The sequence below is a fragment of the Mustela nivalis genome (assembly GCF_964662115.1).
Source record: "Mustela nivalis genome assembly, chromosome: 14".
NCBI lineage: Eukaryota > Metazoa > Chordata > Mammalia > Carnivora > Mustelidae > Mustela > Mustela nivalis.
In genome coordinates, this window is record NC_139033.1 from 21,868,600 (window position 1) to 22,152,584 (window position 283,985).

General features: G+C 54.9%; 2 protein-coding genes and 4 long non-coding RNA genes across 17 annotated transcripts; 4 read left to right on the top strand and 2 right to left on the bottom strand.

Moving 5' to 3' along the window:
* Positions 1 to 14,565: 14,565 nt before the first annotated feature.
* On the top strand, positions 14,566 to 115,367 carry MBP (myelin basic protein). Of its 9 annotated transcripts, none has more exons than XM_082699348.1 (10): positions 14,566 to 14,801; positions 33,220 to 33,295; positions 50,150 to 50,237; positions 82,698 to 83,134; positions 89,464 to 89,541; positions 104,030 to 104,137; positions 106,080 to 106,115; positions 106,434 to 106,466; positions 109,533 to 109,643; positions 113,807 to 115,367. In XM_082699348.1, exons 2-10 carry the CDS (start codon positions 33,245 to 33,247, stop codon positions 113,849 to 113,851), a joined length of 987 nt encoding a protein of 328 aa, XP_082555474.1. In that variant the 5' UTR covers positions 14,566 to 14,801; positions 33,220 to 33,244; the 3' UTR covers positions 113,852 to 115,367. The 9 variants fall into 9 exon arrangements, with proteins under 9 accessions (XP_082555474.1, XP_082555479.1, XP_082555480.1 ...); XM_082699352.1 differs by lacking the exon at positions 14,566 to 14,801 and adding an exon at positions 15,109 to 15,251; XM_082699350.1 differs by lacking the exon at positions 14,566 to 14,801 and adding an exon at positions 16,569 to 16,763.
* LOC309848159 lies at positions 40,345 to 42,352 on the top strand. The gene is made up of 2 exons (XR_014302863.1): positions 40,345 to 41,402; positions 41,532 to 42,352. It is a non-coding gene; the product is annotated as an uncharacterized lncRNA (long non-coding RNA).
* On the bottom strand, positions 46,567 to 49,556 carry LOC309848160. The gene is made up of 2 exons (XR_014302864.1): positions 47,406 to 49,556; positions 46,567 to 47,099 (listed from the first exon to the last, which is right to left on the bottom strand). It is a non-coding gene; the product is annotated as an uncharacterized lncRNA (long non-coding RNA).
* On the top strand, positions 72,283 to 78,353 carry LOC309848161. The gene is made up of 2 exons (XR_014302865.1): positions 72,283 to 72,857; positions 72,928 to 78,353. It is a non-coding gene; the product is annotated as an uncharacterized lncRNA (long non-coding RNA).
* A 6,828-nt stretch (positions 115,368 to 122,195) lies between the features above and the next one.
* Positions 122,196 to 222,786, bottom strand: ZNF236 (zinc finger protein 236). 4 transcript variants are annotated; one of them, XM_082699358.1, is made up of 31 exons: positions 222,278 to 222,432; positions 209,108 to 209,250; positions 207,723 to 207,887; positions 198,878 to 199,056; positions 196,193 to 196,317; positions 195,742 to 195,914; positions 193,747 to 193,890; positions 191,967 to 192,170; positions 190,849 to 191,077; positions 178,527 to 178,799; positions 177,131 to 177,334; positions 165,684 to 165,825; positions 164,848 to 165,108; positions 161,951 to 162,198; positions 160,861 to 160,962; positions 160,275 to 160,426; positions 158,889 to 158,992; positions 155,359 to 155,510; positions 153,605 to 153,817; positions 151,042 to 151,324; positions 147,707 to 147,810; positions 145,659 to 146,024; positions 144,777 to 144,922; positions 144,443 to 144,683; positions 143,915 to 144,094; positions 136,721 to 136,908; positions 131,123 to 131,254; positions 128,986 to 129,183; positions 127,824 to 127,953; positions 125,477 to 125,653; positions 122,196 to 124,676 (listed from the first exon to the last, which is right to left on the bottom strand). In XM_082699358.1, the coding sequence occupies exons 1-31, from the start codon at positions 222,330 to 222,332 to the stop codon at positions 124,552 to 124,554; spliced, it is 5,538 nt and encodes a 1,845-aa protein (XP_082555484.1). In that variant the 5' UTR covers positions 222,333 to 222,432; the 3' UTR covers positions 122,196 to 124,551. The 4 variants fall into 4 exon arrangements, 3 of the variants coding, with proteins under 3 accessions (XP_082555484.1, XP_082555485.1, XP_082555483.1); XM_082699359.1 differs by lacking the exon at positions 222,278 to 222,432 and adding an exon at positions 220,731 to 220,861; XR_014302866.1 differs by lacking the exons at positions 207,723 to 207,887; positions 209,108 to 209,250 and having other exon boundaries at positions 122,196 to 123,863; positions 123,952 to 124,676; positions 222,278 to 222,786.
* On the top strand, positions 222,783 to 236,801 carry LOC309848163. The gene is made up of 3 exons (XR_014302867.1): positions 222,783 to 223,037; positions 231,446 to 231,846; positions 232,856 to 236,801. It is a non-coding gene; the product is annotated as an uncharacterized lncRNA (long non-coding RNA).
* The last annotated feature ends 47,184 nt before the right edge of the window (positions 236,802 to 283,985 follow it).

Below are 283,985 nucleotides of genomic sequence, written 5' to 3' on the forward strand. Positions count from 1 at the left end.
GTCGTGGAAACGGGGAGAGAATGTACAGGCACCGCACGCACACAGAAGCAACCGCCTAGCCTGCACAGCCCGGGCTTCCGGAAGGGCTGACGGGCGATGCACACAGAGAGCGGGTGCCTCTGCACCCGGGAGCCGGTGGGCTCGGAGCCGGCCCCCTGCAGGCACGCTCTGCCCCTGCTGCCCTCCGGGACTTGCGTTTTATGATGCAGGATTTCCATGGGATGGGTTCCAAAAGTGTTCCCAAGAACTTCACAGCTTACTGATCATTTAAATAATCTCCCTCAGCTACATACAGGTGACATTTACAATTTTTCTATTAATTCTTTGATGACAGGCGTTGCTCAAATGTCCCCCTGTCTAGATGTAGACTTCAATGACGAGGAGAAAGTCTTACTTCTCCTGTTGCTTATTTGGCTTCCAAGCATCAGTAAAACAAATGGCAGCGGTAATATCTTTTCATCTATTTCTCATAATGATGGCACTAAACTCAACAAGATTAAAAAATATATCCGCAAAAAAAAAAAATATATATATATATCCGCAGAACAGGACCTTAAGGTTTTTAAATTATACCCAAGGATTCAGCAGTATTTTATGACATGTTACTTCTCTGTGTGATTCCAGCTTTTCATGATTTTCTGTGTGTATTCCTAAGTCAGTACTGTCCAGCCACACATTCATATAAATCATTTTCCAAACATGAAATTACCAAGATTTGACTCAAATATCGTGTATTGCTGCATTTACAAGTATTATGAACTGTTTACAACATGCCACAAAAAACACAGACTCTTTTAGACGTACTCTTTTTTTTTAATATTTTATTTATTCGAGAGAGAGTGAGAAAGAGCCATGAGAAGGAGAAGGTCAGAGGGAGAAGCAGACTCCCCGTGGAGCAGGGAGCCCAAAGCCGGGCTCGACCCCAGGACTCTGGGATCATGACAAGAGCTGAGGGCAGTGGCTCAACCAACTGAGCCCCCAGGTGCCCTCTTAGACCTATTCTTAAAAAGACAGAGAAGAGAGAGAAATAAAAATAAGACTAACCAAAAAAAAAAAAAAAAAATCTCAAGAACGAACCTTCTAGTGGTCTGGTTATAGAAAACACTTACTCAGGGTTCCATTTTTTTTTTCAATTGCCCCACTTCATGGGTCTCCAGTTTTCCAGCTAATTAGTGGTGGCCAGGATGTAAGAATCAGACAGCTGTTCCTCAAAGGAGCTCAAGTAAACCTGGGCTTTCCGAGCAGATGCAGAGCAACCAAATCTGGGCTGCTGTTGGAGCCCAGGGCAAGTGGACTCCGGCTGAATGGTCTCTTCTTGCCCTTGGCCAGACACAGCCATGTCCACCCATTCTAAGACCTCTGGGTCTGCTGTCTCTTCTCCTCCCCATTCTGCAGAACAGCTGTCCCTACCAGTTCCCAGTCTCAAGGCCAAGTCTTCAAGGCCAGAGCCCCACTGCGGTGCTGTCCCTGCCAGTCAGAGCCCTTCCTCTATGCCCACAGTCCCCTGAGTGAGACCCAGAGGGAGCCACGCTCTGCCCAGACCAGGATACAGAGGGCCCCTCCTAGCCCAGGCTCTGGGCAGGGTCAGCAAGCTCATCCAGAACCCAGTGGAACGTCTGGGTGACTTACAGGAGCCATGGGGAGGCTCTCCAGAGCTCTTCCGCCCGGGGGGACATCCTTGGGCCATCTGGGTTGGCATCCAACCCAACATCACCGCCCACTGAACCCTCCCCTAAACGTAGCCGTGAAGTGTGGGCACCGCTGTTGTCTCCAGGTGCCCCTCCCCCACGCCCGCCAACGCCCCCGAAGACGTTGGTGCCAGGTGAGGCAGATGAGAAGGGAAATGGGGTTCAGCCTACAAATGCGTCGATGTATCTTGTACAAAACCCAAGGTACCCAGAAGGGTCATTCCAGAAATCAATGTTTGCTTCAAGAGTGTGTGGAAATGTTAAGAGGTATTACACGTTTCCCTGCAAATATGATCTTATATTGCCCGCTTAGGAATTTTTCATGTTTAGCAGTTATCGTCCGTGTGAATCTCAGTTCTCGACTTCGGCGACCTGCCCTCTCTTGTCTGTCCGGCCTTGCTTCTGAGACAGTTGTTCCCTCCACACTCTCCGTCACTTGCAGAACTTTCCGCATCCTGTGGGGTTGTTGTTTTTTCTCCATCATGAGCACTTACTGTTGTAAAAATTATGCGGAAGCACTTTTGTTTCTAGGTTTGCAGAAGCACTAACGGTCGGTTTATTCTGGGTGAAACGGGAGGTGGGGAAGCAGGGGGCGCTCACCGCGAGCCCCCCCCCCCCGGAGTGTGGCCCACCCGTGCCCTTTCCTCCGCTCTCGAGGAATCCGATCAGGAAAGGTCTGAAACCGGGTCCTGGGAAATGAAAGTAGTGAAGAGCCTGCATTTCATGGGCCTCTCCGGTGGCGTTTGCACGGTGTCATGAATCAAGCCTCAAAATCAGGTTACAGTGTTACAAAGTCAGACTTCCCATCATCAGCCCACAGAAAATTGTGTTTTGAAGGAAGGCAGGAGACCTTTTAAATGCTCCCGACTCCAGCTGGATTCTGCATTTGTGTGAGGCTGCCCTTGACTGCCCCCGTGCTTCCGCGAGAGTGTCTATTGCACAGACGAATACATGGCGTTTTCCATAAAATTGGCGATGACTGCATCTGCCGAGCCCGGACGGCACAGCTACCCATCAACACACACCTCGTATAAATTTCCACAATGAGCCAGACATGATTAAATAATTTTTGTAGAACAGCCTTTGAAATTTTGCTTTTATCTACATTTTTTATAATAGTCAGCAGAGAACTGATTGCATCCCTCCCAGAAGAGAATAATTTGGCATTTTAAAGAAGTTCGGAGGCACACATTAGCACAAAAAACACATCACGCTCCCGCGCATCGGGCGCGCACGTCTCAGAGGCCGAGTCCCGGCACTTTGTCTCAGCTCTTCCAAACGCTATTTTTTAAAAGCATCCAGATGTCTATCCTGAAGGCAATTATTTCCTTGAAGCTCATAAAGAGTTGGAGACAAACAAAAAAATACAATTTAACATTTGGATGTTTACCCCCCAGCCGTAGCAGTTGAACACTGAATTCACCACGACCCTAGAAGTTGTGGGGGAAAGAGCCTTTGTATAAACTGAGCCACTGACAGTCTGCATAGACCCTGCGGTCCCTTGGGAAGCCGGTCAGCGCCTCCATGGGGGGTAGAGTAAATGCCCACTTGACTAGTCTCCATCGCTCAGTCAAACCCGAATCTAGCTATATCTGGGCAGGTATCTTGGCAGACACGATTAATGTCTACAAGCTGTCGCCACTAAGAAGATGAGTTTGAGGATGTGGGGGGAGCTTAGCCTACCAGCTGGAGGCCTTCCGCGCAAACACGAAGGCTTCCGGGAGAAGAAGGCATTCCATCCAGCCCAGCCGGCGTCAGCTTCTGCCGGGGCCCCAGCCTGCCCTCCGGCCTGCAGACTCTGGTCTCCACTGTTTGTGATCGACACCCTTGGAATGACCTTCGCGGGAGATGGCCCACGGACAGACCCCTGTGTAGACCTCTCTGCCTCCTATTGGTTCTATTTATCTGGAGAACCCTGACTGACCCCTTCTCCCACTGGAATAATAATCAATTTATAATCCACCTCTGAGGGGTTTTGCAAGGATAAGAGCCCTGTGAATGTCCTGAGATACATTGTCTTCATAAATAAATTCTTTATGGCATTGGGTCCATTTTTTTCAAGCCATGATCCTAGTGTCCTGAACAAATTGCCTGTGTGGCTAACGTGGCCAGAAGCAGCAGGACAGCTCCCAACCAGCTTTTGTTATGTCCAGGATTAACCTAGAGGATCTGACTCTTTGTGACGGGGGCCGTGTGCACTCCAGGGAGCGGGCAGAACTTCCAGCTCCAGGCGGATCTGCAGAGGCCGCCCCACACCCTGCTGGGGCGTAAGGAGAGTCTGCACCGAACACTTAATCAGCGTTACCCGCACGTCTCTGTCGACTTGCTATACATTTGTCTCATCTCCCAATTTAGATCATCGTAGCTACCGTCAGACGCACGCAGGAAGAACATCATTAACTCTTCAGAAGAGATCTGCGGGATGGCCTCTCTCTAGAAAACACCTACGAACCCTCTAAATGCCAAGTAGAAACTGCAGATCAAGCTGCCATTTCCTAGAAGATATGGTCACAGGAAGAGAAACGGACGGGGGTGACAGGTGGCTTCTCCACCAGCCCTGACTCCTCATGGATCCCACCTCTGCAGCATGGCGTTGTTAACAAGACGCTGTCAGTTCTGGGTCTCAACCCACGGCGTCCGTGATTTTGTAAAAGTGGGTTCAAATTAAAAATGGAATTACAAATAATTCACTTAAAGTGAATGAAGGGAACTTTCTTTCCAAAGAATCTTATGTTTTTTTATTTTACCTTTTTAAAGATTTTATTTATTTTAGAGAGAGTGTGAAAGCACAAGCATGAGAGGGCGAGCGGCAGAGGAGGAAGCAGGCTCCCCACTGAGCAGAGAGCCCGACACGGGGCTCCATCCCAGGACCCTGAGACCGTGACCTGAGCCAAAGGCAGAGGCTTCACCAACTGAGCCACAGAGGAATCCCTAAAAGAATCCTGTGGCTTTTAAATTTTTCTTGGTAAATCTGGACTTTTTTTTTTTTTCCTTTTCTCAAGCAGGGGTCAGGCAGGTCCGTAGTGAGAGAGAGAACACACGCGTGCTCCGTGAGGCCATGGCATCTAATTCAGGTTGACTGGTCCTTCCGGCCATGTCTGTCCCGTAACTATCACCGGGATGGTCAAGTGTGTATTTGCCCATTTGGGAGTGTGATTCTTCTGGGGCTCTTGAGTAGATTAAATACCTCACAAAGCAGAGACTTTTTACTCTTACGTTACAACAAAAACTAGTAGTTGTACTAGTCCTTCAAAGTTTCCTTGTGTTTCCCACGCATTCTCTTCCTTCCTCTCACGACCTCCTGCGATTTTCCCTGCAGATGAGAAGTCGTGCCTTGAAGAGAGCCCGTGGCCCAGGTGACAGGGTGCGACGGATTCGAGGCGCTGCGGTGAAGCAGGACGTCCGCCCCAGGCCGGGGTCCGTCACCGTCAGCACGTGTCCTGCTCTGCCATCTCCCGCCCTGGCGTCTTTCCGAGCTCCGCCCCGGACACGGAGCGGACTCACATCGCGCCTGCAGAGTTCAGAGTCAGGACGCCTTCCTGCGAGAGCTCCTCCTTCGCCGTGGACCGCAGAGCACAGGTCCGCACACACACGTCTTCGCTCTGTTCGGTTTCGGGGTGTTACTCCAGCAGCCGGCTCGACTCTCGTATCCTCGGGGAACACGCAGGACTGAGGATGGATGTGACACGCAGGACACCCTGCATCGGACTCACGTAGAAGACACTGACTCCCAGCAAGGCCATCAGCCCGTCGCCAAGGGCCACTCTGAGCAGTGAGGACGCTGGCATCTCTCTCTGGGTGGAAATGGGGAAAAACCAGCTGACGATATTCCGCTAAGTAGGAAAAGCAGAGAACAAAATAATCCAGCACGATGACAGTTTTCTTCGTACAGAGGGAAGGACAACATTTGAAGGAGAAAACGCACACTACGCCTGAGTCACTACATCTCAGGAGAACAGTGATCTGGAGCTGTTTATTCTTTAAAAATGTGTCTCTGCGTTTTCTTTTAACATTTTATTTATTCATTTGACCCAGAGAGAGACGGAGAGCACACCAGCAGGGGCCGTGGCTGGCAGAGGGAGAAGGAGAAGCAGGCTTTCCCAGCTGGGGATCAACCCCAGGACCCTGCGACCGGGAACTGAGCTGAAGGCAGATGCTTCGCCGACTGAGCCATGGAGGCGCCCCAAGTCTCTGCATTTTCCAACTTTCAACCATACGCAGGTAGTGCTTGGTACCACCATGTGTAATAGGCGGTCAAAGTCTATTCCAATCCTCCTTTATTGGCGGTCACTTGGTCACCATTATCCCACTGTCCATCCCTCCGGGCCCCCGAGGGTCAGGGCAGGGACCAGCAGGGACGTGCAGGGAGGGCTCTGGACCCCCACCTAAGCACCACCGGGACATGAGCCCTGGTCCTGGTTTGCAAGAGAAGCATCTTGGAACACCTCAGCACCTGGAGTGCACTTTCCATTTAGCAGAGAGACCACACGTCACCGGTGCTCAGCGGCCCACAGTGGCACGGCCGCCATCCAAGGGCCGGCCACTGACGCCCGTCCCGTGGCAGGAGCACTCAGACCCACTGGCAAGGTGCGACTGCGGACATGTACATATGTGCAGACATATGGAGAGAAGGGGCTGGAGAGGAGAGAGAAAACAGGACCAGAAAACACTTGGAAAGGCCGGTTGAGCCCCCTAAGATCCCTGAATGTTAACTGAATGTTAACAATGGAATGTTGTTTAGCCAGTGAGCAACCTCACCCTGCGGGAGTTCGATGCTCTACAGCCTTGGGGCGTGTGTGTGCAGGCGAAGCCACAAGTGCCAGGAGGGCTTGGTCCTTTTCCTCAGGCGTTAGGAGGGACCCACCTGCCCTGACGCGGCTCGGGTGCACAGGGACCTCAGGGAGGAAGGAGTTTGTGCCCGGGCTGTCCCCAGCACTCTTGAGGCGGCGACGCATCTCTCTCTCGCTTCCCGCTGTGATTTCAAGTCACCAGCCCTGAGTTCCTGTGCAGGCGGCAGGCGGCGTTTCGAAGAGAAGGTCCACGCTGCCTCCACGCTGCCTAAGAGAAAGAGCATCCTGAACCCCTCCGGCGCTCCGTCTCCCCGGAAACAGGAGGTCGTCTTCATTACTCCTGCCTGACCTTATCAATCTCTTGTTTTCTGGCCTCCGTCCAATCTGCTGACCTGGTTGTGAACATCCCGCATGATTATTTCACTGACAGTTTTATTTCTGGTGTGTATTAAAATGCACGGGTGCACCGCAGACAGCCAGCCCTTACAGGGTGCCCGGCCCTGCCTGGGCACCCCACACCCACCATCTCACATGACCCTCACGGCAATCAGAGGGATAAGGGCAGAACTACTGCCGCCATTCACAGTGCAGGGCGGAGTCGTGCCCAGGCTGAGCTGCTCACCCCAGGTTACACGTTGGAGAACAGAGGCTGGCCCCGGACGGTCTGTCTCCTGTGTCCATGCTTTTACTACGACACACTCAGTGTGTCACCATGACAAAAATCTCCTTTACCTGCAAGTCACATGTAAGTGGGAGCTGTTGCTGCTTCTGGTGGGGCTGATAACATCTTCCTGAGCCAGCCGGAGTGATGCCGTCCCTGTGGGTCCTCACGGCTCAAACAAGCTCAGCCGGCCCCACCAGAAGCTCCAGGGTCTCATCTGAAGATTGAATCCAAATGAGGCACCTGAGCTTCCAGAAGCATGGAGGAAAAGAATGACATTCTGGTGTGAAGCCCAGAGAGCAAAGGGGACCCTCGTCACGGCGCCCGCGCTGCCACGTCAAGCTGTACCTGAAGGCAGCTTTCTTCCTGAACGTTCTGGGGCAACATGCAGCAGAGTCCTTTTGTTACGCAAGTTGCCGCTCATGTTGGTTTTCTCCTACTTGCGCCCAATACATGCTTTGCCCCAGCAGTGTCGTTACGAGCAGCTTGGTACCGAATGAATCTGGAATGGGCTGCACAGGAGGTGGGCAGCGATTGGCCACCCCTGACCTTTTAAAGCAAGCATATGGCTAAACGACCTCGGCTGGCCATTGGCACTCGAGGGACAGACAGCCACAGGATTTGGGAATGGTAGGACGGTTCCAAATTTGGGAGATCGCTAAGCCCTCAGGAAATAGATCCTCGATGCTGACCCCCTGCTGCGGACAGAGGAGCCGCAGACGAAGGCGTGCTGTCCTGAAGACCTGTCTCCCCCCAGCACGCAGTCCACAGTAGGGGCCGTCCGGGGACCAAGAGCTTTGCAGGCGTCTCTCCCACCAGGGCTGACCAGTGTCAGCAGGGAAGCAGGAACTTCGTAGAAAGGAAGGTGGAGGCAGAGAGGAAAAATGATCTTCAGGCTGTTCCCAGGCAACTGGCTGTCCTTGGTCTCTGGTGCTGTTGGTGGAGGTTCAGCCGCCGGCAGGGCCACACCACTGGGCAGGGAGGACGTGCCTTGCACCTTCTACTTAATGGCCCTGAGGCAAAGCACTTAAATGCTAAGTGGGGCAGAGGAAGGACTTATTCTAGGAGCTGAGTCCCTGCCCCAGTGAACTACTCACACGCAGGGCCTGAGAAACGGGCCTGGCGTTATCAAGCAACCGACAGGAAACAAAAAGGGCAGAAGCCCAACTTGTTAGAAAAGACTGTACTGCCAGCAAGACTGGAAGCCACAGCCGGTCTCCTGCCCCCCAGGCAAACGCCCGGGCCCTCCGTCTCTCCAGCCAGAAGGCGGCTTCACCGGGTGATGATGGAAGGGGCACCCCCAGGGCCAGTCCCTGAGGGACTGATGGGCCCAGGCCTATGGGATTCTCACCCGGACACAGGCCACATGGGGACCCGGGCTGCTCGGTCCATCCCCAGACGGTCCGTGCCGTGGGTTTGCCGTTCTCCCTTCCACGGGAGCTTCCGTCACCTTCGTCCTTGCTTCCCTCTCCAGGGGACGGGGCAGCCACAGCGCGCAGACCCCCGGGAGCTTCCCCCAATGGGGTGAGAGGGCTTGGTCTCCCCTGGAGTCCTGCGCTAAGAGCTGGTGTGAGCCTGGGTGAGGTCTGGCTTCACTGCAGGGAAGGCGAGGTGAGGGCACGTGCGGAAGCCCGGGGGGAGCCCTGCCGTCTCCTTGCTGCAGACCTCACTGCTCAGAGCCCAAAGTCCCCACCTTCAGCCCCAGATGCCGTCTCCAGAAGCACGTGCACGCCCCGCAGCTGCCCCCATGCCTTGGCTCAAGGAATCCCACTCCCCTGGTTCAGGCCAAGGACCGTCCCAAGACTTAAAACGGTCCCAGCCCATGGGCCCCCTGGACTCATAGGGCAAAGCCTGGAGCCCCAGGGCCTGCAGCCCCCCTGAGGGATAACTTGGGGAGATGCTCCCCAGGCATGGAGGTGACCCTGAGGAATTCAGAGACCGGGGAGAGAAACCGGGTCCTGGTCATGACATTGGATCTGCCGGGGCACCCCCACACCCCCACACCCCAGCCACAAGGGAAAATACATTTTCCTTCTCCGTGAAGCACGCGCCGCACGGCACTGGCCGGCCAAGCCACCGGGAAGGCTGCTGCAGGAGAGAGGGAGATGCTTCCCAGGCCTGTGCGGGCCCTGGGTGGTCAGTGAGAGCCCGCTGGGGCGGACGGGACTCCGGAGTGCGGAGTGCGCAGGCGAGGGGCAGGGCACGGGGGATGGGGCAGCAGCAGGAGGCGTGGATTTCTGTAATTACAAAGGTCAGCTCTGAGGGCCCAGGGTCTTCGGGAAGTGAAACATTTCTTCAACTCTGGCACAGAAGAGACTGCTTTTCTTTGGGTAGACCTGATTGTATCTTAGGCTACCACAGAGAGATCGCCGATGATCCCACACAGTCCATGCTCATTGACATTCTTTCAATAGCCTGTGGTTCGTATCCTGCCAAACAGAAGCAGATTCTATTTTCCTGACCCAAACCGACCTCCGAAGTTGTTGCTTTTGGTTGTGATGAGAACAGTTATGTATGAATGTTTGATCCCAGAAACAGGAACGCAGATACGCAGACTGATGAAGTAATGGTGGGGTTTCTTTCGTATCGCGATTAGTATCAAATGTTTTAGGGTGTAATGTAAGTAAAAGGCACAAAGAACACGCACTCATTTCCGTGAGAACTCCTGGGTGTCGCTTACCTGAAGGACACCTGTTGTTAGCCAGGGGCGTCACCTACAAAATCAGATCCTCATAACGGTAGGGAAGAGCGTGGTACAGGACAGACTTGCCAGGGGCAAGGTTTGCTGGAGGCCGGGGGATTCATAAAGTATGAAACAACCCCAGTCCCATCTCACTAGGACTGGGAGCAAAGTCACAGGAACGCGGGGTCTGCAGGCCTGGAAGAGATGCACCCGGTGCTGGGCTCCCCCTGTTTAATGAGGGCGTCCGCCTGCCGGACCACAGACCACAGAGGGGCTTTTGGGTGCTCGTGCAGCCGAAACAGCCGAAACAACCCCGTACCTCGCTGCATTCCTAGTCTTTTGTTTCTTAAAAAGGGCTTCCAGATTTTATGAGCTTTGGGCCCCGCAAAACATGCACTGAAGCGTGTAAGGAAAGGCTAAAGGAGAGACATTTACAGTCCTTGAGAAGCACTTTCAAACAGGATCGTGGGCAGTTAAGGGCCCTTCTCTCCGGAAGGGTCCATCTGCGTCCAGACAGGCTGTCCTGTCTCACGTCCTGAAGAGCAGCTGTTACCCCCCCACCCCGCCCCCCTTCGAGAACTCCCGGAAAGGAGGGTGTGCAGGCACTGTCTCAGACTGCCCCCAACTCCCGCCGGGCTGTCACCCCGGTCCTGGTGAAGGTGACCCAAGGCCTGCCCAGGGTCCCGGGAGCCCCCACCGCAGGAGCGCCTCCTCCCAAGAGTCCTGGGCTGGCTCCTCCTCCCACCTGCCCCACCTAGGATACCAGGGGCAGCTTCTGCAAAGGACTCCTCCAAGCTCCCACTCAGGCCCCTCCATTAAACACACCCACTCAGTGTCCGCTCAGACTCAGACAGGCGCATCTGGGCGGGCTCCGGACCCCTCCCTCGTTGGTGGCCAAGTCACTCCTCCCGCGGCTCAGGCCCTCCGCGGAGTGTCCGCAGGCTCCACGGACTCTCCCCGCTGCTCTCTCCCCGGCCGCACTGGGCTCCTGGGATTCCAAACGCGCTCCTCCACCTTGCGCTGTGGAGGCTGTCCTTGAACCTGTCCTTGAGCGGGGCCCACGGGGGAGGGCTGTGCAGGGAGGAGTCCGGCCGCTGAGGGAAACACCCTCCCCGGCGCCGGCTGCTAATGGAGTGTTATCTGGGCACCCCACCTGCCCTTACAGACCCTTATCTCTCCCTCGCTCCTCAGACCACCCGGCAGAAGCCTGCCTACCAGTGAGACCCCCCCCTCTCCCTCAGCGTCTGCCCCTGCCCTGCTTGTCCCAAAGGCTCTGCCTCCTGACTGTCCTCTGCAGAGGGACGGGTGTGGCCCCGCCCCCAAATTCTGACTCTGGCCCTTTCCATAAACAGGGCGAGTATCTCTCTCGGGCCTACGGTGCCAGGTGCCGTCCACATGCTTGCAGTGCAGTCGTGACCGAGATGCGGCCGGAGATGTCTGCCCCGCTGTGCCCTCCTGCGGCCCCAGACCCTGTCGGGCACAGGAAGCAGATCTCACCCCACAGCCGTCTCGAGGACTCGGGGATGCAAAGCCCTTACTGCTGGAATCCGCAAAGGCCCAAGCAGGATCGGCGAAGTATCACTGCCATGGTCTACGGAGGGCTCTCTCCACGCTAGTCTCGGCCACTGACCCAAGCTCCCCTGAGTGCTGGAGACCACCGTCCTGAAGCCGGGCCACCAGCCCTCTGCTGGCTCGGGAAACCCCGCATCTCTGGGGTGGGACGGGGGTGTTCACCCCACTGCTTCTGCCTTGCTGCTGGCTCTGTCTCTCTTCTGCACCAGCCGGTTCCCCAAACCCTGTTGTCCCTCAGCCCTTCATGCCTCCGCGCTTGCTGGGGGGGAGTGGCCTGCCTGACCCCTTCCCCATCTGGCCGCACACGCTGGGGAGCGCGCAGAGAGACCCCGGGTCTTCTCTGGCCAGTGCAGGTGCCCCTGCGGCCGTGACCCTGCACACGGGCTGTGTGGGCTAGGGGTGGGGGTGTTGCGGGGACAGCCACCGTTGGGGAAGGAGTCTAGGGGTGCCGTGTTGGGGCTGTTGCGTGTGTGGCTACGGTCTAGAGCTCTCAAGTGTTTCCTTGTCCACATGAGTTATTTTAATTGCCCTTTTGGAGTTCACGCCCCTTGTCTACTGGTACTTGTGACCTGAGCAGAGTCTATTCACGTACCAACGGAAATTTATGGTGAAACAGTCAACCTTCAACCCTATTCTGGTAAATTATCAGCTTTGCGAATATCACCGGCAAATTGTTCATTACAGACCAGGATGAAATGAAGTTCAGTCCTTGTCCAGCCAAAATATAATTACAAAGTTAAGTCTATTGATGAGGAAAACAAAGCAAACTCAAAAAGGCATGCAGTCCCGTCTCCCGACAATTATTAAGATTAATGTGTTTACTTCCTTTTGCTTGGGTCAGTTGTAGTTATCTCCACAGAACAAAAGTCACTCGAATGGATAAGGAAGATGTGGTCCATATACACTATGGAGTATGATCCCTCCATCAGAAAGGACGGATACCCGACCTTTGTAGCAACATGGACAGGACTGGAAGAGATGATGCTGAGTGAAATAAGTCAAGCAGAGAGAGTCAGTTATCATATGGTTTCACTTATTTGTGGAGCCTAACACATAGCATGGAGGATACTGGGAGATGGAGAGGAGAAGGGAGTTGGGGGAATTGGAAGGGGAGGTGAACCATGAGAGACTGTGGACTCTGAAAAACAACCTGAGGGGTTTGAAGGGGTGGGGGGTGGGAGGTTGGGGTACCAGGTGGTGGGTATTGGGGAGGGCACGGATTGCATGGAGCACTGGGTGTGGTGCATAAACAATGAATTCTGTTACACTGCAATAAAAAAAGGGTCACTGAGTGTGTCCTACACTCAGCCTCTTGCGCAGCCTGCCGCCTGCAGAGCGGCGTGGCTCATTTCCCCTCTCTTGTCCAAAGACCCCTTTCAAGTGTGTTCAGCAAAATGAACCTCTCTTTTGTTAAGGTGTGTGGCCGTCTCCAGGTAAAGCACGAAATACCGGCCCCCGCTTCCGCCTCCAGAGGGAGGGGGACGACCGCAGGGCTGGGTCTTCCAAACACCAATCCGTCGTTCTACTGAACAGTCTTCCTGGCTGTTTGACGGATCCCCGAACGTGAGTCTGGGGACACTGTGTCCCCACACAACAGGCACAGCGGGATTTTATAAATACTTTACAAAGAGTTATAACTGGCAAACCTGACATTTGCAGGGACGACAGTTGGCGTATGTGCATTTTCTATAAAGCACTGGAAATCAGCAGTGATTCCGTGTGACCTTGGGGCTCTCCACCGCCCAGCCTTCACTCAAGTCTTCAGTCAAGGGACCCCAGGCCCTCCGCGGCCCACTCACCCCAGGAAGAAGCAAAGAGACATCTGTGCGGGGCGGGGGGAGCTCTTTGTGTCGCCGAAACAGGCCCCCAGAAGAAGTCCAGTTTCTGGATGGCCCTGGCCTGACCTTTAAGAAGTCGGGGGCAGGGGGTGGGCACTGAGAGCTGTGATGAGTGATCTGAGTCAGGAGCAGGAGCCGGGTTTGAGTCACTGCCGTGGGCGCCCATACTGTGCGTCTGACTCCCTTATACCGCCCTGTTCGTCCATTTCTGAAACAGAGGCAGAAAAAGTAGCAAGTTTGGCACAACCAGCATCCTCCTTCCACGACCCCTGACGACCCCCGTGCAAGGTCGGGAACATCATGTTCTCTCCTCTCAACCTGTCTCTCCTGAGGAAGGCATCAGGTTCAACACTTGTCGCCGGAGACATATGTCTCGTAGAATCATCCGCATCTGAGTGTGGCTGCTAGATCCCTGGGGAACATGAGGACAGCTGGTTGGGGCGGGCAGCCCCGAAGCCGCAGACAGCTGGCCCAGGGGACAAGGGCTCCCTGCCTCTTGCCAAGCACCAGACTTCCCCCGTCTCCTAACATAAACGATCGAGTCCCCGCGGGCTCCGGGGAGTCACATTCGGTCCGCTGACCGGGAATCTGAATCAGGGCGGACGCCAGGGTCTCGGCTCTCCCTCCTCCCTTCTACTTTTGCAAGGCCAGGAGGGGCCAAGAATGCAGGGAAAAGTCCATCCCACCACCAGATCCGTGTGTCCAGGTGGCTAATGTCCAGACCGCAGGCTTCCTCTGCATGGAGAGCATGACCCCGGCCACCAGCCGACAGATGCTTGAGTAGGGCAGGACCCAGGGCTCGCCCTCCTCCCTGAGCATTTTCTGGTCTGTTTTGTGTGTGCCCTTTGCCTGCCTCCTCCGCGAAAACCTGCGTTTTCCAGCCGAGAACCTGTTCGGGTGCCAGGATCCACGCAAAGTTCTTCACCTGGGGTTGCCAAAGGCCGGGCTTGGCGGTGTCGGGAGCGCTAACCCGGGCACTGCAGCGGGGATGGGGTGGATTCAGGCCAGCAGCCCAGCTCCGGACCCGAGTCCCCATGCTGTGAAAAGGGACTCGGGTGCGGAGAAGAGACGTTCTCTCGGGTCCCTCCCGGCGATGGCGGGTGGGGGTAGTTTCAGAGGTTAAGGCCCAGGAAAGGTTCGGAGAGCAGGGGTTCTGGGCAGCCAAATGCGACCTCGCCCCGCTGGCGCCGACTCTGCGCCCGGGGCCCCACGCGACCGCGGCCCTCCGCGTCGCCAGGCGGTCCCCGAGGTGGTCCGCGCGGCCGGCGGCGCGGGGCGGGGCGGCAGGTGGGCGGGCTCCGCTCGGCAGCCGTGTTTACCTGGCTCGCAGGAAGCCCGGGCGGCGGGGGCGGGAGGCGGGGTGCGCGCCGGGCCCTGGAGCAGCCGCCCTCAGTCACCGCCGCGCGCCGGCGAGGACGAGCCTGCGGCCCCGGCGGCCCGCGTCTCCCTCCCCGGAAGGCAGCGCCGGCAGCGAGCTCCGGGAACCGGCTCCCCACGAGCGGGGCCCGGGCTGCGGAGAGGCGGCCTGGGACCCCGCGGCGCCCTCGGCCTCGGAGCGGCGGACTCGAGGTGGGTGATCGCGGCGGGGGCGGGCGGGGCGGCCCCGGACTTGCTGTGCGCGCCCCGGAGCGGGGCCCCCGGCGCTCTGGGCGGGACCCGGGGCGCGGGGCTGTCCTGGGCAGCGGCGCAGGTGGCAGCCCGAGGCCTCGCTGCGAGGGGGTGGGCGCGGGTGTGGGCGCCGGTCTAGGGCGGCGGGCGCTGGAACCCGACGGGTTTCCAGGTGTGGCCTCCGGCCAGGCCCTGAGGCCAGGTCGCGGGAAGGGCGCGCGGCCTAGAGGTGGCGGTGGGGGTGGGGTTTAGGGGTGACAGGTGTGGAAGGTCAAAAGAGGCCGCTCCTGGCGACATGGAGACGGGTGCTGGTGGCGAGCCGAAGGGCAGGCTGGGGGTCCCTGCCAGTTCTGAGTGCTAGTTCCACGCGCGGAGCCCCGCGGACGTCCCCGCACCCCACCCCGGAACGAAGCAAGTTTCTCTCTGATCACGGAGTGGGGGGGGCACTGGAGACTCGCCTGGCTTCCGCCTTCGCCGGGCCTGTCCCAGCTCCAGTGCGCGCTGCCTGCAGCCGCTTGCAGAGGCCACCTGCGGCCACCTGCACCCACCTGCAGCCCCCGGGGCCCACCTGCGGCCACCTGCGCGCCTGGCGCCTGTGACTGGGGGCGCGCGCTCCGCCTTGGCCCGGCTTGGTGGGTGGTGGCCCCCACGACGTGTTCTGCCCTCACTGCTCTGACGCCCCTTGGCTCTGGGTCTCCTGGGATGCTTGGTGGCAGCTCCTGGTTTCTTTCAAGGCCCCCTTTCGCCCTCAGTTAGGGAAGGCAGAGTGGGGGTTACAAAACAGTTAAGTTTCTTCGGGGTCTCAGTAAGTCTCTGGCAGGAAACAGGCGCATTCTGGTTCCTGTTCTGTGTTTTCCAATTGCGACAACGTGAGAATCAACAACGAGTGTGCGTTCAGCTCCACAGCCGTGGCAGGCGCGGGAGGGGGCTAGGGTGTGCGCTGAGGGGTGTAAACATGGTTGGGGGGGCCCTGGCTGACTAGGGAGGGACACCCACACTCGGCTGGAAGGAGTTTTTCAGAGGAAGCAAGGTGTTGGAGCACCCTAATAGCGCTGGTTATTGGAGACTGTCACTCACCAGGGACCAGACATTTTACAGCCCACGGCCCACAGGTCAGGGGCCAGCGGGCACCAAGGCTCCCTGGGAGGCCACCCGTGGGCGGCAGTGGGGCCCGCTGGGACATCACGGCCTGTGCGTGGAGCTGGGGAGCCCAGACCAGAGCGGCCCTTCTTGAAGGGTGGCCCAGGGGACCTGCTGGAGGCCGTCGGCCTAATAACGTGTTTCTACCAGACAAGGAGAAGGGCCCAGTAGCAGTTTTATGTTTTTAAGTGGAACAAACAAAAACCTGAAGGGAAGGAATCCAGTTGGAAGTGACCGTATAGTGCTGGTTAGCAAGATCTCTCAAGGGTTTAACTATTCTGAAATGACTGCTTTTATGAACTCGGGGGGGACCGAAGCTCTCTGGTTCAAATCCACTTTGGAAGTCTTTCTGACGGATCGCGATTCTGCTCAACGGTGAGACAGTGTAGGACAAGGTGCTTTCTCTGGGACTTGGCTTGACTTGCCCCGCGGGGGGTTGGGAAGGTCGGGTCTTGCTGCCAGGGTCCCCGGTGGCAGTGAGTGCTGGTGGCGGAGGATGTCGGCAGTTTTCTTGCCACCTGAACTGACAAACGTTAGTTGGATCACGTGGTCACCAAGAGTCTGGTGGGATCACCCCACCTGTGGGCTGTGCCCGCTTCCTTTCAGCCGCGGCCCACACTGTCCCCTCCCCCTCCCCGAGCCCCTGGCACCACTCATCTTGTTCCCCAATTTCTGTAACTTTGTCATTTCGAGAATGCTGGATGAACGAGTCACACAATACGTAGGCTTTCTCAATCGGCTTTTTTCACCAAGCGCCATTCTCCTGAGGTCTGTTCGGGGGGAGTCTATGTTCTTTTTCATTCCTGAGCCGTGTTTCGTGGCGTGCATGCATCACCGTTCTGGGCGGTTTGTTTTAGCCATTCCCTCTTGGAAGGGCACTTGGATCGTTGACAGTTTGGGGTTATTATGAACACAGTTGTGTTGAACGTCCTCGTACAGGTTTTTGTGTGAGCACAGCGTTCATTTCTTTGGGAATGAGTGCCCAGGAGTACAGTGGCTAAGTCATAGGGCAAGCACATGCTTCGTTTTGTGAAAAACTGACATCCTCTCTTCTAGAATGGCTGCGCTGTTCTGCAAGGTGAGAGGGGCCCAGGATGTGCACAGCATCGACAGCGGGTGGCACCGTGGCTACTTTTTATTTCAGCTGTTCTGTCAGGAGATGTGAGGTGACATCGTGATTTTGATTTGCATCTGCCTCAGGGATAATGACGTGGAAGATTTCCTGCGTGTATCTGTGCATCCTACAGTGAACAGCCTGCTCGTGTTTGCCCGTGTTCTAATTGGGCGTTTGGTCTCGATGGTTCTTCCTATGTTCTAGACAGTGGTCCGGTGGTTGGCAGTTATATTCTGGTAGTGGCCTTTTGTCTTCTTTTCACAAGGTTGTTGGTAGAGAGAAAGTTTTTCAACGTGACGGGATCTGTTATTAATTTTTCCTTTCATGGGTTGAAATGGTGGGGGAGGGTGAGAACGCTCTGCCTAACCTGAGGTCCTGGAGATTTTTCTCCCGTTTTTGTTTTTTTGTTTTGTTTTGCTTTTCCTACCTAGTGTAGTTTCGCATCTTACACCTAAGTCTGTTGTGCATTTTTGAGTTCATCTGTGTATAAAGTGTGAGGTGTAGGTTGAGGGCTTTTTGTTTTGCTTTGATTTACTGTTGCCTATGAGTGGCCTGTCGCTCCAGGGCTGTTGTCCAACAGAAGGTCACTTCTCAGTCAAGCTGCCCTGCTCCTCTGTCAGAAGTCACTTCCGCATACTTGTGTGGGTCCGGTTCTGGGTTCTGGGTTCTGTTCCACCCACCCGGGTGTCTGTCCCGCCACTGGCACCACACCGGCTTGATATCCATAGCGGCACAGTAAACCTTCACAATGGGTAGAGCGAGTCCCCTTACTGTCCGTCGTACTGGGATCAGGGCGACTCCTCCACGGCCTGTGTCTTTCCGCTCACAAGGGTTAGAATAGGCTCCTTTAGGTCTGCACCTCTCAAGGGGATGTTGATTTCTTTTAAAATTAATTCACTTTCCTGAAGAGTGAAGGGGTTAACGTTTTCCAAAAAAAAAAGAAGAAAATAAGGTTTTATTCGTAAGTGGTTAAACAAATTTCATGTTTAGTTTTATAGTAGAGACGAATGTGAAAAATATGCCAACAGGCACGTAAAGAGGAGAAAGAACATGGACAGATGGGCTCCCAGCGCAGAGCAGCACAGAGGCAGAAGGGAGGCTTTCTCAGTGTCTGACGGCCTAGTTCATGGCCAGCTTGGACACACACATACGCTCTGATGCACACCCCCCCACAGTTCTGCACACACGCACGCACACCTCACAACTGCACACACCTGGAGTCCATGTGCGTGGTCTTGGGGACATTGCTCCTTGACACCCTCGTCCTCAGGAGGTAAAAGCAGCACTTTGCACAAAAAGGGCGACCACCCTGCTCCCCAAATGTTGTTCTATTTGTTTTATTTTTAATTTCTTTATGAAGCAGTCCCCACACCCAGCATGGAGCCCACAACCCTGAGATCAAGACCTGAGCCGAGGTCAAGAGTCAGACACCACTGGGCCACCCAGGTGCCCCCCGAACGTTATTTTAAACAAGGTTTAATCTTCTGAATTTCTCAACCCAGGAGCTGACTTTTATGAGACACTGTTCTTCATAATACGTGTGTTTTCAGGACGTACATGAAATCCATTAAAGGTCTAGCTAATCTGCCCCTCTCCCGAGACAGATTTGTTTTCTAAAAGGACACAGACCGGCTGACTAATGGTGCCCGCAGGGCCCCGGAGGAAGGCTGTGCATCCCGATGGGGAAGCCCGGCCTTGGGCCTTCTCCGCAGTCCCTCTGCCCCCATCGAATCCAGCAGGGTCTGTCCCCAGAGAAGCCCGAGTTCTCTGCGGGGAGCAGGCCTTTCGAGGGGCACGTCTGAGGTCTCAGACACATGTCCCAAACCTCTGGTCCCAAGCCCCCAGAACTTGCCTTCACAAGTCAGAGGCCCGGGTCAGGACGGGGCTACCCTCACCCTCCCCAGCCACCCTCGGGTGGTGCCCCCAGGCCCAGGCCTGTGATCTCGCCTTGTCCCCGGCAGGCCACACGAGCACCTGGCGAGGGCCCAGAAACCAGCCTTCGCAAAACAGCTCCTCTTGGAAAGAATTAGATAGGAAAACAGTCCGACTTTTCACCTGCAGGAGGTCGAGCACATCTCTCTTGATGGCGCTAGGACACCCCGCCTCAGAACTCACACTGGCTTTGAAAAGGGGTCAGTGGCTCATAGTGGTGACAAGGAGGGTGTGGGAAGGGGTGTCTCTGAGGCGAAGCCACAGCCTGCCTACAGGAAGTGAGTTTCTGCTCTGAGCCCTTTGGCTGTTTTTCTTCAGGGCGAGATGCTTTTCCTTCATATGTATTGCAAAATCAAAAACACAAAAATAGTTTAGGACATTTTATAAAATGCAGTGGTTTTTAACAGCATGTGGATTTTGATTATGCAGAAATGAAGGCTTGGGTTTGGTGTCTGTCTCTCAGTTTTAAAACCATGTAGCAGACAGGAGTGTCAACGCTTGTTTTGTGAACAGACGTGACTTGGCTGTGCTTGTACGCCGGGTTTGGTTTGATCTGTGGTCAGCATTCAGTGCTGACCATCTTGACATTCGGGGACTGCGTGCCCTCTGAGCGCCCTGATGCTGGGGGCCCACGCCCGCTCATGGAGCCGTGTCGTGCCCTGCAGCCCGCGGGGGACAGAACCGTGGCCCACTGTGCTGCCCTTCGGGACCTGGCTCCCCGTCCCCAGCACCCCGCGGCTCCCCGACCGCTCCATCCCTTAGCTCCTGGCTGGAAGCCAGCAGGACAGTGACTTCCTGTGAGTAGGGCTCGCAGAGACGTGGGCCCTACGGGTGTGACGTGTCTTCCTGCAGTGATATTTTCTGAAATTCACGTTTCAGAGAATGACTCCTCTATACTGTAGTTAAATAGAGTGAGAGTTTGATTTTTGTCAGAGGGTCCGTGAGCATGGTTGCCCTGGGCTTTTAAGTAAGGGCCAGACCCCTGACAGCCGTGTCCACCTTGCACGTGTGGTGTCCTTGCCTCATGGGGTCAGGCGACACGGGACCACCCTGCACCCCGCCACATGCTGCCCTCCCCTCCCATTAGGAATGTCTGTCAGTGCCGCCCCACCAGCGGGAGGGAGCAGCCAGGTACGAGCACAGCTCCCGCAGCACAGGTGAGGCCTCGGCCCGACAACCACCGGCCTAGACAGACAGAAGACTCCGTCCCCTGTCGCTCTTCCGCCAGAGTCTGGTGGGAAACCTGGAGACAGAGCACACAGAACCATCTCCCTGGGTCTGTTCTGATGGCTAGCAGGGGGCACAGGGGCCGTGGGGGCACGAGGGGCGTGGTGGCGGGCGACCAGAGCGTCGGCCAGCCCGGCTGTGTGTCTTCTCGTGCGGCTGCGGGGCCGGGCCGACGCTTGTTTGCCCTTGGGTCGTCTGCCCACTGCCTGCCTCACTGCGTCCGGAATTCTTAGTCAATGCAGAGTCCCAGGCCCCGTTTCCGGCACACCAGCCACAGTCTTGGGGACCGGGTACAGGAGGACGTATTTTAATGAGCTCCCGAGTAAACTCCGAGCACCCCCACTCCTAGCGGGGGAGGGGCGGGTGACTCGCTCGTCTCCACGAGGTTATCCAGATGTGCACACGGGCTCACAGACGTGCGTTTGAATAAGGTCGACCAGACCTGGCGTTTCACTGATAACATGACCTCGTGGTGGAAGGAGGCTCTCTGGGACGACGACATTGTATCCGGTGACACTCCCGTGGGTATCGGAGAACAGCGTTGTCGTTCCGTCGGGTAGGCGTGAGCGTCTCTGAGGACGGTGCTCGGATTCTCCGTCCGTGTTCTCCTGCGTCGTGGGAACCTCACGTTCCTGCCAACCTTGCTGTGGTAGCAGAAGGCACAGAGCTGCACCGCGGCCTTCCCAAGCGCGGCCCGTGCGTGAGGAGTTTTGAAATCCACGGACTGGGGTGCGCGGAACACCCCGCTCCAGGTTCACAGGCCCACGGCGGGACAGCAGGTGTAGCTCTTGCCCCGAGGGTTCCTCTGTGTGAGGAGGGGCCTTGGAAGCACACACACGGTTTCTCACCGCAAGGCCCCTGCCCTGCACACAGACGGTGCACCACGGGGCTCCTGGAGAGCGGGACCGCTCCGCGGAGGGAGGAGGCGAGGTCGTGCTGTGCAGAGGCGTCCTGGTCCCAGGGCACTCCCCGGGCCTCAAACCTCCCCCAGCAGCCCCACGCCCCTCCCCGTGGCCCCGTGGCCCCGTGGCCTGCTCCATTATACATCTGCTGATCCCGGCTGTCTGTCTCAGGACGCACGCCTTCCCCGCTCAGCTTTTAGCGGCCTCTGATCCCTGGCTCGGGAGCATCTTGCTGACGCGGAGCTGAAATGTTCCATCACGTGTGTGCATCCTGGACACTGAAGTGTGGCTTACGTGCCTTGGTGTCACTGGCATAGCGTGTGGGTTTCCTGTCTGTAGCATCCGCGGCTGGCGGAGCTCTGCTGGGCCTGTTGTCATCGTGCGACTGGTGCGCAGCAGGGGCTGGAGTTCGGGGAGGAAGACGCCGCGTCTGTGCCTCCCCCGTCAGAAGAACGTCATATGTGATTCGTTCAGCTTACCATGTTGCCTTGGAAGACCGGGTAAATTAAAGCAGCAATTTAATAAAATAAATGTGATACTTATATTTTACAAACTAGGTTTCTGTGTGTGTGCATGTGTGTCTGCACATGTGTGTGTCTGTGCATGCGTGTTGGGGGGGGTGCAGTGGGGGTGCCCTGGTTGTTTTTATTCTGGTTCCTTTGGTGTCTGAAGATGCAGTGACCTTGGAAGGGCTGAGACGGAGCATTCTGAAGTGTGGGCACCGCCGCACTTGTCTTCCCAGGAATCGAGAGAGGAGATGTCAGATGTCGGCACAGGCGGAACACGTCTGCAGCCTCTGGATGGTGTGTCACACTGCTCCTGGAAGGGGGCACCATCCCAGGAGAGAGATGGTGATTCTTTTATCTGTCCTGATTCCCATATGTCAGGACTTATTTTGGAGGAGAGAGGGCTTCAGACCAATACAGAAAGCCGACCTCATCCACTCCAGACTGGTGGTGGGGACTGTGGGGGGGAGGGGGCGGTGCTCAGACCTGGAGGAAGACTTCCTGAAAATGCTGCGAAATGTCACAAGTAAAGCCGCATTAGGTAACTGTCCTGACACTAAGTGTAAATAGAAGTGCACATGTCCGGAGGGTTGGCAACACCAAAGTAAGTGAGCTGTAGGAAAAGTACATGTTACTGTGAAGCTAGGTTAAAACCTGGACGAGATTTCAAACCAACTGAAGAAGCAGCAACAACGGAAGCCAGGGCCGGCCCGAGGCGGCGGTCTCGTCGGAGCCGCTGTGGTAGAGTCGTCGCAGAGCCTGTGCCTCTGGGACGGATTTCTCTTCTCTCAAGACTTGGGCTCAGACAGGAGTTTGGAAAATGTACCCTGCACTCAACCCACAGGGCTCGCCCCGACCTCCTCCCGCGAGCGACACCCCATGACCGTGACCCCCGTCATCAGGAGGGAGCCCAGAAGGAGGCTGCTCTGGGATCCAGACCCCAGGGTCTCCCCATCGTCGTCTTACCGTCGTCTCGCTGGGCACGCTCCGGCGGTCTCTGCACAGACCCGGCCCAGCCCTTGGGTGGTGTGTGCCGGAGGCAGGCGGCGGGACAGCGTGCGGAGGGAAGCAGCAGGTGTCCACTCGGTCCTCCAAGCAGGCGATGCCCGGGCCCCGGGCGGTGCCCGTGGGCTTCAGGCAGGAAGGAGAAGCAGCCGGCGGAGGGCTCAGTGCAGTGTCAGCCGTGGGCCTGACTCATGCACAGAGGGTCCCTACTGAGCTCCCTGCCCAGGGAGCTGGGCTGCGCCCCCTCCCCCCCACCGGAGGCCAGTCCGCTGTGCCGGGGCCGGGTTGGATCGGCCTGGCTTCAGGTGTTTCTATTTAGCCACATTTGGAGGAAGGTTTACTAGAGCGTAATCTCTAAATTAGCACCTTGAAGAGATAATTAATTCAGGCACAAACCCCCAGCCCCTGAGTCCACCGGTGCATTGTTTCTACGTGTTGCTGTGACGGGTGATGCGGGAGCTGAGCACAGGGGCGCGCTTCCTTGACGCCGGGCCCCCCTCGCCTCCCGAAGGGCAGCGTCCCCGACTCCGCGCCACACCCCTTCCCAGGCTCAGAGGAGTCGCTTGGCCCTTGGCCTTGGCCTCTTTGCACAGCACGTGTGGGCCAGGCGGCCGCTCCCGGGGATCTGGCTGCGGGCTCTGCGTCCAGGACCTGGGCACCCAGACCCTCCGCCCCCCGTGCCTCCTGGTCCCCATGCCAGCAGGCGTGGCAGGTTTCCGTCTGGAGCTGAGGGCAGGGGCTGGCAGTCTGGCTGCTGCGTCTGAGCTTGGCGCCCAGCCATCTACCCACACTTCCTGTCTGCAGGGTCCTGGGTTCCTTCTGAGCCAGGGCTTCCGTGTTTGCCGGACTCCGCCCCAGATGGGCCTTCAGGGCCCTGGCTCCTTGGCTCTCCTCTTGGTGCCCCAGGCTGGGTGGACCTTGGCGGCTCTTCCGGCTCAGCCGGTCCTCCCCCCACGCCCACCCCTTGGGCTTCCCCGCGGACCACGTGCTGGTCTGGTTGGGTGTTTGGCCACAAACCAAGGACAGGTCTCCGAGCACAGACTGCCGCTCGAGAGAGTGTGTGTGTGGGCAGGTGAGCACATGTGATTGGTTGGGGTCGAGGGGCGGCTTCCTGGTTTCATTCCGTTTTCTCCTAGTCACTTCATGGGTATTTCCTGAGCACCTACGACATACCAGTCGCTGTCACGGTGCTGGGGATGGAGCAGTGTGCAAACCAAAAGCCCCACTTTCGTTGTAGGGTCGTTACAGCAGCTCCAACTGACAGAGCTCTGGCCTGGGCCTCCGACCGCGTGTGGGCTTCTCTCCTGGGCACACCCTGCCGCATTCTATAAAGGGTTTGAGGCAGAAGTAGGTCAGAGTAAGTCTGAGGACTCCCGGCAGAAGGGACGGGCTGGAGAACATGTGTGGGTGCCTTCCTAGCATCCTGGAACTCGGAAGAGGGAGAGAGTGAGCGCGCACGTGTGCACGGCATGCGGGAGTGTGCACACACTCGTGTGGGTGTGTTTGTGCGCTGCGGGCCTGACAGGGTCCAGCTCTCTTCGCCTGCTCTCCTGCTGCTCCTGGCGCCGAGCACAAGCAGACACTCTAGGAGTGAGTTTTCATCGCATCTTGTCTGGGGCGTGGCCTCTGACTTCGGAAACCAGCTGTCACAGTCTGACACAATGTGGGTGGCGTTGCTTAGTCCTTGTGGGGGAGCGCTCGAGGCGTAAAGATGCTGGGTTTGCGGAGCCGACGCTGGCAGAAGCGGAACGCTGTCCCTGGCTGTTGTTGGGCCCCAAGCCGCCCCCGCCCGGCCTCTCGCTTCCCCAGAAGGACAGCAGGTGAGGCCCCCCGAAGCCAGCTGAGGCGTCCACGGCTGCCTTGCTGCTGAGGGCAGATGCGGCTAGAATCCAGGTTTGCCGCCACATGCTGTTTTCTCCCACGCCCGCATGCCCTTTTGCTTCTTTAGATCAGTTCTGCCCTGTCTTTCGATGTCACCACGCCTCGTGTAAATTCTGCCAGGGGGTCAAATAGGAAATGCTGTGATTTGTAAGGAGTAGAAAGGGCTAAGATGCGTTATAATATATAATATATAATACGTAATACATCATATATAGTGACGCACGGGGTGGGCACTGGTGTCCTGTAAAAGGGCCGTCCTGAACAGTCTTGGTTTTGATGCAGCAAGAAAATCCCAAGGCCTCAGCCTTGTGGTGCTAAACCACTGCCTTCCGAAAGGAAGTCGGTCTTTTTCAGTTTTTCAGCCCTAAAGATGCCACTTAGGAACCCAGTGCCGTGCAGAGCCAGCTAGAAAGCGCGCGTTGAAGACAGAAGCTCTCGGCGGTCTCGTGTAGACAGCACACTCGGCACACTCTCGGCCTTTGTTACGTACTTACTTAAATGCCGCTTCTCAGTAACAGATTCAAAAGGGGCTGCATTGCAGGAGGTGCTCCTGGGAGCCCTCACTATTCACCGAGGCTCTGCGGTGGTTTTCACGCAGAAGATGTGAGGAGCAAAGGCTTTGTGAAGTCCTGGTCGATGTCTTTGGACCCAGGAGAGCCGGGCTGTGTGGCACGAGGGCGGGACGAGGGCCCCCTGCTGACCTTCGGGGGGAGCTCTTTGCCTTAACAAACGGAAGACTCAGGCTTCAAGAAATCCTTTGAAATCCTAGAAATGAGATGCTTTGTCTGGGGCCCTGTTCGTTCACGGCTGAGCCGGAGCTGGAGCTCTGGAGACGGCCTTCCAGTGGTGGCCGTGCGCGACCTAGGGTCCCCTGACCTTCCCGACCTCCGAGCTTCCCCATTTGTAAGACGAGCACAGCCAGGGCCGTGTCTCAGCGGAGCAGGGAGAAGACGAAGAAGCAATCCTCTGAAATGTGGAGAGAGCGCCCAGCCCATGGTAGCCCCGGCCTGTGGGCTGCTGTCAGCTTCCTGAGCCCAGACCTTCGGCCCCGGCCACACACCCTGTCTCCCGACACCATCTCCAGCCCCATCCTGTCTCCCGACACCATCTCCAGCCCCATCCTGTCTCCCGACACCATCTCCAGCCCCATCCTGTCTCCCGACACCATCTCCAGCCCCATCCTGTCTCCCGGGACCGTCTCCCACCCCTTCCTGTGAATATCACGGCCACTCACCACCTACTTTATCTTTCCCTTGGCTCTCCAGAAGTGCAGGCTCACCCTGCGGCAGCGGCAGGGCCCACCGGAAGCCTCTGACCATGTCTCTGGTGGGACTGTGATGCACTGACGACCACGCAGGGCACCATGCTTTTCCCTGATTGGAATCTGGAAGGTTCTGGAAAGAAGTCGCCCAGTACCATGATGCAGTGAGATCTGCTGTCTCCCGTGGGGCCCCATAGGGGTTGGTGATTTGAATCTGAACATTTTAGACCAATAGTTCAAGCTTCAGATGTTTTCTGTGTTTTCGGAAAGAAATACAGGTTTAGTTCAGTTAAGACTCAGAGGGGACTCGGCCCCATGGCACCTAGAAACCTGCAGCCTGAGCCAACGCCTGAGCCGACGCCTCCTCCCTGCGCGTGACCATCAGGAGCCACCACGCCCCGTGTCAGGGATGCATGAGTCGTTCCGGAGGTGGATGGAAAGACGCACGGAGTCGAAGGCACATTGTTCTGTCCTGTGGTCACCAGCTCTGGCCCCGAGTGATGCCCAGAGTGTGTGTTTCTTCTCACAGCCCTGGACTGTGTGCTGAGTCATGGGGCGCTCGTGGATCTGTGGTCATGCTGCAGGCACGGCTGATTACCAGAGCGGGTTCTGGGCTGAGCGGCGAGCACACACCTACCTGGATAACGCCATCCGCCTGCGTCCGTGCCTGGCTCGGCGGGGCATGTGGTGGAAGACGGCCCGTGGCTGGTCCCAGGAGGCCCCAGCTGGGGTTTGTTAGCCTCTGGCCACGGTTCCTGGCCTCAGGTGCTGGTCAGATACTAACCGGCCCTTCCCCCAACAGTCCAGAAAGTCCTGCTTCCCTCTCAGGTTTGCAGGGGGGTCGGGGGGACCAGGGCGGGAGAGCGTGTTACGTGCTCCCCCCGTGTCACTCGGGCTGCAGGTACTTCCGGTCTGTAGCCGCCCGCCCCCCTCTCCGATCCAGCTGCCGGCGCTCTGGGTGGGGCTCTGGTGCCCGGCCGACGCGCTGGAGCCCCCCAGGAGCGCGCGGGATGCAGCAGTCACCCGAGGGGATGGAGCCAGCCACCAGCACCGCCAGGTCCCAGACCCTCTCTGGGGAGTTCCTTCTGTCCGAGGTTAGCGTTCCCAAAAAGGAGAGGAGGCTGCCCCGTCGGAAGTGTCACGCCTCCTGCTTCAGGACCTTCAAGCTGGTGACGCCCTTCGTGAGGCACGACTACCTCCATCCATCTGAATTCCGCACTTTTTCCTCTTCGTACCCGACCCACAGTTCAGAGGTCAGACAAGCCTCTGCCACGCACATGCCCGGAGCCCACGAAGCCTGCCTCGCGCCCTGTCCTCTGGAACGCGCAGGTGGACCACCCCGGACCACCCCCGAAACACGACGACACGCTCCTGCACGCCCGGTGGTTCCTCCGTCAGTGCGAGCGACGGCTCCGCTCCGTCCCCAGGGGCTGCTGCCGGGCCCAGCGACCAGGCGTTGGGGCCCTTCGGACCCCAGTGACGTGGGAGCAGCGGTGGCCAGAACAGTCAGGTCTGGTGACCTTCAGAGTCCAGTGAAAAGCAAAAATTCTATGAATGGTTAATGCCAAAGTCCGTTTCATGGATTTAAAAGATCAGGAAAGCAAAAGTTACTACCCTGGTGGGGTGTTTCAATCCTGCCGTCATAAATGCACGTTAACACTCCTGTCTGCTGGGAAGTACCCGCGGCTGCGGGGGGTAGGCTTTACCAGGTTCCCCGCGGGGTCAGTGGTCCACCAGCCTCTGCGGCCCGCGCAGACCCCAGCCCGTCCTTCCAGTGCTGTCCCCCTGGGGTGCTTCCTGGCCACGCCCACACGTTGGCAGGTGCACGCAGAACGGGAAAAATGGCTTTGAAATAGCACCAGAGACCCAGGACAGAGTCAGCCCTCTGGCTCCCTACTGAGTGTGAAGCGCAATTATTTATTTTAAAAAATGTTATTGGAAGAAATGTGAATGTTTCCCGTTGAGACATGTGGAAGATTAGCTCTTCGGGGTTGTAATTAATGCCCTGTTGGTCTCATTCTGCGTCCGGCACCTTACGGAACTACAAGCCTTTGTCTAGGGACGGGAGGAGAGGGCGGGCGTGTTGGTCGTGTGGTCGGGCTCTGCGCCGTCGGTGCGGGCTTTCTGGCCTCGGCTGAGGAGTGTCCCTGTTCTCGTTAGTCAGCGCGTGTCCCCAGGTAAGTGTTCTCGGGCGTACATCCTCGCCGTCCCTGTTCTCAAGGCTCCTTGCCACAGGTCTGTCTTTGTATTGTGCTCATTAGTAATAGAAATGTATATCTTAGACCTATAGTGATTTTGTCCATGTAAGACGTATTTATAATACATTAAAAATCCCAATTTCTAAGTAAAATATTTTCCTAAAGTCATGAACCACTCGAAGCGAGATTCAGTCTTCTAAACGTTATTTTCTCAGCTGTGAAGTGGGAACAAAGCCACAGGGCTGTTCCTCTAATTACATGACTTAGAAGGTAGATGCTCTGAGCCCCGAGGCAGTGAGGAGGGAGAGTGGCTCCCGCATGGCCTCTGACCAGGCACTGTGGCCCCCGGGCTCCCTGGCCTCTCTGCGCCCCCAGGAACCCTGCGTTCCAGAAGGCTTGGGTCTGGGCGATGTCTAGGACCTTCTCTGTCTCACAGTCAGGTCCCCGCCACCCTCCCGCCTGTGAACATACACTGGGCAAGGATCTGAAGGCTCCTCTGAAGCCGGGGACGGCTGTCGCTTGCGGCTGCAGCTGGCAGACTCCTCGCCGTCCCACTCAGCACCGTCTTGAACCAGCAGCACTTGCCCAACTTCCTGGGTCAGGCTGGTCCCCCAGGGGGCCTGAGCTCTCATTTCAGGCTCCTTGTGAGGCACCACTCCTGGGCTCCTCAGGGGCTGCCAGTGTCCTTACCCCTTCTCTTCCCTCGACCTGGACAGTTTGAGCGGATGCCCACGGCTGGGTCCGTGCATTCCTGCAGCTGCTCGACCCGCCACGGTCATGTGCACCTGCTGGGAGGGACCCGAGGACAGAAACCAGGGGTGACTAGACGGACCCTCGCTCTAACCAGCCCACAGCTGCTGTGTCTCACCGCCGGAAGGGAATGGGAGGCTCAGAGAGGTGGGGCTGATTGCACGGAGTCGCACAGCACCGGCCTGGACGGCACCCCACTCAGACGTGCCCGAGCCCAGCCGGACGTGGCCGGACGCAGCCAACCCTATCCTCGGCGGCGCCCTGTGTTCACACGTGTCCTCCCGCCCGGCAGCCCTGCCGCGCACCTCCACTCCCGGCCGCCCGCGGCGGGGCTCGTCTGTGGGTCCTTCAGGATCTCCACCACGGGGCCCGCGGGGAGCGTCGGCTGCAGGGGGGTGAAGTCTGAACTGTGAAGGCCGCACAGTCAGCCTTGTGACCTTGAACGGCTTGTGACCTTGAACGGCTCACGCGGGGTGTCAGCCGCGGAGCTGCTGCCGCGTCGGTGCCCACGGACGCGTTATGGAGATTTCCCGCAGCCTCGGGGGACCGTGCAGGCCTCCCCTCTGGGACGGGACGTCACCCTAAGCAGCGTGAGGCAGCCCCCAGCCCCGTGCACACCGAGGTCTTCTGCTTCCAGTTCTACTCTCCCCGCCCGCCACCCCCACTTCCTTTTTTTATTATTTCACAAGAAGCTTCTCGCGTTACTCAAGACTCCTCAGAGCGCGCTGGCCTCCGAGCAGCATCCCACACGTTCAGAATTCCGCTCTCCCTGTTCGCTTAGTTGCAGAAGTGAAAGGGAACAGGGACGCTGGCTGGCCGGGTCGGGAGAGCGGGCGGCTCTCGATGTCCGGCCCATGGAGTGCCAGCCCCACGCTGGGTGCAGAGAGGACTTAAAAAATAAATAAGTGAACTTAAAAAAAAATGCAGTGGACTAAAGATGACCGGCCGGTGTCCCACTGGTTGGTCTGCGGCTGGTTCTTCGCAGCGTGTTCGGGAGGCTGGCGGGCAGTAGTGAGCTCCCCGTCCCCGTGCCTCGCCCTTGCCCGTCCCGCTCTGCTAGCTCACGAGGGTGCAGTGAGACCCAGCAAAGCCACCGCCCGAACTCGTGTGCATGCCGTGGCTTTGCCCGCCGTTCTACAAGAACCCCTTCACCTCGGGTGCCTTGGAAGGCCCAGTCCGTGACGAAGGCTCTAATCACCGTTCCCATGTCACTTCTCCCCTTGCATGCCCTGTCATTCTCTTTGGGCCAGAGTGCACCTTGTGATTTAATGCGAGAAGCTGCCTACAGAAAGTGGTTCGTGTAAAATAAATTCTCCTGCTATTAATCTGAGAGGCGGTCCACTCCAACTGCTTCTGCATGCATTCAGAAGTCTGACCTGGACTTTTGTGACGTCCATCTACCCTAGGTCCGGTAGTCTTGAGTTTTCTGAATATGGATTAAATCTTTCAGGAACAACGCTCCCAAGGGCAGCCTCAAGTTTTGCTTTGGAGTTTGAGGAAGTTTGGATCAGGACAGACCAGCTTGGAAGAAGCATTACCTTTCTCCCAGAGGGTCAGGGTGGGGCGCACGTCTGTCATTGGATTTCAGCCTCAAACGCCCTTTGTCCAAAAATAGCTCCACTTTTGTCCACAAGCCCCCAAATATTTACACACCCCACAGGATTCTGATTTAGGTTAGAGTCTTCGAGATTTATTTTCTGGAAGGAGGGAACATCACTCTGGGGAGAGGGGGAGGAGACACCGGCTGGAGGAAGTAGGGGTAGGGGGCAGGAGATGCGCTGCCCAGGGGAGAACACGGTTGGTGACGTGAGGTTCTTTACGCTCAGATAGAAGGAAACCCTGAAAGTCCAAGTCGTTGGCTTTAAAAGAAATGAAGTCTTCTTGCCAATGTTTCATTTTTCTCCCCTTCCCCTGTTTAGCCCCTCCCCAGCCCCTCCGCTCGGGGACCGTCCGTGTGTCCTCTGGAGTTCAGTGTTTCTTCGTTTGTTCTCTTGTTTCCCTTTGTTCGCCGGCTCTGTTTCTACAGTTTCCCGAGTGACTGAAACCAGAAGGCATTCGTCTTTCTCTGAGTTACGCCACTTACCATCTCATCCTCCAGACCATCCGTGTTGTTGCAGATGGCAAGATTCCGCTCTTCTTGGTGGCCGTGTAATGCGGCATTGCATGTAGACCACATCTTCTTCATCCATTCTGCAGAACATGGGCAAAACCAGTTAATTTCTTGTAAAGCCAACAACTTGGACTTTCGGGGTGAGATAGTGGTGTGAGAAAGTCGTCCGTCCGTTCTTCCGCACGGAGCTGTCCAGCATTCCCAACACCGTTTACTGAAGAGGCTTTTTCCCACTACATATTCTTGCTTCCGTTGTCGGAATGAATTGATCGTGTAATCATGGTTTTATTTCTGGGCTTTTTCTATTCCATTCCATTGACCCGTGTGTCTGTTTTTGTGCTAGTAACATACTAGTTTGATTACTGCTGTACTGTACAGTGATACGTCTCAAAATCTGGGATTGTGATGTGTCCAGTTTTGTTTTCTAAGATCACTCTGGCTATTCTGAGTCTTCTGTGGTTCCGTACAGATTTCGGGATTGCTTGTTCTAGTTTTGTGTAAAGGCAATTGGTATTTTGGTAGGGATCGCACTAAATCTGTAGATTGCTCTGGGCGGTATAGATATTTAACCATCTCTGTTATTGTCTGTGTTTAGTTTTGTATAACCCATTCTTATTTCTAAAACGGGAGGGAGATCCACAGAGATCGAGTGTTTTATTAGTGTGTGTATTCTACACATCTTGCAAGTTCTCAATATCTAGTTAAAACCCTACGAGGAATCGAAAAGTAGCCAAACTTCAGAGGGATGGCTGCTCCCTACTTCCAGACCCGCGTCTCCTGGGACAACACACCCACTCATACTCCCTGACTACTTTGTAGACCCCAAGAGGACAAAAGCAAGTTCTCTTTCCCTCTCTGTGCCTGTCACGTGGAGTACTGTGTGCCTCACCTCCATCTCGCCCGTGAGGGTCTTGAGATGGTCGGTTTAAATGGTTCAGTAGACAGACGGTGGAACCACCTTGGAGGCTGGAGTGACCTGCGGAGGTAGACTCACATCCTTAAAATCGTACATTCTTAAACACGAGGGGTTTCTTCACTCTCATGCGGGAACCGTGCGGAATTTACCGGTTCTCCTCAGCGGGTGACGTCTCACTGCCACCACAGCTGCCGTTGATTAACCGGAATTCGTCATCTCTGTTTCACCGAATCCTTCGCTTCCCCGGGCTCACGGGATGTGCCATCGCCTGGCCTGGTTTCCGTGTACAGGGTGAGGCGGGAAGGCTGTTCTCTCCACGGGTGTTGGCTGTTGAGGGTCTCGACCCGTAGCTGCTCAGGGACTCACACAGCCTGGGAGGGGCACTCGAGAATGTCATCGCTTCCTTTCTCGCCCATCCCGCCGTCCGTTGGGGTCCTCGTGGAGAAGGGCCAAGGCATCCTTCGTGGTCACTCAGAGGCACCCAGGACTGTGGGAGACTTTGGAAAACTTCAGATCTTAAGCAAGTTCCCTGTCCCCTCTTGGGGAGTGCGACTTTCCTTTTATCCGGGCATATGTACCATCGAGAAATCCTTCCCACCTCTACCCTTCAAGGACAGCTGCTTCGCGTTCAGCAGGGCATGGTTGTCACATGTTGAAAACAAAGAGTTCCTCATGAACAATGACACTTATACCTGTCCTTAAACACCAGCATCTGAGCCCAGGGGATGGTCAACGGTGATGGGGCACATAGTCCTGGTGGTCATCGCAGGGCCAAGGATGAGCGTGGGTGAGCAATTGGTATACAATGAGTGTGGGTAAATCCTCCACTTTTGTGCCTTGTGGGGGTGAAAAAACCATGAATATGCTGCTAAAGTTTATGTTAGAAAAAACAGATGAAGAACAGATTTTTTTTTTTTAAGCTGACTTCATCTTCTTCGCCGATGGTGTGCATTGTTGGGATGCTCACTTGTCTGATGAGCCGTCCTCAGTGTGACCCTGCAGTGTCTGTGCCCCCATGATTCCCATAACAGCGGGCCCAGGCGGGCCGTTCGTTTTCAGGAGTGTCGCCCTGTCTGCTCTCAGCGCGGCTCAGCGCACCCGGGGAGGAGATGGGACCCGCCCTGGCGCTACGCCGGGGGCGGACGCTGCCCACGAGAGGTCTGGACTCGGGTTCCTTGTCCAGGATGAGGAAACACACGGAGGAGTCTTTGTTACTGAGCAGGGCGTGGCGATTGGCCGGGGTCCCACGTCCTTGCAGTGTGGTCGGCATCAGAAGCCGAGGTGTAACGTGCTCATGCGGCTTCCGGTGTCTCACGTCCGGGGGTTTTCATTTTCTCGTCTCAGATGGGCAAGGTGTATCTCCCAGGACTGTTGCTCTGACTGAAACTGCAGGAACTCCGAGGGTATTGAAGCCAACGCCTTGTGTTTTTCTCGTAGCTTCTGACGAGCTCATCGACGCAGGATGGGAAACCACGCGGGAAAGCGGGAGTTGAGCGCGGAGAAGGGCGACAAGGTAAGACGTGGGCCGGTTAGTCACTGAGCACGACCCCTCAATACCGACTTTGGCTGCAGGGCTCCCTTGGAAACTGGGGGGGATTACCCCTGCCTCAGAAACGTCTAGAGTGGCCCTGAGCACAGAGACCAAGACCCGCACGTCTCGGCCCAGACCCCAGCCCATGACAGTCTTACTGGGCTGGCCCTCACGGGGCCCGCTGTCCGCCGTCCCTGCGCACTCGGTCACCGTACACGCTTAGAAGGTACCGATAAGCAAAAGGGAAGAATGCACATAAAAACGGTCCGAATCCAAGGTCTTCAGCAGTTACCCTGTTTCCCGCACGGCGTCCACTCATTGTATCGGCCTCGGCTCCCCTTGCTGAGGGCGGTGCTCTGCGCTGCCCTACACCCCTGGCATGTGTCCGAACTGAGGCTCAGCCTCTGGCTCCTGACCTCCCCGGGGCCGCCGGTCGCCAGGCTCCTGGTGGCTTCATGCTCCGTCTGGGACCTTCTCTACCATCAAGGGTCATTTTAGGTGATGACGGGGCTGACCCTGTGTGTGGAACGTTGAACCCTCCTGTTGTGGGGGCAGGGATGGGAAATCTCATCCCGGCTTCGGTACTTCATGTTGACGGAGCCTTATGTGTGTGACAGTCAGGACGCGTCGGGGCTCACGACCGTCCTGGAGCTGAGGGCCAGCCACCCCCTCTGCCACTCGCACACGAAAGTGCTTCCAGAAGCCCTGGGATGGGGTTGGGCAACAGCCCCTCCAGCCCCTCCGCCACGCTTGCTTGCAATAGGGTTTGCAGTGCATGACCGTGACCCGAGCGGCAGGGGGTCCTTCTCTGCTCCTGCTTGGACTCCTTTCCTGCATCAGCCGGGGGTCCTTCTCCAGACTTGTTTCAAGTTCCCCCCGTTCTCGCTTCTGTGCTGCCTTCATGAGCTACAGCATTAGCGAGTGTCTTCACAGATGATTTCCGGCCTAAGAGGAACTAAAGGGACTTCGCTGTCTGTAATGTCCTTACTGGTTTGGATCCTCCCTTCACTGCTGACGGGGGGACTGACTTTATCAACACATTAATGATCTTAGTTCATACTGAATGGGGGGGTGACTTTTGGATTCTTAAACCTCAAACTGGACGACTGATCGCCTCGTTCTAACGGCAGTGGCGTTGAGCTGCGAGTCGGGTCGGGCAGGGTCCACACCCGGAGCCGCGTCTCCGCCCACCGCAGGTGAGGGTGGACAGCAGCCACCCGTGCAGACCGGCCACCTCTGACCCTGGGGGACCGCAGTCTCCTGACGATGGATTCGTGGCCCCAGTTCTAAAAACCACTCTGTGACTCGCGGTTCTCTCCTTGTTTGACGTTGTGAGTCACTGAAACACGCTCTTAATTTGTTAGTTCTCCCAAAATAAGATGGTGGAGCTGTGGGGAGGTCCATACTTGCACTCTTGCTTCTGAAAGCTGATGTTTAACATTTGGACGGTTAAGATATTGGGGATTTAAGAACACTGGTGTCTGCCGGTGATCGTTACATGGTAAAGCTCTGCAGGGTTTTTTTGTTTTTTGTTTTTTGTTCTTGTCACCGGAGAGAAGGGTTTCACAGCTTTCCGAGTGAGCGTCTGAGATGATCCGTGGCATTTAGACGGGCACCAGAATAGAAGGAGACGCCGTGGGCCGCTGCGCTGCTGTGGACTCCTGTGTGCTCCCGCAGGGGTTCTGTGCGGCCCACTTGGACGTGGGGGACGGTCGGAGCAGTGTCTGTGTCAGGGTGCTGGGCTGACCTGTGATCAGAGGGTCTCTGCGGGGCTGTCTCTCTCCCCTCCCACACCCTTGCCGAGGACCCGTCCCGTGTCGGGGTGGGTGTGACTCCCTGCTCCGGCCGGGGCCTCTGTCCAGCGCCAGGAAGGAGTCCCCTCCCAGCAGGACCTTCGGCGACGGGTTTCCCCCGTGACTCAGCACCCCGCGGTCTTCCCACCGCACTCTCTGTCCCCCTGAAGAGCACAGGACGGGATGCCGGAGGGAGGAGTGTGTTCCAGAAGGCAAAGAGAGAGACGGCCGCCTTCCCAGCCTTGCACGTTAGTGGCTGGTGGAGCAGGACGCAGGGCAGGGCGGCCTGAGAGCCCCGTTTCCGTGGCCCCGGCACGGAGCAGAGCATCTGGGGGTGAGCGTGAGGGAGAAAGACCGCAGCCACGGGAGGGGCCACGGGACTGTTTCCGTGAGTCATTCCCAGCCTTCGGAAACGAAGAAAGCCCTATTTTGCCTTTGGTTCCCTGGGGTTTTAAGAAGGCTCACTAATTTATCAGCACGTTGTCACTCGGTCTGTGTCCATGCTGGGGATCGGGCAGACCCAGGAAGGACGCGCCCCCGTGGCCCTGGAGGCCCCAGAGGGCACCCGTGCTCGCTGCCTCAGCCCCGGGTCTGGCTGAGACTCGCCACATGCTCTGGCCTCCCCCGTGGAGGCTCCTGGAAGAAAACTGGGTCCACGGGCTAAAAATAGCCCCCTTGCCTTTGGGGAGGCCCTACCTGGCAGATGGCCCTGGGGAGCCCAGTAGGGAACCTGGCCAAGGGACAGAAGACATTTGTGTCACCTGGCTACGGCGGGGATTCAGGACCTTTTGTCGGCTTGAATGAAAGGTGTTGGACCAACTGCCCCTCGCGAGAGACTGTCCATTTGCAGCAGGCCCTCAGCGTGGGGTCTGCATGTGACCGGCTGTGACCAGTCCTCAGTGTCGGGTCCGTGTACGACAGGGACGCAGGAGAGAGACCATGTTACTTGGGCTCCTGGGTTTGGGGTTCACTCAGCGTGGGACTGCATTTCCCTGCCACCATACCTGGCTCACAAGTTCCCCATGTTTCTGGATGTTTCTATCTCATTGGTTTAAGGACAAATATACCACACTGAAAACCAAAATCTGAGCACCTGCAAAGTGTAGGTTCATGCCTGAACCTTGCAGTGGGGAGTGACTTCTCCGTCTGGTTTCCAGTCAGACCGATCAGTTCGCCCCGCCGTTTTTCGGAGCCGAGCGCGCCCCGACGCGGGCAGTACGCAGCGGCACGTTGCCTCTCCAGGGATAACCACGTCCCCCAGAAAGGCGTCCGTGTCTTCAATCATCATTAAAACGCACTCGCTTGACGAGACCCTCCAGACGTACACGAACGACACCGAGAAACGAGACGCTGGTTTGCGGATACACGGCACTTCCCGTCCCGTGTGGACCGTCTTCGCTTTGGTGGGAGAATCCGTCTCTTCTGAAAGGACTGACAGCCCAGCTGTGCGGGGGCCGCCCTTGTCCGTCCACGGGGTGATTCCTTAAGGCCTTTCCTTGACGGAGTCCTACATCCTGCAACTCATCCCAGCTGTGGGACGCCGCCGGGTCTTTTCCCTGATTTAGAAGCCGCTCTTCTGGCCGCGCCGGCCTGGGCGTGGGAAGTCGTCCTGTTTGAAGCCATCATTAGGGGGAGAGGCCGTCTGCCGTCATCTCTCCTCCCCACACAGAAATTCGGTTCACTGAAGGCCCAGCTCATGCGAGCTCTGCTGGCAGCCGTGCCCTCAGCGTCCCCTCCCCGCACAGCCCATGGGGGAGTGTGCCCAGGGGACCCCGCCCTCTGCCAGCCCCGGGCCGGGTGACGGCCTGCAAACCCCGGCAGGGTGCTGTCCGTGCCATGGGGAGAAGGGCATGGTGGGACCGAGCCCAAGCCTTTCAGTCTTCCAGACGCCGTGGCGCTGTTTCCTCCCGATGCCACACGTCCTCCTACACTTCTGATGCAAAGTGACGCTGTCACCACAGCTGTTTCGCAGAATGGGAAATGGACTTACGGAGAAAGCCACTTCCTGCAGTCACCCCGACCCCAGCCTGCAGCATCGTGTGGCGGGGCTGCGGGGCTGCTGGGTGCCGAATTCACCCGGAAATACTTACCTTTCTGATGGGCTTGTGGCACCTGGGCCGCCGTTAGACCCATATGTGTGTAATTTCTGTTTTCTTGGGCAAGTCGCATAAAGAAAGCTTTTTGAGAACTCAGGTCGTTCTTAAGTGAATCATATCTGTTTAGAAGCTTAGGGATCTGGAAAGTGGAAGGTACATCCTCACAGGCCTGTATCAGATTGAGAAACACCTCAGCCACGTGGAGTTAATCCTTAGTGGGGTTCCGGCGGGCGTCCATGGTAGCGTGTCTTCCGCAGAGTTCCAGAATTCACTCCGTATCCCTTGGCCTGTCCCGGTCTCTCTAGCTCACACTCGTGCGCACGCGCACACACACACACCGTAAAGCAGTCCTCTCCACCCCCATTGTGGACCATCGGATGACCTTCCCGACACAGGTGGCCAAGAAGCAGGTGATCTGTGGCTAGAGTCCCTGAAGAACCAAATTTTAAATTTTATTGAATTTTAAATACTTTAGACGTCAATAGCCATGCGTATGGAGGGGCAGCGCGGCCTCCTGGGCCCTCCGTCCAGGTCACCTTGGTTCTCAGACCTCCTGAAATCCTACCAAGCATCGATCCATTTTGTCTATGAAAAGAACTCTGGTCTCTCTCAGAGTCATTGAGTTTCATGCAGAAGCTCCAACTGGATGCAGAGAGTGAAATCCTTGAAGTCGGGGGACACACACACACACACACACACACACACACAAATACCAGAAGCTGCCCAGGAGGGCGCCAGGGCGCTCTCCGCTTCCGCCACCAGTGCGCCTGCTCCCACACGCCCCTCCCCGCTCAGCACGAGGCTCTGTGTCCCCCGTGCTCCACCCGGGACAGAGCTCAGCCCCGCGCACGTACAACAGCACACGTGTGGACGGATGGCTTCGGGCTTTAATGCACGCTGCGGTTGGCTCTCCCGACTTATCCCAAAAGAACTGCAGCGAGCGCCTGAAAAAGAGAAAATAATGTGGAAAACACGCCCTCGGAAAGAAACATTCTGAAACCTGTCATAGTCAATAACCTTCTTATTTTACTTCCGGAAAACTCTTGAGTGGGCCTGTGAGTGACTTGAGAACAGATCGCAGCAGGTAACGTGAAACACCTTTTCACAGTTGGGTTTTGTCCAGTCGTGCTTGATGAGAACCAGGGCCGCCTCTGAAGGCGGAATACATGGAACCCACCAGCCGGGGTTTGTCCCCAGGGGGTACGGGCACAGCGCCCGCCGCTGGGGATGCTGGTGACATTTCTGTTCGAGATGTGGGATTTTTTTTTTTTTTTAAGATTTTATTTATTTGTCAGAGAGAGAAAGAGAAAAACAGAGCGAGCACAAGCAGGGTGAGGGGCAGAGGGAGAAACAGGCTCCCCGCTGAGCAGAGAGCCCAATGTGGGACTCGATCCCAGGACTCTGGGATCATGACCTGAGCCAAAGGCAGAGGCTTCACTGACGGAGCCCCTCAAGGCGTCCCGAGATGCAGAATTTGTTACTGACATTAGAAAACCGTCCGACTAAGCTTTACGTTCCAGCAGAGCCTAGAACGTGCTGAGTCAGCAGTGCTCCTGCCCTTAGGACCAACCGAGAGACAGGACCCTAAGCTGGATTCTGATGCTTAAGGAATAGAAGTGGGTAGTTTGTTTCATCTGATACAGGAGAATGCTCGCACCTTTGTCAGTTGGGGTGGCAACAAGTCTACAAACACACGTGATTACTAAAGACATAAATAAGGTGTAATTAGTAACAAGGAACAAAGCCACCCGTCAACACCCCATCATAAAACACTGGGCTGGTTATGAAGCAGTGCCCCAGGCAGCATAAACCTGCGTGGGGTCCGCAGGCCGGGCCGGGAGTGTGTGTGTGTGTGTGTGTGTGTGCGCGCACGCGCGCAATCACGTGTGCTCAGCCCCCGCCTGGCCCCCCTTACCTCGGACGTGGCCATGCACCGCACTGTGCAGGACCCGTTCCCTCAGCCACACTGGGGCCTCGGGCTCAGGCTCAGGCTCAGGACCCCCATGGCTCCCGCTTTGCTTTCTGGGCTTGACCCCGAGAGATGCTCATGTTCTGGCTCTTGAGGCTCCCAAAGGCTTGTTTGCAAAGTTAGTCTCCATCAGAAACTGTGGCCACAGTTTGCCGCTGCTATCTTTGGGCCACAGCAGCTGTTAGGTGTAAGAGATAATTTTAACACAAGTTATTGAGTAGAAACAATGTAGCAGTAAAATGATTCTTTGTGTAAAACTAAGGGCAGACTGTGCACCAGAGGCCACCGGGCCCACAGCCCTGCCTTCTCTCTGTCGTCACGGGTTACCTCCCTGGGCTTCGGGCCGGCCCATGGCCTGAGACAGGAGCCCGGGGCTCCCATGAGACAGACTGTGTCTCGTCTTGTTCTTAGCTGGACGCACAGGGCTTTCTCTCCTCGTTTCTGACTTCTTTCTGTGTTGTTCCCTATTTCCTCCGCCCCCAGGTGCGTGAGGCTCAGCTCTGGTGAGAGAGCCGGGGCCGGGGGCCGGGGGCGGGGGTCCGGCGGGCGGGGGAGTCCGAGATCTGGCCCTCGGCGGGTGCGTAAGGAGGAAGCAGCACGCTCCTCACGGCGCGCGGTGCAGGAACCAGCGTTCAAGCTCCGTGTTGGATTTACACCGGCTGAGAACGTGATCTCGGGGATGGCTGGGCCGAGAGTCCCGCACGGGCCGTTGGTGATGTCGGCGGCTCTCGGACGGGGCGGCCGCTGGGAGGCGTGAGAGGTCCTGTGGTCACCACCCCCAGCTGGCCCTGCCGTCGTCACGGGCGCTCAGTCAGCTGCTGGCCGAGTGCTGCTGGTCAGCCGCGCCGGGGCTCCGGAGCACCACTGCGTCCCTCCGTCTCCAGAGGGCTTCGGTTTGGTCGCTAACAGGGAAGACCTGTCCTTTCACAGGAAGACTCCCAGCTTCTTAAGGAGGAAGGAGAAGGACTTATTGATACTCAGTACAAGCGTCTTACAGTCCTTTTAACGACATGAAACCGAACAGTCTGACTTTCAGAATGTTGTCTCCTGTCTTTTCTCACTTGCGACTTTAGCGGTGTGGTTTTTGAAGTTTAAATTTGGAAGCCAGAGATTTTCTGTGCTGGACTGTGTTTGTGTAAAATTATCTTTCTGAGGGTGCTGGTGCGATGTTCCGAGCCCGCCAGCCCCAGACTCCGGGGGACGCGCTGGGCGGCTGCGCGCAGGCCCGCTCCTGCTCTGCTCTGCACTTGGGGGATTGTAACGTGTCGTTCTCCTAATTGGTAACTTGGTGCCTTCATTAATTTAATTATCATATCGTTAAAGAAAAGCCTAGTTAAAATTCATTTTTATGTTTCTGCGGCTTTTAATGCCTACAAAACAGACTCTCATTTAATGCGTTCTTAATCACACTTCAGCACAAGGTGTTTGTAAACAAGCTCAAGTCGTAAGGAAGGAAGTGAGGCGAGTCGGTAATGACATTAACCACACGTGGCACCGTAGGATTACAACAACGCGGTTATTCATAGAGGTGTGTGCTGCCTCATAATTGCAGTAAGACACTTAAAATACCAGCGTCTCCAAGTTCAGAGCAAAGGCGAGCTCCAGTGTTGTTTTCGGATGTGTTGGAGCAGAGGCCCTGCCAGCACAGCTTGCACGTTCTCTCCCTCCAGCCAGGCTGTCCTCTCCTGCCCCCTGCGTGGGCCACCTTGCACCTGCTGCCCTCGTCTGGACAGGCAGCACCTCCCCTCCCCCACTCTCGCTGGCCCTGGCCTCAGCCCGGACCCCCACTCGCAGCTGCCATCACACTGTCCTTGTGCAGCTCCCCAACCCCAAGCCTGGGTTCCTTTTGTGTCTCCCAGGGGCTTTGCCTGAGACTCTAGCATCCACTCTGAGCTGGTTTCCTCACCCAAGAGAGGGGCTGGGGCGTCCAGCCAGCCCTGACCGCGGAGCAACCGCGCCAGTTTGGGCCTCTCCTTTGTCTGCTTGTTGGGCCCTGCTGTCCCCCGGGTTCTGTGCTCCGAGGTAGGGATGCCGTTCTGCACTCAAAGTCAAATATTTATTTATTTATTTTTATTTGGTGTTTTTTTGTGTGGGGTTTTTTTTTTTTTTTAGACGCTTTTTTAAATTTTTTTTTTTGAAGATTTTATTTACTTGACGGAGAGAAATAGCAAGAGAGGGCAGCAAGCACAGGGAGTTGGAAAGGGGGAAGCAGGCTCCCTGCCGAGCAGGGAGCCCGATTCGGAGCTCGATCCTAAGACCCTGAGATCATGACCTGAGCTGAAGGCAGATGCTTCGTTTAAAGATGACAGTTTCGGGGCACCTGGGTGGCTCAGTGGGTTGAGCCTCTGCTTTCGGCTCAGGTCATGATCTCAGGGTCCTGGGATCGAGCCCCGCATCGGGCTCTCTGTTCAGCAGGGAGCCTGCTTCCTCCTCTCTCTCTCTGCCTACCTGAGATTTCTGTCAAATAAATAAATAAAATCTTAAAAAATAAATAAATAAAGATGACAGTTTCGACTCCCGAACTCTGTCTGCCTGCAGCCCCCGGCAGCCACCCCTCTGGGGACCCCAGCACCGAGGGCAGGAGGGACCCCCTCCCCTGCCCCCGCCCCTGCACACCCTGTTCCTGTTCCCCTGCAGGGGTGCTGTCAGACACTGCCAGCACTCGGGAGCCCTTGGCCTGACCGGGTACAGTCGCCTGGCCTAGGCTCATCTCAGGGAGTTAGAAATGGACGCCTCCTTGTCGGTATGAAGCAAGGCCACCAGGAACGGGCGTCTGAGGCGCGTCTGCTGAACGCTGGGCTCCTGCCTTCGCTGCCCTGCCGCTCCGTCCCCCGACACCGAGGGTGCTGGGCTGGCGGTGCCCCTCTCGCCTCCAGATCGTGCGCGAGACACTCCTGGTTCTCACTGGCAACGGCTGTGGAACTGAGTGTGGTTTGCATCCAGAATCACCGATCTTGGGGTTTTTTTCTTTTTGTATCAAATTAATAAAAGAGCTATAGGAACCACCCCTCACACACCAGATTAAATAAATTGAATGCAAAATCTTTTTTTGCCCTGCTGTTCTACGTCAGGACCATTTTAGTTCTTTTAAAAAGTGGTTTAGTGCAGTGCATTTCAAAGTGAGGTATAACGAGATTTGTACGCTATTCCAAGAGCATTAATAAACACTTCCTTCTGATGAGCCATTTCTAACACGAAGTCTCTTCACTTCATTGCTGGAATGCAGAATATTTAGTTACTCTGGTTAGGAATGTTGTATTTCATGCTTTTCTTGTCAAGTCTTCAGAGTTTAAAAGAAAACCGAACTTGGTTTTTATGTTTTTGTTCCTGAGCCTATAACTGTGGTCTGGATGCAAAGAGACAGAGGGTGCTCTTTTTTAAGTCCCAGTTTCTGCAGTGCCCGGGGCTCCGCCGCCACGTGACCTGGTAGGGTGAGTTACATGCTCCATAAAGAGGTTTTTCAAAATATTTTTGTAACTCTTATCTTCATCTGACTACACTCTGACTTAATTTTATCCTGAATTATGAAACCAGAGAAGGTCTGTGTCTTGAAAAACAAAATTTCTCCTGCACGTGCCTTTTCCGAATGAGGGATCCGTTGTACTGCTCCTGGTGATTGGACCTCTCAGCCCCTGTGCATGTAAATTCTCGAAGAGGACTTGATCTTATCATGGAGTGCGTGACTCATCTTGGTGGTGGATGAGGAGAGACAGGAGGCAGCCGGCTTCGTTCCTGCGGCCCTGAGAGCACGCTGGGGCAGGTCTGCGCCCGGGTCCGGGCACAGCGGCGTCCGGCTTTGAACAGAGCATCTGCAGAGACAAGCAGTGATTCCGTGGGCAGTGCCGGCTTGTTCCCTTAGAGCAAAGGCGCCAAAATGCAGGTTCTTGGGTGGGTGGGGGGGAATCTGTCTCTTTTTTCTTATTGCATTAATATGCTCATTAAAACCTGCTTTTTACTTAGAATGATTTTACTTCCACCTTTCCTAAGGTATGGAAAACAGGAGATAAAGGTTTGTAAAATAAATGATGGTGGCTGATGGTGTGGACTCTGCCAGCCGAGGGCCGGACCGTGGAGCAGGTTTCCCAGGGGCCGTGGATGCCCACAGAAGTCCCGTGAGGCCGACCATTCCCACACGACCGCTGGTCAGCAGGGGGGCTGCGGGGCACAGTCAGGAAAACAGGACCGTCAGCCCTCGCTGCTCTCCACCACATCCGCCTCCCAGCAGGCCGATCCAGGAGCGCGTGCGGGCCCCGGGAGGGTCCCATGTTCAGGGGAGTTAACGAGGACCCTGAGGTTTTTATGACATAAAACTAAAGGAAGCGGTTTCAGCTTCAAACTAAGAGGGTCTGAGTTTTCCACCCCCTTCTTCTGCTCTCAGGAATGTAACTGACCCTTTTGAGCTGAATGAATGTCTTAATTACCTGAATTACCTTTAGTGCGTTTTAACTGAATGCGCAGTTCACTACGGCTAACTCTGGGAGCTGCCCCGAACGGCCAGCCTCTCTCTCCCTGTCCCTGTCTGCCCCTCCCCCTCACACCCTTCCTTATGTGACTCTCCTTATTTAAGACTGGACCAGCGGATCGAGCAGTAGCTTCCAGGAAAAAAATGCCAAGATATTTGTGTTCCTAAAATAGAAGCCAGTATGTCCGGTTACGCAACGGGCCTCGATAAACAGTTTTACCATGACGCAAGTTAATGCTTGTTTTGCTGCGACTTCTCAAAGTCAACCCTTAAATCGAGCTCTGAGCTCATGTCTTTGCCGTCATTATTTGAAAAGCACCGCCGTCCTAATTACACTACAAAGCGGTCTTGGCAGAGACGGTGGTGTGAACACTGAGTCGTTACACGAGCCGCTCTGGAAGCGGATGGCTCCGTAAACTACCTTGAATTCGGAGCTGTAGGTCTCTTGCTGTGACGTTGGGACCTTCCCCTGGGAGCTGCCTGCGCGCTGACCTCTGAAGGCTTCTCAGACGCGCTTTCTGGAGCTGTGAGTCCCAGGCCGGACGGCTCACTCACTGAGAGCCCACGGGCCGGTGGTTTTCAGTAGGTTTGCAGACCCACGGGACAGTCTCAACAATTTTAGATATCGACGTCACCCCAGAAAGCGCGTGTGCTGTTTTCCCCTCAGCCTCTGCCCCGGCCCTCGGCCACCAGGAGTCTCTTCCTGTCCCTGGGTCTCCCTGATCTGGACATTTCACGTGAATAGAATCATGTGGCGTGTGGTCTTTCTCTCGGGCTGCCTTCACGGCGTGGACGGCGTCCTGAGTCCGTCCGAGCTTCCTGCTGTCTTACGGCTGAATGACCCCTGCTGGGGGCAAGAGCTCACGTACGAGTTTCTGTGTGGACACGCGTTTCGTTTCTCCTGATACACTCTCTTGATTTAAAAAGCAAAACCTGGATTTTCACGTACTCATGTCATCAGAAAGGCTCGCTGTGTTTTCTGGATGCCATTCCGACGGACGGGTCCGGGAGAGGAGCCCTGGCCTTGACCTCACACCTCACGGAGAGGTCACATCATTGTTCTGTCCTTCTGCGCTCCGCAGGACAAAAGCCTTTCGGTGTTTGTGTCCATAAATTCATTCAGGTTAGTCACTGCCACCCGATGGAGAACTAACCAGCCGAGGAACTAGAATAAATTCTTCCAAAATTGTCATTCCTCACATTTCAAAAACCGATCTGGGATCTTGGTGCTGAGTCCCATGGGGTCCCCACACCGGACGAGCCAGCTACTGCGAGGAAGGGCTCCTTGCCCGGGCTTCACCGGGTCCTGGCTACCTGGGCCATGTTGTTGTTCTTTAACAAACAGCTCTGTTGAGGCGAAATCACGCACCATAACGTTCACTCGTCTCAGGTGCACGGCTTGGGACGTTCTAGCATATTCACAGGATCGTGCAGCCGGCACCACGGCCTGATCCTATAACCCATTCGTCCGTCACCTCCAAAGAGACCCGGCACCCGCTTGCACTCCCTGCCCGTCCCCCTCCCCCGACCCCCGGGCCCCAGGACCAGCATCTTCCAGTCCGTCTAGTGTTGGCCGCTCCGGACATTTCACGGACGTGTCTGTGTCACTGTGCCGCGGCGTTTGGCCACCAGCTGCTTTCATAGGACAGCGTTTCCCAGGCTCGTCCACAGGGAGGTGCCCGTTGTTAACGAATATGTTCCGCTGCCAAAAGACGCTGCACTCTCTTGCCCGCTCTCTCACCAGGGAGCGTTGGGGTTGCTTCCCCATGTGCTGTTAGGAATGTGCTGCCATGAACACCCCCAGGCAAGTTTTGTGTGGACGTGCGTGTCCGTTTCCCACGGACACACACTGCTAGTGGATTGGATGAGTCACACGGTAACTCTACAGTCAACTGTCTTGCTCGGTGGCTGCACCACTTAGAGCTGTGGTGGGGCTTCAACTTCTGCATTCTCTGATCAGCAGTGGCTGTTGTCCGTCTTTTTGCTTGCATCCATCCTAGTGGATAATGTGGGGGCACCTTTTCTTGTGCTTATTGACCGTTTGCACGTCTTCTGTAGAGAAATTATTCAAAATCTCGCCCATTTTTTAAAAATTGGGTGTTTTGTCCTTTTGTTGTTGAATTGTAGGTGCTCTTTACATATTCTGGACACTGGTTCCTCATCAGACAGATGATTTGAAAGTATTTTCTCCCTCTAGGTTGTTGTTTTACTTTCTTGATGGCATCAGTTTCAGCCCAGTTTTAAATTCTGATGAAGTCTAGTTTGTTATATCTTTGTGGCTGTGTTCTGGTCTCCTATCTAAGAGCCACTGACACTGGGGCACTTGATCTAAATTAAATCTGATTCTCACCTTCAGGTCTCTATTCTGGTCATGTTGTCCCTCCTCTCAAATTAAACTCAAAAGAGTTTTGGTGACTTAAAAAGTATTTTTATAAAGAATTCATTGGTAGCAAACACACTCGTGAATGGATTTGTCATTATTGCTCCCTCGCAAATACTTCCCTTTGTCTAGAACAGTGGCTTTCAACTAGGAGTGACTCCTTTCTCCCAACAGGGACATTTTTTCAGTGTCTGGGGACATTCCTGGTTGTCAGCAGAAGGGTACCATGAGCTTCTTGTGGGTAGAGGCAGGAGATGCTGCGAAACGTCCCACGACGCACAGTAAAGCTGCGCCCCACACGAGCACTGACCCAGCCCACAGTGTCAAGGAAGTCACATGGAGAGACCCTGGTCTTGACTCAGACCTGCCCTTCTGCTTTGATATCCCCATTCTGCTCTGATTCCGCATAAGAAGGGACATGCCTTTGAGACGGGTCATGACTCGAGTTTTCATCTTTCTTCATGGTCTTTACTTTGACCCTGAAAGCTCACCGTGTTTTGCTAGTATCTGTTATTTATCCAAACCCAGCCTAGAGCAAGAGTAAGGACGATCCTTTTATTTTTTTTAAAACTATTTTATTTATTTATTTGACAGACAGAGATCACAAGTAGGCAGAGAGGCAGGTAGAGAGAGAGGGGGAAGCAGGCTTCCTGCTGAGCAGAGAGCCCGATGCGGGACTCGATCCCCGGATACTGAGATCATGACCTGAGCCGAAGGCAGAGGCTTTAACCCACTGATCAGGTGCCCCTGATCCTTTTATTTTTAAGAAACAAACCAAAAATGCTGAGTAATCACTGCACAGTTTATAAGGTGTCACCGTTTCTTACTGGAAGACACCACGGACCGTGGGGGGACCTGATTTTAGATGTTGATGCTTGACAGAATGCACCTGCAGTGAATAAAAATGGCAGCTAAAATGTATGGCGTTGCTTCTCCAGTCATCCTTGTTTTGTACTAAGTGAAGAATAGGACATTGAGGTCAGCCTCAAAGTGGGCCGTGACACCAGGACGCGGGACATGAACCTCCAGCTGCTGGGACAGTCGGTCCAGAAGTGTTCTCTGTTCAAGTTTTGTTCTCCGACAGAACTAAATAGGGAGATACGAAAAAAGACATGGTCAGCCACGTTTGGCTTCCCCTGCTGAAGCAGAAGTTGCCCATTTTAAACACAACAGTTGAACGGTTTTCTCTCCGGCACCTGCTGGGTGTCAGGCGTGGCGAGGTCTGGGGACAGAGGGCTTTAAGGCAAGGTCCCTGTTCTCGGACACTTTGCAGTGTGACGGGGAGAGCGGAGTGAGTCCGTGGGGGTCTGCGGTGGGGAGGGGCTCCGACCCCCCCGGGGAGGAGGGGGGAGCTGAGGGGCCGGGCAGGGCGCGGTCCTCGCCCCCACATACCTTCCCCCGCCCTCTGCCCCGCCTGGCCCCCGAGGGCAGGAGGCTGGGAGGGCTGTTCCAGGCAGAGGGTCAGCTTGGCTCTGTTGTCCTCTGTCCCACAGAAGAGGCCGTGAACGTTTATTCCGGTTCCTGGAGACTTCCTGTTTCCCTGAACCCCCGACGCTGCAAGTTGCTTTTTCCTGAGTATTGTCAATACGCTAGAAAATGCCGTCTCATTCCTGTCCCGCTGTTACCTCTTCAGTCGCTGTGACCCGGAGCGCGCTGGTCTCCGTTAGTAGTTACTGGTGAGACCGTTGGAGCTCAGCTCGGGAACCACCAAGCTGGTTTACTGGCCAGCCGGTGACAGCAGACCCCCACCATGTTCCGGCATCAGTTATCGACACGCCTCATGACGCTGGCTCGAATTTACTTGTGGGAACAAGATTACAAATGCTGGCTGGGGGGATGTTCCCCGTTCAGGCTTCCAGAGGGACCTGGGGGTTGGGGAGCAGAGGCTGCTGCTGTGCATCCGGAGGGCCGGCCTCTGCCTCCCCAGGGCCACCGAGGTCCCCTGCCGCCCGGGCCTCGCCTTCTCTCCCACCTGCTGGCTGCCTGCGTGTGCTTGTCCCGACCTGGGCATCTGTCTTGGTCTGAATCAGGCTTTCTGCTGACGGAGTAAGAATTGATGGCTTCCTCACGAGACGACTCCTGTTCGTCAAGACGGCTTCTGTTGCAAGCAGCAAAGCCCCCTCAAAGCCCCGGGACCGGGGAGGGAGGGGCGAGTCCAGAGACGGGCAGTCCTGGCTCAGGGGACCGCCCGCTGGTTTCACGAGGAGCATCTCTCTCCCTGCACGCACCCCACCCCTCAGCAGGCGTCTGGTCCCCCTGCGCAGGGGAGGCCCGGGGCGGGTAGTGTCCCCAAGATGGCGCCAGGCCAGCTCAGCCCCAAGAGCCCCCCTGCAGCTGGCATCGGCCCTTGGCGCCACGTGCCCCCCCCCCCAGCATCCCAGAGATCTGACAGCGAAGGACGGGAGTCCCTCAAGGAGGGCCGCGGGGAAGCCGAGCAGGCCAAAGCCAGGGGAGCAGGCAGCTAGGTGCTAGAGCCAAGGCAGAAGGGAGGATTGTCACCTTTTCCCCCAGAGTTTCCATTTTTACTTAACAAAGAGCCATAGAGCAGTTCCTGTGTGCCTAGTGTGTCTAGAGTGCTCGCAAATACTAACTTTCCTAACCCCATTACCACCACAGCACACAACCATACAATGTCACTTTTTCCTCTCCTTTGTAGGAAAGGGAACCCAAGCACACAGAGAGGTTAAGTGACTTGTCCAACGTCACACAGCTAATAAACAAAAGCCAAGCCTGAGTTTACTCCCAAGCAGTCTGGCTCCCCAACTTACCGCCCTGGTGGCGGTGCCTGTCCCGCTCTTCAGAAGGAGAGTGTACGGCAGGAGGGACACCTGTCTCTCGGTCCTAGCTGGAGACTCAGGGAACGAGAGACACTTGGGAAAAGTGACTCAGAGAAGGGTGGAGGCCCGAGAGAGGCCAAGGGGCGCCGGAGCCTGGGCATGTCGCCCTGTGCCTGTGGCCCGTGAGTCCCGCGGTGCTGGTCCTGACTGAGAGACTTGCAGACCAGGTCAGCGGTCACGGGCAAGAGCGTGGTGGCAGTGCTCGTGGGAGTAACCCAAGTGCAGGGCGCGCTGTGGCCATGAGGGCAGGTCAGATGGTGCCGTGTGGGCTGCGTGAAGCCACCGCAAGCGTTCCCTGTTACCGACCAAAGCACGACTCAGAGCAGTGTGCGCAGGAGGCCCGATGGGGGTGCTGGGTGGCGGAGATGCGGACCTGCCGGGGGGGGCGTGGAGATGCGGGGGGGGGGGCACGGGGATGCAGGGGGCACAGAGATGCCGGGGGGCACGGGGATGCAGGGCGGCGCAGAGACACAGAGGGGTGCACACATGCGGCGGTCGGCAGGGACATGCGGAGGAAAGGGGCGGTCCTTTCTGCTGTGCCCTGGGCAGGGCCTTTTGCCATTGCGTTCCGTGTCACACTAATGAGATACAATTGAGTAAACAAGAAGAAACTAAAATCTCATCTACCCTATAACCTTAAAATATAAACTTAAAACGAACGTGCGCCTGGTGCGGCCGGTAGGGCTCCATGACAGAGGAGAAGGGAGGCCAGAGGACAGCCCAGCCCCATGGTGGCACCTGACCCCTCCTCTGTGTCCTCGGGTGCTGTGGGACATCAGCATGGACTTCTGCCCCCATGGTGGCACCTGACCCTCCTCTGTGTCCTCCGGGTGCTGTGGGACATCAGCATGGACTTCTGCCCCCGAAAGGGCCCCTTCTGGCACCAGGGCTGCCCTGCCTGGCTTCCAGGCAGCCGAGAGTGGAATTGAAGGAAGGCCGGTTCAGAGTCCGCGCCTTCCCACGCGTCCACCCGCCGCACCGCAAACAGGGACCAGGCGGTTCGGCTCCCAGAGCACAGGCATGATGACCGGCCAGTGCGCTTCATCCCAGGTGCTACTCCGTTTCTTTTGTACGAAAATAACCCACGGCCCAGGGAGTGCTTGCAGCCCAGGCAGAGAAAGGAGGCGGGAGCTCAAGCCTCTGCAGAAAGCCCACCCGCACCCGGAGACCCTCACAGCCGGGCGTTGAGCAGGGGACCGTGATTAACTGTGGATTTTCTAAGAAGAAAAGGGTATCACAACCATCTCGTTGACAAAGGTCCGGATCTCAAGAGAGGGTCTTGTTCTGTTTTGTTTCCAGGACGGAGAGAGCAGCACAGGAGAGTCTGACAAGAAGAAGGACATGCGCCAGCTCTCCCGGGAGGCCTCGGAAGACAACGAGGTGTTCGGTATGTGACCGGGAAACCGGAGGCCGGGGCTTCTTGTGCACAGATGTATGCATTTGGGGAAAGTTTTAAGTTTTTAGTCACTTGAGTAATTATTGTGAGTCTGTTCTCAGTATTGAAAAAGCAGAGGCCGTAGGAATATGGGTAAGACCCCTTGGTCAGCCTCCCGCATCTGTCCTCTCCGACGTGACCAAGCAGGTGGCCAGTGACAGCTGTCGCCGTCTAGTTCCTGTTCCTGTGCCTTGTGCTGTCTTGTACGTAGCCTCCAGAGACTTTCCAGGTGTAGCCGAGCTGTACACTATTTCTCTACTTATTTGACCACTGTGGGTGGAAAACCTAACGGGGCCTATAAAACAGAATTAGAGGAAGTGAGACTGTCCCAGAGCCTAGATATTTCAACCACAAAGAATGACTCAGGAGGTGTTGAAAATAACCGTTTTCTGTAAAAGTTTACTTTTCTGTGGAGCCCGCTGGCAGCACGACTCAGCCGCATTTCTGCTCCCTCCCCTCCGAGAAAGAACCAGTGCCTTCTCGTTTGATTTTAACGTTAAGAAAATTACCTTTCCTGGGCACCTGGGTGACTCAGTGGGTTAAAGCCTCTGCCTTTGGTTCAGGTCATGATCCCAGGGATCCTGGGACCCAGCCCCGCATCAGGCTCTCTGCTCTGCAGGGAGCCTGCTTCCTCCTCTCTCTCTGCCTGCCTCTCCACCTGCTTGTGATCTCTGTCTGTCAAAGAGAAAAAGAAAGAAAGAAAAAAAGAAAGAAAGAAAGAAAACAAAATCACCTTTCCCATGGGACTGTGGTACGCCATGACTTGCCACCATCACGTGGCTGAGCGAGACGCAATGCAGATCTGTCGCGTGCCTTGCTCTGTTCTCCTCCAAGAACCCCCACAGCTGTAGGAACAAAGGGGCAGCTTGGAGCGTGCCCAGAGCAAGGGGGCTCGCTGGCCTATCAGAGGGAAAGGGAGCCGTTTCCTGGCTACCAAAGGGAATGTCCCTTGCGGAGTGTCTTGTGCCTGCAGATTGCGACGCCCACGGCCGACAGGCCTCCTCGCCATGCTCCCTAGCCTGGTCGCTGCTTACTCGAGTAAGGGGTTTCTCGGTCCTTTCAGTTCCCTGGCAGGAAAGGCCGTCTCACTTTCCTATCTCCGATTCGTTTGCGGCCTTTCGAAAATCCCTTCCCTTCGGTGCTTCCGCCCTGAGCAAGCGGCGGGAAGGACAGGAGTGCCGCTGCCCGCTCCCTCGACATCTTAGACTGTCACGAAACTCCGCATAACCCAGAGGCGCAGAGGCTGAAAACAATGCAGACCAGTTTATGGCCGCCAGTGGGGTCCGTGCGAGAGGAATCGGCGTTCCACTGGTCACACCAGCTGCACGTTGGTTTTCCTGAGAACTTGGTGAGCAGTGGGGGGGGCAGAGGGAGGTGATGCCCGAGTGTTGTCCGCTGCCTTCCCGTAGCGGGGCCCCCATCCCTCAAGGCCAGGGGACCAGAGGGGAGGAGCGGCCAGTACATGAGGCCAGAGGCCACCGCAGGAGCTCTGAATGCAGAGGGAAGGCGGTCTGCAGCACTGAATGGAGCATCTGAGTGTCGATGATTTCCATCAAGTCCATCTGCAGAGCTCTTTCCCTCGATGACCTCTCCGCTCCCATATTCCAACTCCATATGTATATTAAACACATAAAAGCAAACGACAGAATAAAAATGTCCAATTCTAGGTTTCCTGTATGACAAGGGTACCTTCTAGAAGGATGCTGGCTAAGCTTACTTACTTTAAAGCAAACATCATCTTCCTCATTATTCCCCTGGCTATGTGCGTTCAGGCCCGTTCACAACAGTGTCTGTTCCCCTGTTCCTTTTAGACACACTCTGCACACGTGTGCATATGCACTTGTGACATAGTGTCTGTCCCCCTGTTCCTTTTAGACACACTCTGCACACGTGTGCATATGCACTTGTGACACAGTGTCTGTCCCCCTGTTCCTTTTAGACACACTCTGCACACGTGTGCATATGCACTTGTGACATAGTGTCTGTCCCCCTGTTCCTTTTAGACACACTCTGCACACGTGTGCATATGCACTTGTGACATAGTGCCAGGCAAGAAGGGTCTTCTGTGATACGTGTTTCCCTAAGTCGGCACAAGCACGGTTTGATTTTCCGAAGGCGGCCCCCTGCGGCCCTCTCCGTGGATACTCAGGCTGGGGACGGAGCCGTGCGTACGGGTGACTGTGCTCCCGTTTCCATCTTGGCACGAACCTGTGTCTGACACATGAGTAATCTGTGAATCTTCTCAGTATTGGAAATGCGGAGGCCATACGACTAGGGGTAGAGCGGCACAAGCAGACGCCGCCTGGGTAGTTTCCTGTGACTTCCCCGGTGAGAGCACTGGGCACACTTACGTGGGGGTCATGGTGCGCAGCCCTCACGCAGTCAGGAAACAATCCCTGATGGTCACCTTCACGACACGGGCAGCTCTCCCTGAATCCAGGCTGAGTCACAGAAGCGGGAGGTGTGAGGTGTGAGGTGAGGTCACGTGTGACAGCATGTGACCCTGAGCGAGGGTGGCTGGCTCCCATGGGGGCCTGACTAATACAGACCAGGAGTTCCTGCGGGACTGTGGGCATCTGTTCTTGAACTTGGGAGAATCCCCCATTCCTGATGCTGTCCTAGAATCCGGAGAAACCCCGGTCCAAAGGGGCAGAGTGATGAGGGAAAAAGAATCTCAGTGGATCTTGGCTGTCAATCGTGGCCGCCTAATCTTGGAAGATGTATCTGAGCTTTTTTTTAAATTATGAAGCGTTGTGCGAATGTCAGTCCAGATGAAGTCAGCAGCCGCCTCCCATTTCCCTGACTAGACAAAACTTCCCCAAGTACCATAAAAAACCCCCATGCCTCGCGATGTTCTATGAACCCTGAGTCATTAGCAACCAGGTGGCAATAATCTTGAAGCTCCTGGCAATCACGTTGTCCGCGTGTCAGACGCATGGACCTTATCCTTTACCTGACAGATCTCTACAGGATCCAGGTCCTCAAGGTCTCTGCGAATGTCAGGAAAGACTGTTGTCCCACAGGTGGTCAGAGTCCTGGCTTAGGGACGGAATCAGAGGGCTGGGAGGTCACGGCCAGGGGCAGACTCCTGGCAGGTACCTGGAGCTGCCGGCGGACAGTCACAGAGCGCATGACTAAAACCAGCCACGCTTCCCCAGCCTCCGTGAAGGCCAGAGCCAGCCATGTACTTGGCAATGCCCTGAAGACTTTTACCTTTTCATTTCATGGGAAAATCCCAATGAAGGATTGTCCTTCATCTAAATGACTCACTCATTCGAGCACACTTCTGTGTCTCCTCCTGTAATGTTTTTTTCCTGACAGTGTGTGGTTATACTTAGGACTGTTTGCCTGGTTACCCAAAGAGGAAGAAAACATGGTAGCTTAGAGAGCTGTGTCTTGTCTGAGCTTTGGGGAACCAGGTCATTTTGTGGTTGGCCAGTTACTGAGCTTTTTTGTTTGTTTTCCACCATGCACTCACACGTGTGTCGTACACGATCCTCACCATTTGTAAAGCCTTCAGCAAGGAAGGCAGAACGGTCACCATGCCTCCGTCCAGAGTCCGCTAGCCACAAAACAAGGGCAGGTAAGGCAGTTGAGGTCAGCAGAAGCCTGTCCCTAAATTATAGTGACAAAGGAGCAAAATCCCCAAAAGAGGGCACCCCTGCTCTTTCCAGATGAGTATGGCTCCTTGTAGACACGACCCACATCTCCAGAGTCAGAGCAGAAGGGATGAGTACCCAGCACATCTGGTGAGCTTGATCCCAGCTGCAGGACCCCAGGGTCATGGGAACATCGCCTCCCTGCCCCGGTGCGTAACGGCGTCCATGGCTAAGTGAGGCGCCCACGGCCTGTAGGGACAGACTCCTGTGGAGCTTCCCAGGAAACACCTTCACCAGCTCAGCGCTCAAATACCGGAGATGGAATTATCTATGTCTAGTGTTCAGCAAGAAAGGATTGATCCTGGCAACACTGACGCTTATACAAATACAATCTCTTAAGTATAAACGTGTGTATATGCGTGCCTTCATCTCACAAAGCTTCAGTTAGCTCACACGGACACACAGACGGTAAAACATGGAAAGCATACAGTCGAGGTCGAGTCAGGAACGACCACACACGTGAACCATACGGTGGTTGCTAATAGTTTGAGCTGGAGAGTCGCAGAGGCGCCGGCGGAGAGTGAGACCCCGTCCGTGTGTTCAGTGTCTCCATGTCTCCTTGTACGTGGGCGGCGGTGCAGCTGCGCGTTAGCTGTGGTGCGTCTGTCCGTGCCCTCATCTCTCGTGTCTTGGTCTCCTCCCAGGTAAGCAGGGGAGATAAGAGAACCTCCCAGAGCGAACGAGCAGGTTTGCAAATGTGCACCTGTACGGCACCCCGTCCCTGTCCCCCACAGGGACCGGCAGAGAGGGTCTGCATGCCGTCGTCCGAGGATGCCCAGCTGCGTTCAGCCAGTTGTAAGATCTTCTCTCGTTTCAGGTTTTATCACAGACGACCATGTGGTGTCCGCACCGCAGGGCACTTTCCTGGCAGCTGTGTTGACTAGTTTCCTAGGAAAATTACAATAAACTGGGCAATGGGCTTCATCCCACCTTGGCGCTGGGTGAGGCACATGTCCCACTTGTGGCCTCACCTCGTCGCTGTCCTGCGTGGCCCGTGCACACCCCTCGAACCCTGCCAGTGACCGGGGTGTGGACGCCCCTCTGGATGGGGAGGGGCGGGAGGAACTGCGCTGCCACGTCTGGAAAGTACTCTCTGCCACCGACAGACCCCCTGGGAATTTTCGTACAGCATTGAGAAAAAAAACTTTGCTTTTTTTTGTTTCCAGGACCTTTCCATGAGGAGATCTTTTTGAGATGCTATTTCCGATATTATTTCTATTTGATCAATCCTGATTACTAGACTAAGCTACAAAATTATTAAGAAACAGTCATGATGATACAAGATTCTGTCTCCCCTCAGTAATAATTGAAGGCCAGCGACCCACCCTGTGCTTTCCTGTGGACCTCTCGCAGCCTGCTCTTGCGACTCGTGGATGCTGACTTTAATTTATTGCTAATGATGGCTTGATTGCTGCCCGAGCGGTCACTCACATCTAGGCCAGCGACAGAATCAATATGGAGTGTGTCTTTGGGGCAGATAGAAATCGCAGAGTCACAGCCTCTGGTCTGACCCCTCCCCACCATGTAGAGATGAGCGTCTGCTGGCCAGGACAGAGGCCAGAAGGCCACAGAGACCAGACTGTAGCTCCTGCTCCGGGCCCTACCCTGAGCGCCCCCCAGGACACAACCGTGGGGGGCCCTTGGAGGACAGAAGCAGCTTTCATGTCTCTGACAGATACATTAAAACGGGGGCACGCCCCGAGACATAATATTCTGTGCTTCGCCTGCCTGTGAATTGCTACTTTGTATCTTTGAAACCCACACGCACCGGCCAGGATTTGCACTGCCTCCTTGTAGTTCCCAGGCAGCCCCTGGGGGGTGCCCCTCTTTGCTTTCTGGTGGCGGACTCCTTTCTGGCCAATAGCTGCTACCCAGCAGGTGGCCCCGGGGGGGGCAGTGCCTGAGGGCCCCTGTAGTGAGTGTGGGTGCTCAGGGCCGTGGGAGGTCTGGTTCTATGGGGCAGCAGCCCCCCCACCCGCACCCGCCCATGAGCTGTTGGACAAACATCCCGGCCCTCGGTTACTTTGGTGAGGCCGTATCCCCGAGTAACTCGGCGTGTGGACTCCAGACCTCTGGGATGACGTCCAGCCTCAGGTGTCCCGTGCAAGTGGGGTTGCTAACAACCGACCTCCGGGTCGTTGTGAGGAGTACACGCCATCAAGAAAAGTGAGCCCGGGTGGAGCTTATTGGGAAGGAGGCAGGGGCCGTGTGCGCGTCCACCGCTGTCTCCACCCAGGCAGGCCTGTCCCGGAAAGTCTGGCCTCTCCAGGGAAACCCATCCCGCCTCGAATAGTCTGCGGAGAAACATGATATTTAATAGTATGTGGGGGTGCTGGGAGAGATGAAAAAGGCCAGTGTCCGGAGATGGCTGACCTGTTCGGCAGTCGGGAGCCTCTCTGTCCTCCGCCACGTGGGCCACAGGGAGGGGTGTTGCCCGGGTTCTTCCAGAGGCAGTGATCATCGCTAATGCTCCGGGGACCCTAGCAGGCTTGTGTGGCTCATGGAATAGGCACTCACCCACTGACCCACACACCACCGTGGTCCACGTACCCACAGGCACTCACCTGGATGATTCCAGGAGCCCCTCTGGCTCCTGCTTCTATCCAGACCTCCGCCCTTGCATCCAGGCTCGTCTCAAGACCATCACAGAGCACACAGCCCAGTGCACACCCCTCCCTGCCCAGAGCCCCGCCACCCTTGCCACAGTCTGTGGGTCCCCGAGGGCCCAGGCACCTCTGGTGGCACCTCCTACACTCCCCTGTCTCCCTCGCCCCCCCCCCCGTTCTCTCTTCCTGGAGCACCAGGCTTATCTCAGAGGGTGAGACACCCTGAAGGAAGGCGGTGTCCGTCACTTCCACTGAGGCTCGATGGGCCAGAAACGGTCCCGTGACCTCAGCCCACAGGCCCGGCACGCGGCCATCACTGGCCAAGAGGACGGCAGCAGGATGGGGAGACGCTGCCTCCTGCTGCCGGGAGCTTGGCTCCCACCGTGCGCCCGCTCTGCCACGGTGTGTTGTCTGCACCCCCGGCACCAGTGGAAGGGGAGCCCCACGTGGCTGCTGTCTCCTTGCCGAGCATTTGGTGACCAGACCGTGATCCGAGGGCCCCCACCCGCCCTGCTGTTCTCTCTTCTCCTCTGAGGCAGACTTGCAGACTGTCGTGTTCAGGGAGCTGTGCCACCCAGACAATGTGTCCTCAGCCTGAGCCGTTTCCTCGTGAGAAGCTCTGCTCGGGGCCGCTGATGAGCGAGTGATGGCGTGGAAGTGATGTGCATCAGAACGTGGGCGCACGTGCTCCCGGGGCCTGTGAGTGTGCGTGGGCTTGCACGGGTGCGTCGGCGCAGGCTGGTGTGGGTAAGCATTCTTCCCACTGACAAAATATCTCCGAAAGTCTGTGCGTCTCTTTTCTCCTTTGACATTAGGAATTGCTAAGACTGCCTTCACTCCAGCGTTTTTGTAAAAATGGTTGTCCTTGGTTACGGTCTGTGGTTTTCCCATGTAAGTTCCTTGTAACGGTGAACCCTGGGCCACACAGCCCCTATGGGCAGTGGCTGCCCCCACCTTCCAGAACCCCCCCATAGGACACCCGCCTCCCCGACCGCGAGGAGGGGTGGAAGGCCCCGCAGACACAGGTGCCTGCGCCGGGAGGGGCTCACCCTCCGAGGCCACCCCAGCCGTCCTGGCAGGCTCCCGCCAGCGGCTTCTTTCCCCCCCAGTTCAGGCAGTGGAGAGTCACCGCGCTCAGGGTCCACGGCGGGCTGAGGGAGGTTTCTCCAAGGCGGGCGTGGGCGCGCGTTCCCAGCACCTCCCGGCGCCGTGCACAGGGGAGGTCAGTGAGGAGCTGGCGGCTGCACCAGAGCGAGGCCAGGGGGCGCCTGCGGGAACCCCCGTTGGCAGAGCCCGTCCCATGAGGGGACTCTGGTCCCAAGGAGGCTCGCTCCAGGGGGAGCGACGAGCTTGCCGGGTGTCCGGAGTCACAGAGGCCTGACAGTGCTGCCCGCACTGAGCCCTCTGGGCCTGGTCTTCACCCTGAAACGGTGGCTCCAAGTCACTTGAGGCCATCCGGGCCACAATAGGACACTGAAAGACTTCCAGAACAAAGAGGGAACACAGACCTTACAAACGCACAAGTGGCGACTGTGATGGGCTTCGGCCAGTGGCCAGCAACGGCCCCAGCTTGAGGTCCCCTTCATGGGACCCGCTGCTCTGCGGAGCTGGCCAGCCCTGGGCTCCCGTTCGACAGCACCACGTTGCTCCCGAGTCAAGCTGCCTTTGCCCACTCCGCCTCACGCGCCGCCGGAACTCGCAGAGGGAACTCAGGGGCCGCAGGGCGGTGGTGGACCGTCCCCTCCTGAAGCCTCCGCCCCCGGGACCAGACGCCTGGGGCCTGCGCACGGGACCCGCCGGCAGGCAGAGCGGCGCTCACGCACACCTGTCCCGGCTGCTGTGGCTCGGGGGTGGCCCTCATCTTCCCTCCGCCTCTTCCGCTGAGGGAAGGGCTGCGTGTCTCCTCCATGAATCCATTCAGGGCAGGCCTAACCGCTTCCTCGCCTCTGCCAAGGGCGATACTGTTGGTATTTTTTAAACTGAAGAAATGATGTGTTTAGGAAGGAAAATAAAACAGCACGGTACGCTCTGGGTCTAGCAGCGCCGCGGGCCAAATGCAGCCAGACTTCCAGCTGTCCCTCCCGATCACGCAGCCTGACCCCGCTCCCGGGCACACCGCGGCCGTGACTGAACTCCACTTTGCAGTTGCGTTCCGCCCGGTTTTCTCCTTGGAACTGCGACGTGTCATGTGTCAGGAGGGCTGTTCATGGTCCTGTCCTCACGGTCTGCCCTGCAGCTCTGTGGCTCGCAGACACGAGAGGGTCGAATGAAAGGCAGGCCCTTGCTTCAGGCCAGGCTTCTTGCTCTGAGTGGCATGTCCCTGCTGGGCCTCCCAAACCTCCCCATCCGTGCCTGGATCCAGAGAAGCGGTCCTCCGGCTGTCTGGCAGGTGACTTCCTATACCAGTGATGGTGGTGGCAGGTGGGCTGCTAATTGAGGTGATGAATGTGGCACGGTCCCAGGGGTGTGAGGTTGTTGCTCTGGAGGTCGGAGGCCGTGAGAGACTCGAGCATTCTGGAGGGCAGAGGCAGTTAGAGACGCGTGCTCCTGGGAGATTGGAGGCAGTTAGAGACGTGGGCTCCCGGGAGGTCGGGGGGCTACAGACTCGGGCATGTTCTTCAGCAGCTAGTGAAGTCGAGGTCATTCAGGCATGTCCTAACTGGATTGTTTCATTAGGTGGACTCAGTGCATTTGAGCCATTTTTATCTCAAGACTTTCCAAATTATATGAAGTGTACGTAAAGGCACTCCTACCTTTCTCCCTATCTAACACCAAGGGGGGGATCTTAACTCTGCCTCTAGCTGAAACATTTCTAAAGTTACTTCAAAAACTCATGTCTCGATGTTCAGTTTCTTTTTCCTGGGAGCTTTGTTAGGAGCCAAACCCATCAGCAGGTGTCACATCTCGCGGTCCCGTATCTGGAACGTGACAACTGTGTCAGAGCGTGGCCTACCACAGGTGGAGAGACAGGGTGACGGGCAGCTCTGTGAAGTGAACACAGCAGGGACCCCGAGAAGGCTGTGTGATCTTGGGGGGAATCTTAGGACAAGATTTGTCCGTCCTTCTAGAATGACGGTGGAACCTGATGCACTCTGCATGTCACCCATGCGCGCACACACTCAACGGGCGCACGCGCACACATGGGGCTGCGGGCAGGTGTCTCCCGCGTCACCCCGAGCTGGTTCAGAGGCCGAGGGTGGAGGTCTGTCTGCGTGTGTGCGGGCACGGCGGGCAGGCCGTGTGGGCCTCGAAGCTCTGACCTGCGAGCTCTGCTGCAGGCGTGCGGGCGTGCAGCTGGAGGGCTTCCTGGCAGCTTTGCCGCAGCAGCTGGTGCCCGGACGGAAGACTGAAGCGCTTTCGTATTTCGGTGCGGTGAGGATGGCAGCGCCCGGAGGTCCCCGGAGTGTGGTGGCGTTGTCCTGGCTGCTTCTGCTGGGAGAGAACAGGACATTGATCCTGCAGGACTGGGGCTTTTCCCCCCACCACGGCATTTCCCACTGCACAGCAGTTTCTGGTCCCGGCTTCTGCCCTACATAGGAATCCGTCTCCTCGTGCAGGGGTGCTGTAGTCCCCCGAGTCATTCCTCCTCATTTTCATCAAAACTGAATGAGAGAAAGGAGTATCTGTGATTGCGAAGGGGTAAGGATGGGAAGCACAAGAACAAAGAGAAAATTGGGGAACCCTAGACTGCCCTGCAGATTAGGACGGCAGAGGCCAAGGGGCTTGGATGCTAGGAACACAGTCACATCTTACGTGCGCGCTCCCTGGCTTCCGGGAGATGGTCCTTAAGGTTTCAGGGCCTGGGACAATCGGCAGCCCTTTGACTCAGTCAAGGAGCTCTCCCTGGGATGCGCTGCACACACCGGCATAGGCTCTTCAAACAGGGCTGTTTCTAAGCCATTGACACAGAACCTTCCCCTGGGCAGCCCGTGCAGCTGGGATCCAGTCACGGAGTGTGCAGAGCAGGACCTGGTAGCTGGCTGTCGGCTCTGGCGAAGCTTATAAAGGGGGGGAAGTATGTAATTTGACATTTAAAATATAAGTAGAATGCTATTTTTGTGTTTCAGAACCCCAGTTTATTTTCAAAAATTATGTGAGTTTTCGAGTCTTTATTTTTGTAACTGCTTCTCTCCTCAGCAAGATCCCCGAGCCAGGAGAGAAGGGTTCTTGCCAGCTACGGCCCGATGAATCAGCAGTTGGCAAGTTTGGAAATCTTGCTTCCGTGGAGCCGTAGTGCTCTGGGGACTTGTTGCTTCTCTGAGTCAAGAGAGGACAAGAGTGGGGGACAGAATCGCTCGATGAACACCTGTCCGTTCTGTGTTGCTGCTGTCCCCCTGTTTGGGCGTCAGCAGTGACAGTGTCCACACTCAGGAAAACCCGAAATGATCCTTGCCTCCCTGGCTGTAGGAAGGACATCCCCCGGGGAGTCAAAGGTGGTCCGGAGGTGGTGGTGACATCTGACCAGAAATAATGGGGTGCAGAACCAGGAGGACAGCAGAAGTGACCCTTTCCTGAAGGTGCACAAATCTGAGCTCCAACACCCTCGAATGGGCAAAATACTCCTGTCAGACCCTCTGGCATAACTTCCGGGCCACCCTGGCCTCCTTCCCATACTCGGACCCCGCCCTTGCAAGAACCTCAAAGACAAAAAACAGACCAGTGTTTCTTTCCTTTGGGTGTGACAGGGAGACAGACTGGGACGTTCTCCATTCTGTATCTCGTGGGAGTGCAGGGGGGCAGCAGGGGACCAAACAGTGGACACCCTGCCTCCTGGACATCGCTTCTCAACTGGCTTTGGATCCTCTGGCTTAGTAGATGGGTATCTTCTGCTCTGACCTCCTTGGGCCTCACTGCGGACATCTGTCATCTGCAGACTGTCATGCCTGTGGGACAGCGACCCGGGGGGGATGGAGTCATTGACACAGTATTCTCGTCATGATGACACTGGCTTCTCCCTCCTCCTACCTCCTGAGGTCACCAGGCCCCGTCTGTTCCCCCCACCCCCCTTCACCAGCGGTCCTAAACACCGTCGCTGTGATACGCCCCTGCCTTGCCCCCACCACCCACCGTGTCATCCCCGGAACACCCCGGAGGCAGGTCACACAGCACTTCCAGGTGGAGGACCCCCCAGTGGGGAGACTCGAGAGCCCCTTCTCACCAGTGTGGGGCCCTGCCAGGGGATTTTGGGTGCAAGGAGTGTGTTTCCAAAGAGAGACAAAGGAGTCAAATCAGAGAAGCCAGATCTCTAATCTCAAACCGACAGCGTCCTTCTCAGCAGCTGTTTGGTGCTCACATTTTAGAAAATTATTAGAATTCTAGCTTTTTAGTTGTTTTCAGTAGTCCTGTGAGTATAATTTTTGCTCAGAATCATCTTCTGACAAGTAATAGATGTAATTATTTCATTGCATGGCACGGAGGTACTCTGGTAGATACGGAATCCTGAGCTAATTTGCTGGCATTCAGAATTAAACACTCAGCAAGTTTTAATTTCTTTCAGTTGCCTTAAAAACCTGAGCCTAGCCCTTTCATTGTCTGACTTCTCTTCTGTCTTGTTGAAAAGTACATTGAGGCAACACCACAGTAAAATGGAGACTTCCCTAATTGCATTCGTTTTCAACAGAGTGATGGAGATTCATTTATATAACATAAAGGGCACCTGTTTTAATTAGGCAAATTAATGGTTTTAGTCTGTTCACAGAGTTGGCCATGCCCACTCTAACCTCACTGAGAGCGCTGCTGTCACCCCAGAGAAAATGTCTGCCATTGGCAGCTCCCCTCGGCCCCCCCCACATCCAGCCCCTGGAACCACTAATCCGCTCTCTGCGGCTTTGCTGACGTGACACTTGTGGTCTTTGTCACTAGCTCCTCTCACTTTACACAGTGCTTTTAAGGTCTGTCCAAGTGGGGGCGAGTGTTGGCGCTGCACCCCGTCTTTCGGACAGTCCCTGGTTTGTTGGCCCCTCACGGGCCGGTAGGGGGTGGGCGGCTCGCGCGCCCGGCTGCCGTGCGTCCTACTGCCGGCCGCTGAGCTGTCTCGGCAGAAGCAGGTGCCCTGTTCTCCGAGCGGACACCCCCTAGCAGCGGCTTTATTTGGTCTGTACGCTGAGCTCCAGAGGGCAGGGCTGTCTGTGTACACATTCATTTTTATTCTGCCGTTTGTTCGTCAAACCCCATTCCACCACCCCGGGGAAACGTGCGTTTTAGTGTCCGATTCCCTTAATCCCCAAAGATGTCCAATTTGCAGGCAGCTGAGGAACGGAAGGACCCTGGATATTTGGTGGCGTCGGAGATTTCTTCTCCCGCCTTCAGGAACTGTGGCCACCACCGGGCTACACCCTTCAAGCTCAGCTTCTCTGAGCCGATGCCTCCAACACTGAAAACCGTTCCCCACATCTGCCAGAGCCCGCCTCCCTGCCCTCAAGGAACAAGATGGTCATTCAGAGTCTCTGGGGACCGTGACCTGCCCCATGCCCCCAGGTGCCCTCCAGGCAAGTTGAGAGGGGCTGCTCACCCCCGAGGTGCGGTTCGGCGAGGAGGGCTGGTGTTGGGAGAGCCCCGACGTGCGGTTTGCCCTCACCTCGAGAGACTGTCCTGCTCTGTCCCCGGGGGGCAGCGAGCCAGTCCTTTGCGGCCCTCCAGCGAGACTGGTGTTCTGCTCCTACGGCAGTAAGCCCCCGTGTCTGTGAAAGTGCCAGAATCCGACGACAGCCTCAGCAGCAACAGCTGGGGCGCTCCTGGGACGGAGAGCGGCTGCGGGTCTTCACGTCACCACTAGGCACACAGTGGAACACTCCACAGCTCGACACGGACAGAAGCAAACACCCGTAGTCCGCTCGCTGTTCGGCCCCGCCGTGTGGACGCGTGGGTTATTAGCATCTCGCACACGCAGCTGATAGTTCGCGCTGATGAACTCTCCCCTCCGGTGTCTTCACGACACGCACGTCAAGTCCACTCTCAGGGTTGCCACTGAGCTGTGCCTCCCCCAACCGCTGAATTTTCAAGCAGCCATGTAACCCGACGTGCCGTTAGCACCGTGTCCTGGAGACGGGCCTGTGTCTCAGCCGTTAGGGCTCGGGGCCCCCTCCCTGCTCCTTCATTCTGCGGGTGGCCGGCTCGCGGAGCAGTGACGCAATCTCACCATCAATTGGCACTTTTTCCAATAGAAAAAAAGAGTGAGATAAATTGATGGTAGTGATTTTTTTTTTAAGATTTTATTTATTTATTTGACAAGCAGGCGGAGAGGCAGGCACAGAGAGAGGTGGAGGCAGACTCCCCGCTGAGCAGAGAGCCCGATGTGGGGCTCAATCCCAGGACCCCAGGATCATGACCTGAGCTGAAGGTAGAGGCTTTAACCCACTGAGCCACCCAGGTGCCCCGATGGTAGTGATTTTGTCTGAAAATGCCTCGGCTACAGAAGGCAGAAATCCCGAGTGCTGCAGGAGTCTGTCCTTATTCACGGACATTGTGACCCTGGCCCTCCTGACCCCCCATGCAAATCCGAGTGGTTTTCAGAACGTGTGTCCCAGGCTGGTGGGGCTGTGGGTGTTCCCGTGAGGGTGTCAGTCACGCACACTTCCCCACGGGTGGCTGCCTCGCACACCGCTGACCCGCTGAGTCCGGCACTGAGCAGGTCAGCCGTTGGTGGTCTCCCCGGCGGGCTGTCGCATTTTCATGGAGATTATAGAGCCTGGGCTGTGGCTTGTTCATTCGCTGTTCTGAGACTGCTTTGGGTCCCTTGTCATCAGCATTCTCAGAGGCTGTAATGTTTCTTTCCCAATGGGAAAAAAGATGTGGACTGACTCCCGGCATTGGAGCTCAGTCCGCAAAGGAACAAGTTTGGCCGGGATATGTATGAAGACCAGAGACAGCCATTTTTCCATGTATCTGGACGTATCTCATATAAAGGACAGTCTTCGTCATGCACATGCCAGTCAGTACACATGCCCGAGCAGACAGTACAACACAGAAACATGCCCCATCCTGCGATTGTCTTTAGAGAGACATGTCCATTTCCTAGAAGTAAATTTACTTGAACAGAAAATAGTGTGCCACTACTGTTTAACAAATGCTTTCTCCCCATTACAAGTTGAGCTTAATTTGATTTCCAACATTTCAGATGCAATTTTGTGTGTTCCCAGAGCAGATAATGTCTAGGTGCCTTCGAGGTAAGCATGGAGCTCCTGCACCAGCAGGGCAAGGTGCTCTCTGGGACGGTTCAAGCCCTGGGGCCAGAGGATCCGCAAGCCCAGGGCCAGGGGTGGCCTCTGAACTGAGCTCTGGGGCTTCCAGCAGGGAGCCGGGAGACAAGGGCAGAGCTAGACAGGACAGGGTCGCTCTACCGCTTGCTGTAGCAAGAGGATTCTGCGGGTGGTGCTAGGACTGTGGTCGTGGTCTGTCGGCGGGCAAGTACGCACGTGCCAAGGGTCCTGAGCATGGCGGGGTCTGAGAGACTGGGCCATGGGGGAACCAGTGTGGTGGTGACACATCCCGGCTGAGCTGCAGGGGTGCTGCCGAACGGGGACTGCAGACCTGCAGAGGGGAGGCTAGAGAGCTGTGATGGCAGGAGTGGTCCTCAGCTCTGCAACTTTGCCTTTCTAGACATTTCCCTGCGTTGTCCTCGGGCCACACAGTGCCACCCTGGAGGCCTTCCCTGCCCTCTGTGCTGCAATTACCAGCCACCCTGGTCGGCTGGGTGGCCCCGGCTCCTGCCGCTGATCAGGCTTCTTGCCCCGAGGCATCGTGAGCAGGTGCTCAAGGTTAGCGCACAGAACCCCGGTGGGCACACTGAGCCCAGCCGTTGCAGGCACATCAGGCCAGGCCACCAGCATCCAGAGTGGGGATCCACGTCCTGCTGGGGCTGGTCTGCCCAGGCAGGAGGGCAAGGGCGGAGGTGAACAGAGACAGAGGCTCAGGCCAGGGCCGTGTGTGACACAGTGGGGGGGTGGGCAGAGCCCCAGACGAAGTGCAGGTCAGTAAAAGTCAAGCAGAGAGACTGGGGAGGGTTGAGGTCACCGTTGTGTGAACGCTCGGCATGTGGCTGGCATCCGTTAAGACGGTGTTTGAGGCAGGTGTGAGTCGATCGGCTTCGGTGCGTTTGAGCACCGTCCTCCCTCAGCGCTGGGCCCACGTGGAGCAGGGGGAGAAGGGAGCTCGCTCCCCTGGGATTGCTCGGTCCGCTACAAGGCAGAGAGCATTCAGGGAGGTGAAAAGCTTTGTCTCGATAAACAACTTTCGAAGGACGACAGTGAGCTGGCTGCATTCGGACTCGTGTGGACGCACAGACTGAGGGGACTTGGCAGCCCGCCCCAGCCCCCCTGGGAGTGACACTGGCCTTGGGTGATCAGAGTGAGCAGTGACAGCCGCCTCCTGAGTCACGTCACACACTGTGTCTTAGGTGCTCAGGGACCAGTAACCGGGTTAACCTCTGAGATTACCCAAGACTGGTGGCAAACGTCACCACATTGTCTCTCTGAGGAAGATTTTACACATTTCTGTTAGATTCAAGGGAACTGATTTCTGTTGGAGAACTTCGTAACGCATGCCCACGTGTGAATATAGACACGAGCTTATTTTCATGGTGTGGAAATGCTGACTTTCTACTCACGATAATTCCCTTATGAAAGTATCAGTTTGTTCAAGGTTCATGCAACAAAACATAAAATAGGTTATCATAAGTACCCACTGTGTTTTCATAAATAAATCTTTAAATGTATCTACTTCGACTGGATGAGTAGATAGGGGATATTTTTGGTTTCTTCTGTTACATACCCTATGAAATTAAATGGTCATCTGACCATAGGATCGTGATGAATGGTCTTGAAGTGATTTCCAAAAAAGAAAATAAACCCCCCTAAAAGTATATCAGTATGCACTTTACTCAAACAGCACATGTCTAAGAATAGTTGAAGCAGCAGGTGAGTTGACGAGAGTTCACCAAAGGCTGTTTTCATAAATCTCTTAGAAGGTCTTTTTTTCTCCCCCTTTATCTAGCATCACATCACCTTTCCTTGCTCTGAATAATCATGTTTTATTGCCTGAGTTTTTTAAAGCATTTCACTGACTATTTCTTAACCTGAAGCATTTTCAAGTTATTTTTATCCTTAAAAACTAGCAGTCGCTGTCACGCGCTGGTACGAGGCTGGCACGGCGGAGACACTCTCTGGGTGCCGGATGGCCGGCCGTGAAAAGCAGACATTGTGCAAAGAGCCTGGTCTCTGCTGCGCCAGACATTTGACACCATTGTTCCTTGGCTTCCAGGGACAGAAAGTGCTGCAGTACAGATCTGCAACTGTCCCCAAGAAAAGACCTAAAAATAACTCTCTCATTCACCAAACTGTAAATGTATCAATTATTTGTTACACTGTAAGCCAGGGATTATGCCTGTCCTGCAAAACAGAGTACACAGCAACAGGTAAGGAAGGAGACAAGTATCATCCTGATTAGTCTGAATTCTAACCTGAGTAGTTACAAAGTAACATGACTGTTTCTTGGGGGTCGGGTGGTCAGACTGGAAATAGAGTTTTGGTTGAAAGAAGGGATGCCAGTCAAAACAGTTAAATCCTGGACTTCTGCTTCGTCTTCATTGGACCACAGCAAATGCCCCAGCAAGGCGGTCCGATGCCAAGTGTCTGATCTTTTCAGAAGACCAAAGACAGAGTTTCTGCAACATGTGCCTTTGGCTGAAAGGACAAGAAAGCAGGCTGAGTTCTGTGCATCTACTTCCTCCTTCCTTTAATTTGGAACAGCTTCGGGTAAAATGTTGGATATTTATGCATTTAACAAGCAAAAATTCCAAAAAGTTCATGTAAAGTGATAGGTCTTTCCATTTTATTGTGAATGGGTGTTTCTTCATATCAGGTAGCTCCAGGTTTGACCATTTTTTTAATAGTGCTGTGATTAGTAGGAACTCCACACCTTCCCACTGGTTTCGGACGACGCAAGGTCCGCTGCTCGCTCTCTGGCAATCTGCCAGTGATTCTTGCAAAGAAAGCCGCCAGCTTCCCTCAGCTGACAGCAAACGACTTTCAGAATTGAGAGGGAGAAAAAAGAAGGATAAGAAAATTATAACATTAAGTTCTTTAAAAAAAAAAAAGATTTTCTTTCTTTCTTTAGAGAGAGCATAAGCAGGAGGAGGGTCAGAGGGACAGAGAGAGAGAGAATCGCAAGCAGACTCCGCACTGAGCACAGAGCCCAAGGTGGGGCTCAATCTCAGGACCCTGGGATCAGGACTTGAGCTGAAATTACCGGTCAGAGGTGACTTCAGTCACTCCTGACATTCGATTCTTAAAGATGAACAGCACGGAGGCTAGATGCCAACTCACGCGTCACTAGAATTGGATTGCTTATACGTGATGCTGTGCAGAAAGTTCCTCAATGACCAGACATTCGCCGTGCTGAGGACAGAGCCAGTGATGGGCAGGAGCCAATAGGGAGGCCCCGGGCACCTTCCTAACTCAGAAGTTCTTCTTGCGAATGTGTCCCACGTGAGACGTGGGTTCCGTAGCCGCAGACGGACTCAGACCCAGCGCGTGCCCCTGGCCTGTCCTCCGCTGCTCTGCCCTCGGGTGCTCCACGATCACCACCGTTTCCTCCTGCCCGTGGCTGGCGCACAGCTCCTACGTGACGGGTGGGTCTAAGAATCAGCTTCGTCCGACCCCCGGGCTGGGCAGATCAGGCCCTGCTTCCTGTACCTTCTGCTTCTGAGTTTGGCTTATTGCTCTGTCCCTGCGTCCCCGCGGACGTTCCTGAGTGGCGCAGGGGTATGAATGAAAAACGGATGATCCCAGAGAGGTGACTTCCTTGCGGCAAGCACGCCCATTCATCTTGTTTTAAAATAATTGTGATTAATTTCATTCATTAAGAACAACTACATTTTTAAAACTTCTTTATGTGTCAAGCCACAAAAGCCTCAAGCCCAGAGCAAGTAGAGTCATATGCCCTTGTCTCTGGGGGCAGAGAAGGGCTTAAGTAAATGCTGGTGCTCTGGACTCACAGCACGCTGACTTCTCCAGAGGTCGTGACGTTCAGCTCCGGTGCTGTATCTGCTGCCTAATACCTCCTGTTCTTAGAGCTGAAAATCAGCTGATTGCAGAGGTCAGCAAACTCTCTGTAAAGGGGACCGGGAGCCAATATTTCAGGCTCTGCAGGACATATGGTCTCTTCGGTGCTTACTCAACTCTGTCTTTGGAGCCTGGAAGCAGCTACAGATGGTTTCATCAGTAAACGAGCATTGGCTGTGTTCCTATGAAGCTTTATTTCTGGACACCAAAATTTGAATTTTATATCCTTTCCATGTGTCATGAAATACTATTTTTTTTTCTTCTCAAACTATTTAAGAAGGTTTAAAAAAAAAATTCTTAGCCTGCAGGCTATCCAGAAACAGGAGATGGGCCAGATCTGGTCATGGGCAGTTTGCCAACACCTACATTCCTGAAGAGGAGAATGCTTTGCTAACTCAGGGAAACTGTGTTGATTTGTGCTCAGAATAGAACAGAAATGAAGAACTCTGCCTGTGAAATAGCCATAAAACTTCTTGTACCTTAAATCTGTTCCATGAGAAGCTAACAGCAGCACCCACCGTATGAACTCACTGGTGAATGATTCCTCTGGTCAGCGAGTAGTGCACGGACACTTGCTTGTGTGCGTGTGTGTGTGCGTGAGCACAGATGCCCACACACGTGCACTCATACATCGCAGCTGCTCCCTTCCAAGCCCTGGGAGGTGGGAATATAAGGCAGAGCGAAACAGCCACAGATCTGGGGCCTTCCGTTTGTCTAATTCCCAGGACTAGTCATGAAGTGTTAGGGGAAAGTACGCAATAGGGTATCCAGAAACTTGGGTTGGCGTCTCCACTCGCTGCGTGCTGTGGGGTCAGACTGTCTGGGCCAGACTGCATGGCCAGTCGGGACAGAGCTGTGTGCTCCCTGTGGTCCCGGCGTGGCAACGAGGGGGTGTGGCAGAACCCGTTGTCCCATCAGTTCTTGGAGAGGCTGCCTCTCTCGTGCTTCTGAGCTGGTGTTTTGGAGTTCGCCCACCTCTGTTACTTGCCGCCGTGCTACTTTCCTTTAAACTGAGCTGATGCTTCTGTGTCCTTTAACCTAAGAGTTCTGACACAGACTCTTAGTTTCTGTGCAGGTAATAATGCAGATCCATGAACCCTTCGATGCATTGATCTGTTGGGAGCTGCGCCGAATGGTCTTGCAATAGTAGTGACTGGGTTCGATTATGGACCCTGGCGCCAACCCAGGCATCATTTGCACGATGGTTTGAACACTTAATTTGCATGTAATCTTGGTGGGGGGGACTGTGGATGACTTTATGACTCGCCGCCGTGACTTTGACTTTGTCTGGAAATAACCGCCAATGCAACAAGTGTTTCGATCCGAACTAGTGGCATTCTGTGGAGCTGGTTAGCATGCCCTGACTCAGGAGGCCCGGTTGGTGGCCCGCTCTCCCTGCGCCTCCCGTGGGGCCACGTCCCATCTGTCACCAGTGCCTGGCCTGTGCCCACTCTTGTCGGGTGTCAGTGTGACCCCAGACACCTCAGGTGTACGAACAGCCTCCCTAAACAGTACCGGCACTCTGTCGGGAAAGGTGAGGTTTTTCCCCCACCACGGTCACAGAGCCGGTCAGCATAGCCGTGCTGGAGCCGTGCTGGAGAGTTTTATAAAAACAGGCCCTCCGGCAGTCTCTGCGCCACTGGCCAGTCTCTCCACACCCTGGACACACTCCTGAATACCGGGCATCACCGGAGAAGGGTGTCTGTGTGCTTGGTCAGACAGTCCTCGGAAGTCGGGGGCCCGCTGTGGCACAAGCCCACTCTGCCTTGCCCTCAGCCTCCAGTCTGTCCCTAGATGTGACGTCCCTGTTGACTCCTCCGGATCAGGAGTGTGTGGTGCTCAGAGGCCAAGGGCAGGTGCTGTGGAGGATCAGCTGCTGGCCCGGTGGGGGCCAACGCTGGATGGCACGGGACCCAGGGGAGAGCATCTGGAAGTAGGGGAAGACCTGGGAAGGGGCGGTCACACTAGCCCAAGGTCAGCGCGGCCTGGAGGACAGAGCGTCGCCCTGGGAAGGTGGCACCTTCGACCGGAGATGGGCCCCCAGGGGCTCCTGAGGCACCGAGAATGCACATGCAGGGGCCTGAGCGTTGTTGGGGGGGTGCCTGGAGAGCATGGGAGACAGAAGTGGTCCCGTAGAGCTGCTGTTTGCCTCCGCCTTCCGTCCAACATCCCCAGACTAATAAAAGGAAACAAACCTGGGCTCAAGGAACAGCAGAACTTTCTAACGGGGCGGAAGTCCTGCAGGAGCGTGGAAGCACAAACAGGACCTGGCACACCAGCCTCCCCTCCTGCCCCGTCCCCCAGCACCCGTGTGCCCGCCGCACACGCATGTGCACACACACACAGGAGGACGAGACGGAGTCCGGGGGTCACGGGCAGCAGGGTGACGCTATCCGCAAACGGCACACAGTGCCCACGTGGTCCCAGGAGGCCCTGTCCCTCCTTCTGCCGGCAGGTGACCATCTGTCCTGCAGCCCCACAGCGAGGGAGTCGAAGCAGCACCCAGATGCCCTCTTGCTGCAAAGGCTGCTTCCAGTAGGATGCCACCTCCCTCCCACCTTCCTGGGCCGCTGCACTGGGCACTAGGGTCCCTGCCACAGTCCGGGCCCCTCTCAACTCCAGCTTTGGTGCCCACTGTCTTCTCTGCTGAAGCCCCAGCGCCCTGGTGTCTGGAGAATCTTCGCTCACCCACGGTCACAGGGAAGCTTCTCTGACCCCGAGGCCCTCCCCTGGGGAAATTCCCTCCTTCGTGTAAAGCTGCGTGTGGTTATCCACGAGATTGTGGGGTTAATTCCTGTCTCCTAACCTGAGAGTTTGTACAAGGGGCCGGACTCTTCGGCTCACTTCCAGCCGCTCCACGCCCCCGACACACAGTAGCCGTGTGTTGTTTTCTGTCGCGGTGTCTCCAGGCCGCACACACTTCATGGCTGAAAACAATCCTTCTGGGGCTCCTGGCTCCGTGGCGAGCAGTCCCGGCTGGCTGGCACGTGTCCCCTGCCCAGTGGCACGCAAGGCCAGCGTCAAGGTGCCGTCTGGGCCCGGCGCTTCTCTGGAGGCTCGGGCAGATGTACTTCCTGGCTCACGAGGGTTGTTGGCAGAGTTCAGTTCCACGTAGTTACTGGGATCGGGTCCCCGTGTGCTTGCTGGCTGCCTTCCGGGTCACCCTCAGCCACTGGAGCCCCATCTCTGCCCTTAGACCATCCGCCTCTGAAGCCTGAGATGCTGCTGCCCGTCTCTTACGGCTTGCCTGGGAGTCCCTCTAACCTCCGCGTCGGCGGCCCACTGGAGAAACGCGGCCTCCAAAAGGCTCCTGTGGTTGGACTAAACAGTCTCAGATAATCTTCTGTTTTCAGTGTGATATAACATAATCACAAGGGGTACCTCATCGCTGTTACAGGTTGTTAAGGATTACCCAAGAGAATTTGGTAATTATGAGAATTATTGGGGGCCATTCTTAGACTTCTGCCTAACATAGGAATGGAGCGTGTATTGGGTGGGTAGATGCATGGAAGGGTGGACGGACGGATGGCTGGATGGGAGAGTGGGTAGATGAGTGGTGGGTACACGGATGAGAGAGTGTGTGGGCGGACAGAGGATGCCCGAGCGGACGGCTGGGCAGGTGTGTGGCCGGGTGAAAGCTGTATAGGCTCTTACTGTTGTGCACAGGTATTGCCAGAGTCTTTTTTTTTTTTTTTTAAATACTGTGGCAGCCACAGTAACAGAAGCCCTGACAGATGGCCAGTCACCGTGCACCAGTGCTAAGACACTTGATCATGGGCCCCTCAAGGACTTGTCAGAGCAGTGTGGTGAGGGAGCGCCAACAGTTCGCCCTGCTCTGCAGCGGAGGCCCTCGGGACTTGAAGAGATGAGCTCATGTGCTCAAGGCCACAGAGTAGGTGATGGGACCAAGAGCCAAAGTCAGCTGGATTAGACGGAAGCCAGCCTGTGGTCTCATAGTGCAGATCCAGTTTAATTCCCTGGGGGCTTACTGAGCTCTGCCTCCCCCCACCACACCCCCCGGGTAAAACAGACGTAGAGGCAGGAATACTATCATTTCAGCGATCGCACGCCCCCCTGAAAAGCAGCTCAGAGTTCTCGTGATGCCGCTTCCGTGGGAGAAACCTTGCAGCCTCTCCGGGCCCGTTGGTGGCAGGCACGGAGCTGCGGCGGGGACCGACAGAGGCTGCTCGTGGCCCAGAACCGGTGTGCATACCGGGCTGTTGCCCGAGTCGCATGTGGACGCCAGCTGTGTGCTGTTGCCCGAGTCGCATGTGGACGCCAGCTGTGTGCTGTTGCCCGAGTCGCATGTGGACGCCAGCTGTGTGCTGTTGCCCGAGATGCTTGTGCCCACCTTATCAGATGAAGAAGCTCGGGCCCTGCGAGGTCCGGACTCACGGTGGAGCCCAGCCCGACCCTCCAGCCTGCGTCTCCCGTGACCCCATTCCTGCTGTGGGAGGAATTTAGAGCGATTTAGAGCAAATAAACACTATATGTTCTGGGTACACAAAGGAGGCTTTCGTGCTGAGATGGGTGGGTTGATAAGATTCGTTTGTGGAAAAATTTTCAAGAAATCCCAGCGTGGCCGGGAGGGCGGCCGCGCGCCTCTCATAGATGCAGAACTTCTGCCACAGCAAACCCACAGGCCACAACCATAGGCTCCTTTGTTTCCGTCCCTCCCTGGTGACCCCGAGCACAGCGGGCCAGGGACAGAAGTATTCCACACACAAGGAGGGTCCTCTTCAGCGCGGCCTACGCGCGCAAATTCCAGGGCTCTGCCCGCCCAACCCCCACCATCCCCCGCGCCTCTCCCCCGCCCCGCCAGCTCCTCTGCAGAGAGGGGCCGACCCGGCCAGGTCAGAGGCACACAGGCACCCCCGGTGCCCCTTCTCCTTAAACCGACAGCCCAACCAGGGTCATGTGCACTTAGCATGGCTCTCACCTCACCCCCTACTCCACTGGACAGCACGCTTGTCACCGTCTTTTTGTTTATTTATTTATTTATTTAGATTTTATGTATTTATTCAAGAAAGAGAGAGTGTGTGCCAGAGAGAGAGCATGAGCAGGGGGGAGAGGCAGAGGGAGAAGCAGCCCCCCCAACCCCCAACCCCGAGCAGGGAGCCCAGCACCTCTGGAGCTTGATCCCAAGACCCTGGGATCCTGACCGGAGCCAAAGGCAGACGCCTCACCGATGGAACGCCCCAGGCACCACCTGTCGCCGTGTTTTTAGAGTGAGGTTCCGTCCAAGCCTGGCCCGTGGCCATCGATGGAGGGCAGCCCCTTACTGGAAAGGGGGCCTCACCTGCCTCCGTCTCCAGGGTGGGAGCTGGGGGCTCGGGGCTCGGGCAGAGGCGTGGTTCCCAGATCCCTGCTGCAGAGCCTGCGGGCTGCCCCCTGCTGCTGGCCCCGGGCTTTTCCCCCAGGGGCGCCGGCCTCAGGGTTTATCGGAGCCCCGCAGGGCCACAGGCTTGGTGCCTAGCCTGGCGCCTCCGGCCCCCTCCGTGGCAAGCAGTGGCTGAAAGTCCACACAGAGGCCTGGCAAGATGCTCCTTCGGGGCCCATCATGCCCGTGGGATGAAATTTTCTATCCCTTAACACTCCTGCGTGCCCGGTGTGAAGAACCTTGCTTAGCAACGGGGTATTTCTGGCCGTAGATGGGGGAGGGGTCTTGGCCTCCACCTCCAAAGCCCCCTCCCATCCCCCTGTCTCCTGGTCTCAGGCCTCAGGGGAGGGAAAAGGGGTTCCCCAGTGACAGGGTCCCAGGAAGGCTGCCTGGTCCTGCTTGGAGGCGGTTCCGGGTGAGGTGGGGCGGGCTGAGCCCGCAGCGGCGGCTCCCGGCGTCGGCCGTGAAGCGCGCCCACCGATGAGAACCGCACGCCGGCTGGTGTTCAGTTTCGCGCTTGGTTGTGGCAAGTTCAGAGAACTAAACTACGCTTCTCTGCTGTCCGAGCGCGGTTGTCTCAGTCAGTCCCCACCAAGACTCCAAGGACAGTCTGTCACCTCGACTCTGGTGGTGGGACCCTCCCCCACTGCGGAGAGCTCGCACCTCCAGGCCCAGAGTGTCCAGACAAAAACCCCAGAGAACAGGCGGGAACAGAACAGAAAATGCCTCCTTCAGGGAAGAGCAGCCTGGAAACTTCGTTCCGCTGTAACGGATGACGAATCTCATACCTTCAGTGAAGATGGTACTTTGGCCCAGCCTCGGGTCTAAACGGGGGTCACAGCGTCTGAGTCGCATTTCTCCAGCTCTCCTGCAGTCTCTGCTTGGGGGAACAGAGCAGGTTCTCGCTGAAGGAGCTGGTGTTCGGAGCGGTGAGCGACGGGCCGGCTTGAGGAGGGGGGGCCCGCTGCTGGACGCCCCGGAAGGCGGGCAGACGTCCTCCGGAGGGTGATGTGCTCATCCACAAAAGTGCCTTCCATAAAAATTCTGGAACAGGAGCGCCGCGCCGCCTGCCCGCTGACATTAGCGGTCAGGATTTAAAAAGAGCTCTGGAGGAGAGTCAGTGTTGTCCTGTTCCCACCTAGAGTCCTGGGCTTCTGGATGGTTCTCCCTGGGCTGCAGGAGGCGATGCCCCCTCTGTCGGTTATTTTGGAAGTCGGAGATCTTCTGCGAGGGTCTGAGGTTTCGGTAACGTCTCTTGAGCTCTTTGCAGCCGCCTCGGTATCTGAAGCTCTTCCTGACCGTAAGGGACCGTGCGTGACGATGGCGCGTGACTTCAGTCGCCCGCTCTGAAGGACGTGAACTTGGGCCTGTCAACTTGTCCCCGTCACAGAGGACCTGAATTCAGGTCAGCTGCGGTGTTCCTGACTCCACGATGGCTTCAGCCATCTTGGGGATCCTTAAGATATCACCAGGTGAAAACATATGAGGGAAAAAGTTAAAGCATGAGTTTAAAAACAACCAATTGGAGACGAGATCACTGAAGATTTCCTCCGTTTTGTAGCTTCATTCCATAGTGATGGCCCCTTTAATCTAGGCCACGCTGTCACTTCGAGCTAGAAACGAAGGATTCATCTGAATGGTTATGACAAAGAGGACACGCGGGTGCATTTCGATGTATGGACTTCGTTTTGGGTAGTACTTCCTGAAGGGACCGGCAGCTAGGAAAGCGGATTGTGGATCACTCAGGAGAAAACTGCTGTTGCGTGTAGCTGGAAAACAGAGCATGCAGCTTGTCTGAATTCTGCCATTGTGCATTTAGATAAAGTCACCGAGTGTCCCGGCGCCAGCGTCCCCGTCACTGTGTGGATGTCCTCTCTGGCCCAGGAAGGGGCCTGGCTGCCCCATTTAGAACTTTTTCCTGGCATGGTCCCTGCGATCTCGGGGTCCCTTCTCCATGGGTACGACACAATATCGAAAGCAGGGCTGCTCGAGGTGCGTGATCCAGGGGAGACAAGAAAGTGGTGCGGGCTGGTCGGGAGCCTTCTGTCCAGCTGCTGCCTGCATGTCTGAGAATGCTTGTTCCTAGCTTGTTGTACAAGGGTTAGGCTTAGGAGTCCCACTGACCCTTAGCAGCCATCGGTCCTCTGGGCCTGAGACAAGATACGGAAGCAGCCACTCTGGGCTGGCTCCTCTGGGGCCACGGAGACCATGGCCCACGGTGTATGAGCCCACCACAGGGAGGCGGTTCTGACTGCAGGCTGGGGACCCGCTTTATGGAACCCGAAAGTCCTAGCTCCTTGGATGAGAACTCCCAGTGACGGAGGACAGACTCATTAAATCAGTTCAGTTGGGGCTCTGTGGGTTTGGGGCCATATATGGGATCTTAACGCAACTCCAACAAACTAGACTTGTACTCTGGGTTTGGGACCTAACCAGATACGCCCTGAGAATAGATGCTTCTAGAAGCCAAAGTAAAAAGATGGATGAAACCAATCTGATCCCTCAAAATGAAAATCACATTTTATTTTCTGTCCAAATATTTGAAGGATGTCATGTAGAAAAAACACATATGGAGAACTGCTCACAAGAGCTGCTCCGTGCGGAGAGGTCCTGGTGGGGGGCAGAGTGAGAGCCGTGGGTCCGAAGTCGAAGCAGCTGTGTCTGGGGGTTTGGGGTGTTTGCAGGGGAACTGGATCTGGATCTCAGGTGTCCCGGAGACCCGGGGTTTCCTCATGCTTTCCCAGCTTGACCTCGCCGGAGCTCACTTACAGGGCCGGAGACGGGGGCAGATGGAGTAGTCTCTTGGCAAGAGGGTCCAAAAGTGACCCAGATTCATTCTATAGCTTTATTCAGAGATGATTTTCCTGGTCCTTCAGGACGAGATCTCCTTCCTGTAGTGAAACTGAGCGAGGCTGTGGCAGTTACGTGTTTTCTCTTGATGCTCTAGCGGGCATTGTAATAACTTGCCCACGTCCCGAACGGAGGGATGGAGAGCGTCTGCCGCCCCAAGGGTTCAGCACGTCCCCGGCCCAGGAAGTCCGCCCCGCCGTCCGGAGGGAACGGTGCACAGAAGCAAAATAAAGCAACAGCGACGCCCTGGGTGGGCAGGTCTCTACTGCACACTTTACAGGGTCATATTGGCAAAACCGCTTATCAGCTGAGTGATGATGGCTTTTCCTTGTTTCTGCCTCATTGAAGACCTGATCAGCCTTGAATATGAAATGTTATTCAACAACCCAAGTGAAGTCCTTGTTGGACAAACCCCTTGGTGTAGTATTTCGGGATTTCTGCTCAGAGGAGAGAATGTGATTGGCATGGTCATGTCTTCCCAGTAGATGTTTCTCATTTGAGTTCAATTTAACAGAGGGACTTGCGTTCACAGAGATGATTCCTGGTGGTTTATTCCGGTTCCATGAGCGGTTGAGTCATGCTCCAAGTAAGTGGATAAATGCCACTGTTGGCATTGGCCTGGCATTTAGAGAGAGGCGCAGACCCAGGAGGTCAGCCGGGGTCGTGCCCACAGCGGCCGCACCCCACAGGCTCAGCATGACATGGGTGCAGCTTCCCAAGTCCATGCAAAGGGGCGAAAAGTGCTGGGTCCCCACCCAGCGACAGCATCTGCCGCGGGCAGGAAGCAGCCCTTACCCACTGTAGCGGGTCCGTGATGCTCGGCAGGTCCGAGGCTAAGCTCTCCTCCCCAGTGACCGCACCCAGCAGTGGGGGTGAGGGGGTAGGGCCCCCCAGTGCACTCTGTGCTGTCATTAAAATGCAAACCTGGGTATCTGGACAGTGACTAACTCGCCCCTCCACCAACCTGGTGAGGAAAGCAGAATTGGCAGCCATCCTCTGCTTTCGATTTCTCCGGTCGGGCCGTGGCTTGACATCTGTACTTTATCTCCTATGCACACATGCATGCGTGCGCGCGTGCACACACACACACACACACACACGGGCGTGCACATGTGCATACATGCACGCACACGTGTACACACTCACACGTGTGCACACACACACACACACACACACCCATGCATGGTTTTGATGGAAGTTATTCATGAAATTTGATTTCCAGGGGTGCAGTTAGGAGAGCGTGAGATACAGACTCTGCAAAGTGGGAATATTGGGCCCCTGGACGGAGCAGTCGGTTAAGCACCTGCCTTTGGCTCGGGTCATGATCCCAGCAGGGGACCCCCGGGATGCGATCCCAACATTGGGCTCCCTGGTCAGCAGGGCGTCTGCTTCTGCCTCTTCCTGGGCCCTCCGCCTCCCCCACTCCGTGCTCTCTCTCCCTCTCTCTCGCTCGCTTGCTCTCTCTCAAATAAATAAGTAAAATCTCTAAGAAAGTAAGTAAACAAAAATAAAAAGTCATGGTATTTAACTATAGGACAATCATCCCTTTGCCATCCCATTGTTTGAGACAGTCTCAGGGCTACTGGGTGCGTGTCCTGCTCTGGTTACTGAGGGCGAGTTTTCCAAACAAGCGAGGAGAAGGCTGTACCCCGAGCTCCTGTGTGCTCAGGGGTGGCCCGTCTGGCCGGAGTGGTGAGACAGGATTCCCGAAGTCAGCTTGTTTTGGGGTTTAGCCCTCCCGAACGTGTTCGGCCAGCGCATACCCCTGTTGTGAGTCGGGAGTGGCTGACGTGGCTGAGCAGGGCCTGCAGGGAGACACCCCCTCCTGCACCTGCAGAGCCCACAGGTGGTGCAGCCGGGTCTCCTGCTGGAGGGGGTCATTGGCCGAGCTCTGCACTCGGTGGGTGGCTCTCTGCTAAGGCCATCTCTGTCCCTGCAGCCCCGCTCTGTGAAGCAGCTGTGACCCACGTGTGGTGTAGCTGCCACTTACCCGCAGTGAAGTCTTCCTCTTAGAGGCAAACACCTCATTGCAGGTAAAGCCCGTCGGGGCAGGAAGAGCCGATGTGAGGCCCCCAGAGCCGCGGTGTCTCATCGCAGACCTGGGCCAACATCAACTTCCCCACCAGTTCCCGTGTAACCCTCCTGTGTCGGTTTCCTCATATGAACAGAGGGGTTCCTAAAACCCCCTGCTTCTGGGACTGTCCCTACTGAATCTGGAACACCCAGGCCAGGCGGCAAAGGCCTCCCTTCCCGGGGCTCTGGGTGGCCTCTCTCCCAAATAAATCCCCGCGTGCGGGCATCTGTTGGAGCGAGAACGGAAGAACAGCCGAACCTCTGCCAGGGGCACGTGGCCGTGGGAGCCACTTGGGGCCTGCACGCGGGGCGTGGACCGGGAGGCCTCGTGCAGGGGCTTCCAGCAGCTGTGGGTAGAGGGAACCCCGCAAGAGAGGCTGGAGTCTACGGACCAGCAATGATGGTGGAGTGAAACCCCAGCAAACCGTGGCAAAGAAAGAGCAACAGAGAGAAAGAAAGAAAAGAAAAGGGGGAAAAAAGGGAAGAAGGCAGTCAGTCGGGTAAGATGTAATCCAGGTGGAGAGGCCTCAGGGTGTAGGACACGGGCCTGCCGGGGCTCCACGGGTGGGAGACAGCGGACCCAGAGGTGGAAATGGGGCCACCGTGACCTCCGGCTGGAGCCTTGCTGGGGTTCTGACCTGGGTGAGCCTTACTAACCGCATGCACCGCTGCCCCAGTGTCCCCATCCGGCTTGGGGGGCGTCTCTGCTCCAGAAGCCACTCTGGTGGGAGTGACATCTCTGTTCCTTAGAGATGCCCGGGAAAGCCATTCTGGGATTTTAACAGCCTTTGCTTTGGGAAGTCCTGGACATTCCCACCAAAGTTTTCTGGAGGTCATTCTAGCAATTGGATTGCGGGGGGCTTTTTTTTTTTTTTTTTTTTTTTTTTTTGGTAAAGAAGTTTTATTGCAAATCCTGTAGAATTTGAGCAACGCTAGAGCATGCTAACCACGTGTCCCGGCAGAATCCAGCCTATGCCTCCCTAATCGTGCACTAAGCGCTTCGCTTCGTAGTTAGAGTCGAAATAAAAACTCGGCATCGGGCTTTAACTTGATGAAAGCTGATATTAATTGACAAATTAAAACTGCTCTCATCCCAACCCGAAATGCCGTACATCCACAGATCTCCACCGCTCCCCGCGCCCCTGTGCTCAGAGAAGCTCCTTTTAGGACATGAACGCCCTTCTCTGCGCCTCACAAACAGCCCTATTCAGGGACACAAAGCCCAACTGTTGTACATATATTAGTATTCAGATGCGCTTGTGTTTTGTTAATGCGTTTAATTATGTACAATGCAGCTTCTGTTTCTCTAGCACATTTGCATTAATTCATATTAGCCACGGAGTATAAAGCAGAGTTAGAGGTTCAGACCCTATTTCTGGAGCAACGTATACATTAGCCACACGTCCCTGCAAAGACCTAGAGCTTGACCCCGGCCGAGGTCTTGGCCTGTGGCTACGAGGCAGGGAGGCCTTTAGTAGACACATTAGAAATAATTGTGCTCTTACGGGGTTCAGGTTCATCCGTGGTTGGAGACGACGGGCCGTGCTCTAAGTGACGTGTCCCTAAGGCCTGGGTGCACCTCCCAGCCGCGTGCTGTCCACAGGGGCCTGAGTGAGGTCACGGTGGTCCCCGTGCCAGGTGTCTGCCTTGCACTCCGTCCCTGGCAAACAGTGAGGACACACGTTGGGAGTGACACCCTCATCCTTGGAGACGTGGGTGATGATCGCGTCTGCCTGATGGTGTCCTCCGTGGGGCGTCTCCTGACCAGTGTGGTTTTGGTGAAAGAGCGAGAAACCATCTGCCTTTTGTGACCGATGAGTTCACAACCGATGTGTCCGCGACCGGTGTGTCCGCGACCGGTGTGCTAGTGGAAGTGCGTGTTGTCGACGCACACGCTTCCGAGATGATGAGTGACGCAACGAAGAGGCCGCTGCCTCTGCCGGGCTCCTCTCGGCCCCCGTGGCCTCGCCCACGGCTGTCGGTCCCCTGCCTGGGCCCACCTGCAGGCCCGGCCAATTCTACCCGGAAGCCTGGTCCCGCCCACTTCCCACAGGGGTCTCTGGTCCCTCTCGGAGCCTGTCTGGGCCCTGAGGCCTGTGCAGTCGTGACCAGGCGCCTGGGCCTCCCACTCACCTGCTGCTCTCACCAGCCCTCCGGCTCCAGACCTTTCTGTGGGCGTCCAGCCCCTATAGAGGCGCCACACTCCACCCCCGTGTGCCCTCAGCCCACCCATTCCATCCCTCACGGGGCCTCCCTGAAGCCCCTTACCCTGCTCTTTTGGCTTCGCGATCCCAGGTTGGTTGTGAAGGTCCACACTGTATTTGTGTCCTGTGGCCACAGCCACACGAGCGCAGACTGGGTGATTGATAACGACTGGAAATTCCTCTCTCACCCTCTGGAGGCCGCGACGCTGGGACCCGGGATCCGCAAGGCTGTGCTCCTGCTGCCGGCCCTCGGGGAGGCCCCCTGCCTCTTGCCTTCTGGCGTCCCTGTGTCCCTGCGTCCCCATGTCCCCGCCACCATCACACGGCCTCTGCCCTGTGCGTCTGTGTCTCCGTCCGAAGTCCCTCTTTTCATACGGACACCAGCCGTGTGGTGAGGCCCGCCTCCTCCCGTACAGCCTCCTCTGACCATGCTTATATTTACAAAAAACCCTATTTCCAAACACGTTCACATGCACAGGGACAGGGTTTTAGGATGGGGACCTGCCATTTTGGGAGCACTTCATTTCATAACGCTCGTTTCCATGTGTTCCCGAGACAAGGACCACACCTTGTTCGGTACTGAAGCCCAAACACCTCGCTCGGTACATCACACTTGCTAATGGTGGCATGGCCGGGGGGTAGGGGGATGGTGGCTGGGTGGCTGGGTGGCTGGGTGGCTGGGTGGCTGGGTGGCTGGGTCTGTAGATGGAGCCGTGGGTGGTTAGGGAGGCAGGTGACTCAGCAGGTGGCTGAGCAGAGAAAGGGTTAGGTGCGCGCTGCTGTTGGGGAAGTGTCAGTGAGCAGATGGTGGTATTTGGGTGGATGGATGGATGATATTTAGGAAGGGGTGAGGGAACCCACATTTTCGCTAGGTAAGTCACTAGGGATGCTGCGGAAAGGACGTGCGCTTACACCTGACTCGCACCTCGAGGGCAGAATGGGGGTACGGCCGTTCTGGAAGGAAAGGCTCTGTCTGTGTCTGTGTGTAAGAGCTGAGGGACCGTGAAGCCCATGGAACAGGCGGTTCCCACTTCAGACTTGACCACTGTGTCTGCTCGCAGAAAAGCCACATGGGAATGTCCTGAATAAGCAGTTCTCTGGAGCAAGAGGCCTCCTGTGGGATCTGGAAACGAAAGAATTCTAAATGCCCGTTTCTTCAGGGCATGCATTGCAGAAAGACGTGGGAAGTTCCATTTTCATCAAGTATGCTAAAAATACCTCGTTGCGTTGGCCTTGGGCACCGGTGGAGCGCCCCGCAGTCCTGGCCTGTCCCCATGCGGCCATGGGAGAACCCAGGGGTGACGGCCTTGTCCACGCCGGCCGCTTCCGTGGAAGCAGGGTGTGCTTGGCCTGGAGAGCCAGATGTTGAGTAAGGGGCGCTGAGAGGAGACCCACAGGTAGGACGCTTGGTGCAGGTCGGGCCCTGCCAGAAGCCATCAGGGCTGCCGCCTAGCCTGCCGGCCCTGCTCACACTCTGTGGCTTTGGTAGGAGACAGGCAGGTCCCTCCCCCTGGAAGAAAGCGGCTTTGTCCCTCGCTCTGCTTTGCACGGCCCGTGTTCATGTCTCACTGTTGTTTGCAGGGGAGGCAGATGTGGAGCAGAACAATGGGACCCCCTCTCAGGACACAGCGGTGACAGACTCCAAGCGCACAGCGGACCCAAAGAATGCCTGGCAGGACGCCAACCCAGCTGACCCCGGGGGCCGCCCCCACTTGATCCGCCTCTTTTCCCGAGATGCTCCGGGCCGAGAGGACAACACCTTCAAAGACAGGCCCTCGGAGTCAGACGAGCTCCAGACCATCCAAGAGGACAGTGCAGCCACTCCCGAGGGCCTGGATGTGATGGCGTCACAGAAAAGACCCTCCCAGAGGCACGGATCCAAGTACCTGGCGTCAGCGAGTGCCATGGACCACGCCAGGCACGCCTTCCTCCCGAGGCACAGGGACACGGGCATCCTCGACTCCCTCGGGCGCTTCTTTGGCGGTGACAGGGGTGTGCCCAAGCGGGGCTCAGGCAAGGTGAGCTCTGAGGAGTAACTGGGGGCACAGGGGACGTGTGTCCACGTTAGTTGACGAGGAAAAGGAAGGAGAGTCAGCAGGTGAGCCAAGCCACGGCAGAGATGCTGGCGGAGCCCTCGGCCGTCCAGCTGCTGGCCGTGCTGGCCGTGCTCGCGGCCGCGGGCGGGGGCGGGAGGGGGGCTGCGTCTCTGCTTTCGCTGCATTCCCGCACAGCTCGGCCTCTGTCCCTTCCCCGTGGGGGACGCTTTCAGGATGTGGCCCAGGAGGGCGAGAACATTCTGAATTCTGCCTCTCGAGGGGGGTGTGCTGTGCGCATCGCGGACGTTCTCCGTCCTCCGGTGTCTCGCGCTCAGGGGCTCTGTGGCTGATTCTGCTTCACGCTTTGGGGTCAACATGGGGTTGTGCTCATTTTCCTCAGGGTCCGTGCTGCCAGCTTTGCGTTGTCTTGCAACAATCGTGCGATTGAGGACTTCTGAACAAACTCAAAATTTAAATTCGCCTTGAGCAAATTTTGTCTTTTATCCCAGTTATTCAGGAGAAAGGGCTGGAGGGATCTTGCGAGTGCTTATGAATCAAAACCGTATTACTTTGTTACTGCATTAATTTGAAGAGAACGTCTGTGAAGTTTCACTTTGTAAATGTTCTGTAGCTACAAATCGTATCAGGAGGGAAAGGCTCCCACCGTAGCCCAGTTCCCAGCCGCGGCCCCGCGGGGTGGCGAATGAGGCATCCGCGGCGACGGTCCGCCAGAGGCTGTCCCGGGCGGCTTTGCTGCAGCAAACGCACAGCGTGTCCTGCACCTTCTTCGGGTCGTGTCTTCGCTGGTCCTTCAGGCAAGAGAGGGTTTTTTTCAAGACAGCGGGCTCGTTGGCTGTGCTCCCAAAACACAGACGATGCCGCTTTCCCTCTGGCCGCGTACGCGCTGGCCCTGAAAGTCTTGGGAATGTAGATTCTTCTGGGTGAAGTAGGGAGCAGGGGCCTGACTTGCAATTTTAAAGGCGTTTCTAAAATTTGCTTTAGTCTCTGCCCACAGTTTTTTTTAAATTCCTGATGATGGAGAAATTGCACATAAACGGGAGGGCGGTTTGGCGGCGCCAGAATTAGGGCTCCTGGAAGCTCAGGTGTGGCTCGAGGGTCCCTGGCATCTGCCTCCAGGTCTCTCACGGGACACCTGTCATGACTTCTGGCCACTAACAGTTGCTGTGTCTTCAGTCCGCTTTCTGCTTGGTTCTCTCGGGGTCTGTGTTTGTAGGCAGTTGCTTGGACGTTGGGTCTGTCCTCACTCTGACATGGTGGTCACCTGACCTGTTTCTGACGCTGCTGCTGCGCACAGTAATCAAACCGCACCCGACTCTGGCTGCCGGGCTGCCCCTCCAAGGCCTCCTGTGCATGTGGCTTTGCCGGTTTGGGAAGTTTAAGCTCTTCTGCTTCACTCAAGGAACAGGCGAACATTTACACTGTGCAGAAAAGATTAAACCGCTGTGTAGCACATATTATAAAACAAGCTTTGTTTCGGTGGTTATGGTCTCAATTAAAATGGTGAATGCACTGGTATCAATCTTTGTGACTTTACTTCAGAACGGACACATACACCTGCGTGCACGTGGATACAGGTTTTTCCTCCTTTATGTAGAGTTACAGCCGCGGTTGCTTTAAGGCTCTTATCCCTTCTCATATTTTCAGAGAAAAGATTCATCTCAAAAGTAGGCATCAACTTTGCAAAATAGCATTGTCCGATGATCAGGGAGCCAGAGGAATCAGAATATTTTGCCAGGATTTTTAAAAAATGAAAACCATGTTTAAACAATTGTTTGAGGATTTCTGAAGTATCAGTTCTGTTCAATACTGCATGTTGAATAAAGCAGATTTGAAAATGAACAGCCTTGCCTTTTGATGCCAGAGAAACCCGTTAGGTTTGCACGCGTTGTCACATAGTGGCTTCCTGGAAACACAGGCCCGCCATGCCTTCCCGTGTGGGGAACTGGAAACTGGTGTCTGTTCAGAGCCTTTATTCTGCTGTGGACTCTGTTTGCTCGGAAACACAGGAGACGTGAGCGTCAAGCCCTGTCCGTCCAGGCACACGCCCACGGGGGCCCTAGGATTCTGGGGTCTTTCCGGGAAGCTGCGGGTGATTTTGTGGGTTTATTTCTCTTCCTGCTTTGCTCTGTGTGCATAGAAAGATCTTTGGATCGAAGCTGGAGAAAAGAGAAGCTAAGGGCATGATTATCATCCCTAAAAGCCCATTTCATGCTTCCACGGTTGTCGCTCCTAGACGGTCGTCTCAGGTGCACAGACCCGAACGGGCCCTCCCCAGGCCCGAGCGTCAGCGGCCCCACCTGGGGTGTAAAGTAGTCAGGGGCCGGGGGGGAGCAATTATTCTGCTTGTCCGTCTGCAGTAGGTTTTTCCTGGTGGAATCTTGCAAGGCTGAAGGCCGGGCCCCTGGGAAGGGGGCTGTCGGTCCCGCGCCCCTCTGCTGCCCCCCTCCCCCGGGGCCGTGCGCGGCTCCTCCCCTGCCCCATCCTCGGGAGGCATGGCCACGCCCACCGTCCTTCTCACCCCCCGCGGCCGGGAGCTGCCTTCACGCAAAGAGCATCATGAAGTCCTGGAGCGCATGTTCTTTGGGGAGCCGTGGACGGAGAACGCGCTCCCGGAGAACGCGCTCCCGGTGGGAGGAAACAGCTGTGCTGTCGTTTTCCAGAGAACGGGTTTCCGGCTCCGGGCTGTGGGGCTCAGGGGCGGGTGCAGGCCTTTAGGATGAAGGAGAAAGTGCGTGCGGTCTTTGTGGACACAGCCCGCCCGCCGCCCCCTTGTCAGACCCCACCCCCCACCTTCCACCTTCCGTGGCCCCCGCGGGTGCGGCGGCCAAAGCCTAGACCAGTCGTCTGCTTTGGAAACTGCCCTGTTCCTTCCTATCTGGAAGGGCTGAGGTTTTATGAAATAACTAAGCTGCACACACTGATGTGCCCTCGGGCTGTCCCCAAGTAGGAAGGTTGGGGGACAGGCCACTCCCTCATTTCTCCAGACGAAAGCGGGTCCCCACGCATGGCTGTGTCTGTCTGTCCTGACTTCACAGCGGAGCCCCCGGGGACCCTGCTCCCAGCATCCCGCCCTGCGGCCCTCAGGCTTGTTTCTGTGCCTCTGACGTTGACCACACAGGACGGAAGCCGTTTGTCGTCTGCGCTCCGCAGCATAATCGATCTCATCAATTAATCCCCACGTTATGTTTCCCGGTTTTCTCCGCTGCATCTTCATTCAACACATTTTAATTCTACCATCACTTAATTCTTCGTTGTTGGCATAGCATCCCGACTTTGTAGCTATGTTCCGCAATCCTGTGGGGACTGCAGCGTTTGGAGGCGGCAGGAGGGATGGGGCATGGGGCAGGAAGCTGGGGAGCCCCCCGGCCGTGCGGCGCCTGACCCCCGAGTCCGGGGCCTGGGGATGCGTACACACCCTTTCAGCGGAGAACTCCTGCCCGCAGGAGCACGGCCACGCACACGGAAGCAGGTTGACTCCCCGTGCGAGGCTGTGTGTCCGTGATCTGGCTGTCCGTCCGTCTGGTGCATCACTTTGCCAGGAGGTGCGTCCCGGCTCTCTCTAGAGAACTTGCGATGTGGCAGGTGTATTTCCGGCATGGCTTTCTGAGACTCCCCCCAGGCACGTCTCTGTGAAGTGTCGGCGCTCTGGTCGGTTCTGGGTCGGCGGCTTTGTGGCTGCAGGCAGCTAACACCTGTCGTCCCCAGACCCTCCAAGTCCAGGGTCCCGTGGCTTCGGTGGGTGAGACCCACGTTCGGGTGAGTGGCCCTGCTCCGGGCAGTCCTGCACACCCCTGTGTGAGTGACACCGTGGCATCAGGTCCTGTGTCTGATGGCGAGAGCCTCCTGCCGGGTGTCTGTGCGCCTGCTGGATTTTGTGATCACCTTCTGCTCCGAGTGTGCTTCCTCCTCCCCGCACTCAGTAAACCTTGGAACAGAACCAACGGTGGTGAACGGACCACACGCGAGTCTTTCAAGTTGTCCTCTTTGGGGTCCCCCTGCCATGCCCATGAAGTGCATTTGTTACGGGTGATCTCGGGGGCTCCTGACGGGACACCCCACAGGTGAGTGTAGGGCTGAGCACTGCCCCCTCGGCACGCGGAGGGCAGCATCTCACTCGTGCGCTTTTGCACAGAGATGTTCTGTTCTGTTCTGTTCTCTCGAGGACAGCTCGGCGTTCTGGTCCATCCTGGCTGTGCTTATGCCGCTGGCTGGGTTCGGTTGCGTCGGAGCGCGCCGTGCCGCCCCGGGGTAGTGTGGGTGCGGAGTAGACTCTGTTCTCCCTCGGTGGGGGATGGGGGACACAGCCCACTCAGCGGCGTTTCCCAGGCGACGGGGCACATGAGCGACCTGCCCGCCCGTGCACCTGTTGAGGCTGTGTCCCGGCACCCTAGGAACCTGGGGAATCCGGATACGGCAGGGTACGGGATCTCCCCAGGGATGCCGGTGAGCATGAAGGTCATGGATAAGGTTGGGTCTAGGATGAACTAGAAGTAAAAGCAAATACACAGTTAATTTGGACGGGTTCCCCTGCCCTTGTCCTCGCCCACTGCCCACTGCGTCCGTTCGCAGCATGTGCAGTAACAAACGCCACTGGTCTTCCTTGTGGTCGAAGGAGGAGATGTTGGGTGAGAGGTGAGGCTGATGGCTGATGGCTGCTGGCGAGCTGGGGCTGACCTCGGAGGGACTGTGTCCCAGGAGGGAAGGAACGTATCCCAGGCAGGAGGAGTCCCCACCCAGAGCTCCTGTGAGCCCTTGGGAATCGCAGAACCCGCAGAAAGGGTAAGAGCGTCTAGGTAGGTCTCCCCGCCCCACTTTGAACTGCCCGAGGACGGGGTGTAACGGTAGGAAGACTTCCAGCACCTGGACCTCCTCTGAGGGAGCCCCACCACGAGGGCTGCTCTGAGAAGCACGTCTCACCCCCGTCCCCGCCAGCCCCGTGGGGCGCGCTCAGTGCCCGAGCCCCCTTCCTGCGCCTGTATGGGAGGTCAGGCGAGCACGGCCACTGGAGTGCCTCGTCCCTCGGCCATCACCTGAGGAGAGGTCGCCCATCCTCCCGCACCTCGCCGTGCTGGGGTGGGCAGCTGGCATGGCCAGCGGCTCTCGTGGCCCCGAGGGCCGGGATGGGGGGAGGGCGGGTAGCTTGATACCATCCCCAGAGCAAGCTGGGAGCAGCCCAAGGAGCTGGTCCCCTCATGAAGAAGGGGCATTGTTTTCAATGGGGGGGGCATGAATTAGAAAATTCTTCTTGGCCTTTTGGGCAAGAGTATAACGTGGACCTGCCCATCTGCCGCCAGGGGAGGCGGGGCGCTCCCAGCCTCTGGGGACGACCAGGCCTCATCAAGGCAGAAGCCACCGCAGCCTCGTCCCCTGAGATGTTGACATAAACAGTTGTCTCCTCTGGCAGAACTCCGTGCCTGGGATTGAAGTCACCAGTCCGTCCTGCTGGGACAGAAATCACGGCTCCCGCGTGGGGAGGAGCAGGGGTGGGGTGTAGGCGCGCTCGCCCCAGATCCGCCTCGGGAAGCCCCGTGTGCAGTTCACAGTAACGCTTCTAGACACGCTGACATGCTCCTGTGCGTAACCACCGCTCGCTGCACACATAACCCACCAGTGGCCTGTTTTATAAAATCCGCGTAATCTGCAGAAGCTCACGACATCTCCTAAAATCCCTTGTGTCCATCTCCCGACCCCCGTAGGCACCTTCTCTGTCTTTCCTCGCCCTCTCTCCCTCTCCCTCTCTCCTCCACGTAACTGAAAGCTGGGAGGGCCGACAGAGAGAGCACAGTGACCCTGGCAGGACAGCGGCGCTTTCTCCCGTAAATCCCACACAGAAGCCCCCACCTGCTGCAGGAGAGCTGGGAACCTTCTCTACTCCAATGTCGACGTGACAAGCCCTGTAGCATGTCGCTTAGGGCTGGAAGGTGCTTCCTCCACGTGTCTGTCCAAAATCTTACAGGTCTGGTGCCTGCTCCAGTGTTGAGAAAATCTGGTCACGTAGTTGGGCTCAGGGCTCCAGAACTTCCCCCTAAACCTTTCTTCTTCTTCCTTTTCTCTGACGTTCCTCTCCCCGGAGCGCCAGGGGCTCCTGCTGTCCCCTCCTTCCGCTGTCCCCTCGGTGGTCACCGTCCATCACCAGCACGCCCTCACCTCTGACCTCCATCCCCCACTTACCCTCCTCACCGCGCAGGGACTTGCCACGCCCGGTCAGGAGGGGATGTTTGCCGGAGGACTTGGGGGCTCTGCCAGCGGCACGGCATGGACTCAACGGCCACTCTGTGTCCCCCTGGCAGGTGCCCTGGTTCAAGCAGAGACGGAGCCCTGTGCCCTCTCATGCCCGCAGCCAGCCTGGGCTGTGCACCATGTACCAGGTAAGACGCGTGTTGGCCCCGCCAGGCCCCTCCCGTCCCCCTGGTCGTGAGGGCTGCATCTGGGCACACGCCCGCCCACGGGCTACAGCAGGGCTGACGCGCGTGGGGGAGTCACCTTTGCGAAGCGAGGGGCCAGCTCCTCAAGGGAAGCTAGCGAGGGTCCAGGTGAGAAGACTGAAAACTCTCGTTCAGGAGGCCTTTGAGTTCTCAGGCAGGGGACTGTGCAGGTGACGACTGCCAAGGGCCAGGTCTGGGGCAGGGGCAGGAGAAGAGCCCCCGGGCCCAGCCAGGCCTCGGCGGCTCTACGGCACCAGGACACAGAGAGTCGGTCACCACCGTGACATTGAGTTGACCTTGAAAACCAGCGTCTGACATACACTGAGCGATCGCTAGTTAAATTACTTTGTCACATGATGTGTGTCCTTGGTGGTTTGCCCCCACCTGGGCTCGGCTGGGCCGCGCTGGAACGGAGGGCCAGCCATCAGCGGTCCTGGTCTCCTGCTCCGGGCACGGATGGCAAGGGCAGTGGGGAGAGGCGCCATCACCGCGGCGGAATCCCAAGTCAACCAGGAGTCCCAGCGCCACTTATGCACGGTGGCAGCCACCCCACGAGCTGGCGGCCACAGAACGACGCTTTCAGGTGACAGGGGGCCCCCGAGCCTGGCCCCCGAGTGTGCCACCTGGGAAAGCACGAAGTCTGTGAACCCGTGCCTGGAGACGACAGACAGCACTGCAAGCGCACCGTCCGACACGCCTGTGGACCGTCCCCCCCAAGAGCGTCAGCGGGACAGACTGTGGTCCCGCTCCTGTGGCCACACACTCTGTAGACGCCTCTCTCCGCGGCTCGTTGGTCAAAGCAAACGCCCTGCCCGGGGGGCCGGTGCTCCCGGACGCTCAGTGAGGCCACCCAAGCGCCTGGTATGTGTGACCGGACGACAGTGGGCCCCGCCGGCCACCCCGAGACCACTGCGCCTCCATACCCTGTGCTCCCCGCCACAGACTGAGACGGCTGCTGGCAGAAGCAGAGGCCTCTGCTGGGAGGAGGACAGGGCTGTGCTCCTCGGGTCACGCCAGAAAGCTTAGACTGTGCATCACTCTCTTTGAAAAACCGACTTGGCAGAGGAAAGGCCACACTCCGTCCTCCGCTCTTCACCCCAGACTGACCTCTGGGCGTGCGTTAGAGTAACCTCGCGTACAAGAAACATTCTGCGGGACCCCATATCCGTGGCCACCGGTGGGCGCTCTGTGAGGGACAAAGGACACCCTGGGGGCTCTGGTTCTTGCATCTGTCTTTTGTTCATTTGCGGACAGCCCGCAGCCAGTGGGAACCCCAAATGGGACTTGGGCCGGCTTACAGGAGCGTCCACGAGAACGTGGAAACACGCCCGGTGCCGGGCAGCGGTGTGGGTGTGGGTGTGGTGCACGCGTGTCCGCGGAGCGACAGGACGTCGAACACAGAGCCTGGGTTGAAACCAGGGGCAAAGCTAGCACACAGCCAAGCCAGTGGGCTCCCCAACTCCTCACCGTGCAGACCCTCCGAGGGCCTCGGTGGTCCATGAGACCCGTCCCCACCGTGCACAGCTCCTTCCAGGAGGCGCCCTGTGTCAGGGGTGCCCGGAGGGCAGGCAGGTCGGGTCTGGGAACCCCAGAACCTCCCTCCTGCAGGGAGTGGCACTTCTACGCTGTTCTTGACCGGAGAGAATCAATAAATCAGGGTCTTCTGTCCTCTCTGAGCAAGAGCTTCTGATTATTTGGAACGTCTTCCTCCAGCAACTTGGGAACCCCAAGAACTTGGGGAACAGTCAAGAGGCTGGTCACATGGACCAGAGAGTAGACCTCATGGCACCTGCCGTGGGCAAGACCGCGGGGACTTGCTGCACTAAATGGCTTCAGAGTGCACCTGTCTGAGAGTCTGGGGCAAAGGGCTCTTGAAACAGGCTTGCGGGGGAGATAACATCCGCTGACTCCAGCCCTCAGCCCAAACCGCTGCCCCTCCCCTGGATTCAGGGACTCCAGGCCGTGAGTAATGCCGAGCAGACACTCCGTGCCCTGACCTTCCAGAACACTCCTCCTCCTCCCTGTATCCCCTGGGTCTCTCTGCCTCTCTCTGCAAATCCACCAGGAAAGCTAGGAAAGCGCCAGCCAGCATGACATCAGAGTAACCATCAAAGGACACATGGGTTCCACCGTTGTCGGTGGCTTCCACGAGCCAACTCCGCACCAGGAACTCTCTGATGCCAGGGGACCCAACAGTGTCCTGGAACTCCCGGAGCTCAGCTTTTCTAAGGGTGGAAGGTGACGCTGCAGGTGGGAGAGGGAGCCCATGCAGGCAGGTGGCATCATCTTCGGGAACCCAAAGGCCAGCTGGAGAGGTGAGAATTCCAGGGGAGAGATGGACGGAGAGCAGAGTGCTGCAGGGCAGGCCCCGAGGAAAATACCCAATTCTCTCATCTTGTGTGTCCTGCTCTGCGCCCCCGGCCCCATCTCCCTGCATGGGGTCCCCATCTCGGGATGGGGGTGGGGGTATGCCGAGCCTCGCGCAGGACACTCGGCCCCGTGGCTGACCCTCCCTGCGTGGCCTCCTCCTGAGTCCTGGGAGCCAGTGAGGAGCAGCAGGAGGACAGCGTCCACCCCAACGGCCCCTGGCTCCTAGTCTCTTGGAGGCTGAAGGACACTTCATCCAGGCCTCCCTGGCTGGAGAGACCCAGGCAGCCCCCACGCCCTCACTCCAGAGTGCCAAGGAGCCAAGACACCTCGCGCCACGGACCAGAGCCGAGTTAGAATCAGAGACACGGGCTGCGGCTTGGCTTGGACCGCGGGGCTCCCTTTCCTCACCGGAAGAGCACCATCAGCAGTGAGAGTGGCCTTCTGTGCTGCCCACACCGTGGGGAACCGTGACCCCCTGCAACCCTGGGCACCTCTAGGTCTGGTGTGCCCTGCCTTTCAGCCATGCGACACCTGAGAGCCTCCGGACAGACGCCCAGGGCCCCGGGCGCCTTCGGCTCCCCGTCAGCCAGCCTGTCACTGCCTCTGGCCGTGGGGTGGAGGTGGGGGGCGGCTGCGTTCCTGCTTCCAGGCCTCAGCTTCTCGACCACACAGGAAGTGACAGATGAAGGCCTGTTCTCTGAAGACCGGGTGCAGCGAGTCTGGGGACATCTGCAGGTGCTGCCCGGGACTCAGGTCTCACCAGCAGCAATCGGGTTGCCTTCGGGTGTGCTGGGCCTGCGAGAACTCGGTCTGTGTGCAGGGGAGACAGAAATGCCATCTCCCGGCCTCCGAAGACGCCCTTCCCAGCCCCCTTGTCTCCCGAATCAGATCCTCCCGTTTGCCGAACTCTGGCCCTGGCCGGAAGTGCATGAGCCCCGCGCCCGCACCTCTGGTGGACGCCGTGGGTCTGGCCGTGGGCCCCCAGAGAGACCAGGCTCCTCGGGGAGCGTGCCGCCAGAGACGGGTGGCCCGGCCTCTCCCCGGGGGCCCAGCGCTCCGCTCTGCCCCTGAGGGCTCCCTCCCACCGCCGCTGAGCTGGGGACCAAGGCCCTCACCTACTGCACAACCCACGGCAACTTGTCTTGTCCTTCTGAAGAGAACGCTCCCGACCCCACAGCCCTGACCTGCTCACCCGCCTTCTGTGCAGAGACGACTGGATTCCAAGACAAGACACTAGGGCCGTCGTTTTGGTGTCTAGGCCCGTTGTGACATTCGCTTGACATTTACGCTCAAAGAGCCTCCTGTGCCCGTCAGACTCACTGAGGTCTTTGCACACCAGGTGCCTGGAAGCAGCGGACACAGACCAGCGCAGGGTGCGCCGACATCCGGTTCTGCTCCCGCCTCCCTGGAGACAGCGAGGAAGCATCAGGAAGGCCACATTCCAGAAGGGCTGTGGACCCTGCGCCAGCCACCCTGACTCTGGGGGAGCAGAGCTTCCCCGCAGGGAAGACGCCTCTTTCCTTTCAGGGAGCGCTGCCGGTTTCCCCAGGCGAGGGGCGGGGACGCTGCTGCGTCTCTGGAGCCCCGGGTCAGCAGTCGCTGGCCACCAGAGCCATTTGTGGCTTTGGGAGCCTCTCAGGGCCACTTCCAGGCCGACAGGCACCCCGTCCCCCTCCGTGGCCTTCCTCTCTGCCGCGCCCACCTCCCAGGATGACGGAGTTGGACCCCGGGCCTCAGGCTGTGACATGGGGCTTGCTGTCTCTTTCTGTGCCCAGGGGGACAGCCTCTTGTCATTCCGACCCCTGCATGGCCCCCGAGGCGGGCAGAGCCATCCCTGCGGGGCAGGGCTGCGTCTCCCGATCCGCCGGAGGGAGTCAGAGCCCGCGCTCCCCTGCGGCCCCGCAGACGGCAGCCTTCGCCGTCACCGGCGTTTTCACCGTCTGCTCGTGGCAAAGCCCTGGACCTCGGCGCCGGCCCCGCCGCGCTGACCGCCGGGGACAGCCGCACGCCCACCAGCCGCCGTGCCCGCAGACTGCACAGCCTGCCCGCGGCTTCATTTTCCGGGATCAGAGAAGAGACTGACCGTAGGGCCAGGCGCCAGGTAACCTAAAATTTCCCTCTAAATCAACGGTCTGCCTGAAATTCCTCCAGAAATAGAGAAATGACTGCCGTTGGCCCCGCACAGCTCTCTCTGAAGAAAGAAACTCGGGCTCTAATTAACCTCACTCGAGTCAACAATTCAGAAATGAACACATCCTCCCGCTTGCAGGGAACAAAAGCACAGGACACACTGCATGTGCCCTTCAGACGGAGAAGAATGTCCCCCATTTGTGACATCTGGGACGTCTTGACTTTGCCCAAAATAGCCCCGACGCTGTCTCCTGAGGCACATTGAAGTCTGAGCAAAACCGGCGTCACGGCTTCGTCTGAGAAACAGACATGAGCAAAAGTAGGAGCGTGGCCAAGGCCACGGGAGAGCCTCGTCTGGCCACCCGTGGTGTCTGCGGACACCGGGGAGTCACGGGGTTTGTGGGGCACCGATGGGGGCGCCCCTGCCCCGGCCCCCTCCCCGGCACACCCGACCGGAAAGGGCGCGAGGTCCCAGCTCAGACGCCTCACAGTCAGACCCGTCTCTTCTCCCCAAACTTGTAACCCTCGGCGCACTTGCTGGTTCGGAAGTACTTCCCCGGGGGCTCAGCAGCGGGGGCAGGCCGGGCGGTTCTGCGGCGGAGACGGGCCCGGCCGGCAGGGACGAGGACCGCTCTGGATGGAGAGAAGCTGCTCCCGCCGCGGCCTCTTCAGGCAGTCCTTGAGGAGGATAAGGCACCGGAGCCAGATTGCCCGTGGCCCCGGAGGGTCTCTACCCGCCATGGGAGGAGCGCGAAGCGGGGAGGGGGCGGGAAGGGCATGCGGGTTCCTTCGTGTGCGGTTCGTGGTCAGGAAACCTGTGGAGGTCACCCGCGAGCGCGCTGGGGCTGGGCTCCAGGAGAAAGACGTTCCAGCGATCCTGTCCTGCTCGCCGCGCCGTGTGGTCCGTGGCCCCAAACAGGTCACGCAGATTCACCACGTGGCTCCCTGGAAAGGAATCTCCCAGGATTGGCCCCAATCAAAGACTTCTCTGGCACAAAAAAGCAAAATGCACCTTCCTTTACTCGGTCCCTCTCAGGAGCCCTGGTGAAACCCTCTGCATGGACGGCGGGGCAGGACACAGGGCTGTCCTGTGCGTTCAGCCCTTCGGTTACTGGCAGAAGCTCTGACACGTGTCCGTCTCCCTCCTGGCTGGCGGGGGCTGCTTTCAGTCCCACGAACAGAGCGGGACGGCACAGCCCTTACGGGCAGCTCGTGGGGAGCTGCGGCATCTCCCCGCTCAGTGGGAGCTGACTGGCCCCTAGCTTTAATGACGCGGAAATGCATCTTTCAAAACGATCACCAAACTGGAAAATCTCGCCTCATCCACCGCTGTTTTGCATTCACTGGCCCCAGCTGTCCGTGTTTACCAAAAATGAGTCGGAACTAATCTTTCCGGGAAGAGTGGTAGCCGCCGTGTCGCCAGCTCTCCGGGCTCTAACGGGCCCCTCTGACACCGTCAACAGATACTACTTTTGCTTATGTACAGGAGCATCTGTAGTTCTAGCCTGTCACACCTTCACAAGGTAACGTACGGTAAGTCTACACATTTTTAAAGAATAAAATAATCCTACACTTTAAAAAAACTCCATTCTCCCTTCCAATGTTTTCCTTCTGTCATATGGCTAGCCTGCGATTTCTTCATCTGCTTCCAAGTGTTGGGTCTGGAACATCAGCCTCTGCCCCATGTGGAACCACAGGAATCTGCCTCGGGGTGGCGGCTGCTGCCCCGGTCCTGGACCAAAAGTCAGGAGAGCCAGCGCCCCCCCCCCATGCTGCCGCACCTGTTAAATGGAGCGGCGTTTCCTGCCCCAGCAGCGCTGCGGGAGAGCGTGAGAATCACACACCCTCTACTGTCAAAGCCCGTGGAATCGCTTGCCTTACTCCCTGTTTGAATGGAATCCTTTGGGGACACAGAGAGAAATTCCTAGAACTCGGGTGGTTTAGCTACGTAGGACGGCGCCGGGAGGAAACCGTCCCTGGGGTCAGCCCCGGGCACCCCATATCTGGACCCTCCAAGACAGGGTGACAGACGAGTCCTGGGGGCGTCGGGGCCGTGGCACAGAGTGAGGCGGCTGCGTAGCGCCTCCAGCAGCCAGAGTTCCGTGCCGGGACCAGATCCTTGCTGAGGACCCGCGCTCGGGCTGAGCGGCCGGAGCGGGGCACGGGCTGGTGTGACGAGTGCCGTCCGCGCTGAGCCTCGGCTGCCGGCTCCAGAACGGGCGGGGCCCACGCAGGATCGGCTCCCGGAGCGCCTTTCCTTCCAGGTCCCGTAGGAAGGACGGAGCAGAGACCAGCACGCACTCAGGTTGGAAGGAGCAGTGTCCCCCAGATGAGTGCACCGTAGAGGGGCGGAACGTACATGCTGCTCCTGTGCGTTGTCGGAAGCGAGCGGGAGCTGCCTCCGGGATGTTTGAGAGAGATTCTAAGATTATGACGTAGCCGAGGTCATCGCCCCACTAGGACGACCTTAACCATGAGGGACAAAGGGCTAGATGCGCGCGATCCTGAAGTTTGGGTTTAAACCCCCGCAGAGGACTGGTGCTAACCCGGCCGCCGTCTGCCGTGTGGGCGCTGTCCGCTAGTGGCCTGCGCCGGCCGGTCGTCCAGCCCCTGCCTTCGAGCTGCGTGTGCAGGGACGCGCGGCCACTCTCCCGCTCCTCCCCTGCACTCGGGCGAGGGCGTTCATCCAGAAGAGAAAAGTGAGCACGGCGAGGCCTGGGCCGTGGGAGGGCAGGGACCCCGAGGCTCACTGGGCTGTGCTCGGGCAACGGCGAGCGCCCCGGTGTGTCTCGGAGCCCCGCGCCCGTGGGCCGCGCACAGAGGTGGGGACGCAGCCGAGGGCCGGGAAATCCCTGTGGTTTCGTTCGCGGACGTTCCGCCGGCTCCGGAGAGGTAAGTGGGAGCCACGGCCGTTCCGCTCACCGCCAACCCGGCACGGCGCATAGTCGCTGTTCGCACGGGAGCAGCGTCTTCCTCGGCGAGGGAAGGAGCCGGTCGGTCGGTGTCTGGTCAGCTCCGAGTGCGAGCGCTGGGGAGGGCTCCTGTGTTCACGCAGCAGCCGCGGCGTTCGGAGGCGCGAGTCCTTCCCCGGTGGGTGGCCGGGGGTCTGCAGGTGCGTCCCGGGAAAACGAACCTCCTGTTAGGACACCGGGCTCTGGCTCTCGGGCAAACCGGGAGCAGGTGAAAATCCTTCCTGAGGTCTGATGCGGCGCGGCCGTGGCCTGGAAGCCGGTGCACGCGCTCCCCCTGCTGGCCACGGGCATTATCTCAAGCGGAGGGAAATGGCACGAAAAGCCATACAAGGACTCGGGTTCAAGGAACGACTTTACCCTAAAAATTAATGAAACGGCTGCCCTTTGTGCCTTGGCTTCCCTCACACGGCGTGTGACTTGATTTGCCATCAAGGAGTTGTCATTTTATTGGTCTTGATGCCAAAAGAAAGAGTAACCAGTCGTGCCATAAATACTGTGCCGACTGAGAGCCCGTCCGAAGGCACCTGCCCACTTGTCTGTTTGTGCGCGCAGAGCTGGGTCCGGACACTGTTTCACCAAACCGAGAAGCCAGGGCCATCCCTAAGTGGTAGAATTTCTTCTACAACCTTTCAGATTTTGACTTTTCTATATAACAAGCTTGTGTTTTCTCATTGGCGCAAAAGCTTTCATGAAGAAATAAGCAGATTAATTTTTTCAAATCTCGCTCGTGCAGAAATGGTCAGCTGTACGTGTGGACACGGCCCGCCGCGGGGTGTGCGACAGCCCTCAGCCCCGCAGGGAGCTGCTGCCCCTCGTCCCGGCTCATCCTGCTGACCTGGGGACGCCCCCTCTGCCTCCTAACCTCCGCAGGAAACGAGCCACCAGGAGTGGGACCGACGTGGGCGAGACACACCCGTCCGGACAGATGAGGGTGAACTGTTAACCTTGGCCTCCTTCTTCAACCTTAGTGGACACAAAAGTGCTTCATCGGAGAATCACTAACTCTGCGTCCTGAAAACTCACTAAGCGTTTGAGCGCCTGCGTGGCTCCGTCAAGGAAGCATCTGACTCTTGGTCTCGGCTCACGTCTTGATTTCAGGGTCGTGGGATTGCGCCCGTGTTGAGAGCTAAAAAAAAAAAAAAAGAAAAGAAAAGAAAAAGAAGAAAAACAACAACAAACCAAGGAAGAAGACCCCTTCTGTCGGGGGCCCCGTCCAGCGGGCCTCTGGCAGAGGACTCCATCCGCCACCAGTATGTGTGGGGCAGAGGCTGAAGACCGAGGAGGGATGGAGGGGAACCCCACAAGTGACCAGGCCACAGCCTCGCGCCCGTCCGCCTGGCCTGGCCGCAGCTGGTCTGCGGGGCTGACAGGTCACCTCGTGCCCCGGGACCTGCCCCTCTTCCCTCCTGCCAGTGCTTCCTCCGGACACAGCGTCCTCCCCGTGTCTCCCGCCCAGCACATGAGCCCCTTCCTTCCCGTGCTGTATGAGAGAAGTCTAAGTACCCACGTCCCATGAACTGTAAAATTTAACCAATAACCACAACCCCAGTGTTTTGGAAATGCCTCCCCAGGCCTGCCAGGGGCTCCTGCTGCTGCACGGGCAGACGCCGGCCCTGCTCTGACCTGACCCGACCGTCAGCCCCAGACACTTCCCTAGGGGAGGGCCCTGTGGCCCCTCCAGCCGTGGGTGGGCCGCTCCTTTCAGCAGGGCAGACCGGCCTGCGCATGGCGCTAGCCTCGTACTTGGCCACGCTACGCGTTCTCCCTGCCCGACAGCTTCCCTCCGAGCCGCTGGGGGTCCGAGCACCCCTTCTGCCGGTTGTCGGAAGCATTGCCAGATGTGGGCAAGCTGGGGGCTCAGCACAGAAGCCAGAAGGGGGCAGCCCCCCAGGTGCCCTCGATGGAGGAACGGACCAACCAAAGGGATGTGTCCATGCGACAGAACGTCATCCAGCCCGAGTGATCTAGGAAGGGGATCGTGGTGGCTACTCCACACGGTGAGCCTCAGAGGGCAGGGCTGCCGGCAGCCAGACACGGCAGGACCCACCAGCCCACCCCTGCGAGGTGCCTGGGACAGTTACATCCATGGAGACACAACGAAGGTGGTGGGCACCAGGGGCCAGGGGCAGGGAAACGGGGGCCTGGTACATCTGGAGGGACGGCCAGACTCACGGACACAGGCCTCCGGCCGGACAGTCCTGCTGATGACACAGGGTCGTCTTCGACCCTCGGCTTCATAAAGACAGACCCTGCTAATGGCCGTGGTCCAGTTTAGGTCCTAATCTACAGAGACACAGATGCGCTTTCTCTGTGCAGTTCTGTGAATTTTAACGCCTGTGGCCTTCTGTGGCCTTCTGTGGCCTTCTGTGTGGCTGCCAGCACAGTGAGGACCCTTCAGCCCAGAGCCGCCCCCCGCGTTCCCGTCGGACCCACACCACAGGCTCCCCTCACCCATCCCTGCGCCCTGGCGACTGCCGCTCCGCTCCCCGCCGTGGCTGAATCGTGAGAAGAACGTCCCGGAAGTCTCGGCGTGGCTTCTTCCACTCGGCGTGACACCATGGAGAGGCCTCTGAGTCCCCCCAGGTATCACGCTTGTCGGGTCTTCCTGCTGCCGTTCCGTCCGCCTTTCCTCTCACTGAGGAACGTTTGGGCTGTTTGGGCCGATGACTGATCTTCAGGAATTGAGCTGCTAATAAACACTCGTGGACAGGTTTGGTTTTTTTTTTTTTTTTAATGAACATGAGTTTTCATTTAAGATTGAAATTACTATTTCTCTCAAATTCTTGGCCAATATATACATTACCAAAAAAAAATAATAATAATAAGTTCGAGAAATACTGTTTGCCTTCTACCCTTCAAAGCAGGGAGCAGGGCTGCTGGGTCCTACGGGAAGTAAATGGTTAACTTTAGAAGAAGCTGCCAGCGTGCTTGACAGAGGCCTGTTCCATTTTGCATTCTTACCAGCGGTGCAAGAGCGCTCCCGGTGCCCCCCACCCTTGTCAACACTTAGTATTGTCAGTATTTTAAATTTCGCCCACTGTGCTATCTTCTTGTGGCTTTGGGCTGCATTTTCCTAGTGGCTGACGATGTCAAGCAGCCTTTCACGCCCCTGCTGCATCCCACGCCGCATCGACTCCGTGTCTGGGCCGTCATTTTGAACGGGTTGTTTTTTAACTGTTGAGTTTTGAGAGCTCCTTCCATATCCTGGTTTCAGGGGCTTTGTCAGATGCGTGTTTTGCACATATTTTCTTTAGGCTGTTGCCTGACTTTTCATTCTCTTAACAGTATCTTTTGCAAAACCAAAGTTTTTAAATTTTATGGGCCATTCCTTGGATGTCGTGTCTAAGAACTATGCTTTCTTCTAAATCTGTGCAGTTTTACATTGTTGATAAAAACCTATAGTCCATTCTGAGTTCCTTTTTGGATAAGGTGCGTCATTGGGTTGAGGTTCTTTTTTTTTTTTTTAAATATGGAGACATGGCTGTCCGAAAACCATTTTTTGAAAAGACTCCTGAACAGTCTTTGCGTCTTCACCTTCCTCAGAAACCAGCGGGTCCCATTGCTGAGCCGGTTTCTGGACACAGGGCTCGCCGATCCGTGTCTGTCCCCGTCCATCACCACACTCCCTTCGTCACATGCACCGTACAGAAACCTGGAAATCAAGGCATGTCCTCGAGCTTTATTCTTCTTTCCCACAATCGCTGGGCCATTTTGGTCCCTTGGCATTTCTGTTGCAGTCTCAGAAACAGCTTGTCTGTAGCTCAACAAAACCCCGCTGGGGCTTTGAAGGGGCTTCAGGACGCCGGCTGTCTGGGGAGAGCGGACACTTTTGCGGCGCCGAGCCTTGCCGTCCGCGGGCGGCACGGACGTCTGCCTGCTGGCTCGGGTCTCTGCTCCCGTCCCAGCCCCTCACGGTGTTTAGCATAGAGACCCCGTCTGTGTTTCCCACATTTATACTAACGGTTTCTTTCTCTGATGCTGTTGTGCGCGGTAGTGTTTTCAGATTTTGCTGTTTTTGCTGACTCTTCATTGCGCAGCGTGTAGAAGCGTGGTTGGTTACTCGTCACTTTACTGCCGGGGGCGCGACAGGTAGAATGATGCTGTTGGAATCAGGGGACGACCCCGGATTCCCCACGCGGCCATCAGTTCGCAGCCAGGCGTCCAGGTCAAGTCCGTGCTCGGGGGGCGGGGCTTCGCCGTGCGTGCGACGGAGGAAGCGTGGTTCCAGCCCGACGCCGTGTGTGAGCTCTGTATTAGAGGGTCTCTGCGCCTCCGCACGTCAGTCCAACACACAGTTCACCCGTGCCGTGTGCTCAGTTCCGTGCCGCGGGTTCTGACTAAACACACCCACCAGCCTTTCCATGAGCGGTGCTGACCCCCGATGCTGTGCTCCCAGAGCCCAAATGCGATTGACTAGCTTCACGCCTCCTTTAAATGATGCTTCCCTCAGAACATTGGCGACCAATGTCTTCATCGCAAAAATCACAAAATACATCATTTGTCTTGCAGCGTTCAGAACAGGCGTGCTAACGACGCCTGTGTAACACCTCCGTGTCTCGCTCACAACCTGAGCACGTCTGAGTCGTCCGAGAGCCGCGTCCCAGGACTTACCAGTCACGTCTGTGAAAACCTCTGTGTAAAGTGTGAGGCATTTCTCTAACCACAGGCGTGTCCGTTACAGGTGTGAGGCGCATCCGTGACCCAGAACCCGGTCCTGGGCGCGCAGGGGGACAGTGCGTGAACACAGGAGAAGAGCGGGGTGCGCGGGGCTAAGCCGACCACCTTCATCCAGGCCGATAGGACGGTATCTTGAGAATGACCACCTGCAGGACGTGTGAGACACTGAAAAGATGTTTGTCTTAAAGTAACTAATTTAAATCATTTCCTGGCTCATCTGTTCTGCTTTTTAATTCTTGATTTCATGCCCGCTCGTGCTGGCAGGGGAGCACACGAGGTGGGCGCACGCGTCGAGTGTGGCCGGCCGGTGAGGCCAGATGCTGGAGACGGGCTGCAGGACGCGGGTCGGCGGGGGACTGGGTCACTGGGGTCGCTGTGGCGTCAGTGGAGAGCGGGTACCACGCGAAGGCTCAGGGGTTTCAGCAGTAACAGAACCCCTGGGCTCGCTCCCTGCTGTGCCCACACCTCCAGGCTCAGGGCCCCTGGGCTCCCTGGACCTCCCCAGCAGTGCTGGGGCAGACCTGAGCGGCCGGGCTCCTGGCCGGCCGCTGGCACTGCACACTCAGGGTGCTCATGGGCGAGCAGTGTGGGAGGCGAACGACCCCCCAGGTCTGCAGGGTGAGCTGGAGCCGGCTCTTCACGGGACACCCCTGCCAAGTGACCGGAGCAGAGGGCGGAGGAAGGAGCGCCGGCGCGGGGGCCGGGCCGAGAGCGCGCACGGCCCTCCCCAGAGGCAGGGAGCAGGATCCCCGTGGCGCAGAGGCCGGCCACGCGTGGGGAACGTGTCCACAGCACAGCGAGGCGGCCGCGCTGTCGGAACAAAGACCTGCACTCAGGAAGCAGCACACACACTGCGTTGCTGGGAGTCGGGTGGGTTCACAGCGGTCCTTCGGCCAGAGAAAACGTGCTCTGTTTAGTAAAGCCAAAGTGGGGCTGGTCGGAGGTGCAGCGGGAGAGGACCACCGGGTGTGCAGGTGCGTCCTGGCTGGAAAGGGGACAAGCAGAGGAAGTGCTCAGCCAGCTTCTGTTTTAGCGTCAGTCCTGGGAGGGGCCGGTGCCGGCGAGCCACTGGCGAGAGACAAGACGCATTCCTGGAGGCAAGGGGGACCACGGAGCTGCAGACCTGGGGGTCCGCGGCAAGAGAACAGACATCTGGGGTCAGCCGGCAGGTCCCCAACCGTGGGTGCTGGGCGCGTGCACCCGTGCCTCCAACCAGAGCCCAGCCAGGGTACGACAGTCACTGGTTAGGTGAGGCCCACCGAAGGCCTAAAATTCTGGAGGCGGTAGACTCCTTAGAGGCGAAGTGTCTCTTGAAGAAGGGCTCGGCCTCACGCAGGCTGCACAGAGCTGAGGAGGGACGGGAGACGCTGCAGGGCCCCAGCCGGTGTAACGGAAGTGCCCAGGGCCCCAGCCGGTGTAAGGGAAGTGCCCAGAGACCCAGCCGGTGTAACGGAAGTGCCCAGGGACCCAGCCGGTGTAAGGGAAGTGCCCCGGTCGTCAGATGCCCGACCAGCCCCAGAGAGGCTCTCCTGGCTCTCATCTCCCTCATCTCTCATCTCCCTCATGTTCCTCCCCGTGCATGTCGCCGGGCCAGCGGGAGGGACGCCCCGGGGTCGGTTCCACAAGCTTGCCTCCCTGAGCGCTCCGTGTGCGGGCCACGCTCAGCCCACAGTGCAGGGGCGCGTGGGGGCTGGTGGGCCTCGCTCCCTCCGCCACGTTCCACGCCACCTCTGCAGCACTTCCGGAGCTGGGAAGGGCTGGGCGCTGCTGCCCACAGCCTTCCGTCGGCTCCAGACGAGGAAGCGGTCGTCCCAACCCGGGCGGGTGCCAGGGCTGGGACCTGGGGCACTGGTTTTGAGAAACGGAGGCCAGTCCGCGTGAGGCACCCCCGTCAGAGCTCATGCTGGGGGTTTTGCCACGAGGCCCTGTGTGTTCTCCTTTATCCGCGGCAGAAGCTCAGGGAAGTGGCAGCTTTCTCGTAGCACTCAGCTCACCCCGCGCCCGTCTGCAGTGGACCCACGGCCACATCTCCTTCCCTTTCCTGTGCCGCGACTCTGGGGGCCCCAGGGCCGGGTCTGTGATGGAGATACCCCTGGTAAAGGCAGAGAGGCTGCTGTTCCCCTGTGGGCCCCAGGAGCATCCTGAGTCACGGCAGCCACATCCCAGCACAACGTCCCGACCCTAAAGAAACCAGGTGCATTTCCAGGAGAGGAGAGAGGCCTCCCAGGGAGGCCCGCGCAGAGGGTGGGACCTGACCCAGCTCCCCACGCCCTCTCTTTCAGGATGGACATCACTCAGCGAGAACTGCCCACTACGGCTCCCTGCCTCAGAAGCCGCAGCACGGCCGGCCCCAAGATGAGAACCCCGTAGTGCACTTCTTCAAGAACATTGTAAGTGCTCCCATACCACTGTGAGCGGCAGGCGGCGGGAGAATCAAGCCTGGGGGGCAGCAGGTGCCCGCTCACGGCCTCATCCATGGACTGGATGACCCTGAATTCAATCCACAGGGGACCAGAGTCTAACCCCACATGACCCTGACTCTAACCATGAAGGGACCTGAGTATATCCGAGATGATCCTGAGCTGTAATCGTAAAGGGACCTGAGTATATCCCAAATGACCCTGGGCTCTAATCTATGGGCACCTAAGTATATCCCCAGATGATGCTAAGCTCTAATACATGGGATGCCTAAGTATATCCCAGATGACCTTGAGCTCTAAGCATGCAGGGACCTGAGTATGTCCCCAGATGACCCTGACTCTAATCCACAGGGTACCTGAGTCTATCCCCACATGACCCTGACTCTAATCATGAAGGGACCTGAGTATATCCCAGATGATCCTGAGCTCTAATCATAAAGGGACCTGAGTATATCCCAAATGACCCTGGGCTCTAATCCATGGGCACCTAAGTATATCCCCAGATGATGCTGAGCTCTAAGACATGGGATGCCTAAGTATATCCCAGATGACCTTGAGCTCCAAGCATGCAAGGATCTGAGTATGTCCCCAGATGACCCTGAGCTCTAATCCATGGAATTAGAGTATATCCCCAAATGACTCTGAACTGTAATCTATGAGGGGCCCAAGTATATCCCCAGATTACCCTAAACTCTAATCCACAATAGACCTGAGTATATCCCAAATGACCCTGAGCTCTAATCCATGGGGGACTGAGTCTATCCCCAGATGACCCTGCTTCTAATATGAGAGGACCAGAGTCTATCCCCAGATGTCCCCGAGCTCTAATCCATGGGGGCCCGAGTCTCTTCCCACAAGGAACGTGAGTATATCCCCCATGATGCCTCCCTCCTCCTCAGGGTGAGGTTGGCCATGGGAGCTCAACCCTAGAAGCTGGTCACAAGGTCCGGACTTTACCTACCACTTACTGAATTCTGTGTTCTAGGGAAGAACTCACTCCTTTTGAGACTAAAGTACTATGAGACACGCACTTGAAAAACGCAGGCTTGGGAAAACTCTGGAGGGAAAAAGATTAGCAAGATGCAGAGGAGCGGTTGTCAGGGTTTGTGGACAGGGAGGGGACGGGGACAGATGGGGCAGAGGACCTACCGTGTGTGATACGGCGGTGGCAGACCCCTGACCTGACGCACGGGAGCAAACCCACCGAACGAACACCCTCACTGTGAGCTCTGACTCGCTTCATGGAAGTGCATCCGCCTCGGTTCCTGCTTGTAATGCACAAACCACACGCGTGCAAGGTGGTAACAGACAGGAGGACGGTGTGCAGGACAAGAGGGCAGCCGTGGCAATGCTCTAATTTCTGTGCATTCTTTCTAGAAACCTAAGAGTGCTCTCAAAAATAAAGACTGAAAAACAAAAACAAAACCACAAGCTTCCAATCCTAAATGTTTTGTGCCACAGACATTTTAAAAGGGTGTTTTGCATGTTGACAAGTGAGTGTTTGCCGAGTGAGCCCCAGGCCCAAGAACACTCCTGAGTATCGGCCACGCTCTTCCTCCAACCCCGAGAAAGGACCTTAGCAAAGGGAGGGTCACCGTGACCCCCCGGGGGCAGCAGGCGCGTGCAGGGACCTCGGTGGGATGGACTGGTGCTGCTCACGGAGCCTCCTGGCCTCCTCTGAACGCTTTCTGAGTGTTCTGCAAACGGCCTGGCCTTGGTGTCCCAGGCCCTACGGTCTCCGTGAAGGAGGAAAGCAGGGAGGCGGGCCGGGAGCGACTACTGCTCAGGCCCCAGGGCTCCGGGCCACCCCCACTGCCCCGGGGCTGGTTGAGAGCTGGCAGGTGAGGGCAGGAGGCTCCGTGCGGGAGGGAAGCGCCCGCCCCCGCTCACTGGCCTCTGTGTATCTTTGTAGGTGACACCACGCACACCTCCTCCGTCGCAAGGAAAGGTAAGACCTTGGAACATGGTTCTTATTTGTCACTCCGCCTGGAGACCTTCCCTGAAATCCCTAAATGTACCCCAAAGAGGGTGGGCCTCACGGCTGCCTGACCCGCCCGAGTAGCACAGGCAGCGGAAAACCGAGCGGAGAGCGGGGCCGGCTCCCAGTTCGCTGTGCCCTCCCCGCCCTGGCCTTGAATCCGCCCTGAGCCGCCCCCGCCCCGGGACCGGCGGGTGTCAGCACCATCCCGACCTGTGCTGCTTGTTTCTTAAAAGATTTTCTTTCTTCCTGCCTCAATGACAATATCACTGTCTCTCTCTCCCACAGGGGCGAGGACTGTCTCTCAGCAGATTTAGCTGGGTAGGTGACACGGCGTGTCCGCGCGGCTCCCTCTCCCTTCTGCTCCTCACAGCTGCCCGGCGTCTGCGTCCCGCCCCACGAGGCTCCCCTTCTTCCTCACCAGGCCCAGGGCCCATGCCATCGAGGGCCACCTTCTCCTCCCGAGGGGAACCCAGGGCCCCCGCCGCCGACCGTGCGGCAGGGCACAGGTCTCTGCTTCCGCGCCGGACCAGGCGGCTCCGTGCCTGAGAAAGTTCTCGACCTCCTTCCAGCACAGGCGGGGGGTACCGGTCCCCACGGGGCCGGCCAGGGAGGCCTGTGCCCGGCGGGCTCTCCAGACCCCCAGCCCGGCCCCCAGGCTGACCCTTGGCCTGTCACACGGTCTAATGAAGCCCCGAGACCAGGAGTAGCGATAACCACAGCCTACCTAGCTCTCAGCATCCAGGAATGTCGTCTGAGGAGCACCGGGAACCAAGTGCCCTCCACGATTTTAAAGGCCAGCCGGCTTACTTTCTAGACACCAGAGACACGTGGTGGTGTCTGAGCCAGCTGAAAACGCCTGTGGGCGTGTGCTGACCAGACCTATAGACGCTGGTTAGGAGTAAACGCTCTTCCTTGGCCCCGGCTGCCGTCTGCGGGGTAAAATGGGAGAATGACCATGACCTATAGGCCAGGACCTCATGCACGCTGGACGCCCAGCCCGAGTCCCGAGTGCAGGGCGGGCACATCCGTGGCTCGGTTCATGGGCATCACGCACGGATGAACGACGTTGGGAAGAGAGAGCAGGGAGGCGAGACCCGGGAGGGGGGAGGGGCGCAGGACCGGGAGGCCCGCCGGGCAGGGTGGGGGGTTCCGTAAGGCTCGTGCGTGGCCCCAGCGCGTTCTTACGTGGACTTTGCTGGAACGCTTTATGCACATGTATTTGGGCCTTTTCTGAATGATGTGAAAGACTCTGCCAAAAGCGGCGGAGCGTGTAGGCAGCAGGTGGGCTGGGCCTCGCCGTGATTGACGTCGGACTCTCTGTGCCCGCAGGAGACCGAGAGGAACTGGGGAAGGAGCTCTTGTTTTGGTGACCCCTTGGTCTGCCTCCTGACTTTCTAGGCCTGGACGCGTGGGCAGGATGTGGAGTCAGCCGTCCTGGAGAAAGCGCGGGGCAGGGAGGAAGCCCTTCCCCCACAGGGCGCGGAGCCCGCCTCACCCGGCAGCTCACCGGACAGACCTTTGCTCCCTCTGTGTCTCTGTGCGGGGCCTACTAATCTTCACTCCGTTTCTCTTTTTCCAAAGCAAATCCGGCTCATTCATTTGCTCGTGGGTCCGTTCTCTCGAGCTACAGGACGGCCTTCCTGCTTGGAGGGTGCGGAAGTCGCCCGTGCTTCTTCTAAACTGTCCAACATTTCTTGGTAAATTCCAGGTTCTCCAAGGATAGAAGCAACCAAGAAGTGGAAAGGACAAAAAGTCAAGCAGGTCATTTAATCTGGAAACCCACCCTTGAGTTTTGTTCTCTGAAGTTCCTAGTTGGAGAAAAGCAAGCGAGACAGGAGAATGTGACACCGGCGTGCGAGGCGTGGTGTCCTGCCGCGTCGTGTGTCTGCACGTGGCCCCTGCATGCTTGGCCGTGGCCTGTCCTTCTGTGGGACATCCCAGAGCGAGCGCGTCCACAGGAACCTCTGGACCCCAGGGCAGCCCGCCCTCCACCGGCCTCCACCACCTTTAGGATACGGGGGACCCGCACGGATCCCTGTTCCCTCCGGGCCGGACGCACCTGCGTGCGGCAGGGACCCTCGGCGAGGCAGAGGGGTCCGGGGCTCCGCCAAGTTTTATTCATTGACTAGATTGTCAGGCGCAGACCCGAGCGATCCCCCGTGTCCTGCCGGAGAACCTGAACTCCCAGAGCCTGTCTGTGAAGACAGCCACGGGGCAGGCAGCAGCCTCATCCGAAAGCCCCAGCCTGCTTGGCTCCCGCGTGACACGGCGCACGAGCCTGGGGATCCTCATTCTGCCCACACTGGCCTCCCTGTGTCAGCACTGCCCGAACCCCCCAACTCCTTCCTTGTGTCCGTGGGGGAGCGTCCCATTTGAAAGTAAAATAGCTCTGAAAGTAGACGAGTCTGGGATGCGGGTGTCCCGACACGTCAGCAATCACCGGCCCTGCTCTGTGCCACGCGGGGAATTTCTTCCTTCCCTGAGTGCGGGGGGGCTGCTGGCCCCGGTAGGCCGGGCGCGGCCTCTCCCGAAACAGCGGCGAGCGCGTGCCCGAGCTTACGGGCTCTGTCGGCAGGACGGCGCGTCCGTGACCTTGCGGGACCGGCCCAGTCACCCCAACCCCGTTTTATAAATGAGGAAACTGAGGCTCAGGGTGGCTTTGACAGTTGCCCGAGGTCGCATGGCGAGGGAGCGGAGAGCCAGGGCTCCGTCCAGGCTGCGGGGTGCCGGCGGCTGTGCCCTGGTGTACGGTGGCAGGGACACGGCTTGCTGGCCGGACCTGCCCCCTTCCCTCCTTCCCGACCAGCCCAGATCCCGGGCCCCCAGTGGGGCGCACACACCCGCTCTCAGGGCACCAAAGCCATGGCCGGGGGAGCGGGTGCCGGGTCATCGAGTCCAGACAATCCGAAGCTTCTCCTTCCGCTATAGAAAACTAAGGCCTCAAATTGTGCTAAGGCCAAGGCTCCAGACCCTGCAGGCCGCCGCGGGAGGGGCCCGACGTGAGGAGTCTACCTGGAGAAGCAGGCAGGGTCTCCCACAGCCCTGGCGCCTGGCCTCCCACAGCTTCAGTCCCAGGAAAGTGGCCCCTGGGGCCTAGGGCTGGCCGGGTGCGCCCTTCCTGCAAGCAGGGAGCAAAGTCTGTTCACCGGGGTTAGCTCAACCTTGCTGCTCTTGTCTTGAGAGCCACACGGTGGAGCGGGCCCCGGCTCCGATCTTTCTCTGAGAGAGTTTGGGCGCCCATCTCCCAACGCACAGCAGCCTGGGCTGGGCCAACACAGCAGCGCGGAGCTCGGCCCTGGGCCTCGGCTGAGCGGCGGCCATCCCCGCCCCGCAGCCCATCCCTGCCCCGCAAGGCCGCCCTGAGTGCTGTCTGGTCTCTTGCAGGGAGGTGAGGGGCAGAAGCCAGGATTTGGCTACGGACGCCGAGCCCCAGCTCACAAGGGGCTCAAGGGGGCCCATGACGCCCAGGGCACGCTCTCCAAAATCTTCAAGCTGGTAATGTAACCCTTCTGACTTCAGGGATGCTCTGTGGGTGGACAGGGGCGGGACCAGGGACGGGGCGGCGTAGTGGGGCAGGGGCGTGGTGGGGGCAGGGGCAGGGCCGGGGTGGGGGGCAGACTTCACACACTGTTCCTGTGCAGTTCACCTGCCAGGCTGGCCCAGGGAACCAGACATGTCTGCAGGGGTGGCCCAGGCTCCCTTGGGGACTTCGAGGATACGTGAGGGGTCCCAATCGAGGCTCTGCCGCGCCCTGCGGAAGCAGGGGTGGCTGTGGGCACTGACCGTGTCTGGAAGCCCTTGGTGCCGAGGCCTCAGATCTTGGACCCCCAAGAAAGGGAGCAGGAGCCAAGGGGCCGGGGGAGGTCAGTGATCAGGTGGCCAGAGGTCCCGGGAACCCATGGGGGCTGCCTGATATGGACACTGTGGTCGCCGGCCCCACGGCCGTGGTCAGGTGTGAGCTTGGTAGGCCCGGGCCCCTGAACGGGGCGTGAGAAGGCGCGTGCGGACAGCAGGTGGGGCGGGCCCTCTGGCTTCCGGCTGGCCGCCCGTCTCGGCGCTGGTCGAGCCCGAGGTTGGCTTCGCGGTGTGCGGAGGGGCCGCTGGCCTCCACTCATTCCCGGACACTCGCGGGCCAGGGAACCTCCAGAGACCCCAGGCTCCCCCCGAGCTCCGCATAGGGCCTGCAGGACGCCGTCCTCAGGGGCTGGAACTTCCTGGACCCTGGACGCCCGGCAGCCTCGGGCACGGGGCCGCCCACAAGCAGCCGCCGTCCCCGGGGGCAGAGGCCTCAGGTGGACATAGGCTGAGAGCCCAGGCTGGCGGTGCTCACGGTCGGGGGCCCGTGGCTGCCCCCGCGCCCTGTCCGTCTGAGGTCAGGCTCATTCCACGGAGGGGTGCTGGCCGTGCATCACCGCGTGCTCTTTGCGGGCGGTGTGTAGAGAGCATGTTCTCATGGTGGGGGACAGAACGCGGTTGGAATGAGTGCCCCTGGGGCAAGGCCGGTCCCCTGGATGGCTGCCCATGGCTCCAGGAGGGGCCAGATAAGGCCTTATGGGCCAGGGTCGAGGAGCCGGTCACACAGCTGGGGACAAGCCCACACTGGAGGAAGCAGAGGCCCCGGAGGAGACAGGTCAGACAGGGAAGGGGTCCCCCACACAGAAGGCCCTGGGACCCCCAGAAGGCTGCATCACTTGGGTCCCCTGACACCTGATGACACGGGTGTTCACGCTGAAAGGCCAGCTGTGAGCCGCTGGCAGAGACCAGCCTAGACGGGGCTGGGGTTTCTGAAGCCCCCATCTGGGGTCTTGGCAGTGGACCTGAGGTCCCTGCAAGAGCCCACACCTCGGGGCTCACAGCTGGAAGGGGACAGGGATGCCCCATGCCCCATGGGGACACATCGCACCTTCCGCGCAGTCCAGGACAGTCCCCAGGCTGACTTGAGGCTCGAGGGAGTGCTGTGCATCAGTGGACAGGGCGCCCACAGGCGGACGGCCACGGGCACCGCTGTCTGAGTCCACATTCCCACGTACTTCCTCGTTAGAGTAACAACCGAGCTGCTGTTTCCCCTTGCCGTGAATCCACACGAGGCTACAGGCTTCCGTGCCTCGTGGCCAGAGAGCCGGTTCCAAACAACAGCCACGGTTCCTTGCAAGGAACCTTCCTTCCTTCCTCCGACTTCAAGAAGCGTCACGGGGAAGGCAGACGCCAGCACATGCAGGGCGGGGTTCCTGTGTTAGGGCAGGAAAGACGTCCGTGAAGGCGTGAGGCCCAGGGAGCCCGCAGCCCCGTCAGGAGAAAGTGACTCGGGAGAGATTGCCTGTTTGTCCTTCCTGGGGGAGGGTTTGACACCGCCGCAGGCGGGGAAAGACGAGACACCCCAGTCGGAGGGGACGTTAGGCTGGGCACTGCCGCACACCCTGTCCGCCGGCTGTGTCCCCGCCCCGCAGACAGACACATCGTGGATTCGTACCGCCCCGTGAAAGCTTCGTCACCACTTGTGTTCAGGCCGGCGAGCACATCCTGGGGGAGCTGTGCGTTTCCATGGAAATTGCACGTCTGGGGGTTCTGGGTCACAGATGAGAACAGGAGCGTCTCCTCGGCTCCCCTGTCCTCAGACCACCCGCTGGGGTCACAGTAGACAACTTGATTTAACGCTAACAGGCTCTGCTGTGCGCAGCTTGGCGGTTTCGTGCTGGCGATCCGGCCGCCGGAAGGCGGGACCTGTGCCTCCCGCAGGCCCCCGGGCTCCCCCAGTTCAGGCTCAGCCTCAGGCAGCTACGCACGAGGTCCCTCAGCCCCGGTCACCCTTGACAGGAGGTCTCTAATCTGCACGAGGGCTCTTTCTAATCAGCCCCCTAACACATCACGGTCTTACCATTTACGGTGGAATAGTTGGGTCTGTGACCCCAGTGATCATGTGGTCATGTGGGCGGACCTCACCCGCCTGGGCAAGAAGCTTGCGGGTCGAGCGGACCAGCGTGTCCCTGTCCAGCACGTGCATCGTGGGTGACAGACACAAGCCTGCGAGGCCCATTCGTTTTCACTCGGTTCTGTGTTTTCCTACATGTCTGTCTGTACAAAGTAGTTTAGAAATTGTAAAGCTTCCGTGGGGTTCAAGGGAAGCTTCAGTTTATCAAATTCAGTGACTGTGGCTTTCATGAGAGTTTACTATACGAAATGTCCACGAACTGGCCAGCCGCGGTCGCAGGGCTGACTGAGCCCACGCACGTGGTACCGTCGATTGAAAACTCCCTCCAGAGGCGAGAAGGGCTCCAAGGCAGTGAGTGTGGACGGAGGTTCCCCAGTACAGATGGGGGTGCCGTTGCTGCGGATGGTCCGCCCCGTGGGCTGGGAACTGCTTGGGAACCTGCCTTTCTCTGAATCATTAGGGAACTGCATTGAAATATTACCAGTTTCTTCTTTACAAATGCACAGCTTTGAGTTTCCCACACGGGGCTGGGGAAGGCAGGGCCGGAACGCACGGCCTTCCCGCAGGTCCCCTTCCTTCCTGCCCCAGACACGGCCTCAGGCCGACCTCCTGCTCATGGTCCAGCCCGTCCACTCGGCTGAGCCCAGGGCCAACCCGCTGCTGGCATCGACCTGCTCGAATGTGCAGAGAACCCGGCAGGGAGGAGCGTGTGCGACCCGCCCGGCAGGGCTGCTGGGTGGGACCCTGACTCCGCCGCTGGCTGCGTGGCCCTGGGGGGTCATTCAACGGGGCTGTGCTCTGGCTCCTCGGGAGACTCCGCCTCCCGGGCTGGTGTCTTCTTCCACCACAGTGGGGACTGGCTAGGAGCAGGCACAGTCATAGAAATAACACTGGATGCCCACCGTTGTCCTGCGCTCAGACGGAGCCCCGGGGCGGTGAAATGCTGTCTCACGGGACAGTAGTGCACAGGCCGGCGGGTAACGGCCTCTGTTCTAGGAAGCAGGTCCGACCCTTTCAGAATGAGACTGCACTTGCCGGGGAGCCGCGCAGGTGAATTTTGGGGCTCAGAAAGCGGGGAGGCTCGTGCGGATGTGCACTGGGTTCCCCCGGAGGGCAGCACTGAGGGCCGGGTTGTGGAAGGCCAGCCAGGCCGACGGCCCTGCCGCTCCCGGGGGCTCGCCAGGTACTCCAGGGGCTGGAGTCCCGTAAATGTTCTCACCGAGGAAACTAAAACCCCACAAAGCAGCTGTTTAACAATGTAGAGGGCCTTTTGGAAACAGCCCTAGCCCAACAGATCCGAGCTGTGGTCTCCTCTGTGCACAGGGCACAGGAGGGGGCGTCACCGGCGCTAGGCTTCCGTCGCCGAGCTCGCTGCCCAGGGTGGCGGCCGTGCTGCGCCCCGGGTGGTGTCCGGGGCGCAGGCGGCATCTGGTGATGTGTGCTTTCACAGGCACCTTGCTCCGGGGGCCTCTCGGTCGGGGCCCCCCATACATGACGTGGGTGCCGGCTTTCTGGGTCCTGGGCAGGTGGCCCAGGAGCTTCTCGGAGGATCCCGGCATACCGGGCGAGCTCGCGCGAGCTCAGGGTGCTGGGACACGGGCAACCAGAGCCCCAGCCTCAGAGCCAGGCGAGATGGTCCTTAAGCGGGGGTCCCACTGCGGGATCCCACAGTGGGAGCGGAGGCCCTGGCTCCACACATGTTGTCTAATTGTGTGTTTCCTCTTCTCAGGGAGGAAGAGACAGTCGTTCCGGATCCCCCATGGCGAGACGCTGAAGCCCTCCCCTGGGGTCCCCGAATCCTGTCCTCAGCTTCTTAATACAACTGCCTTACGAATTTAATACCGTCCACATCCGTTCCCCACGTGTAGCCGACACCCCCTGCCTAACGCCCGTTGAGCTGCGCACACGGTGGGCCAGGCGCGCCGCGCCCTGCGGTTCTGGCCATCGGCCGAGCAGAGAGGAGACAGACAGACGGTCAGCGGTGACTTTGTGTCCGAAGAGAGTGCGTGCCCGGAGCCCCCTCCGCCGGGCGTGGCCCAGACGCTGGCGGCCCAGGGGCAGGGACACACCTCCGAGCTCACCCTCCTCCCTCGGACTGGCTTTGCTGATTCTGCTTCCCCAGGCTTCGCAGGTGCTGCCGTGCGACACCGCTGTGGACACAGGGACGCGTGCGGGGCGGTGAGGACTGCTGATCCGAGCTTCCTTTGTTTCCTTTGGTTTCTCTCCCCGACCCCGGCTCACCTCCTAACACACACTCACTCTCCCTCCAGGATGAGCAGTCGGACGGCACAGGGGGCTTTCAGTACGTGCAGCGTGGGCGGGCAGCTGGGAGAGTCCCATGGGGTGGGCGCGGAGGGCGCCTGCAGGCGGCGGCTGCCCACCACCCCCGGTTGGCGGGTCTCAGGCGCGGTTGCGAGGGGACAAGGAGGCGGAGCTGGGCTGGGCCTCGGCCCCAGCGGGAAACAGGATCTTCTTGGAAATTAGGTGATGGCACGGCAGGAGCCAGAGCGGCTTCTACGAACAGCCTGTTTCCCCCCCAGAGCCCAGCAGGAGGGTCCAGGGAGACGCCCGTCTCAGAGTGGGACTGGAGAAGTTTTCTGGTGGCCTGGCGGCGTCACCCTGGTCACGTGGGAGGTGACCGGCGGTGCTCCTCACGGCAGTGTGCATGGCAGATACTAACCTCGTGGACAGATGACCTCCGTCAGCCGGCATCCCGACTCGGACGCGCGTGGCCACGGGCTTCGGAGGGCCCGCGTCCCGAGTGGCGGGGCCGGACGTCGTGGGGGCCGGGCCTGGCTGGCCCTGCGAGCGGAGACGGGGCTCCTCTAAATCGTGTCTTTTCTAACTCGAGCTCACCTTTCCTGTGCCCCCTCGTAACACACTGACCCACCGTTTGATTTTAGCTGCGTCTTAGAGGCCTTCCAAGGAGCCACACCGGCGTCATCCGCCCTTAGAACGAAGATGAGGAGTAGTCAACGCACCAACGTAACCCTGTCCTAATTCCGATGCCCGGTGTGGGCGTAATGTAATGTCTATTAACCCATAGCCTCCATGATGAGAGGGTTACGGGGGAACAAGGAACAAAGTTTCAGAAACGAAACCTCCACACTTCCTGACACACACACACACACACGCACACACACACACGCTCTACGTCTTCGAGCCGGCAGTCGGCCGAGGGATCTTTGTGCGCGGCCGCCCCAGACAGCAAGCACGGGGATGGTGAGGGCCTCGTGGAGACGACACGCCGTCGGTCGATATCGAAATAAAATAATAAACTTTTAATGATACTTGTGTGGTGTCTTCTTTTATCTTTGTTCTGGTCTGCAGAATGCGGGCCCCAGCGACGCAAAGATGAGTGGTCGCATCTCAGGGGTGACCCGGGTGTGGGCTGTGCCGTCGGGGCGCGGGGCACGGGCTGGTGCCCGTGGCTTTCACATCAATAAGGGAGAGTGGACTAGAGGCCACAGTTAGGGCACGGATGCGCTATGTCACCAGGAAAAGAATTTTCATTTTGTTTTTACACGATTTTTTAAAATATATTTACACTTGATTGTCTTCACGAGAGGAAACACCTGTTCACATGCGCTAAAGAAACTCGGGGAAACTACTCTTTGCCACATAAAGCCATGGACAGCCATGAAGGATTTGGGAAAATTTTTTTTTTAAATTTCTTTTCAGCGTAACAGTATTCATTGTTTATGCACCACACCCAGTGCTCCATGCAATCCGTGACCTCTGTAATACCCACCACCTGGTTCCCCAACCTCCCACCCCCCGCCCCTTCAAACCCCTCAGGTTGTTTTTCAGAGTCCACAGTCTCTCATGGTTCACCTCCCCCATGTGTCATTGTTTTGGGTGACAACAATTTTGTTTCAAAAAAGATAAGCCAAAATCTTTGTTTGTCTTGCTTTTAACTCAAGTCCTGGTTCCCTTCTGTCTCGGCAGCAGCCGGGAGGGAACTTCTGGGCCCCCATGCTGGGACGGTGGCAGGAGGACCCGAGCCCACCCTCTGGAGCCCCCAGCCTGGGAAGCTGCCCTGCTCGCCAGCGCCAGCTCTTACCTCCTCTTTGCCCCCACGTTCCTGATCAAGGAATCAGGAAAATCATGCAGAGAGAGTCATCTTTGTAAAAGATTTTATTTATTTATCTACTTATCCGAGAGAGAGGGAGAGCACACGCAGGGGGAGCAGCAGACTCCCCACCAAGCAGGGAGCCCGACACGGGGCTCGGTCCCAGGACCCTCGGATCACAACCTGCGCTGGAGGCAGACGCTTCACCGTTGCAGCCACCCACGTGCCCCAAGAGTCACATTCGACCATAGTGTTTTTGGAGTTGGCCGGTCTCTTCTGATGGTGCATATACAGGACGCACGCTCAATGGTCAGTCAAGGGTCAGTCCTGCAGGGACACAGCAACTACCACAACGACACTCGGGGACAATATTTCAAAATAAAACAAGGCAGAACTGGAGCTGATCGGGACGTGCGCTCTCCCCGAGCGCTTTCCCACGAGGTGGGCACCAGGCTGAGCCCCACGAGGAGGGGCTTTGGGAGCCCCCGACACAAGCTGAGCCCAGAGGTGTCCTGGGGGCAGGGGAGCCACAGGAGGGACTCCCACGAGAACGGAGAGCTCCGCCACTCGGTGTAGATCGGGACCGGGGGTCGCCGCCATTGTCAGGCCGCCAGGCAGAAGGACCCTGCAGCTGGCGGTGTGGTGGGAGCCCCACCAACGCGGGGGGTACGCCACGGGCAGAGCAGGCAGCTCAGGGGACAGAACGTCTGCGGGGGCACGGACCCGGGCTGGATTAGTGGGACATGGCGGGGATGCCGCATGGGTCTTCGCTTCCAGATGCTGCTGTCCACAGAAGGGAACCGGGCTCCTTGGGAAAAGAGCTGGCCCGGGCGAAGAGGCAGGAAGAGTGCAGTCCACTGCACCAGCATGGGAACGCGCTCCAGAAGCCACAGGGCCATGGCCAAAGGGCTCAGGCCCTGACTCAGGGGCCTCTCCTGGTCAGATCTGGGGATACTGGGGCAGCAAGTGCGATCCTAACAGACGGCAGCCTGGGGAAGCCAGCAGGAATCCACGGGTCCGCACGACAGGAACACAGCGCAAGTGAAGCAGGGCGAGCGGGAAGCCCTTCCTCACCCGGACCACGGCGGGTGCGCCCCGAAGCCCTTCCTCACCCCGGAACCACGGCAGGTGCGCCCCGAAGCCCTTCCTCACCCGGACCACGGCGGGTGCGCCCCGAAGCCCTTCCTCACCCGGAACCACGGCGGGTGCGCCCCGAAGCCCTTCCTCACCCGGACCACGGCGGGTGCGCCCCGAAGCCCTTCCTCACCCCGGAACCACGGCGGGTGCGCCCCGAAGCCCTTCCTCACCCCGGAACCACGGCAGGTGCGCCCCGAAGCCCTTCCTCACCCGGACCACGGCGGGTGCGCCCCGAAGCCCTTCCTCACCCGGAACCACGGCGGGTGCGCCCCGAAGCCCTTCCTCACCCCGGAACCACGGCGGGTGCGCCCCGAAGCCCTTCCTCACCCCGGAACCACGGCAGGTGCGCCCCGCAGGGGCAAGCGGCCGGACAAGTGGCCACAGGCTTCCCAGCCTCCCACAAACGCCTACTGCCTCAAGGGGAAATGCCTGCACGGGGGAAGGCTGACATCTGCGCACCCACAAACCCTGGCGGGAGAACTGGGGATGGCCCGCTGGAGGACTGGCGGGTGGCTTTCAGGAGCGTCCCAGAACGGGTGCCACCGGCCTGAGAGCCAGTGCCGCCCCCACCCAGGACAGAGTCCGCCTGAACAAAGACATTACTGTCCACACTAGGGGCCACGCCTGAACGGGGTCTCTGGTGCAGAGTACAAAAGGTCTCTTGCGTACTCTTCCTGCGACCTTACGTACACTCACAGCTCCTTCAGGAATCAGGGTTACACGGAAAGGATGAGGGCTTGGGATTATCCAACGTGAGGAAGATAATTCGGGAAAGTGCGGAGTCGAGCGTCTTGGCGCCGATGGCCAGCTGCCGTCCCCCTCACCCAGAACGAGGACGGAACTGGCGGGCATCGGAGCCAGATGAGCTGCTTTGTGCTAATTATAGGGATTTCCTCCCACATAGCTCGGTTACCAGGGCTACCGACATGCCTGCACTGACGCCGAAGTCGTGCGGGAGGACCAGAGCCACAGCATCGTGGAGACAGCCACTTACCCGGGGAGAGCGCGAGGCGTGTGTGCGTGTGCATGTGTGTGCGTGTGCGTATGTGCATGAGCCTGTGTGTGTGTGTATGCATGTGCGCGCATGTGTGCGTGTCTGCGTGAGCGTGTGTGTGTGCGCGCAAGTAAGTGTGCATGTGTCTGCAGCGCGTGAGTGTGTACACGCATGCATGTGTGCGCACCTGTGTACATACGTGCATGTGTGTGCAGGAGCCCGTGTGCGTGTGTGCGTGCACGTGTGCGTGTCCGCAAGCACATGTGCACATGTGTGTATGTGTGTGCGTGTGTGCGTGCGAGTGCGTGGCTGCACACATTTCTCATTTCTCCCTTTTTCCTCAGGGACTAAACAGCGTTGAGTCCTTCAAGGTCTGCGCGACCGTCGAAGCTCGTCTGCGTGGGGACAGCACTATGGCCGTGTGCGGTCCGTTCGCCGCCGGCACCTGCCACGACAGTCCCCACCGGCACAGCAAGCCGAGCAACGGCAAGGCCTCCAGAGGGCACGGACGCCGTGTCGCCAGCAGCCGCGGAGCTCGAGCTTCACCCCGACCTGAGACCCTGGGAAGTCCAGATCCGGGGTGCTGGCATGGGGTCCTGGGTCAGAGACAACAGGGACGGGCAGTCCCGTGTGGGGATATTCCCACGCCCGAGTCCCACGGGCCACCCCGGGAGACCGATGCCCAAGGCCCGGGGCTGAGCGCAGGACAGGAGCTGGAGCACAGGGACCTGGAGGCTTTTACAAAAGGCCGTGAGCTGACCTTGCCCCAGAGGGAGATGCGTCGTGATTACACTGGCCCGGGGGACAGGCATCGCTCTGCTCCAGAGGGCGGAGCTCCGTCTCCCGAGGGCCCGTCCTGGTCTCCCGAGGGCCTGCCCTGGACGACGGCCTCTAGGAGATCCGGGATCGGAGGCAGACGGCGCTCCGCTCTAAGCCCTGCCGACCCGAGGCACACGGAGGGGCGCCTCCCAACCTCTCTGACGTTCCCGCGCGTGACTGAGATGACGAGTGTTAGGACGGGAATTAGTCGACTCACTTTACAGACAAGGGGACAGGCCCCGAGAAGTTAACTGAGTGGCCCCCGACAGCCAGCCATCAGCGCCAGCGCAGTTCTGAGCCGAGGCCCCGAGTCAGCCTATCCCCCGTGCTTCGCAAACTCACGCCTTCACGCTTATTTGCAAACGCGCTCACATCACCAGAGTCAGGCATGCCGGAAGGTCTCATCTGGAGAAGCTCTGTAAAGGGTCGCGGCAATCTGCTTTAAGGAAAAAATGTTTTCGTAAACTGATCATTCTGTCTGAAAAACCCACCCATCCACCAATTTTAAAACTTTCTTAGAGCAATATTCCTCCTACAAACAAGCAACAGACACAGCGAACAATTTCTCACCATTCCCTCTGAGCAAAGTGCAAGGGAAAGAAAAAAAAAAAACAAATCATTTTAGGTAGTTCAATCCAAAAATGTATGCAGTCCCTGCTTTTGTGCTAGGAATAAAGTAGACAAAGGACAAGATACCCTCCATGTGTTAATTCAACAGGACGCGGCTCCATAAATTTCAAACTTCTAAAATTTCGGAAATACGTCTGTAAGGAGGATTAGATGCTATAATGTGACCCAACTCCACTGGCATTTCTGGGGAAGTCCAAGATCCCACATCCCATGAGCGGACACACTGACACTGGGATCGACTTTCACAGCAAGTCACTCTCAAATACCTTGTAGGTGACAGAATGGACCATTGTCCCCACGTACAGAAAATAAGACACGTGCTCTCCAAACCCGATGGACCCCAATTTATTGCGAATTCAGCATCATTGTGTTGGGTTAACCCTTGCTGAAAATGTTACCTACAGAAAACAGTTCTAACTCACCCCAAACCCAAGGAAGTAAACATATAGGAGTTTTAAAATAATACAAAAACTATTTTTATTATTCTTAAAGCCAGCACACGGGCTTTGGGCATAACTATCCATTTCTAACCCAAAATTGGATTAAAGAAAGAGAATCCAATGTATAAGTAGACCATGAAACAATTTCAAGGATAAAAAAGCAATTCTTTTAAATAGAATAAAAAGCTGATTTTCAAAGTTCTCTTTCGTGGTGAATCAGAAGGAATCAGTACATCACCGTAGAACCTGTGAGATTACAAACCCGGATTTAATACCGAAGTGTTCACTCTGAAAAGATTAAATAGCAAAATCTTTCATGGTTACGGCTTACTGCTCCCGCCACGTCTTGACCTTTAATGCTTTAAACACTTTCCTCGTTATCTGTATGAGGAACCACTGAGCGCCTGTCCGTGCAGGGCAGACGGCCAAGGCGGGCAACACGTGCTCCTCTGTGCGTGCGTGTGCCCGAGGGAGGGCCTGCTCACACCGGGTCCACGGTGACAGCGCAGGACGCTAGGCTTACGAACCTTCCCGACGCAAAGAAGACAGACATGGGACTTCGAATCTCAACAAAAATCCTTCCTGCCCCCACCTTTTAATCAGTAAAGATGCAACTAGGTTTTTAAATGCTGATTTCCTTAGAATAAGGTAAAGAGGTCCAGTCCCCAAATGCAAATGTAGCACTTCTGAAATTCTAGTCTAAAAAACCAAAGCACTGACTAAGAATAGAGACGAAGTGGCAAAAAGAGAATGAGTCCAGAGGAGTGCACGGTGCCACTTCCGCACTGGCATCTCCGCCTCACGTCACACGGCAGACCGGAGAAAAAGAACAGATTAGCAATGATTGACCCTTGGGTTCATTTTTTTGGTGGGGGGGGGCACAACATTGACTCTGAAATAAACTTCTGGGGAAAAAAACGGGCAGAATGCAAGCAGATGAGGTCTCTAAAAATAATACCCAGAAAGCGGTCCTATATGTTTTACATATTTTCTTAAAAAGTTGTTCCTGACATAAATCTGCGTGATCACTTGTTAAAAACGTGAATCTTGGTGAGTTACACGTATTTCTCGGCAGAGAGGAAAGCCCGTGGGAAGAACTTGTAAAACCTCTCGCACCTGTACCGGCGCGTGCGGCTCCAGCACGCAGATGTTCCACGAGCCCTTCCAAGAGGCCAGAGAACAGAGGCCTGTCCGCGAGGCCCGGACTCACGTTTGTTTACGAGCGACAGCGGGCGGGGGAGTGCGGAGTGGGGGTCGGGATGCCCAGGGCAGTGCTGCGCTCGGACGAAAGATGAACCCGATGGGACGGAGGGAATTGCTCACGGGGACAGAGGCTCACGGCCCATAGGCTCTACCTCGTCAGAGGGTAACGAGCGGCCTGATGGGCCCACGCAGCTCGGCCCGGCGGGCAGGTGCCTCCGCTCCTCGAGTGGTCTGCCCTTTCAGCCCCGGCCACGCACCGAAGGGTCAGCGGAGCCACGGGAGAGCTCAGGGTTGGGGCATCTCACGCTACACGGTTGAAGAGGCTGCTTGTGTGCAGCGACCGCCGCTGCGGGAAAACAGGACCACTTCTGTGTCCTCCAGTGGACTGGACCCGCACGTCCCAGTCACCCCCCACCGCTACGTCCCGAGAACTCTACCCGGGTTTTAAGCTGAGCGTGTGGGCAAAGCCAACTCTCCCCCTGCGCCCCCGGGAATGCTTCACGGGCAGCTGACCACAAGCTTGAAGACAGTCGTGAACCTGGGAGAGGCCTCGCTCGCCAGGGCCAGTCGCGCAGGTGACCGAGAAAAGGAAGGACGCTGGCAGCCCCCAAGGACGGCCTGCCTGCCGCTGACCCGTATCCTGACTTTGTAACTCTGAAGCTCTTCAGGTAGACCTTGCAAGTTTTCATTGTCTAGACTTCACGGAGGCAAGGGAAATACCACTGAAATTCTGCTCTGTTAAAACATTATCTGAACTTGAAATTAATCCATGTGCCAAGCTATTATATAGTAAATATTTTAAAAGAAAAATAATTAATCACACTTCCTAACTTCATTTTTTATTTATTGTTATTCCAAAGCAGATATGCTATGATGAGATATTTCTAAAAATACAGTTATCTATTCTCAAAACCCTGGTTATGCAGGAGGCTAGAAATCTCGTCAGAAGACATTTATCAACCAGTAAAATACAAAGATCAACCTGTACTCCACCAAAGGTTCAAGTGAAATTATGTCTTTACAAAACCTTGTATTTCAAGGAATGTTTTGCAAAGAAGCAGCTTTTTTAATTAGGAAGTAAATAAAAATAATATATTAATGTCTTGTGTTTGCCTGCTAATAGTTAATAATTGAGAAAACTCACAGAATGATATCATTGATAGATCTTTTTTTTTCTTTGACGAAAATAAAAGTAGGTTTAGATTCACCTGGTAAGGCCTTACTTAAACAGGCAGCTGGCCAGTACAGTTCGCTGAACTATGCTTTCTGTACAATTAGGAATTAAATAAACCCCTTTTAGAGACTTGTCCTGAGAGATGACATTTAATGCTACAACCAAAATAAATAACCTAGCAAGAACAAAATTTTTTAAATTGCAATAATTTCAACTTTGGAGATATCTGTTCACCAAAATTAATCAACATTTCTAAAATATTTTAATACAAAATTATAAAAGAAAAGTGCATTAAAAGCAGAATCTTTAAAACTCTGGCACAATTACAATTATTCAGAATATACGGACTACAGCCAGCTACACACTGACATTCAAGGAAAACCTCAGGATATATAGTAAGTCCAGTATCACAAGAATAAGTCAAATAAGGCTTTTTTTTTCCTTAAAAAAATATACAATACACAAAGCAGTTTGAAAAAAAAAAGTAATATTATTTAACAGTTTTCTGACTTAAATATTTTCACATAACAAAAGTTTTTATATCATCATCAATATGACTTATGTACATATGCCAAAAAGTGAACAACAACAAAAAAAATCAAAAGATGCCCTTTGAAAAATAACAGTGAAAATGTCTCTTTCTTCAGGAATCTGAAATGAGCTCCTCTCTTAATATACAGAGTCCATACAATATTTATAATAAAACTGCTCTCTTCTGAAACCAGGGAGGCCGTGACACAAAATAAAGGCAATTATTTTTCAAGAGAAAAACAAAAGCAAAACAAGCCCACCTTCATGTTACCGTGAACAAGGTACCATTTATGACTTGAGGAGCACGGCCCTGGCCTGACGTGCCCGCGGAGTCGGAACTCTGATGCGCGCTCTCTGCCGCCGGGACGAGCGCCGCTATTTACAAAATATACTGTTCAGCCACACAGAGGCCCATATATCTGTCTATGTACATGTGTATTTATATATAGAACATATAAATAATGCTGAAGGAGAAACTCACGTGAAGTAAAGAACCTTCCGTCTTTGGAATGCTGGAGGAGCAACGCACACTCTGCCCCGGCTCGGGCCGGGACTTGGTCTGGGGCGTGTTCGATGTGGCACCATTGATGACAGTGAGAGTTCCCTGAATTAGACGACACACCTGCCCCCGCGTGAGGAGGGGGGCACGGCGGCTCGGACCCACCGACACGCCGCTCCGCGCCGCGGGGCACGGGACCACGCTCCCTCCACTCCGAGGACACGGGTCTGCCCTCGCCTGCGTGCGACCTATGGCTTGTGCTTTCTGCAGTCACCGAACCCGCGGCCCTGACGGTGGACTCGGCAGCACGTGCGGCCCCGCCCCATCCCGCGAGGACACGTTCATCTCCGTTCGTGCCCCCTCCACCGTCTGGGCCCCGACGCTGCATCCTTGTAGCTGATAGTCCGAGAATCGTAACGCGGAGAGAATGGGCCAGCCACCTCTCCGTATTCTAGAAACTCACGGTAGACTAAAAAGAGTCCATTTCTACTTTCAAAATACACAGAGAAAGAAAATGGAAAACACTTCCCTGCGTGTTCTAACATTTCTCTGAACCTCATGCCCCGATTTTACGTTTGTTTTATAAGCTACGCTTCTTACAACAGAAAGCACGAAGGAAAATCGACCTTACGTGCTCCATGTTAACGTTTGTCTTCGCTAACACAAAGAGGCCACGGCACGGGACAGCGAGACCCAGTTCGCTCTTTGTAACTGGAGGCACTGGCCGCGGCGCGAAGGTAGAACTGCCTAGGGTCGTACCTGAGTTCAGTGATTTGGACACAAACTACAACAACGTGCTGACACTGCTCTCAGTTGTTCCTATCAGTCTCTGAAGACAATGATTCTTGAGATAATTTTATAGCTAAAAAACTAGCATGGCAACATTTCTTAACACCCGAAGCTTCCAAGAAGAAATTCCAAGTGCTTCGCAACATTCGACTTCAGAAACGACCGTGGCGGCAGGGGCGGGCCGGGTCAGAACACGTTGGCCAGGGCCTGCCACTCGCTCGCGGACTCCTGGACCACCTCCTCCAGGTGGAGGGTCCGGCCCAGCTCCTCGGCACCGTGCTCCTGCTGGATGGCGGGCTCCTGCAGGTTTCCTGCGGACAGACGGACAGACGGTAGGCAGAGTGTCAGACGCACAGCAGCGCAAGGGGACTCACGACAGAATAAAGACAACTTAGACCGAGACGAGATTTCTAAACTGATTTGCGATCCACCCCACAGGAGGACGAACCCGAGCTGCAGGGGCAACTCGCGTTCCTGACGTGCAGAAACAGCCCTTGCTGGGCAGCTCACGCAGTCACGGCTACGTCACCACGCGGCCAGTGCTGAGTGGTCCGTGCCAAGCGGTGAGTCATGAATGGCAGCGGCACAACAGGCACAAGCTCCAAACAGGAAGAAAAGCAAGATGTGCTGGGAGGCAGACGTGAGAGCAGAGTCCGCGGGGCACACAGCGTCCGAGCCCTCCCCCGCCGCCCCGTCTCACTCACGGATCCCACTGTCCTGAACACCGTGCCAACTCCCGACAGAGAACCAGCCCGGGCCCACCACGCCGCAGCCCGCACACCCCAGCCCTGCACCGCAGCCCATCCATGCGGGACCCAGAGGAATGGCAACCTGATGCACCCCCTCGGGTGACACCGGCATTTGACTGGGCGCCCAGTGGACACACTTGCCCCGCACACCCGCTCCAAGGGTCTGCGTGCACCCGGACCCCCACCGTCTGCACCCAGAACCTCTACTAACTGCACCCGGACCCCACCCCCGCCAAGCGTGCCCAGACCCCCCGCCGCGTGCACCCTGACCCCCTTCCCCCGCACTGTGTGCACCCTGACCGCCGCCCACCCTGCAGGCTCAGAGCCCCAGGGGGCACCCGGGGGCCCGGCCGCCGCCTCACCCGCATAGCCGTGCGCCCGCTTCATGTGCAGCTTCATGTTGCTCTTCTGCGTGAAGCCCATGGCGCAGTAGTGGCACCGGTAGGGCCTCTCGCCCGTGTGCTTCTTCATGTGCACCTGCAGCGCGCTCTTCTGGTTGAAGGCCTTCTCGCACAGGCTGCAGCGGAACGGCCGCTCTCCTGGGGAAACACGGGCCGTCGGCGTCTCCCGCGGGCACGGCACGCGGCGGGACGCTCTGAGAGGGACGCGGGTCCCCAGCCCTCCCTCCCTCGGACAAGCGCACGGCTTCCAGCAACTCTGCCCCCCGGCGAGGCGCGGGACGAAACGTCGTCAGAAGCTCCCCGACTCCAGGGCATCCGGACATAGAGCAGAGCACAAACGGTTTAAACAAAGTGTTCCGAACAGCGGGGGCGGCGAGCAGCAGCACAGGACCTACAGGACACTGCCACGTCCACGTCCCGTGACGTGTGACTGATCCAGCGTTCCTTGAACGTCACTCTAAGTGCTGCGACGTTAATACAGAAACAGAAGGTGGAAGAGACACCGGCACCGCGACTCCGGGAAAAAGCCCGGCCCCCGTGCCGCACTGCTCCACACGCTGCCGCCCACTCCAGGGCCCCAGTCCCACCCTCGCGGTCCCTGCCTCCGCCCACACACTCATCGGATGCCAGCCCCCAGGGCCACAAGCCCTTCCCCTAGGCCTAGAAGGCTCTATCCCATCGGCACGGCTACCTTGCGGCCAGGTGTCTGTCCCCTTTCCCTGCATGGCCTCCCTGGACCCCGTGTTGGCATGAAGGCCCATGTGGTTGCTCCAGTCCCCGGGTGTCACCTTCTGTTACTCCAAGCCTGTCCCTCTCCCCCAGTGGCCAAGACACAGGAGGGCTTTCCACCCCGCTCCCCCTGCCAGCCAGAGACCTAAAGTGGCTCGAAGCCTTCTGGCCCTACTCCCCAGGACTGGGCATGGGAGGGGTCACATGCCCAAAGGATGAGGAGGTCACGGAGGTGGCTATGCCTCGAGTCAGGTGACCTGGGCTGAGTCACAGGGAGAGTGCCGTGGTGGGGGCCAGGCCCGCGCCCTCAAAGCAGAGGGTTCTGCAGCCAGAGGCAGAAGGCAGCTGCAGGGACCCGAGGCCGCCCAGGGCTGTGGCTGGCGTGAAGGTGGCAGGCATACTGGGGGGTATGGGAGCACCCGGCCCCAGAAGCAGGCCCCACAGCAACACAGCATCAGCAGGTTTCTCCAAACCTTTGGAAGTACCTAGCTCGTGCTAGCAGGCCAACGGCGGTCCCTATCCCCTAAGACCGTCCTTTGGAGTAGACACATGAGAAGAGCAGCGGCGTCGTCTTTCACTCAATATTGGTTTTGCTGAACACCTGGTCGGTGCCGGTCTGTGCGGACCAGCAGGGTCACTGGGAACACCGGGGAAGGACGCTGATGAGAGCACCTGCCGGATATCCAAGGAGGCGTGGGGGCCAGACAGGGACAGGAAGGGGCCCAGAGGCCTCCTGGGGAGGGGCGTCCAAGCTGACACCTGCAGGCCGATCAGAGATGACCCAGCCAAGGGAGTCAGGGGCTGGGCAGAGGGACAGCAGAGAGGACACTCAGGGAGCAGAGTCGGGACTCCAGACGGCAAGGTGACTGTGGGACCCCGAGGCTTCCCGCAGCCGGGTGCCGCAGTCAGGGGTGCAGCAGCCGGCGGGACGGCTCCAGGACACCGGGATCCCACCTGCGGGAGCTCAGAGCGGGGCGAGAGGCGTCTGTCTGCCAGACACCCAAGGTTTCTGCCTGGCTCTGTGCAAACACAGGGCTGCCCACCAGAGCAGGACGCAGGTCCTGCCGTCAGTCCCGAGAGGACAGGCCGCAGCAGACAGGGCCCTGGGACGGTGGTGTTTCCACGTGGGCCACGGGCCACAGGCGCCTCGTGGGCTGGCAGAGGTGGAGGACGCAAGTGAGCTGTCAGGGCAACGGGCCAAGAGGCCAGGAGCCGGGAACCCGCGTCTCCACGCTGGTCTGCCCTCGGGGACAGACCTGGGCAGGTGTAGGCGGTGACAGGAAGTCAGCAAAGAGCGACTCTAGAGGAGTGACAATGGCGTCCCCTGCAGCAGCAGGAGCGGGAGCCCGGGGTGGGGGAGTCCCTCACACGGGCAGGTCCCCAGAGGCCACGGCAGCCCTAGGGGGCTCTCTTTCCCATGGTCACCAGGGAAACCACAGGGTTTTTACTGAGAAGTTAGCAAGAAGAACGGACCACAAACGAGGGCAACAGACGCGGACCCGGCTTCACCAATCACGCGTTCGCCAAGCCCCGTTTTCTCGCCGGCCTCCCGAACCCCGACCTGGAAGCCGGCGGTTACCTGTGTGGATGCGGCTGTGCCGCTCCAGCTGGCTTGGCTTGGCGAACGCCTTCTCACAGGTGTCACACTTGAACACTCGCGGCTTCTGGGAGCTCAGCGAAGGGCCGGCCTGATGCGTCTGCGTGTGCTCCTGCCACAGACCACACACGGAGAGGAAACCTGAGGCCACGGCGGCTCTCGACGGACCTGCGACACGGCCGCGGGGACCCGTCGGAGCAGCAAGGACAACCTGAGGCCCGTCTGGGATGAGTGCCCTCGGGGATGCAGTGGGGGTCGGGGGTGGCCCCCTGGAAGGCCCAGGGTACAGGCTGTGCGGCTCCACATGGCCTGTGCCCTTCCTTGTTGCCAATGACCGTGGTGGTGAGTGGGACATGGTCCGCTATTTGGTAAGACGTTCCTCGCCTGAGAACGACGTGCAGCGCTTCTCATGGCCAGGCGGGGGCTACGGGCCGGGTGAGGGAGGTCGAGGGCAGTTGCCAGAAAACACGGCAGAGGAAGAGACGAGGCACACGGACGCGCTGAGGGTCTGGAGAGCAGACGTCCGGGGTCACTGTGCAGCAGAAGGCGGGGATCCCTGGTGGGCTAGCCAGTGGTCAGATGTGGCCACTTCTGGTAACAAGGAGTGCTGGCCGCAGTCGCCGGACGGGGTCCGCGGCCCACACCACAGCAGGCCACCTGAGTGCAGCCCTGGACATCAGGTCCCAGAGCCCTTCCTCCTCCTCTCCCCGACCGTGCACACGTCCCAGAGTTCACCCAGCCCTTCTCCCGGCACGCGGACCCCATTCTCAAGGTGGACGCAGAGCCAGCTGCTGAGGGGTTCCCCGTTCCCCTGCCGAATGACGTGTCAAGTGTGGGTCCCCCGCGAAGAGGGCAGTTCCTGCTTCCCCACGGCCCGGCCAGTAGGTGCTGGCGGACTCCGACTATCTCCCGCTCTCCTCGGTGAGACACGGCGTCTCAGTGCCAGCCTAAGGCCTATCAGTCCCGGACTGGGAACTGCGCACGAACACGTAACCAGCAGATCTGCTAACACTAAACTCCCACTGATCTTTTCCTCCCAAAGGGGGATACCTGTTAACTCTTTCCTTGCTGCAAACAAGACTCATGACACCCACCGACCCGAACCAACCGAGAGTCTCTAAACCGTGGGGACGGTGGCACATACCTTGAGGTGTGTGGCACGCTTGAAGGCCTTCCTGCACACGGGACACACGTGGATGCGCTCCCGGCCGTGCGTCTCCCGGCTGTGGTGCAGCAGTGCGGCGGCCGAGGTGAAGCTGCGTCCACACTCCAGGCACGGGTGCGCCCGGCCCTCCTTCTCCGGCTGCCCGCCCTGCGCCAGGCCGGCCGACACGTCAGCTACCTGCAGTGGGTCAGAAACCCCGGAACTCACTCGGTGGCCAGAGTGAGCAAACACACGGACGACAGGACGATGGACACACACCGATGGCAGACGCCCGGCCTTCAGCACACCATCATGGGTGGCCAACGGATCAGACCAGCCACTCTGGCCCTCCGAGCAGCACGGAGTGAACAGAACGGCTCTCCATGTGTGTCACCTTCCAGGGCCGGCCGTGCCGGTGGCTGCCCCGTGCCGTGTCCTCACGGATACCCACACTGGGGACCGCATGCGGCGCTCAGAGCAGTGCCAGCATGTGGCGTGCACTCCATCGCGCTCTCGGGGACAGCAGGGACAGCTGACCCAGGTACAAAGGACACAGCCCCCAAATGCTCCTGCTAGGGCGAGAGCTCTCAGCAGCCTGCAGCGCGAGGAGCGCTTAGTGGGAGGTGAGTCCTCTCTCGCTCGTGTAGGGTGCCGCCCGAGACGGGCTCAGAACCAGCCGGGTTCCCAAGTCACTTCAATGGGGCGCCACTAACACCCTGAAACCAAAAGGAGCAGGCGAGTGTCGCTCAGCTTTTATAAATAAGAGTTCAGGTTTGTAGATAAACACTTGTCCGTGACAATTTAGTGAAATAAAATCGTAAGTAATTATAAAAAAAATTGATGGGATTTGTCAACATTTTTATCTAGTTTATCAAGTACTTTTTCATAAAATCTAATACATAGAAATGGATAAAATTTAAAGATGACGACTTAACGACAAAAGATGTCTTCAAGGTGCGCTAAGGTCACTCTGTAAGGTCTACGCTAGGATAAGACAAACAACGGGAGGAAAACAGGAGTGAAACAAGAGACAAGAAGCGCGCGAACGTGGTCTCCTCACGCCGCGAAGGAGGCACTGTCCCGTGTGCCTCTCAGGTGTGCGTCTGTGTGTGTGAAGCGAAAAAACGCTGGAAACAGACTGCGTGTTCAGGTCAGTGCGAAAAGCCCATTTCTTATGAGTCAGAGAACATCTGAACGGCCCCAGAGCAGAGGAGACGCGAGGGCTGCAAGCCGCACGCCACCGCGCGTGCTGACCCAGCGGCAGCCAAGAGCCAGTGGTGCCCCGAGGACCCCCATGCGCCCGCGGGCTTCCCCCAGGGCTGCGCTAGTGGACACGCGCCCAGCAGCGCGCCCCAAGGCTGGTGGACCCTCTCAGTGTCACTGAGCCGCCGCGGGGTGCCGGGCCCCCAGGCACACACTCACCTTCTGCCGGATGAGCCCCGGTTGGGGAAGCGCCCAGGCTGCCCGGCTCTACAGCCTTTACACAAAAGGGGGTCCCTGTGCACTGACGACCATGACTGTCCTGAAACGCGTCTGCTCAAGCTGCACGGGACGGGACGCTGCCCAGACCCCGTGGCTACTCACTTCCTGCGCTTTCCCTCCCCTCGGAGGAGCAGTGAGGAGACAGTGGTCGTGGGACTCACCTGTATTCAGAACTGTCATCTCCCAAATGTCATAGACCCTCAGAAGACACATTTTAAGGAAAAACTACTCAAATGACAAAGGGGCCACGTGCACACACGCGTGTAGAGGGGAAAAACGCAACCAGACCCGAAGAGTCAGCAGAGGTTTTACCAGAAAACCCCTGGAAGGAACGGAGTGACCGCTGTGGTCCGCTGCCCAGGAGAGTTCACGCACGTAAAACCAGCCTCACGCACGGCTGTTTCTGCACCTTCTTCTGCAGCACAAAACCCCGGCTCCGGCCAACCGCACACGGAGGAATGAAGGAGTCGGCCCCCACCATTCAACACAGGCTGTCCCCAGGCCCTGTGCGGTGCGGCCCCTGCTCGTCACCCCCGTTCGGCCTGAGAAGGCCCCCCAGGAGCGGCCCCCTGCCCTGAGCCCTCTGGGACCAGCCCCTCCCAATCCGTGTCCCTGACAACCCTCGACCGCGTGTGCACGCAGGTGTGTGACGTACCTGGTAGGCGATCTCCTCACACGCAGCGGCGGAGGGCTGTGGGGTGTGGCTCACGAGGATGACCTGCGGCGACCCTGCTCCCCCTTGGCCCGACAGCGAGGAGTCCGTGAGTAAGGCTGGGAACTGCTGGCCCTGGCAAGGACAGACTAGTTCAGAAGTCGTGACGTTATCAAACCCCGGGGTAACATGCACGATGCCTTGTGGTGTGGCTCCTGGGGCCACACGGGGACACGTCCCCAGAAAAGCGCACCACGGCACCGGCACGGGACGCAGCACCCCACGCCCACGCGCATGCACCAGAGAAATGAAACCTGCGCGGCCTGGAGAGCTCGCGCACAAATGCCCACAGCGGCCGCAGAAGGGAACCCGGCCCAACAGCCAGCAGCTGGGGAGCAGATGACCCAAACGAGGCACACTGTACAGTGAAAACCGAGGCAGCCCGAAGAAGGAGCGGCCCTGGCAGGCCCCTCCGCGCTGGGCTTCCACGAGGTGAGGCGCTCAGAGCAGGTGCGTCTACAGACACAGCGGTGACTGCCGGTTGTCGGGGGCACAGGGCATGGCTGCTAGCCGCTAATGGTGCCACGTTTCTTTTTGGGGTGATAAGATGTTCCAAAACTAGATGTGGTCGGGGTGCTCAACTCTGCAAGTACGCTGAAGACCATTACATTCCACACTTTAAATGCACGGGCGAGCGCTACGGTACATGCGGCGTGTCTCCACAAAGCTGCCAGGCGGAGAACGCTTACTTGTTTACAAAGGGACAACTTTGCCTTTAGTCCTAGTCCCACTCCAGTCTGACTGTGGCTCTGGGACAGAAGGAATGCAGGGAGGGGTGGCACGGGGCACACACAGAGGGGCATCTGGCCCGACCCTGGGCCCCAAACGGGAAGCCACACAAATCCGTTCACCTGCCAAATCAGCAGCGACTCTCGGACACGCACGTGGAACACCAGGGTCCGAGGGCCAGCGTGAACGTGCAGACGGAGGGGCACGGAGTCAGGAAGGGCACTCGGCCACAGGGGAGGGGCGTCCTCACATCTCGGGGGCAAGCCCGGCTCCCGCAGGACAGAAAAGGCTGGCGCAGGCGCGGACAGTCAGAAACGGACAAGAAGGCATTGAAGGGTGGTCAGGGCCACTTCTCCTGGGAAAGACCCTTCCCCCGGCGTACGGGGACACAGAGCCAAGGGTAGAGCATTGAGCAGAGGGTAGATTTACAGGGAGAGCCTCGTGGATTCTAGAGGAAAAGAGCTTCTTAAATTGATTTGGATTCTCTGGTTTCCACATGCACCTTTAGGAAAAGTGAAATGACAGTTTGGCTATCTCCCTTTATCTAAGTGTTTTACACGAACGTGGCATATTTCGGCAAGTACCACTAAAGGCCCCTGACGTGGGAGGTCGGCCGAGCTCTGCTGCGTTCCAGCACCTGTCCCTTCGGACTGCGGTCCTCGCCGGCCGCCCGCTCTGCCAACTCTTACCAGAACACCCAACTTTGGAGAATGGCGTCAGTCAAAATTAATAAATTCACATTTCCTAATTCTGCAATTCAAGACAAATACTCCTGCTAGCCAGAAACTCCGATACACATAAGAACCACTGTTGGCTCAATAAAGTCCTCTCGTCTCAGAAGGAGCGCCAAGGCCTGTGAGGCGCTGCACTTCCACAGACCTGTCGAGGGGAAACGAGTGAGAACTAGACAAGCCACGCCGGAGAAGGGGCAGCGCGTGGGACGGAAGGTTCTGGGTCCTGACTGTGGCGACGACCACCCCTGGCCGTGACATCCTACCGACAGTTCTGCACGACGCCACAACCTGGGGAAGCCGGGTAAAGGTACATGAGATCTGTCCGTATCGTTTCTGAAAACGGACTATGAAGGAACAAGTAACTGAAAATAAAAAGTTTAATTTAAAAACTCCTAATACGAAGTAACTTACTAGTTTATCACTGGTGTTTCAATTGCTAATAGTAAGTACTCTGGACGCAAACGCCTGACTTAAAATTTGGGTGTCGAGTAAAATACATCCTCGACCATCAGCCGCACCCAAGGAAACGGCGACTGAGTGTGCTGAAATGACGCCGTCCCCAGGCCTCCTTCTCCGGCTTGTGGGCTCCCTGGCCGTGGATCGGTGTCTCGGCTGTATTTGGGTTTACACGGAGGTGGAAGTTACAGGACTTCTGGCGGAGGGGGTCAGGACCCGGGGCGGCACGAGCAGACCGCGGCGCACCCACCGCTGCTGACTCAGCCTCGCAGCGCGAACCTTGAGATCCTGATGCGCAACCATGTTGGGAAAAGCTGCTCGAACCGCACCCAGGCTTGCCGCCCTGACAGGCGAGAGTCGGCGTGACAGCCGACCTGCCTCCCTGCCCCGTCCCTGGAAGGCAGCCTCATTCCGCGTCTCCCTGTCCTGTCGTCTGTCCAGGAACGTGCTCTCGGCAGCCCATCACCCCCGGCACAGCCGCGCAGAACTCCAGCGACACGGCGCTCGGCGAGAGGGTCCACTCCTCATGGAGTGCAGGGGGCACATGTTGTGAACCGCGTGAAGGGATTAATTATTAAACCCTTCCGTATTTGGGCCTCTTGGTGACTGACTCTCGCCTGTACTGAATAATTACTTATAGAATGGTTAATTTCTCAGAAGCACCTTTGATTCGAGCTCAAATTTTCATGGTCATAAACAATTCTTATAATTTACATATATATAAGCATTTCCATATATGTTGATTAACCTTCCGACAATAAGATGATGGGTTTTATTTGTGTAATAGTTCACTGTATTTAGGAAAATTGCACTCATAGGTTTGACCTGGCTTTTTCAAATTTTTAGAGTATTAGATCATTGTGAGCCCCATTAAAGTCTGGCAGCTAACAGAAAAGATTCCAATGAAACTACAGGATTCCTAGTGGTGATTTTAATACTATTGTTATACCAAGTATGGTAATGAATCAATTTGGGTTTAAATTTTTGACTTGGTAATTTTGGGAGAGTAAGGCGGAGACTACAGGTAAGGGAGGTGAGCCACAGGCACACAGGAGGGAACTGCCGTCTGACCCGGCCGCGCTCAGTGCCGCCCCTCCCGCGGCTCTCGAGCCCGGCCAGCCTGGACATCTGCACTGGGGCCGAAGACAGAGAGGACCACAGACGCAGAAGACTCCCTGCCGTGGCGTGGCGTGGTCTGCCATGGCCTGCCACGGCCCTGGCCCCACAGATCGGGGGAAGGGGTCTGCTATCTGTGCTGGGTGAGACCCTGGAGGCAGGAAGGGGGCGGTGAGCAGACAGCAGAGACTCTTTCTGGCCACGTGAAGAAACGTGGACTTGGTGCTGAAGGCAGCAGGGACCACAGAAGGATTTTCACCACAAGAGCAGCACATGCACACATCCCTTTTGGAAACCTGCAAGCAGAATCACCAGGGGGCTGGCTGATGGGGTCACGGTGGGACCAGGAGCCGCGCCTGCCACTGCATTCACCCTGCACACGGGTCTTCCTCACTGCGCTGACCCTGTCACGGCGACACTTGGTTCCAACACCCTCCGAGAACCCCTCAGGGCAGCAGCGTTCTCCTCGGCCCCAATCCCTGCACCTGCTTGGGGGGCGTCCATGAGCCAGCGCGGGGCAGGACCGGGGGCCCAGCAGCTGCCCTGTGCTGAGGACAGACACCCCCAGCCAATATCTACTGACTTTAAAAATGGAACCTGGCAAATACGGAGAACTCCGGCTTGAGCCTGCACTGCTGCTGCAACGATCATTAATTCTCAAAGTGATATGATTTAGCAAACAGAAAACAAACCCATAATCATAGAAATAAATGCCTCTCTGGCTTTTTCTGATCAAACCTTAAACCCCCCCGCACCTCTGCAAAAGTTATTCAAAGGCTTTAAATTTCACTAAAATTTGTATCATAAAGAATTTTTACATTATGACTACTTCTTACTAAGTTACAAATGTCCAGTGAGAAGCCATCGGAGCCTGAAAGCGGACGGACACGGGCCACAGGACAGCTACCCCCCCGCACAGATGCCTGCACCCTGCCCGTGCCGGTCAGCGGTGAGGTGGGCTGGGCTGGGCTACAAGCTTCTGTCTACAGTCGCACCACGAGAGTCCCAGGTGGTTCGTAAGGACACAGCACCCACCACACCCCGATCAGGCTCCCTGCCTCCTCCGTCCAGAAGGAAAACACACCACTGACATCAGGGTGGCTTCTCCGGTTCCACCTGCCACTGGAGAAGGTGGCACTAATTTTCATAACCCAGCAGGGTGAGGACGACCCAACAAACGGGTGTTAGTAATGCAGGACGGAAAGCAGACGGGAAACCGTGTGAAGGACTCCGGGAGATCCTTCCTTCAGCGGCAGAAGAGACGCAGGGAGGACACCGCAGCAGGCCCCGGCCTCCGGCACCCCTGCAGCCCAGCTCGTGCTCCCACAGGATCTGACTCCCGCCAGGGGCCCTGGGGGGCTTCCACCAACGGCACCGGACAGCTGAGCAGTGGTACAAACCGCCGAGGACTGGCTCCGCATGGACTGTGCGGGCAAACGTGCCTCTCACAAGCGGCAGAACCAAACCCAGAGTCCGAACAGTCCCATGCGGCTGGGTGTGACGGGCCGAGGTCTCCCACCCAGGACCGCACAGTCTTCAGTCCTCATCGGGGGCGGCAAGCCCAAGTGCACACAAGCAAACCCCGCCCCGACCCCGGCACACCCCGCCGGGCTTGCAGAGGGACAGGTGTGTAAAACGGGGGCGAGCGGCAGGGCCTGTATCCGTCTTCATTATAATCTATCCCGGTTCTTCAAGCAGACTCTGGAAGGCGTCTGGTGTCTCAGCTCACCAGCTCACCAGCTCAGTGCAGTATCTACCACACGCAGCCTTCGACCCTGCACGTCGCAGGCAGTGGCCTGAGACCGTAAGTCACCGTGAGTGTGGGAATTCCGACGCTACTTAGCCAAACCCCGAGCTCTCAAAACAGCCCTCAACAAACTCATGAAACTCAATGCGGCGCCACCACTAGAAAACACGGCCACTGCTGGCCACGGAGGTGGGGGCCCCGGGGTCGGGCGGTGACCACGGAGGTGGGGGCCCCAAGGGGCTCGGGCAGTGATGCATCCGGCTCTTGACTTCGGTTCAGGTCAGGGTTGTAGGGTCACCGCTAGGGCCCCACATGCCCCCTCCTGCTTCTCCCTGAACTACCCCGTTCGTGTGCTGGCCGTGTCTCTCTAAAAAAATTAATACAAATCTTAAAAAGTAAGAAGAATTAAAATATCACTGATGGGGAAGACACAGTGTAAGAGGGAAGTTCCCGGCACCTGACACGCACGAGCTCACTCCCAGAGAAACGTTCCCACGCGTGTCACGTGTCTGCATGTAAAGGTTCGCAAGGACAGAGAGACACTAAAAGGTCCGTCGTGGGTCCGTCTGGGAAGGGAATTTTAAAGACAGTCTCTCCTGTTTTCTCTTCCTGTTCTCTCGTCTCTGCATCTAACACAGTCATTGTATTTTAGTCAGAAGAAAAACCACTTCAATTCGGGAAACAATGTTCAGCATGTCCAGTTGGGAAAGAAGAAACTAAGATGCCACGGCCCCCCACAAAGGGCAGGGCAGCCCCTACCTGAGATGCGATGTTGAGCGTGACCGTGTCCAGCCCTCCGGAGAGCAGGCCCTGCGTGTCGGCCAGGGTCAGCGTGACGCTGGCGTCTCCTCCCACTCCTGACGACGCCATGACCAGGTTCTGAGCAGACATGGCCGATGGAGACATGGGTGTCGTCGAAGGCAGGCTCCCAGGGGTGGTGTTCAGCTCTACAAAAGAGGAGCGAGCACGTCAGTGGCGCCGCTGGCCAGTCCGACTGCCGCGGGAGGGAGGACTCCTCTGTCAGAAGCCGCGTCACATGACCTGAGCTTCTGAAGCGACACCGAGGCAGTCCGAGAATCTCTCACTGCAATTTTATGGCCAGACGTCTCCAGTTTCTAAGTATCTTTATGCGTAGATACACTCTGCTTAAGTAGAACATCAAGGACACAGAAAAGAGCAAAAATACGACCCTCCAGTCCGAGTCCCTGCTGCTAAGGCAGAAGGAAACGGCCAAGGACTCCCGGGACAGCGTCCCCGCCTCGGCCCGGGGAGGAACGCGGAGAGAGGAGCACCTGGGACCCACCAAGCATCGATCGGCCGCGCGGAGCCCCCTTCACCCTCCTGTGCGTGGGCTTGGGCTGAGACACGCCGCGTGTACCCCTTTAAATGACAGCTCGCCCCGCACGACGTCTTACTTTCCGTTGAGAAGACAAGATTGTTTAATTTCCCCTCGTGGCCAGTGATGAGAGAAAGGACGACATCCGGGACAGACTCAGGCAAAGGAAGGCCTTTTGTACAGAACAGAAACTCACGCACGCGGCTGGCCGAGGGGGCGGGCTGAGCCCGCGACTCTCGAGGCCTTGGCGGGCACCCACGGAAAACGAGTTCGGGAGTTCTCACTTGTCAGTGTGACACACGTGCACACGCATGTTCACACGCACGCATGCCCACTTCTCACCAGCGGCCCTGCCTTCCTCCACCGCACGTGACCTGCAGCTCCCACGGCGCCAGCCCGCGGGCCGGGGGCCATAGACACCGAGGCAGTGACTAAGGAAAGGTGGAAAGAGTCTCCTCATCGGGTTCACAAACAGAACAGGAAGAGACGCCTGGGCTGCTCTGTGGGCCGCGGCTCGCGCCGGTGCCGAGCGGTCAGGGGCCCGCGGGGAGCCAGGTCACTCACGCGTAACGGGAGTCCTGCAAACACGAGGCCTCCACAGATCCACACTCTGGGGGACCCACACTGTGCCGCACAGACCTGGAGCCTTCCAAAGCGGTACAACCATTAGGAGGCTGAGTCTGCCCTGCAGCGGCGCTCGGGGCTCCGGACGCGGGCTCGTCAGAGCCCCCCGAGCACCTGCGCGGCGCGGACCCCGGGGACGCGCCCGGGCCGGAGTGTGGGTTTGCGGAGGTGCGTGTTCTAAGCTCCGCGGCTACCAGCGGCGGCTCGGCGGCGGCTCGGCGGCGGGCTCTCCCTGCGGTCCGGCACGCGCCCGCGGCGGCCACGCCACATCGGAGAGGGAAAAGCAGACCCGCGAACGCCGTGGCGGCCGGCGACCCGAACTGGGGTTCACTCATGACCGCTAGGGCAAAGCCTGGGGTTGGGCCGTCCGAGCGCCGGGTCGAGGGAAGCACGTGGTGAAAGGCTCGCCGGAAGAGTCGCCACAAAGAGCGAACCCCAACGCGAACGGGGCTCGCGGTGACTCACACGGCCGAGACTCCGCACCTCACCCGAGCCCCCGAAACACAGGAACGTCTGCTCTCGGCTCCCAGCAGCAGCCTCGGACCCTGATGGTCGTCCACGCGCGGCGGCGGGGATGGGGAGGGCTTCAGGACTGTGCGGCTCAGGAAACCCGAAGAGAAGTCAGAAGCCTGCGTGTCGCTGAGCGGAAGTGAGTCCGGACACGGAGGTCCGTGGGGACACGAGCCTCAGCCAGTGCCGGGGTTCGCAGCTGTACGCCAACACTGTGTGAGTGAGTGCTCGGCTCGGTTCTGCAATCAAGACATTTTGCACCAGGATGGTGTCAGTTCACGCAGAACTTCTATCCCCAAATGGTCCCAAAACAGGTGATATGAGCAGGAAAAAATAAACTATTCTTGAGCACGCAATGGAGTAACTGACCCAAAGCTATAATTACATTTCTTCAATATATAGCTCTTAATTATATAGAAAAAGATTTATTGAAAGCTCTACAAACCAGTTTTCATTCTAAGTAAATCCTCTCAGCCTGGAACCTGGTGTGATCGGGGCACAGACTGCGGACTCTCAGCTCCGGGCCTCATCCAGCCGCTCTGAAAGCATGAGGCCTCCAGGGCACAGCACAGGTCTCCCTGCGTTCACGGTTCTCCCTCAGACAAAGTCATTTCCAGACGATCAGTAAATCCCTCACAATCATCAAACCCAACACCATCTTAAATCTTTGTTGGGACACGTTTTCGCAGCTTCTGAGGAAATCTTAGTGAAGATTTTGGAAAGTGTCCTAAGTAGTTTAAAGGATGTGAGATCAGTTTCTTCTTGAGATAAAAATGTGGTAAGAAAGGCGTGTGTGTTTGCTGTGGGGACAGGAGACACCTCGTCTGGCCCTTCATCCCCAAGGAGAAAGTGAGGAGAAGGTCCTCCTGAATTAGAAGATGTGCCGACAAGTGGGGAATGTTGACTTCTGAGTTGCTGGGAAGTAACTAACTGATCATACTTAAGTCTAGAAGAAACAAAGGCTAAAATAAGCTTACAAAGGAAGGAAAAAGGAATTGTGGCTTTTCTTCACTGAGAGCCTAACTCAACTTATTCATCACAAGTGAATTAATAGTGGACAAAAGTAAGAACAAAAAGATAATACCCACTTGAGATAAATTCCTTAAAAACCTGTACTAAACGTCTAGCCTCTGTTGGTAATGCCTTCTGCCTCTGGAAGGGCACGCACACCGAGTGTGACCACGTCCTTGGAAACCACGTGTGTCCCATCCTGTTGTGGATGTGGAGGGCCAGAGCTGTCCCAGAAGCACAGAGCCTCGACCACATCTTGTGCCCGGAAAGAAGTCCCGAGGACACCAGCCACGGGCACCTTCGCTTGGCTCTGATCTAGCTTTCCACACCGAGAGCTACTGCTCGACTGTCTCCCTTAGAAGACAAATGTCTGGGGGCACCTGCGGGGCTCAGTGGGTTGAAGCCTCTGCCTTTGGCTCAGGTCATGATTTCAGGGTCCTGGGATTGAGCCCCACATCGGGCTCTCTGCTTAGCAGGGAGCCTGCCTCCTCCTCCTCTCTCTCTGCCTGCCTCTCTGCCTGCTTGTGATCTCTGTCTGTCAAATAAATAAATAAATAAATAATCTTAAAAAAAAAAAAGACACATGTCTAATCACAAAGTCGTTTCAGTTTCAATTCCCACATGCTGCGGCTGCAGCCTGGCCTGGAAGGGACTCTGACGCTCAGGAAAACATCGCCCTGCTAAGCTGCGATCCCTTGACCAACGTTCCACCCACGGGGTCAGCTCTGGTATGGAAACCAGTACCCGTGGAACGTGCAAGCCTGTAAAATCACGCGCCCACCATCACGGAGCCCGAGTCCAACGTATGAAGACTCTGTCCCCATAGCCAGGTTTAGTCAGGGACGCCAAAGGTATCTGGGGACAGAATACAACAGGCCTGCATCATAGAAAACAAACCCTCCAAAATGCGAAGGGACCGTGTCTGTCCTGCTCAGTGTCACACCCACAGACGGACAATTCTTACCTCAGAACACACTTACAGTCTTTTGCTGAAGAAACGAATTATGGCTTAAGAAAGCATTACAAATAAGCGTAGGATAAAAAGGTTTTCCTGTAGCTACAACTGGATCTAAAAATGAAATTTTTCTCAAAAAATGCCAGAGCTGGAAGATAAGACGGCTAAGAAACGAATAAAATCTCTATAAGATAAAGAGAAGGAGACAGGCCTGTCATCGTGACCACTGATGAGTCCCTGTGAATCTGTGACTTACTATTCTGGAGATCCTATGCTTTTATTTGTCAAAGTCTAACTTCAAAACCTCAGAAAGATGCCTTCTGAACTCGTCCTGGGGGCTGGCGCCAGGCAGTTCTCGCCGCGGGGCACAGGGCCACGAGCGCGGCAGGTCCCCACGCAGGTGGCGAGAGGCAGCGTGGACCCCAAATGCCCTCGCGCGTCACCACACGGTGCCTCGTCCCCTCATCAGCGGGACTCGCTGGTGGACAGCTCTAGAGAAATCTGTGTCCCGGACCGAGAGACGAGCGCACATCCCTGGCAGTGGAACGCGGCGACAGCAGTCGGGAGAGCCGCCGGGCCCGTCCCTAGTACTGTCGCCGGCTGCACACCTCAGCAGCTCGGTGTGGCGCCCTGTGCGCGCAGCTGGCCTCTGCCTTGGGCTGGGGGGCCCCTGCAGATGGGTCGCCGGAGGCCAAGCACCCAGCCCTGTGCTCCTCCTTCACTGCTTCCGTCAGCGCTGGGCTGAAGAAGACCCCAACCTGGACGGAACCGACACTGAGATATCGCAGAGGAATCCGTTCACCCACGTCCTGGCGAGCGGGAACACACAGGGACACCCTGCAGAGCGCCGGCTGCTTCATTCACAGTCCTACCTACAGGCGAGAGCGAGACGTGAGACCGTTCCCCGAGACGACAGGGTCTGTGCCCGCCCCTAAGCTGTAACGCACTCCGAGGGGCCCCCTGGGAGCTCTACGTTAACGCGAGAGTCAGGATCTTCAAATTACTTACTTTGTTGACCAGAACGTACACGGAGTTGAAAATACTTGCACAAGCGGGAGACAGCCTATGTGGCAAACGTGTGGTGACGCGGACCGAAGGGACGTCATGAAATGATACCAGAAGCCCCCTAACCTCCCACCGCGGGGGCTCGGGGAGGCAGCAGTGCTGCGGCTCCTGGCGGAGGGTTCCCTGCACCACGGCTCTCGGGGCTCCGGCAGCCCGAGTGCCCCACACTGGGACCGGCCGAGGGCGCGCGCCCAGGAGAGCCGCAGGCCTGCTGACGCGTCTGGGAAACCCACGCCCGGTGCTCCGGGAAGACGGACACAAACCAGTTACTTTAAAAAAAACCTGCCGTCAAGTTAGGCAGAAGCGAGATGACTCTGCAAGACTGGAGGGAAACGTGCCTGCGGACGAGAGGCGCCGCACTCGGCTGTGCCACCCGCGGCGTCCTCAGCCCGCCCTGCAGAAGCGGAAGCAAGAAGAAGCAGGGCCTGGGCCTGGGCGAGCTGCAGGACACGCGACTCTGACCGGCAGCGGAGCGTCTCCCGGAGGCCCGGCTGCAGGGTCAGAGGATGTGGGCGTCGCTCTTCTGAGTCTCTGCGGAAAACTGCCTGAGACACCAGAGAAGAGGGCTTTGGTGCAAACAGAGGAGCCTGAGCCCTAGTCGTGCCATTTACCCGAGGTTCAACTTCTTTCTCATATGACCTCTGAACTGCCGAAAGCCACAGAGCTCGGCAGAAGCGATAACCCCTTCATGGCACGGACAAGCCCGTGTGAGTGCGCACGCCAGCAGAGAAGAGAACCTCTTACAAAGTCACTAAAAATCCTACCTAGACGCTCTCGACAGGTGACCACACGCTCGACGTTTCCCTGCAGCCCTTTCAGCACGAGGGACGGAGGCGCTGACGTGTGACTCGCCCGCTCTCACAAGCTCAGTAACGAGGATGGAGGACAAGAAGTCTCAAGCCCCAGGTCTGGGCGAAGCTCAGGTCACCAACTAATGAAAAGATTTCCCCTAGGATAAGGCTTTACGGCAATTTTTTTTTTTAATAAGTTAAATTCATCTCCTACTGTTTTGAAAATACTAATAAGCAATACAAGAACTACACGATCAGTAACAGGAAAGTGCGGGAGAAGGAACCGCACCGTCCAGAAGCCACAGTGTGAGCTGTCGGCAAGAAGCCTGTGCTCCGGGCCCTCGGCACGGGACAGGCGCGGTGCCCACACGCCGAGAACACACAAGAAACATCAGTTTGCTCAAAATAGCTTCCTTTAAAAAAAAAAAAAAAAAAAAAAAAAAAAAAATCTATTAAAATTCAGATATATACAATGAAAGCAGGAAGGTGACTGAACTATACAAAACTGAAAGTTAATGTCTGCCGCCTGACGGCATCCAAAATCCCCCGTGCCACTCCAAACCAAACTCCACCCAAGAACAGATTCGCGTTTGTCATATACAGTAAAAGAAATAAAAACACTCCCTAAAAAAGAAAGCTTTTGGTTTCTTTCTGAGTAACTTCACTTTCTATTGCACTCACACATTTCACAAAAATCTCCCTGAAACAGGAGTCTGTTGGCCTGGCCTGCGCCCCGGCCAGGTCGGTCTGGCGTTCCGCCCACCCCCACTTCCCGTGATGTAAGGTAAAATGCTCCCACGCCCGCCATCACACCCTCTTCGCCAGGGACAGTGTTCTGCCTCTTAGCACAATGTTGTCTTTATCTTCAATGACATAAAGACTGCTAGAAGGCTTAAAGAAATTAGTATTAATATTTGTTATTAGCCTTAATAAGGCTAATATTAATTAGCCTTAATATCTGTACAACACTAGAATAGTGCCTGGCACGTAGAAGGTCACACAGATTGCTGCTAACGTCACCAAACAGCTAAGGGTCACACGGCCAAAGCACACGGACAAAATTCGCTGCCAGCTGAGCGAGACGAGAACGTGCGGAGGGAGTTCATGGCACCAAGCACAACGCGATCGCGACCACGGCCGCCCTGGCACCAGGACACCTTCGCTTGGTGGCTGACACACAGGCCTGGTTTGCCGAGTTCAAGCTCTCCCGGACGGTATTTCCTACCTGTTTCCACACTTGTCAGTACCGCAGCACACCTGGCACTGTCCACACAGTCTTGCAGAATTCCGAGGAGGGTAAGCACCTAGAATGTGCCCACACACGTCATCCCAGTCCCAAGAAGCTGCGCTGTCTGCTGTCCGTGGACCGAACCAGTGTGATGGGACAGCAGACTCGAGCCGGAAGGACGTGAGGAGCTCTCGCTGTTCCTTTCTGGTGTCAGGTTTGAGCTGTGACACTCTGTCACTAAACCTGAATGTCTTTCCCACATTTATTACAAAAACTACAGAGCCCTGGCTTTATGGCAAACTCCATTTTGCAAACAAGAAATCTACACATATACGTCCATACACTTACGTGCACAGACACACACACACACACACATGAACAAGGTATGCTCAAATCGCAGGGGAGAGGAGGTTTAAAATGTGAAGGGACTAACCAGAGATGGTCAGGGTGATCTCTTGGGGAGACCCCGAGGACGACGCAGCAGTGGGCCCAGCGGCCTGCGCCAAGACCTGGCTCAGACTGGAGTTGTTAATGGTCAGGGTGATCTCATGGGGGCCGCTGGAGCCGGACGCCAGGCCTTGCGATGTCATCACCTGAGCGAGGTCTTGAGTCCCTGGTCATCATTACAAAACAAAACAAGGCCGGATTTTAAAATACAGTAATCTTCTCCTTCTTTATATTAAAAATAATTAGTGGAACTGTTATTTCAAAAGAAGATTCAAAAAAAAAAACATCGGTCATCTCTAATTCCCTCATGCAGACAGAGCTAAGAGAAGCTTACGGGGAAACGGGAAGCCAGCAGGACCACGGAGCAGGTGCAGGCAGCGATCTAAGCACACAGGGGCGCACACACTGCCTGTCGCCGGGGAAGCTTACGTAAGCTTGGGACGTCAGATGTGTGCCGAGCCTTCCAGAGACGGGAGGGGCAGCGGTGTCCTAACCGCCCATGGCGCTCACTTACCGCCGCTGCTGGTGGTCATCACGGGGTCCTGCTCCGACAGCGGGCCGATGGTCAGGCTGGCCGAGGTCACGGTGGGCTGCAAGGTCAGGCCGGGGATGGGCTGGATGACGACGCTAGCGGGGACCGAGCTGTCCTGGGTCTGAAGAGAGCCGTTCTGGGAGGCCAGGCCGGGCTCCCCAGGCAGCTGCTGGGTGAGCAAGCTGCCCTGCTGTAGCGTTTGCTGCAAAATACTCGGGTCGATCTGCAAAGCAACCGAGATCCTCATCACAGCACGTTCACGCTCACGTGGGGCTCTGACCCCTCGAAGCCCCAGGCACCGCGACCTGCACCCTACCTGGAGTGTGATGTTATTAATGCTGGAAGCATCGATGCCAGAGATCTGCACATTGGGGCCGACCAGGTTGGCGGCCAGCTGTAACTGCACGCCCTCCAGGGTGGTCAGGCTCCCATCCGTCAGGGACACCGTCCAGTCGCCGCCGGCTGCAGGGACAGGACGAGGATGAGTTCCTGACAGGACAGCAGCTCACCTGCACTTGGGGCTTTTTATCCACCTGCGTGCTACCTACCCGTTACCATGGCCCGGTCCCAAAGCACTGCTGCTCCCTCCACATAACACACACACACCTCAGCTAATTCAACACAGAACCAACCCTCTGAACTGACCATAGTGTTACCCACCTTAAACACCCAGAAACAAGGCTCAAAGACATTACACTGATTCATTAGCCCAGGATTTATAACAGCAACTAATGATTATGTTTTTCCAGGCTTTAGTCACTCCCCAGGTCACTACAGGGAAAGAAAGCCTCAGGGCATGTCCAATAGCTAGAAACGGTCACTCCATGTGGATCCACGCAACCCCTAAATGGCTACAATGTCACACGTTTCGAGCACCAGGTGACCCAAGATCAGTAAGAGAAGTGTCCCGTGTCACGTGCGCTGCTCTAGAGGGGGTGTCCGTGGCATCTCACTGTGACGTCTCAGAGGACGATGACAGAAACCCACATTTAAAGCCAGTAAGAAAAAGCTAGAACAACCGCCACGGCGCTCCCAAGCCGATGTCGTGAAAGGAAGAGGCGGAAATGGAAGGTGACTCGCCGAACAACGACACTGCGGTCGTCCCAGCTGCCCGTTCCGGGAGCTTTCGAGGACTAGACATGCCGCCCTGCCCCCGGCAGGGCCCCCTCCCCCGGGACCCCGCCCACTGCAGGCTCACCGGACACCGAGGCGGGGAGAACGGCCTGGCCCAGCAGCCCCTGCTGCAGGACGCTCTGCTCGAACGGCCCCGCGAGAGCCGAGTTGTTCATGATGAACACGTTCGGGTCGGCGGGCGCAGGGCTGAGCAGGTTCACGGGCTGCGGGCCTTCGGATGAGCTCCGGGCCGCCGGCTTGCGGGCTTTCTTCGGGTCGGGCTTGTAATGGAACTGCATGTGCGTCTTCCTGCGGCCCGACGTGCGGAAGCGCAGCTCGCAGTGCGGACACTTGAACGGCTTGGCCCCCGTGTGCAGACGCATGTGCACCTTCAGGCTCCCCTTCGTCGAGAAGGCGTTGCTGCACACGTGGCAGCTGAAGAGCTTCTGACCTGCGGGAAGGCCGGCCAGGGGTCAGGGCGCTGGCGACACCGCACCCACAGGCACCCGGAGTGCTGACCCCTGGGGCCTGTGGACTTGAGGGCGAGTCCCGTGCTCCCACAGGACACCCTGCAAGGGACAGAGAGCTCTGCAGAGATGCTGAAGTGAGCCCACAGCCCACACCGCGAGCCCCGTACTGTCACAGTGCCTGGACACCCGCAGCAGGGGGGGCACCACCACCAACCTGGGGCCTCGGCGGCCCCACCACGCCGTCACCCGCCCCTCGGTACACAACGGGCACGGCCATGTCTCAGCACCCCTCACACCCACACGGGGGGACAGCGGCCTGGAGCCTCAGGCTGGCTCACACGCTCAGCCCCGGAGACACCCAGGCTCTTCCTGTGCCCGGGGCATGACAAAGGCCATGGACGTGGACCGGAGTGCCCGGTCCCCCACCTCCTCGGCCCCGGAGAGGCTCTGAGAGGACAAAGGCGTCCTGGTTCTGTGCCTCCCTTAGGGCTCCCGGAAACCAATACCAACTTTCACTGACCAGGGTGGGCACACGGGGACTCACCCCTGAGGGGCGCCTGCTGTCCTAACCCTGCTCACAGGCCCCAAAGGTCACCCAAGGAGCCCAGCGTGGAGGGGAGGCGTTCCTCACAGAGACTTTTCTTCCTGTGGCTTATGCGTGGGAGCCAGCCCTGAGTCCCGCGTGTGCGAGTCATCCCGAACGCTGCTGGCACAGGCCGTGAGAGCGACTGTCCCCCCACCAGACCTGGGATGCCGAGAGGACCCCTACTGGTCCTCGGCAACTCAGCATCACTCGAGAGACAGACACACAGCGCCCAACTAAGTGACAGAATCACTGTCTGCAGAAGGGACACGCCATGTTCACGAATCTACTGAATTCCAAATAGTGACCTACCAGAAAAGAATCACAGGGCTTTACGTAAATGTGCGGAGTTTCTTATGTACATTTTTGGTCAATTCTATGGGTGACCAAAAATTAAGAATGTAAATTAGTTTGAGAGCCAGAATCCTCTACCATGTACGAGAGTTCACCATGTGCCGCTTCCTAGGCGATAACTTGAGGCTCAGAGGAGCGGCTCAGGAGGGGACACAGAGCTCCAACCCCCAAGGTGCGGAGCCTGCCCCCCAACCACAGGGACACAGGGATGCCCTGTGCACAAGAAGCGAAGCCTCGACAGGCTTTCATTAGGACAATTAATTCACCTTTAGTTCCTCAAATGAGATGAAGGGAAAAATACGGCCATTGAAAACTGGACATTAATGTTTCTCCTTTATGACATTTCTGCCCACATTAAAAAAAAACTACCTGTGGACTATAATGCGATTTGCATTTGCTGAATCCCCAGACCTTGGAAAACCTCCACAACCCAAATCTCTTTGGCCTAAATGAAACTAAGAAGCAATTTTCTTAACAAGGGGTTTGAGTCTGACTAAAGAACAAGACAGCGTCCAAGCTGGCATCTGAGACCAAGTTCATTCTCCCCTGTGTCACCCAGGTCATACTCCCCAGGTCAGGAATCGAAAGTCCTCGTACTCTATTTCTTCGTCATTTAGGATTTTTAAGTTTTCTATGATCCCAAAGTACTTCTGTGGGCAAGATACGTAGGAGCAAATCGAAAATGCTACCATAAGGCCCCACGTGTGACCCAGGCGCTGTCCTCACCTGTGTGGGTCTTCACATGGCAGTCCAGAGTCGACTTCACAGTGAAGCTCTTCCCGCACTCGTCACACTTGTACGGCTTCTCTCCGGTGTGGATCCGGACGTGCCTAGCATTTAGAAGGCATTGACATGAAGCCTTTTCATTCTAATTTTACATCCAGTTACAAACAACCTCATAACTACCCCCATAATGAAAACGATGTGTTAGTACAGGCTGAATAAATCTGGCCAAATAAAACCTTTAATCTTCACTCTACACAAAAACACCACAAACGAATCCAGAAGAAAACAAACAAACAAACAAAAATCTGCAAGACCGATGAAAACAGGGCTTTTTTAGAAACCAAACAGTGCTCTGAGTTGGTAAGTAGGCAAGAGAGTGGAAGAGAAGTGGAAGCGCGTGCAGCGCAGCGCCCAGAAGAAACGCACGGCCGAAAACCCCACAGAAGGGTTTGGCCCACACTCAGCCTTTAAAAGATGAAGATGGTTTCGTTTCCTGCATCCTCGCACCGAGCCCGGTCGGGGAGCGCTCAGAGACCGGTCTGCGTCAGAGGCACGACCTGTCCGGACGCCTGCTGGCAGCACCTGTCAGCACCCCCCACGCACGCATGTGCACAGGGACGCACGCTCGGCGCGGTGCTGGTGCGGCGCTGGCACGGGGCTCTGTGGTGCCCACGCGGTGCTCGTGCAGTGCTCATATCGTACCCTGTGGTGCCGCGCGGTACTTATACAGGACACTGCAGTACTCGTACGCTGCCCGTGCGGTGCTTGGCAGTGCTTGTATAGTACCCTCTGGCGCTCATGCGGTGCTCATACAGTACTACCCAGTACTCGGCAGTACTCATGGAGTGCTCTGTGGTGCTCAGGCGGTGCTCATATGGAGCCCTGCGGTGCTCACGCGGTGTTCATGCAGTGCTTGTATAGGACTCTGCAGCTCCCGTATAGTGCTCTGTGGTGCTCGTGCAGTGCTCATAGAGTACCCTGCGGTGCTCACGGAGTGTTGACGCAGTACTTGGATGAGTGCTCGTACGGTGCTCGTACAGGACTCTGTGGTGCTCAGGTGGTGCTCAGAGTAGCCTGTCGAGCTGGTATAGTACGCTACAGTGAACAGGCAGTGTTCGTGCAATGCCCACGTAGTACTCTGCTGTACGCACAGAGTACTCGTGCAGTGCTCCATGATACTCGTGTGCTGCTCGTACAGGACTCTGCGGTGCTCATGCGGTACTCGAGCGGTACTACTGTAGTCTTGCACAGCAGTCGCGTGGTGCTTGTATAGTGCTCACCCAGTACTCATGCAGTGCTCATGCAGTGCTCGCACAGTACTTGTGCAATGCTCACGTAGTGATCGAATGTGGAGGAGCTAAATGCTCATACTAGGGTGTTATGGGATAAATTTTGGAATTCCCCAAAACACGACACTACATCACCATTAACAGGAAAGTAATGGGAGTGCAGGTACTGACCAAGACGTCTAAGACCCAATGATAGGTAAAAATTAGTAAAATAAAATCACAGAACTTAATGTTGATGTAACATGCGGACATTTCCCAAACCACGCCTAGGAAACGGCTGCCGGGCTGTGTGTGAGGAGCAGGAAGGGCTGTCTCTCACCTGACGGCCTCCCGTGCCCTGCTTCTGCTCTGTTCTGCTCTGCTCTGCTCTCCACCCGCAGCTAACGGGCCAGGCTGAGCCCCCCACAACTTTCAGAGGCAGGACAGAACGAGAGGCTCAGTCAGCCGTGAGGCCATCCTGCACTCCGTGTCGTGACGCAGACACATTCGTATGTGTGACTACGGAGCGGTTTCCCACCTTGGCCCTGTGTCCCAGCGGGCTACCCTGGGCTCTGCCCACAGGCCCCTCTCCGGGCAGGGGTCCAACATGGTGCGTGGGTCCCCACAGCTTTGTCCCCACCGTCTCCACACGGGCAGCCCTGGGCCTCGGGACAGTCTCATCCGGGATTCCCACCAGCCCCTCATGGAAGCCGGCTCCCACCCGCGGCCCTGGGCGCTCCCTCTGGCGTCCCTCCCACCAGGCCGCACTCCACCTCCTTCCCAAAGGCACCCGGCGCGCTCCTTGCTGCACACTCTGCTGTCTAACTCCCCAGGCTCGACGGCGCTCCTCGCGTCTGGGGGAGCCCGGAAGGGACGCTGCCAGCTCCCTGTGGGCTCACCCTAATCCCCCCTCACCTGCCTCTCCGTCGCCCTCACTGGAGCACCTCCCACCCCACGTGGGAAACAGAGGGCAGGCTAGCTGTCACCTTCTATGCTCACCGGACAAGCGCGGCCAACCCGGGAGCCACTCTGCCACCAGCCCCTGTCCCCCTGCGCCGCCCCCGCGTGGAGGGTCCTGAGAGCAGCCTGCTCCATCACCCACCCACCCAGCGGGGCGCTGGACTGCCCTACACCTCCACCCATCGGCTCCCTCCTAGAGCAAACCCCCAGAGCCCGTGTGGTGCTGCAGGACGCACGGCGTCACCTCTCTTCACCCCAGGCTGTGCCTCCCCACAGCTCAGCGTCCTGGGCTCCAGCTCCTCACCGGCCTGCTGGACGTGACCTCATGCGAGTTGCTGCTCTCGGGCTGACCGGCCCTAATCTCAGGCTACCTCACGCCACCGTCACTGTCCACCCGGAGTGTGCCTGTGCTCTCGCTCCCCACGTGGACCAGCACTCGGGGGCAGCGGGTCCCTGATGGGGTCTGCAAGCCTACGCAGCTTAGCACCACGCTGTCCTCAATAAAGAATTCATTTTCTTTCTTTCCCTACAGTAGCCCACTCCATCCACAAGATCTGAGACCCCCAGGGGCTGCCTGAGTGCGGACGTACCAACCCCACGTGCGCTCTGTCCTGCACACGCGGGTACTAAAGGCTGGACTTCTAAAGTAAGCACAGTAACAGTTTGCTTGTGATGCTGCTGATTGAGTAGAACAAGCGGAACAGCCCAGCGTGAAAGACGTCCCGCGAATGCGCGCTCTCCCTGTCGGCGCACGCAGCGGGCTGCCCCTCGCCTTCCCGCACCGACGTGGGTTAGGCTACCACGATCCTGTGACAAAGATCAGGAGGGGGACGGCCCCCTCAGGACTGTGGTGACCTCGGGGAAGTAACCAAACCCGCGGAGAAAGGGGCGCTGCTGACACCAGGGCCGTTGCGACGCGCCCACGAGCCACGCACAGAGCACCGCGTTCTCCCCCACGTGCCCGAGGAGCCTGAACAGAAGCCCCCGGATCAACGCCGGCCTCCAGGAGGCACCCGCTTCGGACATGGACCTCCCCAGCCTCGCAGAGGTGACGGAGGCGCCCACGGACGCCGTCTGCGGACGGCGAGAACTGTGCGGCCGCCTCACCTCACCAGGTCGCTGGGCTTCTTGAAGCTCTTGGGGCAGTAGGAGCAGCAGTTGGCGAACTTGGGCTCGGCCTCCAGCTCGGCCTGCCGGTCCTTCATCTCGCTGATGCGGTCCTTCTCAGCCGCCGACTGCACCAGGACCTGCTCCGAGACGGTGGCGCTTTCCTGCGGCCGGATCTTCGCCAACTGCGCCGTCTCCTCCTCCGTGAACGTGATGACCTCAGGACGAGCCTTGCGAGAGGCACTTCTGTCAGAGTTCTCCTCTTCCTCCTCCAGACACACATCTACACCAAATACAGGACAAGGATCTGATCCTAATGAAAAATGAAGTTTTCACAAAACAAGTAAAATGCAACCAAACAGGTCTGTAGGGTTTAAAGTGGGTTACTCAGTGACACTCTACTCGGGATGGAAGAGTCTCCTTCCCACCACTAGTCCACGGGGACACCAAGCTGGGTCCCCAGAAGGGAGCGGTACACCTTGGTGACCTTGTCACGACAGTGCCAGGTGGAGGAGCGGCCCAGCAGAGAGCCCCGAGATCACCGGTCCCCAGCAAATAAACACAGACACTCGCTGACCACTATGGGCAAAAACTGAATGATCACATAAAGGAAACCAACAGCCTGAGACAGAAGATGGAAGCAGAAAATTCACAAAAAAGCCTAATTAATGAGTTATGAAGAAAACCTTTAAAATACACATTTAGGAATCCTCTCAGTGGGACGTAAGGATGCATTTACACCGATTAGGAACAAGGAGAAGGTGCTATTAAATCCAACAGAAGGAAAAGAAGCCGGCGGGGCGCGGGAGGGCAGAGCGGCACAGACGGCAAGAAAACAGAAGAGAAAACCTCAACAGATGCACTGAGCAGCCAACGGACGGTGGCCGGCCCCACACTAGGGACGAGAGCTGCCGGGATGTTTCTGTTCGGATCAAGGGAGAAGGCGAGGAGGTTAGGGAGAGAAGGAGAGAGAGGGGTCGGTGGGGAGGGGGAGTGGACCGCGGAGGACAGAATAACATCTGCGAAGACTGGGGGCCCTGGGGCACGTGGCCCCACTGACACAGATAACGAAATGTGGGGAGAAAGTCCGAGAACCCAGTCCATGCAGTGGGGCCACGGGAGGGCACAGGGCAGGAAAACGGAGGACAATACGCAGGGACAGAACCCCACGGCGTCGGGCCACACGGGCTCACCGCCCTCACACACGAGACGGAGGTCAAGCCTACGACGCCAGGGCCGCGGCGGCTCTTCCTCGGTGACCCCAGAGGGGAAAACACCGCAACAGACTACGGGGGCTCCCACCTGCGCAGCCCAGGGCAAGGCCGCGAGAGCCCCCAGCCGACCCGCGGGCAGAGCTGCGACGTGAGGGGCCCTCGGCCGACGGGAAGGACGCGGCCATGGTGCCGGAGTCTGCGGCATCTCGTGAAGGCGCGCGGCACCACGCGGCTCCGGGACGGCCGCTGCGTCTCACGTTCTAAGCGCTGCGAGGGCAGCTACCGTCTCCTCCCGGCACTTCACGCCCCACGGGACAAAAGGGGAAATAAAGGGTTCACGAGGAAGGATGAGGCGGAGGAGGCGACGCTCCGTCCTGACACAGCCCGAGAGGTCAGAAGCACCTACGGGGAGTGCACGAGAGCCGCCGCTCTGCAGGGAAGCCCGAGCTGTCCCCGTCTGCAGGCAGGTCAGGCACGTTTTAAAGACATTTTCCCCACAATGTAAGAACGAGCTACAGGGCTATCACATCGCCAAGCACCCCAGGAGACAGCCGTGACCTTGAGGCCGGGGCGAGCACCGAGCACACGGGGGTGAACAGCCCGGGACAGAAGCCAGCAAGCCGCCAGCCTTCCGACAGCCGCGAGGGCACCAGCCCGACACTCACACCCTTGCCTCCCACTCAGTCCATGCACATCACGCACCAACTGCGTGCACACAGTCAGGCCTCACGCTGGGGACAGAACCCCGGCGAGACGGGCCACCAGTGGGGCCAGGACTCAAATGTCGCACGGTCCACACAGACAACGGCACGTTCCTAATCCTGGCATCTCACCCGTGGGATGTGCTCGAGGAAGGTCGCCTCTGTCGAAGGGAGGACTGCCCTTCCCAGCGGGAGGGGGCGCTCCCCGCGCGTCTGACCCGGCCGGCCGAGATACTGCCACGCAACCCCCGGCCGGTGCAGGGGCGCAGCCTTCCCTAACGGCTGGCCTCGCCGGCTCTGGGACAAGCCAGACAGAAGGCCCACGTCCACCCAGTGGGAAGGACGTAAATGAGCACGATGGGCTCCCCCGGGGCCCCTGGAGCCCACGCCCACGCCAGACGCCAGCGGAGGGACCGCCACCAGCACGGGCAGCCGGGAAGCCCGCGTCCCTGCCTGTCAACAAATTACTGTGTCGACCTCCAGGTGCATCTGCACAGCTGCGGCCGGCCGGGGGTGGCGACCGGCGAGACGGGTCCCTGCTCCGTCCCCACTGGACCCTTCCCCAAGAGCACGGCCTGCGGTCACGGTCGGGAAAGCAGCTAGTTTTCCCCACGACCTGCCACAACGTGTCGGAGTGTCAAACCATACCTGCTCCGTCCGCCTCCCCTGCGGCCGCCACCGCGGACGGCACGGCCTGGTGCCTCTTCATGTGCTTCTTCCAGTGCGCCGCGGTGCGGAAGGCCTGCTCGCAGAACGGGCACTTGTAGGGCTTCATGCTCATGTGCGTGGCCATGTGCCGGGTGAGGCTGCCGTTGGTGGTGAACGACGCGTTGCACACGCTGCAGCTGAACGCCTTGACGCCTGTGACGACGGAAACACGGTCAGTCACCGCATCTGGTTGCCGGAGCATCGTGGGTCGGAAGCAAGCGAGGACACGTCCCAGGAGCCACAAAACCAAAGACCACGTGTCAGCCCGGGGCTTATTCTGGGAAGTGGACGCAGCGTGTCTTAGGACTAACGTGCTCGTGGCATTAAAGCCGTTGCTCTAAACAGACCCCAAGTTCTCTCTGCCCCTCTCTGCCCGTCTCTGACAGTCCAGCGGGTGACAAGTCGTGCATTACGCCCTAGAAAGTTTTCTCAAATCCACTCACCATTCCCATGGCCGCTGACATGGGAACTGCCCCCCAACACCGGTGTGCAGCTGCACTTCCCAATCCAGCCCTCCGGGAAGGCCGTCTCTGCTCTGGACTGAAGACACAGAGGACACCCTGACTGTCTAAGCACCTCGCTGACCGGCCACGGCTCCCTGTCCAAGTCGCACAGGCTCCTCTCTGCTATGGGGAGCAGGCACTTCCTAGCAGGGCCTTCCAACCGGCCCTCGCTGTACCTGCCTCCTAGGGCCTGTGACCACCAGCTGTGACCAACCCTACAGAGCCTGTCCTTGTTCTGTGGTATGTTTTGATTTTCAAATACAGCCTTACGCAGACACGGGTCTTACATACATTAATACAGGGAATAAACACTCTGAATTTATTAAACAGATAAATGTAACATATTAAAACATTATTTAACTGCAAATCATATTTCTGATAAAGAATATATTAAAAACTCTTTAAAAACTCAACGATAAGATTTCAAACAATCTTATTTAGAAATGACACAGGATTCGAGGAGCTGCTCTCCACACGCACATGAAGGAGGCCCGTGTCCTCGGCCACTAGAGAAAGGCCCGTGAACCCCAGGAGAGGACACGGCCCTCTCTCCCAGGGACGGTCGCGGTAGACGGGACCAACAAAGCCACGAGCTGACCAGAGTGTGCGCGGGCGCCCCGCCCTCCGCTGGTGGACCCGTACAACATGGCAGCCACTTAGGAAATGAGTCTGATCAACTCAAAGGTTTGAACAGCCACCCCGGGACCAAGCCACGCCGGTAGCAAAGAAAGAAATGGGAACACGTCCGGCAAGCCGCACACACGTGTTCACAGCAGGAGGACCCCCGTGCGCCCAGAGACAGGACCCACTCCAATGCCCCACAGCGGACGAGGAGTTAGGGAAGGGGTCCGGGGTCCATCCACACCACGGAACACCGCCCTGCTCCACCAAGGGGCGGCGTGCTGCCTCCAGTGCAAGGAGCTCTGGACACGCGCTCCGTCAAGGAAGCCGCATCCGCATGCTTGCACGTGGACGGAATGTCGGAAACATGGTTCCGGAGACGGCAGCAGCACCCCCCCCCCCCGGTGCCCAGGGCGGGACCTGGAGGGGACGCGGGGAGTGAGCGCTCCCCAGTCCAGACCTGCTTCTGGCTGGGGCCGGCACGGGCTAGAATGAGGCGGGGGTGACAGCCGCAGCCCACCACCGCCACACAGCAAAGCGCAAACGCCCCGGCGCGAGGCAGACAGTGACCTGTGTGTGTCTTCTCGTGCGACTTGAGGACCCCGGAGGAGACGAAACCGCGCCCACAGAGCTTGCACTTGTAGGGCTTCTCCCCAGTGTGGGACCGCACGTGCTGCTTCAGGTGGCTCGACTTCTTGAAGCCTTTGCTGCAGTACTCACACCTAGAAACAGCACGGAGAGCACAGGCGTCAGTCCGCAGCACGGGCACAGGCGGCCCATCGGAGACGCGGCAGGAACGGTTCCGCCAGGAACACCGGACCACCGGGCATGAGCGTCGCAGAGGCAAGGCATGCTCTCCAGCATTTACGAAATGACATGACAGCAATAATGATTTGTTAGATCAAGTTCTGCTCAGGGCACCTGAAGCCTGAACCCTACTCTATTATTGCATTATCAGTAAATCCTACATCAATACCAGGAGGCATTACTATCTGACTAATCAGAAACTAACAGGAAAAAGCTTTAGTACACACTTTCTTCTTTAAGTCGTACAACACACTGTGAAACCCATTGCCTCGGGGTCAGAATCACTCCTGAGTCCAGACACGTGGAAATGCCAATTCATCTGCTCTTTAGGTTTATCAAACCCTTGACAGAGCAGAGTTCCTAGCTAGTGTTGAAGAGCATGTAAATGTACAGTGTCCTCTTATCCTAAGTTAAAGAATATTTTAACATTACTCCAAGGATGAAATAATTATAAAGTACTTCAAATTTCTTATTGACATATTATTAAAAACTAAAAACAAGATTCAGAAATCTGTTCCATTTCCCAGTTTGAAGCTGTAGGAGGACGTTAGTTGCGTCCCAAACTGCCGTCTCTGGGGCCCGCTATCTGCACAGGGCAACCCGCGCCCGCTAACGTCCACGCCGAACCGGAAACTGACAAATGGGAAATACATTTCAAAATCTCACTCCGTGACACACGCTTGGTCTCGTGAGGGCACCCCCGGAACCAGAAGAGCAGTCGACAGCACTCACGGGCTGAGCTGAGAGAGAGAATGCCGCGGACGGAGCTGGGACCTGTTCTGGTCCACACGGCAGCAGCAGAAAATCCCCTGTCTGCAGAACAGAGCGCGTCAAACTCAACTGTGTGATGTTTGCTGAGAAAGACCCTCTGAGGCTGTCTCTGAGCTCAAACCAACCAGCAGTGCCAGGACTCGGACGGCAGTCCCGTGGAGACGGCCACCCTCGGAGGACAGTCCGAAGCAAGACTGTCCCCACCTGGCCCCAGCCAGGCTCCCACTGCAGGACCAGGCTCTGCCCACGGAGATGGGGTCCTTCTCTGCCTCTGAAATGCTGCTTCCCCTCTCTCCTCATGGTCGCCCCCTGTCCGCTCTGCCGACCACACGGCTCTTGTCCCAAAGTGTCCAAGGACAACCCAGGTCACAGAATGCAACACGGAGGACATGCTCTCCCCTGGAGGCGCCGCGTCGGGAGGACGCATGGCCGTCAGCTGCTCCGTCGCAGGGCACAGATGCCCAGGGAGACGAGGCGACACCCCAGCCACCAAGGGCAGGGTCCACAACAGAGCCCATCGGTGCCCAGTGCCCAGGAAGCTCAGGGAGCTTCGCTATTCTCTACTTGTGTCACATGGTGAGGCAAATGGTAGAAGCAGAATGAAATTATAGGCTGTGGCTCCAGTTTCTTAATGTCTTGGGGAGAACCCCTGATCTCTTTGACAATCCTACGAAAGTGACACACTGTCTCCTCAAACAACACACACGCAACCCTCCCTCGAGGCTGGTCCACCCCCACCTCACCTGCCACTAAGCAGCCCCGGTGCGACCTCGAGCGCCCTCCCTTTCTGATGAACACGCATCCCCACGGCCTTAAGCGGAAGCCTGTCCACGGATAGCTCCCGAGCGCACAGTTCCGGCTGGACTGTTCCCCTTGATGCCAGCCTGGCAGAGGAGCCAAGATGACACCGTCTCTGCGATATCAACCCTGACGATACAAAACCAAGTCTGGTCGGCCTTAGCGCCGGAGCCTGCTCCCCCAAGAGTCTCCCCCTTTCTAGGGCAGCAAATTCTTCCTTCCAGCTGCTCGGGTCACCTCCTCTCACAGCGACACCTGTCACAAAGGCCCAGACGGAGGGTCCTGCCCTCTGGCTACTCCCCAGGACGGCAGCGCCTGCCTCGGTCAGCTGCCACACAGGGCCAGGCACGCCTCCTGCTCTCTCTGGCCCCACGGCCTCCAGGAGGCCCCCGTCTGCCGTGCACCTCACTTACTCGTTTCGCTCACGTCTTCCCACTAGAACGCAGACTCCCGAGGACCGAGGGTTTCCCTCTGTTTCGCTCACTAACAGAGCCCTAGTGGTTGGCATATCGCGGGTTCTTAACAATTACTAAATAAACGCATGAAGGAGGCAAGCCTGAAAGTCCACCGACACCCAGACAGGGTGTCACAAAGGAATCATGAGAAAACGTTAGATCCATCCCACTTGAAAATACCAAAACTGCGTCCCAACTGAGCACTAGCAAGTACGTGCTCACTGGGCGGACGAACGTGGGAATAGAACGTGAGGGCGGTCTCAGACACGCCGGAGCCCGTCTGTGCGTATCTCCCTCAGACTCCACGGATTCCCCCCAAATTAGAATCCCCTGCGCTGACACAGTTTTGTACTTGCAAGTTCATGACGATCTCAGGAAAATACACTTCCAAAGGCAGGAAAGCTGTGGTACCAGAACAGCAGTTCAACATGCTGGAGATCTCACACAAGGCCCAAGTCCTGCGCAGTCAGCCCGCCTCTTGGACACCAGACACTTAATGGCATGAGCGAAGTTAGCCAGTTTTAAAAGCATCAGTTAGGACCGCTTATTTGATGTAGGAGAGCTCACCATTTTTTAGGGGTAACTGTAAAGTACTTTTTGTTAAAAGGCTTTGGAAAAAATTACTAGATTTTCAAAACTATTTTAAGCAAATAATAAAATTATTAAACTATTACAAAGCCAGGACTATCGCAAGAAAGTACTCATCTTGCTTCTCACAGGACGCATACAGCGGAGTTCGGTTTTGTAGGACTAAGGGGATCTTATTCGCTGTGGCATGCACGCCCTGGAGCGCGCAGGGGCAGGAGCCGGTCGCCGAGCGCAGCGCGCTCCACACGCCCCGGGACACACAGGCAGCGGAGGGCGAGTGGCTTGTGCCGCTGAAGGGGCAGGTGCACGAAGGACAAGCAGGTGGACTTAGAGACCGTCTCTGCAACCCCGTGTGCCTCAAGCCCACAAGGAACCTTGAAAAACAGGCACACAGGGAGCGTCCGTGACTTCTGAGAAGTGGCAGTGGGAAGCCACGACACAGCCACTCAACGTCCAGGCCGCAGCCTCCCAGCCTCGTCCCGTCCCTCACTGGCCGCAGAAATCTTAGCAAGGGAAGCTCTTTTGTCTCCGATCCTTTCCTCACAATGAAATGGGGGTAACGGGGGCCCTGTTCAGTTTCTGGGAGAGGCCGATCCCACAGGCCCGGAAGGGAGCGCACGCACCGGGCACAGCCAGGCTAGCGGCGCGCCGCGGCGTCAAGCTGTCCGTGGGAACGGCTACCTGTAGGAGCGCCGGCTCTGGTCCTCCCCGTCCTCCAGGAATCGGGGACGCTGAGTCCGCAGCTCCAGCTCCTCCTGGGACGGCTCCTGGATCAATCGCGTGGTCTAAAATTTAGCAGAAGTAGAAAGCAGACGACCTAAATGTCTACAGATAGAGGCAGAACAACAAACAGCTAAGAATAAGCCATTTACAAGTGCAGGTTCAAAGGAGAAACTCCAAGCAGCTCCCTGTAAGCATCTGACTAGACTGACAGTAAAAGTCACTCAGAGCAATGTCATTAAATACTTGTTTACTTTCCGTTAATTTGCTTGAATGAAACTTTAGCCAAGCACAAACCGGAACTCTCCGTATTTTTTATAGGTCTGAGTAAGTGACCCCTCAGCCGCTCTCCTCTGGGAGTGCTGGGAGCAAGGGCTCCCGCTCTCCTCCTTCTCCGCTGGGAGCAAGGGCCCGCCAGTACCACACCTTCCCGACGCAGGTGGGCGAGCCGGCGACCACAGCAGGAGAGGACACGGATGTTCAGTGGGCAGAAGGAAGCTGACCTTCAGGGTGCGCACAACATGCCCAGGACTGAGTGGCGAAGAGCCCACACATGTGCGACGTCTGCTCCCCTGACATCCGTGAGCGAAGCAGAGGACCCCGCTCCACTCCGAGCACTGGGTGGGCAGCCGGCCTCAGGGGGCTCTGGGGCGCAGGGCAGCCACCACGAAACGGCACGCTGCCCACTGCTGAGACTCCACCCGCCTTCAGCACCGGAACTGTGTGGTTTCTATGCTAAGAGAAGTGCTCTGGAAAGTTCACGGAGGGTCGGGCCTATCCCTTGGAGAAGCCCCAGCACTGGCCCTGCTCTTACCCAACGGCGGCTCGTAACGAAAGAAAACAACCGATGCACCCACCATTTCCCTACTCGTGAAAACTCTCCCCAAATGGGAAAATCAAAACCAAAATGAAAACTTCAATGTCTCCAACTACACTGAGTAGAAATTGTAAACGACGTGTTTAAATCTTCCTTTTTCGTATTCCAGCATCCCTTGTATTTCTGTTCTAAGGGGTAAGGCTCCCCGTTTCAGATTCCACCACTACACTCAGGTCGTGTCACTAAAGCCACATGATACCCTCCACACGTGATTACACAGCCCTTTCCTGACCTTCCTGACTTTTAACCCGAAGGTAAAATCCCTCCGCATAGGACTGAAATCTCTAAGTAAAACGTAACGTCTGACGGGAAAAGACGTGTACGTGAGCATCTCAGCCTCCCAGCGGACGCCGTCACGCGGCCACGAGAAGTGAGCCCGCCCTCCGAGGTGTGCCAGGCCTGCGTAGGACAGAGCAGGCGAGAACAGAACGAGCCCACCACTGCCACACACCCCTTCCGTGGACACTCACGACATTCATCGCGTCCGAGCTGGGGACCGGCAGTAGGTTCTGCTGGTGGAAGCTGGTGGAGAGAGCCTGCGACTCCAGCGTGCTGGAGTCCTGGAGCTGCTGGACGGGGGCAAACGGGGGCTGCTGGCCGTACGCGTCCGTCACGGTAAAGCCTGGAACAAATCAGAAAAAACACAGCTCGGCAAGAAATACTATAGTCAAGCCAAAAAACGCCAAAAAAGCTGCTTTTACAAATAAAGACTGCTACTTCTTGCGGGGGCTTAGCCCTCGCCAGCAGGCTCCAAGAACACCTGCTCACAGGCAGGAGCCCGTGCCCAGCACTCACCCCGGCTGGCCACAGGCTCACAGACGAGCCGTCCACACGGCAACCCCACCGTCCCGACCTCCACCCGGTCACCGGTTCTCGGCCACAAACTACGTGCAGAATCGTCATCAGTGGGGCTTTCCAGACACCCTGAGCGGAGCCCACACAGCCCACGCGCACACACACACACGCAGCCCATGCGGAAGGTTATGGGGCTGCTGCCGTAGAAGGCCCGCGACCTGGGGACGGCCCCGAGACGCCCGTGTGGGACCCACCACTGACCCTGCGACAGGCCGGCCGGCTCGAAGGACTGCTGCGGAGGGGCTGGCTCTTCGAACTGGTCCATGTGTGCCGGGAGGGCGGGCGGCGGAGCCACAAACCTGTCTGAGACAGAAACAGGGACGGACGGGGGTTCGCACACGTCCAAGAACTTCCGGCCACCCACTCAGTCTGCCGGCATGGGGGCCCTCGCGCGTTTCTGAGACTTAGCCTCCTCACTCAGTGCAGAGTAGGGCAGACATAGATATGTAGTCCAATATATATGCGTGTGTGTATATTTATAAATTATTAACTCTATTCTATAAGTTATATGTTCATAAACATATAAGCACTTACGCATTTACATCTACACTATGTATTTGCATGTTTGTATAAATATGTAACCTTATACATAGGTAAGTAGCATGTACAGTGCATCTACTGTATGCACACACAGTTCACACACGGGGTAGAGGGGAGGCATGATGTTTGCACTTCCAGAACACCCCACTTCACGGTTTTGCCTCAAACTCAGACAAGCTCTCCAGGGCGAGGCCCTGGGTCCGCGGACACCCAAGGATTACACAGCAGGATCAGGGGTGAGCACCGCTCCAGGCAGCGTAGCGGACAGAAACCACCCGACCTCGCTCAGGCCTACGCACACGTGGGCCTTCCGTACCAGCAGACTGAGCCGGCCGGCCCACGGTCTGTGAGCAGGCCTGCCCGGGGCGACAGGCGGCCTGCGTGGAGGCACCTCGGCTGCGTCCCCACGCTCACTGTGTACAGTGGGACGGGCACCTCTGCAGCCAGATTCCGCCGACGAGGACAGCAGCGGCTGGAGGGCTGCGGGCCGGGCACACTGGCGCGCAGCCCCGCACGGCGCGGTTACAGACGGACGGAGGCTGGCTGGGACGGAAGCTATTCTCGACACAGGACGTGCAGGAGGTCCTGGGTCTGTAACTCCCCATGCCAGCAAACTCCCTCTCAGGTGGACACACAAGCAACGGGGACTCAGACAGTCAGAGACGAGAGACACCCAGACAGACCGGCCTGCGCATGATCCGCTGCACGGCCGTGCGGACTGTTCTAGAGCTAGGGCTGGAGAGATATTTGCCTTCATCAGCTTCCAGGGGCTGGTGCGTCAGCGGCTGGCCCAGGCCCGCGTCCTCCGTGCGCACCACCGGCTGCGGCTCCAGGTCCAGCATGGCCTCGGGGTGGGCGGGGCCGGCCGCCTCCCGCAGCTGCTGGCTCTCCATCCCCACCTGCATGTGCGTCGAGACGTGCGCGCTCGGCTGGTCCCCGGCGCCGTCGTCCAGCGAGGCGGCTTGCTGCTGCTGCTGGAGCTGCTGAGCGAGCTCGTATCTTCAAAACATCAACGACAACCCGCACGGTTAGGTGCTGTCAAAACCCACGTCCACGAAGAACGGCTGGGCCAGCCGCCCATCATTACACAACATTCCAGAAAAGCATTTCATTTTGGAGCCGCAGTGGCAAACCAGTGGAAATGAAACGCTACTAACAATTCCAAAGAAAAATTAAGTCCCCTCGACTCTGAGTGCTTTCACGGACGGTAGGGCACGAAAGCAGCAGAGGGAGGGCGGAGGACAACCCACGCCAGGAGACTGCAGATGTAAAAGGAAAATTAAAAAGACACCGCATGTCTCAAAGTAAAACAGTCCCAGGTCAGAATTAGAATTAAAACTCATCCTGCAATGAGTTAAAGTGAAAAAGAACTGAGCAAAGTAAGACAGGGCCTCCATGGACCGATTTCAGTATCATGAACAAAGGTGGAGCGCAGACCGGGACAGAGTCCTGCGACCTGCTGTCCCTCACGGTCTGGGGCCACAGACCCCTCATCTGAGCCACGATCTCCTGGGTGACAGAACACAGACCAGGAGGCATGTACGTGGCTGTTCCTACTTTCTGCGAAACCATGTCCGCATCAGTATGTCCTCTGCATACAGCAAGTGCACCAGGACGTTTCCATCAAGGTTGACAATTCACATTTCAAAGAGAAAAATAAACAGTGAATTCAGTGAATGAGTCAAAGAACCTAAACAAAGCAGCTCCCACAATTACCTGACAAACATGCTGCTCGGGAGGGGCATGACCGGTCGGACCCCGCTCTATGGCACCAGGGTCAGACGCAAACACACTCCACCACTCGCCCGACTCCAGAACCTTACAAATCTGCCCACCTAGAACGCCATTCTTAATTCTAAACAAAAGCTTTCGTCTTCATTTTCTAGTATCAGAAACAGTCACCTCTCAGCTACTTTTACTTAGGAAGGGGACAAATGTAGTAGAGATACCAGGTATGAAAACATACATGGTGTCCCCTGGAGGCAGCAGTGCGAGGCCCTTCACCCTGGGCTTCCGCACGGCCCCCCACAGGGCAGCAAGGGTGCCTTGCATGGTAACGTCTCTGCACTGCTACTACTTTCTATACTTTCACTACTTTGTATGCTTTTACATTTTCTGCTTATTTGCAATGTAAGTAGGTATGGTATTTTAGGGATTCCTAGCCCTTCCAAAGAAGGGATGGAACAGGAGTGCTCCCCCCTGCCGGCAGATGGGACCACAGTCCATCCGCTCTGTAGGAGGAGACCACCAGCTCTGCAACACGCCAGACCCACAGTATTTACGCTGTCACCTCAAGTCACACACTCGTCTCCTAGAGTAACTGTGCCATGTGTCCCTCAGCATACGCCGTGACGAGCAGCGGCCAGTGGAACACTCCGTCTAACAGGCGGCCCAGCCAAAACCAGCCGGCGCACTTGCCGGAAGTTCTTCTCCTGGCTGTCAAGTCCATGAACAAGGCCTGTGGGAGCACTCCAACACCACCTCAGCGGGTGCACGGACTTAAGAAGGCCTGAATTTCGGACAGAGAAAAGGTCTTCTTCATGTGCCATTGGACCAGGTCCTGTCCAAGCTCTACCCCTCCCAGCACGTGCGGCTCTCAGGCACCTAGTACAGCGAGCAGTGAGCACAGGGCCCTGAACATCTAGGCACCATGAGCTCCCCAGCTCAAATGCACGTGAAGCTCATCATTTCCTCCGTAAGATGCAGGAAAGCACAAGCTGGACGGAGAACTGGCGAGCGGCCCCCACGCCGACACCAGCACATCATACTACAGCAGCTCAACTCCTCAGCTACGTAATCGTCTGTGCTAACATCAAAGAAGACAAGTCTTTGTCCTAAGTGCTTAGGCATCGATGTGCTTGGGCACCCAGAGGGGTAACACCAAACACCTGCCGAATGCTTCTTCTACAAATCTGGGGTTTGGTTTTGTCCGTAACACCAGGCAGAGATACCTGGGTTACAGGAGTGCCTGAAAGTCAGTGTTTTGGAGCTGAAGGTTAATATTCTTTGACGGTGGACCTAGTGACTCTTCCTTTCAAAGTCTCCCAGGATGTGGTGGCCTTATCCAGGCTTCCACTACCACACAGATCACCATGGAGCCCCAGAAACACCCGGGAGTTGCTCCAGACACAGCCGGAAAGGCGCTCCTGCAAGGGCCTCTTGGCCAACCTCCATCTGGAGACGGGACAGCCCTTTAACCAAGCACAAAGGATGGATTTACATGGTAACAAAAACACTTGTTCCTTTTAAGTCAGCAACACAGAACTTGACCGTGCAGATCCATGGACAACATGCCCAGCAGTCACAGGGCTAGCTGACTACGGCTCCCCTCTGCCGTCCTCACGACCGGATGACAGCATCAGCCCAGCCTAGGGAGCGCGGCAGGTACTACTGCCTGTTCTAAGAGAGCTTACACACAGCATTTGGCCCAACACAGACTATCTCAATAACCCATTAAAAATAAAAGCATTAACGTTTCAGTTGTGGCTCTTCACAGAGCCTCAGACAATGATAAAAGTTTCTTCAGCCCATACACCTGAGCTCCACATAATACTACAGGAATCAAAGACAATTATTTCTTAAAAACACCCTCCACCACTATCTGGGAGTTAGAGATTACTAAAAAGTGACCATCAGAATTATACCTACCTATGGGTTTTCATGTGCTTTTTGCAATTTAGTGAGGTCTTAAATGTTTTCTGGCAATAGGGACACATATAGGGACGAAGGTCATTATGGATACCCATGTGCCGCCGCAAGCTCCCACCAGTAGTGAAAGCTCCGTTACATATCAGACACTTGAAAGATTTTAGTCCAGTGTGCGTTCGGACGTGTGCTTTGAGCACTCCTGCAGAAACAAAGCCTCTTCCACACTGAGAACATTTAAAAGGCTTTTCACCTGTATGTGATCTAAAAAGAATAAAAATTTTCATGAATAAGCTTCTTACAACTTTATAACGCTTTATACTCTAAAGAGCACTCGCACATTCTTTCACTTGAGCACCACTTTTTAAAGCTAAGCACTGAGAAACCCGAAATCCAGAGAGCTTGGGTGACTTGCCCGAGGCCACACAGGAGGCACAGAGCGGAGGCCCCTAAGTGCTACACATCGGCATGACATTTCCCCGTCCCTCGTCCGTCCCTCCTCGCTTCACTGTCGCTAGCACCAACCATTAGTCTCCACACGGACCACCACATGTGAAAATCTGCTCAAGTATGTAACTGTAACACGACACACCAGGTACTGTCTGGCACGTCCTAGATGTTGCAAATGCTGGAGTGCCGATAAAACTCAGAGACCATTTTGGGGCCACATACTTAAGTTGAGGCACTAAAAAGAAGATGTCCATCACCGATAAATATTTTGGGGTCAAGTGCGACATTTTAAATACCCAAAGCGGACACTACCCTCCTCACTACCTCTCCACATCACCGGCTCCCGACATCACTGCATTTCCTCTACATTTCCGAGTCTGTTACCTTACCTGATGTGTTGTTTAAGGTGGCAAGATTTTTTATATGCACGATGACAGTAAAAACACTTGTACGGTCTATCTGCTTCGTTTACAAAATTATTATTAAAATAACTTTGAAAAAACTGGTTTCTTGGAATGGGCTGGATAAGACCTACAAACCAAAAGAAAATCAGGAATAATTCACTGTTAATGCCACTAAAAAAGGTAAACGTCAAAAAGCATCTGCTTTCCCCAGAAGACGAAAATTTTGCGGAGTTCAAGTATAGAGTCCAGCGTTGCCACTAAAAGCTATCTTAACTGTGTTAGAAAAAAGCCCATTGGGAAACACAAAGTTGATGGAAGACAGGTATTTTCCAACATAAGGACGATCTGTGCATCACAGTTTTTCCTTTGGCTCTAGAACCAATTTTTAATGGACTCCTATGTCTGTTGGCATGGAACCTAAAGAACTATGTCCCAAATGTAGGTTAATCGGGACACTCAAGCCCTGTTGTTCAGCGTGGAGACTGCGCCCTAACTACTGCAGTAAACTCAAAACACATGACTCTAACATGATCTTTTGTTCTAAAAACAAGTCAGCATTTTCATAGAAATGTTCTTGAAGGGTTATTCATGGATCGCAAAACTGCTAACTTCAGTATTTCAGGCTTGACATACTTTGAGTAAAGGAAGAACCCTTCGGGTTGACTACGTAATAACGCGTCTTCATCAAGCCCGAGTTACACACAATTCTGGACAAACACACACCTGAGCCTTTGGAATCACCGTGCATCCCCTGGAACATGAAGAGGAGGACTTTCACGGTCAGCTTCTCCTGGGCTGCTCCTCCTTCCCCCGCGACGGCAGAGCTGCCCGCCAGGACCTGGGCCCGGCCCTCAACCTCCCTGCTCCCTTCACTGTGCCAGTAACTCCCGTGCGAGGCTTCTCGGCAGACACCTTTTAGGTTACTCCCCCCACCCAACTCCTTGTACATGAGAAGCACCCCTCCCCCTGGTCATATGGGTCAGGTATTTCAGAATTTCTGAGAACTCCCTTCCCTGTCTGGTTAAGTCACTGGCCAGTCCTGGGGATCCTACTTCTCCAATGCCTCGTAAACCTGTTTCCCCATTTCTATTCTGCTGCCCCAAATCTCAAACCATGCAGAAAAAAATACCAAAGCCGGAGAGAACTCAGCGGCTCAGCTAAGCCCCATCACTCCTCAATCAGACTTCTGTCCTAATGCTTGCGTCCAAAGCCCATCCAGTTTTCAAAGGGAACTCAGAACCCTCCCTTGTGATCAGTGTTCAACCCCCACAGCAAAAGCCCTTAAGCTGCCACGACCTTTCCCGCTTCTCAAGTCTCCGGGACCCGTGGAGCTGAATCAGGGCCATTCGGAGTAGTCTCCGAGCTAGTCTCCGAGCGAGAGTACCACTCACTCTCCAGCAGCTCCAACGCTGTCCTGAGCTCCTGGCTGCTTCCTGGCCCGTCGGCTCCCGCACACCCGCCCCAGGACCACATACTGAACCTATGGGGACAAACCCCCAAGGCGAGCCTCCAAATCTCTGTTCTGCTCAACCTTCTCCTGTCACTGAAGGAAGCAACGGGCTCACATGCCTTCAACGGCTTCCTACCAAGTACGTCATGCCCACGACTGCTCAGCTCGGCATTCCAGCGCCGGCTCGCCCTCCACGTCCAGCCACGAACCCTTCACGTGTCCCTCTCGACCCTGCGCTCTCGCTGTTTTCTGAGCAGACCCAGCACTTGTCACAGCTCCTCCCAACCCCTGTCCCCACTCTCCTGGCCGTGGTGTGAGCACAGGACCTGTCCCAGGGACACACAGCCTTGAGCCCATGACGGCTGTCGAGGAGGACGGGTAAAATGACCCAGGAAATTCAGCGAAGAGAACGGGAAGCTCACGTGAACATTCTCCCAAAGGGCAACTGACAAGAGGGACGCGTCAGGTCTGGGTCCGCTGGGGAAGCCGCGACACTCGACGCTTACACAGGAGGTCTCTTGGGAGAAGCTCAACAGCAACCCACAGGCCCAGTGATTTGGGATCTTACGCAAACAGGCTCAGTAACTACTAGCATAGAAGTACCACTTAATTACAATTATAAACTCCAAAGCAGTAGTAGCTGATAATCCACTTTTTTGCTCCTTGTTGAACTCAAGAGAATGGCTTTGTTTTCCTTTTTAAAGATTTTGTTTTTTTTTTCCAAGCAGACTGCACAGAGTGTGGAGTCCATTGCGGGGCTTGATCCCAGGACCCTGACCTCAAGACCTGAGCCGAACCAAGAGTCGGATGCTCAACCAACCAAGCCACCCAGGCACCGCTGAAATGAGTGGTTCCCATGAAAAACACCAATAAAAAATTTTAAAACTCAGTCCATAAGTAAAATGAACTGTACAAATATACAAATTTAAGAAACTAATTTCCTGTACTTTATTAGATAATACATACATTAAAAAGCAATGAGAAAGAAAAATAAAGTGAAATAATTTTAAGCAACTAGTTCTACAAATGCCATTAAATTTCTAGAAATAGGTAAAATAAATGAAATTCAAAGTAATTTCGAAAAAGTCGAGGTCCTCCAGAGGTTGTCTTGTATCTATTTTACTGGGGAAAAGACACTTCGCAAGTAGGAAAACAAACTAGTGCTTTTGCCATTTGCTCACCAAAGAACACCAGGCCTCACGAGGAGAGGCCCGGAGAAGCTGCTCCCCAGTTACCAACGAGTGAGACCTGAAATCAGTGCATGGAGTCTGGACTTCAGGGGAATGTCCTCCTAGAGCCCTGCACGGAGGAAACAAAGCTCACTTGCTGGCAAGCCTGCGGTTTCACAGGAGCGGTCAGGCCTGGCCCCGATCCCGCTCCACTGGACAGACAGCCCTGCGCTGCCGGCCCACGTCGGCCTTTGCCAAGCAGCCGGACGCCAGAATCGGACGGCGGGCCCTCACGCGGGCTGTCCGCCCCGGCCCTCACAACTCCCGGCCCCTCGGAGGCCCGCTCTGCGGGACACGTCTGCTCTACACAGCGTCCCCTCCAGCCACCTACTTCTGTAGCAAGCCCCCAAGCACACAACTGTTTCTCCCGTGCCTTCTGGAACCCAGGTTCTCCAACATATATCGCTTCACAGAATGTCTAGTTCATCGTTTCTTTTCCATACCAGGGAGTCTAGGTCAACACTGCGTCCCTGGAAGCTGGAACTCACTTCCGGTGACTGTTCTGCTGGGGGTTGAGCAGTCCTAGCCTTGTGCCCGAGCCCGGCTTGGGTCTCCCAATCTGCCGTCACTTCCTTCCCAATCCTGCCTGCAGGAGGAGCCGGGTCCCTGGGTCCCACTCTCACGCAGCCCGTGAGTGCTCTGGGGCCATCTCAAATACTTAGGAAGCGTGAGAAGAAACACCAGGGAAGCTGCTCTCGGAGACGACTGCCACTACCAGTTGTGTGCACGCTAACAAAAGAGCTGGTTCTGCACAAACACAGGTGCGATCGAGCACACACACTGTTCTGGTCAGACTGCGTACGGAATCACGTCTACGGCCCTCCCCAGTCAATACATGGGACCCCATGTTCATCAACCTTCCAACTTCCGCAAGGAGCTCCCCTGGACTGGTGTGTCCAGCTCACTCTGCGGAGCTGTGCTCCCCTACTGTGCTGCAGTGCACAGCGGGTCTACACGGCTGCTTACCTTGGTGATCCCCGAGCCAGGGCTAGCAGCTCTAGGGTGCTGTCCAGGCAGATGTACTTAGAAACAGGGCCCTAAATGGTCCTGAGCCCTTCACAAGTGGGGCGGGGGTCCACTACTTGGAGCTAGCAGGGCAGTGAAATGACAGACCTCATTTTTCAGATGCTTTGTCAGTTCCAGTGATTTTACAAATATAAAGTTCTGTTACATAGTTGGGCTAATTACCAGGTCTCAAACTTTGAAGAAAAAACAAGACAAAGGGTGAACAAACACATGTAAACATGCTACAGTCTTAGTAGTAACATGTTGTTCCTACTAGACCATCAGTGGGTACATATAAGGAAACTACTAATCTCAAAGAAAGGCACGAATAAATTCCAGTTGATTATTCTTGTGTTTCAAAAACAAACTGGAAATGTCCTTAAAACTCCCTAAAATTCCAGGACACCTGGGTGGCTCTGTTGGTCAACTCTGACTCCTGGTTTGGGCTCAGGTCCATGACCTCGGGGTCGGATCAAGCCCTGTGTCAAGCTCTGCGCCCAGCGTGCGATCTGCTTGAGAACCTCTCTCTTCCCCTTTGGCCTCCCCTCCCTCGCTCTCTGAACACATGTGTACACACAGACATACATAAAATCATAAAAAAGAACCTTTCTAAATTCCTCCTATGACAGAGGAAAAAGCTTTATCTTGTTACATCATTTGGGGAAAATATATTTAAATCTTAGAAGAGCTTTCATATATTGTCAATAGCAAGAAAATGCAAATACAACAAAATAAGAAAATGATGACAAACAACACATTATATATCACATATAACATGTAAAATAAATAATGAGGTTAGACAAATGTGCTTTAAAAAAGCAAGATAAATGCTCTAATATCAATATAATTAAAACATGAATATAAACTCAGAAGATCAATTGTGACAGCCCTGGGGTTTAAAATAACACTTTCTTGGTTTCTGGCTCACTTTCAGAGAAAAGGTATTTGAAATATCTGTGCTTCCCAAAATGAAAAAACAGGGACACTACACACACACACACACACACACACACGCATACAGTCATCTATAGGGGCAAACAGCGACTTCTAAGAATAGGTACGTATCAGTCTGTGACTGGGAAATTGAGGAGCAACTCCGTATCAGAATCTCTTTCCCTCAGGTCTGGTCCCCCCAGTTCTCCTGAGGAACCGGCGGCGCCGTCACTGCAGACGCCGAAGGCAGGGAGCAGCGAGCTCCGGTTCACGTCTGCCGACACGGTTCCCACAGGAGACTGCGCTAGTATCCGTCCTCCCATAAGGAAACAATTAAAGGAAAAGAAAGAAAAGAACGAAAGAACACATTCTGCTTGTGACGGGAAGCCTCAGGATTCAGTCCCTGCTCAAGCCTCCTGTGCGGCCCACAGCTCAGCACGGCGCACCCCACCCCTTCCTCCAATACCCCTCCGCCCCTCTTCTGGCAAACACAAAGTGGACCTCTTGTTCTAGGAGTTTTTTTGGTTTCTTCTTTTGAGATTCCGCATGGAAGGGATCATACAGCATCTGCCTTTCTGCCTGACCTGCTGCACTCAGCAGTAACACCATCAAGGTCCATCCACGCTGCTACAAATGGTAGGATTTCGTTTTGGCTTTTTTTTAATGGGCAAATAATATTCCAAAATTTCTTGACCTATTCAACCACCGATAGACACTTAGGTTGTTTTTGTCTCTTGGCTACTATGAATAATTCTGCTATGAACACAGCGGTGTGGCTCTCTTTCGGAGCTAGCGTTTCCATGTCCTTCGGATACAGTTCCACAGTGGATCACATGGTAGTTCAAGTTTTAATTCTCTGAGCATCCTCTACAAGTTTTCCATTGCAGCTACACCTACTAACAATCCCACCAACAGTGCACAAGGCCTGCTTTCTTTCCACATGTAGTTCAACATTTGTCATCTCTCATCTTTTTGATGAGAAAAGCTGTGAGGTGACACCTCACTGTGGTTCTAATTTGCATTCCCTACAGACCAGAGGTGTTAAGCATCTTTTCGTGTACCTGTCAGCCTTTTGACAATATTCTCTGGAGAAAAGTCTATCAGGTAGTTAATCCACTTTTTAATTTTTTTTAATTAATGTATTTATTGGTTTTTTTTTTCTTTTTTGCCATTGAGTTGCATGAGTCATTCATGTATTTTGGATATTAACACTTTGTCAGGTACCTTGATTGCAAATGATTTCCATTCCACAGGCTGTCTTCCCACGTTACTGATGGTTTGTGTTGCTGTGTGCCAACTTTGTAGTCTGACGTAGTCCCACCTGTTTTTTATTTTGTTGTGTGTGCTTTAGGTGTCCTATCAAAAACATCATTAACAAGACCCAGGTCAAGGAGCTTTGTTCCTTTGTTTTCTTCTACATCTTTTATGGTTTCAAGTCTTACATTTAAGTCTTTAATCCATTTTGAGTTACTCTTTGTAAGTCATGTAAGGCAAGTCGTTTCATTCTTCTGTGTGTGAATAATCAGCACTAAGGCTGAAGAGACTATCTTTTCTCCATTGCGTGTTCTTGGCTCCCTTGTCAAATACTAGTTGACCATATATGCTTGGGTTTATGCCTGGGCTTTCAAATGTATTCCAGTTTGTTTTTGTGCCAGTAACGCAGACTAGCAATGAGGACAGCTTTACAGTATAGCTTGAAATCAAAAACATAACGTCTCCTGCTTTGTTCTTCTTTCTCGTAATTTCCATGGCTATTCAGGTTCTTTATGGTTCCATATCAATTTTAGGAGTGATTGTTCTACTTCTGTAAAAAAAAAACAATGGAATCTTGACAGGATTGCACTGAACCCACAGATGGCCTTGACAGTACTGACATCGTGACACTGTTAATTCTTCCAGTCCATGAACATGAGCTACTTTTCCACTTATATGTGTCTTCTTCAACTTCTTTCATCAGTGTCTTTTAGTTTTCAGGTACAGATTTTTTATCTCCTTGGTAACTTTATTCCTAAGTATTTTACTGCTTTTGATACTATTGCTCTAATTAAGACTTCCAGCACTGGGGCGCCTGGGTGGCTCAGTGGGTAAAAGCCTCTGCCTTTGGCTCAGGTCATGATCTCAGGGTCCTGGGATCGAGCCCCACATCGGGCTCTCTGCTCAGCAGGGAGCCTGCTTCCTCCTCTCTCTCTGCCTGCCTCTCTGCCTGCTTGTGATCTCTGTCAAATAAATAAATAAAATCTTTAAAAAAAAAAAAAAAAGACTCCAGCACTATGTTGAATAGGAGTGGTGAGAATGGGCACCCTTGCCTTGTTTTGATCTTAGAGGAAAAGACGTTACCCTTTCACCATCAAGTATATTGTCAGCAGTAGTCCTGTCATACACGGCCTTATTATGTTGAGATATGTTCCTTCTTTGCTTAATTTGTTAACATTTTCTATCATGAATAGATGGAGATTTTTGTCAGATGTTTTCTCTGCATCTATTGGAATCATATGATTTTTTTCCATTATTCTGTTAATGTAACATATCACATTGATTGATTTGTGTATGTTGAACCATCCTTGCATCCCTGTGATAAATCACAACTAATCATGGTGAATGATCCTTTTAATGTGCTGCTGAATTTGGTTTAGCAGTTTTTATAGAGAATTTTTACATTTATGCTCATCAGGGATATTGACCTAGTTTTCTTTTCCAGTAGTGTCCTTTTCTGGTTTTGGTATGATGATAATGCTGGCCTTGTAAAATGAGTTTGGGAATGTTCCTTCCTCCTTGAATTTTCATGGAAGCATTTGAAAAAGTTGATGTTAATTCTTCTTTAATGTTTGGTAAAATTCACTAGTGAACCCATCTGGTCCTGGGCTTTTCTATGTTGGGAGACTTTTGATTATTATGAATTTGCTAAGACTTTGTTTTGTGGGCTAACATATGGTCTAATCAAGAAAATGTCTGATGTATGCTTGAGAAGAATGTGTATTCTGCTGTTTTTAGTGAGAATGTTCTGTATATGCCTGCTGGGTCCGTTTGGTTTACAGTGTTGTTCAAATCTGCGGTTTCTTATTGATTCTCCACCTAAATGGTCTGTTCATTGTTGACAGTGGAGTATCCGAGTCCTCAGTGACTACTGTGTCACTCTTTATTTCTCCTGTTGGCTCTCCATTTCTGCTTTACATATTTCAGTACTCCCATGATGGATGCACGGATACTTACAACTGCTCTATCTTCCTGATGTACTGACCCCATTATCATTATATAATGACCTCCTTTGTCTTTTTTCTTTTTCCACGATTTCTACTTTAAAGTCTATTCTGTCTAAAAAATAATAATAATAAACAATCAATAAGTAAATAAAGTCTATTTTGTCTGATGCAAGTATAACTTACTTCCCCCTTTTTTTGTTACCATCTGCTGGAAATGCCTTTTTCTATCCCTTCACTCTCAGACTATGTGCATCTTTTCAAAGCTAAAATGAGCCTCTTGGAGGCAGCACCACTAGGTCTTGTTTTGCTATCCTCTCAGCCACTCTGTGTCCTTTAATTTGAGGATTTAGTCCATTTACATTTAAAGTAATTATTGACAGGTAAGACCTTACTAATGTTGTTTTGTGAATTGTTTTCTGAATCCAATGCTCCTTGCTTCTTATTCTGTTGTCCTTTTTGTGCTTTGATGCCTTTTGGAATCAGTATGTTTAAATTTCTTTATTATGCTCTTTTGTGTAATTATTATAGGATTTCCCTTTATGGTTACCACGAGGCTTAGACAGATTACCTTAAACTTATAACAACCTATTTTAAATGGATGATAACTTCAATAGAATTCATAAATTTTACATTTTTGCTTCTCCTCCCCCTCACATTTTAGGTTATTGCTGTTATAATTTATATGTTTTTTGCATTATGTAATAACAGATTACTGTATAGTTATTTTTACTATCTTCTCTTTTTTTAAACTTTCAAATGAGAGTTGTAAGTAAAGCGCACCACTATACCCATATTGCAAAATCTAACTATGATTGCATATTTGCCATTACTGATGAGATTTATGCTACTTTCTATGTCTTTATGGTGTTAATTATTATTCTTTTACTTCCACTTGAAGAAATCCATTTAGTGTTTCTTGTAAAAAGATCTGGTGGTAATGAACTCTCTCAGCTTTTTATGATGGTAATAATGAACTCCCTCTGAATATTATGATCACCTTGACTCCAATACCTCCCCAGTCTGCACATAACTGTATTTAAAATTTAGCTCTTGAGTTAGAAGAAAAAACATTTAGAGTATGAGACAGCATGTCTAGTGAAATACAATTCATAACATACAATAAATTTCACATTATTCATGTTCAGTAAAAATTCTGGTGCTTGAGAAAAATAATTACTGGTGCTTGGTACCAAGACACAGTGACTACTTGAAAGTCATGGTGTGCTCTTCCACACTTCTGTGCCTGCGTGTGCAGTGGTAATGGGTGTGCAGAGGAAGTGAATTTTACTGAACACAACTCTGGTCTAGAGGTCAGAAGATGCAGATTGTTGTTCTACCTTGAGTACAAACTAGTTATATAACCTAAAACCAATATTATAATTCGTTTTTACATCTGTACAAATGAGGAGCACAGAGAGGTTTTAGAATGACTATTTTTATGTCCTACACAGCTCTGGAAGTTTTTATGACCATATGGTACTACACCACCAAGAGTGTTCCCTTAATATGCAGACTAAATGACTTGGTACTATTGTTTTAATGCATTCTAATACTTTCCTAAGTGACAGTCTTATTCTAAATGACATTCTGTGTTTTAAGTAACTAGGCTGAACTAGAACAGCTCATCTCCCAGTGAAGTCAAATAATTGTTAACTATCTATGCTAAAACTCTCTAGTCACATTTTTATCAAAATCTGCCCCCCAAAGGTTATTCAAGTCATGACCTTTCTATAGAGCCCCAAGGAGCTCAGAGTCTGAAAGAAGAGACAGACACAAATACAAATCATAATGAAGTTAAGCATGAAAATAAATGCTTGCGATTATTTCACACTTCACAATGTGAAGCCACCCCAGAAGTCACTTCCCTCAGGTATCTCATTCAGCCTAAACCAAAAGAGAATTCTGCTTCCACTAATTAGGTCCAAGTTTTGATTAACAAGCATCTGTGAGTCCAACAAGTGAAATGTACCCCATTTTACCCATGGAAAACATCTGAGGTATTAGGACTGCAGTTTAACTCAACAAAAGTTTACAGACTTCAAGTCAAGAAACCCACAGGTGTTTGATTTGATTAATGGCAACCTGAAAAAAACTGGTAACTTAAAGGTAACTCTCAAACACGAAGGCGAATTCTAGGGCCGCTAAATAAACATTGAATTTGTTCTGACTTTCAGAGATGTTTCCACATTTCAGGTAGAGCACAAACCAGTGAGAACCTACAGATTATAGGAAAGATTAAATACACATTAAGTAAAATGTGTCTGTTGCTTTGCTTTGTGAACTACCAAAAGTGGACAAGGACATCAAAGTATTCTAACCTCCCATGGGAGCTTTAATCAGCTTCTAGGGTTTCGATAACTAACATGCTAAGAATCACAGTTCCTCAGAAGCTGAGAGGACCTCAGACATAAAAGCATCAGAGAACAATACTTTGGGGAGGATGACCTTCAACTTGTCTGTTTTGGAGTTTTCTACTTCTTCTACAATTAATTTTAAGTACATTATTCTAGAAAAGGTCCACATCATCTAAATCGTCCAATGTGTTAGCTACTACATCTAGTATGTCCCAGTATGCTTTCCCTGATAATCAAAAATTGTGTCCTATACAACATCTACTTTTGAAAATTTTAATTTTTTTCTATCCTAGGATTTGATCAACTTTCTATTTCACGTATATTTAAAAGAGTATGTATTATAAAGTAAAAGCTATAAAATAACTCTTTTCACATGTGAACTTCCAAGTCTCTCTAGTCACTGTTCCATAAAGTTGCTCAGAGGATCTTTCACTATACTTTAGAATTTGAATATTTCTCTTTTCTTCTAATTTTTCTTAGTTTACATACTTGATGCTATGCTCCTACATAAAGATTCACGATTGCTGATCATCTTATTAGCAGATTATAATTTATATTCATCTAATATATCTCCCTTTATACCATTTAACCTTTATATTCAGTTATACATTGATGTTACTTTTGTTCATAGACTATGAACTATCTTGCCTGGGACATAATGAAATACAGATACTGCACAAAAAGAAAAGTTTTAGCACAGAGTTCAATGAAATTTCTTTAATTTTGTTTAGCACTCACAAAAATCATTTTTCAAAAGATTCTCATAAGCAGTGTTTTCTTTTTAGAAACACGTATTTTTTTTTCAGTTAACAAAATTGTACTTTACCTTGATTATAATAACTGAAACTAAAAAAGCCTTATAAGCTGGAAATTTTTTCTTTTAGTTCAAAGATTAAAGCAGCCATACAATATTAACTGGTTCCATACTACGTAGGGATCTTAATATAAAAATAACAGAAGGCACCGTGTACTTCACATAAAGAGCCCTTGTCCATGCTGATAGCTCTACTGAAGCAGAATTTTTCTTCAGTAAGAACTTACATGCTCATACCTTCACTTGTACACATCATTTCTTCCTTAACCAAGAACACGATTTGAGCAACAGTTCAGACAGAACTAAGATTTTCATATTGATCGTGGAACATACTAAGCCATAAAGCAAAAATGCCGAACAAAAACTACATTAATACCCTGCTTAAAACTATGTAGACTGTAATATTTATATGATCCTTGCATCGTACGAAGGGGGAGAGAATCTTACCTACGTCAGTTATGAGAATCGGCTCCTGCAAAGGAATGTCGGGGACTGGAACGCTGGCCTTGCCAACTCGAACCTTTGCAGGTTTACGCTGGTGTCTCATCTTTCTTAACTCCGTGTGTTTGAAGTGAGAAGCGATGTGAGTCTTCCTATGGCCTGAGGTTCGAAACTTTTTGTCACAGTGAGGACAAGCAAAAGGTCTGACCCCTAATAAAAATGAAAGTACACCACAGAATTATTTAAGGAAAACACATCTTAACCATTAATGCCAACATAAACATCTGGTATTTTGATACTGATTTGTATATTCATCATGTCACGCTTGTAATTTCAGGGACATTATCCATGAGAGTTACCTTCCCTTGTTTGCATACTTAGATGTCAGAAGAGCATTTTAAAGAACAATTTGTTAACTTTGCATCGTAAAATATTTCAACCTGAAATAGATAAAAAAAGATGCTCAAATATCCAGTCCCTAAGAACACTGGGGGTGTGCGACGGCGCTCTCTCGAGCCGTCGTCTGTAAACTGGAAGAACAGTGGCCGCGTCAGACAGGCCGCCAGCGTCCAACACACCCGGGTCTGCACAGCACCAGCAGCTCCGCGCGCTCAGCAGACGAGCGGCCGACGGCAGGTTGTTGCCCACCGGGAACAAAGCCGCCGCCATTGACCACGACAGAAACGGGCTCCACCATCAGTGCTCTCTCCTTCCCTTACAGTTTCATCGGTGAATGAAACTGGAGGCGCCTAAGAAGGGCACAGGACAAAACTCAAACGAAACCAAACATTCAAATCTCCACCCCAAGGTCAGCTCGGCCCAGAAACCCCGGGCCGTAGGGGACGTGACCGCTGGTGGGCCTGGGGCTCCCTGCAGGAAGGAAGGGGGTAAAAAGGTTGAGAACAGACGGCTGGGTGCTGGGTGGGTCGCACAACTTCTGAACAAAGTGAATTCTGAATTCACTTGGAAGAGTAAAGTTTATTATTTGTGAATTACACCTCAATAAAACTATTAGAAGATTACTGTCTAAATATGAACGTTTTCAGACCTCAATACCGACGACAAAATATCCGAACGGTAGAGCAGGTTTCCTGTTTTCCCTCGGCACCCAAGGCCTCCGCACCAGCCTCCCGAGGTGTCCCTTCCACAGAAAGGCCCAGCTTCCACATGTGCACGCGAGGTGGCCCCCGAGCTCCCCACGCAGCCGTCTCCTGGCCGCGCGCTCCTCCCCGCGTGGTGCTGCTCCCTGCTCCCGCTCAGAGCCGCCAGCTCCCCGTGCGGGACGCGCCGTGAGCCCGGCCTCCAGAAGGGAAGAGCAAACCCGCATGCGGGACCAGGAGCCCTCGCAGCCGCCACCACAGTCCGTAGACCCCGTGAGCCCGCGCCCCCGAGCGCCCCGCACCTGTGTGCAGACGAATGTGCACTTTGAGGCTCCCCGACGTGGAGAAGCTCTTCAAGCAGTACTGGCACTTGAACGCCTTGACGCCCGTGTGCGTTTTGATGTGAGCGGTGAGGGTGCTCTTCACGGCGAAGGCCCGGAAGCACTGGGGACACTTGAAGGGCTTCTCATGGGTGTGAATGCGGATGTGGCGCACCAGGTCGCTCGGCTTCCGGAACTCCTTGGTGCAGTAGGGACACACGTGCCACCGCACGCCATTCTCCTCGCGGATGGAACCTGCAGCCAAAGGAAAATCACACACAGCCCAGCGCTGGTACCAGACATGAAGGCACCCGAATGTCCCTGCAGGGTTAGGGTCGGACGACACACCGTCCCTATGAGCGGCTACACGCTTCTTGCCACCGCAGAAGATGGATGATCAGTTAGGACAAAGCTTACAACTTGCACGAGCACTGAAATTACTGCAGACTGTGATTTAATCCTCAGAAAATCTGACCAGCTCCATGAGAACACTAATCACAGCCTGAGAGGTCAGAGCGCTAACCGCAGGGGAACAGAAACCAGCCGCGGCACAAACGCAGCCCGTCGGGAACGGGAGGAAAAGCAGATGTGAGCAGAGGACTCCACGACCAGCTCCAAGAACACGGAGCGAAGGAAGAAGCTGGAAGAAGCATTGTCACAACCGATCCGGTGTCGTGACCAAAACGCAACACACGTGCAAAGAATTCCGAGATGGTAGGGGCGCCTGGGTGGCTCAGTGGGTTAAAGCCTCTGCCTTCGGCTTCAGTCATGGGTCCTGGGATCGAGTCCCGCATCAGGCTCTCTGCTCAGCGGGGAGCCTATTTCTCCCCAACCCTCTCCCTCCCTGCCGACACGTCACCTCTGTCTGTCAGAGAAAGAAAGAAAGAAAAAAAGAGGAGATGGAGATTTTTCATGCTGCACAAAGGGATCTGTGACTGGGTATGACAAAGAAACAGTATGAACGACACATAGGAGTTTGTGATCAAATATTCTTGTAACTTTAAGTATTATATTTTTAAAGATGTTATTTTTTATTTATTTGACAGACAGAGATCACGAGAAGGCAGAGAGGTAGGGAGAGAGAGAGGAGGAAGCAGGCTCCCTGCCGAGCAGAGAATCTGATGCGGGACTCGATCCCAAGACCCTGGGATCAGGACCTGAGCCGAAGGCAGAGGCTTTAACCCACTGAGCCACTCAGGCGCCCCTAAAATTTAACATCTAGACTTGACTTTTAAAAAACTGTCTAAAAACAGGAGAAGCTAAATAAACGTATTTCAGTACAACATCTGACTTAATAGGAAAACAGGAAAGTGAATCCTATTATAGCCAAGAAAAAGTCCACTTTCCCTGCCATGAATTTACTGTGTTCTAGTGATACACACCAATGAAATTAGGTAAGATATGGAAATATGCAGTATAAACTATAAGAAAGGTAAAATTATTATTTACAAATGATCCAATTATATGCCTTAAAAAACCTGAACCTAAGAAATAGGCCCACATTTTAATACCTGGAAATCAACATCATTCCCAGTTAACAAAATCCAAAAGAAAATTTTAAATTACTACTAAAATATGAAAAAAATACAAAGAAAAGATCTGAATAAATGGAAAAACACACTCCATTCTTTGGTACAAAGATGAAAAGTTATGGACATCAATTTTCACTGGTTAAATCACATATACATATACAAACGCCAATAGGAATTTTTTATTAACTAGAGTTCTGGAACTTTGGAAGACAATTGTAAAGTACACGTGAAAAAGTAAGCATGTGAAAATCGTCAAAACTACACTTTGAAAACGGCATAACTGGGGAGGACGAGGCGTGCTAGCGACGAGGCACACTGCAGAGGTGCCAGAGCACTGCATACAGACAGATCCGCGCCCAGAACAGCGCAGACAAGACGCGCACAGGGGCTGCGGGTGTGAAGAACCGCATGGTGTCACGGCGTGTGGACAGCAGGTGTCGCCTGGGAACAAAAAATACAACCGAGTCAAAGATTTAGTTTAAAAGACGAAGGTCGGAAAGTGCCGGATAAGAGGCTATGTCCCGTGACGTCAGCATCGAACTCTATGACACAAGTCCAAAATCCATGACAAATTTGGCTATGGAAGAACAAAACATCTCTCCGTTTTAACTCAAAAAGACAAATAAGAAGAGAATGTATGCTCTCAAAACCCTGTCGTCCCTAATCCGTTACAGCAAATCAAAGTCTGGAGTCGGCCGGCTAACAGAAAACGCAGGGGACTCTTAACGTGAGAAGCTGCCCAACCTCTGACTCCTCACAGGAGAAATGAAATTAAAACCACAGTAACAAACCATTCTGAACCCACCGATGCGGAGAAAGGACCTCCAGATTTGGATAACAACCCGTTCGAAAGGCTACAAGCAAACAGGTACCCTCCCCTGCCCTCCTGTCGTCCGGAGAACAGACAGACAGTTGCACGGAAGGAAAATCAGCAACATCGACCACAATTTTTCAAATACGCACAGATTTCTTTTCCTTTGTTATCAGGCATGTGAGTGACACAGACAATGAAGTCCGAGTAAGTCCCATGAGTGGCTCGGTTTTATCGCCGTCCTGTTGGGGACTGTCCCGTGAGCCCTGGACAGTGTGGCACACTGACGTTCGTAGAGGCGAAGGATTTGTATCAGTTTATTATCGTTTGTATTAGCAAAGCCTGCAAACAACCTAAATAAATACTCACCCATGAAAGGGAACAATCCCTAGACATTTAGTAAAATAAGGTATCACGGGGGAAACAAAGTAAACTGCAAAAAAGATATACCTACGGAGTCTGCCCGCACCCTGCTACAACCCAGTGTGACGCACAGCATGATCGCCCTCACGGGTTTAACAAACACAGCCCCGTGGCCACCCAGGCCTGGAGAGGGGCCCGTGGAGGACAAGGACGAACAGGGGCCACTCACTGTACACTGTTTTAGATCTTCCGAATCGTGTGCCGTGAGCCAGTCTCATCCACTGGAAACAGTAATTTTAAGGTGTCTGTCGTCCTTCCGGCAGCCGGTGACCACGAGTCAGGGGCTGTCCTGCGCGGCTCCTGCCGCCCGGTTCTCTCCCACTCATCCGGGCATTGCCCCGTTTCAAAGATGACAAAGCCGACATTTTATTTTGTTAAAGTATTTTTTTTAAGTCCTCTCTATACCCAAAGTGGGGCTCGAACTCATCATCACAAGGTCAAGAGTCGCAGGTTTTACTGCCTGAGCCCACCAAGAGCCCCCAACGCTGACACTGTCAAGGTCAGCTGAATTGCCCAAGGTCAGGTGCCAGTCAGTGGGAAAGTCCAGATACATACGGAAATCTCCAGTTCCAGGGTCTGAGAATCGTTTTCTCAGAAACCCTATTCTCCGGCCCCGCTCCAAGGAGAGCGTCCACAGCACACCCTGTGTCACTGCGGGCCTGCTCCTGCCCCTGCGGGGACCCAGGACACAGAGCTCCACCTGTGCGGGGCTGGGACCTGCGCTCGTGGACAGGGCAAAGACTGCGCAGATTCGTCCCAGGGGCGGGAACACGGGAGAACGCCTGCCTTCGAGGGGGCCTGGCTGGGCGGGAAGGGTGCGCACCACCTCTCAGGGCTGGGTCTGAGCGCCACATCAGGTGAAGAGATTACGTAAGAATAAATAAATAAATAAATCGTAACCCCAAAAAAGTCTGCACTGGAAAGAAGCAGGACCTAGACGGAAGTACTTTTACCAGGCAAAGAAGCAAAAGCCAGGTATGACGTTCCGGGAGCTTCAAGTTGACGGTGGCCAGAGCGCGAGACGGCATGTGGGGTCAGCACGACTTGGAGCTGGGTATGGACGGGGTAAGATGCCGGAGAACCTTCGTGCCACGACAGCTGTGCCACCGGATGAGAACAGGGATATTGACCACGAGTCTTCAAATACGCACAGATTTTTTTCCTCTGTTATCAAGCACATGAGTGACAGAAGTAATGAAATTCAAGGAGGACCCGTGGGCGTGTCCTCCTCACTCCTCAGACAACTCCACGCAAGGGCAGCTCCTGGGGACGCAGCCAGTTCCCTCTCCAGCGCCCACTCTGGCCGTGGTGGAAAACAAGGATGATAAGAGGACAGGGACCTTGCAGGCGGGAGGCAGGACCGAGTGACAGGAAGACGCCTGCTGAGTGGTCAGTGGGACCAGAGGGCAGCCCTGTACTCAGAGAAGCCCGAGTTCAACAGTGGGGATGGACGGACGGGCTCTCCTGGGGCCACATCCCCATGCTGGCGCGGACCCCAGACAGGGGCCTGGCTGCTCTCCAGCAACTACAGGTCTCCCCAGGAGCCGCAGGTGCATACGGAGGCTCCCGCCCTGGGACGGAAGACAGGCCCAGAAGGTCACTCTGCTTTCAAGCAGCAAAACACCAAGTTAAATGCCCATCCTCAGACCGAACTGTTGTTCAGCAGCAGCCACTGGGGAGACGCGCACATCCTGGGGGTCGGGTGCAGACGACAGAGCTCCAGAGCCCGCCCTATGAACGCAGTAAAGCGGCCACGTCTCCCTCACTCTCGTCACCGAGTACTCCACGAGGTGGCCGAGTCCTCAGCGGCTGGGGCCCGACGCAGCACACGCAGGGGAGGCTGCAGGATGCTGGAACTGACTCGCCGCGGAACCCCATGCACTGGTGGCATCGAGCTGCCGTGTCTTACAAACGCATCAGGGCGCGCTCAGCAGTGACATGTCAGCGCCCTCGAGTGGGTGGGCGAAGGTCCCTCGCGCGGCCAGCAACAGACTGCGTGGGCCACCGGCCAGCAGACTGGCCCAGGAAGAGCCGTGCAGCCACGCCCTTGGCACGGCTCACGAACAAGGAGACTGTGGACAAAATGTGCCTCGTGAACAGTCGCTCCCAGTCTCCTGGCCTCTCAGCACCGATCGGACAGTCGCCTGGCCTTTCGGCACTGATCGGGGGCTGCCACTGACCCCCCGACTAGACTCTCGGCTGGAACCGGGAGGGGGCGGCGGCCAGGCCGGGCTGGACTCCATGAGGCGCGGGGAGATGGGGCTGGTGCCGCGCTGAGGCTCCGACTCAGCCGGGCGTCCTCGGGTCCCTTCTCCAACCCAGCCGGGCGTCCTCGGGTCCCTTCTCCAACCCAGCCAGGTGTCCTCGGGTCCCTTCATCCGGAAGCTGCCCACAGCGCGCGGGGCGGCAGACGCTGACAGAGGCCGCGGCAACAGATGCGACGCAAAACTCGGAGCCTGGAAACGAGGGTGGAGATGAAGCCACGTCTGGAGGCGACAGCCAGAGCCAGTGCCGGGCACGGCCGGCCTCCCCAGCACCCACGTGGTCTGCAGCTGAGCCGAAAGCGGGGCCGGGGGTGGAAGTCGGGCGGCATAAACCTGTCCTCCGGGGCTCCTCCGGCGGCCACAGCTGTCCCGGTATCACCGCACTCCCTCTCCCACGGCACTTCCCTGGCCCGCGCTGTGTGCGCAGGACAGGCGATCGCTAGGGGCGGGTTAGAGCTCGGCCGAGACGGGGCTCTTCGAAACCGTGGCTGGATGCGGAGGCTTCCGCTGTGGAACCCGGCACACCCGTACGGGCCGACCCGGGCTGGGTCACTGGCGTCTGGGGCATCCAGTGCAAAAGTACAAGCAGAACCACCTACCTGCTTCCCAAACTCGTCGAACCTCCCGACAAGCAGAGGAACCTTCTCCTTGAGGATATTCTGAACAGAATACGGGATTCATCGGAGCACTGAGCGCCGGAGAATAGGGACGGGTCCCCACGAAGCAGCTACAAGCTCGAGAGAGAGCCAGAACGCCGCTGCCGCCGGAGCTCACGCAGCAGAGAGCCAGGCCTTCGGGGTGCCATCGCCTGGCTGAGGCTCACGGAGAAGCGTCAGATTCCTCAGAAGACCCGAGCTGGCCGAGAGGAGGAGGGGTGCGCGTCGCCAGCAGCGGAGGCCAGGCTCCTGGACCGGCCGGTGGGGCCCGCAGAGCTTCCCACAGCAAAATGAGAACAACGCGCCGGTTCCGAAGGTTACCCAGCCTGCTTGTGGACATTCGTGTCGGTTCTCGCTGTCCCTTCCGAAGGGACACTCGGAAGGGGGGCTCCCGCCTTCCTGCGTCCTGTAATCACTTGGCCAGAGGAAGACGCTCTCTGGCCCCAAACACCTCCAAGCACTCGCTCCACGACCGACGTGGAAGACTTCCAGGAGTTCATGCTTCCATCCACGCCCAGATCACGGGCAAAGTAAAACACGGGACTCCTTGCTTATACCACGGGTCACGCCTCTGCTTCAAGCGATTCTGGAAACACGGCTCTGGGAAGAAGCGGCCCGTCTGCGGCTTCGGGGAGGAGTCACTCCGCCTTCCCGCGGCGGTGGGATGCGCCCCGTCGCAGCAAACAAGGTGCACGTTACCAAGGAACGGTCCGATATCCAGACCGCACCGCGCAGAGGACATGTTCTCTCACCCTCTGGAAGCTGGTACAGCCCCCGCGAGGCGAAGACGGACCAGCGGGGCCCGCTGATTTTGTTCCGCGTGGCTCCCAGCACCTGCAGAGCGCCTCTGAGCGGACAGACGCACTCGTGAGGGCTCCACCCGTGGCTGCCACCAGCCTGGAAGGGAGCTCAACGCGCTGGGTCTGCAACAAGAACACCTACCCTCCCAGGGAGCTGCAGAAGTTACTGAGAAGTTTTGGAAGCCCTCCAGAAGCCTGACGCTGAAATTCTTAAAAACGACTCAAAGGTGTCCCTCCAGGGGCACCTGGGTGGCTCAGTGGGTTAAGCCGCTGCCTTCGGCTCAGGTCATGATCTCAGGGTCCTGGGATCGAGTCCCGCATCGGGCTCTTTGCTCAGCAGGGAGCCTACTTCCTCCTCTCTCTCTGCCTGCCTCTCTACCTACTTGTGATCTCTGTCTGTCAAATAAATAAATAAAATCTTTAAAAAAAAAAAAAAAAGGTGTCCCTCCAGAGAGCTAAGCCGTCCCAGATGCTCTCCCCGTGCCCGCCAGGGAGCTCAGTTAATGACGGATGAACAAGCAATTTTTCTGTGCCATTCACACCCGGCTTTCAACACTGCTTTGAGCTTCCTGCAGGATACGCATGATGACTTTTCTGTAAAACAGGTGTGTTTCTCCCTAAATACAGCAAGTGACAGCAAGAGAAGTCGCTTACACGCCAACTCAAACCGTTACACAGAACAATGCTGTGCAAGTGTGAGGGGAGTGCAGTAACCACAAGTAATGATTTCTCGATAGTACTTCACGTTTTAACACCTGTGTACATTCTATAAAAGAGGACGGTTTTATAATTTAACTGATTTAAAAGTAAGTACTGAAATTATTCATTTTCAATGAAAAGGTGTATTTTATTAAGTAAAATTGAAAAAAAGAATATTGGCCAAGGAAATTTAAAAATGTGTCTTAAAGAAAAAATAAAGGGAAAAAGACAGGGAGAGGGAAGGGGAAGAGAGAAAAGCCAGAGCAACATGGAGGCCCGGACGGAAGACACGGCGTGCTCACCACTAATCCATCAATCACCGTGATTTACCCCCTCAGAGGTTAAAAGAGAAAAACATATGATCATAGCAAAAGAGAAAGAAGAGGCATTTGATAATACTCAACATGAGGAAGAAAACAAAAGCCTAAATAAACCAGCGAGGGAAGGCAGCCTCCCAAATCCAAGAGCTTCTGTGAAAAGTCAAGAGTAACGTGTTTCCACCGTGAAACTTTAGAACCGTCCCGAGTCAGGACGGCAGCAGACCAGTCTCCACAGCACAGGCAGAGGTCCACACCAATGTGCCAAGAAGAGGAAAAATGTCACTATTCATACACAATCTAGTATCTACATGAAAAGCCAACGTCATCTCCAAACGGCTACAATTAACAACAGAAATTCATGGGGTGCTGGATTCATGACCCGTCTACGAAGCCAACCGTCTTCCTATACACCTACAGCAAACAAAACCTGCAACATACAAGGAGTTTACAGAGACAAAAAGATAAGATAGAAGAGTCAGTCTGAGAAGACTTGCAAGAGCTTTCCGTAACAAGAAACGCCGGCAGGAAGAGAAATGTGGTCATGGACATAGAGTCGCTCTATTTTACAGAAACCAACTTCGTCCAACCAAGACCAAGATAATCTGAAAGAGAATGAAAACTAAAGCCCACCCTGCTGATTTCAAGAGGTATTTTAAATAACGGAGACAGTGCATGGGTATGCGCACAGACCGGCGAGCGGGCACAATCACAAACCCAGAGCTTAGCCACACAGAGACAGAAACCAGATCTCCACAAAGCTGGGATCACGTGTCAGAGACGTTCCCACAACATGCCGCCAGAGGACTAGTTACCACCCAGCGATAAATAAGATTCCAATCCCACCTCTTATGCATAAAAATGAAGTCCAAATAAACTAGTGAACTGAATGTAAAGCCAAAGTTCTAATACTTCTGTTAGAACATACAGGAGAATTCAGGGGAGCTGGGGGTCTCAGTCAGGTAAGCGTCTGACTCTTGATCTCAGCTCAGGTCTTGATCTCAGGGTCGTGAGTTCAAGTCCGTCACTTACTTAAAAAAAAAAAAAACAAATAGGGGGAATTCAATGTGGGTAAAGGAAAAACGTCTTACAAGAAACACAGAACACCCAAACTATAAAGAGAAAGACGGAAGGAAGAGAACAGACGGCAACCAGGGCACAGCACCATCATGGAATTATGTGCTGAATCATCAAGAAAAGACTAAGTTACGAAGATTGTGCTCCAGTCTAAGAAGATAAAATCCTCCTGACCTTTAAAAAGATTTTCACACACACTTATGCCATCAGGACAGCTGCACTGAAGTAAAAATCTCTACTCGTCTATTCATCAAATGACATCTAAACGAGAGTGGAAGAGAAGCTACTTCTGGAAAAGGTATTTGAAACCCACAAATTAACAAAGAAGATCCAGACCGTATACAGAAGCTCAACCCATCAGTCAAGAAAAGCCAGGCTCTCTGTGGAGACAGTACATGAGCCTCCAGGACCCTCCCAAAGGCTCAGCCAGGAGACAGGAGCCCCCAGTTGTGCTCTCAGGCCCTGCGCGGTGGAGTTCTGCGTGTGTGTGACTACAACCAGACACACCCTTATCATTCCATGTGCAGAAGATGTTCGTGATATATAACCGTATTTAATGCTAGGAGTGCGTAAAACAATTGTTAATACAGAAAAACACACAAAATGAAACTGTCAGAACGGCCCTTGGAGCGGAACGCTCTCCGCCGCGCGTGCTTCCTCCATTGCCAGGAGTACTGGACTCGCCCCTCCCAGCTCAGCAGAGCTCTCACTCTCTCACTGTGGCCCGCGGATCTCTCCTACCTCAAAACTCAGGGCACACCTTCAACTAACAACAGGCCTCTGTGGCCACTCTCTGCCGTCTCTGCTGCGCCTCGCGCGCGTGCGGACCACTGGCACCTCAGAGCTGGCTGTCTTCCTAGCACTTCATACCCGCGCTGCGTTGTTTACTACGAATGGGGACTCAGCTTCAAGCCACATCACCATTAAAAAATATTAAAGGTCTTAAGTAAAAATAATATGTATATTTAATTATAAATGACAAATAATTCAAAACAGAACCTAAAGAAAATCTCATAAGCTCTGAATATTGTACTATCAAAGAATTATACACAAATGAGATAAATCATGGAATTTTCAAACCTAACCCAACTACGCTCACATGAATGAGTCTTTTTAAAGTTTTCTATACTGTATTATACAAAAGCATAATACAAAATAATAAGTAATTTAGCTGAACTATGAATACAGAAGCTCTTTATTCGTAAGACACATCCTCCAAAGAGAAAGAAAGCAGGACCGAAAAGAAAGCATCAGTCTCTTGAATTATTCAGAGTAGACCTAAAAATCCCAGAGTGTTCATGCAGGCTAGTTTTAGAAAAAGTACAATGTTGGCTAAGGTTCTTACCGAGAATGACTTTATACTTAATTCTTTGGCAGTGATTAAGGTCATGACTGACCAGAGCCCCAGAAATGTCCAGGTCACCCGCAGCAGAGTCAGAAAGCAGGAGCAGGGCAGGTACAGAGACCTGGAGCCCACACTCGAGGCGCAGTGAGCACCGCTTCCAAGGCCACTGACCAGAAGGCCCACGCGCCGCAGTGAGCCACAAGGATGCCGGCCTCTCACGGCAGGACCGGAGCTATGTTCGGGCTACGTTTTCCCCATCACAGTCTGGTCTAAGAAGGTAAAATGTCTGTGGTCTGAATAAAGATTTCCACAGAGAACAGCTATACCACTGTCATCCTTAAAGGAGGAAGTCACCAGCTTTCCGAAACACCTTTCTTTGTGATTTCAAAGAGCCAGTATTTCACCACAACAAATTTCAAACTTTGTTTAGTTTTAAAGATGATCTATATGTCCTAAATTATATGTAAAATATAAAAGCATTTGTTAAATTTTGAATGCATGCGAAAAATACCTCTTGAAATAAGAAGCCGAAGTCTACTAAACCCCCCCTTTCACTGAACGACGTCAGCCGAGTAGGGCGGCGCCAGGGCAAGGGCCGCACGAGCGGGGACATGCAATCAAGGGAGTCAGAAGCCAGAAGCCACTCCGAAGTGTGGCTCACTGTGCTCACGGTCTCCTCGGGGTCCCCGACAGCCCTCAGCCCCGCTTGCACCGCGAGTTCCAGAAACAGTCCCTACGTAAATGTGTCCAGCTCCCTGAGAAGTTTTCATCAGAAGAAACCTCTTTCTGTAGAAACGCGGCCCCAGGACCCCTCTCGTGAGGGCCCGGAGAGAACATGCTGCTCTGACGTCGTCCTGAGGCCGCACCGGCTCGGGCAGCCGCAGAGCGGCACAAACGAGCGCAGCAGCGTGGGCGCTTCACGGACTCAGGCGGCTCCGGGGCGAACGGCCTGACCTCTGCACACTCTGCAGGCAGAGCGCGCCCCAGGCAAACCCCGCGTGCGTGGCCGGTAACCCCACTCCGAACCCCACACCTAACGCTCAGGACGGAGCGCGCCGTCCTCCATCCGGGGGCCCCTGCCGCTCGGGATCCCGCGAAGTCAGGTCCCGCCTCCCGCCGGGAGAAGCCGGAGCCGACGACAGCGGGGTCGGAGCGCCTTGGAGGGCTCGAGCCCAGGGACTAGGGCCGCAGCCACGCGCCCCCCAGGCTGGAAGTTCCCACGCACTTACTGGGCGCGCGTGAAGCAGGTGTTCAAAACCATCGCGAGGGAAGCTCTCGGCCCGAAGGCTCAGGGTGAACAGACACACTTGGGAGGGTGCCCTTCCCCTCCTCCCTCTCTGGACACCAGGAACAAGCAGAGGATGAACCGCCTCAATCCCAACCCCCCGTGCTTCCCCGGGACGAGGGGCAGATGGAGGGGACACAGGGGCAGAACTGCCGCGGTCTGTGGTGGAGACAAGGGCCTCACAGCCATGTCAGCGCTGCAAGGAGACGCGCTCAGGGGTGTCGAGCGATGACCGCGTTGGTCGTTCCGTGCCTCGCAGCAAGACAGCACTCGCTCCCCAAGACCGGGGGGGGAGCGGAACGGTCAGAGTCACTGGGAAGACACTTCCAGAGGACACTGTTGCCCAGAAGACAGAAACCGATCGCATTCCCCGTGTGAGAGAGCCGCACGCGTCAGCCCACGGGGGAGCCAGCGACGAAGAGACTGTATCCAGGCAGACAGCGGCCAGGCGGGGGACTGCGGGGCAGAAACACTGCGAATCGGCGAGCGCCGAGAGCAGAAAGGGCAGGCCCGAGTGTCCTCTAAGTGCTGCCCTCACAGGCCACCAGAGCTCTCCGAGACAGCGGGAGCAAGGGGAGGAAGAAGACACTCCCGGCACAGCAAGCCTGTGGGAAGGATGGCCCTGGAGGCGCGTGCCTGTCCGGACAGCGCGGGAGCCTGGCCACACGGTGACATCAGCTCGCACCCCGAAGTCCAGGGCAGGCCTGGCCGTGCACCCGGGCCAGGTTACCGAGAGCGCACAGACACCACGGAGCCAGAGGAGCGCGTTGAGGGGAAACGGCCGAGGGTCTGGCCCAGGAGCCATGCTTACAAGTCAGGAGACGGCAGTGTGGTGGCGAAGCGGGGGACAAAAGTGGCCAGAACGCAGCTGCGGGAAGGAGCGGCCAAGACGACCCAGGAGTAAGCCTGGGGAACCGTCAGGAAGAGACGCGGCTCAGAGGGGAAAGGCAGCCCAAAGTCTGCAACTGCTGAGGTTTTCAATATCAAACAAATATGTCGATACTATCAGAACAGTCAACGACGTATCACCTTCGAAAGAAGAAATAAGCAACCCACCCCCGCCAACGTCTAACCCTTAAAGCACATTCACATTACCAGGTAGGAACGGTGATTTCTTCTTTATGATTTTTTTTTCTTTTTTATCCAACTTCTCTGGGCTTTCTTGCTCTTTTTCCTGCTCTGCATCTGTGGGGTGGGTCTGCTCACTCGAAGGGTGAGAAGCGTCCAGACTTGGCGCCTGCGTGGACGGCGTCCTGGCGTGGCTGCTGTCGTGCGCGTGCGCGGCAGCTGGAATTGAAGACAGCCCACTGTTTTCTAAGGCTTGCTGAGACAGAACAGAACTAACAGGTTAGCAGGTGGGAGGCCCGGTGTGGCCGGCCAAATCAATTACAAAGACGCAACAAGGCTCTGCCCGGGGTTCTAACTCCGCCCTACCAGCTGCACAACTCTGCCCCCCCGACCGCCAATGCCAAGCTACACTTGCGACTCTCTGAAGCTGAAATGTCCCTTCTGGAAACTGACAGCTCACTTCCACCCAAAATACAGTATGGTAACTAAAAGGGATTGGAATTAATTAATTTGACATTTAGAAATCTGACCTTAGACCTCTTTGGTTATCTCTAAACTGATCTGGAATCACTGCATTAAATTCCAGTGGCTTCAACCACCCTTAAGACCTCGGCTGTCATGCATCCGGAGACTCCTTACACCAACTTGTTACCCCAAAGGCACAGGGAGGCGACAGTTAGTTTTTACAACTGGTCACTAAACAGGGAGGAGACGGCAGGCCGGCTCTGTCTGCAAATGAAAGAGCTGAGGCTAAAGCTGGACGAGCAGAGCAAACTCAGAAAAGCCTGCGCTGCCCCGTCTCCTTCTCCTGCTCTCCCACGTGGACAAGACCGTTCGCACGCTGCTAAGAGAGGCGGACCGGCTCGCTCCGATACTGACAGGAGATACAAGAAGTTCTGAAAAGCCTGTTCTTTTCAACTGAATCACTTGGAGAGAAAATTAAGTTTTAAACTGTTTTTTAAATGTATAGATTAACTGTTCAAAATCCTGCACAGTCCATGAGCGTATTTTGTTCGAAAAGAACGTTTTCAATTGGCACGTGTATTTAAGGACGATTCCTTTTCTTGGACAAGCCCTGCCTATTCGTTTTCCAGGAACGATACCCAGGCTCGGGCATGGACCGAGAGCGGGAAGGTGCACCTCACCTGCAGGATGTCCTGGTTGATGCCCACGGTGATGCTGAGCTGCTGGCCGGGCTGCGGGGGCTGGCTGGATTCCGCCGGCCCCGGCTCTGAGAGCTCCAGCAGCTGCTGGATGACGTCGGTCACGGCCTGGGAGTTCTGCTGGCTCGACGCAGACGTCACGTGGACTTCCGTCTGCTGGAGAGGTAACGTCTGAAACAGCGTGGCCTGAAACACAGCGACATGGTCATTGAAAATGTAAGAAGTACATTAATTTGTACTTCAATTTAAAAGAACAAAAACAGAAAGAAAGGAATAGGCTCATCTTCCTTATGACCATTAAAATCTAACAATATCCCAAACACAGATTTTAAATAAAATGCCTCACTGATTTTTACTAAACAAAGCACAATATGGGATCTTAAAGGAACATATTGAATGAACTGTCCCCTACATGTCTCCGAGGTTTCCTGAGTGACAGGAGAGACCATCAGCTCAACGTGGGGGTGCGAGCTCACAGGCCTCACCTTCCCCCCTGTCCAGTAAAACACAGAAACAAAAGGGTCACAAAATAAGAGAGAAACCACTGTGGCCAACATAATTCAGGAAACTTGGAAAACAGAGGCCCTGGTAGCATCAATGCTCAGGAAAGCCACAGCCAAGAGCTTCAAGGAGAGAAGCGCTCGGACCGCCCAGACACCCTGGGTCTGCAGCGCCACTTGGAGAGACGGTGCGAGTCAGAGCCAGCACTGTGCGGCGCACGCGGGTGGACACAGTACCCACCCCCCGGGGCGGATCTATGGCACGGGGCCTCCTGCTCCGGAGTAAGGTGAGGAGCGGCATGGAGCTGCCGCTGTCGTGAGGAAGGAGAGCACAAGTCGTAAACGCGAACATGGTGCTGGAGACTAAACACGAGCTTCCGAGCTTCCGCGCTGGCGGGAGGCAGGTGCCGACGACAGCAGCCACCCGCCAGCCAGCTCACGGGCACGGGCTAATGCGGCGTCCGCCCTCCGTGCCGGGACGCGGGCCTCCCCGCCAGCGGCGAGGGGCCGAGAGCGAACAGACAAGGCCGCGCCCAAGACTCCCACCAGAGCCTGAACGCAAGCGTGGCGGTGTGTGTCGCACAATTTTACACAGTGTAGTTTCCCAAAAGGGCACAGCCTCAGGAAAACATTCCTACTGTCCCCTCAGACGCGGAAAATATTATTTTTTTTTAAGAAATGTTATTTTGAAAGGATAACTGGTTCTTAAGTCATCCCACAGGAATAATGGTGATCCCACGGGAATCATCAACAGCACCGCAGGCAGCACAATCTCCTAAATTAATCGCTGCATTTTGGGTGATTGTCACTGGCTCAATGACAGTCGGTGCATCAGGACCAGCTGATACGACTCGGAAGTTTAAGAAGATCCATTCTCCTTCACTCCTTAAAAACAAAGATCCCTTGCTGGGGGGGAGGGGGTTTGGGAGAAGGGGGTGGGATTATGGACATTGGGGAGGGTATGTGTTTTGGTGAGTGCTGTGAAGTGTGTAAACCTGGTGATTCACAGACCTGTACCCCTGGGGATAAAAATATATGTTTATAAAAAATAAAAAATTTAAAAAAACAAAAACAAAAACAAAGATCCATTCTCCATCGCTTGTTAGAAACAAGAAAGTCCCTCACTCCCTCCTTCACCCTGAAGAAACTGTTCACAGCACTTCTGTGCTGCTGCATAGTCTAAGGAATAATCCTCCTGAGAGGTCACGACCAAGATGACCGACCCGGCTGCAGGGGCCCCGCGCAGCGCTGGCCAGACGCACCGTTAGCACGTGAGCCGTCTCTGCGGGGCCCGCGGGGTTCTGCGTCCCGCCCACGTGCATCTTGCTGATGTGGGTGTTCAAGCTCCCGAGGCTTTTAAACACACAACTGCACTCGGTACAGTTATACGTGGGGCCATTCTTGACCTTAAAGGACAAAAGAGAAAAAAACATGTTTTACAATTAACCTTTAGATAAAAATACTTAAATTAGAGCCAATCCTCAGTTAGTTACGGTCCATGATAAGCAGCAGAAACAATGTAACCATGTAACATTACTTCTTTCAAACCAGACGCCTCCAAAATCAGGACCCAAGTCCTCACCCGCCTTGCCAGTGTGAAGTCAATGGAAATTTCAGTCTTTTCTATAAATTAGAACAGGTTTGGAAGAAGACACAAGTTCCAGTTGTTGTAATTTGGTGACGATAAGATGCCTGACTCAGGTTCCCATTTTCTCAGCGGTGCACCCCGCGCGACCTGGTGTGAGCAGCCGTCTAAGTCTCTGCGCTACGAGCCGCGCCGTGCCACGCGCCGTGGGAGCGCTCCTCGCGGTTCCAGTGCTCCGCACCGGCAACTATGTTGTCCAACTACGGTGAAGCCAACGCGGGACCCTAGAGAGGACGGAAATGAAGCGGCGCCTCCGGGCACCCAGAAAACGTCTGAACGACTCTGCCATGATTCCAGCCAGCACTAGTTGTTCTTATAACGATGCAGGCTGGCTCAACAACGGACTGGACTTCTCCAAACTTGGATGTTCTATTCCTTTTCCAGCACCTTGTCAAGAACCCAATTTAAGGCTTCAGGTTCATCACAGGACTGGACAACATTTACAAACCAGTTCTTAGAGGTCATTGCTGGAACACAGCCACCTGCCCACCACAGGTCCCAGGGGCTCTAAGGCCGGGAGCCAGGTGAGTGCCCACACTCTTGGAGGGGTGTCCTGGCCTCAGGAGCACGGGTGGCATCTCACAGGGCAGCTTGGGGGGCCCAGGGAGGTCTCTCTGGGTGCCGCCCAAGTAAACGGCCATCCCGAAGCCATCATCTGCGCACAGAGGCAGCTCCCCCAGAGTAACGGGCAGAGGCCACATCTACTCTCCTGAGCTCAAAAGGAAGCCACGGTCCACGTTCTCACTGCCTCCCCAAGGGTCTGGCTCTTAGAATAGAAAACAAAAAGTAACCCGCTGCGTACGGAAGCTGAATACGTTTACAAACTGTGTGAAGGGTGCAGGGTTTCTTTTATTTCAGTGATACTGAGGGCATGAAGGGAAAAATAAAAAGATACATATTTATTTTTAGGAATATGAGTCTTCATTCTGCAAAACAGTTACATAAAACAAAACGATCTGTGATCAAAGTGTTTGTGTCGCTTCCACATTAACGTATACCCTACAATTAGACTATAAATAAAACACCAAATCAGGAAGAACAAAAGTTAACCTGCCTAAGAGAAATACTTGCAGACGTTCTACAAATCAGCACGCTCTGCAAACAACAAGGAACGGCAAACGTCGGTGTCACCGCGGGAGCCGGCGCTGAGGGAAGCACGCAGAGCAGCGCTCTGGCTGATAAGAGACGTACATGAGGCCATACTATTACTGTGAGCAATAGTAACAGGAAGAGCAAAAATACTTTTTTTCCCTCAATTTATTTCTGGTCTCAGTTTCTCAGACCTGATAGTGCCTGTGTTCCAAGTCTGCTAACGGGATGAGGTGTTACCGGACCGGTGGCTGATAACTGCCAAGGGCAGCGTGATCATTTCTGAACCTTTACTTGTCAAAGCCGTAACAGTATCCGGAAGACCACGAGAAGATAACATTATAGGTCTCCCCCGGGGAAGCCGAAAAGGTGTCTAGAGAGAGATACGTGTCTGCTTCTTGTTTGACACAAAGTCTGCTCTGCACAAACCGTAAATCTGCATTTCAGAACCTCGGGCTCCCGCAGGCGCCGCGGAGCCGTCCACCACACCCGGGAGCACCACAGACCCGAGAGCGACGTTTACCTCGGAGTGGACTCTCTGCACGTGGGACTGGAGGTTCCCTTTTTGAGAAAAGGCAGCAGGACAGAAGGCACAGGCGTGGGGTTTTTCCCCTGTATGCTTGATCATGTGCGTCTGCAGGGCCCCCTTCTGGTTAAAAGCCTTCCCACATTCACTACATTTAAACGGCCTTTCGCCTGGAGAGGGAGAAACACCATCAAAATACAATTCCACATGAGTGAACACTTGACGGATTAAAGGGGAAATACACAGCTCCCAAACCCAAGACCCAAACCCACCCGTGCGGACAGAGCTCGCCCATGCTGTGGACTCCCGCGTGCGACTAACCCCGGCAAGGTCACCAAGCACGGGACAGGAGCAGCGGTGTGACCTCACAGGTCCAGCCGGCTCGGAGGCACACGTTCTCTCCTCTAAGCCACATCATGCATGGCCCCAAAGTGAACGTGTTTCATACCTGTGTGTATCCTGATATGCCGAGTTAACTGACTGGGCTTCTGAAACGTCTTTCCACAGTGTGGGCATGAATATGTGAATCCACTCCTGTCGATGTTCCGATTGTAAGACCTTGTACTCGATACCCTGGTACGACACGGGAGGGAACATTCATGAAGTCGTCTCCTCTGTGTCACAAGCTCAGAATTAAAACGCAGTCAGCACGTGTGGCTGACGGGCGGTGAGAACTCAGGCTACGAGACATCCACCCCACAGGAGTGTGCGTCTCTGCAGACACAGAAACTCAGACGTGCAGTCCTTCTCTGTGTTTGGTACCATAAAATTCATGTTTCCCCAACTAAGGGGAGAGAAGCTTGGTTTTCTCGCAGGGGAGAGGTGAGACCATCCCTTCCGGACACAGCTCTACCTGCAGCCCTCCGATGTAAAGACGTGTGCGTGCGTCCCCACCTGCCGTGTCTCAGGTCCTCCTCCGCCCCCCTGCTCTCAACACCACCCACAGGCCGAGGATCTCAAAGTCCTCCCGCCAGCAACCCTGACACCAGCCCTAGGCACTCCCCCGCCTCCACCTGACGGCTCTGCACTCGGCTCCCTGGGGCTGTGAGCTCGTGGGAACCAAACAGGGCTCTGTTCCTCCCTGCCCTGCTGTTCTCCCAGAGCAGAAAACAGCAGCTCCCAGTTGGGCAAGCTTAAACCTCAGGAGTCGCCCAGATTCTCTCTTTCTCTCACCCCTGGCTTCAAGTCCATCTTCAAAAGCTACTGATTCCACTCAAAACACCGCCAGAGATGTTCAGGCCTCTCCCACTCTCCAATCGTCAGACCACCACTGCCTGCTGTGACGATTCACCCGCCTCCCTGCCCCACCGCCACCCCCCAGCAGCCACAGCGCAGGGGAAGCTGGGACAGGCTTCCCACTACCCTTGGGATCAGACCTCATTCCCAGGATGGCCTCCTGAAGCCCTCAGCCTCGGGGTCCTGCCTTCTTCACACCCGGTGCCAGCAAGCTCCCCTCTGGAGCGGATCCCCGGCGCCAGCCTCTGCTTTCAAATGCAGAGAAAACCCACCGCAGAGGGGCTGTGCCAATGGCTTGGCCACTGCTGCGGTCCCCTTCCTCCCGAGGGCCCTCCTCCCTTCGGACACCCCGGCTCACCAGCCTGCCCGCCCTCCTGGCGCTGCCCTGGGGCAATCCAGTTCTGCATCCCTCTCCGCACGAGCACTCCCTGAAACCTTTCCACTGACTTTTCTCTCTGAGAAACCAGCACAACGGGAGGACGAGGCTGTGGGTCCGGCCCATCCCTCCAGCTCAGAAGGGCCAGAAGCCAGCGGGGCCGGCTGCATGCTGACCACCTGGACGCCATTCATCATCTCTCCAAAACCCTCAGACACACACCCAACCTGCTGTGCTCAAACTCCACCAGGCAGGAACCCCGTGTGCGGGAGCACTCGCAGCGCGGTCTGGGCCCCGCTAGCCAAGGGCGGGCAAAGTGGGGCGGGGGGGGCAGGCTGGCCCCACGGGGGCGTGCTCCACGCCGCTAAGAAGTGCCTAACAGGGTAAAGGAATCCTACAGATTCTTCCCGGGTCTGTGCACGTCAGTAGCTGGCGTGGAAGCCGCTGCCGTGCTTGCGGCTGCTGTTGAGGAGCGCACAACGCGCAGGCTCCACGAGTGACAGCAGCCACGGCCTCCCGCTCACGGGCGCACCCGGGCCAGAAAGCACTTTGCCTTCTGTTTCGTTAAGAAAATGAAGTTTTGAAAAAAATATATAATCAGGAATAAACCAAATATGAAACTCAGGAAGACACGTTAAGTTCTACCAGAATTAAGTGCACGTATGTATTTAAATACGGTCACGCTTGTTCAAATCATGAGCTTGAAAACAAGGAAATTAGGGTCTAAATCCTGAAGCTTGAAACCTCCGAGCTGTAAAACCGTGGGCAAGTGACTCGATCCTGTACCTAGAGCTTCTCACCCACAAAGTCTCCTGGTCTGACAGAGCTGCCTGCAGGGACCACGATTTCCTCACACACGTTCATGGACACACTAAGCGCAGCATCGGGAACGCAGAGCTTCTGAACAGGGAGTGGAGACACACCAGTTTGTTAAACAGGCTGCCCCCGCCCCTGTGGACCTGCTTCTCGTCCTCATGACTTACCTGGGGAAACGTTCAGCCAGCACGTTGTCCTACAGCCTTCAACACTGTGCTACTGCTAGAGAATTCTGCTCGGGCAGCCTGATGCTTTAGAAGCCTGAGCTTTCTCGGTGCCCCAGGCCTGTGTGTCTGAACAGCTGCCCTGACGCCACGCCCGACTGGCCCCCACTGTGCTGCTACTGCATTCTTTTTTTTTTTTTTTTAAATGTGTGGCATATGGCAACTCTATCCTATCTTTTTTTTTTTCTTTTATAAATATTATTTATTTATTTGACAGAGAGATCACAAGTAGGCAGAGAGGCAGGCAGAGAGAGAGGGAAGCAGGCTCCCCGCTGAGCAGAGAGTCCGATGTGGGACTCCATCTCAAAGCCCTGGGACCATGACCTGAGCCGAAGGCAGAGGCTCAACCCACTGAGCCACCCAGGCACCCCTGAGCTGCTATTTCTGGAGCAGATGGCGTACTAAAGTCACCCAGGCAAGCGCACCTGCCGTTAACACAGGGCACAGACTTCTCCTCCCAAGCCCCCGCAGAGGCTCGCACCTGATCTTGTAGTGCGTCTTCGCGTGCTCCTTCAGCTGGGAGGGCGTCTCGAAGTCCTTCCCGCAGGCCTTGCAGGCGTGCGGCCGGCCGCCGGCCAGCTCCTGCCGGTGCTCCTCCATGTGCGTGGCCAGCTGGCTCTGCAGGGCGAACTCATCCCCGCACTCGGAGCAGATGAGATTCTGCAAAAGACAAGCCCGGCCCTGAGCGGAGGGAACACCCCGAAACGGCGGCGTCCTCAAAGAACGGGTGTGCAAGCGGCCGGTACCCGGATCACGCTCTCCTCTGGAACACGCGCTGTTCTCACTCTCCAAAAACGCGCCACCGTGTCCAAATATGCTTCTGGGAAAAGCGTCCTGACCAGAAGAGAGCGCGGCCCAGGGAAGCAAGCGGCGGCCAGAGCGGGGCCGCCGTGGGGCACGCACCGGCGTGGTGTGCACCTGTGCCGACGGAACGTGCGGGAAGCAGAGGGACGTCCCACAGAGGGGTCGGGACAGAGCTCCGAGGAGGACCAGAGTCTGCAGACCACCGAGACATAAAACCCCAGCCCATAAACCTCCGAATGGAAACACTATCACGGCCGCCGCCGGTTTTAGGGGCGCCTCCCAGGGAGGCCCAGGCCCCCGCCCGGACACGGTCTGCCCCGCGCTGGTCACCGGTGCGGCCTGAATGCGCCATGGAAAGAGCACAGAACACACACGGGACCGCAAGGGCTTACTGCGAAAGGCAAAGAACGTAAAACAGCTCAATTTTAATATGTGAATAGTATTTTAGATACAGTTTCAAAATAAATATATTAAAATTCATTTCATCTTTTTTTTAAAAAACTTTTTTAATATGGCTACTATAGATTTTCAACGACTCCTCTGTCCGTTAGGTAACAGCTGTCCATGTGTCCTGGAGTTGGGCAGCTGCAGGACGAGCTGCGGCCTCCGGGCGCTCACCATGGGGAAGTCACGGCACCTGCCCCCACAGGGCACCAGAAAGTCACAGAGCAGCGCACGGAAGACACTGAACAGAGAGCAGGGCCGGACGGGGGCCCAGCGGGAGGAGCCGCTGCGGAGGACGACGCTGCCGTCCGGGCTTTTAAACCATCCGCAAAGACTGTCCAAACACGGAGGGAAAATGAGTGTGACCTGTCAGCGAGCAGACACTGTCATTTCCAAATAACAACAAAACAGATGAAATAAATTCTATGTTAATATATTTTATTTGGAAAATATATCCAAAATATTATTCACATATTTGAAGTTATTGAGCTTTAATTCCATCAGACTTTCTTCCAATCCCTGCACATTACAGCCCTGTAAATGTTAGTAAACCCCATTAAAATGAGTAATTCATCAATAGCGAGAGGCATCCTTGGCAAAAAAGACGAGCTAAAGGGAATATTCCGAGCAACCCAATGATTTCAACGCAAATAACTTTATTAGTAGTATTATAGAATAATTTAAGGAAATAATGAGCTACTAAATTGTCAGCATCTTGTTGATAACAAAGAAAATTCTTTTTAGGAAACTTTCAAAAAGAAAAAAATACCTAACAAAATTTGCTGCCTCTTTTAAAAAAAAAAAAGAAGAAGAAGGACTCCTAAATTTGTATGACAAAATACTCGTCTTTGCTCAGGACTGCCCCGGGTGTCCCTTCTTATAATTGTAAAATAAAACTTGGTTCCCCGGACCTGTCCTGTCCTCCCCTTACTATTTTATTGCTCTGGCCCTGGTGCATCCTTTTTACTTACCTTTTTACCCAATGACCAGATCAGAGTATTGCAGGAGCTATCCACACTTGTCCCTTCTCAGAGCACAGCTCACTCACTTGGCAAAAGCAAGGGCAAGGCCCCCGGGGACACAAGGAAACAGCTCGTGGTGCAGAGTGTCGTCTCTGTCTCTGCTTCACGCCCAGAGAGCCCCAGGAGCCAGGACGTGCCTGCCCTCCGCTCCAGCAGCCGGCCACACTTGAGGGAGCCTAGCGAGGAGCCCCACACCTTGCTTCCTCACCAACAGCTAAGGGACATGCCCCTGTCCTGCGTTCTCCAGACTCGGAGCGGACGTCTCTCCTCGAGGCTAGTCGTGACTGCTTTCTCCCCTAGAACAGACCCGTGGGACAATTTCCATCACGGACGAGTGACAAGCAGAACTCGTAAAGGGAATACACGGCATTCTGGTCAGCCCCCATCCTGCTGAAGGTCTCATTTCTACAGGTCAGAGTTTAAAATACAACAGATACTAACGGCTGTGTCTGCCCCCCTGTAACACCTGTCCTTCCGGCTCCCCGCCAGGGGCCACCGCGTGACCTTCCCGGTGGCCCCATCTCTGAGACCCTCAGGTACACCGTCCACATGCAGCAGTGAATGTCCCCTGCAGGCCCTGGGCTTCCACAGGAACCTCTGGGTTCCCCATTCCACGGCCAAGCCCTCAACTGAGTTTAGTTGAATACATTTTTTCACCGTAATTTCCATTTGGTTCTTCTCGCTTCGGTTTCATTCTTTTGTTTGTTTCAAAACAATTCACAAAGCAATTTTATGATGACTGCTTTAAAATCTCTGCTACCTAATTCCAACATCGGGGTCCCTTCACTGTGGGAATCTGCCATCTTTTCTCGATGCCCTTGGAACTACCGTGGTTCTCAGTCTGCCGAGTATCTTCAGCCAGACCCTGAGCACTTGGAGAGCTACACTGGGAGCCTCCGGACCAGACGGCTGTCCCTCCGCCCAGATGCGGCCGGGGACCTCGTCGCGGGGGAGGCTCACTGCAGGTCCCAGGGCCCCGGCGCGGAAAGCACGGGGTGGACCCGTCCGTCCTGCGCCGTCCGGTTAACTCTCCCTGCCGTCAGGTGCCGTGAGGCTCAGCTCCCCACCGGGGCTGGCAGGGTCCCAGCGCTGCCTGCTTCCGGGCACAGCGTGAGAGGTCGGCTTCCCGCCTCGCTCTGCGGAGGCCGTCCGGCGGGGGAGCCCGGTGCCGCCTCCTTCTGCCCAGAGATGGATGCAAGACAAGCTCCTCACTTACCCCCGGGCACGGGGTCAGAGGGCCACCCGTGTCTGAGGACGGGCGCAGGAGGGACGGAGGGTCCCTCGCAGCCCTGCTGAGCAGCTTTCCAGCCGGTATGTGGCTGGAGGAGGGCGGGCATCGTCAAAAAGATTTTCTGTTGCAAACCACTCTTTGGCCAGTTTTGACTAAGGGGAAGCAGCTTTCCCTGAAGGATTTTTACGTCTGCGTCTGTCGGCAGAAGGCCACAGGCTTCTCCAGCAACGGGTGTGCAGGAGGGAAAGAAAAACCCAATCAACTGATGGCCGTACCGCTGCTGGGCCGGCCTTCCTCCCGCCCCCCCAGGCCTCCATCAGCGAGCTGTGCTCTCACTGGTGGTGGAATGGGGGGGTGCGGGCGGCCTCCGTGTGGGCTGGACTCTCACAGGTCCGTTCTGCATGTGACCGGAGGTCAGGACCTCTCCCTGTATTACTAATGCCATATCCAGACCAAGTCGCTGAGGAATAAATACATGCCAAACAGAGAAATGTAGCCCAAACTGTACTGTTCTAACATACGTGGGCAAGACTGATGACCGTGTTCCGGTACCTACTTCTTTCTCAGCCGGGACCACATTTCCTCGCAGAGCACACAGCTCTCCGACTCAAAACACGAGCCCCAGCACCCCGTGTGGGGACCGTGCGTTCCTGCGCATGGACCAGGCCTCGCAGGAGAAGCCGCCCTCTTCCTCCTCCTTTTCATTGAGCCACGGGACGAAGGGCTGATTCAGAGACAGGAGGCCAGGTGGGGTCCCGGCAGCCTCGGAGGGCCCAGCGGACCAGCAAAGAGCTACACAAGGCCACACAGGAGACAGAGGCAGACTCCGAACCTGGGCCCTAACACGACCTCTCAGAAAAGAGGGCTCTAGTCCTCACACCATGCCAGTGTATTTCCACATCTGAAACAGCAAAGCCTTTTTGCTTCTGCCCCTGGACAACCCCGTCAGGAACTCCTGCCCGGCGTGGGGTGATGATATCAGGGGACCGAGTATCTCTCCCCAGCCTCCAGAAACTTCTGGCAGCAGATGCCGCGGCCAAGACAGGGCAGCCACAGTCCTCCCACCACCTGCTGCGGACCCCGGCCCCCCGGAGCCCTCTGGTCGCCACTTGCTCTCCCACGATCACTCAGGGTCCGAGAATCGGAGTCTTTCAGACTCAAAGAGAAGAAAGAGAAGACAGGCTGGCAGTAGTGATAGAAATGTGAGTCTACCTCTCCAGAAATACTGCTCCTCAAAGATCTTTCTAGGGAAAAGAAGAGTCCGGATGGAACGCTGATGTCCTCACACCCGTGACAGTGAAAGGCAAAGACAGCAAGGGTCAGCGATGACGCTGAGGGTCAGGTGAGGGTCAGGTGACGTCATCGCGGGATGACGTCCTCGCACAGCTTCCAACCGCAGACACTGGACACCCGCAGAGGACCGTCATCAGAGAGGACGGTGAGCTCCGGCTGGAGGAACAACACGGGAAAGAAGACGGACGAAGCGTGTGGACGAGAAAACACAATGGAGGGAAGATTCTAAAACGAACGTCCAAGAAACTAAGAACTGCCAGAGATGATGAGTCCCTGCTCTTCCCCTGCCCCGCCACGTGGACAGTCACGGCGGATTTAGAAGGCAGCTCCAAAGCAGCAGCGCAGTGAGTCGCGGGGTGCCGCGAGGGGACAGCCACCACAGCCCCCGGCAGGCCCTGCGAGAGCAGCCCCACACCCGCAGCCCGGGTTCACCTCGTTGTATTCCCAGCACAGACCCCACATCCCCACCGTCCTGACGCCTTCCCCACGCCATCGCACGGGCTGCACGCGCGCGAGCTGCGGCCCGCGTCCCCCGCTCCGGTCAGGTTCTGCTCCCACCCCCACCCCGCAGGTGGGCGCTCGAGTCTTCACCCAGCATCTCCACCGCCCAGTGACCACCGAGGCCGCAGCAGGACAGACACACGGCGGAGCCGGGGCGCCGGCCCCCACAGGGGAGATGTGAGCCTGAGAACCTCTGCGAAGGTGGGTCTGGGGGTCACCGTGGGGAAGGCAGGGTGCAGCGACCCTCCGCGTGGACTGGGGCGTCCCGGGCGTAAAGGCTGTGCGGGCCCGAGCCGCGTGGGGCTGCTTCTCAGGGGGCTGCTCAGTGAGGCAGACAGGGACCTGCTGGGCTGCGGGGGCTCGGAGCTCTGAACACGAACAAAAACCACCCTCAGGCTGGGCGGGAGCAGGAAAGCTCCAGACCCCCAGCGGCCCCGCCACCACCCAGCGGGAGCCCCTCGGGTCTCTGAGCACCACCCGCCGCAGCGAGGGCCGTTCTGGGGTCTGCGAGGGCTCTGTCATCAGGAGTGTGTGACGGTCACGGAGCCCGGGAGGGCGCGCCGCAGGGACGGCAGGGCTGGTGTCTGGCGAAGTTTGTAACTCAATCCAGGTAAGGGATTCACTGTTCCCAAGTATTCACTGCACCGGCTTTTCAAGAGCGGAATTTCTCAAAACAAGAGGAGGGTACGCCATCACCACATACGGCGATGACTTACAATGATCAGCAGCTGTTTTATTTCAGAACACCCCCCAACGCGCCAGTGAAAACAAAAATTCTTATCACTACTTGTAGACAGGGCCGCACAGCCGAAAGCCCAGAGAGAATCTGGCAGGACGGTAGGCGACAAATCGAACAGGAAAACACTCCTCCCCTGTGGACAGATGACCAACCCCCAACAGAAAGGCCCCTGCGATGGCATTAGGAAAAATCCTAGAACCGTTCAGAACTTAAATACCATACTGAATCCACATGAACAAAACAGTACCAAGATTTTTTTTGTTTTGGGGGGGTTTTTTGGTGGCAGCAAAGCAAGGTTTATTGACGGCCAGTAAAGTGATACAAGCTCCCGAGGAGGGAGGGACCTGAGAGCATCGCCACGGGAGCTTCTAAGTCTGGGTTCGATCTGATTAACTTCCCTGCGCCCGTCATCCAGTCAGGTGTTCGCCATCTACCTGTCACGTGGGAAAGGGGGCATGGCTACGAAGTGTTTGGACCATGAAGACTCAGTACCGTAAACATATGCATCTTCCCCTGTAACAATCTAAGAATTTAATTCAAAGTGAAAATACCAACTGATTTTTTTAAAAGAGGCAAAATTCTAATGTTCATATTAATAATAAACCAGAAAAGGAAAACAGGAAGCACACGAACATTTGCTTATCATGACAGAGAGACAGAGCAAAGACACCGCGGAAACACGAGGTGGTGGTGGTGCCCGGGGGCCCTGGCAGGACCGGGCGGAGGGCACAGGAGGCCGCGGCTCTTCTGATGCTCCTTGTTCCTGCCACTCTGACTTGTAAGAGTGAGCTCCTCTCCAGACACTGAAAATGCCCCCCTCACCGCCCTCAACGCCTGCTCTGCCTGGGACTGTCTTTGTGGTCACACCAACCGGACCCACGTCAAGGGCAGTTAGTGCACCTGGGAAGGGACGGGCCGCAAACATGACGCAGACTGAACCCATGAGCCCCGGCGTCCTTCAGATCCCACACGGCGTTCAGTGGGTGGACTGACGGGCTGAGCCAGGCCACTGCGAAACTGTGTCAGAGGCAACGACAGGACGGAGCAAAGGCGTGAACGAGTGTGCCGGTGCTGGAGCCCGGGTCCCCGTGGAGGAGGACGGGGGGGAGGCCTGTGGGAGTCCTGGAAGGGGAGACTGGAGGTGAAGGATCGGTGTGAACCCCGCTTGGACAATGCACGTGTGTGCTGTGCCCCACGTGCGCCTGCGCTGTGAGATGTGGTGGGGTTTTAGGAAATCATTTCAGATTTGGGAAGTACGTCTAAGCAAGTGCAAGAACCAGATTCTGAAAATGGACAGTCTGTTCGCTGTAGCCTGCTTGTATAGACACAAGGCTGAAAACCACCTACGAGTCTACCGGGGCAACCTGCTGGTCACGGTATGTGTGTCCACCGGAATGCCACGTGCCGATGAAAAGACCGAGACACCCCCCGCCCGCCCCGTGCACGTTAGTGTCCCAAGAGCGGAGGCACAGTCCGCGCAAGACAAAAGGCACAGAATGGATGGCCCGTGTTAACGGGGCTGCAGAGCAGATCTGCGTGCACCCGGGATGCCTGGGGAAGGACACAGAAGCGACTTCCAGAAGAACAGGAAATCACGCTTGGCACCCTCGGCTACTCACGGCTCCCAATACGCGCACGCAGAACTCAGGCCAGAGGACTTTAATACACCATTTAACGTAGGCGCTCTCTGCTTTTCAAAAAAAGCAAGAAAGCAATGAGTGAGATGAGGCCTAGCTGACCTCGGCAGGGGAAGGTGCGGAGCAGCAGAGGCTTTCTAGAACGTCATGTGGCATTCTACAAAGAAGGTGAAAAAGTAGTATTAATCTAGTAGATCCACCTACAGGAATCTATCCTAATGAAATAATTAAAGATACAGAAGAAGATGCACTATGGGGAGCATTTAAAAAGTATAAATAAACGTTGAATAACAGAAGAAATGATTGCATATCATTGCACTGTATCTGGATGCAAGGGACTAAGAAAGTAGCTTAAAATACTGACATGGGGAAACCTTCATCCTACAGCCAGTGAAAATGGGGGAGACACGTCTGCAAATAGATTAGGGGAAAAGGGCAGGTTAAAAAGCAGCAGCATAAACATTTTTGAATTAAAAAACTATTCTTCAGGGACGCCTGGGGGGCTCAGTCGTTCAGCATCGGGCTTCAGCTCAGGTCGTGATCCTGGGGTCCTGGGATGCAGCCCCGCATCGGGCTCCCTGCTTAGAGGGAGGCCTGCTTCCCCCTCTCCCACTCCCCCTGCTTGTGTTCCCTCTCTCTCTCTCTGTGTTTCTGTCAAATAAATAAATAAAATCTTTAAAAAAAAAAAAAGAAAGAAAGAAAGAAAGAAAGAAAGAAAGCTATTCTTAAATAGTTATGGAAAGCATATATAGCAAAAAAAAAAAAAAAAAGTCTGAAAGACTGCACATGCATTCTCTCCAGATTCTATGATTCTTGGTTCTTCTAATAATATTGCTCTTGCTAATCTTTAGTTTCTAATTTCGTTCCAAAATAAACACACATTTATACAGTAACTTTTACGAAGATAAAAACAGTTTATATTAAAAAGAAGAGATGAGCGTGTACAGAAAGTATGAACTTAATTTTTATATATGCAATGTAAATACTGTATTTGTTTCTCTGCCCCAGGAGGAAAGTACCCCAAACAGTTTCCTACAACCCACCCCGGGACAGCAGAAATAAAGGGAACTTACTTTCTTTTTACCGTTTGCATTTTCCTAATTCCACACAATAGTAATCAGGGACATGGGGCTTAATATTTAGAAAGCAACAGCCATCTGTACTCCAAGTCGGGCCCGCCCACCCCAGCACCAGGAAGCCCCCGCTCTCACAGCAGCCACGCAGCCCTGTCATCTCACAGCGACAGCTGTGGGCCTTTCAGAAGGGCTCACTGTGCTGTGTAAACGGCTCTGGGTCATGGTGAATATCTCCTCTTTTCCCAAATTCCCACATGTCAGTGGATCCAGAAGCCAAGCAAGGAGATGCTTCCGACTCCAGAGCCAGAACGTTTTCTCTGGACCACTGCGGAATCCTATGTGGGCCTGTCTGGGTCCTCCAGATACAGGACACACTGAGGTGTCTGCCCTAAGGTACTGACAGGCCAGAAAACAAACGGATCTGTCAGTGGCGTAGAGAGTCAGGCAAGGCACACTGAATGATAACGAACTCCTTGAAATCCGTAGGAAAGGCTTGTTAAACTAGTTGATACCTACAGTCCCCCTAAGGATTAGATGCATTTAAAAATCCATGAACAAAGTATAGGCCAAAATAATTACCTCTTCCTTTTCATGGAGCATAATATGCGCTTTGAGACTAGCCACTCTGGAGAATTTCTTGTTACACACAGGACAGGTAGGCTCTTCCCCATTGTGGGTGCATTTGTGAAGTGTCAGGTTGAATTCAACATTAAATGTTTGGGGGCACTGGTCACATCGATGTGGCTATTTGGAGAGAAAAGTCAAGAAGCCACTGAAATACAATCTTTCCACAATAAATGCCATTCAAATATCAACAAGTACCATAATCTACAGGCGATCTAAGAACTTCTGGTCTGTCCCGCACCTAAGTCGGTAAATCCAAAATGGACACAGCAAAGCTCCTTACAGAGTTTCTCTAAGGATTATAAGGCGACAACTCACCCATGCAGAACAGAACACACCTTGAATAAAACGCGCTGCATGGCAGTGTACCCGGTAGTCTCCACGAACTGGAGTGTAAGGGACTCTGCTCCCGCGGGTGGAATTTTCCCTCTTTTCTGACCAACTCCACTGCTCTAACGAGTCACTTCAAGTAGAATCAGTAATCATAAAAACCTTCACTAGATTTTAAGATAGTTGCTTATCGCAGTCTAAAATTTTCCCCAAATGAAAGGCATTCTGCCACTTCCTTGCAGAAAGATAATCACTGGTATTTCTCTCTGAATATCAAGGCACAACAGAGTCCGTATTTTCAGATTTTCAACTTAGGGGCGTAATACAGCTGATACCGGTACTAGCAACAGTATGTGTTATCATATATTCTAGTTCACAGTCGCGCTGAAAACAAAGCCAGTTAGTCATGTTCTGTTCCCTCGAGAAGAGGTCCCTGGCATTGTCCTGACCTATGTGCTCCAAACCTAGGGGAAATCAACGGTCATTTTTTAATGGTCATTTTAACTGCCATTTCATATCTGGCAGGGACACCATTCCATTAAGACACTAATACTCTTAACCGAGTCCGCAAGGGCTCCTGCAAAAAAGGATTCCAGTCTCTTAAGTGCTACTCCCTGCGGAGATGCAACGGAAAACCCCAGGAAAACCACTGCAAAGGCAAAGCCTGCTAGGAGAGAACACTCCCTGCTGGAGAAAAGCACACCGAGATGCTCCAGTTCTGCACAGTCACTCAGGAACCGACCCCACTCCAAGTCCTGCTTTGAGATGGCTTCTCTGTCCACGGACTCAGAACTCTGACACACAGATTCGCTAGACCAACTCTCATGTCACCTCACCAACCAGTAAAGGCTTAGGAATACGACTACAACTAAGCACGGAACGTCAAGGTAGGTGTTCGTGAAGATTTAGGGATCTAAGTTACAAGAAAAATTTGTGTTTGGCTTGCCAATTGTTACAATACCTCCAGTTTCAACGCTCACATTTCTGACAACCCTCTTGAGAATACATACCTTGTCATTTCGCTCGTGATCCCTCATGTGGCGTTGAAACTGGGACTCTTTTGGAAAAGATAGCAGACAGATTTCACACTTATGGAAGTTTGGAACTTGATAGGCATAATTAGTGTTCTCCGCGTTCAATGTTAAAACTCCATCTATAAAATTGCATAAGTATAGACAATAAATACCAGTTGTTATTCTCATCACATAAATAAAACTAAATTACCTGGTTATTGTTTAGAAACTACGTCAGAAATTAATGGGAGAATTTTGAAGAAATTAATGGTGTCTTCAGTTTTTCGAAAGGACGTGATTTTAGGGCAGACACAAGGAATGCTGGGAAGACTGAGGCACAGGACAGCAGGGCTGTCAGCCTCTGCTGATAGAGTCGTTAGAACCTGAACCTAAACTGCCGAGTTGACATCCACCCAAAGACACGCAAAAGCCATGACATCTCTTATCCTTGCCTTCCTGCTTCATATGGCTTCAAAGTCACTGGAAATCCTAGAGGCATTTCGCCTCTAAGTCCATCGGTAGCCCACACGGATCATCTCAAGTCGCTCAGCAAACAAAACTTGAGTAGAAGCATAAAGGCAATTCACTAATTCAATCTACCTCTGAAAACTGCTGCAGAGCAAGATTAAGTCAGAGAGGAAAAACTTCCGTTCTGCCACACGGCCAGGGTTTAGGAACACCTTTGTCCACAGCGCTTTGGACAATCCCTAGGCTTCATGACATGCTTCTACGGACCCACCTAGGTCAGCGGCTATAAACACAAAAGTATTTTCAAGCAAAAATATGTACTACTCACAATAATTTGTCAGGAATCTCAGAAAATAAAGATGTCCTAAACCTCTACAATTCTTTGAAATAATATACTCCAAGTCTTACAATTTAGGCACAAATATATATAACACATAATAATGATACAAAAACTTGAACTACATTATATACAATTCTTTGTATCAAATTTGACTCAAAAGTATTGAAATCTGGAAATTTGGAAGTAAAGTAGGGTTGATTTTAAGACTCAAGTAAGCTCCAGAGTCTCCTGTTTCTCAAAAGTCCATGCGGTAAACACCGGCATTCCCTAATTTCAACAGACCTTTTAAGTCCCTCCTTTGAGAAAACAACCTGCAGCCCAGCTTGGGCCAGAAGTCCCCACCCCTACACTGGCATCTGCGCCGGCAAGAACTGAGGAAGCCTCCAGTGGGAGGCGGCGGCGGCCACAGAGGACACGGGAGCAGACAGAGCCGTGGAGAAGGCGGGCGACCCCTTCCCAAGTTCCTCCAGCAGACCCTTGAGTGAAGCAGATTACAGATTAGCAGATTACAGTTTCGAGAAACACTAATATAATTCAACCAAACAACCTCATCCAGAAACAGAATGGGCCACCACAGAACTCCTGTTGTATTTACTCGTCACGATATCCACATTATGTTCAAAGACCATGTATTCAAAATTTCTACTATAGTTCAATTAGTAACAAAATGGTTTACACTCTCTGGGCCCAGATAAAATGATGGTTGGGACCATGTCAAGTGATATATTATTCCCTTTGGGAAAGTTCATACTATGGAAAGAAGTAGTTTAGACATTGGGAGTGTTCAAGTAAAATATGTGTTGAAAATTGTGTTTTAAAACTCTAGTGAGTGTTTCCACCTAATGGCTGAATGAAGTCATGAGGGAGCTCCTCGCCAGAAAACAAAATTAAGGGGCGCCTGGGTGGCTCAGTGGGTTAAGCCGCTGCCTTCGGCTCAGGTCATGATCTCAGGGTCCTGGGATCGAGCCCCACATCGGGCTCTCTGCTCAACAGGGAGCCTGCTTCCCTCTCTTTCTGCCACATCTCTGCCTACTTGAGATCTCTAATAAATAAAGAAAATCTTTACAAAAAAAAAAAAGCAAAATTAAAAGGCTATTTCAGGAAGTAGAATGAAACAATGTTCACAGTTTCTCATGTTGAAACTCCTTCAAGTTACCCGGAGATGAGAAAGGATGTAATTAACTACAACTGACAGATAAAGCCCTAAGAGAAAAGAAACTACACATTTAAAACCAAAAACAACATTGTTTTGCTTTATGAATTAAGATTTTTCCAGAGAAGATATTTATTTTAAGAAGCAAGATTTCCCTCTCTAACAAAGCTCAAAACAGAATCAATCCCATTTTCACGAAGTCTCCTCCCCCAGCGATAATACAATATTAATCTGGTTCAAAGACAAACTTAAAACAATGCTAACTCCAGTTAAGGCATAACTGGAGGGGAAAGCATGCTTTAGTGTCCACACTGAGCGTAATCTAAAAATCCACAGCATCTCCGGACCGGCACAGCGGAGCCCGCTCTATCCCCGGCCGGCCCGGCACTGGGGAAGCGCGTCCCTCTCTCCCGGGGGAGCCGGGCTCCCTCATCCCCACTTCACTGCCTCTCTGGGTCGTGCCCCAGGCCTTAACCCTCTGCCTGTCACCTCTTCAAGCTCGTTCAGATTTCTGGTCCGCAGAGTATGTTTTCCAGAAAGAGGTCTAGGAAATTGACGGGTCCTGAGGACACGCGTCGGGAGGCCACGAGCCCTGTGAACACCTCCTGCAAACGCTCCCGGCCGGGGCCGCGTGCAAACTCCGGGGCCGCGTGCAAACTCCGCAGCCGCAGAGGCCACCAGACGCCCCGCGGGGCCAGGGATGGCAGGAAGGCCCAGCCGCACGAAGGGCAGCCTCTTAGCGGTCAGCCCCCTGGAGGCCGCCCGCGGAGGGGCTTCCCGTGGGACTCGGGCCCCACGTATTCCTTGTGTCCCCCCAGTCAGCACAGGTAGTGTCTGCGGCCCCCACACACGACAGAAGCACGGGGCCACCTGCATTCCGCAGCGCTCCAGTCTACACGCTCACAGGGGACAGCATTCTGCCCCCACCCCGCGGGGGTCCCGGTGAGATCTCAGGCAGGGGGACCCCGCGGCGGATTCCAGCTGGTTTACCGAGACAGCCGCCTCACTCACACACACACGCACACGCACACACGCACACTCACGCACACACACACACTCGCACGCGCACACTCGCACACACATGCACACTCGCTCGCGCGCGCACACAAGCACACACACACACACGACCACGTTCTCTTCACCCCTCACCCTTCCCGAACCAAGAACGCTAATTCACTACCAAATGTAAACACAAACCGACGGCAAAAACCAGAAACTGTCTGAGCAGCTGTTTTCCTTGAAAACATGTGAACTCATTCCAACATCAATTTAGCTCTTTACGTAGACGTTCTCAGTAGTATGTAAGAATAACTACTTATCAGCCAGCCCCCGGATAATAAAGCCAAGCTCCGAGTTTGCAGATTAAATAAGAGAATGCTTCCGGACGCTTCTGCGACAAGAGCCTACCAGCGGCTCAGCAGCACGGCTGCCTCCAAACGCTCTCCCTCGCCTGCGATAGCCTGGCCGGCCCTCCACAGCCACGCTCCGTCACAGCATCATGCAGGCTGGCCCGTGATGGGGCCTGGACAAGTCCACAAACTGCTCTTCTCCCAAGACCGACACAGCAATCAGCCCAGTCAACTAAAAGGTCTGTCCATACCTCCAATCTAAAGAGCTAAGTTGATCTTTTTTTTTTTTTTTTAAGATTTTAAGTGATAGCTACGCCTGATGTGGGGCTCGAATTTACAACCCCAAGATCAAGAGCCCCCTGCTCCACAGACTGAGCCAGCCAGGCACCCTGCTGGATCTCTTACACTACATGCCTCTCTGTGATAGGTGACGGTTGAGCAAACTGCACTTGCAACATTCCACTGATTCAACCCCAATTTGCCTCTCCCTAAATTTAAACCCTTAAGCACTAGGCACTGAGGATCTTGGCCATCCGTAAATCCTGTGGAGGCATTTTTGATATTAAAATGGGATACACCCGGGCACCCGGGTGGCTCAGTGGGTTAAGCCGCTGCCTTCGGCTCGGGTCATGATCTCAGGGTCCTGGGATCGAGTCCCGCGTCGGGCTCTCTGCTCAGCGGGGAGCCTGCTTCCTCCTCTCTCTCTGCCTACTTGTGATCTCTCTCTGTCGAATAAATAAATAAAATCTTAAAAAATAAAAAAATAAAATAAAATAAAATGGGATACACCCGTTTCAGTTTCCAAACGAACTCCCAAACTTTGCATCTGTTTTTTTTTGTTTGTTTTGTTTTGAATAAAAATCTTCCAAAAAGTAGTTGAAATCTCTACTTCTCTCAACAGGCCCGTCTACAGAGTTGATTGATTGATTGATTGATTGATTTGAGAGAAAGAGAGCCCATAAGCATGAGCAGGGGGAAGGGAAGGGCAAAGGGAGAAGCAGACCCCCCGCTGAGCAGGGAGCCTGATAAGGAACTGGACCCCAGGACCCGGGGATCACGACCTGAGCGGAGGGCAGACCTTAACCCACTGAGCCATCCAGGCGTCCGTCTTCCAAGATCTTGTCCCAAGAGCCCAGCTAACCATGGAGGCATTTTCTCAGCTTTTCATTCTGACATCAGGATGCTTTCTGAGGTCACCAAACAGGCCTTCAAGAAATCTGACAACTGTCGCCCCTACTTCCAGTAGGACCCCACTTCAGCTACCACACCTTCTCCTCCTTACTTTCACGTGTGTGTGTGTGTGTGTGTGTGTGTGTGTGCGCGTGTTATTTCTACTCTTATCTAGTTTCTTCTCCTGTTTTCTCCTGTTCGTCCCATACTGGTCTTTCAGGTCTGAGCACAGCTGGACTTTTTCAGATCAAACTCTGCAGTGCTTGCACCCCTGACATCTTTCTACTCCATCACTGTATCTCCAAAGCCTGGCACAAAGCCTGGCACATGTTCCATATTTTTTAAATTCAAAGCATAATAATGTATTACCTATTCCAAAGAGGTTAGGTTGAGAAGGAAGAAAACTTACTACGGGGGAAAAGCTGAGTTCTACACTCCGTCCCCTGATTGAAGAGCTAAGGAAACTAAGACCCCAAAAAAACTTAGCCACTTGGTCAAAATCACACAATTAGCCGGGGAAGAACTAGAAGTAATCTTGAACTCACAGTTTAAGACTCTCTCCTAATTAATCAAGCACCCATGCCTCTCAAGGTCATGATTCCTGAGATGAGACCCCAATCTCAACCTTGTGCCTACTGTAAAAACAGCAAGTGAACGTGGGTTTTACCAACAGTATTTTATGTCAATTGTAAGACTAACTCTGTTTAGTCTTTCAGTATAAAATACAGTCACAACTGGGAGTCAGGTCAAAGTACCCTGCTTGTCTAAACCATAAGTGGTGTCAGTGAGACAATTAGAGTCTGAAACCCTGCTACTGGCTTCATGATAAATGATATGAAATATTACCTGACACAGAGTTAAAGAGAAATACCTGGTCCGAGACTCACTAAACAGTCCCTGCCAGGCTCAGGTTGCTCGCATTCCCGCAGCAAAGCTCCCCTTTACCCAGACGTGCCTTCAATGCGCCCGACTTGTCAGCTCTTGTATCTGTGCGGACTTTCCTTTTCAAGCCTCCCATTATGAAACTGTCTCTATTTTAAAAGGAGTATCAATCCTCTTTCAAATATTTGCTTTTAGTTCCTGTACATTTTTATTTCTAAAGACTTTAGACTCTGGTGGGTGTACACTTAAACACCACACGCATTATCCCAACTTAACAAAACAATGGTGCGTTCAGAGTACAACAAAATAATACCTCCAGTGCCTACAGCCTCCCCATCTGGCTAAAACAATTCAAGGACCAAGGTCTAAAAGTAACAGGGCCTGGGAGTGTACTGCTGAGAATAATGCTTCCCTTAGACAATGCAAAAAACTGATTTTCTGTATAAATAGAGTAATTTCTTGTGGATGTATTTGCTGCCACTATGCTGTTTCTCAGCTCCTCAAACGTACTACATATGTTAGCACTGCAACGATCAAGTAGAGCTAAAGGACGCCACAGAAAATTGTGGCGAGCCCAGTCCGGATTCTGTCCCAATTTCCAATGAAATATGCATGCATGGTACATACTATTTTTAATGTACATATCTTAAAAAATGGGTATCTGTAGATTAAAACATGGGTGACCGGTCACAGCTTAGGGAGACGGTGATGGAAGCAGGGCTGGGAGTCATGAGGTTTGGAATGTCAGTCCTGCTAAGTGCTCAGTAAGGTCTCCGCGAAGCAGGTATCTGCTGCTCAGCTTGGTTCTTCAGCCAAAGGGAAGGCTGATCTCCATCCTGCTTACCTACGAGGCTGTTGTGAGAAATCCAAGGTATGATAAAGAGGAAACAAAAAATACTCTTTTAGAAAAGTAAACTGCACATCTAACTAGGAGGGCTAAAATTAAAAAGACAGAAAAAAAAAGGACAGAGGAGGATGTGGAGCAACCGGAACCTCACACCCACTAGAGAGAGTGAACATCATGACGGGCATTCAAAAACCACCTGGCAGCACTGACCACAGCTGACCACACACAGACCCCGGCAACCCGGCAATTCCGCTCCTAGGTGCATCCCACAGAAATGTGCACACAGAGGGACCAAAAGCACATGTTTAAAAATGCTCACAGAAGCGTCATTTACAACAGCCTTGCAAATGCCCTTCGACAGCAGAGGATGAATTACCACTCTCAAGGTGAGAAGTAAAACAATAAAGCTTCTAGGTGAAAATACAGGAAAAGGTCTTCATAATCTTACAATTGTCAAACATTCCTTACACAGGTCCCAAAAGTGAAACATGAAAGGACTGATAAATTAGACAATATTAAGATTAGGAACTTCTTTCATGAAAGGATATCCTTAAAAGAGTGAACAGCAAAGTACAAAGAGCTCATACACAGTATAGGTGAAGAACTCCTGGGACAGAGCTCTTCACCAGAGATGTACAGATGGCAAGGCAGCATGCGAACAGAGGCTTTGCATTCTATCTCATAAGGGAACTGCAATTTACACAATGAGATACTACTGCAACCCTATTAGAAAGACTAAAATTAAAAAGCAGTAAAAAAAAATACCAAAAGCCGAAGCGGATGTGGAGCAACAGCAACTCTCATTCATTACTGGTGCAAATGCAATGCATTCGCAAAACGCAAAATGAATGCAAAATGCAGAATACAAAGTGGCCCCACCACTTTGGAGGAGTCTGGTGACTTCCTGCAAAGCCAAACACAGTCTCACTGGACCATCCAGCACAGTGGTCCTCTACATTGACCCAAAGGAGCTAAAAACCTGCACACAAATGTGTACAACAGGTTATAACTGCCCAAAACTGGAAGCAACCAAGACAGCCTTCAAAACGTAAACAAACAACCACTGGAGCATCCAGACAACGGAGCATTATTCAGCAGTAAAGAACCATAGCCAGCCATGAAGAGATGTGAGGGATCCTTAAGAGCACACTGCTTAGGAGAGAAGGCAGCTCTGCAAAGGCCGCACACCGTATGATCCAACCGTGTGACATTTGAGCAAGCAGAACTGTGGCGACCATGAACCCTCGTGTAAGGTACTGACTTTAGTAGCTAGTGATGTGTCAGAATCGGTTCACGAGTTGTTACACGTGTATCACACTGACACCTGATGCTAATAGCAGGCGACAGCTCGAGGGGGAGAATAAGGCACGAGCAGGACATGCAGGAACTAGGCACTATCTGCTCGATTCTGCGCAAGCTTAACACCGCTACCAACAGGAAAGTCTATGAACTCAAAATAAGATACTCAACCCAGTAGGAAAGTCGGAAAGACTTAAATGACAGCCTCACGGAAGAGAATGAACGGATAAGAAACATAAGGTCTCTATTAGCACAGAACTGCAGGTTAAAACTCTAAGTACCACTGCGCACACCAGAAAGGCTACAACACTCCGCGGGCAGAGCGAAGGCGGCGCTCCCGGCGGGACGAGAAGCTGCTGGCTCACTGGGGAACCGACCGGCCGCGTCTGTCGTGACCCGGACACGCAGAAGCTCACAGCAGCACGTGTGTGCGACAGCCCCGACTGGAAACAAGTCACGGGGCCGCAGAGAAGGGACAAAGTGACAGCGTATTATGTAATGGAACAACAGGTGACCCGTAACCAGACTGGTTCCTGCCAAGTGAGGACCGCGGCAATCCGCAACCACACACCCAACGAAGGAAGCCAGAAACAAGGGTCACACCGCGAACTCCGAGCAGCTCCAGAACAGCCCAACCGCCGCGGCGTCAGAGGCGACAGCGCGGGACAGGGAAGGCGGCAGCCCGGCGGGAAGGTGCGGGGCCTGCGGGGCCCTGGGCGCTGGCTGCCTGCGGCCGCTCACAAAGCTCATTAAAGTCTGGGCGCTTTCCCTGCCGATTTTTTGGTCAATTAACATAATGACTAAAATACAATAATAAAGGCTTCCAAACAATGCACACATGCGGCTTCTCCTGAAAAACAGGAAGCCGCGGCCACGGTTAGAGGGAGCCGAGCCGGCACGTGCCCCCGTGGACCAAGCAGAGCTCGGCAGTCCTCCCGGGTTCCAGACCTGGCCACCACCTGCCCCTCCTGCCTCTTACTACTGCGCTAGTTCGCGGGCGCTGTCTGACCCACAAACCGTTCGGTTTTTCTCCTGTGGCCAGAGCACACCGTCCGCTCGCACTGCTTCTGGCATCAAGCGTTCATGTCAACCCACTGAAGCCGAGCTTCCCGCTCCGCTGAGATGTCGCGGGAAGGCACCTGGGCGGGGGCCGTCCGCCTCTGAACCCCTCCGTCTCCTGCCCTTCCACCAGACCTGCCTTGCTGGTCTAGACCCGAGACCAGGGGTGTCAGGCCCTGAGCACACAGTACCCCCCACCCCGGGGAAGTCTGCAGATCAGCGATGCCTGGGTCCCGCCTCATGGGCTCAGGCAGACTGGACTCAAGGCCTGCTCGTCGGGGTCCCTAAAAGCTCCCCCAGGTAACTCCATGTTTTGCCAAGAGTGAAAACCACCACTTGAGACCTTGCATGTTATTTCACGTAATGAGTTCTAAGACTAAAACGTAATTTGAAAAACACTAATTGCTTGAGCACAGCGACATGGTCTGTACACAGAGAAAATACAAAGACCCTGATATAGGGTAAGCATCATTTTAAAAACTGCTGAACTGACTTCATCTCACAAAGATTTACGATTTTGTATGGTTTTCCCAGGCTGTACTTGTGTCAAAGACCAGTATTTTTTTTTAATAAATGCTTATAATGAAATCTTTTTGCTTTATTGTGGGAAAGACCAAGATTTTGAACTCCTGTTAACTCAGTACTTGATTCCAGGATCATAAAATCTTTAAATTGGATGTATTACCTAACACACTTTCCTCGAAATACCACGAAGTCTAGTCTCTGCCTACCTAAAAAGTTCAACGATGGAGAATGAAGGGTGCTCCTGTATGAAGACGTCTGGTCCATCCCTGGATACCCAATACCGTTAGGAACTTGGTATTTTAAGCAGATCCTGTCCTCGCCCTGGTCCTGCCGGGAGTTCTGCCTGAAGCCCGAATCACCTTTAAACCCAACAGGGTCTGCTGCCGCCGCGTATGCTGAATCCCACTGCTCTTAGCAGTCTAGTCCCCTTGGCAAGAGAAGTAGAGTTCCTTAAGTCATCCACAGCCAAAATGGCCCAAACTGATCATCTGAGCAGGAGAAGTCTTGCTTATTCATTTGACTCAAGGTCTGTGTGTCTCAGCGCTCTAGAAATGAAGGATTACAAATATTCCTCCAACAGAAAACAACTGAGCAGGGGCCACCTAAGGGCAAGCTTGGGAGAAAGCTTTGTACCACTGCACTAGAAAGAACAAATGGAAGCCATACAGGACCATCAGGGTCACATCAAGACTTAGCGTAAACTAAAGTAAGTACCATAAAGAGAAAAGCCCCGCCTCACTCACCTTTATGTCCCCAGGACAGTGCTGGGGACCAAGCAAATGCTCATTCAATAAACACGACCCGCACTGACTCCCATAGGAGGCTTCCCTCGCTCCAGGATCGCCCCCCCCCCCCGCCCGCCCGGACCTCCAGCACAGGTGACGTATACTGCCGGACCCTCAGCCGGTGCCTGAAGCCACAGGGTGCTGAACCCTAGCTGTACGGTTTTCTCCTACACAGACGTACCTCTCACTGAGTCTAACTCGGAAATCAGGCGCAGTAAGAGATTAACAGTAATAAAACAGGCAACTCTAACGGTTTGCTGTAAAAGCCGTGAATGTGGACTCTCTCCCTCTACATCTCTTACCAGGTGGCACTCACTCTTCTTCTTGGGACATCAAGCGAGGCACCGTGACACAGCATTAGGCTACCACGACCTTCTGGTAACATGTCAGAAGAGGGCCACCTGCTTCCAACCGCAGGGAGCGGAAACCACAGGTATGGGGGGACTGCTGTATGTATGCCCTAAGCTGATTATTACTCCAAGAAATGTTGTTTAGTGGGCCTACTCCCAATGTCTTCTTGAGGTTTCCATTCTGCCATCCGTTCCTCTGGGAACTCCAGACCTTGAGTGTCTGCTCCCTGCCACCACCAACAGTGCTCCCACCATCACAGGACACACACGGCCCTCAAGAGCAGAGGCAGGGACCCTGCTTTGGGGAGCTGAGCTCTGCCACCCAGCCCCGAGCAGGGCCTGCCCATCACGGGAAGTGCTTTCGCACATTTGTTGAAGAAATTTAGCGACTCGGTGTAGGGCTTGTATTCAACAAGAAAAAATAACGGAACACATACTTAAGAGTCAAGTCCCATCTCTGACACCCGCTGAGTGGACCTTCCACTCCACTCAGCCTCTCTGAGCTCTGTTCCCCATCTGTAAAAAGCCCCACCAACCTTCCAGGCTTCTCTTAAGAATAAAATCCATAATGGGAACAGAAAACAAAAGTATTTCAGAGAATGAGAAATATTATTAAGACAGTCAACTGACAGAGCAACGGTCCTCAAACATTTTGATCTCAGGGTATTTGTACATAGTTAAATATTACTGAGGACCCCAAAGACTCTAAATTTATACACATTATATCATCATTTGCCCTATTAGAAATTAAAATTATAACTGAGCACGTTTTAAAATATTTATTCACTTAAAAACCCCATTATATACACACTTTTATGAAATATATATTCTTCAAAAAGGCGATTAAGAAGTTTTCTTCATTAGAGTTTTCTCTTCTTCATTAAAAAGATCACAAATCTTTTCAATGTCCGGAGTCCTCATGTACTCCCAATGTTGCACTATGTCGTGTCTTATTTTCCTGCAAACTGTCTTACTTGGGATATGTTCAGCACGTTATCCTCGAGTGACATGCATGAGAACACCACAGCTTCCCACAGTCCGGGGCACCCGCCCGCATTCGAGCAGAGGCGTGAGCAACCGCAGGACTCGCCTGGCCAGCGCGCGCGGAGAGCGAGTGGAATCACCGGACAGGATCGCGGTGAGAATACGGGGCGGGCACAGTCCTGCGAGTGTCTCCAGGAACCACCCCAGAGAACCACAGTGGCCGAGGGCGGCCGGTGCGCGACCTTCCTCTCGGACAGGTCTGGGGGAGGCCTCTGCTGGGAGCTGGGGCACCAGGCCTAACACAGAGTAAGGGCAGGAGGCCTCCCAGGAAGGTCAGGGCACAGGCCTCCACGGGAGCCCCGAGAACAGGGCCCGATCAATTAGGATCCCGCAGGAATGTGGACTTTACCTTAAGAAATGAGCAAGCCTTTGAAGAGGCTTAATCAAGGTGCGGCCACTTCATCTACACCTTCACGAGCCCCCGCAGGCTGATGGCCTAGGGCAGGGCGCGCCTCCCGCAAGTCCACCCGCAGACCCCGGAAGGGGAGGCCAAGGACAATGCGGCTCCGAGGCAGAAGCTGCAAGAGTCGCTGTGCGCGGCCTGGAGGACTGGGCCCGGGGCTACTCGTACGTTGAGGGCGGGACAAACCCAGGTGGACACTGAGGCCACTTGGGAAGCTGGCAGGGACGGGGCTGTGCCCGCGGGCCGCCGCGACGCCCCGCACCTGCTCTCTCGGGCCATACAGGACCGAACGGACGAGGCCAGCGGGAGCAGAGCGCGGCCCTCAGGACCCGCTGCGGCCCGCATCCGACGCGGGGCGCCCGTCCGGCCGTCCCCCGGGGCCCGCACAGCCCGGCGAGGGCGCCGCGTCCTCCGCACTCCCGTGAGGTGCCGACGCGTCCGTGGCCGCGTGTCCGCCCCGCGGCCGACCCCGAGGGTCCTGGCCACTCGCTCGTCCGCGCCGCCGTCCTGCTCCACGCGGCGACGCCCGCTCCGGTCCGCCGCGCCCGCAAGGGACCCTTCTCCGGCGCGAACCGCAGGCCGGCGCCCCGAGCCCACCGACCGCTCCCGGGAAGGGGCCCGGGGCCCCCGCGCTGCGTCAGCGGCCGGCGAGGAACCGAGGACCCGGAGTCCCCGCGCCCCGGCCCGGCCCCGACCCCACGCAGCCGCCTCTGCCAGCGCCGCGGCGCCCCGGTCTCGGCCCCCGGGACCCCGCCCCCGCCCCCGGCGCCCGCGCGCCCCGGACCCTCCCCGGACCCTTCCCGGGCCTCCCCGCGGGGCCGCGCCGCGAGCGCGCCCTCGGCAGTGCGGGGCCACCAGGCCGAGCCGGGCGCCTCTCCGCGGCCCGCCCGTGGGGGAGCCCCGCCGCCCGCCCGCCCGCCCGCCCGTCCGCGGGGCCCCGGAGACGCCCGCCCGGCCCGGCCGCCCCGAGACCCGCCCCGGGGAGGGCGCCTCCGTCAGGAAGGCCTCCGGCGCCGGGGAGCGCCGGGGAGCGCCGGGCCGGGCGGGCGGGCCGGGGAGGCCGGCTCCCCGCGGGCGGGCGGCGGGCGCGGGACGCAGGGGGGCGGCGGGCGGAGGGCGAGGGAGGGGGCGGCGGGCGGAGGGAGGGGGCGGCGGAGGACGGAGGGCGAGGGAGGGGCGGCGCGCTCTCGCCCCGGCGCCGCCGCCCGGCCCAGGAAAGTAGGCCCAGCCCCGCGGAGGGGCCGCCGCGCCGCGCCGGTATCATTCCGCCCGCGCCCTGCGGACTCCGGGCGGCGGCGGCGGCGGCGGCGGGGACGGCGGGGACGGCGTGGGGCGCGGCGGCGGCGACGGCCCCCGCCCCGACCCCCGCCCCGGCCCCGGCCCCGACCCCGGCCCGCCGCCCCCGGCCCGGCCCGCTCCCGGCGGCCTCCGCGCCGCATCCGGGGACTACATTGGCGCGGAGCGGCACAGCGCGGCCGGCCGGAGCCGCTTACCGGAGTCGCCGCGCGCCTCGCTCTCCTTGGGCTTCGGGGGGCGGCCCCGCGGCATCGTCGGCGGCGGCGGACCACCCCTCGGCCGCACACACACTCACACACATACACTCGGCGGAGCGCGCACGCGCGGGGACCGGCCGCGGGGGCGCGGCGCGCGCCCGGCCGAGCGGCGGAGGCGGGCGGAGCGGCCCGGGCGGGCGGCCGCGGAGCCGGGTCCGAGCGCCCGCGGGCCTCACGGGGGGACGGCGCCGGACCGCGCCAACCGGGCAGCTCGGACCGCGCCCGCTTCGGCGGGTTCCATGGCCCGGCGGGCCGCGTTGGGGGCGTTGGGCGCGGGCGCGGGGTGGGGGCGGGGAGCGGCGCCGTGCGCATGCGCGCTCCGCATTCGGGCCTGCGGTGGACGGAGCGGGCGGCGGTCACCTGGCGGCCGCTGTCCCGACGGCCGGCGTGCGGGGGGCGGGAGGGCCGCGCTCGCCCCGAGTCCTCCCCCCCCCGGTCCCTGTGGGAGAGGGCGGGGGACCCGAGGTCACTCTGGGTCCCCCCCCCCCCCGTCCCGACGGCCGGCCTGGGTGGGGCGGGCGAGCCGTGGTCACCCCTTAGTCCCGGCGGACAGCACGAGTGGGGAGCGGGGTGCTGCGGTCCCCCTCGGTCCCCCTCGGCCCTGGGCGGAGCCGGGCCGCCGTCCCAACGCGTGTCCAGCCGACGTCACCGCCGGGACAGCCGTCAGGACAGCAGGGAAGGTGCGGTCGGCCCGGCCTTGGTGAGCGGGAGCTGGTGGGCGCCTTGGGTCGGAGCCGGGGTCCCTGGTGTGCCCGGGCCTCGGAGTGCCCGGCGTCCAGGTACCTGCGGGCCGCGGCGCTGCCGCCCCGGGCCCAGCCGCACGCGCGCCTCTGGGCAGGGCCGTGGGCAGGGCCGCGGGCAGGGCCGCGGGCGGAGGGCGAGCCGCAGGGTCCGCTTGCGCGTGGGCGCGTCTGGGGATCCCGCTGTGCCCGCGCTGACCTCCGCGGCACCGGGAGTGCGGGGCCGCACGCCGCGATGACCCCTGCGGGCCAGGCGTTCCGGGGCCACGAGCGGAAGACCCTGTCCTCCTCCCACACTTGCAGCCATGGGACAAGAAAGACAAAAGTGGCCAAGAACGTTACAGATTCTGAAACGTGATGGAGCAAGTCGAGGACGACGTACATCATGGTTGGAAAAGAAATAGGAAAGACTCAAGTAAAACTTGGTGGAAGCCTGCGTCCGCCCCGAGACGGCAAGAATGGGGCTCCCGGGGAGAGGGAGCAGGGTCAGAGGGGGGTGCGTTCTCGGGCGCTTTCTCTCGGTTCACTTCGGCTTGCACGTGTTCATCCAAGTCCTGGTACTCAGATCCTGAAAGGAAAAAACGGGCGGAGAACCCTATTGAAAGAGAAATGAGCTCAGCGACGTCAGCCAAAGAAGAGCAAATACTAACGTCTTTTTAACTGCTCCCATTTTAGCGTTGCACATGATCGTGCAAGGTGCGTTCTACAGAGCATAGTGCGGACATTCGGAGCGGCTAAACTCGACGGAGGGTGCACAGCTCAGGGAGAGTCCAGGGTGCAAACCGTATGTGCTTGCTCGTTCATCCGTGTACACGCTCGGATCAAAACAAATGCACATACGTTTAGACAGAATATGACCATTGCATGTGCATATCAGGCCTAGGACAGGTAAAAGGCTGAGAACAAGATTGGACTCAGATTATAAGAATCTTGGGTCATTTGTAGGTCAATTTGGATGATAATATGTATGTATGTATACGTATGTAAAATTCTGAAAATGATTTGAAGCAATTTATATCAGTAAAACATAGATGCTGAAATCAGGATAAAGGAAGAAATTAGAAAACCCAAGGGAATAAGTACCTAAACTAGGAAGTCCTATGTAGTTTAAAAAAAAAAAAAGTGAATAGAAAATTCAATTCCAGGTAGAAGTAGATGTGATTACTTACAAGATTCTCACCTGTCCACAGAGAACAGCTGTATTCCTATGTAGTTTCATAACTTGGTTTCTTTTTTTTACTGTCCATACACATACCATCTGTACACAGAGACGGTTTTACTTCTTCCCTGGTGACTTGGATGCCTTTTGTTTCTATTTCCTGCCAAATTGCTCTGGTTAGGACTTGGAGTACGATACTGAGTAGGAGTAGTCCGAGTGGACACCCTTGTCTCTTTCCCGAGCTGAGAAAGCTCTGAACAGCTCACCGCTGAGTATGACGTTCGCTGTGGGCTGAGCATAGAGGGCCTTTCTTATGTTAAGATGCCGTCCTTATGTACCCTATTTGTTGGGAGCTTTTATCATGAAAGGATGTTGAATTTTATCAAATGTTTTTTTCTGTATGTATTGAACATGTATCTTTTGTTCTATTGATGAGGTGGTGTATCACATTAAGTTACATTGCTTTCCAAGGATAAATTATACTTGATCATGGTGTACGTTCTTTTAATGGGCTGTCGCACTCGGTTTGCTAGTGTTTTATTGAAAAGGTTTGCGTATAATCATTCACCAGGAATATTGGCCTATAGTTTTGTTTTTCTTGTGTCCTTTCCTGGCTTTGGTATCAGGACACTCCTGGCCTCATAAAATGAGTTCGAGAGTATTTCCCTCTTCAGGTTTCTGGAAGAGTTTGAGAAGGATTCATGTTATTCTTTAATGTTCAGTAGAACTCACTGGTGAAACCATCTGCTACGGGTCTTCTCTTTGGTGGAGGTTTTTATTACCGTCTTCGTCTCCTTCCTCACTGGTCAGTCCAGTTTCTCTGTCTTCGGGACTCCGTCTCGGCAGCTTGCGGGCGTCCGCTTCCAGGCTCCCGCTCCTGCGTGTCCCAGAGGTTCCCTCGGAGGGCTGCTCTTCCTCCAGCTCATTTTTAAATTGATTCCTAAAGCAGACATTAAAAGGGGGAAAAAACATAGTCCCCTCCACCCCGAACCAGCACACAAGGCACAGCTAGGGGACAGGCCACCTCCCCCGAAGACGCAGCGGAGCATCTCCCTTGGGGCGTCCTCTCCCTAGAGGCGTCTGCTCCCCCGACAACATGACAGCCCTTTGCCTTTATGGCTGCGCGGGCTTTTTAGATGTCTTTGGATAAATGACGTCTGGGTCAGTTTTCAGCTTTGTCAGAGTTTTCCGAGTTCGTCTGTGGCTTGCAGCTTTGCGTCATACGCCTTTGTGATACTGACGCCGATGCCTGCGGCCGTATGTTTGTACTGTTGCAGAGCATTTCCTTGCGAGACTACGCGCGCCCGGTCCATTGTCGACAGACTGCCAGGTTATGGCCGGTGGTTTTGGGGGGGGTTGGTTTGTTTTTAATAATATGCTACTTGTTGCACTTGCCTTCTGGTATTGGTCTTTTTTTTTTTTTTAAACACAGGATGAAAAATATTTCTTATTTTTTGCTTTCAATTTGTCCCGTGTCAGCTAAGTTTACTTTTCTCCACTTTCTTTCTCTTTTTTGGACGGACCTTCCCCCCGCCGGCCCGTTCTCCTTTTTCCCCTTTGCTAGTTTGAAAGTGATCTGATTCCGTGAGGGGCAATGAAGAAACTTCAGGACGATACTTAGGAAAGCCGAAGGTTAACATCTTTTCCGTTCTCCTAATTTATAAACTATTGTTTGGTGTTTTAATTCTACTTTAAACTGCAAAAGATACTCTTGTTTTCTTTAGTGTAATCTGTGTGAATACACTCACATACCCCAGTGTACTTACATTCTGATTGTTCTTGTCCTCTGCACGCTTCATGTCCCCAGACTGCACCTTCTCTCTCGGTCTCACGTACGCTCTTACCGTTTCACCGAGACACAGGACTAGCAGCAAACGTTCTGTCATTTTTTGTACCTGAAAATGTCCTTATTCTGCCCTCATTCTTAAAAGATGCTTTTTCTGCTAAAACAATTCTAGGTTAACACTTGTTTTCTTTGAATCCACTGAAAATATTCCACGTACAGATGAGTTTCTGTTGCAAAGAAGACGCGTCGGTTCTCAGTCTTTTCCTTTGCAGGTCATTTTTCCTCACTGGAAGCTTCTGTGACCTTCTCTCGACCGTCGCTGACTTGCAGACCGGTCGGTCATGGGGTGCCGGGGTAGATTCTTCCATTTACACGCTCAGGGATTCAGTAGGAATTCTCAGAGGTTGTAGGTACAAAGGCAGCTTTAGCCTTAATTCTTTCTCTTTCTCTTGGAATTCCAGACAGATTTATGAGAGACCTGCTTATTTTAGACTCTATTTTTCTTAACTTTTCTTTTCTATTTTCTCTGTACTTTATCTTGGATAATTTTTTAAAGATTTATTTTGCAATTCACCGATTTTATCTTCTGCCATGACTTAAGATAAACCTACTATTGAGTTTGATAATTCAGTTATGTTTTATTTATTTTTTATAATTTCATTCTTTTTTCAAATCTATGGTAAACTTTTCCAACTTTTTAATGACAAAATTATCAAGCATGAAAATAGTTGAAAAAATAGTATAATGAACTCGCATATACTGAACACTAGATTCAACACTCTTACTATTTTTTGCCATATTTGCTTTATCTATTTTTCTTTTTTAAAAAGATTTTATTTATTTATTTGACACAGAGAGAGATCACAAGTAGGCAGAGAGGCGGGGGCGGGGAGGGGGGAAGCAGGCTCCCCACTGAGCAGAGAGCCCAACGCAGGACTCGATCCCAGGACCCTGAGATCATGACCTGAGCCGAAGGCAGAGGCTTAACCCACTGAGCCACCCAGGCGCCCCATCTATATGTTTTTCTATTGTCTTTTGGTTTTCTGTGTGTGCAATTTTCATTTCTTGTAATTCTGTTTTTGCCAAGCTATTTGAAATAAGCTGTAGACATCACAATGTATTACTCCTAACTACACTGATGCAGTGTACATAAAACATAACTACTTCAGCATAGCTCTCCTAAGAATACATGCCTTTCCTTACATATCCATGATATCATTACTGTAGCTAAGAAAAATATCAGTAATCTAATATATTTAATATCTACTCGATATTAAAATACCCCAATTGTCTCATGTTTATTTCAGCAATCAAGATCCAAAAAGGACTCTTTTCTTTTCCCTAACACTTTATTTATTTATTTCACAGAGAGAGAGGGAGAGAGCACAAGCAGGGGGAGCAGCAAAGGGAGAGGGAGAAGCAGACTCCCCCAGGGCAGGAAGCCCCATCCGGGGGTCATGACCTAAGCTGAAGGCAGATGCTTTGCTGACTGACCACCGCCCCAAGACTCATCTTCAATTCTTATTCTGCCTCGTTTTATTTTTAACAGCTTTGCTGAAATACAACTAATGTGCAGCAAGCCCATATGAAAGGGTGAAGTATGATAAATTCCGACAGCGATACAGTCACGCTGTGAACAGTCCCTGTCACCCAGGCAGGTCCTTGTTTCCCGGTGCTCCCGTCCCCTCTCCCTGGTCCCCAGCTCCCCGGCAACTGCTGATCTTTTTGTCACTATAGATTAGAGTGCATTTTCCAGAGCGTTATATAAATGCAACCGTGTGATATGTGCCCTTTTTACCTAACTTCCTTCACTGTGAATAATTACGAGATTTACTCACATTGTTGTAGTAATCAATAGTTTATTCCATTTTACTGCGGAGTATTTTTTTTTACTGGGATACAGCGTACATACGACATTCGTTTCAGGTGTGCAGCACAATTACTTGTAACTGTATATATTGCAAGATAACCCTGATGAGTCTAGTTAACATCGATCATCACACAGATAAAACAAGGTTTTATCCTTGTGAAAGCTTTTAAGATCTTCTCTCTGCGGCTTTCAAATACACGGGACACGGGACAGTGTTATTAGCTATGGTCCTGCTCCCCTTTCAGGACTTAGTTATTTTATAAAAACACAGAATGCTTCATCATGCTTGCACGGGCGCATGCTACTTCTCTCCGTATCCTTCTGATTTTATCGGACGTGCTGCCGAAGCAAGCACCGAGTGCTCTTTCATTTTATGGACAGACCACCGTCTGTCTACCCACCCACCTGCTGATGGACCCTTGGGTTGTTTCCGGTCTTCAACTCTTTCAAACAGGACCCAGACTAGGGCGAAAGGCAGCTCGTGTTCACTCTCAGGTTCACATACCTGTTCCCTGTGCCTCACCTCACGCGGGCCCTGATCACAGACGACACTGCTAGGAACATGTGCATCAAGTCTGGACACGGACACGACGCGCGCCTTCGTTTTTCCTGGGTAAATACCTAGGCATGGAGTGGCAGGGTCAAAGGGTAGCTGCTCCTTTCACTTTTTTAGAAGCTGCTAAACTGCTTTCCAAAATAGTAGTGACCGCCTGACCTTTGTACGAGGCATGCAGAGCATGCCGGTCCCTCCGCTCACTCCAGCACTCGGTATGGTTAGCCTTTTGGGTTTCAGTCTTTCCCATAGATGTGTCATGATCCCTCACTGTGCATTTGCCTTTCTCTAATATGAAACTGAGCGTCTTTTTATCTGCTTATTTGCAATCTGTGAATTGTCCTTGAGGTAGTGTCTGTTCAAATCTTTTGCCCATTTGTAACTGGATCGTTTGGCATCTCGGTGAGATGCAGAGGTATCTGATACCTCAAATGCGGTTCCTTGCCAGGTACAGGTTCTGTAGTACTTCCTCCTAGTAGGTGGCTTGCCTTTTCATTGCTTTAACATTGTCCTTTGAATGGCATGAGTTTGGGGGTTTATCAAAGTTCACATGATCAATTATTTCATGCTTTTTCTGTCATTTCAAGGAAATTTTCCAACTCCAAAGTCCTTAAGATTTTCTGTGTTTACTTTTGGAAGTCTTCGCGCTTAGAGTTTGGTCTTTTTCCGTTATGGTTAATTTTAAATTTGGTCTGAGGTAAGGGTTGAGTTTCCTTTTCTCAACACGATATCCAGTAGCTCTAGCACAACTTGATAAAAAGGTGATTACTTCTCCGTTGAAATGCCTGGTCAACATTTTTTAAAATTAATTGATCGTGTACGTACAGACCTATTTTGGAGTCTATTCAGTTCTACCTTAGTGTTTCTCTTACCTCTAGTGCCACACACATTTCCTGAATTTTGAAATCAGCTTGTCAATCTCCAAAAAAAAAAAATTTTTTTTAAGGCAGCTTAGATTTTTTAATAGAATTGCTTCAAAAAAAAGAATTGCTTTGAATCCATAAATGGATCTGGGAGAAATCCACACCTTCAGCTTGTGGAGTCACCTGGTCGGTGGCCACAGTGTGTGGCCGGTCCCTCAAGTCTCTTCTTTTGTGTCTCATTCTGTGTTTTGTCGTTTCCAGTGCTCAGGTCTCGCCCATCTTTTGTCAAATATATCCCTCCAAGGTGGCTAATATTTTTTTTTATGTCACATTAAATATATTGTTTATCTAGTGTCAAATTGATAGCTCTACTTTTTAAAAATTGGTTGTTTATCCTAAAAACTTAAAAGTTATAGTAGATTTTTTTGTAGATTCCAAAACTTTTTTTAAATAAATGATTTTGATTTCTGAGAATAAACGGTTTCACTTGTTTTCTAATAAGGAACTGGCTTTTTCCCTTTTTCTGGCTTTATTGCATTGGCCATAATTTCTAACACTAGTTGTAATACTAACGCACAGACATAGTAACAGCAACTGTCTTTCCCTCCCTGATATTAGGGGGAAGGGAATCCGACTGTCCCTTGACCTGGGAAATTAGCTACAGGTTTTCTGGGGTTGCCCTTTACCATATTGAGGCCATTTCCTCCTCTTCCGAGAGTGAGAGTTTCTGTCATGAATGAATATTGCACTTGCTGACATCTTAGGAATGTTTGCATCTGTGTTCATGAGGAATATCAGTTTGTAGTTCTTCTGTTGTTCTCTTAGTCCTGTGTTTTTCCCATTTTTGTATTGGGTCAATGCTAGTCTCAAATTAAACAGTGAGGCAGCCCTTTCTCTTGAATCTGATGGAAGAGTTTAGCGTTAGCACACTGTCCCTTCCAAGTCTTAACAATGTTTGGCCTTTTTAATTTGTTGGTTTTTTTTTAAGATTTTATTATTTATTGTGAGAGAGAGAGAGAACGCTCAAACAGGCGGAGGGCAGAGGGAGAAGCAGGCTCCCTGCTGAGCAGGGAACCCAATGCAGGACTCAGTCCCAGGACCCTGGGATCATGACCTCAGCCAAAGGGCAATGCTTAACCAACAGAGCCACCCAGGTGCCCCAATCTGTTTTTGTTCTGTTTCTCAGGTTCCAAAATAGGGTTCAAGTTAAGGGTAATGAAGAAGAAAACAAAAATGCTGGGCATTAATCATTTGCGGCCAGGCACATTCACACGTTTAATCTCTGTTAGATACCCCAGGACTATTTTACAAGTTTATCAAAAGAGGTTAAATAACTTGCCTAGTTATGGGCAGTCCTGGAGTTCAGATTGGAAAGCACGTCTCCAAGTCTCCAGAAACTGTATCCCCTTTCCTACAGCAGATGAGCAAATCGAAGTGTCCATCTTGTAGTCTGAGAAACTAAGGTCTGGGAATACGAATTTAACTCCCCTCCAGTTGCTTAATGCACAGGTTGTGTACTGAACTAGACTCTGTAGTCCACCTGCTGCTGAAGCCGCCTGGGGTAGTTCCAGAAATAAACTGACTTAGTTTGACACCAGAGAACATGGAAATAACATGATAAGTGAAGCCACAGCACTCTCATATGAAGACACGAGGAAGCAATGAATTTGCTGAGTCCAAGCCGGAACTCATAGTGATGCCAGTCGGTTCCGACTCGTGACTCTCTCAGAAGCAGGCAGGAGCCCAAGAAGCTGGGCACAGTCCGCATGGAAGGGGGTGTGAGGACTGGCAGAACTGACGGGGGGCTCGGGGGGCACGATGTCCCCAGCGGGATTTTAGAAAGCACAATCAACTGATAGGAAAGAAGGAGTGATGTTCATTCAAATTAGAAAGCAAATGATGGGGGCACCTGGGTGGCTCAGTGGGTTAAGCTGCTGACTTAGGCTCAGGTCATGATCTCAGGGTCCTGGGATCGAGTCCCACATTGGGCTCTCTGCTCGGCGGGGAGCCTGCTTTCTCCTCTCTCTCTCTGCTTGCCTCTCTGCCTACTTGTGCTCTCTCTCTCTGTCAAATAAATAAATAAATATCTTTTAAAAAAAAAAGAAAGCAAATGATGTGCGAATGTCTTGAATAATAGGGAAAGAATGAGGCTTCATGAGGAAACGGGACATGCCCACGGGCGGTGATGGAGGGAAGTCGCCATCAGGGACGGGCTCTAAAAACCACCAGAGGGCAGAACGACCCAGTGACGACAAGTCCCGCGTGGGACACGCAAGAGACGGCTTCGGTTTGCGTGTCCACCTTGCGTGTGTCGTCTGCCTTCTCAACCACTTGCCGGTGCCCACTACAGCCAGGCGCGTGGCTCCCTCCTCAAGGACACGTGAAAGACAAGCTCTTGCACTCCTGTATCTACCAAAGTAGTGAGCGGAAAAACACGGGGACGCGAGGGGTTCGTGTACCAGAAAGTTAAAGTGGCATTGGAAAGAGAATGCGGATTTTAGCTTCTTTATGCCAAAGACGACTTGTTACAGAGGTACCGTGTCTGCTCTCCAAAGCTGTATGCATAGATTCAGTCCTGAAATGCTACAGAAAGAGTAGGCAAAACATCAAAATTCTGAAGAAAATCTGCCTATAGCCCTAATAATAGGGAGAATGGGTCATTTAAATTCAGTGTGGGGGCATTCTGATGGCGCAGTCTTCCCAGAGGTACTTCTTTTCTCCCTTTCTGTGAACCGCTTGACCGTGTTGTCACCTGATACGTGTAATCCAGCTTGAGGCCCCCGAGGAAGCTGGGGCCCGGGGCTGATGGTGAGAAACAGCAGAGCAGCCGAGCACGGTCCCTGCGATCTGGGCCACCGCAGCCCCGTCCCTGTGGCCCTCGGCACCTTCTGTCATCGTCTGTCCTTCACTCACGCAGAAATACCTGTGCCGCACAAGTGACCGCCGGCCCGTGGATCCCCGGAGGAAGGTGGTTCCGCAGCGGGCGCTTGAGCTCGAGAACCTCCCTCCCAGCCACCGACCCTCACACAAGCCCGGCCTCACCTGCCCAGCGGATGGAGCAAGATGCGTGCGATCTCCGGCTCTTCACACACACTCAGCTCGTGGGAGCCACCTACGGTCCACGCAGTGTGGCGGGCGCTGTGCGAAGCCTCCGCACATGCTGCACGTTGTATCCCGCAGAACCCTCGCGGTGGCCGACAGTAAGCTTTTCGCTCCAGAGGCCAGGCTCTGCCACCCCGGGAAGACCACGTCACCCTTCTAGGTCTCAAGTGGCAAAAGCTGAGCCCGAAGCTCTCGTGGTTTTAATGCCCTGTCATGCTCTGCACTTCAACCTGGAAACTTCGGACGCTATTTCTTTGTAGGAAGAGCGTGTTGGGACAGTGGTTGGGGGTCCTGAACTTGTACATCACCAGGGCTCCCCGCCTGCCTGTGGGTCACGCTTGCTGTAATAAAAACAGACATGGGCCAACAAGTCACCGGCAGCCCTGGCTTCATTTCCACAGCTCGGTGAGGCCTGCACCCTTCTCTGGGGAGGTCAAGTGCACAGAGGCAGCCACGCCGAAAGAGGGGACCACACCCCACCCCATTCCTGTAGAATCCTAAACACAGCCAGCCCACTGCCCAGGAAGGTGCCCCCAGGGCTGAGTGATAGAGGAAAGGGGCACGTTCCAAAGCCCCGCCACCGCTGACCCTTCCTGTCCCTCTCCTGCTCTCCACGAGGACCTCCACGCCCACTCACCGCTCACACTTGCGGAGCGCGGCTCCCCGTGACTGCTCCCTTCCCTGCAGAACTTGCGAGGGGCCTTCTCACACCACTTTCACCCGGTCTTCCCTTCGGTCCTCCAGAACTCCTTAGGGCACCCAGGTCAGGCCCCCACGACTCTGCTGTCTCCATCCGCTGCCCTGCTCTCCCTGACTCCTGGTGGCTGGGCGGCCAGTGACCCGCTCAGCTCACCCCCACCGCCCGCAGCTGCACCTGGCCCTGGGCTGCTCCCCACAGTCCGGCTGGTGTCGCAGCGGACGCCCGTCTTACAACACTCTCCGCTTCTCGAGCTGCTCGGGCTGTGCCTCCGGCCCCTCCCGGTGAGCGGAGCCCCTCCGGCACCTGCTTGGTCTTCCCATAGCCACGTGCCGGCGTCGCTCCGAAGCCATCTCACCCAACCCGGACCGGCCTTCCTCCCGCCAAGCTCGCATGTCGGTTAATCTGGGCGCCTGGACGCAGCTTGCTGGCTTTCTCGTGCTGGTCCCCGCTGTCTCAGCAGAGGTGTCCGGGGCTTGCTTTGTAGCTCTGCACCACGTTCCACTAACCTCCGCCCCACCCCCTTCCCCAGCCCGGCTGCCAGAGCTTCCCCTGCGTCGTCCCAAGCTCTGGCTAGGCCCCCAGTTGGCCTGCGTTTCACACACGCCTCTCCGTTTCACCCGCCAACCAAGTGGGCATTCCGAAATCCAAACCTGACCTTTTCACTCCTAAGCTAAACCGTTCTGAGGCAATGTCAATCCCTGCACCCTGGATTTGTGAGTGTATTATGCGATGCTAAACCGCACGGAAGCGTGTAAGTACTGCTCCCGACACCGCACACTCGTCGCCGCACCGGCCCAGGCATCCCAGGCCGGAGACCCGTGTCCTCAGGGCCTCTGTGTGGCACAACTGCAGGGGACACGCCCAGGGGTGGAGCCATGCGCCCTCCCAGCTGTGGGAGCAGCCCTGCGTGGGCTCCCTGTGCCCCAGGTGCCCCTCCGGGCAGTCGCCCCCAGACCCGGAGCTCACCTTCAGGTGCTTGCTCTGTCCGCGTCTGGAAGCTGTGAGCAGGGCTGTTCCTCCCACTTCGCACAAGTGCTGGCGACCCCATCCACGTGGGCATCTGCGTCCCCGTCCCCTACGGGGACGGTACGCGCTGTCTTCACCTTCTCGGCCGCAACCGTTCCACTGTATGACCAAACTGCGATTTTCTTAATCTCTTATGCCGATGAAATTTAGGCTACTTTTGATTTTTTTTTTTTTTTTTTTTTTGCTACTACAAGTGTTACTGCTCCAAACGTCCCTCTGCATGTCTCCCTGTGGATATAAATGTCCTGGGTTGTAGGAGCGGACTTGCTGCGGTTTAACGTGATTTTCTAACATGAGCACAAGCATGTACATTCTCACCTGCAGTGTCTGAAAATCCCTGGTGCTCTCTGTCCGCGGCCCTTGGAGTACTACCAGGCCTCTCAATTTTTGCTGACCTGTGAGGTTTTGGGTTTTCTTCGTTTCTCGTGAGGCTGAACCTCTTGTTTGCTTCTCCGCCTCAGTGATTTGCCTGTTTTTGTTTTTGCCTATTTTAAAAATTCAGTTTTCTATATTTTCACTGATTTACTGTAACTTTGTATATTCTGAATATTATTTTATTGATAAATACAGGTATTTTATGAGACAGATACTAATATTTTATCACAAAATCCAAGTTTTAATTTGATTGTGATTTCATGTACCAGCCTTTTCCCCAACCCAGGGAGGTTTCACATGTTTCCATCATGACATCCGGATCCTTTCTGACTCCCCTCAAGAGCCTTCCCTGGCTTCCGTCCCTCTGCCATCTGTGTCCCCCACGGTCGTGACGCTCGTGGCCACTCGTGCTTCCGTCAGACCCAGCATCCCTCCCGACCCGGGCCGGATGAGGCGACCTCCGTCCTGCAGCCAAACTCCTCCCCACCATCGCTTTGGTTATCTGAGGGGCTGCTTTTCCCAACCAGATTTTGGGAGTTTAATCCCTTTGTTCAGACAGGGGGATCTGTAGGAAGCACCAGGGCCCTTCAGACTCAGGGTCCACACGGGGAGGGGAGAGTGGTCTGGGTGCGAAAGGTCTCTGGAGGAGCGTGGTTCATCCCACAGCCAGGGGCCAGGCTGGGGACGGGACTCCATCCCGGGGAGCCACCGGGAAAACCCACCTGGACGCGGGGTGAGGTCCGGGGCTGCAGGCGGGAAAGGGGGCCCAGGGGGGTTAAGAGCTCGCAGGTGGGACTCTGCTCGCTTCACTGTGTGTGGGAGGGTCCCAGGCTCGCGGCTGCCAGAGTGGCTTCGCAAGGTCACCCAGCACACGGACACGGTGCAGTCACCACGGCTCTCCCTGTGCCCGGACCCCACGAGGTGCGGAAGGGCTGCTCTGGGCTAATGTCAGTCAGTGCCCCCTCCTGCGCACCCTACTCCCCCGGGCAGGGGTCACTGCTGATCCAAAAGAACAGGGCTGGGCTCCACATCATGTCACTAGATGCAGGGACGCGGGTTCACACACAGAGGCAGGGAGAGGAGAGGAAGGAGGGAGGGCGGGAGCGCCATCTGGTGGTAGGTCCTGCCAGCAGCACGTCCTCCTCGGGGTGAGGCCACTGGAGCCGGTCATTGCCGGGGCTCCCTGGCTCTTGTAACAGCAGGTAACCTCTGCTTCCCGAACCACAGCGCAGAGCAGGCTCTCAATGGACAGATTCCTCCTGCAGCTTTAGCTTTCCAGGAAAGTGGAGCAGCTGGTGCAGAGTTCGTGCAGTACGGTCTCTCCTGGTAATGGCATCTTGCTTCTGTTGGTGCATTTATCTCGAGGACGAACCGATATGGACACATTAGTGGTAAGTAAATCGCGCGCCTCGTGTGCATGCAGGAGGTTGACTCCTGGTTCTGTGGGTCTCGCACGTGCCACTCACGCATCCACCGCTACAGTACAGGGAAGAGCTGCAGAGCCCCCAAATTTCTCTGTGCATCGCCTATCCGCCCTCCTCCCTCCTCCACTCTTGAACCCCAGGCAGTGACTGATCGAGGTCTCCATGGCTCTGCTTCTCCCAGGACATCAGAGAGCGGGACTCACACGGTTCCCGCCGTTTCTGGCCGGCTGCTTTCACTTCACTTCACTTCGCTTGGTGGCTCCTTTCTTATTAGGACTGAGTAATATCCCCTGGTCTGGAAGGACCCCAGTTTATTTACCCATCACCTGCGAAGGACGGCTCGGTTACTTCCAGGCTTAGGCGATAATGTGGAAACCTGCTATAAACGTCTGTGTGCGGGTGTTTTTGTGGACATCGTCTTCAGACCCTGTGGGTAGATAGCAAGAGTAGGACTGCTGGATGGTGTGGTGAGTGTTTAGCTTTTGTAAAAATCCCAGAGAGCGCTCTTGGGGCAGGGAGTGCGAGTTCCCGCGGCCCGCCCCCCTCCTCTGGCACCGAGCGTGGTGTCCTCAGCATGTGGACAACCGCAGAGGTCTGGCCCTTCTGGTGGGTCTGTAGTGGTGTCTCAGCACGGTTTCTAATTCGCATCTCCCCGCTGACAGATGGTGGAGAGCATCTTCCCATCAGCTTATTTCCCATCTGTGTGTCTATGGGGAGATGCTTGTTCAGGTCTTTGCCCATTTTTGTAATTGAGTCGTTTGCTTGTTGTTGAGTTTCAACTTTGTGTATTTTGGGTACCAGTGCTTTATGTGTTTTGCTATATATTTTAATACAAATGAAATAAATGCACAGATGTGTAAATGAAACATATTTGTTGGGCTGTCACTTAAAATCACCTCCTACACTGTCTGTGGTATGCGTCCAACATTTTGGGAAATATTACTTAAATCTTCGGATTGAGGGGAAAGAGCCAGTTCCAACAATAGCGACGCATTTCCATGCTCATATAATTAAAGCAAGTAACTGTAAGAGCGTCTTGGAAACTCACTGCTCACAGACTTGATTAGACATCACTATTTTAGAACTGGTGGACTACTGGGACCCACCATGCTTGAGGCTTAACACATACCAACATCTGTCCAACACCATATGCCTTGGGAACTCACTCACATGCACATTTACATTCTATTTATTTCAAAAATTTCTGGATAGCTGTTTCAGCCTATTCAGGCTGCTGTAACAAAGTACCCCAGTCTGGGTGCCTGACACACAACAGAACCTGGTCTCTCACCGTCTGGAGGCTGTTCGTCCAAGATCAAGGGGACCGCGTGGTCAGGTTCTGGGGTGGGCACTCCTCTGAGCCGCGGACGGCTGTCTTCTCACCACGTGTCCTCACCGGTGAAAGGGGCCTCTTTTCAGAGCACTCCTGAGGGCTCCACCTTCATGACCTTATCACTCCCAAAGGCCCAGCTCCTATTACCATCACCCTGGATGGGGCCGGGGGTGGGGGGTGGTCAACAGGTAAAACTGGGGCAGAGGAAGAGCACTAACAACCCCTCCCTCACAGCAGCTAACCGTGATCACTGCTCTTAGCGGTAGGTCCTGCCGTGTCAGCCGCGCTGCCTATGCACAGGTAAGTTTTAACTTCAGTTGATGAGTAGCAAACACCGTGGAACTTCCAGGAGACTTGGAACGGGGACAGCATGGAGACAGAAGCATCCTTCCGGCAGGAGGCCAGAGCTCTCACGGCCGTTCATCATTTACTTGCGTGTTGAGTTTCTTAACTTCCCTGAGGCTCAGCTGATAGATCTAAAGGAAGCAACAGCTCAGGTTCTCTTTAGCACAGACACTTTTTTTTTTTCTTAAGATTTTATGTATTTAGTTGACAGAGCACAAGCAGGCAGAGGGGCAGGCAGAGGGAGAGGGAGAAGCAGGCTCCCCACTGAGCAAGGAGCCCGACATTGGACTCGATACCAGGAACCAGCGATCACGACCTGAGCTGAAGGCAGAGGCTTAAGGACTAAGCCAGCCAGGCGCCCCGAGTCGGACACTTTCATGATTCCGTGGCTTCTGGACGCTTACCTAGAAGACACAGGAAACGCGGCGTGGGGGAGGCTGCGGGCAGAGCAGGCCGGGTCTGAGGGGCGGCCACAGCAGGAAGGAAGCCATAGCTTCACCTCGGCCGAGCCCCGAAAGGAGCAGTGCGGTTGGGGCTGGAGCTCTCGACGCGTCCGACCTCACTGGACGGCTCCCTGCGGAGCACCATGTGGCACTGAGCTCCACGCTCAGCAGCGGAAACAAGACACACAAAACCCAGCGCAAAACCTCCCGCAGAAATTTCGTCTCAAACGTGACAGCTGCCATCATGCTGGGACAGTCAGCGTCGCAAGTCCAAGCTTCGTCCAAACCCCAGCACGGGGAGCCGGACCCACCCGCTCCGGGCGCTGGGGAGGCCAAGGGCTGAAGACTCCCCTTGCCCCATCTCTTGTCTGGGGAACAAGCAGAGTCCTCCCAGAGGCTGCTGTGAGCTGTCCGCGGTGGACACAGGATTTATGGCCGCGTGACAGCCTCCAGGCGAGGCGGCCACTGTCACGCCCTCCAGACCCTCCAGCAAACACCAGGCTCCGCACCAAGCCACCTGCTGCGCCGAGTCCCGGAGCCCTGGGCTCCCGGCTGCCGCCTGCTCCTCTCTCCGTGGGACCTGCCCGTCAGCCGCTGACCGTGTCTCTGGAGGCAAGAGGAGAAAGCCAAAGTCTGGCGCGACGTGCTATTTCACAGTTGTAGAAACTCCAAACAAGACCTGGAGAAGAAAATGCCGGAACTGGTTTCCCTCCGCCCACGGAGCACGGGAGGGGTCCTTCTCTCACGCCCTCCTCGTCTGTATAACGAGCATTTGGGAGGCAGGCGTCTTAGCCTGGTTCAGCCAAGAGCAGAGTCTGCCGCACGGGCTTCTGTACGGGTGTCGGGTCTGCCGTGACACTGTACGGGACGCGGGTCGGGACGGAAGCCCAGGGCCACGTATTCCCCAGTTGGGGCCACCGTGCCCCCGGCCGGGGACCTTCTGATGGGCATAATGAAATGCATCTCAGAACCACCTGCCCGCCTGATGGAAAGAAAGTCCAAAGGGCCATTTCTACCCTAATATTTCCGGGTGGATTTTAACCAAGTAAAGCTTGGCAAGAACTGTACCTTGTCATAGACCCAGCATGTTCTCCCTCGGTGACGATGGGCGTCTGAAACGCGATTTCGAACCCAGAAATAAAAATAAAGTCCCCCAGGGCGCCTGGGGGGCTCAGTGGGTTCAGCCTCTGCCTTCAGCTCCGGTCATGGTCCCAGAGTCCTGGGATCGAGCCCCGCATCGGACTCTGCTCAGCAGGGAGCCTGCTTCCTCCTGTCTCTCTGCCTGACTCTCTGCCTACTTGTGATCTCTTTCTGTGGAGTAAATAAATAAAATCTTAAAAAAAAAATAAAATAAAGTCCCCCCATAACAACAGAACGGGGCCCCGGGCATCCGGCAGCCACTGGCCTAGCGTCCAGGCTTCTCCCTCCCCCGGCGACACTACTTCCCCGCACCCAGCAGCTTCACCCAAGAGAAGGAGCTGGACAGGCAGCCCGACTGCAGGGAGAGGGGACAAGCCTGCGGGGAAGGGCAGCCCTGCGGACCCTGCCGGGGGGAGCACAATGCTTCCGGGGCTGAGGCTGCTCCAAGCTCCAGGAAGCAGCCGGGGAGAGGCTGCCAACGCCAACCCAGGGTTCGGGACACCTGGTTTGTACGCGTGCATGGGCTCAGCTGCTTACTAGCTGCGCACGACGGTGGACAAGCTGCACGGCCACTCGCAGACTTTATTTCGTCAGCTGGAGACCAAGGGCTAATAGCTGACCCATGAGGTCAAGAGAGCGCCTCGGAACATCTACGGAAGCACTGGCAGTGCCTGCCCTATAGGACGCAGACCGTGTGCTCCGTCTCACGGAGCAGCATCTGCCCGCACACTCCCAGTCTGAGACCATGCTCGAAGCCCACGTGTCCCTGGGTCACCAGTGGCCGGGGACCAGGCACACCTGAAGCCCCCCTCGCGCCTCCCTGCAGCAGTATGCCGACGTAACGTGGAGGCGCGTCACAAATATTTGTGGGACTAAGGTGAAGCTGAGGTCTGTTTATGCTGCTTTGGAAAACAGTGTTTGGACGGGTTGTCGCCAAGTCTGGCCGGTGTGTTTGGCTCGTGTTGAACTTGGGGTCCCTGGAAGTCATCATCTCCGTGAGCAGTTGTCCTGGGCAGCTAAATTTGAGAGACTCGACACCCGTCATCTGGAGAGCAGTGCCACATGCTGAAGGGCTGTGGGCAGAGGGCACAAGCCAGGCGCAGTGACAACGAGCCCACAGTTACGAGTCACTTACATTGGGGGGGCAGGGAGCGAGGTTCTCTGCCCTTTCATGGTCTGATGGCTTGTGTAGCCACAGTCAGGACCCTGAAGACTTCCGTGACAACCTTTTTATAATTTCAATGTTTTATTTAAGTTCTAGTTAGTTAACAGATACGGTCGATTTGGCGTCAGGCGCAGACTTTAGTGTCTTACCGCGTATCTGTGACACGCGGTGCTCACCACAGTGCCCTCCTAATGCCCGAGCCCCCCGCCTCCCTGCAGCGACCCCCAGTTTGTTCTCTAGAGTTGAAGAGTCTCTCACCGTTGGTCTGCCTCTCTGATTGTCGCCCCCTCCCCCGTGTTCGTCTGTTTTTTAAATTCCACTTATGAGTGAAATAATATATTTGTCTTTCTTTGGCTGACCTGTGTCACTTAGCATTGTACCCTCCAGTTCCAGCCACGTCGGTGCAAATGGCAAGATTTTGCTCTTTTTGATGCTGCGTAATAGTCCGTTGTGTGCACCACATCTGCTTTATCCATTCGTCTGCTGATGGACACCTGGGCTCTCTCCACAGTTGGGCTATCTGTGGGCGTTGCTGCTGTGGACACCGACAACCCCTTTAGAGCCCACCCACCTTCCCGACCTCCAGCTTTAACCCTGACAATCTGTTTTCCATCTCTAAAATGTTTTTAATTTAAAATTTTTTCAGACTTGTACTATAAATGGGATCACGGATCACCAGGAACCACCAGAAGCGAGAGAGGCAGGGAAGATTCCTCCCCGAGAGCAGAGCCCGGCCTTGACTTCAGGCTTCTGCCCTCCGGACGCTGAGAGAACGGGTCCTGCTGTTTCGACACCACCCCACTGTGTCAGCCCCAGAAAACCAACACCACAGAGAAGACCGCAAACGTACACCACTGGGCGTCTGTGGGACCGTCACACACGTTCTTGAACGGCAGCTCTGTTCTCAGGAGGGAACACCTGGAAACTTTGCACACAATCACAGATGGGAACATGAATTAGCATATGATAGTCGCAGAGCAGAGGTGGTCAAATGGAGCAGGGACACCAATATGCAAAACAGGTGTCAGAGATGACATGCAGCACGCTACCTGTCCCCACAAGGTGGACGTCCGGTTAGAAACCTGCTTCCCGGGGTATACACACACGTATGTACTCCGGTACCATGTGATGCCAAGAGAAACACTGGAGAGGACAAGCCAGGCCCCTCTGGAGGGGTTATGCAGGCAGTAAGCGGAGGCGTTACCATCAAGCGTCTAGCTTTCGCGCTGGCCGGGGGCTCACAGGCACGGATCGTGAGGTTACAGACACACAAATCCATCAAAACGCCCACGCGGGGGCTGACCATGACAATGTTTCATGAACCCGGGATCCCAATGATGTCGGTTTGGTGCACATGAATCCAATAAGCAAAAATAAACATGTCCAAGTCCTATCACCCTGGGAGGAAGGGGAGCGTGAGGACGGCCAGCCACTTCTGTGCCTGCCTGTCATCGAATAATTGGGTTCTACCTTTTTTTTTTTAAGATTTTATTTATTTTTGAGAGAGAGAGTGAGCACCAGCAGGCAGGGGTGGCGGTTAGAGGAGAAACCAAACCCTCCTCACTGAGCGGAGCCCGCGGGGTCTGATCCCAGGACCCCTGATCATGACCCGGGCAGAAGGCAGATGCCCCAACACTTGGGTTCTCCCTCGGTCCTCATCTTGCGGAACGTGCGGTGATGGGGCTGAGCCGCACGAGCACGCACACGATACTGTGGGAGCCCGGGGCACCGGCGCCCCGAGCATGAACCCATTCCAGACAGCGGCCTGCACCTGCTCCCGCCCGCACCCCACGGCCTCGCAGACCTTCGAGGTCCTTGGGTGTTATCACCCAGCGGGAAAAGCCCCCTACCTTCGGAGCCCAAATGGGCCTGTATTACCGTGTTTTGGTTTTTGCGTTTCCTTGGCGCCTGCGACTGGGCATTTCCCATTTCTTGGCCGGCCTTGTCAACTCCTGCTTTCGGGAACACTTGTTCCGATCTGTGACGTTTCTGTTTCGGAGTGGAGTTACTGAGCTGCCTTTTTCTTATTGGTCTGTGAGAGTATTTTACGTACTGACCTCCAGGAACGTGGCTGAGCGATTAACTAATCCATTCGAACTCCGTCGTCCTGGCAGGGAACTCGCTGGAGCATCTGTAAACCGTGGGGATGCTGGGCCCCTTCCCTCACTCAGCCCTGCCCCAGAAGTGCGCGGCCAGTGCTCGCTCGGGGTGCCCGGGGCGCCCGCGGCAGGCTGGGGCCTCCCTTCTCACCCCGCCCTGTGCCGAGTCTGTCTTCGCCGCACAAAGAGCGTGAGGACTTCTGCAGCGATTAACAAGCTACACACTGTGCTTACGGGTTATTTGACATTTCAGTTGCCGTCTAGTGTGAATGAGCTCTATTGTGAGCGGTTTCAGATTCATCACGCGCTTTCGCGACGGCCGGCTTGGAAGCCTGTCCTGCATTTTCATCTCCAAATCACAAGCAATTTCCTCTTGGACTCCGTGCACAATGTGCCAGTGTCACGTCCAGAGAAAACCAGTTTGTGCACAGTAACCACATCGATGAGTCACTCATCTCCCTGAAGTCAGACTTTGTGCAGATAGAAAGATACCTTAGAGGTGGCTTTCCCCACGCAGCTGACCCGCAGTCTCCGTTAACAGTCAGCAACAGGCGCCGGCCACCGCGGGAAGGGGCGGGCCGATTACGCACGGACGAGAACACGAGAGAAAGGAAGCTTGGAACCGCCGGTGAGAAACATCTCGCCCTCTTTGGAGGCCAGCATACGATCCCTTTTAAAAGAGAGAGGCAGAAATTTTCATTTCTTTCCCAATCACTTTATAATGTCCTATTAAAGAGATATTTGGTTAAAACGTGTTGATTTTCAAGTAGAAACGAGGGGTGTTCCCTGGGGGAGAGATTGAAGACTGAAGCTCTGCGGGAAGCCCGGGTGTGGGGCTGCCGCACCGCCGTGCCCGGGCCTGGCCCTCCCGCCCCACCACGTCCGATGCCCTGCCCGGTCACTCTCCGGTCACTCTCTCATCTCACCTCCCCCACGTCACGGCACAGAAGAGCAAGGAAAGCGGTTTTCTGCAGTGATGCGGGTCCAGCCCTGAGTAAGAGTCTGTCTCCACGGCTGACGCCCGGTGCTGGCAGCGCCGGAGGGGCTCTGCGGTGCGGGACGCAGGAGGAGGGCAGGGGTGTACGCGGCAGACCACGAAGGGCAGCCCTTCTCCAGAACCTTCCCAGTCGACCCCGCCGGAAGTACGACAGATGAGAACAGTCAGGCCAGGGCACACGGACCATGGGCTCTCCCCGGAACATGCCGAAAGGAAGAGGCTCTGACTTGACCCAAGACTCCGTGTGTCACGCCCTCCCCTTGAACAGGCTCATCAGGGCTCACGCTGACCTTTCTGACTTACTATAGGCGTCTCGGAGGTGTTTGGTGGCCGTTCGCCCTCCAGAACTCAGATCGGCTGGCACGGGGGGCTTCAGCATCTGTCCGGTTCCAGATGTATTTCAATACTCCATCCTCTCTCCCAAGCGAGTTTAAACAGCAGCAGAGAGGACCAGAAATCAGCTCTTCCCGACCTCACGTGCACTGATCTGCTGTGTCTTCCCCAGCGGGATCACGGGCACTTGCCCACTTCTGCCTGTATGTGTAAGGTCCCTCCCTGGCTTCTGGACGCAGCTTTCCTCCTGGGGGTCCGCATAAACGCCGCTGCTTTGGTTTCTGTGCGTCTCCGGGCATCTGGCCCCGACCATGTGCCGACACGTGGGCTGTTGGGCTCTTCTGCCTTGTGTTAGCAGATTCGGGTCCAGGTTCACGCCCACCGGAACCTTCCGTCTCAGCCACCTCGGGTGCACTCAGTCCCCGCTCGCAGCCCCTCCGGTGGCCTGTGCAATTGTTGCCTGCGCTGGTGTGATGTTCCTCCTCTGTGACTCGGTTACTGCTGGGGAGTCTGAGGGCGAAAGCAGTGCCACTGGCTGCTGTTGGATACGCGGTCGCCAGGATGGTGGAAAATGTGTGTGTGTGGGGGGGTCCTGCTGGGCAGGGGGCTCTGCTGGTGCCGTGTCACCCTTGGATAGAGGACAGAGATGCTCTGGTACAGAGATGCTCACCATCCTACAGGACTTACACGTGAGATGAAGGACGAAACACACCTTTCACTTTATTTGGCTGTTAGTATAGCATCAACTGGTTGACAGATAAAACACCCTTTAGAACAAAATGTAAAGAATATAAACATAATAAACAAGTGGTATCCTCCGTGAATTCATTACTACGAAAATAATTCCACTGTTTTCTGATACTTCATGCTTGAAGGTGAATCCACGTGTACTAAGCTCAGGGCTCGGCAGGAGGACAGGGCCGGCATCGGCATCTGTGCGCCAGGAGCAGGGCGGCCCCGTCCGAAGAGGCACCATTTCGGCTCTGCTCCCTGGCGAGCCGTCCCACGGCCGCACGCCGACTACCTGCCGGTGCCAGCGTGACTCCAGGTGCCGGGAGAAATTCGCGAGCCAGCAGCCACGACCCCACCAGCGAGCAGCTCACGTGCTGTGGACGGACGCGGAGCAGCAGCAACCAGCAAGTCAGCAAGACGCGCCTCGCGGAGGAAGCACCGGGACCGAGTGGAGGGAGACGGCGAGGCTGACACGTGCGTGAGGAGAGGGTCTGGCGTTGTGAAAACCAGCGGAAACTGTGCAGCCATGAGCGAGGCGGGGTTATGTCTGCGTGTGCGTGTGCATAGCTGCGTGTGCATAGCTGCGTGTGCGTGCGCGTGTGTGTGCACCTGCATGTGCGTGTGATGAATGAAAGGAGATGGGGGGTGTGCTGTGCTGCCTTTGTTTGGGGAACATTACTGTTTTTCTCTTCTTGCTCTAAAGAATAGCACGTCGGGACTCGACTATTTAATTCTGAGACAGCCCCAGGACATTAGCCGCATAAATTTAGTCCCAGTGACATCACCTCCCGATTCGGGAGCCTCTCAGACAGCAGCCCCGCACCCTTCGGCACGGCCGCACTGACTGCACAACACCTACGTCGTCCCGAAGCGATGATCCCTTTACGCGTGATCCCAGTGTGGCTCCTGCCCTGAAATGTCCTGCGGGAAGGAGAAAAGCCTGCGGGGTCGTCAGAAAGAACCCTGGCGTCGGGAGCGACGGTCCGTGGAAGTCGCGGTTCGTATTTACTGCGATTTCTCCGGCTTCCTCTGAACGCAAGCATGGAGAAGGGGGTGGGAGAACCTTCTCTGTGTTTCGGATCCAGTTTCTAAGGCAAAGCGGACCTCTCCCCAATGTTTATTATTTTATTTCTTCTGGGCTATTATTATTATTCTTCTTAACATTGAGAAAATGAAGACTCGAGTAAGAGAGGCCTCCACGTGTCACTGCTCTGTGGTTAGTGGAAATAAACCCCGACGTCAGAGGTTCGACTTCCTGGCCTTCATCCTCTCTTCTTCCCCTTTGTTCTTTTTTTTAGATTTTTCTTCCCCTGACTTCATTCTCCCCATGACCTTTGCCAACACGTCAAGACTGCCCAGGAGGACGTTCCTTACACACGGCAGTGGACACGCATGACATTCTGGCCTCCTCCAAGGTTGAAGCAAAATCACCAGAAGGGGAGAAACAGTTACACACGCGCAAGAGGAAAGCGAACAGGCCGGATGCATCAGCGACGCGTCTAGGCAGGTGGAAGCAGATGCTGGGGGCGCCTGACTCCGTGCCTGGAGGAGGCTTTCGCTACCTTGGCTTCCCGGGGGTGGCCCAGACGTGGGCCGACGGGTCTGGAGGCACCGTGGGCTCTGGGAGCGGGGCTGATGGGGAACCTGCAAACACGCTGCTCCCTCGGCTTGTGTCCCAGCAACGACTCAGCCGAACACACCCACGCCGGCGCCGAGGACTGGAGAAACCGGTTCGGAGAGTCTCTGGTCTCCAGGACTCTAGGGACAGCTGAGGACAAGGGGGAGGCACCCTGCCGGGAGCCAGCAAGCCCGGCCACGGCTCGGCTCACGTCTGTACGGGAAGCTTCGCTGGAGCACAACCAGACGCCTCCCGCTCTCGCGCTGTCTGCGGCTTCTCCCGCCACCCCGCGCCACAGCAGAGCGCGGCCGGAATCAGTGCGGCAGAGGCTCTGTGGCTCCCGAGGCCTTCGCTTCTGCAGAAGAGGGTTGCCGACTGCTACTTCAGGCGAGCAGCACCCAGTCACCCTCGGAGTCTCCAGCGGCTTTAACTCGCTCTCCACTCGGGACGGACGCATGTCCGCGTGGACAACCGCACTAGCCGCTGCGACCCATCTGGGGAGACCGTCCAGCACGGGAGACAGAGACCAAACAGAGCAAGAACCCAGAGGAAAGGGAGGAGGGCACAGAGCAGGGAGCATAAGAAACCCTGAAAAATATTTCTATGCTCACGTCCTTGCAAAGGTAGGAGAAGGTACTTTACCCACGCCCGTGGGCTCGATGCCGTGTAATAGGACTTGGGAGAATAAGAGCTCTTCGAAATGAAAACAGAAAATAGAAACAACGTAACTCAATAGAAATATTAAGGATATAACTGAAGAAATCTCCCAGGAAGTAGAATGAGAAAACAGACATTAAAAAAATAGAAGATAGAAGATAAATTCAAGGTGTCCCACTGCTGATAAGTAGAAGTGAAAGAACAAACAAACCCCACAACACCATGGAGGAGGAAATAACAAAAGAAATAACCCTAGGAGGCGCCTGGGGTCTCAATTGTTAAGCCTCTGCCTTTGGCTCAGGTCATGATCCCAGGGTCCTGGGATGGACTGTCTGCTCAGCGGGGAGCCTGCTTCCCCCACCTCCTCTCTGCCTGCTTCTCTGCCTCCTTGTGATCTCTGTCTGTCAAATAAGTAAAATCTTAGGAAAGAAATAAGGAAGGAAGGAAAGAAAGGACAGACCCCCCCCCCCCAGGAGTGGTGCCTGCGTGGCTCAGTCGGTTAAGCATCTGCCTTCAGCTCAGGTCCCGATCCCAGGGTCCGGGGTCAGAGCCCAGTGCTGGCCCCTGCTCAGCGAGGGGTCTGCGTGTCCCTCTCCTCCCGCTCTCTCATTGCCTCTCTCTCTCAAAATGAGCAAAATATTTTAAAAAAGGTAACCCCAGGAAGCGTCCCCGAAATGCAGAACATGGACATGAAGTCGGACACGGGAAGACCCGGCAGACCCCACCCAGCGCGTGTGCGTGCGTCAGGTCCTGACCACGCGACTTCAGGACGGGCCCCGGGACTTGCCCGGCGGAGAGAGAGGGACGAGCCCAGGCCCCTCTTATGAGGGTCAGAAATCACTGGACTTCGCAAAGCCAAAAATGGACCCAAGTCTCAGTTCTGAGGGGAAACCCTCACATCTGGAGTTAGAGTCCCAGGCCAACGGCTGTTGGGCGAGACAGAGCCAAGACGTCCGGACTCGCCCGCGTCCTGGTGTCCGCGAGTCTCCCGAACGTGTTCTGTGGCGGCAAAACCGTGGGAAAACAAAACGTAACTGTGAAAAGGGGTGATATTAAGAAATAATGGGGTAAGTAGCAGAAAAATGGCCGATTGCTACACTTTGTTCACATATGAACTCACTCCCACATACACTCACACACATTCTACACATGTTCACTCACACGCGTTCTCCCTCACAATCTCACATTCAAACACACTCACACACTCTCAAACACCCTCACACAACTTCCACAGGCATCCTCTTGCACACGCGTGTATTGACACATTATCATGTCCGCTCTCACAACTCCCGCACACACGTGCTCCCACACACAATCACAACCACTCCCTCACACACGTGCTCCCGCACTCTCAGGCTCTCACACACATTCTTGTACTTTCTTCACTTGCTCTCTAACACCCTCTCAAATACGCGCTCACAGATTTCACTTTCACATTGTCTTCCATGATCACACACACACGCATGCACACAGTCTCACACATCCGCACTCCATCCCATGCGCACATCCTCCCAAATATTTCAAGCATACAGTCACAATTCATGCACACTTTCACAACCAGTTTCACACACACCCTCACACACACCCTCACACACACCCTGTCGCTCCGAGTCCTCTCCTGCGCTCTCATGGACCCCTGCACACACACGCACGTTTTTCACACAGCCCCGCAGCACTTCCACACGCTCTCACACACACACACGGTGGTACCTCTCGTCTTCTCACAACGTTCCCACGTCCACACTCTCATTCTCTCACCGTGAACACATGATGCTGTTTCCCGACACTGTCTCACACATTCTCACAACCACTGTCACACGCGCAGTCCACACTAGCTTGATGTGGGACAGTCTGACTCGTTTCCATGTGTGACGGGAGATGTGATGTTGCCAGAGAAGCTGTGGGGTCCCTAGACCTGCAGGGACAGGAGATCTGAGAAGAGGCGGAAGAGAAAGCGTGTTCATGTGAGAGAGTGTGTCGCGTGTGTGAGAATGTGAGAGTCTGTTAGCAAGTGTGTGTGAAATAAAGTGTGTGAGAGTTTGTAAAATAGCGTGCGTATGTGTAAGAGTGTGAGGGTGCGGGCGTGTGTGAGGCCTGTCTGTAAAATGGAACCGTGAGTGTGAGCGGAAGAAAGCACGAGTGTGAGATAGTGTGTATCTGAGAGTACGTGTGGGCGGAAGGAAGAAGGTATTAGAAATGCATGTATGAGAGGGTGAGTGTGTGAGCTAGTGTGGACTGCGCGTGTGACAGTACTGCCATGTGCGTGTGTGACTGTAACTAGTCCTTGTTGGTCAGGGGCGCAGTGCTGAACCAGTCAGCTGTGTCCTGGGAGCGGCGGCCGAGTGTGACACGCAGGGACTCTGAGAGCCGAGGGCTAAGCGACGTGTACAAAGACGCGCACCACAGTCACGCAGCATTCACCGGAGCCCCCGCTGCGAACGACACACCTGCAGGGGCCTGTGACCTCCCGTCCTGCTCTCCGGAGATCTGCCGACTGCTTCGCAGGATGCGGTCGAAGACGAGAAGTCACTCATAAGACAAGGTAGCGAGAAGGTCAGTCTGGGATAATGGAAAAGTTCTGGAGACGGATGCCGGAGACGGCTGCAGCCACGCCAACAGAACGCCCTGAACCACACGCTTCTCGGGGCTGCCGTGGCAGTGCGCGTGTGCGCGTCATCTTATCGTCGCCGTCATCATAAGCGAGGCCGCTAGTGAGAGCGGGAGTGGACCCTCAGCCACCGGAGGCCGAGGTGACCGCCTACAGCTCCGGTGGTGGTGGTGGGGGGGGGTTACGCCATGCTCCACCGCGGTGTGAGAAGCGAGACGCGGCCGGTTTCCTGAGACGCTGGGACTCAACGCCCAGGCAAGGGAACATGTGAAGATAACTCCTAGAGCAGAAGCCCCACAGCTCACACCCTGCGGCTTCCAGAAACCGGATGCAGCTGCCACACAGTCTGGTCCCTGAGGCATCAGTGCTCGGGTCGGCTTCTGCCACGCCCAGCCCGACTCACCTCACAGGCCAGGTCATGATCCGGGGGCCGTGGGCAAGGCAAAGCGACGAGCACCTTCCCTCACGTGTATGGTTTCTAGAGCCGTTTCTGGAAGGGGTCTCGTTGCTCTCAGCCCGATGTCTGGTCAGCCTGCAGCTCCCCCCAGACCCCGCTAGCACCAGCCACAGGCCCCCAGAGCCCTGCGGGCTTGTCCAGAGAATGGACAGTAAGGCTGCCCAGGGCTCCGGGCCGGTGTTGCTGGCCGGTCCCTTACCCGCTGGGAGCCCTACACTGACCCCCAGCCTCTGGGTGGCTGCAGATAGCGCCTCGCGATCCTCCTGGACGGGAAGACTTTCAGCCGTGGGAGGAGGGGACCCTGCGGAGGAGCAGCCCCACACCCTGCCGCCCTGGAGAGGGCAAAGAGCCAACGAAGGACCAGCTGGGGACACCAGCGAAAGTCTCAAGTCCGCACCTGTGACCTCATTCCCTAATCGCATCTGATGGACAGATCTGATGGATCCGATAACGAAATGAAAGATCCTTGCTGCCCCTCTGCCGCCGCAGGAGACCGTGCACCTGGGAGGATCGGGGTGCGTCTCACGCCCGGTGTGCTGAAGCCCGCAGCCCCTCTCCAGCGAGGCGCTCGCTGGGGCAGCACGGACGCGTGACGCTGGAGACCGCAAACGTCCTTTCCAGGGGAAGGCCAACGTGTATCGCAGGTGCACAAGGAGCAAGCTGAAAGAGGAGATCCTACTAGAACTCCGGAAGTGCTTCCAGCACAGAGCTCTGGGACTGCAGCTAGGGCTGGCGTTGTGTTGAGAAGGGCAGCTTCGTACTGAGAAACAGGCAGCAGGAAACCAGGCCGGACAGTAAAGCAAGAGATCTGCTTCCCAGGCCTCCACACCAGAGGGCCCCGGTCCGCAGCGCACAGCACCTGCGGCGCACGAACGATGCTTCTGGCGGGAGAGTCGCTGGGGACAGACAAGCGGCCCTGGCCTCCTCCAGGGACGTCCTCCAGATAAACTGCTTTAAGACATCTCCAGCAGGCCACGATTAAAACAGGGTGCTCGTGGAAATGTGCTGTTTGGTATTCCATAGGGCCTATAGGGCGGTCAGGATGATGAAGTTATTTTGATTAAGTACCTTGAGAAGTAGAATAGAACATTTTTGTCATTTCTGCTGTGCCTTACTCCCACAAAAATATCTGAAAACTTAGAATTTATAGGACTTTTTTGAAATTAAGGAAGTTTTTCTTGGGATTTTTTTAAACGGCCACTGTAGCAATGACACTGAGTGGTGCGCATCCGGGCTCCCCTTAGCTGGTGCGCGGGATGGTCCTGCCTGGGGACAGCACTCGCAGGACGGAGCAGAGGAGAGCCGCTCGCCTTCTGTCCTTGCATGTGGAGAAGGGGCAGCGGCCACGCCTCCCGTACCCAGCCGGATACCCAGCCAGGAGTGGACAGAAAGAGGTCGGGAAGCAAGGCCCGTGGACGGTGTCGGAGGACAGAGGGGTCACCTGGAGCCTCCAGCTGCCCAGCCTGCTGTTCTGAAAGGTCACGTCCATGCTGCTGGTCTCCACTGGGTAGCCATCTTTCTAGACTTTAAGATGTGTACCTATAATGTGTCACATGTATGATCTATATAGACGGACTGATTGTGTGGAGGGGCAGACGGAGAGACAGAATCTTAAGCAGGCTCCACGCCCAGCGCAGAGCCCGACATGGAGCTCGATCTCAGGATCCTAAGATCATGGTTGGAGCCAAAATCCAGAGCCAGACGCTGAACTGACTGAGCCACCCAGGCCCCCCGATTTATTCACGGTGTTCCTCTGTGTTCTCTAAATGTTCGGTAACGAGAACTAATTTTTAATCAGAAAAAGAATCAGTGAATACGCATGTGAACCAGGCAATTGGACGTGGTCAAGGAGCTATCACTAGCCTGCGTTGTCACTCTCTCTTCCCACGTCCTGTGTGTAAAGTCACAGGAGGGTGGCAATCGCCGGCTCGCTGTGATTCGGAACAGCCTTCCTTGGCGGCACGGAGCAGCCGCACCTTCACCCACGTCCCGAGTTCCCTCCCGGCTTCTGGGAGGCTCCGCTCCGTCTCCCTTTCCCACGGGACCAGGATTCCCGGAGTCTCACACCCAACAAAACGTACCTGTCTGCGCCCACACCGTTCCCAGAGAACGCTGAAAACCAGTCTGCCACGCCACGCCGAGGTAGCAGCCATGGTGATGACAGTTCGGCGCTTGGCCCTTTCCAGACACCTGCATTCTGGAAAGGGGGTCAGAGCATTCCCCAGAACAAGGACCGGTGGTCGGCGTAGGCCTCCCGGGGGGCAGGGATGTTTCCTGGGCGTGGTTCTGCGTGGCAGCCCCTCGGAGGGAGACTAGCTGCGTGAAGACCTCTCACTATACGTCTTGTGCTCTAGAAGGATTTTCTACTCTCATTTCAAAATTGAAAAGGGAAATGAGATTATTTTATTATGTCTGAGGTTGCCACTTAATGCTCTTAACAACCTAGAGAAAAACACCTGATTTAGCCAAAAGTTATAACCGCTTGGGATGCTGTTGGCACCTTCCCCCTCTCCTCATGACTTGTGCCCAATGTCCCACATCCCAGGCTCATCACGAGACGGCTGTACGTGCTGGTAAGCTGTCGGAGCTACTGCAGTCCTCGATGGGCACTGCGTTACTGACATCATTAGTCACTGTCAATGCGCAGGACGGGAGCTCCGCGATCGGCAGAGCTGGAAGCAAACCACGCTGAGCTCCGCCACGTGCCAACGTTCGGAAGAAAGCGCGCCCGACTCCCTGAAGGCTGTTGGGGGGGCCGTCACCGCCCCACTGCAAGAGAGGCCATCGGCCGGTGGCCGGCTGACAGGGCAGACCACCTGCTCGGCGGGCGTCTCCGGAAGGCCACTGGCGGTCTTGAGGGCAGTTCTGGAACAGGGGCACCTTCTGCTGGCGGGGCCTTCCCTGGAGTTCCAGCGAATTCAGCCGCGCACTTCGGTGCCTGGCATTTTCCCTTTGTTTAGGGACTAGTTTTCATAGAAGCTAAACCTTTTTCCAAATACTGAAGATGAATGCCTATTTAAATAATCTGAAAAATTTACAAAATGGTATCTTAAAGTCAACTAGGTTAACAAGTATTTCTAGTGTTTATATTGTCCATAATATTTTCAAGTGCAGAAGAAATAATATGTGTGAAACCCCAAATTCTGAGTAAACTTATCACGGACCATGATTCCATGCGTGCTCTTGGGAGGAAGTAACTTAGATGTCACCTTGCGTCTGAACCCCCAGCCATAGCTTCCAACAGTTTTGCCCACAGATGCCCGTGATGGAGAGATACGGCTTCAACGGTCTCCCCTGTGGAGAGATGCGCCCTCAAGTATTCCGCCAGTAGAGAGATGTGCACCTCATGCCCCCAGTGGAGAGATGTATTTTAAGGCCCCCCACCCCCTCCCTGGGAAGCGCTGGAAGCCTTGACTGTGGTTTTGGCCTCCAAGATACACACTTTAATACCACAGTGAACTCATCCGATGGGCTACCACGCTTTTAAAGTCTCTCAAGATAGTGTCCAGCTTTCTATTCCTACAGCTGCTGCCCATGTCTGGGCCCTGAGTGCTGGGTCTATGCAGAGAAGTAGCTTCTGATCGGCCATCCCAGCTCCAGTTCCGTCAGCTCAGGACAGGGCTGTGCTCTAAACCACAGATGCGGTTGTGTCACTCTTCTGCTGAAAGGCTCTCAGCTCTCGGGGGCTTCTGGAGCCTTCACTGCAAGCCCAGTGTTTCTCAGCCTTGTACCTAAAGCCACATGCCCGCACCTTCTTTTATTTCCCAAACGTTTCTCATATTGCCATTATGGGTCGAACTGATCTCCACACCACCCCAAAAATATAACTCCTAGGACCTCATAACCTTATCTGGACACAGGGTCTTTACAGAGGTGACCAGGTTTAAATGAGACCATGAGGTGGGCCCCAATCCTCTATAACTGGTATCTTCACAAAAAGGGGACATTTGGACCCAGACACAGACATGCACACAGTGAAGATGCTGTGAAGAAGGCAGAGGTCAGGGAGAAATGCTCCTAAGCCAAGGACTGCCAAGGACTCTCCGAAGCTAGGACAGAAGCATAAAACGGACGGCTTTCACACGTCCCTATCAAAGCCAGCCCAGCTGGCACCCTCACCTTGACTTCCGCCTCCAGACGCTGAGAGGACGTGTTCGTGGGCCAGTCTATGGTTGTTACGTCAGCACTAGCACCACGGGTGATGGGTACGGTCACAGTCCAGCCGTCCTAGGTTTTTGTCTGGACGGCTGCTGAACCCGCAGTTCCTTCTAGAATGCCTGGCATGCCTGCTCCCCCAGACACGCCTGCTCCCCCAGACACGCCTGCTCCCCCAGAACTTTTCACTCCTTCTCTTTTTCCCGTGCTCTCTCACTTTGCAAATGCGCCTTCTACAAGACAGAGGCTGTTAGCTTGGTTGGTTGTTTGCCTGAATCCTTACTTTTGTTTCTTTGCCCCCCGCCAAGGCTGAACTCGGAGCCCTTCAAAGGCAGAGCCGGTCTCTGCTCACCTCGCTCTGTCTGAAGCCCCACGCCTGGCTCACGCGTGTCTTCGTGGCGGGGCTCAGAAGCGGTTTGTGCAAAGCAGCACGGAGCAGAACCACAGCAAGGCAGCCGGACAGAGGACGAAGAACCGCGGTGGTGTGGACGACCCCAAGTGCACGAGGATGGAAACGCTGTCGCAGCTTCTCCCGAGACAGAGCAGGGGCCACCAGGCACACCGTCCCCATCCAGCCTGGACAGGACACACAGAACAAGGGTTCTCAGACACCGGATGACGAGCATCGCAGAGCAGTGAACCCCGTGTGAAGAGGAACAAACAGAGTGGGCCCAGGACTGCCCCAGCTCGCGGCCTGGAGAGAGCCTGGGCGGGCTGCAGCGCCCAGAAGGAGAGCCGGGGCGGCGCCCGATGATCTCCCTGATGACCACGTGCCACCGAGAAGCCGGGGAGGCTGAGGCACACAACTCCCAGGGCAAGGAGCCAGAGAGAACGGGCACACAGAGCCCTGCACACGCTCCACCTCACGGCCTCAGCTGCTCGCTGACCAGCACATGATCGTGAGGCCAGGAAAGAACCACCTGGAAGGATCAGGCGGAAAAACTCTCGGCGCTCACAGACGGTGCGGAATAGCTCGTGCTCACGACGCCCGGGGCACGGAGTGGACTCAGACGCTGCTCTCTCAGGAGTGCGGCCACGCTGGCCCTGAGCCAGGCTCGGTGTGGGTCCTGCCTAACGACGCAAGACCCAAAAGGCTCAAACGTTTCCAAGTAATTTAATTGTGTCCCAGAATAAAGTTCAAAAATATTTAAAGGAACACAAAAAAATCCAGCACCCAGACTTCGGAAGTAAGGTTTTTACTTCACTTTGTACCATTTAAATATCCCACTCACCCACTTGTTAATGCCAGTTTCTCTCGGATACGAGCGGAGGCGCCACCGTGACTTCCTGGAGTCGTACGGCCAGGCTGGCTCTGACCCGTCTCCGACTCTCCCCAGGCTTCCCGACTGAAGTCCCCACGTCTCTCTTTGCCGGGGCCCACGCCCTATTATAAAGAGAGCTCAAGACGGAGAATGGACAGGAATGGGACTTGTGCCGACGTATGGGACTTGTGCCGACGTGTGGCTCTGGCTGTGACTGAACGGTCAGGGCTGTGAGCAATGGCCAAGACTTCGGGTCTAATCAAGAGATGCAATTAGCACTAACTTGTTTTCTGGTCGTTCAATTTCATAAGAAGCTTAACCATCGAAAGACGTCCTGCCGAGGTGTATTTCCTTGCTGCCTCTCTGCAAGAATTCAGGGAACTAACTACCAAAACAACAGGCCGTTACCCTGGGATGTTTCTTGCCATTTTTCAGAGGCTAGTTTTCCCCTTACAGAACTTCAGGTTTGTAACCTTTCCTTTCCCTTGTATTTGAACAGAATGCAGGGGTGGGATTTCTCAAAACGTTGTACTGTGTTTAGAAATACTGCCTCCCCACCGTCTCCCCCCAGGTATTTTGAGACAAAAGGACCAATCAGAAATTCATGGCGCCTCAGCCTTTCATGCTCAGAGCTGCTATTTCCACGGGCCCACTAGCTCCAAAGAAACGTTCTGTATTTCTGATGATGTGAATGGACACTTTTGAAAAAAGCACTAACTTAGAACAATTTTTTGGTGTGGCTACAGGGAAACAAGTGCAAATGTTGGTAATTGGAAGAACTGCCTCAGATGCTGCTTCTCACGGCTATGAAGTTTCACTATTAACGCCAAGTGACGCTCCTTAGGGAAAACACTGAAAGCCCACTGAGGCCAAGGGCTGTGTTTCATGCACGGCCGTACCCTCCACGCTGCCTAGCAAAGTGACAGGCACATAGTAAACTCTTGATAATGTTTCCATAATCAATCTGTACACTAGTTAGCACCAAATATTACTTTGTGCCGCATCCGAGGGCAAGAAGGCCAAGCCCGAGACCACCCCCCCCCCCGCTGCTTCATGAGTAACCTATGGCAGGAGGGACTGAGCCTGCTGGTCCCTTGTGCTTGGAAGAGTGTGTGCTGGACTGAGTGGTGTCCCCCCAAAATCGCTGGCACCCAGAATCTCAGAATGGGGCCTTATTTGGAAACGGGGTCTCTGCAGATACCTTCGAGTTAAGTTGAACTCTGAGTGGAGTAGGGGGTGCTCTAGACCCCATGACAGGTGAGCTTACAAGAGGGGGATCTGGCCACAGACACAGCAAGGCAGCTATGCTCACCACTATACCACCAACGCAGGACACAGACACAGGGAAATGCCGAGCAAACACGCGCGCACGCACAAAGTCCGTGTGGAGACGGAGGCAGAGATGGCACTGATGCAGCCACATGCCAAGGGACGCCAAGAGCTGCCGGCACCACCGGAAGCTGGAAGAGGCCCGAAAGCACCCCCAGAGCCTTGTGGACAGCATGGCCCTGCTGACACTTTCTTTTGGGGCTTCAGGCCTCCAGAGCCATCTTACACCATCCAGCGTGTGTAATTTGTCCCAAGAGCCGAAAAGAACATGTGCCCTTGCAACCTTGCTCTGGAAGACTCGGTGCGACTGGGTTTTTATACAAAAGGCTGGCGGCTCATGCCCTTCATTGTGGAGCTGCCCGGCCGCCCACACGCGCAGTCATCGCTGGCGCAGCGCGGGCGGTGGCCTCACAGCCCCCCGAGAATGCTAGTAAAACAGGCCCGAGGAGTGCTCATTCAGCCGCACAAAGGACTTCCGGAGAGGCGGTTTGCTTCCTTTTTGAAGACTGTATGGCTTCTGGATTCTGCCCCACCTGAGGGTTTGCAGGGGAAGGAAATAAACCACGAGATCTTCTCAACTATGCAGGGCAACTGGGCTCAGGAGGTTAAAATACTAAGGTGCCGTAACCTATCGCAAGTGAGGCCAGGCACCCAGGCCCAAGCACAGCATCTATGGAAGCCTACAGCAGAGGCGTGGCCCACATGACCATCAGCGGCCAGGCCCTGGTGCCCTTCGAGGAAGGTGCCTCATTCCCAGTGGAAATGGGATGATTTATTCTCAGACAAACGGGACACAGCCTCAGGTTTGTGGAGGATGACCAGCAGAGCCTGGTAGGTATTTCACAACTTCCGAAGTATTTACTTTTCACTTCCGTGCAGGAGGACTCACAAAGTCACCACAGAAAGAGAAGTCTGACAAGCTGACTACACGCTTGAGGCCTCTGGGAAAAGTCTGCTCTGGGCCGAGAGTGCACAGCAGTGGCACAAAGGTGATTCTCAAATCCAGGTGTAATAAATGTCATATTTTAGAGCGAACCCTCCGATCTGACCTCATACCTACATTTGGCTCCTGGAAGTTTTGAACAAGGTCTGCCTTGGAACAGGGCTGGGTCTCCTGGGATGAGGCAGACGTCAACACAACTCAGATCGCGCGTGCACAGATTCAGGGAAGCAAATTACTGTTCGGTGCAGTTTCAGCCAGACAGCTTCTGGGGAGCACAGTGATGGCACTGAGACGTGACTCTTCAGTTCACGACCACTCCGCAGCGCCCCTGCAGGCTCCGACCCTGCTAGGGGTCACGGTGTTCCCATCTGCAGTGAGAAAACTGAGGCTCAAGAGAATTGGGAGGTACAGGGAGCAGGGAGTCACGTTCCCTCTTCTGTCCTCCCTCCTACTGACCCCACCAGCCTCTTCCCTGCAAAGATGGTGCCACTGCGGGTGCTGTGGACAGCGCCGTCCATCCTGAAGGACACCGTCAAAGATGGTGCCACTGCGGGTGCTGCGGACAACGCCGTCCATCCTGAAGGACACCGTCATCACCCTCTCCACACCCCAGAGCAACGGAAGCGCTTGGTGTTGACTGCGTTCTAGTCAATGGTGCTACCAGGATGTACTTCCCACAAACTACACTTGCTTTCGATCTCCAGACAGAAGGGGAATAAAAGACCTTTTGTTCTCTGCAGTTGTTTGCTGCTGCCTCGAGATGACTTTGCAGAACTGACTGATAGGGACGGAAGGTTTTGTTGGGTCAATCCCAGCGTGAGCCTCGCTGGTCGGACGTGGCACATCCCGGCGAAGGAGCCGTGAACAAGGCTCCCCATCCCTTCCCAGTGTTCTTTACTCCCCTCAAAAACGGGGTCATTCTGGACTCGCTCCTGGGAATTTCTGTCTCTGATACCTGCTTCTTTCATGTGCGCCTTTGCCTTGCTTTTTCACATATCGCCACCATTTTCCCTTCACTGAGACAAATCCCAGAGCTTCCTTCTCCTCCACCCTCACCACGAAATCTGTGTCCACATGTTCAACATGCTGCTGCTGCTTCTTCTTCTTTTCTTTTGAACTGTTTGACCTTCTCTTCTTGGAGGGCAATTCTAATCATCTTCTCCCTAGACCTCCTGGAAAACCACCAGAGGACTAGAGGCCGTCTGACATCTTTCCATGAACTACGAACGAGTGTTTCTGTGGTTTAGCCTCTGCTTTGAATTTTAAGATAGCGTACCTGAGAAAATGGGCAGCAAAAACCTCAGTGTGAATACTCAGATTTTCCTCTTTTCAATACTGAATATTTTCATCTCTCTTTAGTGACCTATTCTGTAAGTTGGGAAAATTTAGTCATTTAGCTCTTGGGGCTTCTGTCCAGATTAATAGAAGATGTTTTATTCACACAAATAATGCTCAGAGACTGAGATTATGTTTGCCAATAATTTGACACAGGTTCACAGTGGGAACAATGATTTAGATAATATTTCACAAGACAACACCATATAGGATAAATGTCTCTTAATAATCATAAGCCAATAAAGAAGCAGCATTCTGCAAACCAATGACAGATTAATTACACTGTTGTTCCAGGCAAAGAAAAAGTGGGAGATACAAGTCCATACTTAGGTAAAGTGTATCTTTCTACGAGCTGGATCTCGGAAGGGTTAGCTTTGGCATCTAAGCTGACGTTCAGCGGCCAATGCAAAGCAGAGTCCCCCACTGCTAGAGCACAATGCTGGGGGGAGAAATGGGCAGCCGCTGGTGGATCACTGCAAAGAACCACCTTGGCACTGCAGGAGCTAATGCCCCAGGATCCTGGGAGAGCCAGTTAGATCGGCAAAAGGTAGCCTTGCCCAGAGCAAACACATTCAATGAGCCCTCACAAATTTAAGTATTTAAAGTTGTAACGTCCATTATATTACAGCTGCTCTTCCCTGTGTTCTTATAAGTCCCATTGATGGCTGAGTTCCCGCACACTTACCAGTGACAACAGATGTTGATGACAACAGCCTGACACGGCTTCTTCACTGTCAACAAACTCACCCTTAGATCAAAACAACCTCACTTAAGTCATAAACACTCAGATTTAAAATCATAACAAGCTAACAGACAACAGATTCCCCACAAGCCTGGGCACTGCAGCGCACATTCACAGGCTCACCCACCCTTCTGGAGAATGTACCATGACCTGCCGTGCTGCGGTTCAGTCAAGCACCTCTGGTCACATGCTCATGTTCTGTCCTCACTTCCTTTTGAACTCACCTTACCTTTGCCCTCCTAACCAGCCATCCTGTTCTTTATGGACCCTCTCCCAAGGTAAGCCACATTCACTTACGGCATCCTTCTCTTAACTAAGACTGTTTCTACTTTGTAACTTGGAAAGTTGGAAACTGTTTCCAACTGGGTGATCCTTGGAAACTGTTTCTCCCTCAGCATCTTCAGGGACTTTTGGTAACAATTTTGGTAACACAACCCATAGTCTGATTGCTGAGCCCTTTTTAAGGCTATATCATATGGTTCCACTAAACATAAGTGGTCTGAATATACAAGTTAAAAGACAGAGATCAGTAGAGTGGATTAAATAAATGAACCAACGATATACAAAGACATTATACAGATATTTGAAAAAGTGTTAAAAATTCACATACGATTCCATTTACTCTTGAAATGATGAACGTACAGAGGCAGAAAACAAATCGCTGGTTGCCGGGGTAAGGAAGGGTGGGGAGTGGGGACACAAGCGAGACAATTCTAAAGGAACAGCAAGAGAGAGGCCTCTGCCTAATGACCACTTCTGTATCTTGATTTCTATCGTGGTTAAAAGAATGTACACTGAGATAAAATGGGTTAGATCTCTACATTCACATCTTACAAATATCAGCTTCCTCGTTTTGCTACTGTATCATAGTTACATATGGTAGAACTACTGGGGAAAACTGGGTAAAGGTACACAGGTACAACTTCCTGTTCATTGGAGATTATTTAAAAAAAAAAAATCTTGGGGTATCTGGGTGGCTCAGGTGCTCGGTTAAGCATCTGCCTTTGGCACAGGTCATGAGCCCAGGGTCCTGGGATTGAGCCCCAAACGGGGCTCCCTACTTGGCAGGGAGCCTGCCTCTCCCTCTCCCTCTGCCTCTCATCCTGCTTGTGCTCTCTCTCTCTCTGTCTTTGTCAAATAAATAAATAAATAAATATATAAATTCAATCTTTAAAAAAAATAAAAATCTTCAAAACACTATAGAATTTCACACATTGCATGAGCTCAACCACACAAACAATTGCATTTGGACAGAATAAAATATAATTAAAAATGCACAATTATTTTTTACCAAAAAAAGTTAATGGTATAGCCTTCTACTGTGGCATCAACCTCATGGCATTACAACTTTCATGATAATGCTATTCAGTATAACTGCAATCTGTCTCCTTCTCTGGTTTATACAATAATAAACTAGCAAGAAAATCTCAGTTATTAGTAGCAAAGCTACAGAAGATCTTTACATTCTAGTTTGGTGAATTATTTCTCTTTTTTTGTAAACCAAACATTTATCCTTATTTTAAAGCATGTCTTGATGCACAGTTGGACTAACACGGAAATGTATTTCTTGTCCAGTACAGTTCATTTTCTATAGAAGCAGTAGTGTAGAATCAGATAAAAAGTAGGTCAGTTTTAACCAGAAGGTTATAACTGTATAGGGTCAAGAAAGATTTCTATCAGATTTGTTTCTTACAGGGAAAAGTATAACCAGTACATCTTGAGGGATATAAAACTTCAGATTTGTCCAAAGAAGTGATTTTTTTTTTTAATGTGTCACAAACAGTTCTTTTCTGGATCATATGATCATAAGAATATAACGTATTATAGCCGACAGCATAGGTTCGGCCTAATTCTCTGGCCAGTATTTTAAAGGTGTTCACACTAAGTATTGTTCTAATGCACTATTTGTTTATCCATATTATGGGGTTTTTTGTTTTTAAGATCTTATTTATTTGACAGAGAGACAGCAAGAAAGGGAACACAAGCAGGGGGACAGGGAGAAGCAGGCTTCCTGCTGAGCAGGGAACCGGACATGAGGCTCAATACCAGGACCCTGGGATCACGACCTTGAGCCGAAGGCAGATGCCCAATGATGAGCCACCCAGGCACCTGTTTTTGTTTTTTTCTTATTTTGCAGTTCAATGTGCTTAAAGTCATAACCTTATATATCAAGCTCAGCTTTTCTGAAAATACTACCTTTAAGTTTAACATTTTATTTTTTCTTTTTCAAAATATTTATTTGAGAGAGAGAGAGAAAAAAAAAAAACACACAAGTGCACAAGTTGGGGGGCAGGTAGATGGAAAAGCTGACTCCCTACTGAGGAGGGAGCCTGATGCCAAACTAAATCCTAGGACCAGGACCTGAGCTGAAGGCAGATGCTTAACCAATTAAGCCACCCAGGCACCCAGCACTTTATTTTCAAAAGTTGGTGTTTGTAATGCACCATGAAGTCAGCCACCTTGAAGAGACCCAAGCAGCAGCAGTTCTTATTCTAAATAACTAAGTATTGACCAACATCAGAGTGCAGAGTTCCCACTGAATCTTATCTCATTTTTTCCTATCCAAATTCTCTTTTCTCTGATCAGCGACATCTTCCAAACACAGATATTTTAGTGAAAGGTTAAGTCATAAATTCAATCAGTTGTTTCAGTTATCGATGCCTTCCAAATTTTCTTTGACACAAATTGCCAAAATTGCAGTGTTTAGAACATGCTGGGATCTTTTATTGCCTGGCTCTTATCACAAATGCCTGCCCAAAAACGTGCTTATGAAGGGCATTCCCAAGGAACAAATTAATGTTGCTCTAGTCCTCCCTAGATTTGGTACATCTGTTTCACATTCCATTATAATTTAAAAATTTCAGGGTAGGCAATGTTCTGGTGCAGTGAAATTGCCAGGGGACTCCACAAAGCCGTGAATGCTGCCAGATAATTTGAAATAACATGTCAGTGAGTTTGGAAAGACCTACTTTTAGAATACAAATGGGGTGAAAGAGACTTCATTTACTCTGAGTCAGGTCCAACAAATGAGGCAAAAGATGCCTATGAAGGAAACAGAGCATTAAGGCACCTACAGCCAATCCACCCCAAGAACTGTAGGTATTTCTATGGAAAGCCCAATGTTACTGCATGCCTGTGTGCCCTGTAGCATGCTGAGAACTCGGCACACAATACCAGAAACCTAAAAGGTGATATTGTGAACTCCTTTTTACTAATGAGGAAACAGGCTCAGAGACAACTTATCTGAGGTCAGAGATCTGCTGCATAGCAAAACCGGATTAGGCTTTGGGCTTTTTGTTCTTTTGTTTTTGTTTTGAAGATTGTATTTATTCATTTGTCAGAGGGAGAGAGACTGAGCTCGAGGAAGGGGAGCAACAGGCAGAGGGATAAGCAGACCCCCACTGAACAGGGAGCCCAAGCCTGTGAGGCTGCACCCAGGCCTCTGGGATCATGACCTGAGCCGAAGGCAAGTGCCACCCAGAAGCCCCTAGGGTTTTATGTCTTATGGACATTTCTGCTTCTCCTATTCCAGGGGTCAGCAAGATACGTCTGAGGACCAAATCCCGGTGACCATCTCTTCGTGCAAATAAAAGTTTTACTAAAACACAGTGAGGCTCACTCATTCAGGCGAAGTGTATGGCAGCTTCTGTGGCACAGAGAAGCTGAGTAGTTGAAATACACTGGACACAAAGTAAAAATTTCTACTACCTGGTCCTTTTCAGGAAAAAAATAAATTATGGGCCCCTGCCATATTAGAACTTTTCTTTTGAGGTTTTCCTCCATGTAGCTTGTCCCCATCCAGCAGGAATCCTCAACAGGTCTACAGTCTGTACTAAGACACAAGATCCTGCACATTCCCAGAGCCAATAGGGCCATTTCTTCAGTGTTAAATCACCATCAGGGGACAAGGGTCCAGCACAGAGCCAATCTTCAATCTTTACTTCCCATTTCCCTCAAAGCTGCTGCCCAGAGACCCCTACCTCAGATAACCACCCCAGATGACCTGTTGTCAAGGCTATTTGCACTGTGGAAGCATCCCAAACAGGGCAGGCCCAAAGCAGTACTGTCCCACTGGGCCTCCCTTTCTGCCAGTCTCCACTGCCAGAAAGCCCGGCTATCGGCCTCAAATGCCCAGGGCCCTTCCTGTATCTGGAGGGACAGTGGACCTGAACAGCCAAGGACCACACATGAGCATTACTCATGGGTCACCTACTCCCTGGCTTCGTTTAGGTGGCCAGTGGCTGCTGGTGTAGAGGACCATTTACATGTGAGTTTGGAGAGAGGTGGTCTGGAGATTTACGGCCGCTAGAGTTAGAGGAGGAAGCCGTAAAGTGCCTGACAAAGCAGCTCTAAAAATTAAGACTTCCGCTTCCTGAATTCACAGGCTGAAAGTCCTTAAATCCTGCTGCTGGCCTGGCCTCCCTCCTCCTGCAGTGAGATTATTCATGCATAATGGGGGGGGGGGGTTACTGCAGCGCTGTCTGTGAATCTCCATCACTGTTAGCTCCCGACATGAAGCAGACTATTCCAGTTCCACGGGACGTTCATCATGAAGCCAGGAAAGGAGGAGCAGGCTGCGGGGAAGAAGCCAGGTGTCCAGACAGCAGCCCAAAGGCTCACCCCGCTGCAGAGATCCTTGGTAAGACTCTGTTCCTTGCAGTCAGGGAGATCCCGGGTCACATTTTGTCCCTGCCAGGTACTTACTAACACATATAAATTCTGTCTTGGCTTTTCACTCCACAGCATTTAAGGAAGCAACTTTTGTAGAGGTAGAGCTTGCGCCAAACCTACAACGGTGCTGGCTTTCCCTTCGCCTCTCTTTTCCTCTAAACGGGCTTCTCCGAGGTAAGACCAAAGGCCTCAGAACCTCTGAAGTAATAGGGAGGGCCAGGCCCTAAAGAGCAGGAGGACCTCGGCTTAGGGAGGTCATTAGCTGTCCAGTTCCTCAGTCACTGTCTAGCCTGACTCGGTAGGCACAGACGACACGGCCCTGGAGGACTCCTACTCCCCGGCGCGGGAGGGGACATGATCTTCTTTGCTGGGTTCTTTTTGCCCAGAGCCAGGCTCCCTCCAGACTTGTCCAGGGCAAAGGCCAGAGTTCCAGCGTGGAAGGGCAGAACCAGGGAGTGACCGTGCCTTTCGGCTCAGAGATCACAAACTGGCTCAGAGCACACAGCGTGACATCCCAACGGGCAGACCGTAGAGGACGCATTCGCAAGTGACCTCGGGTGACACGGACAACCGGTATCTTGCTTGTGGCGGATGCTGTTGTCCGTCCGGGCTCCGTTTGATCCTGCGGGGGCACAAGCGTGTCCAGGTGCCCGCAGTCCTGCTAGGCCCCGAACCAGGAGGCCCCAAAGCCGTCCAGCTTTCCCAGCCTGACCTGCCCTCGCCCCGCCAGGAGCGAAGGCTCCCCTGGCAACGTGCAGAGTCTTCCTTCCCGAGCAGACCGGGAACGCCGGCCCCGGAGCTCCCACCCGGGCGTGCGGCCACCAGGTGGCAGCGGCGTCTACACCACCGGCTCCGGGCCGCCTGCTCGCCCCTGGCGTGGGCGTCCGCCGGCCCGGCCCGACGTCCCCGGGGCGGCCGGACCGCCCCGACTGCCGGCGACGCTGGTCTCCCGGGTGCGCGCTGCTCCTTCGAGGCCCGGCTCAGCCGCGGCAGCTCCGGGTGCGGCGCCCGCGTCGGGCGGGAGGGACCCGGGTCCGCCCGGGCGGCGCGGCTGCTGGGGCCGGTCCGTCCGGTCCCCGCAGGACGCGGGCCCCACGGCGGCTGTGGGTCGGGCGCGGCCCAGCTGCGGACGTCCGAGCCCCTGCTCCGAGGACCGGCCTGGGCCCCGCGGGAGGACGCCGGGCCGGGGGCGCCGCGCGGGTCCTCGAGGGCAGCCGCCCCCCAGAGCTCCCGCACGCACGCGGCCCGGCCCGGCCCGAGCCCCGCAGAGCCGCCGCCGGCCACGGACGGCAGACGCAGGCTTCCCGGCCCGGCGGCACCGGGGACGGCTCCGCGCGGGCCGCGTCCGCTCCCCGAACCCCAGCCCCGCCGAGCCCCTTCCCGGCCCGCCTGCCGGAACCCTCACCCCCAGCAGCGCGCACTTCCGCCTCTGGGGCGCCCCCTGCGCAGCCGCAGACAGGGAGCGGCGCGCGCGCACGGGACCGGACCCGCCCTGTCACGTGACCGCAGCCGGCCAGTCCCGAGTGCCCACCGCCGAGGATGCCGGGTAAACATGGCGTCGTGCGTTCGCGCTGGTCGCAGCGAGGTTTCCCGCCTCCCTCCGGGGCAGCGCGGCCGGCGCGCGGGCGACGGGGTCAGCGAGCCGCGGGCACGACGCGCCGCAGGGACAGCGGCCGGAGCCGGCGGAGACGAGCGCAGAGCGACGCGGGCCTCGTGAGCGGCGCGGGCGGGCCCGGGCCTGTGGCCGCGACGGTAGCGCGCGCTCCGGGGACTCGCCCCGCGCCCGCCGCCCCGTGCCCTCTGCGCCCGCAGACGCCGGCGGCCCGGCCCGGGGTTTCCCGCGGCTTCTCGCGCGCTGGCAGCCCCGGCCGCGGGAGGGAGCCCGGCGGAGGCCTCGGCGCAGGCGGCGGGTCTCGGAGTCCGTGTCCGCGGGCGGCGGGCGCGACGGGGCGTCGGGCCGGGAAGCCGCGGTGCGCGTCGCCCGGAGCGGCCCGTCGTCCCCGAGCCGCCCGCGCCGTCTTCCTAGGAGCGCCAGGGGCGGGGAGGCGCGCGCAGTGACCCGGACCCCGCGCTGCGAGCCGTGCCCGGGGCGGCAGGACCGGCCGCGCGGGAAGCCCAGAGGACGGCGCGGGGCACACGGAGGCTCCACCGCGGTCCGCGGGCCGCCTCGGCGCGGGCGGTGCTGGCCCCGGGCCTCGGCCTCGGGCTCGTCCTCGGGCCGGCGCCACGTGCTGCCCCGCCCCGGCGCCCCCTCCCGGCGCCCCGCGAAGGCCTGGTCGTGGGGGGCCCGGCCCTCGGAGAGCGCGGCGGGCGCGGGCGCGCTCGGCTCCTCGGGGGTTGCCCGCCCGCGGGGTGTCACAGCCCGAGGCCCCGGAAGCCGGGCCGGAGCCGGCTCACCCCAGGTCGCGAGCGCACCCCAGGGTCCTTAGCCGGGCGGGAAGACGGTCGCGCCCCTCGTCACGCTTGTCGTCGGAGGAGGAAGTCGGGCTCTGCCGGGGGCTCGGGTGCGCCGCCCCCGCCTCCCGTCCGCTGCCCTGAGCGCGTGCGCAGGCCCGGACGACCCCGAGGAGCGACCGAGGCCCGGGGAGGCGGGGCAGGAGGATCTCAGCGGCTGGTTTCGCACCGCGTCGGGTGCGTCTGTCCTCGGGGCCCGCTAGATGCGCAGACGCACCTGCTGGGGACGGAGCGGGCCGCGCGCTTTCCCCGTCCGGGTGCGGCGGTGAGCGGACACCGTTCACGTTCACCGCAGCCGTGAAACCGCGTCATAGTCCGCGAGACGCGTCGGCGCAGCCGCTGGGAACACGTCTGTGAGGTCAGGTGTTTGGGGAGATGCCCGTTTCTCATCGGATAAAGGGGCGCCGTCGGACTCTAGAGATGGTGCCTGTGGAGCAGTGCGTGAGCAGCGCCACCTCCGTGCCGAGGAGCGGGCAAGAACGCCGGCTCCCGGCGGGCCCACAACCGGCCGAAGTACCAAGCTCCTTACGGCTGAGCTCTCCCAGCGACTGGCCCAGAGTGCAGAGTCGCCTGGGAACGGGGTCCCGGGCTGAGTCCGCAGCGGACCACGCACGCCTTCAGATGGATTGTTGCAGTCACCTCCTGGCCCGCCGGCAGCCGGCCCCACTGGACATGAAAGAGGGGAAGAATGAAAGAAAAGGAATCAGAGTCGTTGATTTGGGAAGACGGGGATTGGATCTGAAAGTGCCGGTTTCATAGGACGGCGCGCTGGCTGGAAAGGTGCGCGTGGCCACAAAGGAGGAGCCCATGGAAGAAACGGAGAGGATGGGAGCGAGAGCCCTAGAGACCAGGTCTCCCGTCAGCTCCACCCGTGCACCCTGCCCTGGACCAACTGAGGCATCCCGCTACATAATGTTCCACTTCAGCTATGTCCATAAACAGGACATCCTCTGGAAATGCCAACACTTGGCTTCTACCTCCTTGATGGACGTGTGCTTCTGGAAGTAGCACGGCGCTCCCGTATTGCACGGAACATCCTGACTCTTAACTCGGGGAATATGACTGCCCTCCTCACGGCATTTTGGGATCTTCTGATGAGTGAACATTTGAATCAGAGTCCAGGACGTTACAGCTGGAAAGACACTTAGAGATTGTGTGAATCTTTATTTCACAGACGTGAAGAGTGGGTCAGAAAGACCGCAAGGAGTGAGGACGGGCCTGGGGAAGGACTTTAATTGGAATTAGCCCGTCATCCCTGACTTTCAGCTGGGGTTTCGCCTGACAGCCTTAGCTTCCCAAGCCTGGTTCCCCACGGAATCCTGCTTGGGGATTGCACATATTGGAGAACCTGTGTGCAAACACTTGCCCTGATGTGCCACTCGTAATCACATTGGCACTGAGTAAATGCTCCCTTTACTACTCTGCTCAAGTCACAAGCTAATGGAGTATAGTCCTGACCTTAAAAGGAAGTACAAGCTGTGTGGGCCTGTATGTGTTGATTGTAGAGTCTCCTCATAATAAAAGCAGACCCCACTCTTTTCCTTAGGAGCAGGAATGGATAACCTTGAGCTTCCCCTTTTAAAGTCACAAAAACTTAAAGACTTTGGAATAAGACAGATTTGTCCAATGTTGGCCCTAAGCCAGGCCTCTTTTATGAGTTGCTGCACTTAAAAGGAAATGGGGCTTTTTACGTCGCTAGTAGAAAAAGTCAGTGTGCCAGGGATGTGGTGGACACCGTGGCCCTTCATGCAGGGGACGCTCACCTCTGCACCGGGCTGTTGCTCACGGGGCCCCTGCTTCCAGGTGAGGCTGCTGGAGTTGGCCCTCCATAGCCAAATCAGCTTCTGTGGGAAGAGACACACACGGCTTTACAACAGGGCCTGAGTCTCCGTCTGTTGTTGCCACGGTGTTCTGTTTATTTCTGGGTGATTTTGTTTGTTTCTGACCTGACGTTAGCTTTAGCAGCACAGACTGATGTTCCGTGTTCCCTTCGGTTGTGGATTCTGCTGGGCGTTATTTTTGAACACGTGACACGCACATGAAACCTGCGCTGCTCAGAGAATTCAAACTTGCTTCGATACTGACTTCTTTCCCCTTCTCCCGTTACGTTATTTGCCTGGGTTTTTAATTGGGATGTTTATCATTCTTAATTTGTAAGGAATCCTTAAAACTTAATATTAACATTGATATAATTTTAGTACATAGTTATACTATTTGTCATTTACACTTATATATGTTTTTCTGGCATACAGAAGTTTTAAATTCTTAGGAGTCCAATATCTTTTCCTTTACCGTATGTTGTAGCTTCACCATTACCAGCAACTGTAGCTACTATTCAACACTTACTTCCTTGTTGTCTGCATTGTCTTTTTTCATTGCTTCTTTTCAGGTTTATCTCTGATGATTCTTGGATTTGTTTTGCGAGTTAGTACTGCAAATGTATTTTACTTTAGTTGCCTGGTGTTTATTGTGCCACTGATTTAAAATGTTATTTTTATCTTTATTTCTTACAAAAATTCAAAGCTGTCTCTTCTGTCCCAATAATAGGTCTCCCTTTTCCTGCACAGCCCAGCCCACCACAGGCCTCTTTTCTAGATCTTAGTTTAGCTTTTTGCATTTTCACTCACAGTAATGCAGACATAGGTTAACGAAAGATTTGGGGTTTCTGTGAGAAACAGGAGCTTCTCTTTCTCCCCTCTCCCTCCCATCTTTATCCAACAGAAGAAACCTTTCTAATCATTTTAGTGAATTTCTCTTCTTGCCAGTTTTCTTGGGGTTATTGAACATTGTTTCTTCAAATTAACTTCAGAATTATCTTAACCAAAGAATCCCTTTAAAATTCTTACTGAAATTTGTTAAATTTAAAAAGTAATTTTGAGGTCATCAATTTTTTTTTACAATACTCTTTCTTTCCTGAAGTGTCTTCCCGTTTATTAAAATCTTCCCTGCTCAGTGAATTCGTGGAGCTCCTGATTCTGTCCACGTGCTCTTCAACAATTCTTCAGTGAGTCCCCGATTTGTGTGTGTGACTCAGGTTGCCAAGGCATGCACGTGCCCACATATCTTTGCTTTTTAATAACGCGTTTTTCTCCGTGTGTTTTAAATAATAATAAATACATTTCTTCGAGTCATTTCTTTCATAGTTGCTCACCTTAGCTGATACAGAGTAAAAAGTAATCATAGCACAGCCCTGAGGCTGACACTGTTTTCAGGGCCACCACCTTCACAGTGACATTACTCACAGTCATTGGCACCAATTGCAATGAGATACCACGTTACTGTTGGCATCCAGAATACAGAATCCTGAGTAATATTTTATTTTAAATATTTTATTTATTTGTTTATTTATCTGTCAGAAAGAGAGAGAGAGGACGAGCGAGAGCAAACAAGCAGGGGGAAGGGCAGAGGGAGAAGCAGACTCCCCACTGAGCAGGGAGCTCAAGGCAGGGCTGGATCCCAGGACACTATGATCATGACCTGAGCCGAAGACTGATGCTTAACCGACTGAGCCACCCAGGTGCCCCAAGTAATATTTTATTTTTAATGTATCAAAATCCTATAAACATGATTTCCTTCAAATCATTGCAGTCCAGTAATTTAACATTAGGATGTTGTCCTTACAAAGGAAAGATTTAGGCACGTGGAATTTCGTGAAGGGATGATGATCTGTAATTGCTCCAGACTTCCTGTGTCGTGCTTCCTTTGAACACCAACGCACAGACCAATCCACCCACAGGTCACACACACGCACACACACACGTCTTCCTTTCAAATAGCCACTTTCCTTTATCTCTGAACCCAGCCCGAGTACCTCTTCTCTGGTGGTCTTCCCTACCCCCTGTGACTGTTCCCTGCCTCCCTGGTATATCAGTGTTTTATCGCCTGCTTATTCTCTCTGGTGTGTCAAATGGTGATCAGATAATTATTTGTGGAGGTTTTGCTTTTTATTTAGTATCTTGGGAAAAAATACAGTCTTGTCTCTTTTACTGTTGAACGTTGTACACTTAATATGAGCACATGCAGCAGGCATCCACTGAACATTGAGTGAAAATAAAGTGAGAATTTAGAACCACCTAAATGCCGAAAAGCAGGAGCACAGGCAGGAAGGCTTTTCAGTCTTTTGCATTTTTGTTTTCATAGATTTTGTAATACCAAGGGAAATTGCCCCTTGTGATAGTATTAGGTTTGTGCAAACCAAAACCAAAACATGAAAATTGCTGGAAAGAAATACACCAAAATGTTCACGGTGGTTATTGCTAAAGTGGAGAACTATACTTTTGTGTGTTTTTACTTAAAATGGGCGTTTAATAGCCACACAAAAATAGTTTTTGCTTTGTTTTTAAGATGATTTAAAGTATTTAAGCCCAAGTTACTGGAAAAAGTACCTCCGAGGCTTAGGGAAGTTGCAAGCAAAACTAGGTCTAAAAACAGAGATTTCAATAAAATAATATTTTAAATGCTCTGCTTGCAGAGAAGCCCGATCTGGAGAATGGTCAGTAAATGAGCTGTCCTACCTGCCCGAAGGACCACCATTCGACAGCAAAATGCACAAAGTGCGGCAACACATTCACAAACAGATGAAACCTTCAAGGAGATGCATGATGTGGTAGATAAAATGATATGGGGGATACCGTGGGTCCTACGGACGCTTACCATACGCAAAAGCACGATTCGTTGCTGGGATCCATGCGTACGTTGTAAAGGTGTGAGGAAATACACAGAAGTAGTGACACTAAATTCATAAGAATGATCACCACCTTCTTGGGGGGGGGGTGATTGAAGAGAGAGGGAAAGGCAGTGAATTTTTTAACCAAGTCATGAAAATAATGGTGTTGTTACATAATTCTTAGTGTCTTTTTGTGGGTCTGTAATATTTATAAGAAAATCCTGAAATTTCATAACCAGTTTTGAAATGAAACAAAAGCAAAAGTGAAAGGAATCCTGCTGTTAATTCTTCCGGGAACAAAGACGCTTTCTTCAGTAGGAGAGGCTCGTTCTCACCAGTTGATAAATTCAGGTTCTCCGAGAGCCTCCCTTTCACTCTCCCTTCTTCCTTTCCAGCCTCTCCCTCGCTCGCTCTTTTTTCTCTAGCTCACTTTTAACGTAGTTTACTCTTTTTAACAGAGACGTCTTCGTTAAGAATCTTAGAAATACCAAGAAAATCAACGGATAGCTATTATTCGGTCACTGGCATTATAGTTCATCCTTGTGGGATTATAAAGACTTTTAGGACTGGTCTAGTGCTTTAAGTTACTAGTAATTTATATTTCATTTATGTAGATTTCTAACTTGGCAGGCACTTCCAGAAAGCAAACAAGAAAAGGAAAAGAGCTTCTCGAGCTCTGTTGGGTTTTGATTGATCTCATTTTTTAGGATCAGCAAGCTATTTGAGATAAGATATGAACTGCACCGGCTTACAACTTTCTAATAACTCGAACTGTGTCTACCAGATTCCTAACTGTATGAAGGGGGTGGAGGCTGTCCTCAGAGCATGACCAAGCAGTCTGGAAGCACTCCAAAGAGAATAGAGTGCAACGCCTTCCCTCTGGTGCCAAAACATAAAGGAGAGAAGAGGCAGAGCTGCTCTGCAGGTGACTGAACGGTCTCCATTCTTGAAAAGAGATGATTAGCTCAGCAGTGCAATAGGTCAGAGTTCTTATTTGGCAAAGTGCTATTCCATTACAATCTTCTCATCTCCCACGAGCCCTGGGATTAATGTTTGTTATGCCAGGAGAAAGTAATAATTGCTTAAATACAGAAAAAACACATTTGACAAACATTCATGTGACATAAATGGGAAAGACGGGACCCCTGCCCCGGGGCAGCTCCGCAGTCGGGCCCTTAGGCTCCTTACTTCTATGCTGATCCACTGATCATCTTACCTAATTCTAGCCCACAGCTTCAGCTTCCACCCACTCCCATCTTACTCAAAAAATCAGTGCTTGCTTTCCCTGTACTGTTGACCTACCTGTGAAGATATCAGATAGAGACAAAACCGAGGGAAGGCAGATAGAGCAGAAGAATGATCCTGGGTCATCTTGCCAACTGAGGAAATCAAGACCCCGACAACCAAGGGTTAACATCTGCTGAGGAAATCACCCTCACACCACAGATTCTGCCACAGGCCACGTCCCTGTCACTCACACTCCACACACACCCTCGTGTACACACACACACAAACATGCACACCGAAGCACACAATCACGCTTGCATGCCCAGCCCCAGCTTTGTAAGACTCCATGTCCACACCCCAGGGCTGAGAGCTGACCCACTTTCAGTGTGTCGACAAAGGTGAAGAGACGAGCTACGGATGTGGTCCAGACAGAGGACCTGCCGTGGAACAAGGTCCTTCTGACCCAGACTCCCGACAGGGCGGCCCTGGCCGGAGCAGGCCGAGCACTTGTTCCTTTCATCTCACATTGACCGGGAACCTGGACCCACACGCGCCCACTGCACAGGAGCCACGTGGTTGGTGCGGACGCTTCAGCTGTCTTGAAAATTGGTATTGATCACTTCAGGAGACGTCCGCAGGCAACGATTGATTGTGATGGTTAAAATGGCCAAAATGATTGGACTCCCCAGCTCACAGCTGCATTCCACACTCCGTACCTGAGCTGGCTCTTGGATTTAAAGGTCAAATTAAAACTGGTCATCCAGGAGTACAGCTTAAGTGCCCATGTTTATTACCTGAACTCTTGTTATATGGCTGCAGAGGTCACCAAGAGCCAGTAAATATCCTGTATTTCGGGGTAAAGCAAGAACAGATAAATACTTTAAGAACTAGAGTTAAATTGCAAATGGCCGGAACACAACTCCTGCAATTAAAACACATTATATTTATAGCCACAAACTGGTACGGCACAAACTTGGGTTATTTTAATTTAATCTTTTTAAAAGTCTCATTCGCAAGCAGCAAAAGATCATTATTGTGAACGATAACTTCTTCTTGTTTATATTCAAGAACCAGCTCAGATTAAAGTGATCTTTTTAAAGGGCTTGAATGGGAGAATAAATCAGTATTGGTGTCAGTCTGTGTTGTTTCAATAATAGTCACTATGGAAACGAATCACTGACCTATTTCTTTTCATACCTCCAAGTAAACAATAAAGTTTCCACTTTTCTGTGTGTCCGGTTTCCTCTGGGATAGTGCCCTCTAGTATAGAATGTCTCCAGAGCCCTCTTTATCGAAACCTAGCGTTCTTCCCTACATGTGTATTTTAGTTGTATTAAACAATCCCAGCCTCATTGTGGAATTCTACTGTGAAAGGCACACAGAGTGCTCAGCTCCATCCGTCAGAAAACCGGGCACTTTTGGCAGCTTCTCACCCCCCTTTGCTCAGAAGTGGAGAACCCCATTGCTGCTGGATGCAGACATGGGGCCAGTGGACCCTCAGACACGTCATGAGGTGCCCAGTGGAGAAAGTCCGCAGAGTTCTGCTTTACTTTCTTTTTGTTCCACGCCGATCTGTAACAGACAAACTAGGAATATTGCCGAAAAGCACTTTGCACGCTAAGCTGCTGATTCAAGAAAGAGCAAACGAAATATTAGCATGTGTGTGCTCCCTTCCTGTTCTCAACCCACATCCTAAATGCATTTTATATCTGGCTGAAGCCAGAAGTTCTAAATATAGAGGTTGTTCCCTCCCCAGCACTCACGAGTCACCCTGCAGGGCTGTCTCTGCGTCCGCAGGCTGTGATCACCCGAGCCCCATCAAACCAGCAGTGTGGCCTCTCGGCCTGGTCCTCTTTGGCAAGGACACCCTCCTGCTGTAAAACCAAAAGGAAGCACACCGTGTTTGACTTTATTTATTGCCTGCTGTTTTTATGACCTGCAAAGTCCTCCTCTTCATTTGTTTACTGTGTGAGACGGAAAATTACAGAGGTGTATTTTTTTTAAAGTCACACACACACAAAAGGACACAAAAGACACAAACCCCAAACTGTGCTCTATACAGTTGGAGTGCCCTTCAGTCGAGGAATAAAGAGAAGATACATCAGTAACGCTCTAAGTAACCTGTTCTGGACACAGTAACATGGCCATGGTGTGTGCTTCTTATCTGACAAACCTGTTTTTAAAAATGGAAAAAGATCTGACCTACTAAGGCAGTGCCCCCAATGTGCTGCAGGTGTCTTGGGAGAACTGTTTGAGATTTTGTGACAAATATTACCACCTTTATGCTCTTAGAAAGCCGTGATTTTCTCCAAACAGCCCTGTCCAGATGATAACAAAGCAATTGGGGAAAATAACAAAGTGGTGGGGAAAAACCAACCTGAGACTCTGGTGTCCCTCTTGTAAGTGCGGCGTCTGAACCCACAGCTGCCTTTGCCCGTGCCTTAGCCGTGTCCTCCCATCAGAGGCAGAGTCTGTCTCATGAGCCTTCAAATCTGGGGTGGCCCCATGGCTCGCTGACCATTGAATGTGGCAGAAGTGAGAATGGGCTCACTCTGAGCCTCAGTCTTAGGAGGTTGCAAACACACACACACACTTTTTGGCCACTGCCCCCAAAACAAGCCCGGAAAGCTGCAGGATGAGGGAGCACAGAAGAACCGAGGCATTCCTACTGACCCACAGCTGACCACGCAGACAGGAGGGGGCTGGCTCAGACAGAGGACCCTCCAGCAAAGCCCAGCCCGCATTGCTGCCCATGAAATCCTAAGTAAATACACGTTTTAAACGACTAGGTTTTAGGGAAGTTTGTTACACAGCAATAACTAACTGATCCATCTTTTCTTTCTCCCTTTTACCAAACCCCCACCAGCCCCCATGACGGCTTATTGGTATGCAGAAGTCCTTGTCAGAGAATCAGGAGAAGCTGGTGCTAGACCTGACTCTGAAAGTATTTAGCTTATGACCTCAAACATGTCCCATACCTTTCTGAGCATCCGTTTCTTTGTCTGGTTGTTTACATTCAAGATATTTCTAGAAAAAAAAAAAAGATATTTCTAGCGAGAGCAGCTCTGTGAAGGAAACTGTGCAGCCTGGATTTTTCCACACGTCGGTATGAATGCCTTTGAGAGGTGTGCGTGACAAATCTGATCACATTACAAAAGTGTCATCTGACTCAGCAACCCCACTTCTTTGTCATTGTGCTATGGAAGTACACTGAATATACGAGCAGTTACGCTCAGGGACGTCTAGTGCAGGATTCTCCATATGCCGGCGTCAGGAAGTAGCCTGAAGAGCTATCGAGGAGAGGGGCTGGACAGATAGTGGTATATTCATCCTGTAAATTATTATGCAACTATTTAAAGAGCTCTCTGAAAGAACCTTCAAGATACTTTTTTATGTGGAAGAAGTGAGGTTTGGGGTATATTACCATTTTCATAAACCAAACCAAACCCTTATTTGAGTATGTGGTTTCATATAGTTATTTGGCCACTGAGACGACTCAGAAGGAGGCAGATCATGGCAATTCCCTGGGCTAGAGGCAGAAGTTTGTAACAGCAAAAATGTTGGAACAGCCTTGTTTAGGTGGAAGGATTTAGTTAATTTAAATACAGCACTTCCATACGGTGAAATGGCATTCAGCTGTTAAAAATAACGATATATAATACATGAAAACAATTATATAGAATATATCTAAAATAACGGTATCAGTGAGCAAGAAACAGTGTTAAAGCAAATAAAAGTGCATGATCCGAGCATTTAGAAAACCTTCAGGGTAAATATATGCCAAATACCCATGGTAATTTTTAATGATTATGAGCTTGTGAGTGGCTTACCCTTACTTTCATGTACCTGCATTTTCTAATTATGCTAAAGTAACATGCATAAAAGGGGGAAGGGGTGAGGCACAGGCAGAAATATTTAACAGCTCAACGTACTGAGAAAGAACCAAAGGGGACTGGGTCCTTCATAAGCACCATCACATCTCCAAATAACAGGGAAAGGAGTGTATTTTGAATTGGAAATCGAGTCTGTGAAAGACAGCTTGAGATATTTAGCCTAGTGAGCTGGGCGACCGGCCATCTATAATGTCTTTGGTTCACACAATGTGATAAGAATGGATGAGATAATTAATATTTATAAAGTGCTTTAATATCCTGAAGAAAAAGCTTCTGTATAAGATAATACTGTCCTTCTCAACTCAGTTCTTGTGTCTTTCTTCAGATGGGTCCCGAGCAACCAGCAACCTCTTTCTGATTCCCCCTTGAAAGATCACCTGCTTATGTCCCAGTCTGTGTGCTCACGGGAAAACCTTGATTGGAGAAAGACGTCACGTTCTTCTTTACTGTGAATTATATAGATCTGAACAAGAGGCTTTCTGCCTCCTGACACAGTGTTTGTACTTGGATAGTTGTTGAGCATCAAAATACCAGCCTGGAATAAACTCTTTTTCTACCAAATTTAAAAGACCTGGACAGGGGCACCTGGGTGGCTCAGTCAGTTAGGCGTCTGCCTTTGGCTCAGGACATGGTCCCTGGGTCCTGGGATCGAGCCCCGAGTTGGGGTCCCTGTTCAGTGCAGAGCCTGCTTCTCCCTCTGCCTCTGCTACTCTGCCTGCTGTTGTCAATCTCTCTCTCTCTCTCTCTCTCTCTCTCTCTGTCAAATAAATAAATAAATAAATAAATAAATAAATAAATAAATAAAAGACCTGGGCACAGTAGGAACTTATAACTAAGATGAGCGATTTAGTGTAGATGGAAAGCAATCTAGGGCAGGGGTGCACTGAGCAGGCTGGAAGCGGCTGCTCTGATGATGTGGCTTCTCCTCTCTTCGACTCTCATGGCTACGGCCAACCATGAGGCAATTCTCCCCCAAGCCGGGAATTCACACACAGAACAGTTGCCTCACGATGGGAAACTCACTGCTGTTTTGCCCAAGTCAGCCGCTGGGCAAGTCACGTGAAAAGGGGCATCCCTAGAGGGGTTGGCCCCTGGTGAACTTGCCTTTCTCTGTGGACGGCGTCTTGCCCACAGCCCTAGGAAGGCACCGAAAGGGCTTGGGGGAGACTGACGTGTCCCACCGTGCGACTCCGGGCACTGCTTTCTCTGTGGATTTTGCTCTGGGACAAGAAAAGCCGTTACTTCCTCTGCACAGACCCATCACAGGCTTAGCACCGTCAAGACCGTTCCAACCACAAATGTGTCACCTCAGGACATGAAGCCATTGGATCTGACATGTGGCACCTTGTTTCCTTCCTCACTACCCTGTGTGGGGCTTCTCCATGGGCCCCCGAGTCACACACATGCCTTCCTCAAAGGTCGTCAGTGCATGATTTCCTTGGAAGACAAAGGGGACACATGAAGCTGCTGCCTTGTCCCTCACGCTGTAACGTGCTTCCCCATCGCCCCGACGCTGGCTCTCTGGCGTGAACGCTGTCAACGTCTATTCTGGTCCGTGCGAACACCAGGCCACCACGACTCTGGCCCGTAGGAATGAATTCCTGCCACAAGACTGATGCCTCACAACCTGCTCTCTGTAAAAGCAGTCGGTGTTTGGGGGGTAGTCCGTGGACAGGGTCAAAAAACGTCCCTCCAGAAATGACATTCCAAAAACAATGAAACCATCCCAAAGTTGGGGAGTGTGACCTTTATTTAACTGCCAGTACTCATCATTCCGCAGCTGTAAATGTTGCCTTTCTCTGGGTGTAAAATATCTGGGTCAGTGGAAAAATCAGTGCCGGCGTCCTCGGGAGAAGCCGTTTGTTACTGAAGCAGCAGCTCCCCGCGGGCGGGTGAGTCGGAGAACTGGCAGTCCACGAAGCCGGCGGCGGGAGTCTCCATACAGTGGTTCTCAGACGAGAAGAGTGACCCGTACGGGACACACGTGCTCTGTCCCATCCCGATACGAGCAGGGCAAGGACAAGCACACTTGCTAAGAAGTCAGAGCCTTCGCACAAATGAGAAGATGACGCCCGCGTCCTTCTGGGGCAGCTCGCTGCCCAGGGCCTGTGACAAGGCCGATGGAAAGCTGCCACCGATGGGGTCGGGGTCGACCGCGGGTGGACCAGATGCACGACGCCCGCGGTCAGCTCAGAAGCAAATGGCGCAATGTCTGTCTCGGGGCTGGACTGCTGAGAGGCACTTGCGGACCAGGTGCCAGTCCGAAGCACGGAAGCCCATCGTTTAGGGCTCGTGAGTTGGACTGGCGAGACACCGCGTGTCCGGCTCCGCGGTTTGTCCCACGCCTGCCTGGGCCCTTCTGCCAGGAGCGCTGTCTGGAGGGTGTCCGCGGGCTCGCGCGCTGGGTGTGTGGTAGGGAAGAGCGAGCAGAGAACTCCCCAGCTCTGGAGTCCGGCGGCTCCCCGGGGAGGCCGTGGGGCGCCCGCATGGACACCCGCGCCGTCCGCGTGTGGGGACGGGAACCATGTGCTGTGAAGGAGGCTGGGGACCAGGATGGCACCTGGGCTCAGTCCCACGGGATAGGGGACCAGGAAGGGCCCGGCCAGCGAGCGGGGCACCCCTTTGGCTACACCGGTACGTGCTCCCTGTGCATCCTTTCCTGCTGGAGGTCACACTGGCCCATTGGACACACACTTTCCATAAAACACAGTTTTGCGTGGAGTCACCTGTGGGCTGGGACCCTCTCTTGGGTGTGATTCCAGTGTGGCAGCCCATGGTTCGAGACGGGAGTGAGTGGTCAGGAGACCCACTTCTGTTTCCACATCTCACCAGGCCTTGTCGACGGGTTGCTGGCATGGGGGACACGTGGCACCCAGGCCAGCGGACGTGGAGGAGACCATCACGGGCGAGTCCTGCTCCCTGCACCGAGGTGAGGTCGGCTGTGCTCAAGAAGCTCATGCTGTCCTTCAAGGAAATGGAATTCAGGGCGCACCGACCAATTCACTGTTTTATTTTCTCTGGCCTGTTTCCACCGAGCAGCTAAGTAGCAGGTGTGTTCTCGGTAGTGGCAGTACATTGGGTGAGCTGCGATTTATCTGATGTTTGGGTCTGGAGTGGGGCTGGGGCATGGGAGGCCGCCGTCGGCCCATCAGGAGCCACGAGCTCACGTCCATCAATGTGGTACTTGGGTCGCTCCCGCATCTACCGTGAGAGGTCAGGTTTGCCAGCCAGTGCTTGAGAAAGACCCGGGACTAATCATCATCACACGCCCCTTCAAATGCTCCACTTTAAAAGTGGACCTTTTTTTTTTTTTTGCACTAAAAATGAATCAGCACTTTTGCAGCATCCTAAGACGGATTCTGACCTCAAGAAACACAAACATTTGACATTTAAGTTTAGCTTTTTATAACCCAACACGTCCCCCCTGCCTCGTGTGTTGGCCCCACAGTCTCCGGCCCCTTCTCCACAGGGGCCCAGGTTTAATCCAGAAATTTCTTTAAAGTGGGCGTCAGCCCATTGCTAGAAGCCCTCCAGCACCAATGCCAAGGAAATAACAATGTAATTCCCAGAACAGACACGTTTCTTTGTTTAACCTTCGCTTCGGTGAAGTGTGTCCTTGGCGAGGGGTGTTTGGAATTCAACGCATCTCATTAGTGTAACACACAGCGCACTCGCTTCCTCCAGCAGGTCCTTCTGAAGGTGTGAGCGAAAAGGCGGACGAGCACCCGGGAAGAGTCTCAAAGAAGGTCTCTTCAGCGGGGGGTGTGGGGACAGGGCTTCCCAAGGAGGGCCGTGGTGAGGCCCTTTCCACCTGCCTGGGGCTGAGCTCCAGCGGGGGAAGCTGGGGGCCAGGAGCTACGTGTGCGTGTGCTGACCCACGCAGGTACGTGCAGCCAGAGAAGGGACGGCGAGGCACCATTCCAGAACGCCCGCCCCAGGGCAGACTCGCCAGGCTCTGGGCACGCGGGCGTGGGGCTGCAGCAGGAAGAGGGGAGGGGGGGGCTCTGAGGTAGGCAGTGACTCCCAGAGCGAGCCTGCTCTCCACAGATGTTTTCCTTCCTCCCTCGCTCGCCCACAGCTTGAAACCCTCCCAATGTCCCGGCAACGTCACCCTCCGAGTCCCGACACGGTCCCACCACGCTCTCCCCGAAGACGTCCTTCTGCAGGTGCCCGCAGAGAACGCGGACTCTGTGAGAAAGGTTCTCCTGGCAACCCGGCCTGTGGGTCACACGCCCCTTCCACACCCGGCCCTGCACACCCTCGTTGAGGGGGACCCAGGAGAGGACACCACGGTCCTGCAGCGTGTGGGTCGGGGAGGAAGGGCCAGAGCACCAGGCCTCTGGTAACACCGTGGTTGGAAGGGGCAAACAGGTCGTGTTTCAGCTCTGGGCCACGGAGAAGGCTCGTGGCAGACAGACATGTTCCGCATCACACTGTCTGTGAAGACTGCAGACACTTCCTATGGCATCCATTCCCGTGCACTAGGCATGTCGGAAGGTGGAACGGGCCTCCACAGGGCCAGACGTCACAAGGACCTCACTAGGCTGCCCTTCGGGGCCCCGTGATGCTCCTGGTCTATGACAAGACCGCGGCGCTCTGTGTGTCCCCAGCATCTTTATCCAGAAAGACCCTGGAGAATCCAGGGCCCGCGCGGTCCTGCCGGCCTCACCAGCCCCTTCCGACTCCGCCCAGGCCTGCCAATCCCACTTCACACATATGGCCGTGCAGAATTCTCTTCTGGTATCTTCCTCACCATCAGAAAGTTAGGACCCAAACTGCCCACAGGTACTCCACGCCCTGGGAAATGCCCGGACCCTGTTCCCGGTGGGTCACAAAGGCTGCGACAGGCCACGGCCACCCTCCCGGCCCCGCTGGGCTGCTCTCACAGGGCTGCTCTCACAAGGCCTCAGTGCCGCCCGCCCACGCACGTGTGTGCCCACACGCGTGTGCGAAACATATTTTCTGATAACAGCTCTACGCAGACATGGTACCCGTGGCCGATAAAGTAGGGCCTCTCGTGGAGAGCCCCGCAGAGCTGGACGGATCACACCCCGGAGCGCCGTATCAGAGGAAAGCTACTCAAAAATGACGTGGGAGACATTGCGCTGCCGACCGCTGAGCTCCGTCTCGGCCTCCTCGGAGAGATGCTTCCCGCGCTCGCTCTCGGCGAGCCCTTCTCCGGCCCCGGAAGAGCAGCGCGGCCTCCCCGCTTCCCGCCGCCCGTCTTCCTGCTCCCCGGCTCCGACCCTCCTTCCAAAGTCCTCCTGCAGGCTTTCGGCAAGAGGCATTTAGGAAGGCAACGGATTATGCAATTTCAGTTCAAGGGCTTGTTCTCAGAAAAACGACTCAGATTCTAGAAAGGGTCTGTGTATTCGGATGAGAAATGAGTGATCCGTACCTGCGCGCAGTCCGTCCCGGGCGGTGTCTGGCCGAGGGAAGAGGAGGCAGGTAACATGAGAGCCGAGCGGCTGGCGTCTGGTCTGGAGCCCCACGTGCACGGGGCCCGCACAGAAAGCCTTGTTTTAATGGACTTGACCTCAATCAGGTTTTTAAGACGATCTTTTCCTGGGCTTCTCCTTGTTTCCTCCTTCTTGGAGGACAAGGAAATCACGGTTAAGCAGCAGCGGGCGCTAGGGCTTGTGGGCAGCTTTGACACCATCAGAGCCGTAAAATTTGCATCCCTGTAACCCAATAACCTGTCCCAGCAAACATCTGCTGGTGTCAGTTCCTTTTATGACTCCTTCCTCGGCAGAAGGAGGGGCAGAGCTCTGCGCTCGCGTTCCAGGGGCTGGGGATCGGGGTCAGTGCGTCCTTCACACCAAGCGGTGGCTCTGGGATCCCACACCGGGGAGGAGGGAACAGAAGGAACAGCTCTGAAGGTTGGCCGGGCACCCGAGCTGTGCACTTTCACGGGCTCCCAGGAGATGGCACCCACTTTGTGCAAAAAGATCTCCAAGCACCCCGTTTCCCTTTCTGGAGGCCCACGGCTCCAGCGGCTCAGCACCCTGAGAGGCGCTTGTGAGGAGAAGGAAGTAGGCAGTGCTCAGCGGCGCTTGGTCTTGAGAGCAGAGCCCTGCTCGGTGAGCCCCCGGAGGGGCGAGGAGGACACTTGTCGGAGCCCAGCGCGCGACCAGGCTGGGGCAGGGTCACCAAGTGTGGCCCGCGAGAAGTCGAGACTAAAGGCATGCATGTGCGGGGCACGTCACAGTCCTTTTATTTTCATTTCATTTATTTATTTGTTTATTTATAGAGCAGGGGGAAGGGGCAACTGGAGAGGGAGAAGCAGGCTCCCTGCTGAGCGTGGAACCAGATGTGGGGCTCGATCCCACGACCCCGAGATCATGACCTGAGCCGGAACCAAGACTCAGACCCAACCAATGGAGCCACCCAGGTGCCCCAATGAATGTAACTAAATTTATGTTTTAGTGAGAGCGAGAGAGAGTGTCCGCAGGGAGGAGCAGAGGGAGAGGGAGAATCTCAGACTCCAGTCCCGCTGTGGAGCCAGACGTGGGGCTCGACCTCACAGCCCTGAGACCATGACCTGACGGACACCAAGAGTGGACACGCAACTGACCTTTGCTCGCAAAGGGCACAGGCACTTTACCCCATCCCGTCTGCGGGTCAGACGATGGTTTGGAAAAGACTGTGCGTGCAAGGTGTAGGCACAAAAGTTCAAAGATGAAGTCACAAGAGGGCCATCAGCCAGCGAGTGTCGCAGAACCCACAGGCGCTGTGTGGTTGGTCCTGAGTCCGCACAAGCCTCCAGCCTGGCTCCTGCCCCTGGTTTCCCCCGTCCAGGTCCCAGCCAGCTGCAGGTGGCTCTGCCAGTGTGTCCCGAGGCCGACCTCAGAGGCACGGTGGCGCGCTCACCTAGAGGGGTCAGGCTCTCCATTCTGCCTCTTGCTTTCCCAACACAAACCTGGGAAACGAGCACAGTCGCTGGGGTTGGACATTCACTGTCCCAAGTTTCATTCCCAGCGATGAAGACAGTCCAGTGCTGAGCAGCCGCATCTACCGTTGGACGGGGGTTCGAGAACCAAAGCCTAGTGTGACCCTGAAAACCCAGAGGGGAGGCCCGTGGTCACGGCCCTCCTGGGAGCACCCCCTCTGGTCAGGTCAAGGGTGGGACCAACAGCAGCAGGAGGCGCCCATCCCATTTGTCTGGTGGTCACAGCCGGTGTTTTATGGGTACAGGGCCTGGGGGAGCTGCGGGGGACCGAGGGGTGGGACCAGACAGGCAGGTACGGGGTGACGTGGGCAATACACATTCCCTCGGAACCCAACAGTCCTGGGGAAGCCCCGCAGGCTCCGTAGGAAGCAAAGAGCCTGAGGATCGGCCCACTTGGCTCGTGTGCAGATTAGTTCTAAAAGTCCAACGTCGGAAGGCACCTGGCGTGCAAAGCTGTGGGGGACAAACAGCCGGGTCCACTCCCGGGGTCTCACCTC

Bases quoted from the DNA above. Each gene is read 5' to 3' on its own strand.
- MBP (XM_082699348.1), top strand. From the start codon at position 33,245: ATGGGAAACCACGCGGGAAAGCGGGAGTTGAGCGCGGAGAAGGGCGAC. The intron at 89,542-104,029 runs GTAAGACGCGTG...CCTCTCTTTCAG, and splicing joins GGCTGTGCACCATGTACCAG to GATGGACATCACTCAGCGAG. The intron at 109,644-113,806 runs GTAATGTAACCC...TCCTCTTCTCAG, and splicing joins TCTCCAAAATCTTCAAGCTG to GGAGGAAGAGACAGTCGTTC.
- ZNF236 (XM_082699357.1), bottom strand. From the start codon at position 222,649: ATGCGCACGGCGCCGCTCCCCGCCCCCACCCCGCGCCCGCGCCCAACG. The intron at 144,923-145,658 runs GTGAGCCTGCAG...CTGTCCCTGCAG, and splicing joins TCTCCCCGCCTCGGTGTCCG to CCGGCGGCGACTGGACGGTG. The intron at 124,677-125,476 runs GTGAGGCGGCGG...GTCTGTCCGCAG, and splicing joins GCGGGCGCACGGCTATGCGG to GAAACCTGCAGGAGCCCGCC.